The 288,358-nt window shown below is 38.8% G+C and overlaps 1 protein-coding gene across 1 annotated transcript; it reads left to right on the top strand.

Moving 5' to 3' along the window:
- The first annotated feature begins 3,866 nt into the window (after nt 1-3,866).
- Nucleotides 3,867-8,757, top strand: BARHL2 (BarH like homeobox 2). Its single transcript, XM_058537129.1, has 3 exons — nt 3,867-4,591; nt 6,448-6,673; nt 8,445-8,757. Exons 1-3 carry the CDS (start codon nt 3,970-3,972, stop codon nt 8,755-8,757), a joined length of 1,161 nt encoding a protein of 386 aa, XP_058393112.1. The 5' UTR covers nt 3,867-3,969.
- Nucleotides 8,758-288,358: the final 279,601 nt, after the last annotated feature.

The raw sequence follows: 288,358 nt of genomic DNA, 5'->3' as shown, positions 1-288,358 counted from the left end.
GACTATTTTCAAACTTATGTCAGTTTAGGGACTATATTTATTTGTATTTTAAATCCAGTGGGAAAATCTGAGATTAAATCCAGTTAATGCATTTCCCTTCCTATAAATGGGAATTGAAAATGTGATTAATCTGCACTCTGTTCTATATTTTGATTTTCTAAAATGAAAAGTTAATTATGTTTGCTCCGCTAGAAAGTGTACGACCTTGGGAGTATACATTATATATACTCGCAGAAAAAAAAAATAGCAGAGGAATGTGTCTGGAGAAAAAAGAACTGAGAAAAGTTAAGAAAGAAACCCTAGCTCTGAAGAATTTGTTTTGCATTAAGTTTGTGACCTAGTCTTTGAGACCCTCTTTCTGATCTTCAGGCCACAGCTAGCATCTCCTCTCTGGCAGGGACCCCAAAATAGCAACCTCAATAAAAGTCAAGGTCGTATTTTCCCCTCACAATTGTTGCTCCCAAAAGCTGATCTCCTAACATCCCACCCAAAGAAATCTGTGACCTCAACCATTTCTTAAGAAAACATGATCCGATCCGAGACTTCACAAGGTAGAGCCTACTGGGCTTCCGTTTCCTTTGCTTTAGTTTTTACAAAACAACACTCCTTTTCCCCTAACACTTCCACCACATTCTCTCCTTTTCTTCTTAGATTTCATTCTTTCGTAGGGTCATATTTCTGACTCCCCTGCTAATGTTGTGAATTATTCTAAGCAAGACATCCTGTCGAACCGCCCAACACAAGCTGTGCGATCAGCCTTTTGAGCTCTTAAGTCATTTTAGGCGTCGGAACACAACAAACACAGGCTTAAATGAATTATTTATCAAGGTCGAGAATAATTGATTTGTGCAGTGCCGTCAGTTCTGGATCTTAAATTTGTTTTCTCTCCCTCCCCACCCAGAATAGTCAGCGAGGGAAGCGAGGGTTGGAGCCCCAGGTTTGGGAGGAAACGCACCTCATTCGGGAAGTTGGTGGGTGATGTCAGAATGAGAAGAATCCTGATTGACATCTGAAGGGAGAAGAATGTGTAGCGTCCGCTTGTAGTCTGGGCAGCCCCAGTGCCCTTCCCATAGAAGCCAACTATGCCAGGGGCGCGGCATGCAGAGGCCGTGAGGATGCGCGGGGCCCGGCCTATGGGCGGGACATTGAGGCCCTCAGTAAGATACCTGCTCTCGTAAGTCCCGGCCCGTGGTTCCGACATCCCCGGCCAGCAGGCTCCCAGGAGGGTCTGCCTGGCCAGTGCGCAGTTCCCGCTCCAAAGGCGGCTGATCCAACCCCGCTCCAGGCGTCATCTAGGCCCTCCGCGGCTTCCCAGCCAAGAGTGGCTCGAGCCCACCCGGCGGGCCCACCACCCGCTCCCGAGGGGCTCCCCGCACCCCTCTGGCCGCCGGCCGCCTCTGCCTGCAGCTCGCTCCGCGTCCCCGCCGTGGCTCACCAACCCCGGCTCCTCCGCCAAACTCGCCTTCCGAGAAAAGCGAGAGCTGCCCGGATGGTACATCTCCGCGCCTCGGTCTTTCCTCTCCCCGCTCTTCTCCTCAGAGACACACTCGTGAAAAAACGGCACGCAGGTGATAAGAAACAGCTCAAACCACCCTCGAAATAGCGCGGGCTTTTCCTGGGTGAAACACATCGAATTCCCCAGGAAAACGCCGGGAGAATGAGTCTCCCACCTACCCCCTTCCGGACCGAGGGCTCACAGAGACAATTCCGACAGAGAGGCAATCTCTTGTCCCAGGAGGTCATTTGCCTCCCTGACATCCCCCACCCCCGCCCTCCATCCCGTCCTCAACAGAAAAAAGCTATTCCCCAGAAAGAGACAGTCAGAACCGCAACCAAACCCAGATTGCCGCCTAACCCTTGGAGACTTTAAAGGCCATTTGCTACCATCGTTCTGCACCTAGTCACGGAAGCGACGCCAGCCACTCAGATTCATAGGGTTCTTAAAACGGTAATTTGGAGTAAAATGTAACTCAAAGAACTTTGAATCATTCATTAGCACCTTATAATTACTCTGCTAATTAGGTTGACACGGCACTTAATCAGGAGTAATATGCCGTCTTGTCACTGGCACTTCCCATTACTCTGACATTCAACAAGAGACAGGTTGGAGACGTCCTAGAGAAAATAATGCAAGTTGATACCCTCCGACGAGGCGTCACAGTCATGCTATGCTCCAGGTCCCCAGTGGATCCACAGTGACTATTTCCTTTCCAAATGAGTGGCCGGAGAGAGGGAGGGAGGGGGAGAGGGAGAGAGAACGATTTATTGAGAACTGGCTGGTGGCGAGGCAGGAGTACGCGCTGCGCGCCCGTCACCCGGGTTCCCGAGCCCCGTGCCAGCCTGACACCGCACTTAACCGCGGCTGCCCTCGCCACTAGACAACGCCTCCGGGCATTATTTCCCCTGCTCGGGAGAAAGGGTCTGACCGGGCATTTCTTCCAGCATGGGCCCCGATTGGTGACCAGGCTGGGTCCCCGGTTTGGAGCAGCAGGCCCCTTCCCCCCCAACCCTCCCCAAGAGTGCCTGGTGGACGTGGAGCCCGCTCCATCCTCCTCCGGGACTGGCTGCCTCGCTGGGCCAGAGCCCAGGTGCCTGGGCTCTTTCGGGGAGAAATCAGAGCTCGGAGTCCGCCCACCACCCAGGAGCTCCGCCGCCGGAGTTACACACTTTCCCGTGGGTTCCTTCAGGGAGTCCCTTCCTCTGCCCTCAGTGTCCTCGGACTATTGTTTGGGGATGCTGCGAGGGCGGCCGCCTTGGAGTCTAAAGGTAAGTCGGCCAGATTCCTTTTCCCTTCCTATCCTTCTGCCCTTCCCTCTTCGGACTTCAGAAAACGGGCAAATCGTGACTATTCTCTGGCTCTTTCTCTTTTTTTTTCCTTTACCCCTTTGGTTCCCTTCTCTAGGCCCCTCTGCTGTCTTCCCTCTCTCCCTTTGCCCTCACGTGTGATTGTGGACACCAGAGCCACTGTAGGACTAGGCGTTCAGCTTTTGGGCTGCAGGCAAGGCGACGTGCAGGTTCTCAAAAGAGCAGCGGGGCCCGAGCCGCGCTCGCTGACGGGCTCGCGAGCCGCGCGCCCATTGGCTCCCGGCACGTCGGCGTCGCTCGCTCGCGCGGGCGCGGCCAATTGGGGCGCGGGGCCCGGCGCGCGGCCTGGGCGGCGGGGGCGCGGGCCCGGCGCGGCGCGGGGAGCGGCGGCAGTGGCCGTGACGTCACGGGAGGGGGTCGGCGCCGCCCGCCGGCAGCCGGATTACAAGCGAACGCGCCCGGCAACGGCCGGAGTCGCTCGGCGCTGCGCCTCCGCCGCCGCCGCCTCCGCCTGCGCCTGCGCCTGCTGCTCTTTTGCTTCCTCTGCCTTCTCCTCCTGGTGTGGCCGCGGGCACCGCGGCGGTGTCTGCTCTACAACTTTCCGAGAAAGTTCAGAAACTCGGCTCCGGGGCGGCCGGGTGGCGCGCGGCGGCCACCTCGGGGAGCCGCCGGGGAGCTCCGAGGGCGCGCGGCCGGCCGGGCTTCGCGGTCGCTGCACCTGCCGCGTCCGCCGCCGCCGCCGCTGCCGCCTGGTGCCAGGCTGTGGGCAGACCCGGGCGGCGGCGGCAGCGGCGGCGGCGTCGGGGTCACTCCTGCCGCCCGCGCCTTCGTCGGTCCCCCTGCGCCGCCACCGCCGCCCCACGTGCGCCACCGTTCCCGGAGCGCACGCTGCGTGCTTCCTCCAAAATTTTTGTAACTTTCCCCCGGTCTGTCTTTCTCCTCGCTCTTACTTTTTGCATAAGGGAAAAAAAAAAAGTTGTGTCGAAAGTGTCCCCCGATTGCCACCTCCGAATTATCCGTCCTTCCCTCCCGCCCTACTTTTTTTTTTTTTTTTCCCCTAAGCGGCGACATTGTTTAGTGTTTATTTTGTTTTACGATCGATAGCTTCCTCTGCTCGGTCGGGGCGGCTGCTGAGCGGCGGAGTGGCGTGGACCTCATGTAGAAATGACAACAATGGAAGGGGCCAGCGGGTCGAATTTTGGAATAGACACGATTTTGTCCAGTGCCAGTTCGGGCAGCCCCGGCATGATGAATGGAGATTTCCGCCCGCTCGGCGAGGCCAGGACCGCGGATTTTAGGAGTCAGGCCACTCCGTCCCCCTGTTCGGAGATTGACACCGTAGGAACGGCGCCTTCTTCTCCCATCTCGGTCACCATGGAGCCCCCGGAGCCGCATCTGGTCGCAGACGGGCCCCAGCATCACCACCACCTCCACCACAGCCAGCAGCCGCCGCCCGCCGCGGCCCCCACGCAAAGTTTGCAGCCTTCGCCCCAACAGCAGCCGCCGCCGCCGCCACCGCCGCAGCAGCCACCGGCCCAGCAGCTGGGCTCGGCCGCCTCGGCCCCCAGGACTTCCACCTCTTCTTTTTTAATTAAGGACATCTTGGGCGACAGCAAACCTCTGGCGGCGTGTGCGCCCTACAGCACCAGCGTCTCCTCTCCCCACCACACCCCGAAGCAGGAGAGCAACGCAGCACACGAGAGCTTCAGGCCAAAGCTCGAGCAGGAGGACAGCAAAACCAAACTCGACAAGCGGGAAGATTCCCAGGGCGACATCAAATGCCACGGTGAGTCGCGCCGCCCGGCTGGCTCCCTCAGCGGGCTCGCTTCTCCTTCTCCGGGTTCCCTGCCTTCCCTTCGGTTTCCCCGAATCTGACGGGAAGTTATTCCGGCAGCTTCTGAGGCGATCGCGCCACAGTCAGAACCTGCAAGCGGGAGGGAGGCCTGGGCGTGCGATTCGGGGATGGTCTGAAGTTCTGTTTATTGTTACATTTGTGCCTCTCAACCTTCACCGCCTTCCAGCTCCTTTCTTTGTTTTGCTTAATTTTAATTTATTAGCAAGGGGGCAGCAGCGGAGGGTATCTGACGGGAAATACTTTCGTGGATGGAAGGGAAGGATTTGAGATTTTTCTAGCCGAGACCTTGGGAGTAGGAATGGAGGGAGGTGGGAGAGAAACAAGCTTAGTTAGCATGGTGTCTAGGGGTGTGATCACAACGTGGTGTTTATTTTTTAATGCAAATTATTTCATTCCCTCCTCCACACAGCATATTTTCCGAAACATCATCACAAGAATTATCAGATTTAATGAAAGAAAAATTTCCGAGTTGATTAACAGAGCAACTTTTTTTTTTATTAGATCGCGATTAATATAGGGAAGCCCAAACGGTAAAAATTTATAATCAGTTTTTCAGTTTTTTAAAACACCCCTTTCACCCCTTGGCGCCAACTGAATATCTGTATTTTAGTAAGATTTTTGGCTCCTTACGAGTAATTGGGAGGTAGCATTTATGAAGGTAAAATTTTATGGAATTCAATTTATGTATTTTCATAAAATCAGAAAATGGCAATTGAAATTGTCCTTTAACTCCCTTCTTCTCTTTCCTCCTCAGACGATTTCATAAGTAAGTGTCTGGTCTTTGCATGGCAAAAGAGTTGTAACATACCAGGAGAGTTGTTTTTTTCCTTTACCAATAAATTTATAATTATTATTGTTATTATTATTATTAATCTTTGCCATCTCTGGGAAGGATGTGTGCTGACGGTCTGGAAGGTGGGATATTGGATCTTCATTTTACTATTATAGTATTAGCATAATAGTGCCCAAAACAGATGTACAGTCTGGTCTGGTGATTTTTTGTGCACCAACCTCCCCAGTGGGTCAATTAGAGAGATTATTGTTCTTCCTGCAGGGAAGATCAAGGAGTGCAGCAAAAACGGGTACAAACAGAGAGGGATTGACATATCGATTTCCCAGCATTTCACTAAAAAACCAAAGTTGACAAATAGAATCCGGAAATCTCCAGGCTGTCACCTGGATGGGCTCAGTGATTTTGAGCTCAACTTGGTGTCTGGGTGACATAGGCTTTCTGAAGCTTTCAAAGACCCAATGCGAGCAGCTGCAGAGAGCACGGTTCCAACATTTCCCAAGTGCATCTGAAAAAGGATAACAAATGCCTGTAACTTTCAGTAAACAGATAAAGTAAAATGAAGAAGGTGCCCCTTCCTCAGAAAAACAAAGTAATTTTGAAAACTACCAAATTAGAAAAAACGAAGTCGTAGTGAAAACAATAAAGGAAAGGGACAGGCTCTCCCTCCAGTCAAGGAAACAATAACAAAAGGACCCTTTATTGTAAACTATTTTTTTTTTCTTTTTAACTTCCAAAGATGGGAAGATCAGAGACTCTTTTGGAGCCCTTTTAGGAGCTCCACACAAGCCTCCACACTCTCCAGCCAGAAATTGGTCCTCTTCCTCCGTACTGGCTAAGATCCAAGTATGTGTGTGAGGAGGGTGGCAGAGTATGGTCCCCCCCCAGCCCCCAGACCAGCGGCTGGCTCGGGAATGTGGAAGTGTGTGCCAGGAGGACACTCCACCCTTTCCCATTCCAGGCTACCTTTACGGCTGTGTCTGGGTTTCTACCATAGGAACAAAGGAGGAGGGAGACCGGGAGATTACGAGTAGCCGAGAGAGTCCCCCTGTGAGAGCCAAAAAGCCTCGCAAAGCCAGGACAGCTTTCTCCGACCACCAACTCAACCAGCTGGAGCGTAGCTTTGAGCGGCAGAAGTACCTGAGCGTGCAGGACCGCATGGACCTGGCGGCTGCGCTCAACCTCACAGACACCCAGGTCAAGACCTGGTACCAGAACCGCAGGTAAGAGAGGCTGTGTGGGGGAGCAGAGGCCATCCAGGTGTGACCACCACACCAATCTTCTTCTCTCCTGGCCTCGGGAGGCTCTAGGGACTTAGGGGGCCCAGAGTGGGCGTTGGGGCTTTCAGGCTGGAGCAGGGATTAGCCACACACTCCCACCCCCAAGGTGAGAGCTGTCCGATGGGCAGCTGGAGTGTGGAGAATTTTGCACTTCTAAGTATGTCTTAACATATGCTACTTTCCCTCTCAAACCTGAGTGGCTAGAATTCCCCCCGCTTTGCCCCCAAGTCAATCAAGCCACACCTTCTCAAATTGAGATATCTTTGCAGCTGACACTCGGGCATAGAGCTGGCGTGGTGCACCCTTTGGGCCTGCCCCAGCCTGGTTCTGAATGTCTATAGCTGGCCACACAGCCTGGCTCTTTTGGTCCCGGAAGAACTGCCCCACTCGCCTCAGCGTGAATGTCTTTGCCTTGGCCTGTGAGGAGGCCAGGAGAGGTAGGGTCGGCACCCACAGGCAGAAGAGTCAGGCAGCTGGCCAGGCATCCAGACTGAGGGTCTGTCCCGTGTACTGGCTGCCTCAGAGCCCCCCAGGAACCTCTGCTTATTTTGAAAGGAAATGAGGAAAGGGCCTGGCAGCGCTGTGGAGCGAACCCGTGAAATCTGAGGCCCAGGTTATGCTGTGTTTCCAAGCCTGGCGGTTGTCTCCCTTGTCGCAATTTTCTCTCCCCTCCTTTTCTCTCGTTTGTGTTCTAATCGTCCATAAGTGCAGTTGGAAATGCCCATCCAGTTGTCATCTTTACCATAATTTTCTGTCTCATTACATACGGTTTCAGCCACCCTAATTCTGTCGGAAAACATTAGTGTCATTTGTAGCAAATTTAAAATGGGCGACATGTTTATTAATTTGGCTGGAGCTGCTGGGTATGGATGGCCCACCAGCCCTGAGTTCCTTCATGAGACATTAGAGCAAAGGCCTGCTGGCCTCTTCTTCCTAGCAGGTGTGCGGTGGGGGAGGGAGGAGACCGAGGAAAGCTGATCACAGGTTTTAATTGTTACTCTCTCCCAGAGGAGAAAATATCTTGAAATGCACTTTTTCCCTTCCGGAATGGCCCCGAGGTACTGTCCCCTTGGGAGAGCCCTCCCTCAAATGAATTCCGTTTTGAAACCTTGTCGCCTTACTTGCCCTAAGCCCCCCTGCCTGCTGTAAGGTCCTGTCAGGCTGATGAGAGAGACGTGTATCCACAGCCCTGGGGACTGAGAGGGGCAGGGGTCCGAGGGCGAGGAGTCTCCCTGGCCCTTTGTTTACGGTTTCTTCTCACTCGCCTGGAGGAAAGGGGGAGGGGCAGAGAGCGGACACTCTGGGATTGTTGGGGGGCCACTTGGGGAAGGGAATTAGAGGAGGAGGGAGAAGACCGCCTATAGAAAGAGTGGTCTCAGTTGGCCTCCAGGAAAGTTTCAGGAAGTAGCCAAACCATAAGAGGGGTGACAGCAGAGCAGAGGGTCAGAAAAAGGCGCCAAAGCTTGTAGAATTTAATTTATGAATGTCTCAGACATTGAGGGTGTAATTTACGAAACTGACTTGCATTTGGGTCATTCTGTGAGCAAGAGTGCGGGGTGAGGGGCCAGGAGGTGTGGTTCTTTCCTGGTTCTCAGAGCCCTCTCAGTCCTCCGGTCCCTGGAGGAAAAGAAGGCGGGAGAGGGCAAGAGAAGGGGCCTTGGTACCGGGACCGTGCCCACAGCTGCGGGGTGCGTGCACGCTCGCTTTTTTTCAGGACCAAATGGAAGCGGCAGACCGCGGTGGGCCTGGAGCTGCTGGCCGAGGCGGGGAACTACTCGGCACTGCAGAGGATGTTTCCGTCGCCTTATTTCTACCACCCAAGCCTGCTGGGCAGCATGGACAGCACTACGGCCGCGGCGGCCGCCGCCGCCATGTACAGCAGCATGTACCGGACTCCTCCTGCGCCCCACCCCCAGCTGCAGCGGCCCCTGGTGCCCCGCGTACTCATCCACGGCCTGGGGCCCGGGGGACAGCCGGCCCTCAATCCCTTGTCCAGCCCCATCCCAGGCACCCCACATCCCCGGTGAAGAACGAGCGACAGCGCTACAGCCCCTTCCCTGTCCCCTCCCCGACCCGGACAGCTGTCCCTCCTCTCCCCGAACCAGGCCGTCGGGCCTCCCTTGCAGCCGACCGGGAAGCAGAGAAGTAAGAGAGGAAGATGCTCGCCAATAGGCGGGGGCCCCCAAAGAGGAGCCAGCCCTCCGCCCTCCATCTCCCCACCCCCAGACACAGGGCTGGAAGGCTCCCCCACAGCACTGTGACTGGCGAAAACGCTGACCCCACACAAAGTGCGACCAGTAAGTGAAAACAGCAACAAAAACAAAACCTCAAGTTCTTTTTAAAAATGACTTTAGGGACAAGCAGGAGGGAGGGAGGGGGGAGGGGTAAGGAGGGAAGAAAGAAGGGCACGCAGAGGAAGCCGCGCAGGCAGAGAGTTGTAGATGGACAGCCTCAAATTCAGAGGCAGAGGGCGTTGCCGTGGACATTCCGTCTGCCCCAGAGAAAAGAGGAGGGTGACTGAGAACTTTGCACTGATTTCTCATGACCTTTTTTCTTTTGGAAAAGTGGCATGCTCCATAATATGAAAAAAAAAAATGTGCATTTGAAAGACTGAGTGATAAGTGATATATCATATTTATTATATGTTGTCCAAAAAAGAGTCACTTATATACATTAGTAAAACATGATTTTTCTTTCCATGTCTTTTTGATTCAGTAAAATAAATGCTTAGACAAAATATAGATTTTTTTGTGATTGAAAATTACAAAAATAAAGTTTATCTTTTTTTAACAAGTGATGAAATCCCAGGGAGCTGATTTTACTGAAGCAGAATGTACTATGATGAAATGTGACTTGGTTTAGGGGGAAAAAAAAATCCCTCCAGGAGTATTAGTAATTTACAAAATCTGTACAGACGTTGGGTTGACTTGTATAAAAACAGCTCCATTTTTCATGCTGGCCTCCTTCGAGCCGTTATTTGATACGTGTGAATTCCATTCTTTTGAAGTGGGTGATTTCAGACCAGCCCGCGAGGCCGCGGGAGAAGGTCTTGTAGCTCTCGGTGCTGGCTAAGTGGGCAGGCAACTTCCCCTGCAGTCCGGCCTGCCTGGCAGCCCCAGCTGATCCGGGTTTGTCCGCCTCTCCTCCTCCGCTCAGGCTCCTCCTCGGGCGGTGAGGGTCCCGAGCGCTCGGCGGCGGGCGGGCGCTCTACGGGCCTCGCAGCTGTTCCTCAGCCCGCAGCCGGGCGCGCGCGCAGCGGGACAGCCTGCGAGCGAGAGGCTGCAGGGCGCACAATTAGGGCGCCCGGGAACTCGGAGAGGCCCAGCTAAGGAACCCTTGTCGCTCGCGGCTTTGATCCTTGCCTTCCCATTCCCCGGCGGGCATCCAGCCCCCTGCCCCGCGCCGAGCCTCTGGTCCTAGTGAGCTGGCTGTGCTGGGATGCTTGGAGCGGGGATGCAACTCTGGCCGACAGGCGTGCCAAGCTTTCTATCCGAGTCCCTGGATTGTTTGGGACCCCAAAATGAGAAGCCCTGCCCAGAGGGTAGAGGAGGCCCACTGCCAGCTCTAGGAGTGAGTGTGAGTGTGTATGAATGGGTGTGTAAATACTGGTAGCACCTCACCAGGGCCTGACTTTAGCTGCAGGCCCCCCTTGCCAAACTGGCTCACCAGGAGGCTGAGCACTCAGGACTATAAGAGGGAACAACTGAATGGGGGGTACAGTTGGAGGTCTGCTCCCATCTTCTCCAGGCTGGAGGTCACTTCCTGAGGGCCGGAGAGTTGGTCCCGCATCTGGTATCCTCCTATCTCTATCCTCACTCCTGCCTTTGTACAGTGTCAAAGGGGTATTACACCCAGCTAGAACACATCCAGACTTGTCCTCCAACTTTCTTTAATGTTTCAACTTTAGTAGAGTTAAAAACATTTTTAAAAATGTGGAGTGCTGTGGGAAGTGTGTGTTGCGGGGGTGGAGGGAAGGAAGAAGGGAAGAAAGAGGTGAAATCCAGGAGGAAATTGCCTGGGGCACCTCGATCAGACCTTGGCTAATTAGGGAGTGGTTTGCAGATTTCTCTCCAGCTCATCAATTTGCTTTAAAAATGGTCTTTGTCTTGTTTGATTCTAACAAAAGGCTCCAGACTGGCCTTTCTCATTTTCTTCCCGCTGAGCTGGGGTGAACTCAGACAGCTGGGTTGGGCTGGAAACTGGACGCCACTGTGTCCAGTGGGAATGCCCAATGCCTGGGCATTCAGCAGACTCTCCTCTTTCCATCTTTGCTGCTGTTGGGTTTTACAATCAAGTTTAAATCGTTCAAAAATGGTCTGCCTGGATCTAAAAGGGCACTTTCCAAGGCTTAGGGGTGCCACAGCTTCTCTCTGCACTGGCCCCAGGTCTGGTCATCTTCAGGCACAAGAGTGACCTGGGAAGTCACTGGAGTTCACACTGGAGGTCCCTACAAAGAATGACTTAGGTCTAGTTGGGAAAAACACATAAACCTACAAACACAAACAAGACCATAGCACCCATCTGCTACCAACTGCCCGCCAGCAGCTCACCAGCCACTCTGCCGAGGAGCCTGCCTGCTGCCCCTTCACTCTCAAGGCTGAACTTGGACTCCATATATGGACAATGCAAGGGAAGCACTGTGTCTATAGAGACCAAGGTTTTCTAAATAACCTCATATTCCACTGCTACTAGCAATTGCTCTAGATCCACCAGAGTCCTCCCAAATTTGCTTTTCATCAAGATCATGTTTTCTTTCACTCTCTAACCATGCAGCTCCAAGTGTCAATTCCCCTTCTGAATTTGTTTGGTTACTTCCTGTTGCATCGAAGTCCAAAAACTGGCTGTTGAGGAGTGGGGGGCTGTCATCCCGGGAAGAAAGTTGAGTGCTGGATTCTTTTCTTTCTTTCTGCAGCAGCCCTGCAAAGGGCCCCTCAGCAGGTGCCCTTCTATTCAAACGTCTGCAAACTACTGCTTAAAAGTCAAACGCAAACCCAATCCTTTCCCTCAAAAGGAGTCCTTCTTTCCTTCTGTGACTGCCAACCAAAGTTGGGGGGTTGGCTAAGAAGTGAGAAGTGCAACCCCAGGTTTTCTGAAAGCAAGAAACAAGATAACAGGCAAAAGTTTTTTCCCAGGGGCAATCCGGAGTTAGTGATGGAGGCCCAGCAGATGGTTGTCCCTGGTAGCCAAGCTCCTTTTCTTCCTCTCCCTGCCTTCAGCTGGTGTCTGAAGGGCACTCCACGGCTAGGCTTCGTTTGGATTGCTCCTTTGATTAAGTTGGGAACCGGCAAAACAGGGACTTTCAGTGGCAATCTTTGCTACAGAAACACAGGAAAAGGAGCTAGTTTCAGAGAGAGGTTTAAACAACCACAAAGACCCTTTAGATTTGCCCACCCTAAGATCAGCTCTGGGACCCCACCAAACCTAGCACAAATCTGTAGTGAGCGCGAAGTAAAATGTTAACTCCGAGGCTAGCAGCCAGCCGTTCCAGCCCAAGCTAGCAATTTTCAATGAGTTGCAAAGTAATGATTGCTGCTCGCCTCCACGCCTCCAGCAAATATACCTACCACCTCGTATCAGTTTATTTTTGCTCCACCCCTGGAAATGAAAGCCCACACCATGGCAAATTAGACAGCTGATTTCCCCTGTTGCAAATAAAACCGCTTACCCTCAAACCAAGACTTCCCTCCTCCTCCCTCCCTGCCATCTGACTCCTGCCTAGGCAGCCCTTCCCCAGGAGTCTGCCGAATCCCACCTCCCCTGTTTAAACAGGCGGCTTGTGAGTAGTTTGTTTTGTTATATTTTTTAACTTTCTAAAAATATTTGGAAAAGCTCTCCCCAGGGCTAGGGAAACTTTAGTTCCTGTTAAGCCACGTGGTTACAAAAATATACTGGAGGAGAGCTGCTTGATTTTCTAAAAAGCCAGGCACGGCTTGAAGTTAACCTGCTTGGCAAGAGACAGACTTTTCAACACTGGTGCGCACAGTCAGGGGCAGGGCCAAGCCTCCAAGGGAATTGATGCCTCCTCCAAAGCTCTGAATCCTTGGCGAGAGAAAGCTGCCTTGCCCTGTGTCTTGGCTGTTGGCTAGAATGGTGCGTGGGGGCTTCTCCAGGGTTTACACCATGGACCCTGGAACAGTGCCTCTAGGCTCCTTGAGTCTCCCACTAGGTCTTTGTCCAGTTTCACTTCTTAGGCCAGTTCCAGCCTTCCACTCTACCACTTGCCTCTTTCCCTGGAGTTGGGGCATAGGATCAGGGCCTGGTGCCCCTCCCTTTTTACTTCTGGGAGGCTGGACACCCTCAGGGCTGAGTAGGGGTAAGTGTGGGGTTGGGAGTGTGTGCCTTCAGAGAAAGGGAGGTATCACTGGTCTCTTGCATTGGAAAACCAGGTCAGCTGTCTCAGGGCGATGAGATGACCCAGAAGGGACTTTTTTCCTCCCCTCCTTCCGGCTGAATTTTGAAGGTCGCTGTCAGTCCCAGCGTTGCTGGATGGACTGTTTTGTCCAACCTCGCAGTCTCAGTTTCTCTCCTTTCTGCCTCTCCTGCTCTTTCCCCCAGGCCTCCCTCGCCTGGTTTCTCTCTCCTAGCACCACAGACAGCTCCCAGGGCGCGCGGGGGAGCGTAGTGCCCGGGGCTGGCGGGTTCCCTGCAAAGCCTAGGCGACCGCAAGGGGCGCGCCGGGGAAGGGTCGGCGGCGCCCGCCGGGGAGGTCCGCGAGGTGCTTAGAAAGCGCCCTCCCCGGCAGCGTTTCCTGATTAGCTCTAAGTCCAAACAGGGTCACATTCCAAAGAACAAAATCTTCAGATCAATAAAGTAATTCAAAAACCAAAAAGATCTGGGGGTAAGTAGCGCTCAGTGACAGATCAACTCTAAATCGTCCCTGTTTAATAAGTTCTTAGTGGAAGCCGACTGGGGAGGAGCGGGGCCTCAGGTCTGCTGCTTCGCAGCCTTTGAGCCGCGGCCGCAGCGAGGTCGCCAGTGGAACCGCTCTAAATGGCACTTTTACTTCCTCCGGTCGCGCAGCTCCGCCTGTGCTCGGCGATCCGCCGCCTCGGCCGATGGAAGCCCAGGAGAAGCGCTCTCGAGGCGGCCGCCCTGCAGGTCGGGTTGAGCCGAGGCCCCGATTTCCACCGCTGATCCCGCCCTGTGCCCCCTCCCCGCCGGTTTGGGCCTCTCCCAGCTCCGCTACTCTCTGATCTAGGACAGCGGGTCGATCCCCCAGGAGCTCCACTGAAAGAAGAGGACCTTCACGAGCGCGAGATTGAACTTGATTTACGATAAAAGGGTTTTGTCACTTTGTGGAGCCGATGGATTCTCGCCCCCACCTACCCCCATCTCCGGCCGCCTGACGTGATTCTTTAGTGAAGAGGCCCTCCATGTGGCGGTCCTCCAGCCCACTCCGTTCGCACATGCATTGCAGCCAGCGGTTTGCGCGGCGGCTCCCAAGCCCGGCTGCAGCGCGGGCTCCGCTCGGGGTCTCCTGCGGTGCACGCCCTGGCTGGGCCTCGGCTCCTCGCGCCGCGGGGACAGGCCGGCGGCCACAAGTTCCTGCGCCCGCTTACAGACGCGTTTCAGGGAGGAATGCGTGCTTCAGAATAGGGACATCATAAACCAGTGACAGGAGTCCAAATGCTTTCACGAACAGTTGCTTGGGCTGGGCGTACAGAACAGGGCCCTTCTCTCACGTCTCGGTGGGCAATGTCAGGAATATAAAGCCTTCTCCTTTTCCTATCTAATGATAAAATAATCTTTGCCCAGATGGGAGCTCTTATCTGTATCCCGCTTCATACCCCCCTCCCCTCAAAAGGCCTCATAGATGCAAAGGACTACCTCCTTCAGATTTTCCCTTAGTTGCTGGAAGCCAACTCCGCCTTGTCGATTACCCTCCCCCTCTCTTCCTCTTTGCCAGTATAGTTGGATAGATGGAAACGCTAAGTGGAATTTAGGAGCTGATAGAGACTTGTAGCGACATGGATTACCCACATTTGCAGGTTCAGGCACCATTGGGGAGCCCCAAAAGCCTCTGGGGGCTGAAGGAAGAGGTGTTTCCGGGTGTGCATCGTCACATGAAATGGGAGGGAAATTCTACAGAGCAATGTATATTTATGATACAGCCTTAGGAGAAAGGAATTAGGCATTGGTGGTGCATTGTTTCCTCACTCTTATGCTACAAAACTAGAGTGTCCATTGTGGAAAAATGGTCTACATTCTAAAACCAATGGCTGATAGAGTGTTAGGAAAAGGATATAGAAGTTGGAGCTACTCACTTCCTACCGTAGGGAAGCGGAGCCACTTGGCATAGTTTCCAGATGTGGGAGTCTTCCAAGTGAAGAGACCACAGTAGGTCTCTTTTTCACTAGACAGGTTTCCTGTTGAGTGAACTGCTTTTAAATGATTTTCTAATGATCTAATTTGAAACTTCGATTTTCTTAATATCTCTCATTTGAGAAAATTGGCATGTCAATTTCCGAAAGATGCAAATAATGCTTGGTAATACCACGGAAGGAGCTGATTGCCCACCTTCCTCTTGTACCAACTCTTATCTCCCCAAGCTGGGCATCTGCAGACCAACCAACCAAAACAGAGTTGCCCATTGGAAATAGGGTGTATCAGAGCCACAAGTACTTTAAAGCGCCACATTATTATTCATCTGCCCCATTTACCCCAAACTGTTCTATTAATTGAAACTTATCAAATCTTTTCCATTAAATTAAGAAGATTTCAAAGGGACACCTACTTCCTCACCAGCCTTGAGTGAACACACTGTGGCATTACATTAAACATACTCATGTGAATAAATGCATAATTGTCACATAATCGTTTATCGCTATGCACGGATAGATTTGCCCGGAAAGTCACATAAAGCACAAATGAATAAGTGCAGGAATGGGGTGCTTCATTTTATCTTTCTTTCTTCTGGATTGCTTTAGAAATTTCTGGCAATCGTATTTTGGATTCCCACATGAAGTTCTCTAGATTTACATTAGAGCAGATCACCAAGAGACAGTTCTTTGCAGCGGGAAACAGCTCCACCCATTCGTGTCACGTGGCAGCCCTCTGCCCGCCTTCCTCAGCCGTGCCCAATCAGAGCGCAGAAAAGAAAGTGGCTGTGCAGTCGCTGAGGCTTCCACTGCCTTGGCCTACAATTCATTCAGCCCCCGGGCGGAGTTTTCCCAGGTGTGCCTGGTTGCAGAGACAGGGTCCAAATTTTTATGACTCCTTTCCTCTATCCCTCTCTAGTTATCATTTTGGGTTAAAACCCTTTGCCCCTGACGGTGCCTAAGGGATGATATTATGCAGCTCCACACATGCTACAGTGCGTCTTGTGGCCTAATTATCCCCGCAGAAGGCACAATTATTTTCGCATGCCCAAAGTCCTCCCATGAAGATATTTATTAGGGTAGAATTCGATTAGAATTTATATAAACATTAAGACCTTTCCACCTCATTTAGTAAGCAATAATGACTGCTTTCATTTCAGGAACTGGTAATAGATAGGATGGCCAGGCATCTGGTGAGAAGCCTCAGGTGAGTGAATTCAATAGAGGAGGCTCTGGCCTGCCGGGACACTTGTAAGGCCTAGGTCTGCTGAGTCCGTTCCGCTCTCCGTTCTCGCCTTGTTTTTATCCTCCTGATTTTTCCTCTGCTACTTTATATGTCTGGGATGTTTTTATGGAGGTAAAGGTGATGGGCTAAGCATTCCTATTGAGGGATGTCAATGCTGAAAAGTTGAATTAAGCTTGTAAATTTATTAGATCTTTCTATAAATAATATTTTAGAGCAGGATTTTAAAAAACCAGCTATTCAAAACACTGCTTATTAACAGCAGTGCTGCCTAGTGGGTGGCATTTCAGGAAGTATCCCTTTTATTTCGCAACATGTTTTACAGGCTTTTCTTTTCCTCCCATGAATAATCTAGTTCTTTAGGGGAACATGACTTACTTGGTTCTGCCCAGAAATCTGGCAAAAGGACGTTTTCCAACATCCTTACATGTTAATAAGTAACTGGATTTTAAGCAGAACTGATCTGGAGCCAAACCCGGGACTGGAAGGAATCTCAAAGGTCATCTAGTTTGATACCTATTCTAAGCTTTAGTTCTTTCTACGACATATTTACTTAGTGTTTTTTTCTTTCAACTCCTATCTCCTCTCCCATTTTTTTCTGTGAAGATAGACACAGAGAAGGAAAGAGATGCTACAAGATTACAGCATTTTCAGATGATTCTTGACTTTCAATTTTAATGGAATTAAATTTATGTGGTCAAATCCTACTACAAAAGAAGCTCAGGCTTTTTGTAAAAATTATTAAAATAACTTTCCTATTGTGAAAGTATGCATGCTCACTGTAGAAAATTTATAAAATACTGAAGAGTAGAGAGAAGAAAAGAAATTCATCTTCTATCACTCGAAGAAAACCACTGCTAATATTTGATTTATTATTTCTAGATTTTTGCTGTGAATTTTTAGATAGTTGTGGTCATATTTCATCTGGGATATCATTTGTGCTTTTCCCATGTAGTACAAGTATTTCTACGTATTATTTAAGACTCTTTGTAAGTATAATATTTGACACATAATATTCTCTCCTATAAATGTGTCATAATCAAGTCAACCATTCTTCCATCGCTGGGCATTTAGATTGTTTTCCTTAATTTGGGATAAATAATGCTTCAATGAGCAGGAAACCAAGATTTGGGAGAATGGATTCTATATGTTATTTGGTATATCACATTATTATTTATTTTGTTTAGGGTAGTTGAAGCAATGAAAGAGCAAGATGACCAGCTCAAGAGGGGAAATGAATTACTGACTGAAGGTAGTGGTTTCAGTGGGTATTGCAAATTCAACCTTAGTGCATTGAGAGCTACTGAGTTTGCCTGTGTATGTTGTGGTGAAGTAAGCTAAGAGCACCACTTACAATTTTTTTTTTATGTGTATTTTGGGCTTCCCTGACTTTGTGTATGAATTTGGCAGCCTCCTCACCAGGGAGAGAGACTTGCCTGACTAAGAGGGAGAAAGAAGGTTAGGTCTCTTCTGATTTAGATTGGTAGCATGTTGCCTGCCTAGCTTGCCCTACTGTTTTCTGTGCTCCAGCTAGTCTGTGGGTAAATGGAAGGCTTTAGCTTCTAGGGCTGTCAATCTGGCACCTTTCATCAGAACTAAATTCAGGTTAAAGGAAAAAAAAAAAAAGAATCATAACCCACAAAGAAGTTTGAAGATGGGGGTGGGGGTTGAGGAAAAGAATGAAATAGCAATAGTCTACCCTTTCATTTACATGACACACATTAACCGTAACATAGAAGTTCCAAGAGAACTGTCTTGTTCTCTTGTCTCCAGGAGCCCATGTAGGGCGCTTTAATTGCCACATTTTCAAACCGATATAATGGTGGGGATGTCTTAGTAATTACCTTAATGAGATAACACCTTTCCTTCCCTCAACCTACTCATTATCACGCCTCTTGTTCAAATTTCAACTACAAAGAACTATACTTGTAAAAAAAAAAAAAAGTCTGAAATGTATTGTTCCAGATCTCATACCCTTAAAATAATCACATTGCACGTATCTCAAAAATATGAAAGAAATAGTGCACACAGGCATTTCAAATATGTTAAAGGAAAGGCTCGAGATAAGTAAACTAAACATCTGGGTGCCCTTTAATTATTCTTGGTTGGATTCTTTATCTTGACCTATAGTGATGCTAAGGTGCCAAAGTGATGAATTTTAAGATGTTGGGCTGTGAAGACGTGCAGCTGCAACACTGATGGATTTAGGAAGGGATGGTAACAAGGTTAGCTGCATGTGAAGTGTGAATTGAGATTTTTGCAAAGAGACTGTGATTGCAGATGGGCATAATGTTGTACCCTTGCATGAAATCTTGCTATTATTGTATAATGGTCAGACAGAGTGTGAAATGACTTATTACTTTTCTTTTATTCTTTAATGAAGTTGGTTAGAGTAGCAATACTAGTGCTAGTCGATAGTAGTAAAGCACACACACACAAAAACTACGTGACAGGTGCTGACATATTAAATATTTATTTAGTTTTGACTTTTTCCCCCTAATTTTCCTGAATATCCATATGCAAACAGAAGCATCTCTTTACCTATAGAGACAAATCTGCACTGATTTGCATATCTGCACTTACCCTTATTAGCCTGTATAAATATCTATAGAAGGTCCTGATGTATATAAAAGATTTCAATGTCCAAGAAAATTTCATAGCACTTTTAAATGTTTAAAAATGCTGTAATGCTTTGGGTCTGATTTCTGCATGGAATTCACGTTTGAAAACTCCATTTGGAGTTAAATGGGTAAGGTTGAAATATCAGTTTATCACTACGGTGACTAGAAATGCTTTATGGAACAAAACATAATAAAAACCCATTATGAGGCACACTCCGTAACGTGGTTTAAGTTATAGGGAAGATCAAATCACGGTTCTCCTGTTTTGTAGTATAGAGTACATATCTTTCATTATATCACAGAGCCCATAATGTAAATGTTTCTTTATTTCCCAATACCAGCATCACAAAAAGATAATACCTTAGGCTTTACAAGTCAAAGGGAAATGATGCCATGATGTTAAACACAAAACAAAACAAACAAAAACCCTTCTCCCTCTATAGTCCATCTTCCGGTTCCAGATGCTTGCGTTAGAAAGACTAAAAAATATGCATTAAAAAGATATTTGGTTTTGGAGACTAGAGATTTTGTTCATTGTGGAATTTTTTAATATAGTCTATAAGATTCATAATCCTTTTTAATGCATTGGTTTGGTACTCTTTATATGAATAATAAGAAGTTTAGAAAAGACAAAAATATGTTATTAATATATCTCCTTAAATAGAAAATTTAACATTTTAAAAGAAAGTTTAATTTAAATTTGGTGCATATTTCACATTGTTATATAGTTAGACCTTGATAGAATAAAAATTCTTGTTCTGTGTTTGGCATATACTGAGAGTCAAATGATGTTCTTCAAAGCAACACAGATCAGCCCTTAGAAACAAACTTAGAACAATTGGCCTAGAAAAATAATGCTTAGTCTTGTCCCTCATCACCAAATTATTGATCCTTTCCCCCACTTTTCTTTGGCTCAACATACGAGATAGGCGGAAAGAATTCCATGACTATGTAGTTCCTCATCACTCAAAAGGTAGAATGACTTGTATTTATTTAGATGAAATCTGGAAATATAACATATATCGTACCTTCTTTTTTCATTTCTTTTTATGGACAAATGTTACCTTTTACTAGGAGCATCTTAGAGTGACTGTAGTCTAAGACTGCAGTGAAGTGTATGTTGGAGTTTCTCAAGATTGTTCTAAGAATATATGTAGTATGGGGCACCATGAGCAGATTTTTGAAGGATTTGAATTTTTGAGGTATCTTAACTCCATATGTTTGTGATGTCAGTTTTAGGAAGGATAAACACTCCCGCTTCTTACATGGTGACTTGGCTGTATCTATGGAAAACTTGCCTTTTGGCAGCTGTATTAGTGACCCTCTTTGTTCTGTATTCTCTGGAGTGAAGTGGTGTGATTGGCTGGCTGTCTACTAAGATCAGTCCTTCTCTAGCTGTAGGAAAGTGAATCTGCATAAGAGAATCCATTATGTGTTACATGGGTGAGAATTGGATCCACTACCTTATGAATTCCAGATTTTTAAAAAATTGGCCAAGTTGCATCTGTTGCAGTTAACTGTGACAACACTTTAGGAATCTCCTACAACTTATCACCAGCGTTGTAAAACTTTGAATACTTCCTCATTAAGAAAAGCTTTCAGCTTACCATGAATACACAGTATGCACATAAACATTTACCTCAACTAATTTTTCAGCTGATAGCTTTACCCTTGAGGTTTCCTTTCTAATCTCATTCTAGGGGATGAGAGACATTGGTCTTTATGTTTCAAAGTCCTTAATGGTAGTTTTCTTTAGCAAGATGAGAAATAGTCCTTGTGGATTCATCAGGGAATGATGAAACAAAACACTCAAAGTCTACTTATTAAGGAAAGTTACATCACATCTCTCTCTCTTTCTAAGTGCTGGTTTCTAAATTCTGGATTGTTGTCAAGAATATTAGTCTGTGCATAATTCCTGAGTGTAAATAGTGAATTAACACATAACATTATCCTCAATATGTGTTATACATGTCTTTATGTCCCTGGTCTCTAGCTCAGTGCCTAGTGTAAAGTAGGGACTCAAAAAAAATTTTATAGAATTGAATATAAAGTCATTAATTAATTAAAAACAGCATACCCAAGTGATGTTTGCAAGTTGATACATATTCCTTGAAGAGAGCCACCATGTCTGATCTTTCATTGTATTTCAAGTACCTGGCACATTAACTTTAGAATCCTAGGGGTAAAATGAATATTTGTTACCGCTATTGACTATAGTGGTGATATAGTACAAATTTTTTAAAATCTATTTTAATTTTCAGTTGGTTTTTGGCTAACATCTTGTAGATATCAATAAGAAGAAAGCACTTGGTAAACTTGTACTAGTTACATGACTTCAGCTTATTTTTGAATTAATTGTACTACTGGACTACTTTTTGTTTGTGAGGAAGATCAGGCCTGAGCTAACATCCGTGCTAATCCTCCTCTTTTTGCTGAGGAAGACCAGCTCTGAGCTAACATCCATTGCCTAATCCTCCTCCTTCTTTTTCCCCCAAAGCCCCCCAGTAGATAGTTGTATGTCATAGCTGCACATCCTTCTAGTTGCTGTATGTGGGACGTGGCCTCAGCGTGGCCGGAGAAGCGGTGCGTGGGTCGGAGCTGGGGATCCTAACCCCGGGCCGCCAGTAGCGGAGCGCGCGCACTTAACTGCCAAGCCACGGGCGGGCCCCGGGACTACTTTTTAATTAAACTATCCTTTTTACATAGCTCTGAAATAGCTATGTGACTCACCAGACTTTCTTGTTGTTGTTAATGTGTAGCGAATAGAGAAATGCATGGAATAGTCTTCTCCCAACTCTTTTCTAAAAATGAGCCTCTTTAATAGGGATAGGAATGAAGGCTGGTGTCAGGAATTGACCCCACTCTCCATTGGACCCTATATTCTAAAGTGTATTGGTGAGTAAATTTAGGCAGCTACATAAGCTAAGAAAAGAAATAGAAAGACCTGTAGCTTATTAAGAATATTTCTAACAGGGTAATGACAACTGGGAAAATAAATTGAGTTGGCAATTTAATAGGTATAATTCAAAGAGTAAACAGAAGCAGCTAAATTTCATGGTTAATAGTAGTACTATTGAAACAGGCTGTTGGAAGACAACGTTAATGAAAACAGTGACTTTCAAAATGAAGCTACATTTAGCAACTATTTTTCACTAGAAGTATTTGGCATGATATTTGGGTTCAAAACTACTGTTCTGTATTGCTTAGTGCATTGTTAACTGGAATATGCAATGTGTGTGGCAGGAAAAGAGAGAAAATTGATGCTTTTTCATGTAAGAAAGCTCACATCCAGAATCTCCTTGTATTTTATCTCACCCGTACGTATTTTAAGATGCTTGGAGAACAAAAGCATACCAATAGAGAAAAATCTGTAAAATCTTGTCAAGTATTATTTATGTATTATTATTTTGTTGGAAAAGATGTGAAAACATGAAACATTAGAAAACAGAACAGCTAAAATAAGTTATAATGAATCACATCTCAAAAAAACACACAAGAGAATAAAAATGTAATGACAACACGTTTTCATAATTCTAAAAACAAGTTCTGTTTGATGGTTAAACCCTATTAATTGTGTATTCTAGCTACTTACCAAAGGAATAAGACTGTAATAAGTAGCCTTTTCATGCAAAGGATAAAATAGAACTAGTATCATTTTATTTGGTGATCTTCTGGTCCTCTTAAGCTACGTATTTTATGGAAAGAGTGGAGAGTATGTGGAAAGAATATATTAAGATATTTCATATGGGGACTTCAAATTTCCTAGATACTTTCAATACCAAGTTATTGGAGGAAAAAAATTGAAGAACAAAGTAGGAACTTTAAGAGACATGATAACTATCCCCAGAGTACTACAGTGATTCATAATTCACAAGAGAGCGAGGCTCAGGTGGATCATAGTTTTTATGGTACAAATGGGATTAATATTGCACTTCATAGATACAACGTGTTTGTAGCAAAGAAGACCACATTTCAACTTCCTCCTACTGTATTAAGGCTAAGAGAAAGAACAATAGAATATTTTTTTAACTTCCAGATTAAAAAAAGACCAATGGTTATTACTGGCCAAAGGTAGAGATAATTTAGAATTATTTTAGTTCTTTTCTTAGGGCTCTGAAATCTTTTCACACTGTGTAGTATTGCTGTGATTCATATTTATTGTTTGTGAAACATTGAAATGTGTGATCACCTGTTCAACTTGGAGATTTTGTCTTACTGGCATATAAACTTTAAGACTATCCGTCCGTTTTCTAAGTTATACCTCTAGGAATAAAGCAGATCCTAGAACATTTATTTGCATGTACATCCTAGATGCCTCTGTGAGAGGTATACACTTCTAAATCCATTGTGAAATTGTTAATTGTGGACAGTAAGAGAGTGTGGCCAGATAGATTACTACATGAATACACGGAGTGGCCCTTGAGTTGGTTTTTGGAGTCTTCTACTACTTTTCATTCTGTACATCGTGTCTTTTTTCTGTTTTGTTTAATTTTTTTTCCTTTTTCCTTCCACTCTTTCTAGTCTCTCCTTTTATCCATTATACTTCTATTTAGTATTTTTGTCATTTTTCTGTGTATGATATTTGACTACGTGTCAGTTTTTCTCCTTAGACTATAAGCCTTTTGAGGATATACAAGACACATTTAAAAAATTCCCCCAAGGCCTATCAGAGGTGCTTAATAAATGTTTATTGAGTTCCCACAAGCTAATATTCTTATCTTGCAAGTTACGTAGGAGGCTGTCAGGATTATTAAACTCTAGAATAGGGACTTTTTTCTTTTTAGTATCTGCATGTATAAATTTAAATTTCTAGCACATTTAATTTAGACATAGTGTTTAAGGATTATTTGTTTGGATTATCAACACAATGTTAATGTGAATAATATTAAATGTTTGGCAGGTGAGAGTCTCCTGTACAGCTTCTTGCTTACCAAATGGAACCTGTGTCTTGTGAAGATTTTCTCCAAAACATAAAGCTGGAGTTTAACCCTCTATTTCTTTTCTATAGCAGCCAAGAAAGACTGGAATATAGGGTCTTAGAAAGGGGAACTGGAGCTGTGAAATCTTATGAGCTGACTCTTTTCTAAAAAAAAATATATATATATATATATATGTATTTATACACATATAGAGAGAGATAGAGAGATTAAGAGAGAGAGAGAGAAAAGGCGAGAGAGGGGAGAGAGAGAGAGAGAAAGGGAGAGAAAGATGTTCTCCCATTCATAGGCTGTGGGAAAGCTTAGTTAAACTTATTGGTGGAATGTGTAAGAAAAATAAGACTTGGCATTGACCAACTGTTTTGACTATTTATTCTGACTAATATGAAGTCATTTTTGGTAGTTGTTAAAATGTTCTCTTGGCTCCCCGTTTATTGTTGGTTCATCTAATTTGAGAGGATAATGGAGAGCTTTGATGGATGCATATTAAAATGTGTCTGGTTTCCTTACATCTTCTGCTAGGGTTCTGTCCAGCGTTTCTCTGCAATGCCAAATGACCAGGGAGTCCTGGCAAAGAGAGTCTTCAGGCTTTGGCAATAGAGGCTGGGCCTGCATTTTCTCGACTGCCCAAATATTTTGTGATTTTCAGTCTCAGCAGGCATGCCCTTCTCTTCCATAGCAACAGTGCATTTGGGGGATTACTGTGCTTTTTCCTCCTACCTCCTGTGGGAGAATACCACAATTTCTAAGCTGGGATAAATTAGGTCACTGGCTAGAATTCAGTGTGGCCCTGTTAGACACTATTTCTAGAGGGTAGAGTTTGATACGATATTCAAATGTAGGCTTTCTTTTGGGGGCCAAGAGAAAACATAACCAAATTAACTATAATGTCAAGTTCTAGCTTGTATTTTCTTTTCCTGTGGTGGGATGTGTTAAAAATAATATTTCCCCTTTAAGAAATAAACACAGATATAAGTAATATGTCAAGAACTAATCCTCAATCTTAAGGTCATTTAATAAAAGGCAGACTCTTTTATTAAACCAAAAATTTACAACGGATACCTAACTGATACAAAAGTACTTTTAGAGGACTTCACTAAGAGCATTTTATGGTACATGGATTGTTTTCCTGTGAACATTCCCGGTGATTGGTACAAACCTTTGCCAATGAGTGACAAATTTACATACACATCATGTCAGCCAGCAACATTTTGCAGCTTTAATTGCTTTAGCTTCAGGCATTCCATGTCAAAATAGAGTGTTTAATGTCCTGCAAGTTGCTCTGTTTCTTTGCAATGTTAAATTATTCTGTAATTTGCCTATTTTCTTTCTAATGCATTGTCCATTAAGTTTTTTAATAATTTATAATATAAAATGTATGATGCAACTTTAAATAGCATGTACAGCTTCTTTTTTAGAAGGTTTTGGGTGCGTGTCAAGAAGACCAGAAAACCTGACATGCGTTTGCGGGAAATGTTTGCCCCTACCTTATATCTCAAAGCGACCATGTTTTATGTTGCTAAACTTTTATCTTAATGTGAAAATGTACCATTTATACTAATATATATGTGTAATATTATGCTAATTTTTTATTTTAGATAAAATAACATTTTCACTTAAAAAAACTCCAGTAGACAATATGGAATCCATTAAAAGGAAAAGGATGGTATTCAGTGCAGCCAACTACATTTTAATGATAAAGTTGATTTTATTCGGTGAAGTCTAAGAGAATGAATGAGATGAGAAAAAGTTATTTGTGCCATTTAGTTAAGGCAATTTCAACAAAGATGTATCAATACAGAAACACAATCTTTGATATGTCTTTGATTGTTATAGGTTTGAAATATATTGAAAAAAATAATCTTTATCTAGTTTACACTATATCTGAGTGTTATCATTTTTAATTGCTAGAATTTTACCTTGTGTCCGTTTGTAAAGAATGACCATATTCAGTAACTATTTCTGATGTGGTGCTGCTATGCACATGTATATTGTGTCTTTGGTGTTAAGATAAAATAATTAGGGGAGCTGGCCCAGTGGCGCAGTGGTTAAGTGCGTGCGCTCTGCTTCAGCGGCCTGGGATTTGTGGGTTCGGATCCCAGGCGCGCACTGACACACCGCGTGTCAAGCCATGCTGTGGCAGTGTCCCATATAAAGTAGAGGAAAATGGGCGGGGATGTTAACCCAGGGCCAAACTTCCTCAGCAAAAGAGAGGAAGATTGGCATCGGATGTTAGCTTAAGGCTGATCTTCCTCACATACACACTAAAAAGATAAAATAATTAGCAAAATTCACATAAATATGTAAAAGCTGAAGAATGTCAAACAACTGTGCTTCTCTATTAATAATGTCATATTCAAAGATAGCCTATTCTTTAGTTATATATGATCATTTAAAATATTTTATGAATGAATATATAATGAATAATAATAATAATGTATTCCTTGGTATACAGCAAATGTCTCTTTTCAAAGCAGTATTAGAATCTTAAAAGAACAAAATGGATTTACCATTTATGTTTTTGAATACAGTCATTTGCCACATAACGACATCTCAATCAACAATGGACCACATATACTAGAGTGGTTCCATAAGATTAGTACCAGATAGTCTAGGTGTGTAGTAGGCTATACCAGCTACGTTTGTGTAAGTACACTCTATGATGTTCGCACAATGATGAAATCACCTAATGATGCGGTTCTTAGAACTATCCCTGTTGTTAAGCGACACATGACTGTACTCATATTTGCAAAGATGGAAAGTTTTATTTAAAACATTAAAAATGAAAATTCATATATCCACATGCTATAAATTTACCTTTAATATTATCCCCCTCTTCGGCCTTCCTCTAGTCAAGAGGGAGTTTCTGTAGTTATTGTATTTACTATGGAGTTCCCAGAGTGCCTTTGGACAAGTTTAGCTCTAATTTGGGTATTAGGTCTTTGTGATCCTTAAAACAGACTCAGACAATTACATAATTGGTGTCCTAAGAATTTTGGAGCACTGGAGGAATTTCTAGTCCAGTCTGTTACCTAACAATATATTCAAGGCTTTTTATACCTTTGAACTCATAGAGAAAAGTGTATTGTCTGATTAAATATCTCTAGAGATATTTAACCCAAGGTTGATATCATCTCTTGCTAGTTCCTCATATGGAAGAACACTTCACACATCAGTGGTTTTTGTGAATCAACCATAATGCTTACTGTGGGATTTTAAAAATAATGTCTGATTACTCTACACCTGGAGTATTTGAACACCTTGAAAAGGCTTGCCTCCATTGGCTTTAACTTTTAATATTTCATTTTTGGGGGGAATATCTTAAAGGAAAGGTTGATAAGGGTGTGTATTTTGAGATGGTAGGGTTTTTCCTTCTCTATAAGCTTAACTGATCACTTATCAATAAAGCATATCTTTTTTTTTAAAGACAAGAGGATTCAAAGAGCACACACGTATGGAAAACTGAAGCTATACCGTGCCTGGATCTGATGGGTTCAAATTCTGTTCTGTGACTTAGGAGGTGAAGTGAGGAACCTGTATTTACCTTGACCTTTGAAAGCCTGAATTAAGTGGCAGTTACAAGCATTGTCAAATTCACGTTTCTGGAACTGCCTGGAATAAATTCAGAGGAGGTAACAATATAATTTAACAAACAATAAGAACTCCTTCACTGCATTAGAAAAGGGTATATTCGGTAAATTGGGGTTATTGGCAATAACATATATCTTCTTTCATTTCTCTTTTTATTCAATTTCTGATTTACTACGGCCAGAAAATTTTATGAAGCAATGTTGAGATAAACATGGCCTAACAATTCCAAGAGGAAACTCCCCACCGTTTGCTAATTTCCAGAACGTCCGTGGTAATTAGAACAGTCCTCCACTAAAAAAGGAGAAAGCTGTGTAAATAAAAATCAGTTCTTCTGCCTGCTTCCCAGGTCTGTGCCTTTTTTTCTTGCTATCTTTTTGGAATCCTAAGGAATAACTTGATGCTCCATCGTATGCCTGGGGTGGAGAGGGTGCAGAAAGGGTGCGGAGGGGGGTGCTTGTGGCTACATTTCTGTATTGAATTTAATTTTTCATTGATAATTAGACTCTCAAAGCCACCTGATATTTTTGACCAGCAGGAAACAAAAGCCCACTGATTGACTCAGGGGATGAGCTGGAGGGGCCCCCACTGTGCTCACACAGCAGCCCCACAAAGACTAAAAACAAGAGCTGTGGCAAATTGGATCACCATGCAAGTTCCAACTGGCCCATTGTGTACAAGTAGTAAATTGGGAGCTGATATTTCTGAGAACTATTTATTAGCAACGCTTGGTGTTTTACTCTCTTCCCCCCACTCCCTATTCCCCTCTGCCCTTTGTTTTTTTTTTTTGCAAACCGCTTTTTACCAAGTTAGATCAGCAATCTAAAGCCCTTACGAAAAATTCAGGTAATTATCCAAAGAGTTGTCTGGACTAGAACTGTACTGATTATATGTGACAAATTGAATAAAAAAATGTTCAGTAATTTTAACACGCATTTATGTGTGCGTAATTGTACAAAAGGCGAATGGGTGGCATTTGCAAGAGTTTACTGAAATGCAAAAAAATAGAAACATATTTTAAAAATTCAATCCTCTTGCTGTATGTATTATTAAAATTTTTAAATGACGATGTCTCAGTGACATCTTCTGGTGGAGTGATCAGTTTTAACCATTTAGTACAAAAAAGGTGTGAAAATACGAGCCTGTGGCCAGTTAGCAGAAATTGTAGTTATACAAGCCTGGACCTGCATGTCTTACAGAAGAATTGATAACTCTGGAGTTTTTTCAATTTAGGTAATGCAGAGAGGGAAAAATGGAGTCTGTTTCATTAGTTGCTTATATATGTTCCATCTCTGAGGTTTAGCTTTTGGTGAGTTGGGAATATGGTATTATTGCTACTACCAATATCATAGGGAAAATGTATACAGAAGCTTGTATAACTGCAAAAATAGAGTTTATATGACTCTTTCACAATAAGGCTTTTGAGATGATATCAATTCATTTTATGAGTATTTATTCATTTGATATTCTCTGGACACTACTACATATGGTCCATTTTTGTTTCTGTGCTTTTCCATTTTCATCCAATGTATAAACTAATTCTATGGCTAATGAACTGATTTGGTGAGAACAGCTCAGGCTAACATGGTTAAATACTGGTGTTCCAGCCAGGGAACGTCATGAAGAGGGAACATCACAGAGAGGGTGCAAGCATGTTCTGGTCATTCTTTTGTTTCTGAGTATTAGGACTCAACCATCCAATATTTTTGTTGTTGTTGTTGTTAAATTTTATTTTATTTTTTTTGGTGAGGAAGATTGGCACTGGGTTAACATTTGTTGCCAATCTTCCTCTTTTTGCTTGAGGAAGATTGGCCCTGAGCTGACATCTGTGCCAATCTTCCTCTATTTTGTATGTGGGACGCCGCCACAGCATGGCTTGATGAGCAGTGAGTAGGTCCGCACCTGGGATCCGAATCCACGAACCTGGAGCCGCTGAAGCAGAGTGCGCGAACTTAACCACTACACCACCAGGCCGGCCCCTCAACCATCCAATATTAATAAATGCCTCCAGTGTTTAATAACGTATTAGGTGTTTAGGGGTGAGAAGAGAATGATGCTTGGTTCCTGACATCCAGAAGTTTACCCTTTAACAGGTAAACAGAAGTTACCAATACAAAACAATTAGCAAACTATTCAACTGCAGAGGTTGTGAGTATAATATTGCAGAGCTATGGATATTTGAATGCCTATTTAGGCATTCTTCTAGAAAGAATTGAAGTGTAGCCTTCTTTAACCTGGTAGCTAGCATGAGATGGGTGGGGTTATTGTGCCTCAGAAAATTATAATAGAGTTCAAAGGCATCTTAATAAATTAGAAAAAAGTTCCATTTGATTCTTGGGAACAAAAGCAGACACCAGAGACTAAGGATTCGGAGATGCTGAACAATCTCAAAGACTAGGGGGATGTTATTGGAATATGTCATGTCATAGAAAACTGTTCAGTTTTTGCCATTACAGATTTTGTAAAAATGGAGAGAAATTGAAGAGGAGCAAAATGAGGTATATTCATAATAGTTCCTCCTTGGATTGCTCTGAGGATTAAATGGGATGAAGCATATCAGGTGCTTGGCACATACTGGGTTTTCAATAAATGTTAGATGTTTTAAAAATAAAGCTGTCAGGAAAGCTTGAATGGTTTCTCAGGGCCTGGGAATAGAGAGTAAGTTGGAACTGAGGAGGCATGGTTTTGCTCCCAGCGGCTCAGAGGCCATGACCCTCTGTAAGTTGGCTGGGGCTGGGCTCAGGTGCTCTCCTAATGGCCCTGGCACTGACTTCTAATATCACCCCCTTTCCGTCACCACAAGAGATAGACCTAATTTCCAGGTCCTGTGGACTCCTTTCTGTGGCTTTTGACATTTTTGCCCTTCCTTTGGATCTTCTAAAAATTCCCTCTTTCTTTGTTTTCTGGGATAATCCCTTTCTCTTACTTGCCCACTTTTTCTGTCTTTTTTATGCGTTCTCTTCTTTCACAAGCACGCACGCCTCTCACTTTCTTTTTTCAAACCTGAGTCCTGTTCTCAACAGCCTTTTCTTTTCACTCCCTACAGCCTCCCTAGGAGATTCCCAGCCTCTTGCATGACATCAGTTCTTATGACGACTGAGCATCTCCATATCCAGCCCCAGCCTCTCCACTGGGCTCTAAAAATGCATGTCCAATTTGTTTCTCTTTATATCTTCTGTAGTTATCTTAAATTCAACATGTTCACACAGAATTTATTCCACAGCACAAATGTTCCTTCTCCAGTATTCTCTATTTAAGTTAATGTTATTCGCATCCAAATGTACCAGTTTGCCTAGGACTGAGGGGTCCCCCAGGACACAAGACTTTCAGTGCTAAAACTGCAAAAGTCCTGGGCGGTCTGGACCTAGCTGGTCACCCTAACCAGATAAATCTGAGTTTTCCTCCACTTCTCCTTTCCCCTCATTTCCTACCTCTAATGAGTCACCAAGCTCTGAGTATCATATCTCAGAAATCTCTCTTGAAACTTTCCCCTCTTTTTTATTCACAGTATGACTGCCTGCATTCAGACTTTTATTATTTCTTACCCGGGATATTGTAATAGAATCCCACCTGGTATTCTTGACTATCATCTCACTCCTCTTATACACCACCTGAGTAGTCTACATAAATACAGATCTAATTATCAGGGCACTATTAATCAATGAGCCAAAAAGGTAGGGATAAATCCATGGAGACAATGGAGTTCTGCTGTGGATTGGAAGGTGTTGTCTCTTCGACCCGACCACAAGAACCCTGCGACTCTAGAAGGACTGACTGTAACCTTGGTATAATAGATCTCTGTTAGAGATCGACACAATTTTCTCCTCAGCATCTGGATTGGTTTTTCCCCTCTGCCTGGACAGCAGTGCTTGCTTTTTAAAAATTGCTATGGGAGCATCAGTTTGCATTATAGTCGAATCAAAGTAAAACCAAAAAATTCTGTGTTTATCTATGTACAAAGAACTAGGTACTAGTGACAAGATAAGGAGATAAGAGTTAGCAGAAAATATAAATTTGTTTAAATACTTGAGTATTTTTTTCGAAAGATTCACCCTGAGCTAACATCTGTTGCCAGTATACCTGTTTTTTTCTTTCTCCCCAAAGCCTCAGTGCATGGTTGTATATCCTACTTGTAAATCCTTCTAGTTCTTCTTATGTGAGCCACCGCCACAGCATGGCAACTGACAGATGGGTGGTGTGGTTCTGCGACCAGGAAACAAACCTGGGCTGTCGAAGAGGTGAGCACACCAAACTTTAACCACTAGACCATCAGGGCTGGCTCCAGAAAATGTAAATTTTAACCAAAAGACAAATTAGAAATTTTTCGACTTGGGTATATTATTATCTTAAACATCCTCAAAGCAGCTTATCTCCCTGCTCCCTGCTCTAGGACCCGTCTCTTGTTTCAACTACAGTCTCACTAATAGTGACATCATTTATTGCTCACTAATAATATGCTCCATCTCCACGTCAGGTACAACAACTTGGAGTGTGTGGTGGTTTTGAAATATATCCACAAAGTCTTTGATATTCCATCTTTTAAGATGTAGAGCTTAATTCTCCTCCTCTTGAATGTGAGCTGGACTTAACGACTTGCTTCGAATTAATAGAGTATGGCAGGAGCGACTGTGTGTGTCTTGCGAGGCTAGATCATAAAAGGCATTGTGTCTTCTTCCTTGCTCTCTCTAGGGTTACTCACTCTTAGGAAGCCAGCTTGCATGTTATGAGGACACTCACACAGCCTGATGGAGATGTCTACGTGGGGAGGAACTGAGGCTTCCTGACAACACCCAGCACTAACTTACCAGGTGTGTGAATGAATGATCAGCTTGGAAGCAGATCTTCCAGCCCCAGTCAAGCCTTCTGATGACTGTAGCCCCTCCAACATCCAGACTGCAACCTCGTGAGAGACTCTGAACCACCCGTGTAAGCTGTCCCCGGATTCCTGACCTGTGAAACTATGTGAGATAATAGCTGTTTATTGTTGTAAGCCTCTAAGTTTTGGGGTAATTTGTTATGCAGCAATAGATAACTAATAGAGAGTAGTTTTGTTTGATCCTTTCTCTTCTGGTTCTTTTCTTTCAGCCCTTTTCCTAAAGATTCAAATCCCCAGATCATAATACATTTTTGCTAATTCTTTGCAAAGAAGCTGCATTCTTTCCCTCTCACTTACCGTATTTACTGCTGGGTTATATTCCTTCATCTCTAAATTCTTGTTGTTTTCCCATGTACTCATTCAGTGAGCCTTTCTATCCTCCACTTGTATCAAGATAATTCTCCATAGGTCTCTTGCATTTTTGAATATCTTGTGAGCAGAAACACTAACTGCCTTTTTGGTCTGGATGATTTTTTCAAGGATGCAGGTTTGCTTACCGTCCATATAATAAAATGATGTCTTCCTCTTGAGCAAAGATCAGACAGGTTTGCTTACTGCCCATTATAAAAGATTTGGTTTTGTAAGTTCAGTATTCCTCAGCTGTGATGCAAACCTCCTGAGTGTGCAGGATCCACCTGGCCCTTCTACATCACCCCTGTGGCACTTGGAGGGTAAGGGTGACTGAAGCAAAAATGATGCTCGTGTGGCTGGCTGTGCCATGAGCAACTAGGACCTTTGTCTCTGACGCAGGAGCTCATGACTTCTGCAGGCTAACTTGTCAGCTTGCAAGTAAGGTAAAAGTTCATACGCTTCATAGTTCTTGACAGTTTTAACCCATTCTCCTCAATCCCACCTGAAGCTGCAATTGTGCCCCTTTTCAGTTAATTCTTTTATTCATTCACCAAATGAAAACTGGTTATATGTGCTAAATCTCTAACTGCTTCCCATTTTGCCAGCACTTCTTTTTGTGTGTGTGTGTGAGGAGGACTAGCCCTGAGCTAGCATCCGATGCCAATCCTCCCCTTTTTCTTGAGGAAGAGTGGCCCTGAGCTAACATCAGTGCCCATCTTCCTCTACTTTATATGGGACACCGCCACAGCGTGGCTTACCAAGCAGTGTGTCGGTGCATGCCTGGGATCCGAACCTGTGCACCCCGGGCCGCTGAAGCGGAGCGTGCGCACTTAACCGCTTGTGCCCCAGGCCGGGCCCCATCAGCATTTTGTTTTTTTTTTTTAGATGCATCTTAGCAAATTCTTCAGCAAGGCAGATCTCAAGCACACTCTTGTCATTTCTGCCTTGGAACTCTAGAAGGTAGCGATGTTTTTGTCTGTTACATCTTCTTATTCTTCTCCACAGAACCATGACACATACCACTTACAGGATAAATGTGTAAAACTTACCTCTGCTGGGAAATATTTACGTATTCATTGTTCTTTACCTGAGTCTGGTCAGACAATGAATCGCCCTTACTTCATCTTTGTTTTCTCCTATCTCTCTTAAGTACTTAACTCTTACATGTTACACAACAGTAGTTAATAGTAGACATAAATTTATTGTCTTTAAAAATCATATGTTACCCCGTTTAGATGTCTTTTATTCTGTATAGGATAAGAAAGTCCTTGAAAGCAAGAGACTTGGAATTTGTTTCCTTAGTAAGAAACGCAGATCTGGACAGAGTATGCTTTACATTGTGGTCACTTACCCAGTGCGGGCAGACCCAAGTGTTCTGGTTTCCTGGGATAATCTAAATCTCATCTGGTGACATTGCCTTGTTTTTTGAACATAGGCTTAGAAACGATCACTGAAATAGCTCCAGTACTAGCAAGCAGATGGCAACCCTTGAAACGGCCTCTGGCTGCCACTGCAGAGCCGTTCCTCCATTCCTCTGTTCTAGTCCAAGTCTTTCTTACCAGTCTTAGCCTTTATCCAAGACTTTTTACTCTTTCCCTCAGGCTCCTGTAGTTTAAGTTGTCCTCCAGAAAAAAAAAGTACACTAAAGCTTTTCAATCTTTTGTCCATTGAATAACTCTTCACTTCTTTCTTTTGCCCTTTAATGTTCTCTGAGATAAGATTGGGCTCCTTGGTTTCATATTTTTTCTCTGTGGGAAAGCATTAAAAATAAGAACTAAACAAAAAGTTTTACTGTAAGGGAAAATTTTTCTTTTGGTCTCTTCTTTTCTTTTTGATGTTTAATCTATTCTGCAAACACAGAGTTTTGGTTAATCTGTCCTTCACTCTATGTATCTGCACTCCTGGAAGTTCAGTCCTTGTGGGCGGTTCTTTTTCTTTTTTGACAACTTTTATATATAGCCTTTCAGGGATCATCTCTCTTCTCCCGACCCACTCTGCTGCAGGCTCGTGAACTTGAAGCAGCCAGTGTGTGTGTGTGCGTGTGTGCGCACATCAGAGAGAGACAAAGAGTTTTCTCACTGAGCAGGCTCTTTCAAGTGTCCTCGGCTAGTTTTGGAATCTCTGAGTAGGGTGAGGAGGCAGAGGGTGAATTTTTTCCCTGATGATTCACATAGTCAACAGCTTCTTCAATTCTGTAAAGTTCTAAGACAGCAGTTTCCTCTACCAGTTTCTTGACTTGCCGTCCTGTAATTTGAAGTGTTCCAAGTGCTAATATGTAAAGTAGTCAAAAGAATAGAATTAAGGCTTGTTTTCATGTTGTGGCCACGCAACATCGGGATTCATAACTAAAGACAGGTTATCGATAAAATGAAATAATATGTGGAAAATGCAATATAAACTTCTTTTTGATACTATTATTCTTTCAAATTGCTATAAAAACCCAAAGAAAAGAAACTCTGTCATGTTAGGAAAGTCTTTATCATTTTGGTCTTGTGAAAATAGAAAATTATTTTTATTCTGTTTGTTTTTATTGTAGAATCAAGTGTATTTCCTCAACTTTAAAAATATTTTTTACAAGTGATCTTCAGAAAAAAATTAGCTAAGTGCATGTTTAAGACTATTTCACTTGACATTTCAATATTTGAAGGTTTTTTTCTTGGGCCAGATTATTACCTACATTACATATTATGAATTTTCTAGAAATTACTATATAACTGGCAGAGATATTTGGCTTAAATTACCATGATATGTATCACAGTGTCTGCTGAAGACATGCATATATTTATAAAAATTGTAAAATATTTTAAACATACAAAAAAATATATAACAGATACCCAGATTAAGCTTATTAGCTTTTTCCTATTTTTTCCCCAAATCCCATTCTCTTCTCTCCCTGTCTACAGGTAAACTTAATTTTACTATATCACAGATTGAGTTCCCCAGGAAACAGGCCTGAGACTCTGAGGTTTATATGTGGAGGTTTTTGTGGGGCGCTCTCAGGAGACACACCTGTGAAGGGTGAGGGAAGCAGAATTGGGTAAAGTTGGGAGAAGTTGAACTGTGATGCAGTTACAACAGACATTTCAACTGATCCTGTGGTGGCCCTGCAAAATTGTCTCAACTAAAGCAAGGAGACCAAGTCTTTGTATCCCACATTGGCTGGTCGTTGGATACGGTCTTTCCCGCCGGAGGAGGTATAACTTTGGGTAAGACAGCTTTTTTCTGCTGAGGCCTAAGTCTGGCAATTATGCTGCTATAAACATTCATGTACAGGTTCTTGTGTGAACGTAAGTTTTTATTTCTGTAGGATGAATACCTGGAAGTAGAATTTCCAGATCACATGGCAAGTGTAGGTTTATTTTATAATTAAACCAAAGTTTTTTCTAAAGTGGCTGTATCATATTGTGTTCCTATCAACAGTGTATAAGAATGCCAGTTAATCTACATGCTCATCTGCACTTGGTATTGTGTGTTTTTTTTTTTTTTAAAGCCAGTCTAATGTATGTGTAATGGTATCTCATTGTGGTTTTAATGTGCCACTCCATAATGTGTAATTGTGTTGAACATCTTTTTGTGTTTGTTTGACATTCATATTTTCTTTGGTGAAGGTTTATATCCTTTTCCCATTTAAAAAAATTAGGTTGATTGTTTTCTTATTGCTGAGTTCGTGAGTTCTTTATATATTATGGAAACAAATCTTTCATGAGATACATGATTAAAAATATTTTTTCCCAACCTATGTCTAGTCTTCTCACTTTCTTTATGATTTCCTTCTTAGAACAATGTATTTTAATTTTGATGAAGTCCAACTTATGAATATTTTTCTTTTATGAGTTGGTCTCTTAGTGTCCTAGGAACTCTTTGATTAACCCAAGGTCACAAAGATTTTTTTCTTATGTTTTCTTCTAAGAGTTTTATACTTTTATGGTTTACATGTAGGCCTTTGATTCATTTAGAGCTAACATTTGTACGTGGTGTTAGGTATAAGTTGAAGTTCATTTTTTGTATACAGATATCAAGTTGTTTCAGTACCATTTGTTGAAAAGACTGTCCTGTCTCCACTGAATTGCTTTTTCACCTTTGTCAAAAGTCAACCAACCATATTTATGTGAATATATTTCTGAACCTTCTATAATGTTCCATTGATGTATGGTTCTATCCTGTCATTGTTCATTGATGTCTTGATTACTGCAGCTTTATAGCGCATCTTAATATTGGGCAATGTGAGGATACAGCAAGAAGGTGGCCATCTGCAAACCAGGAAGTGGGCCCTCATCCAACACCAGATCTGCCAGCGCCTTGATCTTTGACTTTCCAGCCTCCAGAAGTGTGAGAAATAAATGTTTGTTGTTTAATCCACTGGGTTATGGTATATTTGTTATAGCAGCCCAAACCGACTGAGACAGTCATATAGACAAATCCACAATTATAGTTGGGACTTCAATACTCCTCTCTCAGTAGTCAATAGAATAAGCAGACAGAAAAGCAACAAAGATATAGGAAGTTTGAATACTGCCAAAAAACCTGACCTATTGACATTTATAGAACACCACCCAACAATGATAGAATGCACATTATTTTCAAGTGCCTATGGAATATTCACTAAGATAGACCACATTCTTAAATTTTAAAGACTTGAACTTATTCAAATTCTGTTCTGTGACCATAATAGAATTAAACTAGAAGATAATAACAGAAGAATATTTGGAAAATCCCTGAATATTTGGAAATGAAATAACACACTACTTAATAATCCATGGGTCAAAGAAAAGTCTCAAGAGAAATTAGAAAATATTTTGAACTGAATGAATATAAAAAGTGACATATGAAAATTTGTGGGATATAACTAAAGTAGTGCTTAGAGGGAGGCTTATGGTATTAAATGCATATATCAGAAAAGAAGAAAGTTTTCAAATCAATGACTTAACCTTCTACCTTAAGAAACTAGAAAAAGAAGAGCAAACTAAACCCAAAGAAAGCAGAAGAAAGGAAATAAAGATAAGAGAAAAAATAAATTAAATCAAGAACAGAAAAACAAAGGAGAAAATCAATGAATCCAAAAGCTGTTCCTTCAAAAAAAAAAAAAAATTAAGACATAGATAAGATTCTAGCCAGATTGATCAAGAAAAGGAAAATAGACACAAATTACCAACATCAGGAATGAAAGAGAGTCTATCACTGCACTGGTAGGTGCATGCATATTTAGAATTGTTAAGTCTTCTTGGTAGATTGAGTCTTTTATCAATATGTAAATTCCCTCTTTGTCTCTTTTAATTTTTCCTGTCCTAACATCTGCTTTGTCTTATATTAATATATCCATTAATATATCCATAATATATCTTATATTAATATATTTTGTCTTATATTAATATATCCATCCCAACGTTTTTAAAATTAGTGTTTGCATGGCTGTTATTTTTTTATCATTAGGTTTAGAAGGATTTCTTTTAGACAGCATAGAGTCTTTTTCAAAAAAATCCAATCTGACAATCTCTATCATTTAATTGGTGTGTTTAGACCATGTAGTATAATTGTTGACATGGTTGGATTTAGGTCTACTATTTTTTTTTTTTTTGCTGAAGAAGATTAGCCCTGAGCTAACATCCGTTGCCTATCCTCCTCTTTTTGCTGAGGAAGATTGGCCCTGGGCTAGCATCTGTGCCCATCTTCCTCTACTTTATATGTGGGATGCCTGCCACAGCATGGCTTGAAAAGCGTTGCATAGGTCCGTGCCCGGGGTTCCGAACCCGCGAACCTTGGGCCGCCGAAGTGGAGCACTCGAACTTAATCACTACGCCACCGGGCCAGCCTGTAGGTCTACTATAGTATGTATTAGTTTTCTGTTCATTCCCTTTGTTTTTCATATCTTCGTTTTTGGCTTCTTGTCTTCTTTTGATTTGTTTGAATATTTAGAATTCCATTCTCATTTATCTGTAGTGCTTTTCAGTATATCTCTTTGTACAATGTTTCTTTTAGTGGTTGCTATAAGGATTACAACATACACATCAAACTTTATGCAATCTGTTTAGAATTAATAATTTACCATTTCAGATAAAATTGAGAAAACTTAGGTCCCTTTGCCCTTTCCCATTTTTGATACAGTTGTCATATGTATTACTTCTGCCTACACTGAAAATCCCGTCAGTGTTATAATTTTTGCTTTCAGTAATCATACGTATTATAACAAACTTGAGGCAAAAATAGTCTATTTTACTTACCCAGATATTTGCAATTTCTGTTGCTTTTCCTTCATTTCTGACCTTCCAAGTTTCCTTCTGTTATTGCTTTTATTCTACTTGAAGAACTTTCTTTAGCATTTTTTTGAGAGCATGTATGCTGGTGACAAATTTTCTTACTTTTCCTTCATCTAAAAATGTCTTTATTTTGTCTTCATTTGATGGATATTTTTGGTACAGGATTAGGTTGACAGTTCTTTTCTTTCAACACTTTAAAAATATTGTTTAGGTGCGGAGGCCCTGCTAGAGGGTGTGGCCAGAGGCCCCTACCCCATGTGCTCACCTAGGGAGTATGGCAATTCTGGCCACATCAAGTACTGCCTGGTGGGAGCAATGGAGCATCCCATGACTGTGGCCATGAGGAAGGAGACCCTGGCTTCCCAGGGGACCTAGGTGGGGCAGACATGAGGTCTCTGGGCAGGGGGCACTGGCTGTGGCCCTGCCTGGGCCGGGAACTCATGGGCACAGTTGTCAAGAAGAGTGGAGATGTCGCAGATTCCGTGGATGCTTGCAGTGCTCTCATCCAGGTGAAGACAGGACATGATTGAAATGGCCTAGATTTCAATAGGCAGGTACCAAAGCAATTGAAAAATAGATACAGGAGCCTGATAGATAGAGCTGCATTGGAGACATGGTTTGATGTATGCCATAATGGACTTTCAAAGACCTCGTTCCAGAATTAAATACATCCACCAGGCACAGACAGAGCTGGTGGAGAACATCCTTTAAAGTACCCTTCTAGCCAACAGGCAGGTCTGAAAAGAGGGTCCAAAAAAGGCCAACCAACACATACCCCCTTCCTTTTAAACGTGTGGTTCTCAGCTTTGTCAGACCCAATGTCCCTTATAACGAGGATTCTGTAAAGTCCCTTTAATATCCTAGATTGAAAGTTATAGAAAACATAAATAAAAATCAGTATGGTACTCTAATTTGTATAAAAGGAGTACAAAAAATAATTTAAAATCAAATAATATGTATTTCAAAAAATATCATTCCACTGTCTTCTGGACTCCATAGTTTCTGATAAGAAAGCTGTGGTAATTAAAATCCCCCTCTCCTCTCCCCCACCTCCAATATGTAATGTAATTTTTCCCTGGCTACTTTCAAGATTTAAAAAATTTATCTCTAGTTTTCAGCATTTTCATTGCGATATGTCTAGGTGTGGTTTTCTTTAAGTTTATCCTGTTTGGGTCACTGAGGTTCTTGTATCTGTAAATTTATGTCTTTAGCTAAATTTGGGGCATTTTCAGCCATTATTTAAATATTTTTCTGTACCATTCTCTTTTTCTTTATGGGACTCCAATGAGATAAATGTTAGACCTTTTGATATTTTTCCAGTGGTCTCTGAGGCTTTGTTTATTTTTTTGACTTTTTTCCTGTTGTTCAGATTGGATAATTTCTACTGATCTATCTTCAAGTTTACTGACTCTATTTTCTTTCAATTCCATCTACTATTGAGTCCCTCTGGTGGATTTTAAAATTTCTGTTATTATATTTTTCAGTTATAGAATTTTCGTTTAATTCTTATTCTGTAGCTTTCACTTCTTTGAGGAAAATATCTATTATTCTATTTGTTTCTAGATAGTTTGCCCTTACTTCATGTGGGATGGTTATAGTAGCTGCCATGGCTTTTTTTGTTTGGTAATTCCAAAAATTGGAGTCATCTCGTTGGTGTCTGTTGATTGCCCCTTCCATTCAGTTGTTTAGATTTTCCTAGTTCTTTGTATGTCGAGTAATTTTGGATTGTATCTTGGCCATTTTGAATATTGTGTTATGAGATCCTGTGCTCAGTTAAAATCTTTTGGAGAATAGATTTTTTTTTTAAAGCAAGAAATCAACACTATTAGATTTAGACTGCAAGTCTTGACCTGGTTTCTTTGGGCTTAGTTCTAATGTCAGTTTAGTTTTCAAAGACTTTGCAGTGCTATTCTGGTTTTCACAGACTATGTACCTTCCATGGTGGTCTACACTGTATTTCCGTTCTCAAAGCCTTTTGTGCTGATTCTGGCAGATTTCGCGCATGTTCAGGTTGAGAGTGAGTTCAAGGCTTCATACAGAGGTTTAAAGAATTGCTTTCTCCCAAATTCCTCCTTTCCAGTTTTATTCGGCATTTCTATGGTTATAGCATATGTACGTGTGTGTGTGTGTGAGGGGGTCCATATTAACTTAGCTTATCATGTTGCCAAAGCCAGAAGTCCACACAATTTCCTTAAAGGATTAATTACATTCCTGTAATTCTTTAACAACAAAATGATATAATTTCCACTGTGATATTTTAAAACTTTTATCAAAAGCTCATGTAGCAGATGATGTTAAATGTCCCACTACTATTTCCTCAGATCCCTTATCCATTTTGTTCATGTTGATACCCAGGGTTTTTCACTCCTGACAGCCAGCACCTGCACTGCTTTGTCAGAAAGCTTTTATTAGGCGGTGAGTGTCTAGTTTGCCTGTGGATGCCTGAAGAGTCTGGGAATTTACGTCCTCAGGGGGCAGCCCTGATACCAATGGCCAATAGGGGGAGAGGAGTATAATATTCCAGCTTCCTCACTCCTGATCTGGACAACTCTTAGGTGTAACCGAAGCTGTCTGCACAGCTTGCTTGTGGAATTGAGCTAAAATTATCCCCCATGGGACTTTGCTGGATATTGGCATCCTTGCTTGGCTTCCTTAACTTCCCTGCCCACTTCCTCATTTGTTTACTGTTCTTTTTTTTTCTTGGAAAACTTCTTAATAAATAACTTTCATATCAATCCTTGTCCCAGGATCTGCTTCTGGGAACAGGCTGTGGTAGGCAGAATTCTAAGATGGCCCTCAAGATTCCCTGGTGCACATGCCCTGTATAATTTCTACCTTTTGAGCATGAATGGGACCTGTGTCTCTGATGAGATAGTTACTCCCTTAATTAGGTTACATTATAAGGCAAAGGTGATGGGATAATTACTCCCTTGTTTATATAGGACTCGGTTTTAGCAGGCTGGAGAGAAGATTGTCCTGCAGGACTTGAAGAAGTAAGCTGTGAGAGGGCCACCTGGCAAAGAACTGCAGGGCCTCTAGGAGCTACGAGTGGTCCTCAGCTGATAGCGAGCAACAAAGGGAGGACCTCAGCCCTACAGAAGCAAGGAGCTGCCTTCTGCCAACAACCGTGTGAGCCCCAGAAAGGTACTCGGCACGGCTGACCCTTTGATTGCAGGAGCTTTGTAGATCCTGAGCAGAGGAACCAGTTAAGCTGTGCCTGGACTCCTGCTCATGGAAACTATGAGATTAGTAAATGTAGGTAATTTTAATTAGCTAATTTTGTGGTAATTTGTTATGCAGCTGTAGAAAACTAATACAATAACCTGAGGCAGTTAGTTATTCCATTGTTTTCTGTTTTATCACTAATTGTACCAATACTGTAATATTGAGTGCTATGCATGATGATAGTTCTAAAACAGCTTCTGGATTATCCAAGACCACTATGGGTTTACTTATTCAGGAATCATTTTTTGAGTGACTGGCATGTGTAAGACACTTTACTAGGTTCTGAGGTGATATCAAGGTGAACGTTATCCTTCTTGACTTACAAGAAGTGACATTGTAGAGAGTAGGGGAAGATACATTTGTACAAGAATAACAATGATATCACAAAACATACTCCTAAAAAGTGCTGTAAGGAAGGTATAAAGGAGATTTTATGGAAAGAACCTCTATGGAAGTCTCTGTTAGAATTAAATTTAATGCATATAGTATGTCTACCTCAGTGTTGAATTTACAGTTGATGTTCAAAAAACAATAGCAGTGTGGTCTAGTGGGTAGAGTAGTGATTTGGGAGTCAGACAGACCAGAGTTTAAATCCAGTTGCTTGGCCATACTAGCTGTGTGACTCTAGGAAAATTACATCATTTTTACTTGATTCCCTCACTGGTAAAGTGTTTATAAACTTTGTAACTTTAACTATGATCAGGAGCAAATTATTTATAGCATGTTCCACAAATTATTATGATACTCCATAACTGCTGATGGGAGAATGAATTGGAAAAGGGAAGCTTTGGTAATAACCCTGATAGGAAATGAAGAGTGCCTAAAGTCAGTGGCTGTGGAAAGGAGAGTGGGAGTGGATTAGAGATATACAGAAGGTAGAAGAGACAAGACTTTGAAGATGATTGTATGTGGTAGGGGTTGAGAGGAGGGGAGATGAAAGAAAGAAGTAAAAAAAATTACTGAACAATATGACATTCTACATTAGTAATTTATTATATCATTCGATCCTACAGTCTTTAATTGTAGTAGAGGTTAGTCGTTATAAACGTGGGCTCTGGAGTCAGACTAGTTTTGTGAAACCCAGCTCTTCCACATTCTTGTAGTGACCATGGACAAGTTACTTAATCTCTCTTACTTTTCTATTTGTAAAATGGGAATACCAATAGTACTTACTTTACACGATTGTTCTGAGAATTAACTGAGTTGCTATACAGCTTAGAATAGTGCATGGCACAAAGAAGGATGCTTGTAAATGTGAGCTATTATAATAGATATTATCACTAAAATACATTAATTAGTATTATTTAATAATAATAATTACATCAATAGTTATTAGTAAGTAAAATATGTTAAATATATCAAAATATAATGTTAAAATACTAATATTTAAATAATGAAATATATCAAACATATTAAAATATATCAAATATGTTTTATAAAATACATGAACTATATTGATCACTACTTTAAATAATAAAATTAGTATTAATAATGGCCATATAGTAGTAATATATCACTGAAGAGGCCTGGAATTATGACCCCTTCCTCCTATCCCACATTCTATCCACCCACTCTTCTTAGAGCCTAGCCGTCCTCCAAGGCTCAGCAAAAACATTATCTTTTCCATAGTCTCTTCTGATTCTACCTACCCTCTGAAATTTCATTAGTATACTTATATTTCTCTTATGGCATTTATACCTCCTCCTTCATTGTCCCCTGGTGGAAAAAGTCTTATCTTGAACTGCATGTGATAGAAACTCAATAATTATTTGTTGAATAGATGCATGAATTAAGAGCATTAATAGAACTTACAAGAGCCCTTAAGCTATTCACTTGCCTTACTCTATTCGTTTCTCACGAGCGACAGAGTGCTGTTCTCATTTATAATAGGAGCTCTCAAAATAAAGATACCAACTACACAAAACAGCATGTTTTCAGTTGTTCTTATTGGAAATCTGTGTTTATGGGGAACCTCGGACTGTCTTTTCCTGGACCAATGGTGGTGCTGTGGAGAGTAGCTCAGGGGAGTTGGAGTGGGCTGAAAGCATAACACTAAGTGGGGCCAATGCTACTGCAAATTCTGTAGATGGGAATATTTTCTGTATATTTAAAAGTTATTTTGGGATTCTTTTAAAGTCTAATTTTAAAATATTATACAATCTACATAAGGCATCCCATTGGATTGGAAGTAGACGTTTATTTTGTGCATGGTGGAGAATGGTTTTGAGCCTTGCATTTTGGTGCTCAGAAAATGCTAGTTTCCTTCTTGGATATTGGCGCATCAGGTGCTTCATCTCAAGCCGTCAAGATGGGAAGACCATGTTTTTCCTTGACAACAAGAGTATAGGAATGCGTAATATATTACATAGCTCTTTTAGAGTACGCGAATGGTGTGCTTTTTGTTACCCAGAACACATGCTTTTTCTCTTGTACAATGCAAGAAAGATGTAGTTGTAATTATCATATTACCTAGCCAGCTAGCTATTCTGTGAGACTATGATTATGCAGAGTGTAGAGAGAACTTTATTTATGAACTTATTCTCGAGAAAAAACAAAAGCAAAAAGCTAACCCAGCACATCATCTAATTCTCAATGTAAAATAATGCAGAAGTGCGGAAGATGAACATCTGATTTGTCACATCTGATACACTAATGTTTTATCCAAAAGGAAGAACACATTGTAACTTGCTCAGTCATCTGCATAAACACCACCTGGCCCTTTACAGGCACCTACTCAAGTAACAGGAGTCAACGAATGGCAGCTTTGCTCATAGCCTTTTCACTGGTAGAAATAGAAAAATCTCTTTTCTTTCTTTTAAAACAAAGCATTTATGTATCAAAGTAGCAGCATCTAATACATTTTTCTTCAACGGCGTAAGATCTAGGTGATTAAAGTGAAGCCACTGGAACTTTCCATATTAGGGAATACATGATCACAAATTGCCTAGTTTTTGAACAGCTGAAAAAATTCATTATCCTTTAAAAAGAGGGTAGATCAAGCCAGACCTTGTGCAATAAGGTATTTATTGCAACACGAAGCCACTTTTCCCCCCTGGGTATATCACTTAGTAAGTCTTGCATTGGAATCGCTATAGTTTTTAGTGTAAAATATTTTGCCAGAGATGGGAGATTTTTTTCCCCCTCTGAACTGACACATTCTGGTTGTATGCCTCAGTGAGCATATCTTTGTGCTACATTACACACATAGAGGTAGCATCACATTTTCCAGTTGTACTAATATAAAAATGAGGAACCTGGATCACTAAAATACATTGTACCAGTCTTGCATGTTTTCAAAGGAAAGTAAGTGGGAGGGTGAATGATACTGATAGGCTGTCATAGAGAAAGTATTAGGAAAAACAAATCTCACTTGCATTTACATTTTAGATTCAAATTGGCTAACCAGAGAGTGTCAACCATCTTGTTTCCCCCTTTGAGACAACCCTGCCAAAGTCTCAGTGTAATTCTGCCAACAGAGGACAATTAAATAAGTTAGTCTTCTGGGTTTACCAGCTTTTTGTTTTTGTTGTATTTTAAACAGGAGATAGTGTTCAAGAGCCATTGAACATCACCTTTGGCCCATTCTTTTATTGCTGCCTGCGGGACATCCCTCGTCTCCAAAAATTCCTGTCTTTAAATATATCTTCCAGTCATCTATCACCCTAAAATTCTTTCTGGGGTCACTTGAAAAGTGACAGTTGGCAGCTCTTTCATATTGGATTTCTGGATCACATGCCCTGAGTTAGTGCTTCCATTAATAGCCTCTTTATGCATCTATTTGGTGGTAGAAGTGGTTGGACCCTCCTTGTTTTTGGATTTAATGCCTTATGATATTATGCAGTTTAATTGCCCAGGAAATCTATGTCAACCCAAGGCAAATGTTTAATCTTGTATGCACCGTTCAAGTGCATCCTTCATTTGTCTTTCATTTGGCATAGAATCCTATCTTAATGGTATCCCCTGATTTGTGTTGGAAAAGTATGCCTGGATTAGGGAGTGAGAAAGATCTTTTCCCAATTCCCAGTGCAGCCTGGAAAGTAATTTCATTCATTTATTTATTCTACTAACAAGTTTAAAGCTCCTACTATGTGCCAGTGTTGGGGAGAGAGTAATGAAAGAAAGATATGGTCCCTGCCTTCATGCTTTATGCTTTATGGTCTAATAAGTTTGAACAAATATTCATGATTCCAGAAATAACTGACAAGGTTTCTGCTTCAGGGTCAGGGAGAGGGTGTCATTTCAGCAATTAACATGAAATTACGCTTAAAAAATACCTAACATACACTAAGCATTATATGTCATTTCATTTAATCTGCACTGCAGACTTCCAAAGTGGGTAATATTAGTCTAATTTCCCAGATAAGGAAATTGATACACAGACAGTTCCCGATAACTTTTCTGATGTTAGATAGCTTCCCAAGTCTACCTGATTGTAGAGCCTAATTGCTGAGAATTTGTATTGGTATCAGGAGCTGAACAACTTACCTCTGCAAAGTGAATTTAAACTATGTCATTTAGATGAATAAATCAAAAGTATTACTTGCTTTTGCTGCTGACCAAAGTTGTAAACTCAAATGTCTACAGAGAAACCAGGCAGGTCTCATAATATAGGGAAGCAGGATGGTAATAATGAGTGGTGGGGACTAATAATTTGCATTATCTCACCCATAATAGAATTTGCATTCTGGTCATGGGTTTAGGTTGTCCCAAAATAATTTTCCCAGAGTCTAAGGTAATTATTGTTCATTTTAAGTTTTAGCGTGATTAAATTTTGTCTTTGTAATGACTTATTTTTTTATGTTATTTTATTTAAGCAAATAAAAGCAAACCATGCCTTTTTTGGGTCAATGGAATCATGAAAGATATGTATTGCAGTGAAAAGGGATATGTACCAAAGGTATAGCTAACAACCCTTGCGCATTCTAAGCTAGTACTTCAGGGAAATCTTGTCTTGAGAAATGATGGGAAATGGCGCAGAGAGAGAGAACGAATTGATACTTTTTACAGAGGTGGGAAGAAAATACAGGTCTGTGTGAGTGATTACTAATGACCTCTTTTAATGAAACGCAGTTCTTTCAGGCACTAGATTTGTTTGGACCTTATGTAGTCATTACTTTTGTGAAGTTCCATAAGCATGAAGTTCTTTTTATCTTCAGGGAAAGTAGAGCATAGGTCAATGGGAACACTTTATTTTATTTTTTTCCTTCTTACCTACAAATGAAACTGGTATAACTCTGGGCCTAAGAGCTTAATGAACCCCAAGTGCAAAACAGCAAATTTTTAAGCTGCACATATGAAATTGTCAAAAGCATATCTAATTGTGAAGACTCTAATGCATTCTGGAGAAAAGTGTCCCTTTTGTTCAGAGAGAAGCCTAGAACTAATTTTGGTTGAGTTCCCAAACTCTGGCACTAAAGTGAAAAGGTTTCGCTAGAAAATGAGTTGAAACTACAGAGTAAGTACTTGGTTATTACTCTTTCTGCCTTTAATATTCAGCTTCTTGATTATTATGGCATCTAAGGATATATATTTTTCTTGGCAAAAAAAAAAAAGTATCAGTGAAACAGGCCTGTTAGGATATTCAGCTTCAACTTTCCTCCTATGTTATTTTTGTCTAGAATATTATAACTGGAAAAAATCTTAGTGATCCATTTAATTTCCAAACTGTAATACTTGGAACCCCAAGTTGCTTTGGACATGTTTCAGGGTTCCTATAAGAGTTTAATTAAAATTTCATTAAAAAATATGTAGTCAATTCTTAATTATCTAGACTATCATAGGCAGCAAAGAGGAGGTTATTAGGCAATGCTTCACAACCAGCTACATTTCAGCAAAAAGGCAGCTTTAATTTTATTCATTCGTTTATTAAGTAAATATTTATCTAGCATGTAAGATATGGCTGGGCCTATTTTAGGTGCTGGGAATAAAGCGGTTGAACAAGGAAGACAAAATGCCTGGTCTTATAGAGCTTATATTCTGGGGTCGAGTGGGACAGGGGACAAGAACAGATTTCTGATGAACATGCTGGAGGAGTAACTAGAAGGCCTGGAGCACCTACCCACGATATATATCTAGTAGTCAAGTTCTGTTCAGTGTGCTGGAGCACAGTGCACCAGGAGGAGTAAGCTAAAAGATGAGGTCAGAGAGGTATCAGGGCAAGAACATGTAGATCCTTGAAATTTTATTATAACTGCAGTGGGAGTGATATGATCTGATTTATGATTTAAGAGAATTATCCTGGCTTTTGTGTGACAAAGAGCCTACAGCATGGCCATAAATGGGAACAGCAAAGCCTGTTAGGAGATTTATGTGGATTTCCACTTCTGAGCATGATGTAGTAGGTTGTGGCAAGACAATGCTTCTACTGAAAACAATTAGAAAAAGCTGGATTAATTTAAAAACTCATGATTTTAAAGCACCAGAGAGCTAGGGGAGCAATGAAGACAAGATGGACTGTAATTTTGGAGAGGCAGCAGATGGATCAGGAGATCAGAATCTGGCCTAGGCTGAACCCTACTTCTGGGGAAAATAAAGCTTTTAGTGGTGTGTGGAGTCAGAGTGACAAAATTCAAGACTGGAGGGATCTCAGATGCATGATCAGTTTTCCCCATAAGACATTTACTAAACTTTGAGGCTTCATGGAGATTAAAGAGCTAGGTTGGAAGCTTCTGAATAGTAAAGGGAAATATCTTTTAGTTGTGTGATGCTCAGAAAACAAAGACTCCTCCAAGGGAGGAGAATCCAAAACAAAGTAGGCAAGGAATGAAATCCCTGGAAGAGTGGTGAATTGATCTACTGGTACTTTTTATTTGCAACACTTACTAAATCTGAGTGTGTTTAGAGGATGAAAATCCAGGGCTGACTTTTGGCAGAATACCATTCCTGGGGAACAGAGAAATGAGCAGAAATTTTGACTTTTTTTGGGCTGGAATAATAAAATTGGAGACGTGAGTCTCAGACACATAGCTGATCTTCCTTTGAAAACATTTGCCACATTTGAAGCTGTGTGGAGTAGGAAACCAAAGAGCTAAGCTGTAAACTTCTGAAGAGCAGAACTAAATCTCCCTCAGCCTTTCAGATTTAGGAAATCAAAGTCCTACCAAGCTTACAATTAAAAGTCCCGAGAAACTATACCCTAGGAACAGGATCAAGCAGAACTAGATTGAGTTTTACCAAAACTTCATCACAGCTCCAACCCAGCTCAATCTTGATTGGCTTGAGAAGGTTACTTCCCCTAATAGCTGTCATTGCTGTTATCAGAAAGAGGAAAGCCTTTCTGGTAGAAGATAATATGATCTGGAAGCTGTATGGTTTTTTTTTTTTTTTTTTTTTGGAATTGGAAAACAGGCCAATAGAAAATCCCCAAGCAGAAGTACAGAGCGAAAAATAATGCAAAAACAGGTAAGAGCAATGTGGAACATTCTGAAAAGGATGTGTAGTTGAAGTCCCAGAAGGAGAGGAGGAGAGAATAGAGTGTAAGTAATATTCAAAAGGTTATGGCTAACAATTTTCCAAAACTATTAAAGTAATCAATCCAGAGATTTAAGTAGGATAAATACAATGATAACAATACCTGGCATCTCATATATAAAATTTCTGAAAAACTAACACATAGAGAAAGTCTTCAATTCGGCCAGAGAAGGACGTTACTTCCAAAGGAACATCAATAAGACTTACATCTGACTTCTCAACTGAGATCATGGAAGTCAGAAGGCAATGGTATAGCACCTTTAGCATGCTGAAAGAAAATAACTGCCAAGCTAGAATTCAATACCCAGTGAAAATATATTTCAAAAATTAAGGTGAAATAAAGACATTTTCAGACAAATGAAAAGGGAGGGAATTTGTTGCCATCAGGCCTGTACTAAATGAAATACAATCATGTGCCACATAAAAGCATTTTGGTCAACAACTGACTGCATATATGATGGTGGTCTCAGAAGATTAGTACCATATAGCCTAGGTGTGTAGTAGGCTATACCATCTAGGTTTGTGTAAGTACATGTATGATGTTCCTAAAACAAAATCACCTAACAACACATTTCTCAGAATGTGTCCCTGTCGTTAAGTGATGCATGACTGTAGTTAAGGGAGTTCTTCGGAGATAAGCATGTAAATTCAGAGGGAATGAAGAACACCAGAAAGGGAAAATATATAGGTAAATATAAATGAATATAGACTGTATAGAGCAATAATAGTAATGTCTTTTGGAGTCTTAAATTGATGTATAACTAAATGCATGACAAAAATAATGCAAAAAGCAAGAGAGGATTAAATAGAATTGAAGTGTTTTAAGGTTATAGCAATTTTGGGAAGTGACAAAAGTAGTAATTTATAGTAGAATGTAATAACTCAAGTATGCGTGATATAATCTATGTAATCTATATGAAAACAATGAAAAGAATAGTATAACAATTAACACAGGAAAAGATGAAAAAATATATTTGCTTAATCCAACAAAGGAAAGAAAGGAGAATAAAAAGAATATAAAACAGAGTAAAATAGAAAACAAATGGTGAAATCATAGCTACAAACCTACTATATCAGTAATGCATTACAAATAAATGGACTAAATACTCCATGTAAAAGACCAAGATTGTAAGACTGGATAAAAATACAAAACCCAACTATATGCTGCTTAGAAAGAATAAAAGATGAAAATATCTGAGGACATAAAAAAGTTAAAAGTGAAAGGACAAGGAAATGATAAGCTTTAAAACACTAACCAAAAGAAAGCTGTTACAGCCTTACTGATGTCGGACAAAGTAGACCTTTAAGGTAAGAAGCATCATTAGAGAGAAGAGGGATATTTCATAATTGTAAAGGGTACAATCCAAGGGAAGGAGGCTATTGCAGTATTCCACGCCAGAGATGGTGGTGGTTTGGACTAGAAACCAGCTGTGGATGTAAGATGAAGTAGTCAAATTCTGGATATATATCGTGGGTAGGTGCCTGTAGGACTTGCTATTGGATTTGGTATTGGATATGGAAAAAAGACGGGTATCAAGGATGATTTCAAGTTTCTTGTCTTGAGGGACTAGATGAATGTCAGTGCTGTTTACTGAAATGAGGAAGTTTATTGAGATGTGGGATTGGGAAAGAAAAGTAAAAGTTCTCTTTTGGCCAAGTAGGACAGGATTTGGGGAAATGGCAGTAATCCAGTTTTGAACATACAGAGCAGTGCTACTGAGAAGGCATTTGGATACACAAATCTCTAATCTAGTGTAACTCCCTCTTTTTACGGATGAAGATATTGAGGCTTCAAAATTTGCTTACAGTCACACGGCAAATAAAGGACAGAGCCAGAACTAAAATCCAGATCTTTTGGAGCTAAACCTATGTCTCAAAACATATCATGTGCTGTTTCTAAATTTGCTTTGTTGAACTGCAGAAAATGTTTCATACAGAATAATGCTAATTGTTAAAATGTATCGAGTGTGGACTATATGTCAGGTATTATGCTAAATACTTAAGAAGACTTTTCTCTTAAAGTCTTTTTTTATAGACCAATGAGGTAGATACTATTAGTATCCTCATTTTTACAGATAAGAAAACTGAGCTTTCGTTAACTTTCCGAAGGTCACATAATTGGTGAAGCTACTCGAATAACCCAGGGGTTCAACTCCTGTACCCATGTTCTTAACCACTATGCTGTACCTTTTCTTAGTATGGTAGAAAATAGACACTCAAATTGTGTTGTTTCGTTTCCTTGATTATTTCATTTTTCCTTTAGATTTGGAATTTGACCAAGGAGCCATTTCCATTCAGTTACATTTAAGGAACTTACTGATACTTCCATAAGGCTCTTTTCCCAGGGCCCAGGATGAATGCTTTGTCAGGACGTAATGATGGCTTCTTAAGTTTCACAGCTGTAACTGCTGTCTTTTTGGAACAAAGGAGTTATTAGAAATCAAAAGCCTCCTCTATTTTTCTGATATAAGAGCCTTTGTATTTTTGTTGACCTCTTTGAAAATTACAGAGAAAATAAAATGAAACCAGCAAAAAAAGAAAAATATCCAGAAGACCCTACACCTCATCTAAATTACCTTTCCAACCAAAACTAAAACATCCTCTGGAAAAGGAGGCTTTTTTGTCTTTAATCTAAGGGCAGTGTAAAAGCTGAGGTAGTCTCTGGGACTACTTTAATCAATTTAATGCAGTCTGAGACTTCAGGCTTTGGGCTAGTACAAAGAGACACTCAGATGTAAGCCGGTGAGTGAATGCTTTCACAGGGCATTGGACTAAAAACAGCTCTATGCGATAAGAGGAGAGGTCCAAGAGGAGTCAGCGATGTGGCCCATTCTGGCTGGATTGATACAGTCTGGAAATGGGTTATGTTACTAAAGGTGTAGTGCAAAAGCCAGCTGGTTCCTCCATCTAGTGTAATTTCCTTTACAAGACACTTGTGAGGAAAAAAGTGCACGGTGATGGACCTTTGTTAGTTCAAAGGTTTTTACTTCTTTATTCTAAAGCCCCATTGTGAATACACAGGGCTTAAAATATGTATTACTGTCCGTTTCATTTTATCATTTCAAAAGAAATCAAAGACAGAAAACTTTTTTCTTCCCAATGAGCTTGTCTGTTTGAAATCACAGGGTGTTTGTACATATGGTCTCCTAACATCTCAACTGCATCATTGTGATTTCAGTGGGAGTTGGTGAGGTATTGTTCTTCCTTGAAGAGTTGCATGGAACTTTTGAAAAAGACAGACTTGCTTTCTCTTCCTTTTCAATAACTACCGGTTAGTTTGTTGTAAAATGAAACCGAGAAAACTGCAAGTACATTTTTTAAAAGATCTGAAAGACTGTTAATTGCTCCCCTTGTTTTCAATTAAAGTTGAATAGTTTGTCTTGCTGTAATCTCAATCCCCGAGTATTTCTCTCCACTTTGTTTCAACAAAACTTCTGACTAAATCAAACAGGTTTTGAGCATGAACATTGTGTGCCATATAGGGTAATGCTAGTAAAAATATGAACATTTTAGCTGTACAAGTAATAATACTCTCATGAACATTACTAATTGCTGTTTGTTATTATTGGCCCAAGGAATTTTTCCTGAAGGCGTATATTTCATATTTTGAATTGCTTGCTCACTGGAGTCTCTATGTACTGTATTTTCTTGTCTGGCACACAATCCATACTTTAAAGTCTATCTTTTATCCATTCAATTCAGTGTAAAGTATAATTTCAGTGATTGACAGTTTATAAAAAAGGAGAAATGCTCATTCTTTTTTAAAACTGGGGAAACAGAAGAATCTCTTAGCAGTACAAAAATATCAATGACACTACTCAGTTTCCCAAAGAAATATTTTGTTCATCATCCCCTGAAATGTGAATCAAAACACTCATGACAGGTGAATGAAGAGAGGAAAATTATGTTATGGGCACAAACAAAAGCAGCATTAATAATTCAGGTAAATAAAATTTGTATACAAAAGAAAACTGTCAAGGTGATGGAGAATGTTTCTGCAAGTACAGCACATTTAGGCAACAGGAAAATGAGTTGAGGTTTGAATGTTTTACGTTCCTCATAAGGGCTTTATATAGTTTGAATTTTCTTTTCCTGATTCCATTGTTCTTGCAAACATTATTTACTATGATCTATAATCTTTCCTAGGTTAAATGAATTGGAGTTTTTCACTTATCGACATTGCTGCAATTTTAAAGGACTACAAGTAGACTGTAATGTGTTCTTTAATACTTTACAGTTTATTTATATTCACTTTAATTGATTGAAAGCCATTACTTTCTTACTTGAGGCATTTATACTAATTTTATCACATCTCATTGGTAGTGCCTCTCCATGTAGTGTGGCTGCTTTAATTTTTAAGGCACAATGTAAGAACATTACTCACCAAAGGTATCTCTAAGATGTGAGTTAGGAGAGCAAGTTGCATTGACAAGAATCAAAAGATGCATTGACAAGAATCACTGTTTTCAAGGAAGACCTTATTTTAAGCTGAAGGAGTTGTCATTACCTGCATTAGCATAGAATGATACCAGGTTTTTCTAGCTTCCTTCATTTATTCAACAAGTATTTATTGACAGCCCATTATGTACCTGGAACTTTGCTAGAATTTGAGGATAGAAAAATAAAAGAGGTAATATAAAGAGGTTCATAATTAGAGTAGAGGTACCAAGTGAAACAACACTGAGGAATAATGAGAGTTAGGTAGAGGAGGGGACAAAAACACTTCCAGAAGAGGGAACAACATGGGATCTGCATGATGAAATCAAGAGCCTGCAAGGATTTAGAGTGGCAGGTTTGTGTTTCAGGGGGAAGGGAAAGAAAGAGTGGACAGGTGGTAGATGAGACAGGCAGGGGCCATATGACAATTATGTGATAAGAATACAAAGAACTATTGAAGCATTTTAAGCTGGGGAATGGCTGATCAAATTGGGGCTTTGAGAGATGACTTTGGTGATTGTGTGGAATATGGGCTCAAGAGATACTGGATGCAGAGTTAGTGAGAAGGATATGAGAGGAATCTGGGGGAGGGATGATAACCATGTTAATTAAGGCAGAAGGGATGGCTGGTTGGGTAAGATTTGTGAGGAATTTAGGAGGCAGAATTGGCAGCATTTGGTGATTGGATGCAGGGGGTGGGGGGAAAGGTGAATCTTGTGTAACTTCCAGGTTTCTGACTTGAGTGACTGGATGAAAGGTGGTCAGATTAGGAAATGTAGGAACAGAAACATGTTTGATGGTGGTGGTTGTTGTGGAAGAGATAGCCAGATCAGGAGCCTAGTTTTAGGCTTGTTGAATTATGATTTTATATGTCCCAGGGTCAAGAGAGAATTCTAGGTCAAGGATATAGATTTGGGAATATTTTATTTCTAATAATAGCTAATGCTTCAAATAAAGATATACAACTTTTTAAGATATCCTTTCACTATTTGTTTGTTTTTTAAATGAAAAAATACATGCATATGGTAAAAAAGTCAATCACGTGTATACAATAAAACACAAGTCTTCCTCCCATGCCAGAGCCACAATTCCTCTCTCCAGATTTAGCTATTGTTAACAATTTCCAGAAATGCACCCAACATTTTCTTTCCAAGTACATGCATAGATGTGTGTGTGTGTGTGTATAAATAGATGTGTGTGTAAAAATAAATATATATACATATTTTAAATAGAAATGGTAGTACATTATATTTAGTCTTATGCATATTATTTGTTTTTTTCTTCTGCACATTATTTATTTCATTTCATTCTTTTTAATGGTTGCCTAGTATTCCATTTCATGAATGGACCTAGTTTCTTAAGGTATTTTTTTTTTACTATGGTTATTTAAGTTTTATTCCTTCCAGGGTTTATGATAGACAATGGTTCAGTGAACATTTTGGCACATACAGCTTGGCTTATTTTTGCAAGTAAATTGTTAGTGAAATTGCTGAGTGGTAAATTCCTGGCAGTTAAATTGCTGTGAAATATATGGTTAAATTGCTTTCCAAAGTCACACCAATTTTTGTGTATGAGGGAGTCTGTTTCCCTATATTCTAGCCAGTCTTGAGTACTACCATATATTCTGAGCTTTGCCCGTCTTGTAGTGAATGATTACATGTCGTGTAAAGTGGATTGACAGCTCTATGCCCATGAGCACAGCTTGTTACTGTGACTTCCCTGCAGAGAGATCTATTTACTGGAGAACCTCTAGTGTCAGTGTCTTTAGGACTTTCCTCTTGGATTAGTCAGACTCGAGTGGGGTTGCAAAGACTCCTACAGTCTCCTGCCTAAGGGGCAAGTGCTTGACTGCCAGTGTCCTGGGAGCCAAGGAGACAAGTCTGTTTTCAGTACAGCACCCATGGCCCTTAATTTGTACCTGGTGTCCCCAGGTCCCGGACCCTCTTACCGATCCTCCCCCCGAGAATGAATCTTGTCTTTATTCTTAGATGACAGAGGGACAGGAGTGGAGGGGGAGATGTGGGGATCTGATTGCATCTTAAACAAAGGTTTCAGACAATCATACGTATTTTTAGTCACTCGCTCATTCACCCTCACTTCCAGAAGCACCTGGAATTCTAATTCCAGATCATTGTGGGGATTCTGCTCTATGAATTATGTTGGTTCACTGTTTTCCTCACTTCCACTTTAAGATTCAGTGTTCTGGGGTCTGCTAAGTCATTTACCACTCTCAATTTATTTACCAGTTTCCAAAAATATTGCCACCTTTCTTGTTACCCTACTTCACTTAAACAAAATGAGTCCTGTTTCTGGAGGGAGCAAAAGTGGTAGGTGTGTGTTCAATCTGTCCTTTTATCTGGTAGTCTGTTTAATCCCTCTAACTCTCAAATTCCTCATCTGTGGAAAGTGGTAATAATAGTATGTACCTCAATTATGAGGATTGAATGAGATGGTACAGGGAAAGTACAAATCATGTTTTCTCAATAAATGTAAGCTGTCAGTGCAGTATTATCACCTGAATGACCACATCCCCTCCCACACTTGTGGAATACATTGCAAATAAATTACATGTCTTTTTCCTGCCCGAGTGTCACAGGCAGCCATTACCAATGGGTTGGAGCATTTGCCACTTGTACTGTAGGTGCTGGGCCAGAGATTAGTCTGAGAGACAGAATGCACATTTTTCTTAAAAAACGGCACCTCTTCTCTGATTTGGTAAGATTTGTATACCTTGCTCTCTTTTTACTGTAGAGATGATAAAGTGAGGGACTGACTCTTTGTTGGGAATCCCCAAAGTCAGTGTGTGTGGGTCTTCTCTCTTGGGCTAGTTGGTTTCCCTTAAGGGGAAATTTCTAATGTTCTACCTGGGAATGGAGGCCTGTTGGTAGACCTTGGAGAACTGAACGGGATAAAGGCACTGTTGGCTTCACTCTTCCCTATGTAGATTTCAGCAGAAGCCCTATTCTTTGACACCTCACTCTTGTCTTCAGCTATGCCGTCCCCGCGTCTGGGAGTGCTCAGGTTCAACCTTGCCAAGGAGAAAAGCTCTTATCTTCTGCTGGGGTGGGGGGCACAGTTTCATGGCTCTGTGGGATGTGGGGGGAGTTCTGGGAATAGAACCACTCTTTATATCAATGCCTCTCAAACGTCAATGTGTCTGCAAATCACCTAGGAATCTCAGTGAAGTATAGGCCCGGATCCAGGAGGTCTGGAGTGGGGCCCGGTGTTCTGCATTTCTAACACACTTTTAGAGATGCCTGTGTGGCTGGTTCACAGACTTTGGATAACAAAGCTTTGTATAGACTACCCATCCAACTTTCCCAGTACCTTGAACTTTTTTACTTTCCTGGGGTTCTGGTGGCATGAATACAGTGGCTTTTTGTTAATTTTTCCTCTACAGGCTCAGGTTCAGGTTTTCCTGCAAAGTGAATGACCACCTGTTCATATTCTCTCCTGTTTTTGTCTCCTTTTCTGTTGTCTTTGTCCTTGTGAGTTTATAGCTTTCGATTCCTCTTTTGTCATTTTAGAAAGGTGCAAGAGAGGGCAGAGATAAATACAAGAGTTCAAGTTGCCACATTCTCTGAAGTCAATTTAGGTAATTGCAGGTGTCTGTAAAATTCTGTAGAAGTTAGTTTAGAGACTATTTGTTGAGCATACACGGAAGTAATGGTCAGAGGCTCCTTTCCACTCTTATTCCATCAAGTATATAGCTACTTAGTATACGTAACTAGTATCCATCAAGTATACAGCTGGGCTACTACATTACTTTGAAGAATAGGAAGAGGGAGAAAACGCGTGAGAAGTATGAATATGGTGAACTTGGGTAATGACGGATTCAGCAATAGCCAGTTTACTGTTGCAGATCTATAGAGGTTTTTATACCTCGAATGTTGGAATAATACAACTTTAATTCTGATTGAATTTAAGACTGGAGGTTTGGCTATGACTAGGTTGCATCAGAGAAACAAGCATGGGATATGAGCTATAAGAGATTCTATGTATCTAGCAATCAATCAATCAATCTATCTATCTATCCACATGATTATGTAAATGGATATATATCCTCTCCAGATATATATCCTTCAGAATTTATGTATGCATATGAAAGCAAATACAAATTCTATTCTTATTTTTCTCTTCTTTTTACACAAAAGATAGCTGGTCATATACTGTTCTATATATTATTTTTTTCCATGGCAGTATTTTGTGTACAGCCTCATTCTTTTTTATAGTTACATATTATTCTGTTATCTAAATGTACTATGTTAATTTAGCCCATCCCCTATTGGACGTCTGAGATCCAAGTTGTTTCCAATCTTTTGCTTTTACAAATGTTGCTGAAATCTATATAATTTCACATATATGCTGATAGATCTTTAGGATAAGTTTTTCAAAGCAGAATTTCTAGGTCAAAGGAGATATGCATTTGTAGATATTGCCGATTACCAATTGTTCTCCACAAGTATTAGACAAATTTATACTTTGCAAGCAACTCTTGAGAGTGCATATTACTTCACAGATAATACCATAAGAGTTTCATATTTTTGCCCACATGATAGGTTTTTTTAAAAAGGCTTTTTTCTTGGTGTGTATGAGGTTGAACATTTTTTCATAGGTTTACGGGCTACTTGTATATCTTGTCTGGAACTTGTATATTTCAACTGTTCATTTTCTTTGCCAGTTTTTCTACTGGATTTTTTTCTTATAGATTTCTTGGAACTCTTTATGTATTAGGGAGATGTGGCATGCACCCTAAGGTGATCCCTATTGAGTGACCCCCTTGTATAATTCCCTCTCCTTGAATGAGAGCTCTGGCTTGCTTCTAACCCAGAGAATATATCAGAAGTGAAGAGATTTTGCAGATCTAATTATAGAGTCCCTAACCACTTGACTTTAAGTTAATCAAAAGGGAGATTATCCTGGATGGGCCAGACCTAATCAGGTGAGCCCTTTAAAAGGTGGTCTAGAGGTCAGAGACTGGAAGCGGCAGAGACCTGCTTTCTCTGTTGCTGGTGTTGAAGAAGTAAGCTGCCATGAATTCTGCCAGCCTCATGAGGGAGATTGCAGGCAGATCCTTCCCCAGGCAAACCTCCAGATAAGAACATAGATTTTAGGCTTTGAGTCGTAATTAGAAAGACATTCCCTAGTCTAAGATTATAAAAAATTTCCTCTTGTTTTCTTCTAGAACTTTGGAGATTTTATTTTTGTTCATTTAAAAATCTTTGACCCATTTGGAATTTAATTTGCCTTAAAGGTGTGACATATGGTTAGAAGTTTGCTTTTTTCCAGATCACTACCCAGATATCTCAACACTCCTTATTTAGTGATCCAATTTATCCCTCTCTGTAATGAGAGGCTACTTTTTTCATGAATTCTGTTATGTATTTTGATTATCTAAATTTTTAATATTTTGATAGCATTATTTCTTGAATGTAATTTGGTACATTATTTCTTTAAACTTTTTTTAGGGGGGGTTATTTCTTAGAAGTCAGGAATTTTACATTGTTCATCTTTGTATCTTCATGGCTTAGCCTACTGTTTGAAATATAGTAGACTCTCAGTAAAGGCTTGTTGAATAATGGTGTTCATGCAATGCAGAATGTAATTTGAGGAATGCTTTTGCTCAATGTTAATCTTCCTTAGTCAGCAGCCAGATCTTAATTCAAGGAATTGTGATGCCAGGCTCAAGCCCCATTCCTACAAATGAATCTAAAGATACATATTCAGTGTATATCAGTAGACTTATGATTATAATCTTGACAAGTAGAACCAAAGAGAAATGAAGTGTATAATACCCGACAGTTGAGAGAAAGCAAAACAAACTTGACTGAAATCAGTTAATAATCATTTGTATTTATTAGGGGGATCGGAGTCACTTACTCCTCAATTCTCTAGTTTCCATGCGGAGGCGTTTTTCTCCTGTTGCACCCCTTTCTCCAACCCACAGAGCTACAGCGAGTTATCTATCTAGTGAGTTTGGGAGAGGAACCGGGCATACAAAGTCTAGCCACTTTCTCCCACTGTGTGTGATTGTGTGTGTGTGTGTTCAACTGCTTACAGGAAGCACACATTCTAACCTGATTTTCCATATAAATTTTCTATGGTAGAAATTGGATGAAAAAATGGTAATATTTACAAAATGTGAAATGTGGTCTATGGAAAATACTTTCCTTCAAGGGTTGGTCTTCCTAATAGCCAAGCAGGCCTGCATTTCAGCACAGCATGGGACTGAGTAAATGAATTTACTTCCACCCACTGTTGACACACTCCTAAGCCATGTCCTTCAACCTGGACTAGCCTTGGTTGGTCATACTGCTGATATTTTGATCTTCATCTCTTATTTACCTGTCAAATGGATCAGAACTCGGGCTGAGAAAAGAGTTCTATTTAATGGGTTTCCTCAACCTTATTGTTTAATCTGGATTACTTCAATTGTATGCTTCCCTTGATTTCCTACCTAAATTCAGTCTATTGAAATTACTCAATTCAACCAGTTTTGTTTCAACATATTGTGTTTTTGCTCAACTCTAAGTATTTAAAATTGAGATAACTGACTACTTTTACTGATTGTGGTGTGTTTAATGCAGCTTAATAGCTCATCTATATACTCACTGAAGGCAGCACATATTATGTATATAGTTTCATTCAGTATTTTCAGAGAATGAGCAGAGCCTGTGAAATTCATTAAATATTACCACAATAAGAAAAAAGGACAAACCACAAGAGAAAAACAATCTATACATGAGATTTCACTGCAAACTAGACTGTTTCAGTGTTTATAAATATTCGTCTGTGGAGAGAAGTGCGTGTATTATAATAATTATGCATTAGTGCCTCATTAGTAGGGGGTTACATCCATGCTGTTTCTTTTTCCTCTAGTGTATTTCTGATAAGTTAGCATTTTAAAGTCTTATTTAAAATGTAATAAAAACAGAAGAGAGAGAGTGTGTGTATATTCAAGAGTAGATCATTTGTAATTACTTCAGCTCTGTGAAGAAACGCGTTCAATGGGCTTCTGAGTCTACAGGAAGATGTAAAAGTTGCCTTCCTCTTCCAGAATCAGAACCTAATTACTTGAAATGTAGGCAAGCAGGTCTAATCAGAACAGAACTTTTATTGTATTGGCATTTTATTCTTGATGCCATTATCTACATTTTGATTCTAGGTCCTTAAGTACATTTTGTAAAAGGGCCCTTTCCAGACCAGCACCCTAGAAATGCCCTCATTATGCACTTTGTAGGTATATTTTAATTGCAAAACCCATGGACATTTTTTAGTCTTTTTCTTATTTGATCTTTCTGCTGAATTTCACATAGTTGACCAACTTCTCTTTTTTGAGGTTATGTACACCTTTGGCTTCTAGATATTGCACATTACTTATCCCTAACATATTCTCCTGGATTACATTTTTTTCCTTTTCATTGGTCTTCTCACACTTTATACTCTTGCTTGATGATCTTCTTCATTCTCATGATTTCAGTTCTCATCACTTAAGCACTAATGATTCCTAAGTCTATATTTCTGCTCTACATCAAATCTGTGAATGTCAGCTTGCCATTTCCAACTGCTTATTGGATACTTCTATCTAGAAATCTCATAGGTACCCAGAGCTTAACTAAAAACCAACTGGAATTCATCATCTTCTCTCGTAAGCTTGTTCCTATTTCTTTATTCTGTCCTAGATGATGGCATCACCATTCAGTCACCAAGACAAGAAACTTGGAAGTTACCCTTGACAGCTTTCCTTATGTTCTCTCCCATGTCCATTTAGGCACCAAACTCTGCCAAATGTACCCCTCAATATGCTCCCAAGTCTTTCCCATTCTTTCGGTCTATCTTACCACTTCCCTAGATGAAGCTCTGATAATGAAATACTTGAACTATTATAACTGACCTTTTATAGATCCCCTGGCATGTAGTCTTGTCCTCTTCAAAGCCACTCTCTTTCTGCTTTAAAGTGCATCTCTGTCCAGGCACTGCCCTTCTTAGAACTCTTCAATGGCTTCTATTGCGTTAAGGATAAGTATCAAGTTCTTAATGTGCAATACAAGGCCTTCTTTAATCTGGAAGGAAGAGGAGTGGGAACTTTTTGAGGCATAAAGTTAAAACAATACAGAAATGTAAAAAGTAACCAAAAAAAAAAAAAATCACCCTTCCCCAAGTCCACTTCCCAGAAGTAATCACTGTTAGCAATATATTTATACGTCAAGATTCTCAAGTGCAAGTAACAGAAAATGCTGGCTGATTAAGCAGGAAAGGAATATGTTAGAAAGATATTTGGTAGCTTTCAGAATCCTCGAAAGGTAGAACCAAGTTGAGGACAATGCAGCCAGGAGGCAACAAGGCACATCACCCCAAATAACGCTGAGGATGTGACTGTCATGGCCACTGTGTGATAGATGCTGTAGCTGCTTCACTGACCCTGCTCCTCAGTAGAAGTTGGATATTGACCCTGGCACTGGAATCACTGCTTCCCAGGAACTTGATCCTTCCACCACTGCCACCACTGCCAAAGAGACAGAGCTTCCTGGTCTCAGCAGCTCTGGGTGGGGTACTTTGATTGGCATACCCTAGATGCAACAAAGGCTTGGAAAGCAACTATCTGGGATTTTCAGAGACAAAGTCAAGAAGAGGTTAAGAGTAGGAACTCTGGAACCAAATTTCTAGGGTTGCTATTTGTTCTTCTATTTATTGGTTGTAACTCTGGGAAGGTTACTTGACCTCTCTGTGTCTCAGTTTCCTTTTCTTCAAAATAAGAGTAATAGTTGTAATTACTTCGTGGGTTTGTAATGAAAATTAAATGTTATTCTAGGCAAATTGCTTAGAAAAATACCTAATGCACAGTAAATTTATAAAGTGTTAACTATTATTATTATTTCAGATTGTATAGTGAAACTTGATTCTACTTCCCACTAAGACTTATAAGGAGTGGGAGGATTACACAAATTTAGAAAAGGAGTTCATATAGTGGGTAGCCAGAAAGAATGGCAAATATCCATTATCGTATGTATCCTTTCAGACTTTCACTCATACATTTGCAATTAAAGACTTTATGCTTGTGTGTGTGTGTGTGTGTGTGTGTGTGTGTGTGTGTGTGTATCAGTTAGGATACTCAATTCAAACCTAGCTCGAACTGCCTCAGACAAAAAGCGTAGGGATCTATTGACTCTTGTATTCAAACCACAGATAGGACAGACATGTGGCTGGATAAAGAGAACTGGAAGCATAGACTTCATGCCACTAAGACTCTTTTTCCATCTCTTGCCTCTACTTTTCTTGGTGTATCAGCATCATTTTCTTCTATCCAATTCTACAAGACTGAAAAGTACCATCTCTGGCAACATTCAGGCTTCATAGGTCTCTACTTCAACATCAAAGAGGAAATGGCAATGTCTTCCCTCTGATGCCTAGGTAGAGAATTCTGGAAATGGGCCATGATTGGGTTGGCTTGGGTCAATCACTGTGGCTGGGAAGGTGGTATCATCAGGGAACATGGAGGCTCTTACTAAGACCACTTGTTTGAAATTTGGGAGAAACATTTTTCAGAAGTGGGGAAGGAGTGTTTGGTAGGCAGTTTTATGTACTTTATATATAATTAACCCTTGTGGAAAGCTAAAAATTCCTTTACATTAATAAAAATCTGTTTTTAAAATGGTAATAAAAAGAACACAACAAAAGTGCTAGGTACTGAATTTTAAAACCTTGGAGATCAGCAGTGTGTTAACTTGGGCTGCCAGGTTCACTTGTGCAGTTTCTTGGAATAAGCTTCTACCGTCTTTTAATTGTAGAGTACCCTGAGTTTGCAAGGGAGTTTTAAAAAAACTGTTACTATTTGCAACCACTTATCTGTGTGAATCAATTCTCCGCAACCAAAACAAAATATAAAAAACAAAGCAATACAAAAACCAGGGATACTGCCATGACTACAACTGTCATCTATCGCTCCTAATTTGAAGTTTGTGTTCAACAAAACTGCTGGTTGTTCTCGTTGATTGACTTCATGTTAAGAAAATATTTTACATTTGAATTTATAAAATTAATGTATACTAAAAAATATTGCTTTCAGATGTTTTATTTTTTTGTAAGATTTTGTTTGAAAGGATTCTATTGCTAAAAATTTGAAAACCAGTATATTAGAGCAAGAGTCGGCAAAGTTTCTATAAAGGGCCAGATAGTAAATATTTTAGGTTTTGCAGGTCATGTGGTCTCTGTTGCAACAACTCACTTCTGCCATTGTAGCGTGAAAGCAGCAATAGATGATACAAAAATGAACCATGGTGACTGTGGTCTAATAAAATTTTATATACAAAAACAGGTGGCAGACTGGATTTGGCCCTTGGGCTAGGCTGTAGTTTGCCAACCTCTGTATTAGAGCCTTCGCTATAAATGGGTAGATTGGACTATCCAAACTAGTTATCCAGTTTAATGGAGGGGGCAAATGAGCTACCATCTCATTCTGTATGAGCAGTTACTTTCAAGAAGAGTCTTCTAAAACTGTTCTGATTTTAGTAATGTTACCTAATTGAAATTAAGTGTTTGGTCACATTGTTTTTGAAATCCACCAACTTTAAATGAGCCCAAATATGCAGCTTTTTATATGTTCCTTAACATAAAATAATCTGGAAGAATTTGCATGCCCTATGTTTGATGATGATTATTATTTTTTTATGGTGGAGATTTACTCATTAACTAATTCTTACTTCTGATCTCCCTTGCTAGAGTACGTGTAGAGTTTAAACTAAGCATACTAATGTAATCTTCCAAATTGATGTTTTTTTTTCTTTTGCTCACAGTAGCTTGGATCATCTGAAAAAGGTCCTGAATAAATGTATCATTTGTCACTAGCTAAAAACTGTCATCATTAACTTGATTAATCAAACACTGCTCTTAAAGATGGATTGAAACACAAAATAGCCAGCCTGGTTCCACATAATGAAGAGATTAATTTGATGCACAAGACAACCAATTTAGTATTATTCAATGATCATGCTTTATTTAGAAAGCCATCAGTTAGTATATTTTCCTTGATGTACTATTTTGTCTTTCTAACATGAAATGATTTCCTCAAAAGTTAATTTGCTTTCCTTAAATATAAGAGGGTATTTATCTCAGCACTCTTACATTCCAAAATATGAAACTCTGTTTTATGAGTAAAGAGGAAATTAATGATGGATTAAAAAGCTTACAGTGGAATTCTTTATTTTAGAATATTGCTAATTTTCTTTCTATAACCTGATTAAGAATATGGTAGCAGAAGTCACAGCAAGAGAGACCCCAAAGGCCTCTCTTCTTCCTTATTTTGGATGGAGATTAAAATAGCCTATATACACATACTGAGATGTAAATTGTGCGCTAACTTGCAAAGAAGTTAATTAGATTTTACTGCTTTTTTTTTGTACGTGTTGGGAGAGGTTTTCGGCAAAGTAAAAAGAATATCAAGGCACAGCATTAGTTTTCTTTATATGACAGATACTTAAAGCAACTGAAAGAGGTATATTCATGAGGTTTATGTAGCATATAGACTTTTTAATCATCCCCTATTGAGTAGCATTTCTTATTATGATGGGAAGAAATAGCAGCAAACATTTCATTAACTAACTTTGGGCTAATGATGCTTTCTGGATGTTGTGTTTACTGTGAATGAGAAGTTGGATTTGATGTTTAAAGAGTTCTGAGTTGGATTAGATTTCAGATGCTAGACTTCAGGGATTTTTAAAAAGAGAGTGATGCTGTTTCATTAATAGTTCATGGAAATTTATCATTTGAAAGGCTGATCTGTGTTTTAGAACCTATTACGGGTTATTAGATGACATGCTATTTATGGATTTGACAGATTGTTGAAATCTGTTTTATTTTGTTTCTCGTATTTTGTGAGGAGGGGCCTCGGTAGAATGCTACATGTGTGAAGTGTGTATATTTCCTGCATATGTGTGAGTGGTTGGTGTTACTGCCTAAGTGTGTCAGCCTGCTGGTGCTGGTGGAAGCTTTACAAGATTCCAGGAGACTTTAAACACAGATAAGGAGACCATGAGTGATAGCTTAGGCTAGATTTTCCTGGTTCTGCAATTCATCTTGCAGGCTTTCTCCCCATCAATGAAACAGGATAAAAAATAAAAAGTAGTTATTCAACATTCCTTAGGTACCCAGTATTGCGGGTCGTGCTGATGTTTGCTTAATGATCTTAATGTATCTTCTCTCTCCACAAGGCAGGAGTCCTTATAGACTGTTTGGAATTGAGTCCATATTAGAAGTGGCCAAAATTTTCTTGTCGTTCACGTGAAGGAGAGTACATAAGGAACAAACGTTTCAAAATTGTTTGATGGATTTTAGAAACTTGTTTCCTGAGAGAACGATCCTGGACTGGGACAAGGGCTAGTGTGTCATAGTCCTATTGCCACCGATATGCAGTTGTGTCACCTCGGGCAAGTTCTCCCAATCTTTTAGAGGTTGGAAAAGTATAGATTTATTGCTCAGATAGAAAGTGGGCAACATGAGAGGACAACATGAGAAGAATACATTAATCTTTTAGTAGTGTTCAGAGTTATAAGCGTGAACAGTTGTAGAAAATATGTACTCTAGGGAAAAATAAGTTTATCATTGAGAATGAATTTCTGTAAAGCTAAGAGAATCTGTTAAGGATTGATGGACGGACTCATCCATATATTTTCCATTCCTCAAAAGCAAAAACATTTCTTCTTCCTCTTTCCTGCTGACCTTTCCCTGATTACAAAAGAGACATTCTTGTCTTGTAGAAAATTTGGAAAATACAGAAAATTATAAAGAAGAAATGAAAACAATTTTACTACCCAGAAATAAAGACCCTAAGATTTTAATATAACCTTATAGTTTTCTTTTCTTTGCATATGTGTATACACATAATTGGAATCACATTGAATGTAGTATCTCCTATTGTTTATGCTTAATAATATACTGTGAATGTTTTCTCACATTAATGAGTATTCTTCTAAAATAGAGTTTTAAATAAATGCATAGTATTCCAGAACCTGCAACTTGTTTAAAATATTTTCTTTCCCATTACAAAATGTTCTTTGTCAAAATATGTGGAAAACATAGAAAGATAGAAAGAAGAAAAATAAAATCAATGATAATTCTATCACCCAAAGAAATTAGTCTTTTCTTCCAGTCTGTTTTTCTATGCATATTCACCGTATTTATGATTTGTTTCTGCTTTTTTGTCTATGGCATACATATTTTCTTGTATTATTAAAGTGTATCTTACATATCAACACTAAAATGTATAGTTAAGTTTTGTATTATAGAATTAATTTTTGTAATTAATATTTCTGTGCGATTATGTATATAGTTTATGCAATTATATTTTACAGTTCATGCACTTAGCATTTATTGAGAGCCTATTCTGTGTAGACACTTGGCATACACATGTGAACGCAACAGATGGTACAAATTATGAATGATGGTGTATATTCTTTCATAATCTTTTTGTTTCCATTACCAATATATCTTTACATATGAACTACTGTTTTGATCCTGTCATTGTGAGTAGCTGCATTGTAATCCAGTTGTATCATCATTTGTTTCACTCATTCACATTGGTGCACATTTGGATTGTTGTCAGTTTTTCCCAAAGAGTACTGTGACGAATATCCTTATAGTCAATTCTTTTTTCACATTCTTAATTATTTCCCCATGACAATTTCCTCGAGTGGAATATCTTGATTAAAAGCCATATATATTTTTAAGACTTTTGATCTCTCCTGCCAAAATGCTGATCAGAAAGGTTGTATCAAAGGTTGTTGGGGTGTTCACTCCCAACAGCAATGTATGAGGGCCATTTTCCCAGGCAAAAAATGGCATGTCATTGATGTTTTAATTTTCATGTCTTTAATTACTAGTAAGTTGATTTTCTCCCCAGATGTTTATTGTATTTATTGTATTTCTTCATTGGTAAATTATTTTCTAGGTCTTTTGGTCATTTTTTTGGAGGATATTTAGCATTTTTGTCTTGATTTATATGAACTTTTAGAATATTAAGATTATTAACCATTTTTTCTATTGTGTATGTATTTCGGGTCTGTAGTTTGATTTAATTTTATTTACTGTATTTTTGAAATTCAGAACTTGTACATTTTAGTGTAGTCAAACCTATCCATCTTTTCTTTTATATTGCTGCCTTTGGTTTTATGCCAGAATGTCTCTCCTCCTCCCATCACTCCTAGATTACATACATTTAAAATTTATATGATTTCATTTTAAAATTTAAATTCCTAATATAACTGAAAATTATTTATTTTGGTTAATAACAATGTAGGTACTAACTTTTTGTTCCTTCTAAATAGCTAACCAATGATCCCAGCACCATTTATTGAGTAATTGATCTTTTCCATACTGATTTGAAGTGCCATCACTCTATATGCTTAAAGGTATTGCTGGGGTTTCAGTACCGCTCACTTTTATTTACTGTACAGTTATTGCTCATTTTAATGTCTAGCAGCACAAATTCTCCTTTTTTTTAAAACTTTTCAGTGTTTTCTTGGATTTACCTTTTCATTCCTTCAGATGCATTCGTTCTTTTTTCTTTATTCAGATACATTCTATCTTTATTTTATCTTTTAAAGTTTAACAGTTATTTAAAAGAGTGTTTTAAAATTGCCAATCAGATAACCCTTTTTCTCCCTTTCTTCTTAGTTTTCTAACTTTGGTTCGTGTGTTAGAGATTTTGGCTTTTTTTTTTTTTTTTTTTTTTTTGTGAGGAGATCAGCCCTGTGCTAACATCTGCCAATCCTCCTCTTTTTTTGCTGAGGAAGACGGCCCTGGGCTAACATCTGTGCCCATCTTCCTCCACTTTATATGGGACGCCGCCACAGCATGGCTTGCCAAGCAGTGCGTCGGTCCGCGCCCGGGATCGGAACCAGCGAACCCCGGGCCGCCGCAGCGGAGCGCGCGCACTTAACCGCTTGCGCCACCGGGCTGGCCCTGAGATTTTGGCTTTTATATTTTAAATCTTATGAAAATTTCTCTGGGGCCTTAATATATGGTCAACTTTTATAAATGTTTCATTAGTTTTTGAAAAGAATATATTCTCTGTTGGTACAAAATCTTCTCATGTAAAACTATTAAATCACACTTTTAAAAATGTGTTATTCAAATATTCTATTTTAAAAATTTATTTTTGTTCCATTTGATCTATCAGTTTCTGAGGGAGGTATGTTAAAGCCTTGCTCTATAATTGAGAATTTGTCAAATTACCCTTTCATTTTTAAAAGTTTTATGTTGTTAGGTACATAATGGTTCACAACAGTTTCATATTCTTGTTAATTAGTTATACTCTTTGACCTATTTTGAATTTTGAGTTTGAATTCTATTTGTCAGATATGGTCACACCAACTTTTGTTTTAGCATTTTCCTGGTTTATCTCTGTTGTTTTGGAATTATTTTTATTTTTAATAAAAATCTGAAAATAGTTTTAATAGTCAAATGCTATTAAAAGGATTATACTAAAAAAACTTTAGTATCTATTTTTCCCCTGCCACCACTCCCAAAATATACCCACTTTCAATTCTTTTAGCTGTTTTTTCTGGTATTTACCTCCAAGTTTCTAAATAATATGCTTTAGGATTATTGACTTTATTATCCATGAAAAATGAATTTATTTCTATCCTCCCAATATAGTTATATCATAATTTTTGGTTAAGTAAATTTTTGGTATTTACTTCACATGTAGCTAACAGTACAGCTAACATTTACTGAGTACTTAATATATGCCAGGCATATTTTTAGGTGCTTACATTCACTAATTAATTCCATTATCACAATAATCCTAGTGAGTAAGTGCAATTATTACTCATTTATCCATTTTATAAATGGGAGAACTAAAGCTCTGAGTAACTTACCTTATTAAGACTGTGTAAGTATTTTCACTATTGAGCCAAAGCAAGAACTATGATTGTATTTTCTTTCTTATTCAACTTGGGTTTTCTTGCAGTTTCTAATTGCCTTATTTTTAAATTTGCTTTATTTGCTTCATCACTAATTTTTCCCCCAAGGCAAATATAGAACCCCTCTGAATATTATTTTCCTCATGGTCAAAACGTTAATAGGTATCCAATCATGCCCCCTGCCTCCCATTCATCCCTTTTGAAATCTTACATTCTCTTGCTTTAATCTAGAATTATTATTTTCTAAGCCTGCACTCTTGTGTTGGATTCCTTATACTCTAAATCCTGTATTTTCTCCTTTCTTGCTCCTGCATTTTGATGGAGTTCATTCTCTAGTAGTGTCCTGGTAAATAGTAGAGAAGAAAAACATTTTTTTGAGATTTCCCATGGATATATTTTTATTTTACCTTACATCCATTTTGCTTGGATGTAGAATTCCAAGTTTGAAATAATATAACAGAATTTTGAAAGCATTGATTCGTTTCTTTCTAGTTTTTAATATCATTCTTGAGAAGCCTGATACTATTTGATATCCTAATCTTTGTGTTTAACTTTATTTCCTCTGTGAAAGCTTTTATGACTGTTTTCTATTCCAATACAGTGACAATTTCATGATGGTGTATCTTTGTGTTCATCTTTTATCGTTTAATGTACTGGGATTTTTTTTCTCGTTTATTATTCTGGGCCTTTTTAATATAGAGTTTTATATCCTTAGGCTCTGAGAAAATTTCTTATATTATTTCTTTGATAATTTACTTTTCACCCTCTTCTCCATTTTTCCTTGAGCTCTTAGTCACCTGACTGTTATTCATTATTTATTGTTTTGTTCTACTTTCAGGGAGATTTCATCAACTTTATCTTTCAATCCTTTTGCTGACTTAAAAAACATTTCTACTGTCAAATTTTTAACTTTAAGTGTTCTTTTGTGATTTTTGAATGTTCCTTATAAAATATTATTGTGGCCTTGTTTCAGTGATGATACATCTCTTACTCTCAGAGTAAATGTTGACTCTTTAAAAGAATTTCTTCTGCTTACATTGTTCATATTTCATCTAAATTGTCTTCTCCCACCCTTGTTATTATGTTTTAGTCTCTTAACTTTTCTCAAATATTTGTTGGTTTTGGGTTGTGCATTCTCAGTAAAGAGTGAGGGTGACTAGAAACTTCATTCTTAGGGATTTATGTGACTGGGACTTGTAGCCTGGTGGCTTCACCATAGAGGGAGATTGATTTGATGACATTAATTTTACACTGCGGATACCCAAGTGTGAGAATCTGCAGTTCTTTATTCTTAGACTAGTTGATTCTCCAAGAAAGGGATCCTCCCGTTTCCCTTCTTACAGTTGTAAATCTGGCTGCCATAATTCTGGGGTTATAGGCTTCACCATATCAGTATGTAGACTTTCACATAATTTCCCTACTTTCAGTCTGATGACTCTCCCATCCTTGTGAGTACATTGGACCCACCTGGAAAATCCAGGATAATTTCCCCATCTCCAAACCGTTAACTTAATCACATCTGAAAACTCCCTTTTTCCATGTGAAGTAGCATATTCACAGGTCCTGGGGATTAGGACATGCACATCTTCGGGCGGCCATTATTCTGCCTAACACTCCCTGGCTAGGATGGTTGTACAGAGCTCCTTGTTCATTTTTGTGGCCTTTACCTTACCTAGAGACTCTCCCATTTCTCTGCCCAGCACCCAATCCAGAAGTCTCCCTGTTAGAATTCCAATTTTAGAAATCAGTTTTCACAGCTCTCTTCGGGGGGCAAATTTTGGGGTCAGAAGACCCAAGAAAAGATATTTTTTTTCTCCCCTTTTTTTCTGCTGTTGATTAGTTATCTTGCCTACTGCTTATGCCTTTCTCTTTAGACTGGTTCTCTTTGTGCTTCTAATCTTTGCAGGTCCTCTGTTGAGTCAGAGAGACTGGATGTGAGGGTCAGCACTTCATGCTTGATTACATACTTTAAAGCCAAGTCCAAGCTGCCGACTTATCTTTGACCTTTGTTCTTCCAGAATTCTCCTACTGATAAGATATAGAGGAGGAAGATGCAAAAGCAACTTTGTAATAACCATTTGGGGTTACCTAATATAGGAACAGGAAGTAAGTGCAACTCAACTTTAATGAGAACCTTTTAGTACTCAGGGCATACTCTCTGCTGGGACATGTCCTGACTGATGGGAGGGAGCCATGGGGTTTGATCATGTAGAATGCATTAACATAACTCTCTGAAATATGTATTCTAGTGGCTGCAAATTCTCAATACCTGTTAGTTTTCTGCCAAAAATAGCCATCATAACATAGAAATAATCCCTGTTTCAAACTTACCAAAGCTAGGAGTCTTCTGTGTCTCATTGCTTGGTATTCGAGTGCTGCATGTAGTTTTGCAATATCCACGTCACAGGTGACTGTGTTTGCCACTGTTCCTGTGGCAGTGAAAACAAGGTCAAATAGCAGAGAAGCCTAACTCTGCTTTCTTTGTCAGCCTTTTCTCATGGGCTTTATATTCTCCAGAAATTTCTCCTTATTTTGATCTGCAGGTGGCACCTCTCCTCTGCTTCTGGCGATGCAGTGGATTTAAAAAAATATTTATTCTGTAATTTTTGGATTTTGTGGAGGGAAATTTATCATTTTATCACTTATTAACAATCTCAAATAGGAATATTCAGCCCATTTTTTTAAGAAAAGTGCACATAGCTGTAAGAGCTGTTAAAAGGAGTAAACATACAGAAGTCAATGTCATGCCTGCTCCACTCCTCAGGCCTGTCAAAGAAATATGCACAAGTTCATTCCCAGCGTTTGGATCACTGAAGAAATGCCAGAAGCTTTAAACATGTAATTGTTACTGCCATATTCGAGAAGGAAGACAAGAAAGAAAATTATGACAATTGTGGCATGTTTGTTCTTTTAGCAACAGTAACTTGGCCAAAATTTTTCTGGATGACGTATGTAGCAAATGCCTCTGGCGCCCCATGTCATGTCTCCTCAGCCCGCCTCTGTGTTCAGCTGCAGCTGCGGTGGACAGTTCCATGCAAGTTCCTACTCACCTTGTGCTGACAGTGCCAGGCTTCATGTGTGCGCTGTGTGTCTTTCTGCTCTCTTCCCTGGGGCTTTCTTTGATGTCATAGGAGCCTGCTCGTTCTCCATGCAAGTGCAGCCCATGGGTGCGGGGATATTAATGCCCCCAAGGTCAACACTCAACCAATGAGAGACAGAACCCAGTGGATAAATGCTCCAGCCTCCTGTCCTTTGGGTGGATAGTTCTGGGGGGCATTGTGTGTGCCTCTCAAGTGGTCCTGACTGTATCTAGTCCCCATTGCCCAAAGGAGGGAGCTTGCTAATACAGCTTTATTTTGGTTTTTCCTTCTTTCTTCTCTTAATCTGCTGGTTCCCTTACCCTGCTTCCTGGAATCACTTCTCAAGAAATCACCTGTACCCAAGGCCTTGTCTCAGGCTCTGCTTTTGATGGAACTCAAACTAAGACAATGTCATTAAGTGTCTACTCTAGAATTTTAATGAAGACTTAAGTAAGATTGAGGTGCTACACAGCTGGCCATAGCCATGTGGGGGATGTAGAAAAAAATAGGGAACACCATTGGGGTTTTCAACATGTGTTATTGAACTTCAGAAACGTTATTACATATAAGAGCATAACTGCAGAGTAATTCTTCTAGTTCATCAGCATCGCAGGGCCACAAGAGTGTGGATAATAAGGGTAGGGATGAGGAAAAGAGCTGCTATTTGTTGCCTGCCTTCTAGAGGACTCTTTTTATGGATTACATTTAATCCACTGAGTAACCCTTAAAGATGGACGTTAGAATCCCCACTTTACAAAAGTCTGAGGACAAAACAATTAAATAACTCACCCAAGGCCACAATAACTAGTAAATGGCACATTCCATGTAAAGTGATTCCACTGTAAAACCTGTGCTTGTTTATATCACTTCACTGGTAGTGATTTAAAATGGAAAATGTTGAATATAATCCACTTATTCACATGTTCAATATTTTTTAAACTTTATTTTAAAATTTTTATTCAAGGTATATGTACACATGGTACAAAAGTTGAAGACCCAAGAAGGTACACAGTGAAAATCATATCTCACTACCACCTCTGCTCCAGGCCTAACCTCTTCCTGAACCATTAGGAAGTGTCTACTGTTAATCCGTTTCTTGTATATTCTTCCAGAGGTATGCTCTAAAGTATATGTATTATTTATTTTTTACTTTTACATATGCCATGCACATTGCTCTTTCCTTTGCCTTGCTATTTTCATTTAAAATATATTAGAGATCCTTTCAATTCACAGAAAGTCAACTCATTATTCTTAACTGTCACAGAATATTCCATCGTATGGATGTATCCTAACCTACATGATCCATTACATTTTATTATATAAAAAGTTAATAGTTTTTGATACTGCTTGAACCAATTATTTAAAAATTCTTCTAGGGCCGGCCCCATGGCTTAGCGGTTAAGTGCGCGCGCTCCGCTGCTGGCGGTCCGGGTTCGGATCCCGGGCACGCACCGACGCACTGCTTCTCCAGCCATGCTGAGGCCGTGTCCCACATACAGCAACTAGAAGGGTGTGCAGCTATGACATACAACTATCTACTGGGGCTTTGGGGGGAAAATATAAATAAATAAAATCTTAAAAATAATTAAATAAATAAATAAAAAATAAAAATTCTTCTAAAACAAATTAGTGGCATAAATTTTCTGTAATTTACAAAACATTAGGAACTGTTCTAAAAAACAATATTAAATGGTCCTTTTTTCAGTCAATGTACAGGAAATTTTGAACTGAGTAAAATTTAAATTCTTTTCAACTAGATATCTCTGTGTCTGTCGCTGTCTTTTCTGTCTCTATATCTCTTCTCTGTTTGTCTCTTTCTTTCCCTCACACTTCATAGCCATCTTTTAAAATTATGCTATGCCCACTCTCAGAAGTCTAAGGATTGAGTTTGGAACTTGTGGTCAGCGTCAGTTTAATTCCATTTCTGTTGGTTTAGAGGTCTTTTGAGAAGCAAGCACTGATTTCAAGAAACTGTTTTTTTTTTTAAATTAAAAATAGAAATACCATATGGTCCGGCTATCCCACCACTGCGTATTTATCCAAAGAACATGAAATCAACAATTCAAAGAGATATATGCACCCCCATGCTCATCACAGCATTATTCACAATAATCAAGACATGGAAACAACCCAAGTGCCCATCAACGGATGAATGGATCAAGAAGATGTGGTATATATACACAATGGAATACTACTCAGCCATAGAAAAGACAAAGTCATGCTGTTTGTGACAACATGGGTAGACCTTGAGGGTATTATGCTAAGCAAAATAAGCCAGACAGAGAAAGACAAACACCCTATGATTTCACTCATACGTGGAAAATAAACAAACACATGGATAAAGAGAACAGATTAGTGGTTGCCAGAGGGGAAGAGGAAGGGGGAGGGTGAAAGGGGTAAAAGGGCACAAATGTATGGTGATGGATAAAAACTAGACTATTGAGGGTGAGTATGATGTAGTCTATACAGAGACTTATATATAATAAATGTATACCTGAAATCACACAATGTTATAAGCCAATATGACTCCAATAAAATAATTTTAAAAAAATGAAACTTTTTTTTTCTTTAACATTTATAAGGTAGATATAATGGTTATAGATTTTTTTCAGTTGGTATAAGAAAATTCAAAATGTGTACATTAGATAACTCCAAATAGTTATTGTTACTTTTCTTAGATTCTTAAAGCCCTTCTAAAATTTTTTCAGAGCATACCTACTTCTATGACTGAAGGAAGGTTTCATGAGCTTCCTAGTGAAACTAATAAACTTTCGTTTGCCAAAGGTCTGATCTTTCATATTATCTTCTACTTTAGCCTGTGTATTGGAACTATGCTGGAATAACCTCCCTCGAGCTCAATTTTTGAAAAGCTGTCCTTAATGTACATACTTTTTCTTTTCCTTTTTTAATTAAACTTTTTATTTTGAGATAATTGTAGTTTCCCATGCAGCTGTAAGAAATAATACAAAGAGCTCTCATATTCCTTCTGCCTAGTTTCCCTCAATGGTAACATCTTGCAAAACTATAGTACATTATCGCAACCAGGATGTGGACTTGGATATAGTCAAGATGCTAAACATTTCCATCACCACAAGAATCTCTCATGTTGCCCTTTTACAGCCACATCTACTTCCCTCCCATTCCTGTCCTCTCTTTAACCCCTAACAACCACTAATCTGTTCTCCATTTCTATAGATTTATCATTTCAAGAATTTTATATAAATGTAATCGTGTAGTGCATATATATATATATATATATATATATATATTTTTTTTTTTTTTTTTTACTAGCTTCTTCAGGAATCAGAGCTAAACTAGAAGATAATGTCCCTAAATTGACATGACACATTTTCTGTGTCACGTTGGTCTGATTTTGTTTTAATCAAATCACTCCTTAAATATTCAACAGTTTCATTTCTAGAAGCTCATTCATACCTACTGAATTATATTGGATTTCCTGGAAACTGAGTCTGAGGTGGAGACTTGTATACACAAGAAGGTCCATTGGGTTTGATCTCAGTAGACACCTCTGTAAGGAAGTGAGGAAGGCAAGAAGGAGAAGTTGCCCCACAGTGCAGTTGTAACTGAGGTCTCAGCTCATCTTATAGGGAGCTCTGAAACCAGATGGTTGTTGAGAGTTGTCCCAAATTGAGGAGCTGGACCTATATGTCTCTATTCAGTTCCTTTGATTCTTCACGTACATTTTAGAATAAGCTTATAGATTTCTACAAAGGATCATGCTGTAATTTTGATTTGAGTTGTGTCGTATCTATAAATCTATTTGGTAGGAATTGACATGTTAAGAATATTGAATCTTCCAGTTGTTAAATATGTATATCTGTACTTATTTAGGTCTTTGATTTCTTTCATCCGTGTTTTGTAATTTTCAGCATTATACAGATCTTATATATTTTTTGTTACATTTATACCCAAGTATTTCATGTTTTTGGTGATATCGTAAATGGTATTTTTAAAAAATTCAATTTCCAATTGCTTATTGCTAGTATATATTGTCCTGTGCTCTTGCTAAACTGAGCCATTAGTCGTACTAGCTTCTTTGAAGATTATTCAGAATTTTCTCCTTAAATAAACAATCATATCATCTGCAGAAAGAGATAGTGTGTTTTTTATTTCTTCCTTTCTAATTGGTATGGCTTTTTTTTTTTTCTTGCATTCTCTCACTGGCTATGTCCTTCATTTGAATGTTAAGTAGAAATGGTGAGAGCAGGTATCTCTGCCTTGTTTCTGATCTCAGGGGCAAGCATTTAGTCTTTAACCATTGTGTATAATGTTACCTATAGGTTTTCTGTAGATACCATTTATTAGAATAAGGAAATTCTCTTCTATTTCTAGTTTGCTGAGGGGTTTTATGGTGAATGGATGTTGAATTTTATCAAATGTTTTTTTCTGCATCTATTGAGATGATCATAACAGTTTTTTGTTTAGTCTTTTGCTATGGTGAATTACATTGATTTTTCAAATGTTAAACAACCTTGAATTCCTGGAATAAACTATTTGGTCATGCTATATTAATCTTACAAATATATTGCTGGATTTGATTTGCTAATATTTTGTGAGGATTTTTGTATCTATGTTCATGAAAGATAATGGTTTGTTGTAATGTCTTTGTCTGGTTTGGGTATTAGGGTAATGGGCTAGCTTGTAAAATGAATCAGGAAGTGCTCATTTCTCTTCTATTTTTTATAAGAGTTTGTGTAGAATTGACATGTTTGATACTATTTTCTTCCTTAAAAGTTTGAGACTTTGCCAGTAAATTCACCTGGATCTGTAATGTTCTTTGTAGAAAGTTTTTAACTACAAATTCATTTTCTTTAGTAGATATAGGAAAATTCAAATTAGCTATTTTTTCTTGAAAAAGCTTTGATAGTTTGTGTCTTTTAAGGAATTTGTCCATTTCATCTGTTTTGCCAAATATATGGCCATAAGGTTGTTTGTAATATTCACTTATTATCCTATTCTGACTGTATGATCTATAGTGATATCCCTTCTTTCATTTTTGATATTGATAATTTGCATCTTTGCTCGTTTTTTCTTAATCAGTCTGGCTGGAAGTTTATTAATTTATTGATCTTTTCAAAGAACTAGCTTTTTGTTTCATTGTTTTTTTTTTCTATTTTCAAATTTATTTATTTAGAAGAGCATTGTTTAATTCCCAAATATCTGAGGGAATTTTTCAAATAATATTTCTGGTTTTGATTTGTAGTTTAATTCTGTCATTGCCAGAGAACATACTTTTAAATTTTTTGAGGCTTGAGTTATAGCCTGGAATATTTCTTGCTGAGTGATCTATGTGCTCTTAAAAGGATGTGTACTCTGCTGGTGTTGGGTGTCAGTTATGTCAAGTTGGTCAATAGTATTGTTCAGGTCTCCTGTCTCCTTACTGAGTTTCTGTCTTTTGTTCTATTACTTACTAATGAAGTCAGTAGCATTGAAGTCACTCCCTATAATTAAGTATGTGTCTATTTGTCCTTTTAGGTCCATCAGTTTTTGCTTTATGTATTTTAAATCTTGGTTGTTAGGTACGTAAAAATTTACAATTATTTTGTCTTCTTATTGAATTGACCCTTTTATTATTATATAATGTCCCTGTTTATTCCTGGTAATATCCCTTGTTTTGCATTTTACTTTGTCTCATCTTAGTAGAATCAATCCAGCCTACTTTTAATTATTGTTTTGCAAGATATATGTAGTTCCATCCTTTACTTTTAACCTATTTGCATCTTTGGGTTTTAAGTGAGTTTCTTGTAGACAGCATACAATTGGGTCTTGCTTTTTTATCCTATATGACAATCTCTGCTTTTTAAATGGTATATTTGTATCATTTACATTTGATATAATAATTAATATGGTTGGAATTATATCTACCGTTTTGCTGGTGGTTTTTTGTTTGTTCCATTATTCTTTGCCCCTCTTTTACTTTCTTTTCCTTCTGCTTTTGGATTAGTATTTTTAAAAATTCCACTTTATTGCCATTATTTGGCTTATTACACTTCTTTTAAAGATTTTCTTAGTTGTGGTCCTAGTGTTTACAATATACATGTTAAAATATTCACAGTCTACCTTCAAATAATATTATACTGCTTCACATACTGCATAAGAACCTCACAACAGCATACTCCCAATGTGTCCCTCTTTACTTCCAATCTTCTATGCTATCACTGTCATATGTTATACTTTTACATATACTGCACTATAAACCCTCAATTCATTACTCCTGTTTTCAATTTAGACAGTTAATCATCTTTTAGGGCTATTAAAATGAGAAAAATATCATTTAAACTTATCTTTATTTTACTAATTTCTGGAGATTTAATTTCATTGTGCAGGTTCAAGTTTCTTTCTAATATACTTCTTATTACTGAAGAACTTTTAAAAAACATTTCTTATAGTGCAGATCTGCTGGTAATGAGTTCTCTTGGCTTTTGTTAGAAAGATATTTTCATTGAGTATAGGGTTCTGAGGAGATAGGTTTTTTTTTCCTTTTCACCGTTTTAAAGATGTCACTTTATTGTCTTCTAGATTGTATAGTTTATAATAAATAGTCTCCTATAATTCGTATCTTTTTCCCTCAGTGTATGTCTTTTTTCTCTAGCTTTCTCTCACTTTCCAAATTTTCTCTTTATCTTTGGTTTTTAGCAGATTGAATATGATGCTCCTAGAAGTGTACGTCTGTTTGTGTGTGAATGTGTGAGGGGGCAGTTTGTTTTTTTTCTGTTTCTTGTTTTTAGTGTTCATCCTTTTTGGGGTTTTCTGAGTATCTTTGATCTGTGGTTTGCTATCTTTCATTATTTTAGGAAAATTCTTAACCATCATCTTTTCAAATATTTCTCTAGTTAGTTCTATTCCTCTTTTTCTGATATGTTAGATCATTTGATATTGTCCCACAACTCTTGGATGCTCTGTTCTGCTTTATTCATTGTTTTCCCTCTTGATGTTTGGGCAATTTCTATTGACTTATCTTCAAGTTCACTTGTTCTTTCCTTAGGCGTGTTGATTCCACTGATAAGCATGTAGAAGGCATATTTCGTCTCTAATACCAGGTTTTTATATTTCTAACATTTCCATTTTTCTCTTTCTTATATCTTCCAACTCTCTGCTGAAATATGCCATATGCACGTTGTCCACATTTTCCATTAAAGCTTTTCCCATTTTAATCATAGTCTGATAGTTCTAACATCTGGGACTGATTCTGTTATTGCTTTGTTTCCTGTCGGTGTGTTTTTCCCCCCATTTGTTTTTAGTATGTTTTATAATTTTTGACTGAATGTTGGACATCATGGGTAGAACAGCAGAGACTGAGGTAAATAGTATTTATCCCTGGAAATTGGCATACTTCTCTTAATGGTAAGTCATTAGTGTATGTATGTGGTGGGGGGGAGTTGAGTTAATATAATCAGAAACTGAGCTGGGTTTAGATTTGGTTATTACTATGGTTACCTTCAGTGCACCACTGGGTTCAAAATTCTTCTAGGATTACTTTATCTTTAGGTTGGGATCTGAGTTACTGAAGGGTGTTTGTTAATGTTCATGCTCACACAGGCTTTTCCTGTGCACCTGTGCCTCGTAGGTGGTCTCTCTCCGTGTTCATGTCCCTCCCGTAGTGGTGATATATTATTTTTGCTTGTTACTTGGGGCTTGCTAGCCTGGTGGTGGGAGTTGGGAAATTCACTAGTGTCCTGATTTGTCCCTAGTCTTAGGCAGGCCCTGTATCCCTGAGTCTTGGAAGTGAAGCTTCCTCTGTGATCTTGCTCCTTTTTTTCCATTGCAGCTAAACTCTGCTTTGTTCTGTGTCAGATCTTGTGCAGAAGAGAGTTTCTTGATAGGATATCTCTAAAGGTCTGAGTCCTCTGCAAAGGCAGAGGGTTTTGTTTTTTAATCCTTCCCATGGCCACAGTGGTCTGCACATGTGCCGTAGGGGTGCCAGGGTTTGCTGCCTTTACCCCAGCAACTGTAAAGGTTTTGTTCTGTAGAGAAAGGCACAGGGCTTTGTGCCTTTCTTGCATTGGCAGCTGTTCCTATCCTCCCAGACTACACCACTGAAGAAGGCTTTCTCTGGCTTCTGTGCTGCCCTTAATCTGTTTTGTGCACATAACAGAGGTCAGAGAAGAAGAACCTGTGTAAACTCTCTGTTTCTGCAGTGAGCAGGGATTCTACATACTCGTACTAGTATACACTCAGTCTAATAATTTGTTAAAAATTTTAGTTAAATTCTTCTTACATTCTTGTATCAGGCCTTGAGTCTCTCCTCTTGTGCTCTGCCATAAGTGAGCCAGCATTTGTGTTTTTGATTCCTTAGAAAGGCCTGTCTTTCCTTATATTTCAGGCTACTTGGGTCCCCTATGATTTTAGCTCTATGGTAGGTTCAAGAAAAGTTATGATTTTGTACTTTATCTGGATTTTCTTTTTATTTGAATAGTAGTGATGCTCTTTCCAACTTTCTAAATCTTCAGTGGAAGTGGAATCTCTTCAGTTGCATCTTTAAAAAACCATTTACACTGCTCTAAAAGACCAGCGTTTCTGGATACTGTGGAATATGATAGGTCCAGTGGATCCCATGGTTATGTGACCACTGCCTTATACAGCTTTGTTGTAAAGTAGATCCCTTGGTTTGATGCAATGTTTTGTGGGATCTCATGTTAATAAATCAAGCACTTTCTAAGTCCTTGGATAGTAGTGCTGGCTTAGGACACGGGAGCAGGAAAGGTAACCCCATATCCTGATTACAGGTTGATCCCATGTAGGATGAATCTCTACTCCTTCAAGCGTGGAAGATTTCTCAGCTAGTTATCTTGCCATCAGGGGAATATTTGATCTCAAGTGATAGTGCCATATTGGGAGCATAGCATTGGTCTCAGTGCTGCCAGGTTGGACATTCAGCAGTGTCAGTAACTAGGTCACCTTAGTAAGTGGAAGCCCACGCTCTTGGGCTCATGCATATCCTCCATCTCTGCTGCCATGGCTACTTCATTAATGAACTATGCTAGCACTGGTGTGGGAAATGACAGAGAGGTTGGATGATATCAACTGGCTAAGTCAGACTGTCTCTTTGGTTATTTTGTACCTCTTCTATGGTAAATGCTCTCTTGTGACAGTTAACATGTAATACAAAGATTACACTTTGTGCCCACTCTCATGTGTCCATCCATATGCCTTTTTTTTCAGTCTTCCTTGTTCCCTATCCTTCAATCCTTTTCCCCCTTCCAGGTCCTTGAAAAACCAGCCAGGTTTTTCTCTACTCCCCTTGGATCTGCGTACGTTCTTATCTTGGGCTACCACTCTTTTCACATGAAGTGGGTGACAAAATACACTTGCTGGAGCTCTTTCCATTGGGAGGATTTTACCTCATTGCTCTCTTTCATGATTACTCCTGAGTGGGCTTGTAGTGCAGCAGCCCATTTTTGGCTTTCACCCACATATTGAGATTACCCATCTATGAACCAAACCTGACATCTTCCCCTCCATCAGCTAGTAATAAGTGACCCCCCAGCCCCAATACAGCCATAATTGAGAACTGAGTGAGAGATTTCAGTGCAATGGTGGTGGACAACAGGGAGGGTATGGCTCACCTACATGCAGCTTTCTTGTGTCCTCTGGCCCTGCTCATGCCCAATCCTGAATGTATGACTTCTGTCTTACTTCAGATTGTTGCTGTGCCTTCTCAACCTAATAACTTTGTAGATCTGACATAAACCAGCTCATGATGGGAGACTTTGGTTGCACAGTCACTTGGTGTCCCTATCAGGGTCCTATAGCATGATAGGAGATGCTTTTCAAATGGTGTATAGTTCTTGACTGCAGAAGGCATATCTTTGCTCCAGATTCCTTGGGATCTATGTTCTCTTGTGAGAGGACTGTCTTGTTTATTTTAGAATGTTTAGCAGAGTCTCTAGCCTCTACCCACGAGAAGCCAGTAGTTCCACTCCCTACATCCCCCAGCCACGACAAGCAAAAATGTCTTCAGACATTACCAAATATTCCCTTTGGAGCAAAATTTCCACTGGTTTAGAACTACTGGTCTAGACAATCCAGTCCCTTTGGACTATATTATTACATGGGGAGGGACAGTTAACATAGCCCTAGGGCAAGACTGTAAATGCATATTGTTGTCAGTCCCATGTGAATGCGAACTTCTTCTGATCTTTCTTTTATAGGAATAGAAAGGGATACATTCACCAGATCAATGGCCTCATAGCAAGTGCCTGAAGCTGTGTTTATCTTTGCTAGCAAAGATACCACATCTGGCACAGCAGCTGCAATTGTGGCTACTGTTGGTTATGTTTGCAGTTCACTTCACTCTCATCCACCATGTTCCATTTGGTTTTTGTAGGGGCTAGATGGGTGAAATAATTGGGCATACGTTAAATGGACCATCACCCTTACATGCTTTAAACCTTTGGTGTGGTACTAATCTTGCTGTTCTCCCCAGGATATGATATTGTTTTTGATTTACTGTCTTGGCTGGGAGTGGGAGGCAGTTTCTGATGCTTTTGTGAGGCTTTCTGCCTTATAATAGCTCTTACCCCACAGGTCAAAGAACCAATATGAGGAGAGTCCTGCCAGATACAAAATATGTCTGGTCCAATTGTGTATTTGGGGACCAGGCAATGATCACCAGCTGGGTCGAAGTACCTAGAGGATTGAGTGGACTCAACATGAGCTAGAGCTTGGCTATAGCTCCATTGATTATCTTGCCCCCCTTATGTTCCCACTCTAAAAGGGAAGCCATGATGGTGCTTTGGGTCCCTGGATATCAATGTCATTTCAGACCCTGTGTCCAACAATCCTCAAAAGGTCTGAGTATTCCCCTTTCTCCAATGCATAGTTACCCAAGTAGATAGCCATACATTCATTGGGGAAGGACTGGGAGAATTACTATTGAATACATTTGTTGCAGTGTTGCAGGGTCTGTTCTCATAGGCACCTGGCCTCTCCTTCAGTCAATAAGTTCTAGATTTGAGAACTGGCTCAGGTCTAGGTAAGAAATTGTGACTTTAGTAGGATAACTGCCCTTAGCTTCCCAATCATCTATCCTTGATTTTTTAAAAAAATTGCATAACTTAAGTAATACTCTATTGCTTACCCACTTTCTTTGCCCCTATGAACTCTGTGTTCCAGTAACCATCTCCATATCTCTCAGGGAGTGGAGGTACCTGGTTGCCACTCCAGTCTTGCCATTCATCACAATAATTGGGCCCACTTTACTTTGGTTAAGTGTTACCACTTGACTTCTTTTACTTCACCTTTCTGGAATCCTTGTTCTATGACAGTATCTCCTGCCATCAATCTGGCCTACGTTGTACAAAACTGAACTTCTCAATGATGCTGATATCTCCTTCCCTAGCATGTTCCATATCAATAACTTTGGTAAATGATGTGTACCCTGGGCCCTTTCATGAGCATAGTTGGCTGATGGGTTTTCTGGATTTAAGTAGTATATCTATTCTAGCATATCTCCTTCTATGATCTTTTTAATTCCTTATTTCCAATATTATAGTAATTCTATAATTTCTAGTTTACTTAGTGTGGACCATTGATTTTCCAAACTTCCAGGAGTTATCCTAACAGTGTGTTAGCATTGTTTACTGGGGTCCTTACCCCAGTGTTGAATCCCCTCGGTAGCTGCAGTATGAATAAGTCAGCCCTGAAGAGGGGACATGGGTGGAGCACCACAGCATCTTCTCACTAACTTCTCTGAATTGCATTCTACCTGCCATCATCTCTTGTATTTGTTCTGTGGTGGCTTTTGTCAAAAGCAATAAAATAGGACCTGGTGGCATGGTCTCCAAATAAGTGACTCAAGCTACATAGCAAACAGAATTTAAAGACCACAAACTAGGGGTATCAAAGAAACCCAAGAAATATTTACTGAAGGAAAGCTTTAAGTGATATGACAGAAATATGGGAATGGCAACTACAATCAACAGACTAACCAGTGAGCCAGTAGGAGCAATGCCTCCAGCCAAAGAGAAAAGTTAGCTCCTTTTTAAAAATAATTGTAATAAAAAGCCCCAGAAACTATTCACATATGGACAGTGTGCTCAGGTCTGTTCATTATTATTTGTCCTTTTCAATCCAATAGGGAGCTCATAGTCACCATTGCCGAAACTATCCTTTATTATACAATATAATAATAATAATAGCAACCATTTACTGAGTGTATATGGTGCTAAGCATCTTAGAAAACATCAGCTCCCTAAATACTCATGAATTCATGAGAAGAGGTGCCCATAATGAAATGTGACCCTTGTTGAAGCCATCATCTTCATGTTTATATACATATTCCAATGAAGTTAATTACCATCATTCAAACAATTTCATCACTCCTGTTTGGGAATTGCTGTTAGAAACTGGGAAGATTACTATGAAATCCTTAATGTGGTACATCATCGTTCTCTGCAAGAGGATTTGGGTTTTTGGAAACATGCAAGAGTCATTCAGGGCCAAATTTGGTGAATAATTTGAAAAGGTATTCAAGGTAGGTAACACGATTTTGGTTCTTTAAAATAAAAGATTTGACTTCTTGACTATTAAACAGCAGTAATCTCAGTTTTCTTGGGTATTTGTAAACCCACTCTAAAGCATTTCTCAAAAAGTGGTTCCACAATACGCTCTGAGCAATGACATCATTGTTGGAATGAAGGTGACCTCCTAAGGTGATACTTGAAGAGTGACATTTATTTGGATTAAATTCTGTTAATTAAATTTATTTTACTTTGTACACAGGCAAAGAAATGGTGGAGAAGTATTATATTGATCTAAAAATGGAAAGGTGTGTTTCCTTAAATTAAGAAAAATCAGCTTTATCCATTTTCTACTCTTAAGTCGCTTTGCCCAGGCTATTTTATAATATAAGGTTTGCTTTGCCCAAGCTATTTTATAATTTAAGGTTTGATAAACTTGTTTTTAAACGCTTTATCTTTGGAATCTTAAATTATGTTACCAAAGCTTAGCAAATGGAAGCTATATTCTTAGTTTCCTCTATATGTTTCTTCAGTTTAAATGCATATCCTCTTACCAAGATATTGATAATAAATAGAAAAACAATCTTTGTATTAAATTATCTTACATTTATAATGTTAAATTACATATTCAAAAATTTTTATAAGTGGAGCATCACATTTTGATAACTTCTAAAATTTCACATGAATATGTCTTGTCACTTTTATTTACTTTATCTCTTCTAAAAGTGGGTAGATAAGTTGTATTGTAACATTTGGTAACAAAGTCTCTACAAGATATAGTCAAAAGGATATAGAAAAATTTATAATGTACCTATATGCTAACATAGAAAATTTTAGAGCATTTTATAAACAGGTAAAAAGAAAGACAATTAGGAAAATAAACCATATCCACATTCTTTAAAAACAAATTCTTCTTTCACAGATATGTCTATCACAGGTAGACTGCTGTGCACGTAAGATGCTGTATGTTAAGTTGCACTGAGAATTTACATAGGTGCGAAGGTGTGCAGGTAACTTCAAACTTGATTCTGTCAAATGTCATGTTTAATTAAAAGGTGTTCCTTGCAAATTCAGATCTAAATTTAGAGATAAGAATTTATCCTCCCTCCCCCATCATTCTTGGAAAACCATACTCTGTAATTTTGGGCTTGCTCAACAATCTGAACAGAAAATGTGCCCTTTTTTTTGAAAGTGAGAAGAACGCCATTTTTCCTAGCAATGTGTGTGAAGAGCTTACTATAGCAAATATGGGGGAGTTCTAGGTTTGATTTGCGCATTTATACCTTGGCTGAAATTCTCATTGAAAACTGTGATTTTCTTTTCCCTTTTAATTTCCCTGCTTAAAATTTGTTAGATTGCACTGCTAAAACTGATCCTGTAGCCACAGTCTGTGACGGGCTAAGAAATTGACATGTTTTATTATTCTAGAAATTGGTTACTGCTTTTAAACTGATAGGCACAATCAGTTGCATAAAACAGCAAGTTTGTTTAGAAATATTTCAGATATTAACTTGCCTATAGTTTCATCAGCATGGTTTGTTACAGTGTGATTATAATAGTTTGGTAGTAATAAACTCAGTTATCATTTAACGTGCTGAAAAATGTATTTTAAAAGACTGCCAGAAAGGAGTACTGATAGTTGATGATATATGCCCGTGCTTCTGTACCATGCTACTGGAATTTAATTATTAGATGCTGAAAAACAATCATAATATATGAACAGCAGATTTTTGTAGTAAATATCAACATGAAGAATTTCTGCACATTTTCTGGTTAAATTTAAATTTTCAATGTTGGGAGAGAAAATTAAATTTTCTGAAAATAATTAAAATAAATTAAAATGCAAAAATGCATTTTAAATCTGGCTATTCTTTTCCAAGCCAAAAAAAAAAAAAAAAAGGACTATTCTTTTCGAGCAAGCAATGTCTTGTAAAATCCACTTTGTTGCTTCTACTTGAATCATAGAGCAAGATTGCTTCATTCATTAGACTTTGGAAATAAATCAAGGACCATTGTACGTGCTACTAAATAATGTCCATGATATCACACACCCAGCAAAGATGCCTTCTTTTTCAGTTGCCTGGCTGTCTAACTTGCTCCGTATACTAACGTGGTTCTGTGATGATTGTGGGAGATGTTGATATTTGGGAATGCCGCCGATCGGCTTTCTGGTTTCAGAAATTGCACCAAAGACTTGAGATTTTAGGGGAATTGATAAGAGGAAAGCCAACACAAGAGCCCTTGCTTTGATGCACGTTAGAATAGCCCGCAAAACCCAGCATGGGCAGCCTTGAGAGCAGACCACTACTCTGAGGAGTAGTCAGTTCTTTGGGGCTGATTACGGCTTATTGAGGCAGAAAACTTGTTCGAGTTCAAACTCTTTGAATTCCTTGTTCACTCAATAGTGTGTCAAAAAAGAGCATTCAATGTTTCATGTCACAAAATCATCGCCGGTCTAAATTGTTCCTATTTCTCTTTTGCATATGGTGTGCAAGAAAATTTTCAGCCCTCTTCCACAGCACTCCAATGCTTTGATATGGGTAACATTGCCATAACAGCCTGCATTAAGGAACTTATATTTTATTCTTCTTTTCAGTGTACATAAAAATCCCAGCTTAGTCCTTTTTTGTCTTTCAGATCCTTTGAACTCTTTCAAGCTATGTTTCAAGACTTTCTGGGCTTTGACGGGGCTGGGCATTCACTGTAAAAGCAGTCAATGCCTCAGTGAGACCACAAGCAAAACTGTGAGTGTCTTAAGAGGGGACCACACAACTCTTGTGAGTATTTGCATATTTTAGCAACTCTGTTGAGTGGGAATCTCAAAGCAAAGAATGCTGCTCAATAATTTCCAAATTAAACATCTTGGGCCATATACTTTTCTGAATGGAGTGTTACCTGCGTTGGAGTCTTTGGAGCTGGGATGTGTATGTGGAAGGATGCACTGGAATATAGGTGTGCCAATGTGAGAGCGCGCTTGTGTATTAGAGTCCTGGATCGACATTGTCATTAGCGAATATGTTTACACTGCAGTGTGAGATTCTAGAATAAAGTGCTGATTCAGACACAAAAGTATATCCCCTGAAGTAGCCCACTGGGGGCTCAAAGAGAGCAAGGCCGAAGCTGGACTGCTCAGTTCATTTTCCAGTTCAGTAGCTGTAGTAATCCAGCTTCGCCAGCTGCTAACAAGATTGGGTCTGAAGTTTACCTCCACAATGAGATAATCAGATTACCAGCCACAAAGATCAAATAATGACCCAGCTTTCGAGCAAGTTCAGCAGGCCCTTGATAACACTGTGTGGTCCTTGAGACTTGATTAAAAAATTAAATGGCTAAACTTTGCCTCAATATTTTGCGTTGAGATTTTGAGTGACTTGATGATTCTCTTCACGGTGCACTTTCCTATTCTTCTGTTGGTTTGAAATTAAGAGGTAGGAGAAAAGGAGGATGCTCCTGCTGTGCAGTTGTTTCTTGAGCTGGGCTTTAAATGAAGCATGTAGAATTTTTAATTTGATGGTGTAGGGAAGACAAGGCAAACTCAGAATCACTCGTGAGCAAGGAGTTGGGCTGTAACAAAAACAACAACCTTTGCCTCTGCTCAATAGCGTCTCCCAGCACTGTGCCTCTGGACCAGAATGGATTTGGTCTTTCTCTCCCAGGCCAAAAATGTTTGAAAGTTTTGGTTTTGGCGACTATATGATAGCTGTTTTCAGTAGTAAAGGGATTATTCTGAGAGGCATACAAATGTGATTGTCTCACAGCAGATGGTGCGCACTGCTTCACCTTTGAGAAAAGTTAATTAAGCCAAGCATATTGTGCCCATAGAGAGGAAAATGTAGATGAATATTGAGCAATCAAACTCAGTGTCTCCTTTTTTCATGCCTTTGCAATGGGACACAGAATCCCATTGAAAAAGAATTATGTACAGAATCAAATTAATTCACATCCAACTTTACTCTCTTCCCACGTTTTAACAGGGGTGCACACCAGGCCCTTCAGAAGTTTTGTCCACAATCAATGGGCCACACTGCGGTGTCCACTAAATTAAATGAAGCAGTGCAGAAGAATCTCTTGTGAGATATTAAAAGGGTGAAAGGCTGTTTAATTCAAATCCTTCTGTAGAGCCTTTTCACAGCCCCCTTTCCATAGTACAGTATAAATTATTAACTAACTCTTTTCATCTCAGATCAATTTACAAAACAGAAACAATTACCCCTTGTTAATGAGAGTGAACACTTCTAATAATTATGAAAGTTGTGTTTGATTCTGTTTCCTCACAGGTCCTTGTTTACAATCTAATTTAGACTTGCACGTAAAGTGAAATAAAACAGGAGTTCTCAATTTGAGAAATGGCTGGTCATGAAACAAATGGGCTTTGCATGTTAATGAGTGTTGTTCGAAGAATACATTCAAATATTATTCATTGATATCTGATTTCATTCAATTAATTCTACTCTTTGATGGTGCTTGCAAATATCTAGATTTCTGAGGGGCTGCTTTTCTGTACAAGGGTTTGAGAAGGTGTTCACACTACCATCTCTACAAATGAAGGGTAACTGTTGATGGACAGGCTAACCTCAAGGAGAAGAAGGAGAAAGGGTTTTACTGTGGCCTCCTGCCATGCTGAGTGGTTTGAGGCCTTAGGCAGGCTCCATGAGCTTAACTTTATCTTTCCCTTCAGAATCAGTGACAAATCCAAAAGGATAAAGGTAGACTTTAGACACCAAAGGAGCACTGAGGCTCAAATAGAAAAGCAAATTTTCATCTCAATTGGATAAAAAGGGGCCAGAGGAAATGACTCAGATCATTGAAAGAAAAGGCCAAGTCTGAGGTAGGCCTAGCAGCTGGGTTTCTGCACCTGTCCAGCCCTCCTTCCTGTGACTGGCCAACCCCCAGGCTCAGCGATTATTTTGGTTTCTCAGGGCGTATTCAGAGTCAAGCAGTGATTGTGGAGCTTGAAGGGAAGAGCGAGGCAGTGACTGGGAAGAGAAGGGAAAGATCACGTAGACCAGCAGTGGCCAGAGTAGTTACTAGGAGGGCTTCCTTGGCTGTAGAAAAAAAAAAAAAAATCCAAAGCGGAAGAATTTTAGTAGCCACATCAATCATAGAGAAGTAACTTTATAGAAGAGGCCATACAAAGCGTACCTTATGGTGGGATAAGATAGCTGACTGTAGAGAAAAGAAACAGAAAATTATTTGAGAACTTAGAAATGATCAACATAGTCAGCAGTAGTGGCCAAATAATTACTCTGATAAGAGGACTTTATTTTAGAAGAATTGTTGGAGAAATGAAGTCCTTAGTACTCATTTTTTGGAGATTGAATTCACCAAAACCTCCTGTGAGGAAGCACCAGGATATCATTGTAAGTGTGCTGTCTTTTTTCCTATTCTTTTTACAAAATAAACCTCTAATTTCAGAATAGTTTTAGTTGTGAAGGCAGTACAGAAAGTTCCCATATACACCACACCCAATTTCCTCTATTATTAACATCCTACATTAGTACGGTACATTTATCGCAGTTAATGAAGCAATATGGGCACATTTTTCAAATAAAGTCCATAACTTATTCAGATGTTCTTGTTTTTTTCCTGATGTCCTTTTTCTGTTCCAGATCCCATCCAGAAAACCACATTACATTTATTTGTCCTCTTGGCTGTGACAAGTTCCTTGTTTCTGATGACCTTGGCAATTTTAAGGAGCACTGGTCAGGTATTTCTTAGAATATTCTTTAATTTGTCTGGTGTTTTTCTCATGGTTAGAATGGGGTTATGGAATTTTGGGAGGAAGACCACAGAAGTAAACTGCCGTTCTCATCACATCCTATCAAGGGTACATACTATCAATGTGACATCACTATTGATGTTAACCTTGATCACCTGACTGATGGAATGTTTGTCATGTTTCTCCACTATAAAGTTACTCTCTCCTCCCCCCCTTTCCATGCTATATTTTTCGGAAGGAAGTCACTATGCCCAGCCCACACTTAAAGTGTGGGGAGTTATGCTTCACTACCTTGAGGGCAGAAATCTTATAAATTATTTAGAATTCTAAAGCATGGAATATTTGTCTATTTTATATTTTATTTATTCAGTCATTTATCTTGGTATGGACTCATGAATATTTATTTTATACTTTGGGTTATAATCCAATGCTACTTTATTTATTGTATTGCTTAAATTATTCCAGCTTTGGCTGTCGGGAGCTTGTTCAGTTGGCTCCTATGTTCCTTTGACAAACCTCTATCATTTTCTTTGAACACTTCTTTGCTTTCATACACTATAAGATGTTCCAGACTCATCTTGTCTATTGCCTGCCCCAACCCTAAATCAGCTTAGAAGCATTTCTCCAAGAATCTCTGGTTCCTTTTACTGAAGAGTGGTATTAGAAACCAAGATCTGGGTGCTAAGTATGCTATATATTTTTAAAATGTTGCAAACCATTAAGGAGAAGAATTGTGGTAAGAAATCCTAAATCTTATAACATCCACCCATCCATCTATCCATCCAAACATTCACTGCAAAAATTTTTTCAAGTATACAATGGACCAGGCACAGTGCTAGGCACTGGAAATACAAAATAAAGAGTAATCTGTGTTTATATGGAAGTTCACAGTCAGCTGGTAGCAAGAGCTTAGACATCTACACAAACATCATGATGAAATCTTGTTTGTTTAATTTAATTTGACAAATATGTATCATATATATAGTTGGTATTGTGCTAGGTACTTGAGATACAAAGAGAAACATAGCCCAGTTGCTGCCTTCAAGGGACTTACATATTAGTGAGGTGGGGCTGGGGCGACCAGAGAACACAGGTAAACAGGCAGTCAAAATGTAGTGTGGTGTGGTGTGTGGTGTGTATTCCTAATTTACAGTTTGAGACTTGAATAATGCATCTTCCCCCAAGTAGCCTTCCAAATGACGATATCTAAGAACAATATCTAAGAACAATATCCAAGTCCCCACAGGCCTGCATTAGCAATAAATCCAACCTCAGTCTCTCTTAGTGTCTGCCTTCTCTAATGTGTTTAAAAATCCTTTAGGGCTTTACTCATGTAGCAAATGTTTGCCCTATCACCATTAGAGCTTGGCTTGTATAGAATGTTCTGTGACTACTCTCAAAAACTGCTCCAGAAGGAGTGACTGTGTCCAACTTTGAAGAGATTGGTCTTTTTCTCACTGCTGCCACCCGCTGGTGGTGCTGGAGCGCATCACCGCCACGTTCAATGAGGCATTGTGTTGGGGCTGAGTTCTGGCCCGGGTCCTGTTTACTGAAATATGAAACTGTCTGGTCACTTAAGATTTTCTGAGACTGAATCAGCAGCTCAGATGTAAATATTTATATTGTAATAGAAGAAATTAATATGTATGAAAACTCCCATTAACTTAGCCTGACTTTGTACAGGATTGATAGACTTGGAGCCATTTCATTCTAGTATACAAATGGATGATTTCGGCCAAAGCTGTTGACAGTAGGAGTGAGCTTTTGGAGGGCCCCCTCTCTCTCCCTTTTCTGGTATGTGATCTTGGACGAGTCGTTTAATCTCTCAGACTCTCAGTTTTCCCATTTGTAAGGGGTAGAGGGCATGATACCTTTGCTTACTCCCTCGAGGGGCTGTTGTGAGTTTACAACGAGTTAATGGGTGGGAAATCATTATTTTCCAAATGAAAAGTGTGATGATAACAATAGTACTATTAATAATTATTTTTATCAACAAAATACTCATTGAGTTTATAAGCACATAATTTGGAGCCAGACAGACCTGGGTTTAATGCCTAGTTCTGTGACGTTGAGCAAGTTATTTACGTTTCTGAGCCTCAATTTCCTCATCTAGTAAATGGGCGATAGTACTGATTTTAGAAAGGGAACCAACATGTGTGATCAAATACTTGGTTTATGCATGTTTGTGCCCCTAAATTCATGGGTTGAAACCCTAACCTCCAACAGGATGGTATTAGGAGGTAGGGCCTTTGAGAGGTAATTAGGTCATGAGGGTGCAGCCCTCATGATGGGATTAGTATCCTTATAAGGAGAAGAGAGCCAATCCTCTCTCTGCCACTTGAGGACCCAGCAAGAAGACTGTCTGCAACCCAGAAGAGGTCTCTCACCAGAATCCGACCCTGCTGACACTCTGATCTCGGACCTCTAGCCTCTAGAACTCTGAGAAATACATTTCTGTTATTTAAGCCACCCAGTTTGTGGGATTTTGTAATAGCAGCCTGAGCTGACCAAGACACTTTGGACTAAGGTTATTTATCGTCATTATCGACACAACACTGATGGCAGGATTCACACCTAGGAGCAGCATTAAGAGATGTAATCTTTGTGAGGTTTAAGTGACATAATTGATTCATTCTACAAATATTCACAAATTTTTTAGGTGCTAGAGAATATCAGTAGGGGACAAAGCAGACAAAAATTATACCCTCATGGAGCTAACGTTCTAGCAGTGGAAGATAGGCAATAAAAAAAATTAATAAATACAACGTGTGGCCTGTTAGATGGTAGTAGGTATTTATGGACAAAGATTATGCGCAAGGGGGGAATTTCTAATTTCAGTAGAGTGGTCAGGGAAGGACTCGCTGAGAAAGTGGCCTTGGTATAGTGACCTGAAGGAGGTGACAGAAAGTCAGAAGGCTACCTGGGGAGAGAGTTTCTGAGGCAGAGGGAACGACAAATATAAAGGCCTGAGATGAGAGTTGACAGCAGGCATGGCTGGATCTTGAGCTTCTTAATTAAGGCAATGATCTAATGGAGGAGTCTTTGCTCAGGATCTGGTTCTGATTTCTTCCTAGAATGCTCATCCCAAGCAGCCAGCTCCAGGTTGAGGTAGGTGGATACTCTATCAAGTTGGCACCATAAACTGGCCACAGAAACCGCCACATAACTTTACCCTAAGCCTGTTGTTGATGGCACAGTCCATCTGGGCTGGCTTGGTTTTAAACCAAAAAATATGACAATGGTACACTTCTTTTAACTTCCAGTTTCTAAGAAACACAACTAACCATCAAAAAATGCTTACCATACTCTAGGATGAGATTCTCAATTTCCTTCTATCAAGGCTCCTAAATGGAGAAAGAGTTCCTGCATAGCCCCTGAGGCCTGGGGGTGCAGCCTACAGTGACATTGCTAGCTTGAAATTTCCTGAAAGCTATGAGTTTATCTTACCAACTAACGTAAAATTTACAATATACCTGTTCTATTTTTGTAAAATATTAAACCTTCAACAAAATGAATACTCCAAAATAAGCTGTATTTATCCTAAAGCTTCATATACTCATTAGTACACTGCCATGTACCTTGTGGGTACCCTATCTAGAGAAGTATAGAAAATTGGGCTGAACCAAGTAGAATTATTTTGGTTTTCAGGTTAAATATGCTGTTCCAACTGTATTATATCTACAAACCTTACAAGTGCAAATATGCATGCAAATTGTCACCCCTGCCTGATTTCCTTCTAGTCCTGTTGTCTCTAACATACAATTCCCCAAAGTAGTTAAGCATTGCCTGTTTTTGACACCTTTCTTTTTTGACTCATGTTTTCTTACTTTTTTTCTTTTTAATTGAAATATATTTGACATATAACACTGTGTAAGTTTAAGGTGTACAACGTGTTGGCTTGATCCATTTATATATTGTAGCATGATTGCCACTGTAGCGTTAGGTAGCCCCTCTATCACATCACATAATTATCATTTCTTTTTTGTGGTGGAAATAATTAGTCTCTTAGCAAGTTTGATGTTTATAATCAACGTGCTTTCTTTTTCCTCTGTCTTCTCTCTATGGCAGTGCTTATCCTTTTTGTGTGTTCAAGTCTTTGACCTCTTACCTTTATTGTTTAAAAATATGTTTGCTGAAGCCAGACTGCCTTTTTTTTTTTTTTTTTTTAGCAGCTTTATTGAGATATACTGCCTGGGTTTTGAATCTCAGCTCCACCATTTACTGGCTCTGTGACCTGGACAAGTTACTTAACCTCTCTATGCCTGTCACTTTATCTTAAAATGAGGATAATCATAGAATCTATCTCTTAGGGCTGTTCTGAGAATTAAATGAGTTAATGTCTGCAAAATGCTTAGAACAGTGTGTGACACATAGAAAGTGCTCAATAAATGTCTTCTATTGTCTATTACTATTATTGTCTGCTTTTTTACATACTTGGTCATTGGAGGGCGCTTAACACAAATAGAGGCATTCATCCTCCTCCTCCTCCACTCCAAGTTCTCTAGCTGCTCTCTTCTAAGCTCCCCTAGTACTTTCTACAAACTCCAGCCCTTCTCATTGCATTGTGATTATTTGCTCTCAAAACCTTGTCTCTCCATTTAGACCAGTGGTTTTCAACTGCCTGTGAAATTTTGCCCACCCCTCTCCAGGGGACAGTTGGTAATGTCTGGAGACATTTTTGATTGTCACAAGATTTTGATAGCACAACTGAAGCAGAGTGCTACTGGTGTCTAATGGGTAGAGGCCAGGGATGCTGCTAAACTGCTAAGCTGCTGATATCCTACAATGCATAGAATAGGCCCACAGCAAAGAATTATTCTGCCCTAAATGTCAATAGTGTTGTGGTTGGGAAACCCTGCCCTAGACTATGAATCCAAAAGGCAAGTCTCCTCCACCTTTATATGTCTAAGTCTGGTATAATGCCTGGTCTGAAGCAGTCACTCAACCTATTTGTTGTATCGATTCTTGCATGAACACTATTAATGCAGAGGACATGATATTTCCAGTGGAAGTTCTGCCTTAATAAATACTTACAGAAGGCTATTAACTATGGACTCTGACATTTGCATGTTTGTCAAATATTTATTCATAAGACTCAAAAAGACAGCATAGATAACTTTGTAGGAGAGGCTATGTCTAATGCTGGATGTCTAAACATATTCAATATCCATCTTTTTTGTAGCATCTAGTCATCAGTGAAGGCCTAATCTGTATAGATCCTCTGAGGCAGAACCGCTGAATGTAATTTTGACTTATTTTGGATCTCTACCTAAGAAGAGTCCTAAGAAGATTTCTAATCTTTTCTATCCTCCCCCCCCCCCGCCCCGCCCCCGACCCCCAGCTTCCCTGCCTACGACCATCTGAAAATGGCTGGAAGGGACAAGATTCCCTTCGCTTTCCAACCGTTCCTTGAATTGCTCAGTGGATCAGCACAGAGGTGCAGTCTCCTCTTTTCTCTCTGCCTCTCCGGTTGCTACTAGCCTGGGGACAGAGAGGAAATGACTAAAAATTGAACGGAGGCCTCCAACAGTGCTGTGAGGAGATCTAGCCCATTTTTAGCACCTTTTAATGTGAAAATGTCTCTCAGCAGGACTTCCCCCCTCATTGTTTGTTTAGTTATGTGATCAGGAAGTGGACACAATTTTCTTGAATTATTCCTGCCAGACACTAAATTATATCTCAAAACAAAGCTTTTGATTTTTTTTCTTCACCGTTCGTTTTCATTTCTGTTGTCATACTAAGGCTGGCTGATCCAGTGGAAGCCATTTTTTCTCTAAATTCCAGTGGAAGTGAAAAAAAAAGTCTGTTCGGAGAATAAGCAAGAGAATTGAGCAGCTTACTACCATAATGATGAGATCCAGGACTGAATCCAATTAAGTTTTCTTAACATTCTGAAATGTCCACATGAATCCAAGAAGAGAAACCATCCCAGGATAAGGGGGCCATAAAAGGTATTGGTTCAGATTTTGCCAAGTGTAGGGTGGGAGTGTGGGACTGGTTCACTATCTATGCGAAGTTGTCACTGAGTGGAAAAAAGAGAATGGGGTGGGATCAGAAGAGAAAGAGAGAAATTATGTCCTGCTATGTAAAATTATTAAAGTTGACATTGGTTGTAAACTGAAGAACAATTACGGAGAAGAAAAATTGTAAAATGTGGTTTAGCTATGAAAAAGGGATATAATTGCTAACCTTTTAAATTATTTCTGAGCTACTGCTATTATTTACAAGAATTGCCTATTTGTGTCCAGTTTGAACCCTGTTTATACACAAATGTTCGTTACTTCGTTCAACAAATAGACACTGGATGGCTTTAGGCACTGGCTGTGTGCTGGGACATAGAAAGGAAAGACACATTGCCTTCAGAGGGGTCCTCTTACCTACAGAATAACCAAATTATCCAGTCTGGTTGTTTGACTAAGGTTCTTTATCTGTAATCATGTTTCTGATGATAATAACTCTAGTTCTTATATGTCGTGAAGGTCAGATGAAATAATTTATGTATGAAAGCCTGTTCATTGGAAACTGTAAAGCACTATACCATGTTGATTATTATTTTGTTTTCAGAGGCCAAGTATGGAAGTGGCTTACGTCACTTCTATCCACATCTTACTGGCCGAAACACAGTCAAGTTAACTAGAAGAGCATCTGGGAATATAAAGGAGCACATAAATATTTGGCGAGCACTAATAAATTCCATTTTAGAGAGATGGACAGAGGGGATGTCTTAACTACCTAAATGCTTTAGAGAAAGAGGATATAGGACCTCCCAGGAGGAAGAGTGATCATCCTTTATATGATAAGGAGTTTTTGTACCACATGATTCCCTGTGCATGCAGAGACCAATTCTAAATTTGAAACTTATTTTGTTACTTACTAGCTGTGTCATATCAGGCAATTTACTAAACCTTTCTGAGCTTTAGTTTCTTTGTTTCCTGTCTTGGAGCCTTTTGTGAGGATTAGAGATAAACATGTGAAATGCCTTTGCTCAGTGCCTGGCACCAAGTAGGTACCCCCAAATAGTACATATTAATGTTTCCACCAGCTTCCGAGTGTTATAAATGAGACCCATTACATGTCTTTGCCAAAGACATAGAACTAGTAGATGACAGAATTGGAACTGAAACACAAATTCCCAAGAGACTGGAGTGCTTGGACTACTGAGGTCGCTAATGTTATCCACCCATCCTAAAATTAGCATGGAACCACAAAAAACCCCCAGTAGCCGAAGCAATCTTGAGAAAGAACAAAGCTGGAGACGTCACAATGTGTAGGTTTTCAATGGAAAGTAATAGAGACCATATTAGAGACATGCATTTGAAAAAATAAGGATTTGGGCAATGTAGACATTATTAGAAACTTTAAGTTTATTATATTGAAAATGAACCAAATATTGACTGTCTTTTTGGAAAGAAACATTTGTTTTGTGGTCTAAAGCAGGTGTTTCTAAAAGAGTGCTTAGTGTTCCACGGGGTAATAATAGGTATTTTGGGAGGAAGTGTGTTCTGTGGTCACCTAAGCTTAAGAAATGCTGGGTTAAACAAAGTTAAGCAGGTTTTTTTTGTTGTTGTAGGGCTTCTCAGAGCCTTTCATATGCATTGTGAACTTCCAAGAAGAGGGTCAGAGTGTGTAACATGTCTTGAACATATATGACCACGAAATCCCACTAATATAGAACATTTCTCAGTACCGGTGTTTCTGAAAAACATACTTCAGAGAGTGCTATTTTAGAACAATGGGATTCCACTTGTGTCCTATTAAGTCCCAGGACTCTGCGGAGGTGCTTGGAGACTGCTATAGAGAAGGGGAAGAACCATGGGAGTACAGGCTCCCACCCGAACTTTACCCAGAGAAAATGTACTTTTATCAGTTTGTATATTTAAATTCTACATGACATTTTATATGGCCTTTTATATATGACATATCATTATGTTATTATATACATACGTTATATATAGACACATTATATATATATAATTATATATACATATATATAAAAGGTTTGTAAATCACTGCTCTAGGGCTTGGGGAAAATTAGTGTTGTTTTTAAAAAAATAAACAATAAAATTTCCAAACATAATTCTAAAGTAACTGAAACATCTGCTGTACAGTAATAGGTTTCATGGAAGCGTGCTCTCCCAGCATAATTTAGAAGCTGACTTAGGCATATTAAAGCAGGGCTGTGCACAGCCCCCATGCATCCCTACAGACATCACATAGGTGTGGACTTGTGGTAAACTTCCAGCTTAGTTTTCTTCCTCAAGTCCTTTCCTTCCAACTCTCCATATTCTGCCTCTTAGGATTCTTCTAGTGTCATTTCTTAAATGTTAAACTATTATGAAATACTTCGGTCATACAAACATGTAAAGGTTAATAATGAACATGTTTTATTAAGAAACATTTCACGTATATAGTGAAATGTGTAAAGATAAAAATACACAAAGAGTGACATAATTAACCGCTGTCTATCTGTGATGAAGTTGAAACCCTCCGTGTGCTTTTCCTAAATCTCGGATACCCTCTACTACTCCCTTTCCTGAATTTGGAGTTTATCATTCCTATGCATTTTCTTAGAGCTTTATTTCATAAATATGTACACATAAACAACATGGTGTTGTTTTTCGTGTTTTTACATTCATGTAGATGGTATCATCATTAGGGATCAGCAGCTACTGCCTTTTTTCACTCAACATTGTGTTTTTAAAATTTATCCATGTTGATACTATAACTGCAGTTCATTTATCTTCACTCTATTGAGTATTTCCTTATTTGATTATATCATGACTGTTTTTTTTTGTTTTTTTGTTTTTTTTTTTTGGTGAGGAAGATTAGCCCTGAGCTAACATCTGTTGTCAATCTTCCTCTTTTTGCTTGAGGAAGATTGTTCCTGAGCTAACATCTGTGCCAGTCTTCCTCCATTTTGTGTGTGGGTTGCTGCCACAGCATGGCTTGATGAGTGGTGTAGGTTCGAACCTGTGAACCCCAGGCCACCGAAGTGGAGCACGCAAACTTAACCACTATGCCACTGAGCTGGCCCCCCGTGACTTGTTTTTTAGTACACTGTTGCTGAACATTTATATTTTTTCCCATTTTTTTTTGCAATTAAAAATGAGGCTACTATCAATAATATTTTGAACTTTTTCCTATGCACATGAGCAAGAGTTTCTTTACCAAGAAGTGGAATTTATAGGGTGGTCACATGTTCAACTTTATTAGATTGCTTCTCAAATGGTTGTGCCAATTTATATGCCCACCAACAGTTTATAAGATTTCTCTTGGCTCGACATCCTTGCCGATACTCAGAATGGTAAGGTTTTGGCCAATAGGACAGGTGAGAAATAATATTTTAATGTTATTTTAATTTGCATTTCGCTGTTTACTAGTGATGTTAGATAACTTTTTGTATGATTTTTGGCCTTTTGGATTTCTTATTCTTTGAAATGCCACTTCATCTCTTTTGCTTATGTGAAATCCTTCATGTTTTTCATATCCTTTGCAGAAAAAAAATCTTTAAGTCCATTCTGGAAACTGATAGAGTTATTTTGTGGTTTACTAAGAGAAAATTCATCCTCTCTTAATCACACTCAGCCTGGATAAAGGAGAAGAATGTAGTCTTGGCCTGTAGCCCTGTGGGATATTTTGAATATCCTGTCACTTCTCAGAAGGGTGGGTTGAGGGGATGGCTACAGCAAAATTTCACCATGATCTAAGGACCCTGAACAAGGCACAGGAGACTGGAACGTCTTCCATTAGGAGTCAAGCTCAGGCGAGATCCTTCAATCTTCCGGATAAAACTGGAGATTTAATAAGACTGTACACTTCACCCTAGCACTTTTCATCTGAAAACCTCAAGGCATTCAGGAAACATTAATTAATTAAGCTTTACAGCAGCCCCGTGAAATAGGTAAGGATATTCGGGAGCATATCTCTAGGGAAACAACATGGCAGCTGTTTAGCAACAAGCAAGAATACTAAGTGGCAGGCAGTAAGGAACTACAGACATATGCAATTAAAAAATGATAAGAGTAGTTAGAGGTGGGGTTCTGTCTTGGAATTTGGCCCAGACCCGGCACTGGAAACTCCAGTATTAGGAGGAGGGCTGGTCCAGGCAATGAGTACTGCTGAAAGCCCAGGTAGGCCTGGACCATTTGAATCTAAGTGCGGTACTGCAGTACTATAGTATTTCCTTAGATAAGATGGTGTGTGTGTGTTTATTTATTTAACAACATTAGCTGCTGCTGCTTATGCCTCAAAGCTTACTTCTCTTTTGAGGAGTGAACAGCACGAATGTAGAAAAATCAGCAAAATATGAACGCTTCTGAGTGAAAATTTCTATTTTTAATAATCAAAAGATTTCCCATGAATTTTATTTCTTGTATCAAGGCAATCTGGGGGTGGGGGAAGCCAATTAGAAACAAAAATCACATCAACAATGCCAGTATTTAGGATTTAGAAGGAAAAAATTTAAATGTTTAAAAGTTTGAAATTTAAATAAATTATTTCTATTTATTTTTTTTAAGAAGTTAGGAGGATGATCTAATTGTCTTTTCTTCTGTCTAGGAATTTTCCATTTTAAGATCCTGAGTTATTCTTTATCAACTTAAAGAACCAAAGTTAGGAGCTTAAATTAAAACGAGTGTTGTTGGGTCCTAGAGAAGAATTATTAGCTCTCAGCGTTAAGGGAGAATAAAATTAACATTTATTGTGTGTTTCTACTTTGTGCCAAGTAACTTACATATGTTAATCTCACTTAAACTCCATATATATATCTATTTTCATACAACTGATACATTAACTTCACATAAAGTTATACAATGAAAAGTAAAATATCTCCTCTCTTTTCATCTATTCCCTTTGTATATATTTCCAGAAAAAAGGTTTATGCATATACCTATATGTATAGAAGTATATATATGGTGAATGTACATGTGTGTATGTACATGTGTTTATATGTATACATACCTTTAAATATATATATAATTTTAATTTACACAAATGGGATCATACTATGCACACCACTATCTACATAGCTTTTAAAATGTAATATATATGGGAGCTTTTCCCCTTAAGCACATACAGACCAACCTCTTTATTTTTATTGACTGTATAGCATTCCATTGTACAATGGTAGGTATTCTGATGTACCAGAGTATATTAACTGGTTCCTGTTAGGCTTTGATTGTTTTCTGATTTTATTATTACAAATAGTTGTCAAGATATATCTGTACTTTGGTATATATTTTTGAATATACATGTCCATAGAAAAATTTCTAACAATGGAATGGTTGTTAAAGTATTATGTGTATTTAGAAATTTGATGGACATAGCCAAATTGCTGTCCAAAAATATTATGTAAATTTACATTTTTCCACCAACAGTGGAAGTTTTAACAGAAATTTTATTAAGTTTCTGTTTCCATGCACTATTGTCAACACTGGGTATTATGGCTTTTTAATTTATGCCAGATAAGTGAAATATGATATCTCATTATTTTGGTTTATATTTCTTTAAGTTTAAGAAATTGAGCATATTTTCATATGTATATAGGACCTTTGTATTAGTTTTCCTATGAACTACCTGTTAATAGTCTTTGACTATTTTCTATTGCATTCTTTTTTAAAAATTGATTTATATAAGGTCTTTTTCTTCCTTTTTTTGGTGAGAAAGATTGGCCCTGAGCTAACAACTGTTGCCAGTCCTCCTCTTTTTGCTTGAGGAAGATTGTCATTGAGCTAACATCTGTGCCAATCTTCCTCTACTTTATATATGGGATGTCACCGCAGCATAGCTTAATGAATGGTGCACATCTGCACTCGGGATACGAACCCACATACCGTGGGGCTCCAAAGTGGAGTGTGTGAACTTAACCACTATACTACCAGGCCAGCCCCTATATAAGGTCTTTTTAAACTAAGATATTAGTTTTTGCATTCATATTGCACATATTTTTCCCATGTATTTTGACTTTTGACTTTATGCATTTTTTTCTGTAAAGAAATTTTATACTTCTATGTAGACAATTTATCATTCCTTTTTTGTTGCTTCTAGGTCTTATCTCTTGTTTACAAAGTATTTCCAATTCCAAGTTTATAAATAAAATTGCCTGTGTTTATTCTACTGTTTTCATAGGTTTTATTTTTACAACTTTTTGACTAATCTGGTTTTTTTTCTTTTTAAATAAGAAGCAATATCTCACTCGGTTGCACTTGGGAGCAGACTGAATAAGTAGGGGCAGTGCGAGACAGGCTTTGTAGTAACAAGAGGATAAGGTGACCCCTAGTTCCTGCGAGAGTATGTGATTGGCTTGTTTGAATAATTTTGCAACCTGGCAGAGAAGTGAAAGCTGTTATGTTGAGGATCAGGTGGAGTGTGGCTGGTCCTGCTGATAAGGAAACTAGCCAGGTGGGGAGCCTTTCCACTGGGTGAGGGACATATGTGGTGAGCACAGGGGAACTTAAGCCATTTGGGGCTCTGTGAGCCTCAAAGATGTCAAGGCAGCACATGAAATTTTACACCTTAGACTACAGTCTTCCTGTTTCAATTTTTAGTTCATTAAAACATCTTCATTATATCTATTGATTAACTTTATAATAGGAAAATGTTAAAAATTTAACGTTTTGCAATACTTGTCTCTGAAAAAATACTGTTTTTTACTTGTTAAACCCTAGATTTTTAAGTAAGATTTTAGTTTGAAACAGTTTTATTTTATAAAAACTTGGAAACCAAAGGACTACACTCTGCTGTTTCCCTGTTATATTACTAAAACTGCTCCATTCTTGAAGACAATTAAGAAGGGATGCATAAAATAAGTGATAAAGCATATGTAAGAAGATGCAGTCCCAGGGTAACTTCTAGACTTCCTCATTCTAGAGTTACTCTTCTTCCCTTGTAATTAATAAGTATTTTCAGGGAGGGATACTTTGAAACTAAGTAAATATTTCATTCCTTATCAAACTTTCAGTTTATTCACTTATTTACCTATATTTATATGGACTCAAGGTTTTCTATATTTTTTTCAATGGGTTATAGTGCATTAATATCTTTATTTTAATGCTCAAATTTTCTCCAGTTTGGTCAGTGGGAACCCTTTCAAGCTGATTCTATGATTGAGGATATGGTGGGTTAAAATCTACCGTCTTGCTACCTGTTCTTTGTTCCATTTTTCCTCTTTTTCTGCCTTCATTTGGATTGAGTATTTATTTTATAACTTTATTCTCTTCCATTTATTGGCTTTTGAGCTATAATTCTTTGTTTTATTTCAGTGGTTGTTTAGGGTTTATAATATCCATCTTTAACTTATCACAATCTACTTTCAAGTAATAGTATACCACTTCATGGATCGTATAAGAACCATAAGGCAGTATACTTCCATTTCAGGTCACCTGGCATTTAGGCTATTATTGTTGTACATCTTACTACTGTATTTGTTATAAATTCCATAATACATTTTTATTATTTTTGCTCTGAAATGTCATTTATATTTTAAGTGATTAAAAAAGTAAGAAAATATTATTTTATATTTACGTCATATTTACCATTTCTGGTGCTTTTCCTTACTTCGTGTGGATCTAGATTTCCATCTCATATCTTTTTCCTTGTGCCTGAATGGCTTCCTTGAATAGTTCTTGCAGTGCAGGTCTGCTGTTCATGAATTATTTCAGCTTTTATGTATGTGAAAAAGTTATTATTTCATGTTCATTATTGAAAGATATTTTCTCTTGGTATAGAATTCTAGGTTTAAAGATAATTTTACTTTCGAGACTTTATAGATGTTGCTCCATCATCTTTCAGTTTTCATTGTTTCTGATTGAAAGTCTGCTGTCATTCTTATGATTGTTTCTGTAATTTGTCTTTTCAGATTTTCTTGTTATTGGTTTTAAACAGTTTGATTTTGATAAGTCTTGGTATAATTTTTTTCAAGTTTCTTGTAGTTCATAGAGTTTCTTTGATCTTTGAATTTATAGTTTTCATTAATTTAGAAAATGTTCATCCTTTATTTCTTCAAATATTTTTGTGTCCCTATCCCCCATTTCCTTTAGGGACTCTAATTATACACAAATTAGGTCACTTAGAATTGTCCTTTTTTCTCTTTGTGTTTTATTTTGAAAAATTTCTATCATATGTCTTCATGTTCACTAATTTTTTCCTGCAATGTGTAATCTACTCTTATTCCCATCCTCTGTATTTTTCATCTCAGAGATCGTAGTTTTTATTTCTAGAAGTTTGGTATGTTTTTTAAAAAAATGTCTTCCATATCTCTAGTTAACAGGCTCAATCTTTCTTGTAGCTTCCTGAACACATGACATATAATAACTGTTTTAATGTCTTTGTCTACTAATTCTGTCATCTGTGTCATTTCTTGGCTGGTTTTGATTTATTGCTTCTGCTCATTATGGGTCACATTTTTCTTCCTCTTTGAATGCCTGGTAATTTTTGATTTGATGCCAGATCTTGTGATTTTACCTTTCTGTGTGCTGGATATTTTTGTGTTCCTACAGTATATAAGTGTCTTGCTTTTAATTTTTGTTAGGCATGACCAGAGCAATGTTTATCCAGGAGTACATTTTTCCTACTGATGCTCTGTGAGTTATTTGGTTTTTCACTCTGACTGACAGAAATAGGAACTACACCTCTCCTTGTGTGATCCCCAGGTGTTTTTCCCTCTAATCCCTTTGAGCAATTCTTTCTTCTGCCTTGGGTTGTGCTGATCAGCATTCAGCTGCTACTTAAGTGGGACCCTTTGCAAAGCTCCAGAGTGTGCCCTTGCTCTCTTTCCCTCTCTTTCTCCTTCTCTCCTCTCTGTCCTGTTTTGTGAACTTTAGGCAACTTAATCTCCCTATACTCTCAATTCTTATTCTTTAATTCAGGAATACTGTTAGCTTCTGCTTGGTTCCATTTTTTCATGCTATAGGCTGGAAACTCTCTTTGGACAGTAAGCTGGAACAATCATAGCAACATCTTTGTTGTTTGATGTTCAATGTTTTGAAAATCATTTTTTCCTATATTTTGTCCAGTTTTTTGATTGTTTAAAGAGGGAGGACAAATTGTGTCTTGATTTCTATATCTTGATCAGAAATGAGACTCTACTCACCTTCTATTCATTCAATCATTTGTTTTCTCTATAAATACTCCTGTATAAAAGAGATCATTTCTTTCATTATATCTTGTTATTAGATAAGTGAAAGCTGTTTATTTTTGTTTTTAATTTTTATTGCTGCCTCTTACTGAATTCTTTTACTGTTTATGTGTTGTTTGTGTTTTTCACTTGATCTCATTTGCATTGGATATGATGCTTAAGTGAGAAGTAAACTTTGCTGTGTGAAGCCACTGAGATTTTGGACTTGTTAGTGAAGCATTGTGTAGCTATCCTGACTGATACAAGTAATCAATAAAAGACTTACCATTCAAGTATATTAAGGTAAAATTCTTTTAGGGCTGTGGACTGGAAATAGAAAGTCAAAGAGAAAAAAGGAACGATAATATTTTCTACTGTTACAGAGTTTGTTCATGTATTTTTTTAAATTAATGTTTACATGTTATATCTTTCCTTACCCTTTTTACTTCCAAAATATCTGTGCTGTTGAATTTGAAGTGAATGTTTTTTTTTGGGGGGGAGGGGTCATGTTCACTCTACCAATCTCTGCCTTTTAATTGGTATATTTAGACCATTTATATTTAAGGTAATTATTGGTATATTAGAGCTTAAGTCTGCTGTTTTGTTATTTGTGTTCCGTTTGTTTCCTCTGTTTTCTGTTTCTCTGTTTCTCTTTTCTTGTCTTCCTATGAGATACTTGAACATTTTTTAGGATTCCTTATTGATTTATTTATAGTGTTTTTGAGTGTATCTCTTTGTACAGTTTTCTTAGTAGTTGATCTAAGTATTACTATATATATATATATATTTTTAACTTACAACAGTCTACTGGTATCAACATTTTACCACTTCAAATTTAGGTCCCTTTACTTTCCCCACTTTTAAATATCATTGTCTTGGGTGTCAGATGGTGTAATAACTTTTTTCAATCATTAAATATTATTTATAAAACTTATGAGGCAAAAGATAGTCTATTGTATGCATCCCTGTTTCTATTGTTTCTGTTTTCATTCTTCCTTTTCTATACTCAAGGTTCCTTCTTTTATAATTTACTTTCTGTTTGAAGAACTTCCTTTAGCCATTCTTTAAGGGTAGGACTGCTGGTGACGAATACTTTACCTTTGTCTGAGATTGTCCTAATTTCCTTTCTGTTCCTGAAAGGTAGTTTTGGTTTTAAGAAGTTTAATTATGATGTGTGTTGATGTGGATTTCTTTGTGTTTATACTGTTTGGGGTATGCTCATGTTCTGAAATTCACAGGTTTATGACTTTGCCAAATTTTGGAAGTTTTCAGACATTATATCTTCAAATACCCTTTCAGTTCCATTCTCTTTCTCCTCTCCTTTTGGAATTCTGATGATACAAATGTTGGGTCTTTTGTTATTTTCCCATAAGTCCTTGAGGTTCTTTTTTTTTTTTTCTATACTTTCTCTCTGTTCAGATTGGGTAAATTCTATGGGTCTATCATCAAATTCAGTGATTCCATCTTCTGTGATTTCCACTCTACTATTGAGCCCATCTAGAGATTTAAAATTTTCTGTAATTATATTTTTCAGTTCTATAATTTCCATTTGGTTCTTATTTATAACTTTTGTTTTTTTGCTGAAGTTCTATATTTTTTCATTTGTTCTAAGAGAAGTTGTACTTGCTGCTGAAGCATTTTTATGATGGCTGCTTTAAAATCTTTGTCAATTAACTCGAATATCTGATGGTGGTATTGGTGTCAGTCGATTGTCTTTCCTCATTCGATTTGTGATTTTCCTGGTTCTTGGTATGATGTGATTTTTTATTGTATCTTGAACAATATGGCTATTATGTTAGGTGACTCTTGAGCCTATCTTTTATTTTAGCAGACAGTCACCCTATTTAAATTCAGCAGATAGGTCTTGGCTTACTTTTGTAGGCTGTAGTTCCGATGACAATTTGGTTTACAGGGCATTTATGGTTCTGTTGAGACTGTTGGTCTATCTCCTGCTGCTGGGGCTCCCATGGATCCCTGCTTGTGCTACCTAAGGGGGCACAAGGAGTTTCTGCAGGCCAATGCATGGTGCTTCTAGGTAGGGGAGGGGAGTCTCCAGCCTGTGGGGATGAAGAGTCTTCCTGGGCTGGGTGCCTGTTGTGATGGTGCTGCCTGTTCACTCAGGAGTCTCTCTGTGGGGGAGAGGATTCTGAAGCTTGGCAGGTTAAAAGAGAGCATTTCCCAGGCTGGATGCTTTTGTGACAGGATTCCCCCTGCATGTTGGGGACAGGTAGTGCTGTTAGGGTGGGGTCCTCCTTGCTGCTGTTGCTGGGATGCCTGGTGTCTCAATGCAAGGCAAGGGAGTCTTCAGCCGGCAGGGGCTTTCTGGGCCTGGCTACTAATTGTGGCAGACCCCCACTTGCTGGTGTAGACTGGCCACCTAGTGTCTCTAGGTGGAGGAGCATAGCCTTAGTTCTGTTGGGAAGGAGAGTGCTTCCTCTAGCCGTTTATTGTCCGCGAGGCTTCTGCTGGATCCCCCATGCCTTGCCTTCACCCTGGTGTTGTCAGTGAGACTCACATTTCATCTGGAGGAGGAATGAGTCCACCTGGGCCATCTTCTGTTGCTAAGTTGGAGGTCAGGAAACATCAGGCTTACGTCTTTATTTGGGTGAGAGTGGGGAGGACATAAGATGCCCTGCCCCCATGTTGTTCCTCCAGTCCTGGGGTTTCCTAACCTATTCACCTTTCTCTTTTCACTTTTCAGAATTCTCCTTTGGTTGCCTCTTGCATTATTACCAAAGGTTACAGTTGTGCTTGGTGAAGTGGAGGAGAGAGTCTAGGACATCTTGTCAGGAACAGAAGTCTCAAGACTCACCTTCTTGTTTTTTTAAATTGGAAATTATTTTTTTATTGTGGTAAAACATACACAATGTAAAACTTACCATTTTAACCTTAAAAAAATTTTTTTTCCCTTTTTTCTCCCTAAAGCCCCCAGAACATAGTTGTATGTCCTTATAGTTCTTCTATGTGGGACACTGCCTCAGCGTGACTTAATGAGCAGTGAGTAGATCTGTGCCCAGGATCCGAACCATCGAACCCTGGGCCCCTGAAGCAGAACCTGTGAACTTAACTGCTGCGTCACCGGGCTAGCCCCCCATTTTAACCATTTTTAAGTGTACAATTCAGTGGCATTAAGTACATTCACATTGTTGTGCATCCATCACCAGTATCCACCTCCAGAATGTTTCCATAGTCCCAATCTGGAACTCTATACCCATTAAACACTAACTCCCCATTCCCCTCTTCTTCCAGCCTCTGGTAACCACCATTCTACCTTCTGTCTCTATGAATTTGACAATTCTAGTCACCTCATATATGTGGAATCATACAGTATTCGTCTTTTTGTGACTGGTTTATTTCACTTAGTATAATGTCTTCAAGGCTTATCCATGTTGTAGCTTACATCATAATTTCCTTCCTTTTTAAGGCTCCTTTTTTAAATGGTATTTTTTCTGCATATAGAATTCTATGTTGATATTTTTTCCTTGAGTACTTTCAAGATGTAGTTCCATTGTCTTCTGACCTTCAGAGGAAACTTTCATGAGCAGAACCACATGTGCCATCTAATTACTTCTTAAACACAATTTTAACCAATTCTCTTGCTTTCCCTCTAACCTTCCATCGTTGAAATGGGACATATATGATGCTTTCAATTACTAAACCATTTAGGATTGAATCTCTTTTTGAATCTAAACATGGAAGGCATTTAGATGTTAGTTTTTCTCTGCTCTGCTAAACTAGTTACCACTCATCCATCTTCTTTCCATCTTTAAATAAGTAATAAACTTTCTTAGTTGTCATTTCCCCTCTTGTTCTTTGTGGAGGAGAACATTCCAATTCAAGATGTTTAACCAGAAGCCACTCATTCAATACTATATTCAGTACTGTAGTGCTAGCGTATCCATAGCACAAACACTTGATAGGGACAATGTCTAAAAAATAAGATTTTAGGCTAATTTTATTATGTGTGTAGGGGTAAAAATTCTAAAAGTAATTCAACAAATTTAATGCAGGAGTGTATTAAAAGAAAACCAAGGTCAAGTAGAGTTTATTTCAGGAATGCAATTGAACAAAATGAAGTTTATCAATGTAATCACAAATTAAAAGAGCAAAATTGCATGATAAAATTAATAGATGTTGAAGAGGCATCTGATAAAATTTAGCAGTGATTCTCAATACAAATTCTAAGCGGAATAGGAATAGATGGAAATTACTCAAACATTATCAAGGCTAACAAAATTCTGTAGCGGAGGTCACCAAACTATGGCTTGTGAGCCAAATACGCCCTGCCACCTTTTTTATAAATAAAATTTCATTGTAACACAGCTATGCTCATTCATCTATGTATTGTCTGCTTTCCTTCTATCATTTTGTAGTATCGTAGCAGAGTTGAGTAATTGTGACAGAGACCATATAGACCACAAAGCCTAAAATATTTACTATCTGACTTTCTACAGAAAAAGCTCGCTGACCCCATACCAGAGAGTTAAATGATGAAGTTATTTCTAGCAAAAATTAGGAATAATTCAGGAATGTGCTTTATCCCAAATATCACCCCTTCTGCCTTCCATTTAAGAGGAAAGGTAATCTTCTTAAATCCAAATCTGATCAGGTAACTTTCCTGATGAGATCCTTCAATGTTTTTCTTGTTGTACTTGGGAAAAAAATTCAAATTCCTTACTGTGGCCTGCATGCAAGATCAGGTATGGCCTGTCCTGTGCAGGTCTTTCCAACCCACTGTTGACTCTTCCTCTCTTCACCGTGCTTCATTTCCACTAAGGTTCTTTTAGGTCTTGAAGACGCTATACACTTTTCTCACTCTCTGGAATTCTCTGCCCCTGTTCTCTCCTGACTAGTTCTTCAGCATCTAGTCATCATCTCAGAGAGGTCTTGCTTGACCACTAAAAACCTCTCTCTGTTATTTTCTAACTCTGTATCTTCTCTTTTCCTTTATAGTGAATCCTTGTTACAATTTATAATTGTTTTTACTTGTCTATTGACTTGTTTTTTGTTTGTCTTCCCCTCTAGAATATAAGTTCCATGAGGCAGGAGCTGAGTCAACTTGGTTCATTGCTTTGTCATGGCTCTATATATTTATTGAATAGATGAAGACATAGGTTTAGTAACTTTTCAAAACTATAACTGGTAAAATGTAGCTGGGAGTTTAAATCCATGCCTGCATAATGATCTCCCCAGACACAAATCTGTTTGTTGCCATGCAAAGTCTATCTGTGCAATTCCTCTATTGATTTTTTGATTCACTTGATAAGCATTTATTGAGTACATGGTGCATGTAGGTGCCAGGCTTTAGGGATGGGAGTGGTAAGGACAGAAATGGAAGACCCTGTTTCTGACTTCAAGGAGCTCACAGCCTGGCAGGAGACACAATCAATAAACAATTGGTTATAGTGGAGTATGATAAACTCTATAGTAGAGGAAAGTGCTAAAGAGGAGGGAACCCTCATTGACCCCCGAAGAGGAAGTGATGAAGGTCTTTTCTGGAGAGGCTGCTGCCTGAAGCTGGAGTTTGAAGGCACATCTTGCTTGTATTTATTATATTACAACCTAATATAATGCCAGGAGTCCTTGAGACACTAATGAATTTTGGTTATTGCATTTAGGAATAGGAGTTAACCAGAAAATTAGGGAGATGGAGGTGTGTGGAAGCATGCTCTAAGAAGGAATAGCATACGAAAAGGGATAGAGATGAGATGGAATATGGCCTATTTGAGGAGATGCAGAGATCTGTTTGGTAGAAGTAGACGGGATATGTTGGGGGGTGGCAGAAGATGAAACCAGTCAGGCAGCAGGGTCAGATCATGAGGTGCATTATACTGTACATGAAAGGGGAGTCATTGAAGGACAATGGTATCAATGTAGCTGAAGTTATTTAGAAACAGCAACTAGAGAAAATGTGGTCTGTTTCTCTTGTCATGTTTGGGTAAGAGTTTTGCCAGAAGATTTGATTATGCTTAGGTCAAACTTGTTTTGAAAAGTGCAGGTTTCTGTAATGCTCATTTTACAATTACTCTTTTTTTCCTGAGAGAAATTTACTTCAGTGCACGGGAATCACATGCTGTCTACATATTTAACCACTTTTGGAATGCCTTAGATACTGCCTGCTGCACTCTTCTCTGCAGGCCCGGGAAGAAGGAATTGCCCTGTAACTTGCTTAGCGAAACCCTGCCTGTGCACGATTTCCCCCAGGTAGAGGACTGGGGAACGTAGCGTAAACTTTGCAGACCTTGAGTATGTCTTCGCCTCCTTCTTTGGAGCCAGGGACAGTCTGAAAATAAATATCATTTTATGTTGAGTCAAGTTCAAAACAACATGCAAGGCACCCAATTTACACCTGTGGGGAAAGAAGGAACTTCAATGAGAGCTAATTGAATAGCTTTGCCCTTGTAGCAGGCACTTGTGTTTCTGCTAGTGGAAAGAAGGCCCCTGGAGAACAGAGAATCAGGTGGCCTAATTTCCCTGGGAGTCCTTGCATTCTGGAGAAGTGCAGGATTTCAGAGGAAATTTTCCTGTTTTCTGAACAGGTGGAGTGTGTGCAGGCTAAGCAATCTGTTACTTCGCTGACAGCTGCCGCAGTCCCCCGTGAGGCCACTTCAGGCTGTCCACAGAGAGCAGTCATGGGTGTAGGCTACTGGGAGGGGATCCCAAAGTAGAACACAGGGTCCTACCCCGAAAGAACCCGTCACCTGGTGGCTTCACAAATATTTGCCTCTGGAGGTCTGGAGGACTGTTTGAGGCAGTAACTGGTGAGTCATGATGGAGCTGAGCAGACGTGCTGAGGGAATGCAGATAAAGGGAAAGAACGCCGTGGGACGGGAGAGCCGGACAAGGCTTTCCAACGGTGATGAATTATGAGCAGGACCTTGAAATTAATTTGGGATTTGACTTGAATAAGAGGAGATTCAAGGCCATTCCAGGCAGGTGGAAAGCAAGAGAAGTTGGAGATAGATCACTAGAGCTATCCAAAAGGTCTGTCTGATCCTGTCTCTGCCCTGCTTAAAACACATCACTGGTTCCTCATCACCTGTAGGATAGAGTGCAAGCCCTTAGCTTGGCCTATCATGGGCCCCTGCTTACCCTTCCGCCTCCTCATCTCCAACCCTGTGCCTTGGTCTTATGCTCCAGCAATACCTCACTGTCGTACCTCTCTGAGCACCCCACGCTACTCCGTGATTATGCCTCTAATGTTTCCTCTGCCTGGAAGGCCCTTTCCTGCCCTGTCAGTCTGAGGAAATCTCATGCTAAGACCTCACTAGCATGAGTGATGGAGTAAGTTTGTCTGGTCTGAGTCCAGAGCCTATGCTCTTCACCGCTGTTCTGTGCCCGGGTCTTAATTTACAAAGGTGACTGAGTAACAACAGGGAGAGGTGAATGCCATTGACAGAAAAGTTGAATATTACTCACAGTTCCCCTAGAAAAGAGAGGCACAGCTCACCACACAGGGCCACAGGAGAAATACCAGTTCTTGGTCAAGAAGCAGGAGAAGGAGCAAGTGACAGGTTTAGGCCAGAGACTTTATTGGGGTTTCCAAGGGGAAGACAAGGTAGGGTGGGGTAAATAGTTGAGGATTGGCTGGTTTTCTGTAGGAGTGGTCTCTGGTTGCTTGGTTCTGGCCCTGGGATGTTTGTCTTCTGAGGTATTGAGGCCAGAGGGAGGAGCGATGGTTCTGGATTGGTTAGTTCGTAGGTCAGAGATGAGCTCCTGGCTGAGTCCCTGCTATCTCTAAGAATTTCCCTGGGAGGGGCAGTCTCTCCCCATTCAGAAAGGTTTTTTAAGATAGTAAAACATTACAATGTGCAGAAAATAACACAAATGACTAATACAACCACTGTGCTCTGCTATCTTTGAGGAAGAATCCATTTGTCACAACAGTTGTGTGCTGTTCAGAGCGTCTCAGCAGGTGAGCTGGACTCCTTGGGAGAGAAGTGCCCTGGGTTCCAGCTCTCTTCCTGCTGTGTCACTTTGAGCAAGACATATTTTACCTATGGGCTTTATTTTTCTCATCTGTAAAATGACAACCTTGGCTTATTTATCTTCAGATTATTTTTTATTCCCTCAATAGATTCATTACTTTTCATATTCCAGGAATAATGGCAAAGTTTCGCTCATGGACACAGTATTGTACCCAAGTACCTAAATGAGCGACTTCTCCTTAAATGTCAGGGATTCATTTTCTGATGGGATGCGGTCTAATATCAAGGCAGGGATTTAAAGACAGAAATTGAAAACAAAACAGGACTCATCTTTGTAGAAAGTTGAAGGAAAGGAGGATAAAATGAGTCAGAAAAGTTCGTCTCCTTGTTGGCTTTGTGACCTGAGGCAAGATTATCCTCTCTGCTTCTCAGTTTCCTCCTCTGGAAACGGAGGTATAATATACTGCACTCCATAGGGTTGTCGTGAAGATTAGATGAAGTCATGTGTGTAGACATCTCAGCATAGTGTGTGACATGTGATAAATAGCCCCATAAGTATTAGCTGTGGCTTGTGGGATGGCGCCATGGGGAATGCAAGGGGTATGGGTAGTTAGTTGAGTGCTTATGGAGACCTCAGCCTGTCTTCACTACAGATATTTGAGCTATTGACTATCTCTGATTGGTATGCCCAGAACTCAGGGTCAGCTTTTGTGGGGGTGGTGGTGAGGCCTCATGGTATCTTGTATATAGGCACTGGGATAGCCCAGGAAAATCCTGAATACTAAAAGTACTAAAAATAATGCTGGTAGTAACAACAGCAGCAACAACAGTAATAACCATTACCAGATCTTTCTGATTCTGGATCCTGTGCTCTTGACCATTTTTGTTTCTCTGAGATGCCTGACAGTCATCTCTTAAGGGAAGGGGAGGCTATTCTCATTATTCCATGGCCTGAGACACTCTGATGGGCGCAGTAGTACTGCGGTTGTCCCTGCCCGTGATAGGGTGAAAGCTTGTGTGATGTCTTCAGACGGGCAAGGAAGAGCCCTCATGAGCCAACTGCCAGGGCACCTGGGAATTCCAGTATGCATTACCCCTGGAGACAGAGGCATTGACACCTTCTGTTAAAATGCAAATGTACTCTGGAAGGTGTTGTACATCAATCTTTTACCATCTTTTCTGAAATGATCAATCAGATTAGTAAGCCTCTGGTTTGGGCAAGAGGCCAGGGAGGGTTTGGAACATGGGCTGTTCTCTCACTTCTAAAAATAGTTCAATACTAAATTGTCTTAGTATCTCTTCTAGGCCCAAATCTGGATGATTTCATTTTCTTTTCACTGGTTTTATAGTTGAGTAAAAGTAATTCATATCCTACTCCATATAGTATTGCACATTTCATAATACAAGAAAGCAATTTTTTTTCCTAAATGAAAGATATCTTTGGAAAGCTTGTAGGTATAAGTTAGTTCAAGTTCAACCTTTCGCTTTTGTTTAAATTTTCCTGATATTCATTATAGTGTCTCTGTGTGTATGTATGTATATGTCCTATCTTATTTATCACTTTATTGACAACATTTAACTTATGTTCTCAAGTAAATGAATTAATAAATTTAGCACCTTTATTGTGAAAAGCCTTGAGGAAAATATGAAAATTAGTAAAGAAAGGATCAAAATCCTCATAAATCTTATAATACGGTGGAGAGACAGGTTATAAAGCAAAAGGGCAGTGAGTGAATCGGGCTGATGGCTGTGGAGATGCAATGGAGAAGATGCGTAAAAGCAAGGGTGGGGCGAGGAAGGGAAAGAGGCAAAGATTACTCTGAGGTTTTGAGCTTGGATTTCTAGAAGAACTATAGTGCTATCAACAGAAAGGAAAAAGTCAAGAGGAGGAGCAGATTTGGGGGAAAGAGGATAGAAGGAGGAAATGATAGTCTGGATCTAAATATGTTGGGTTTAGATGACATAGACTTAGATACGGGTTAAGATGTTCAGCTGCCTTGTCACCTCTAATGAAGAGGAGTTCATTGCTGAGTTCTGGCTCAAATTTAGGCTACTTTATCCTCCTGTTATTTATTCAACAGAACTTTGTGCTAGGCAATGAAAATGGATTAAAAGGTACAAAAGGTATGATCTTTGTTCTCCCAGCATTCCAGTTGAGTAGTTTGTCCTCACCAGTGCAGTGCAGTGAATAGTGATGTGAGCAGTGATGCACAGAAAGGCAGAAGAGGGAGCCGTTTGGGGGGATAAGCTGGAACCTGCAAGTGGCTTCTTGTAGACTCTTCTCTGAGAGTCCAAAGAGCAGCGCGACCCTTATGACCTTCTTGAGGAAGCTACCAAAAATGAAAAGACACTATTTCCCAGTGTCAGGTTTATTAAGAAATGAATAAAACTAGTGTAGCAAGTATAGTTTTTTATAATAGTAACAGTATTAATGTGTATGGATAATGCAATGTCACTAATTGATTTATTTTTGTCTTTTTATGGGGAAAACAGTTTCTCTGAGCCCAAATGAAGGACACCTAATGCCCTGACCCCTAGGAATAACCACCACTACTGGGGCTAGGGGAGCTCAGGGAAATTGCCCTCCTCTTGGCCTGCCACTTTTCCACCCCACTTTTGTCAGGGACACATTCTAGATTCTTTACAAGTTGGAGGCTGCTGGCAGCATGCGAGACCCGCCGAGGGTCTGACTGCCTGCAACTGCCATTGAGCCTTGTTCCTATGGGCAGTGGTGACAGTGGCCTCAAGTCTAAACTTTGACAGCCTTCACAAATGCCATGGGACGGGTGGTTGCCTGTGTGGTTATTGTCGAGGGCTGACTGTCCATAGGAATGTGATTTTAAAGCTCCTGTATATAAGATTGAAAACACCTATAACAATAACAGATCCTAACAAGGGAGGTTCCCTAGGCTTATAGAGGAGGTATTGAAAGGATTCAGCCTCCTAATAGTGATTCATGTGGTCGTAACAGTGGATTAGGGAAAGTGAGAATTTATTGGAAATTATTTTCCTTTTGACAACTCCAACATTAGAGTATTATGGAAATTTAAGAGAAATCCCAGGGTTAGAAAATTCCACTTTTGGAATAATAGTTTTAGTTCTTTGATGAAAACATATACCTGTACCTGATAGTAAGGATGTCAAGGTAAGGGCTTTACTAGCTCATTAAAATAGTGCCATCTAGTGGTGAATATTTCAAATTGTAGCTAGGTGCTCAGAGAGTGTCACAAATCCTCAGGGTGCTTGGCTTAAAAATCAAGCAGCATTTGTAATTTGCTTGTTCGTTTATTCATCTATTATTTCACTTAGTTTAATCATCACTTACTACATGATGGGCATCTTGATAGGGGCTGTGTGGGAAGAGGCGAGGAAGATAAGCCCTGAAAGGCATTCACAGCCCGGTAGTGGAGAACACTTGTGAACCAGTGGTTGCGGTCCAGGGATAATAGCTATGAGAGAAGTACAGTGGGGGTCCAGGCCACTCAGATGTCACAAGAGATTTCGGTGACATTGGTGGAAAGCCCTTCCATATGTATTGAGAACATAACTTACAGGAAGTATGGCGGCAAGGAAGAGACGATCCTGTTGGAAGGATCATCGACTTACTCTAGCACCGGATTCCTGACCCTGCCAGACCTCATCTTGGGGTTCTCCTTGCGTCTTCGGCCCTACCTCTAAATCAGGGACCTGAATGAATTTGCAGTTTGCTGCCGAGTGGAGCCCTCTCTCTTTCATAGGCTTGACTCTTGGTCATCCTAAGATATAACTTGCTGGTCACAAGGTGGTATGTTTAAAGCCCTGGGCATTTTAAAAGAAATTTTTAAGGAAACTAACCAGTTCTTTTTTGGAGAAACACCCTCACTGTGTGATCCTGTTGAGGTATCTAATCTTTCTAGCTCCAAGGGTTGTTTTCCCTTAAAAACCAGGTCAATATTGACCTACCTACCTTAATTAGTGTTGGTAAAGTGCTGTAATTATGATTTAGTATTTTATACCATCTAAACACAAGCAAAAGACTTGTTATACCTTTTCTTCACTTGTTTTAAGTTTCACTGTGTGAAAATTTCCCCTCATACTGTTTTTGGGTAGAGTTTAACACTTAAAAATTTTCCACTTCATTTACTTGTTAACACCATGCTCCTTGAATAAGTCTTTTCACTTTCCTTCTAGTTGGTTCTTATTGGTTTCCTTAGTTTTTTCTTCCTTCCTTCCCCTCTGGTTTTTCTATGAACAGTGCTTTCCATCTCTCTCCTTCTCGTGGTGCAGCACTCCTTGACTTTCATAACTCTTACCTTTATTTTTCTTTCTTCAAGTTGCCTATCCAAACTCGTTTCAATCTGTTACTTCTAGCATCTCTTCTGGTTCTTCCCATTTGACTCTTATCTCTCTTTCACTTCTCCACGTGTCTTTCATTATGTTTCTTTTTCTGTCTTGATATGTTAGGTTCTACTTCTCAGAAATTTGTAGATAGTCGCTGCTGGTTGGGGGTTCCATGTTTAGTTTGTCCGAGTGACCACCAAGGGAATACCACTCTGCTGGTGTGAGGGCGATGAGAGATCTGTCAGGAATAAACAATGAATGAATGAATTAATGAGTTAATTCATTCATCAGACACGTATTGAGTGCCTGCTAGGTGCTAAGGGCCAGATGGGGAAGATAGAAAGAAGAATGAGATGGTCCCTGCTTTCAAGGAGCTCATAGTCTAGAGACATAGTCCAGCTAGTCTCTAGCTCTGATCTGTTGACCAGAAACAAATAGGTCAACAAATTATTATGATATAATTATGACGGGGGCTACAATAGGGATAGGTGGGAAGTGTTATGAGTGTACAGAGGCCTGAAACAATTAATTTTGTCTGGAAGAGGAGGGAAAGAATTCACAGTGCATGAGGCATTTGGACTGGGACATGAAGATGATTTGGAGGATCATCAGGAAGTAGTTTCAGTCACTGAAGGGCATTCCAGGGTGAGAATGATTTACGGGAGCATGGAGTCTTAAATGAATGTGGTGGATCCAGGGAAATGCAGTTGGGATATCCCGGGTATATATTGGCAAGAGATAAGACTGGAGAGATGGGAATGGAATAGTTTCATGGAGTGTCTTACATTCTATGAAATGGAGTTAGGGATTCATCCTGTAAATATTGGGGAGCCATGGACAGGCGGTACTTAAGTGTCTGGGTTATGTGCAGGGTAAGGGGATGTATAAAAGTGAATGGATTCATTGGACATTTCAGAGGTCAAATGGACAGAACTGGTGATTGATTGGATGTGGGAGGTGAAAGGGAGTGAGCAGTCAGGAAAGGTTTGCTTTCACTGGCATATTTGCTCCCTAGGATTTCAAATTCTCATGAGTTGTTAGCCTTTTCTGGTGGGATCTTTCCTAAAGAATCTAAAGTTTGAAGTTTCTGTTCAGCTACTTGGAGAAATTGTTCTAAATTGTGGCAATAAAATTCTGTTTTCTTATCTTTCCTGGGTGGGGCTGACTTGTATTTCCAGCACTGATGGTTCTCAGGATAATAATTGGTTCCATTCTCAAGCTTCTGAAGGAGGCAGATGCTGGGGGACATCGTGCTGTGGTGTGTGTGGGGGATGATGTCGTTGAGGGGAAAGCTAAAGAACCCTTTACCTACTCACTTCATAGACTAGGTGCCCTGTAGATGTTTACTGGGTGGAGGGAGAAATCATCATTCTGAATGGTGAATAACGTAAAAAGTATTTATATTACCTTTATTATAAATTATTGTATGTCGGGGGGGACTTGAAGGGGAGGCTGAAGGTCAGCGGCTCTCCTTTCTTACTGCATTTTACTTAGATCAATATTGAAATTGTTTCATATTTATCACATTCAAATAATGGGGTAGAGGAAGGATGTCAAGCTGTGATACATTTTGTGGCGACTTCTGATCAGGTTAGGATTCTTCTTTCTCAGGAAGGTTCACTAAGGGATAATTACACTGAATTAGCATAGGACCTAACATCATGGCTTGAGAAATGACAATCATCAAATTTGGGACCTAGTAGCACTCCTCGCCCCCCTCCCCCACAACACCCAACCTGTCAGATTCTGTTGAAGTTTTTTAGATTCCATGTTTCTTTTATGGAAGGTCACGTAAAATTTTTTAACTTTTGGATTCATCATGCCCTCTACACTCTCCAGTGTCTTGAGTGCATAACCCATCATTTCATTGTGTGTATCTAAAAATCTTTCTGGAGGAAGCAGTGCCCTGGGCCTGAGGTTCCATCTCCATCAGGCGTGTTAAACTGATTACATTTGTAGGCCCAATTCTGCATCTTTTCTATGCCCATATACCTTTGGTGTATGACTTTGTAATTTCTCTCACTGGAGTTGATCTCTCTGCCTTTTGATCCTGAGTTTGGCCATGTGACCTCCTTTGACCAATGGAATGTTGTAATTAGTCTGATTCCAATTTTGATGTTTGACCATTGTCAGTGTTTAGTCTTTTTTTTTTTTTTTTGGTGAGGAAGATTGTCCCTGGGCTAACATCTGTGCCAATCTTCCTCTATTTTGTATGTGGGTCACCGCCACAGCGTGGCTTGGTGAGTGGTGTAGGTCCATGCCCAGGATCTGAACTCACAAACCTGGGCTGCTGAAGCAGAGTGCAGCAAACTTAACCACTATGCCACCTTGCCAGCCCCAGTCTTTTACTCTTCCCTTCTCTGCCACCACACATCTGACTTCAGACAAGGAAACACACATGCATCTCCTGAGCTCTTGGTATCTTTGGGAAGCCTGAACACCCTAACCCACATAAAAACCCTTCTCCATTCCCATCCCCCCAACCCCAGCCACTATAATGATCCAACCCACTTTCTCCTCTCTTGCAATTCCAGATTGCCTTGTGTCTACCCTGGTCCCTCCAGAAGTCCCTTGTATGAATAACAAACTTTCTTTCAAATGCTCTTGGTGTGTGAAGTGTTAACAGTCTCAACATCCAACCTATTAATTGGGGGTGGGGGGAGAGGTGTCCATCCCACCTTCACAGGATGACTACAAAACAAATGTTAATCTATGTAATACTTGCAGATGATTGAAAAATGCTTATATGTTTCTGCTTCAATTGTTGCTCCTCTCTTATGGCCATGAGAACAGGCCTGGGCTAGCCTGCTGGAGGGTGAACACATGGAGCAGAGACCAGTTGCCCTGTCACCTGAGTCAATAGATCAGTCAACAGAGAGCTGACTCCAGATATCTGAGCAAGCCCAGCTAAGATCAGCAGAGCCTCCTAGCGAACCCACAGCTGACTGCAGATGTATGAGTGAGGCCAGGCAAGATCAGCCAAGGCCAGCTGAGATCAGCTGAACCCCAAACTCGTGAGCTAAATATATGTTTGTCATTGTATACCACTGAGGTTTTGTGATTGTTATGCAGCACTGTTGTGGAAATAGATAATGGATAAATCAAGTGTGGGGACTTCTAGGCTGACCATGGGATAAATAATACAAAGTCTCTAGACTTTAGCAATTCTCATTAAAATCAGCAAGCCCAAAAATGAAGCAAAGGATTGTAGTGCAACTCATGGTTGGCCCTTTTTCCCTCTATTTTTAAGAGTTTATTTTGTTTAATTTTTTTTGTGCTAGGACTCTTAATAAGCAATTCAAAAAAAAGCCTTAAGTAAGATTAGCAATTTGCACCTTTTTAAAAATTAACAGCGCTCTGTTGTTTTGATATTGAGCTCCATTATCAATTTGCATCTTTAAAGAGGTGTAACCTTTCTCAGATGTTTTGCTCCGTGTTCTTATATTTAACTAGCACGGCTTGATTTTTACATTGCTTATGTAGTATTTACTTCTGCACAATTACAGCAAAGGGAGAAGGAGGAAAAATCCAAGGCTCAAGAATTAGGAACCTGATGTAGATTTCTGTAACCTAAGCTATTCAGGGCTGATGAGAGATCCTGTCAAGTAGCCCTTCATGTTCATAAAGGGAAAAATGTCCTGGAGTTTCAGGAAATGTAACAAAAGTTTCTGGATGCTTGAATGGTTGCATACTATACCTTCTTATTTATTGAACCAGCTCCAGGGCACAACACAACCTTCAGTCTGTCATGGACTCCTAAACTCTGCAGGTCATGTGACAGGCGCCATCTTGACCATCTCCCATTTTCCACTCTGCCTCACGCTGTCTGTCCAAAGTCACACTTTCCCCAGCCAGACCATCCAACAAGGAATGCGCGGAGATGCCTCACAGGCAGGAGGGATCATCCACCTCAGAGTCATACTTTTCTTTCCTCTCTCATCTTCTCTAGAAAGAAGATTCAGGTTGGTGGCAGTGAAATCCCTCTTCATTAGGTAAATGTACACCAAGTATATTCTATTTGATCAGAAAAAAAATCCTAACTGTGTTGTCCAGTAGAAGGAAAATTATTAAAAAAACTGGATTGTTAGTAATAACCCATATTTTTTGGGGGTACTTACTCCAAACCATGAAACACTTTTGCATCTCCTGGACATCAGTTTGAACCCAGTCAGTGAATTTCATCAAATCATGAACCAAACCAATGTATTTTATTTTTTCAACACAAGCCCAGTTAAAACTGGAGCCTAACCTATGTATTTCCTCAATCTCCTGAGCTGGAACCAGGCATCGAAATTTTCTTGAACTGAGTTGATATTCTACTGAGTTAAATCCCTGTTGAGACCCTGGGAAGGGGCAATAAATCTTGGCCACTTTTTAGAGTTGTGTGTGAAATATAAAAGTTTTGCTTTTATGCTTGGTTACAGTCAATTTCACCTTGAATGAATTGTCCTTTCTCATGGAGTAAGTGAAAAAGATGATGTCAGTCATTGCGGAGGAGGAAAAAAACGTGGAGCATTCTGGCAGATTACATGTTTGTCTCTACCATGTAATTTAAACCATTTGTTAAATCTTGCTTTTGACCTCAGTCCAAGCAGGTTACCATGGGATATATGGATGTGTTGTCCCCTGTGGCAGTGTTCTCTAGCTACTTACATGGTGTTTTCTTTGGGGAACATGATCCTGGAAATTTCTAATGCATAGTCATTAATTTCTACCTTAAGTTATCATTAAAGTACAGTCAAATGGTCTCCAAATTTTTAGCCCATATGTTTCTGTAATCCAAATTACAGATTTGAAAAAAATAATCACGTATATAAAATATATATAACATATAAACATACTATATAAAAATAATCACATCGATTAGAATTTGAAGATGTTTGAGCTACATTGGTTAACTTAAAAAGGTTAATTATGGCAAATAATTAGCTCATTTACTCTTCCAGAGAGAATACAGAGAGGCCTTTCTCATATAAATTGAAAAATTCAAATAGGGGTGAATATTTAAGATGCCAAAGGTGCGTAAGAGTTGTTATATGAAGTGGGCTGCGTTTGAAAATATAGGAGGAAAAAAATATTCATGAATATTTTTTTGATAAGGTGTAAAAGGAGGCAGGGTGACAGTGAGTAGGATTTTCAAAAATAGTGGCCTGAGGAACCATTAACAAAATTTAGCCTCTGGCTCAGCATTCACAGAAAAGATGTGGCAGTCTCTGTAATGAGGCGCTGGCTACTGCAGCTGAGTTTAAATTTCAAGAAACCACTGCTCTGATTTTTAAATTTTTTATTTGATGTTTTCTAAACTACAATCTGTCCTTGTTGTTCCAAGTGAACAGTGTAAAGATGTACAAAGAGAATAATAGTGATCACTGCTCCTTCCATTTCCAATTCCGTGCCGCCGAAGGATTCAGTGAGAACCTCCCACCCTTGGCTTCTTTCTTCATTCACACATACACAAAAATATATTCTCATGCATAACTTTTAAAAATATATTCTGAAACAGGACTATACTATGCACATTAATCTGAATTTTGCTTTTTTCACTTGGATTATATCCTGGAAAATCCTGAGAGAGAGAGTAGACACAGATCAAACTCTATCCTTTTTCACTTTTTCCTTACTTTCTTTACGCACATACACATACACCAATTTTTACATAAATGGGATTGCTTAATTAAAATTGTTCTTACATGCTGATTTTTACTTTCTTTGCCTCCCCTTTCCCCTCTCCTTTCTCTCTCCTATTCCCTCTTTTTCTCTCTCAACCCTATACTGACATGTACAATCTGGTATACATCCTTCAATACTTTTCTCCACTCTCATATAATCCTTGTGCATAGGCACGTGTGCACACGCACACCCATAGGCAGGTAAATTTCACTTTGTGTCTTAAGCCCACAGTGCGCTTCAGGTTGAGGCTGGAAAAGGTGACTCTTCTTAATCTCCTTTCTGGACTCTTTTTCCTTTGATTTTATCTTATAAAGCTTCTCAATGGTTTTGGCCTTAGCCACTGCTCTTATTTTTCCACATCAGCCGCCTAAGGAATCTTATACATTCTTACAATTTTAATCACCACCTGTTTGCTGTAGAGGCCCAAATCAACACTCCAAACTTTTGGTTCCTATATTCAACTTGCTGCTGGATATTTCCATCTAATTTTTCCATAAGTACTTCAAGATGAATATGCCCCAATTTCTCCCTTCTCTTCTCTTCTTTGCACCCCTATTATTTATTGCAATCGATGCTACTGTCATCCATCTGGACATCAAACTAAAAACTTGCCACTTATAATCAATCACCAAATTCTGCCAACTTTATCACTTAAACAGTTCTTGAGTTCTTTCTCTCCTTCCCATTTCTCCCATTAGTACACTAGTTAAGATGCTCATTAAGCCTCATATAAATTATTGCAAAAGGCTTTCAACTTTTTTTTTTTAATTCAGACCCCATAACATAGTGGGTCATTGGGGATATAGGCCCCCAATCTATCGAAAAAAACGTTTATTGTTTTTGGTAAGATTGGAAGCATGATAGAACTGTCCATATACAGGTTCTATTTGTTCTTTCTAGAGTAGAAAGTGCAAAATGTTTATCAAGATTTAAAACAAAAACCATGAGCAGAAGAAGAGGCTGGGCAGGAGTATTAATATTCCGGGGAGAAAAAGCAAACAGATCCAAGCAAGCACTGATACTCCAGCAACATGGGGAGGGTACCCCCCACCTCCACGACCACCACCCACTGCCCATGCTAGTGTCTTCCATCTTAGATCAGTGATTGCTATGTTATCACTTTCATGTCTGTTCTCCTGTAGCCAGAGTGAACTCTATAAAACACGGATTTGATCTTTGTATCACTTAGCATTGTGGTACATGGATGAACGTGACTGACCTTAAGGGCTAGGGTCAGTTCAGATTTAATCAACTGAAGAAACAGGGAATGTGAGTGATGGAGAAAGCTGCCATCAGAAGGCCACTGGGTTCCTCATATGGTTGCAGAATAAGCTGAATGTCCTTGGCTTTTCTGAAGTGTCATACCAAATCACCCACGCGAATGGATTCTTCCCAGACCGTGTTACCGGTCCATGCACTTTGTCTGTGTTCTCCTTTGGACACCAAGAGCTAGGATAAATGTCATCTGTAGCTCCCTGAGGCTCGATTAGATAGTTGTCTACTGGGGAGACAGAACTTAGGGAGTAGGAGCCAGGAAATGCTGGGGTATGTAACTGTGGATAGAATGGAACAAAGTGTTTGGAAGAAGGTGTAGATGGCAGTGTTGTAATAAAATTGGTAATGGGAAGGAAGAGGGACCCAAAATTCTGATGATAAGTGTTGTTTCGGTGAAAATCCTATTTTGTTTTACCATTGCTGAAGTTTTTTAAGCCTTTGATGAACGTTTCGGGACTAGGGTGATAAACTAAAATCCCTATTTCTCCTTTGTCATGGACACTAAGCTTCCTTAAAGATTGTTTTGGTAGTTTTGGCGGTTGTTATGGATGTGAATCTTGTGTCATCAGGATTTTTATATTACAATATGGCAATAGGGCCATAGGATGAGGTGAGGTCAGTATGAAGTTCAGTAATGGCAGTGAACAAGAACTTTGCAGGATTAACAGGTACTGAAGATTCTGTCTGAGTTCCTCATTCATCTCCTTGGGGAGAGATTCATGCTTCACAAGTAGTCAGGAATAGACTACCATACTTCATTCTGGACACCAACTACTGAAAGTTCCGTCTTACTTTGTGAAAAGTTTGAAAAACATTCCATGAGCCTGAAGGCCGGGTCACAGCACAGAGGTATTTTATCTGGATTAGACCGACTCATGTAGATCATACAGGTGTAGGAGACTCTTTGAATATGGGCAGTGTCGGATAAAGCCTGAATTGTTAGGTACCATGGAGGTTGCTTTTGATGAAGGAAATTGGATCCAACTTGTAGTAGTTTGGCTCTCAGTGTCTTCAGGGAAGGACTAGCACCAAGAAAGTCCTGGAAGTTATGGGAAAGAACTGTTGATTCCAAATATTAATAGGATTCAGATGATTTGGAAATTAAAGTAGGAAAAGAATAAAACATTATTCTTTCTGCAGAAGCGAAAGGCTAGTTTTTTTTGTCAGTTACATATCTATGCATTATAATTTCATAAGCTTTGGCCCCAAAGATGTCCAATAAAACAAATGAGTCATATCCCAAAAAGTTTGCAGTCTTCACATTTAGGGGCACTAGAAAAAGTGGGAGTTGATAGTAGTATCTGGTTTTCCGTCTCTCTTGAGCTAGTGCCTAAACATGGGAGCATAGATCAACTGATGATACTAGGTGATAGCCAGTCTAAAAGTATTTTCCCTGCCCTTATTCCTTAAAGCCAGCTAATCATAATATGCACCATGTTCCCATTGACCAATAAAAAATAACTGCCAGATATAATGAAGTTCTTGTGTGAAAAGGGGAAAGACTGGAGATTTGTGCTGCCGCATTAGGAAAATTCTCACTTTTTTGTCTTCTCTGCAGGAAGCGTCAGAGGTGAAATGAGATGACCAGCCCTAGGAGGTCACCCCAATTTAATCAATGCTGATGGATGAGTATTAGCTAACCCGGGGAAGGGGGTTTGCTATTTAATCTAGACTGGAGAGAAATAGAGAGAAAAAGGGCCACGAATGCCCTGTACTTCAGCAGTCCCCAAAATTGTGATCTCAGAGGAAGGAGTGGGGGGTTGGTGACTGAGTTCCATAGAATTACATTTATCCAGATGGAATGTAGGTTTTAACAGCATATATTAGAGTTTGGGCTGGAGAGTAGAGAGGCACCAGTCACATCTCTTGGAGTGGTGGGAAGTGTTGCTTTCTGAAGTTTCATTTTAAGGACTCTGCTGCTTCAAAGCTTTTGTTTTTTTGGAACAAGGTAAGATAAAATGACTAGGTAAAATATACCCATATCAAGGTCATATGGAAGGCACGATTTTACCTGTTTTATCTGATTCTACCCCATCTAGGGAAATTTCTCTCAACTCCCCTTCATTCTCAAGCCCTTCTTGAAGTGTTCTTGTTGTTTTGGTTTTCTGCACTGCAGGATGGCATCTGATGGACAATAAATAGACTGCTCCAGTGATGAATTTCAAATGTTGACTCTTCCAGCACATTTGAAATTTAGCCAAGTATTTTCTCTCATTCTTACTTTTTATTCCTTATAATTTCTGAGAAACTTTCCTGCTAGCAGACTTCTCAGACAGTGACAAACTGAATCCTCATTAAAACAAAGAAAGGTTAAGGGGAAAAAATAACCTATTTAAAATGAAGTAACTCACCAGTCTTCCAGCTGTAAATTGACAATAGGATTTATATAAATCCATAATTGTATCTCTTTTACCTGCTGTTAGGCTAGTTAATGATGAAAAAAAGTATATAGCTGATCGTGTGGCTTTAATGAGGATTCTTTTTACAGAGTTAAAAAAAATCCACCAAATTAAATTCTGCCAATTTACTCCATTGCAAATTGAGCACCACCCTGTGAGCCAAAAAAAAAAAAAGAAAGAAAAAAGAAAAAAATCATCAAGTAGCTTAAATCAGTTACAGCTAAATGTGTAAGTCAGCATGTGCTTTAGCCTTTAGTCATGAAGAATATATTAGATTTTAAAAATAAATGGCTTTCTGCTGAGTCTTCATTGCAATGGCTTTCTGACTTTTAATTAAATTTTCAGTACTTGTGGATACTTCCTCATGTACTCTGGCCGCAGAGCTCGCATTGCCGCCATCATTAAGTGGAGTGGAAAACCAAATTGGAGATTATTAAGCTTGTTCATTTCTTTGTTATCAGTAGCTGGTGACTCTCTTTTTCACTTGTTAAATAAGGATGGAGCTTTCTACCAGGATATTTTCCAAGAATGAAATAAGCTCTCGTAAACAGAGCATGATTAGCCCTAATGCGGGAGCCTGTTAAATGTTCCTCATTATACATTTCTGGTCTGTTTCATCAGTGTTAAATGAACTTAATGTAAATTAATAAAAACAGGTTTGCATTATTTGTAACAGGATTGAGAGTAAAGAAGAAAACTGTAAGCAACGCTAAACTTGGCAACTAACGTTAAGTTTGCACTTTCTCTCTGCTGCCCTTTCTGTTCTATAGGATTGAATAAATGGTTCTGAAGGTTTCATATTTAATCTTTTGGAATGGAGCATTACAGTTTAGGTCTTACATTAGAGATTTTAATTGATAATTTGGTGCTTTTCTGCAAATTTTGTTTTTGCTCCTTTTGAACTTCCCAGAAATAAAGAGATTTATGAGAATCATGTATTATTGTAGGAACCAATCTTCAACAAAGGAATTTGAGTTTTTATGCCAACAGGGTCAAGAACAACATAATGTTGTCTGTAGACCTAATAGTTGGTTGGTTTTAAATTCATATTTGTTTTAATTTATAAAAATGAGTTCATTGCAGATGCTTCAAGGCAAATGTGTGATGTAAAATTCACATTGTTTTAAACAGTGACATTCTTAAAATACAAGACTTCTTCTCCTAATTAAGGAGAAGCCAAACTGAAAAAACACTTAAACATGCACAGAAGGTCAAAAAGCTAAGGGCCACTAATCTAAGTGATAAAATGATTTATTTCTGAAATGCGGACTTAGATGCCCGTGAGCAAGTAAGAATACTTGGGGATCCCAGCATTTAAAATTTCAGGACCTTTATTAACTAAAGTAGGATGCGCCTAAATTGCAAACTCCTTTAGATTATATTGTCAGGAATGTGAAGCTACAGCGACTTCGACTTTATGGTTGTCGATGGGGCCAGTAGAACATCTGTATGTGGTAGTCGTGGTTATTTGTGACCTCCAAACCATTGTAATGTTCATGAAGGCTGAGCTAGTGTTTAAAATTGTGTGAAACCAAGATAAAAGTTTCTAAATTACGAAAAAAGTGCATCATGCAACTGAGGATGCAATCTTATTTTAAGAAGCTTTCTGGAACTTAACTTTTTACTGAAAATTTTGTAGTCTAATAGTGGATATTAACTGTTTGATGTTAGTGGTAATGTATATAGCAAAATCCTGATTTTAACTAGAATTCTCAGCGAATGTCATGTTCACAGTCCAGACGGTGAAAGCACAAATGTTACCCATGGTAGATATAACTAATTGTTCACAGCACTCTTTCCTGCTCAACATAGATTGGCCTCAGAATCCTTGTCAACACAGTAATCCAGATGAACCCTACCAATAGATTGCGGTTGTTTTTTGAGATGAGGCCTTTTTGCCATCCCTATTCTAATTAGTGAAATTTTGGATTACTCAGATTTAGTTAGAAAATCTTTTTTAACTTTTGTGGCTGAAACATTTTAGATCATTTTTTCCTGCCTTAGGGTATGGTGAACGCATTTTAATTGTCACATCATGATTCATTTTAATCTTCACTCCCTGAAGATCTTGTGATTCAGGTCCATCATTATGAAAATAAAATTAATTTTCATAATGAACTATATATGCAGAAAATACAGCAGATTATACTGAAATTGTACTGAATTCAGAATATGTACTATACAATTTCTCTTCCTCCCTCCCTCCTTTCTTTCCTTTTTCTTTCCTTCTCTCCTTTCTTTGTAACAAATCCTTGATTCCTTGTGATTTGGGCAAATAACCAAGAAATAATTTAAGTTTTCCAAAGCATGGCTTAGAGGAAAGGCAGAACATAGACCTTCTGAAATGACCAGTCAACGTTAAAACGTTATCCATCTGGCTTTGTCACAGGATCCTCCACTTGGAGGTTTAGCCTCATTCTGCTTTGCTGCCCTCTGTTTATCTTCTGCCCTGGTTCTGCTTTGGTCTTATCCTCTGAGATTTCCATGCTGACTTCCCTGTTACTGGCTAGCTGCTGTCATGGGTCCTTCCACTGGAATAAGATACACGTAGCTCTCTCCTCCCCTACTCCCCAAGTAAAGCACTAAAAATAGATTCTGATTGACACTTTTATTCATAGAGTTCTACTTAACAGTTTAATAAATATATTGACTAGATAACAGAAAACTAAAACTTATCCTTGCTGGTATATAATAAGGACCACCAGTAATTCTATGTATGTGTGAGTATGAAGGTCACAGGGAGAAATTTAGGCATTTCAGAACAACTTCAGAGAATCCAGGTGTTACCTTAGTATAAAGAAAAGAAATTTAAAGATTTGACATGTGGAGTAAAGGTGGTAACAACAAATGGCTCTAGATTATCACAAAAATTAAGTGATACACAAAAGAGTTACAAGAAAATATTCTTAAAATATGAGGAAAAAGGAATGAACCATATGTCTGTAAAATATAAATAATAATAATAATGTAATAATAATAATAGTGATGATGATAGAAAATATTAATTGAACACTTACTATGTGCTAGGCACTATTCCAAGAGCTTTATATGTGTTAATTCATTTCATAACCACTCCAACTCTATGGGGTAGCTGCTATTATTTGAATAAAGACACTGAGTTGTAAATGACTTACTCAATGTAAACAGCTAGTAAATGCCAGAGTTGGGAATTGAATCCAGGGAGTCTGACTCTAGAATCCACATTTGGTTTGGTTGCGTTTTCTGAAGCTGAGTGCTGTGTTTTTCTCTTAGCATTCTTGAACTTAATCTAAGAAAGAAGCTTTGTAGGTACAGTCACCACCCCACGAGCCAAGCTCTTTTGGCAGAAATAATGATGCTAGAGAGTGAGGTAAAAAGAGAGGCTTCTGGAGACAGATAGAATATGGGAATATTACCCAAAGGGCATTCATTTTTATCAGGACAAAGATGCTAACCCCCAGGAAATCAGAATGAAACCGAAATCAGAAAAGCATCAGCAAATCTCAGACTTTTGGACTAAACTGGACCTAACTGTAGGATTAGTCTTCATTACCAACTTCCCTTATTTCTTTTATGATTGGGTATTGGGGGAAGAAATGAGATTATTTGTTACTTTTTTGGATGGTTTGAAAATGTTCATAGGCACCAAAGGAGGTGAGTGACCAAAGGTTAGAATCGATATAACTAAAGCAAAAGCTGGCACAAGCCAAGAGGAGGAGCTGGGTCAAAATCTACCATCTAGTTGGGCAGGTGTTGTGGGAGAAGTAGAGCACGTGAAACTAAAAGGCGTGTGTAGGTATTCTAAATAAAGTTTCATGGTGGCAGTGATGATGGAGGGCTACTGGGGCAGAGAAGTTCTGGTTATCAGCGGCCACTTCTGACCATCTGTCAAAGATGATTGTGGTGTACCCTGAAATAGTTGCTTTTAAGAGCTTTCATTGTGTTTTGGATCCATTCTAAGAAGCTACTTTTTAGAAATAGATTACTATCCTTTTCATACTTATTGAACATCTACTATGTATGAGGTTTTGTGCTGAATCCTAAGATGAACACAATGATCCTTGTAGGTAAGATTTAAAAAATTACAGGAACTCATGTTTTCCTTCAGCCCTACTCATCGCTACGAATGAGCAGTGCTCATTTAGTTGAGAGTCACCTGGTGAAGTGCTGTTAGCCATCCATTTAATTTTCATTAAAATTCTCTCTTCTCTGCCACCTTTCAGGCAGGTACTGAAAGGGCCTAGGTAGGTGCTAATTTGCCTAATTAGAATGATCATTTCCACCATTCATCATTCTGCATATTGGCTCTTTATCAAATAAATGCACACCATGTGTTAGACCCTAAAAATAGGACACAAAAACTTGAAAAACACCTATGAAGGAAATAAGAATCTGTAATTCTGACTTCTGAAAATCTCCAGTTTATTTCAGGGAAAAAAAGAAAAGCAAAAGAAGGAACATTTCGTATTCATGTAATCTTAGGGAAATCCTAACAGGTGGTGAGATTTCTTTCTAGAATCCTGGGTAATCTCATCAGTTGAAAGTAATTCTTGTGATATCTAGCAGAGTGAAGATTGCCACAGAGGCTGCTCTGCTGGGCTTCCTCTGGAGGGTTCTTAGAAGAACTTTGAATGGTTTTCATTCTTGTCTGCCAATTTCACAGATTTTCCAAACATAAAATTCAAAAGGCAGAGGGAAACCCTCAATGTATTGTTTTAATGACGGTGTATATTTTTTTCCCAGACTTTTCAGAGAGGAGTGTTCTCGGAACCAGTTGGGCTCGAGTACCGCTCTGATAGGGCAAAAGGCCCCAAACCCAGCCATGCACCTTCCCCCATCCTGCTCGTCTTTCATTTGTTCCTGCAAAACAGTCCATGAATGAGTCAACTGGCGTAATTCAGAAGCTAGGCAATAGCAATAAAATGATGTAATAATAATAGCTACAACTTGTTAAATACCCGATCCATGGCAGGCTCTCCACGTGCACCATTTCTTTTCATTCTCCTGACAACCCTGCAGGGCAGGCACTATTCCTATTAGTTGGGTGAGAAAACCAAGCCTCAGAAAAGTTGTGATCTGCTAAGGTCACCTAACTAGTCAGAGGTGGAGCTGGGGTTCAAAAACAGATCTGCCAGATGTAAAGCCAATGCTTTCTACACTACACCACCCCGCTTCTCTCTACTACCTGCTTTTAAAATTTTTGTATCACGTAATTCAGGCCAGAAACAAAGCGACAGCCATTGCCGTGGTATAAAGTTAAATACTGCAAGGGGCCACCCGGGTATTTCTGATCACTGTTTGAGAACTAATGCTTTGGGTATAAGCTTAAAAATAGGCTTCCCCAGCCAGGCAGGTGGGTTGGCTAGATGGGATTAAGGCACAGGAACTCTTTGCTGAGCAAGGTGCTCCCTCCTGTCAGAACACATTTCCGTAGCGCCCCGAAGTCTGCAAGCTGGTGGCACCTCCTCCTGCTCCTGCCTCCTAGTGGGCTGTCTGAGGGAGGCTATACATATGTATTAAGTTATTAAGCGGTGGTATGGGTTCTCACAAGTTCAAACACAAAGCAAGCTGTGTCTCTGCTCGAGCATCTCCAGGAGGGCCTGGATTAATAGAAATGCAAATGGAGCATCTGTACAAGGCCATATGATTAGAGCCTCCCCCTCACACCTCAAAGTCAAGAGCAGAAAAACACTGCATGTGAAATACAACAAAAAATGGTGATATAATATGCAAAGTCTATTACCCATTTCAACAGCAGTCAGCAAAACATTTCTACTCACACCACTCAGAACAATTCTGCCCCAACTTTATTATGTAAGCTAACGTTTTTCATCGGGATAAATTTGCTGTTGGTATGTTAGAGTCCCTACTGACTCCCTGATTGCTTAAGACTCTGCACACCCCTGTCTGGCCCACTCTAGAAAGATGTTATTAAAAGGAGAAGTAGGACTTTCATTTTTTGCTTTGCTGTCTTCCTCTCTCTAGGGTAGACATGAAACGGTCAAAGCGCTCAGTCCAGAGTTGACTTTTTAGTTTTAGGAGAGGACTAGTGAGCTGAGCCTGCCAGGGCTAGCCTTCCTGCCGAGTCTGGTGGGAGTCGTGGGCTGGCCCAAGTTGGTTGGGGCTATAGGGCCAAGTCACAGTTTTCATCTCCCTTTGGGTCAGGTAGCCTCCCTCTCTTTGGCGGCTGCCCTCTTAATTCCATGCACTGGCAGACGTCACTGACTGCTCAGGACAGGGATTGAATCCCAGCACCCAGCCACAGCAGTGTTCCAGATAGGTTTGTGAATGATTACATGCATGAACTGATAAAAGAGAAAAAGTCTGCCTGCCTCTCAGTGCATGCTATGGGTGGGAGGGGACGGGTGTGAGGGACTGTGGATGACTTAGTGCAGCCATCCCCACTGCAGAAACAGCTCAAACCCCACAAAGAACTGTCACTTCTTTGTCTCCTTCCTTTCTGCTGGTGTTCTTCCTCCCTGAACCCGTCCTTCTCCTTTACTTTAGTCGGTTGATTTAGCATTTGTATGCCTATGCGACTTTAAAAATAATCTTTCTCCAGTCATGACCCTGTGGGGTTATATAACGGAGTGAGGGAACCACTGCTCTTTCCTGTCTCAGAGTGAGAGGGGCACCTGTGTGGCTGAGAGTGAGTCACGTCTGGGGACAAGTTCTGAGGAGATGCCTTGCCCAGATATTTGGTATTTTCTATGTTCAGGCAGCTTCATGCTTTGAGTGACCGCTAAGCTGCTGGAGCTGTCATAGAGAGACTCATCAAAAGGGATGCTTATGTTGACAGTTATATTTCTAGAGAATGTTATTCATTAAAGGACATTGCTTACAAATTGTTGCAGTAGATTTTCTTACCTTAATCATATAAGGCATCTCATCTGCCTGCTTTTTTCCAGTTTACCGTCACTTCCTCCGTATCATTCCTTATCTCTCATCTGGGCTACAACCATATTCTTCTGGCCTCCGGGGTCTTTCCCACCATTCAGTTACATGCATACACACTTCTTGCAGATTCACCATCCCAAAGCCTAGCTCTGATTAAGTGACTCCTCAGCTAAACATGTTCAATGGTTTCCCACTGCCTAATAAATAAAACGCAAGCTTCTTACTCTGGTGTTTAAAGCTCTCTAAGATCTGGCCCCAGCCTGCATTTTTCAGCGCTTTAAATTGCCCATACTCCATTCATACCACACGATTTAGAGTTCCCTCTCTCTATAAACCCCTTAACACCATCCACTTTACTTCAAATGAAACGTCTCCCCTGGTCCCTCTCCACTTGCAGCCCTATCCTTCAGGAAGTACCTTAACCATCGCCTTCTGTTTGAAGCCCCTCAAGTGCATCCCAGGGATTTCTTTGTGTGACAGCCTATACCACTTTGTCCCTCTTTTTGGCCAACATCCCATTTGCCCTTATATTCCAGGTAATGCCTGTCACTTGGGTAGGCATGTAGTAGATATTTTTGAACAAATGAAAGGATGTTGAGTGAATGAGCATCTCTGTCTTATTTCCCCTTAGAGTTTGTGAGATTCCTGAGGTGGCAGCAGTGTGAAGTAGCAAAAAGAAATGCGGCTTTGGGGTCAGATAAACCTGGGCTGGAGTCTCTGCTGGGCCATTGATTAACTGTGGGACCTCGGGCAAGCTACCTAACTTCTTTGTACCTCACCTCTATCAATGCTTGTTGATGAGTGAACTTTTATTGTGGATTTTTTGTTCATATGCAGATTCCTTAGTCCCTAGAAATGTTGACAAGCAAAAGTATTGCTTGTCTTACAGATACAGAACATTCTCTTCATGTATAAATCATGCCATGAACTGACATCATATATACACCACAGACTTAGTAAGATTTCACATGAAAAATAATGAGGCAGGTAAGTTTTACATGATCATATTTGCATATACCCCTTCGACAACTAACTCTGAACAATGGAAACTATATGCTTGTTTTTAAAGACTGTACCTTTTGATACTTTAACTAATTTGGACCAAGTAACAGACATGACACAGTGCAGCTAATCCAAATGTCTATGATAAGGAATTTCTTGGAAAAAGGAAGAGAAGGAGGGACAAGTTTCTGCGGTGATTTCTTGCATCTGCAATCCTAAATCTAATTTAGTATTAGCGCTCCTGACAGAAAGAGAAATTTCAGGGCAGTTACTCACACTTTTGAAGGTTTTATTTGTTTTAACCTCAGAAATAACTGTACTGATGGTGCTGAGTGCTCTCAGATGTGGGTTTTCTCTCTGAAATAATAGACTCTTGAGTTTCTTCTCTTCCAAAATTAGGTCTGAGATGCTGTCGGGGCTTCCTGATGAGTGGTTTTAACTACTGTGTGATGTTAAAACATAAAAAAATAATCCCCCACTCACCTAGTGAGGTATTTTTTTGAGAACATGTAAGAATCCGGGAAACCTCGCTGACCACGCCATAGATTTTAATGTGATGGACAGTGGGCCTTGTCGGAACCACATGTGCCCATTGTCATGCACCTCCTCCGTGAGCCAGGACCGCTCTTTGTGCCATGGACACTGAGTTATGGTGAGAGTTGCATCCGTGTCTCAGATACTCTCTGGGAGTCGTATTCATGCTATTTACAGCACTGTCTCCCTTTTCATGGCATTTGTTCTTTTCTTTCAAAACTTTCCTCTGGCCTTTTGTCAAACTACAGTAGTAAACATAGAACTCATTTTTCTGTTGGGCATGAGATAAATAACCAAACAAGAAACAGTCAGTCTTATAACGAACACTACAGGTGTAATAATACGTTATGTCATAGCACTGGCAAAAGAAGGAGTTCTAGTTTTGGTATGGAATGTAATTCAGCACAGGACTAAGTTTTTTTATTTGTTTATTTTTGTTTTTTCCCCTTGTCTGATATAATCCCATGGGAACTCTCTAAAAAATCACTAACATTTTTGTAGTTCTTTACAATTTATAAAGAACTTCCCACAAAATTTTTAATAGAGCATCCCTGGAAACTTGATGTTATTTTTATTATTTATATTTTTCTGATGATGAAACTGAAGTGGAGGGTCTCACAAGTTAAGTAACAGAAACCACAGGGCACATTTTCCTGGTTATAGTCCTGCCAATGTTGGTTCTCCGAACCACCAGGACTTGTAACTCAACTCTCAGATAAACAAGAACCTGGGGCACTAGACAGGGCCTGGTTTCCAGAGTCTGGAGTAGAACTGGCCTGAAGGTTCCAGACCACGGAGTCTAGGGAGATTTGAGGCAAGGAGGAAGCCCAAATAAAAGCCAGGCAGGCCATCTAGTAGAAGTGTCATTCTGAGGGGCCGGAGGGAGAGGCAGATCCAGGGAGGAGGCAACAGGACAGAACCTCTGCCATCACACCAGGCTTCGAGGGTTTAGACTAAAGGTGGGGAGTTGGAGCTTCATGGGGATCCCTGAGTCACTGAAAAATGTCTGCAGCTGACTGTAGAGGACATTTGTAGCCTTGATTGTGAGCAGAGAGGAGCAGGCTCAGATGTCAGATCATGAATTTGGGAATGTTGAGTTAAATCTTAGGAATGACAGTATCCAGAACATACAGTAAATAAAGTGAAGAAATGTTTGAACACATATCATGGTATAAAATAGAAATTGCATTGCATCTCAGAATTCCCAGGCTGTCTCTTCCTTCCTTCTTTCTTTCTTCTTCCTTTTTTTTTTTTCGTGCAGAAGATCAGCCCTGTGCTAACATCTGCCAATCCTCCTCTTTTTTTTTGCTGAGGAAGACTGGCCCTGGGCTAACATCCATGCCCATCTTCTTCCACTTTATATGGGACGCTGCCACAGCATGGCTTGCCAAGTGGTGCATCAGTGCGCGCCTGGGATCTGAACCAGCGAACCCCGGGCCACTGCAGTGGAGCGCGCACACTCAACCACTTGCGCCACCAGCCTGGCCCCAACCTCTTCCCCTTCCTTGACTTCCTCCTCTCTCTCTATCTTCCTTCCCTCCCTCCCCACCTTCCTTCATTGTGTTTCTTGTAGTGCAACTGCTTGGCACTTTGTTAGAGACTATGTGAGGCTCTGGGGATGCAAATATGACTAAGAAAAACATTTATAAATCTTTTATCAATGTGGAAAGCTATGTGCCTATCTTCGAATTATTTTTGTCTAAAATGTTTATCTTTTACCACTTCAAGTAGGTAAATCCATGGGTTGGAAATTAAAAAAATGATTTTGGATCTCATTCTGAGTGTCTATGACTCTGTGTCTGTGTGTTATGTGTTGTGTGTGCACACACAAAGAAATATATTGCTTACTGATTAGAGTGTTTAAATGCGATAAGGAATACCCAGACTTTGAAGTCATAAATTAATCTTTCGCATATTTTGTATCTTTTGTAGGGCTCATCCCATTTATTTAAACACAGCAAACAGTCAATAAATATTTGTTGATTTATTATCTTTTTTTCTACTAACTCCAAGCTTTCTATAAATCTCTGGTCCTGAAAATAATGATTTGTCTTTCAATATTTTAAAACCCTCTTCCTATATGATTTACAATAACTTTCTATTATTCTTTACCTTGCCTTCACTTGTTGGCTGGGTACTTAAAGAAAGCAGGTATGAAGATAGAATGGGGGTGGGTTAAGGTATCTTTCTGGGTAATTTATAGAATCCCAAACTCTTTGCTATGGATGCAAAAATGTTTAGAGCTTGAATAATGGAGATTGTTTTTCTATGTGGACAACAGTTAGCCTGGGTAGCAAGATATATTTTTAATTAGTATTCTTAATTAATAAACGTTTTCCTTTATAGAACACATGACTATACAAAAACTCTGCAACGTTCAGGAAGAGGGTGGAGGAGTTAATCAAAATAGAAAAGCTTACCCCAGAGCTCTAACCTTTCACATCCCTTTCTTTTCAGAGAATCTACGTGTTAATGGTCCTGAGATAACTTTGAACAGGATCTAACACTAAATCAACGAGAGGTGTTATTAATATTATTACCATTTAGCATCCACAATTTATCAGCATGCACTGTCCCTAGCCCGTGATACCAATATTCAAAGCACTGGATAGATTTAAGTTTTGTCTTCATGAGCCTGTCACTGAGATTCAAGTACAGTTTAAACTCCTGGAAAATACTACCTAATGTTCTAATTATGTGTGTCTATTTTATTTGAACTCAGATATTTCAAAATCCCCTGTGCATAGTTTTTCCAAATGATTGCCCACATCAAAACTACACAGGCACAAAGGAGGAAGAAAATTAGCAAAACGAGAAGCTAGATTTGGGGCTCATATCATTTTCCATGCTAATTGCTTATCTTGGGAGCCCATTCTGGGAAGATTTCAGGAAGGGGATTTTCAATACTGTGTATACACCTGACGTGGGGCCTAGCCAGGCCTCTTAGAGGAAATGAACAATGGCTGTGATTCCAGAAAATCCCCACTCAAGTGATATGGGGAAACAGCCAATTCCTCTTTCTTACAGAGACTCTCACCTGAGATTTTCCAGGGGCTGATCCCAATTCATTGTAACCCTGGCCATTTACGAAAGAGAAAGAGGCAACTAAGGAATATTCTCCCACTTTACAGATAGGCTCACTAAAGTTATTTGTCCCAAGTTGTAGGTTGGAATCAAAAATAATACCTAGTTCTGAATTTATTGTGTAGGTAATTCACCAACTTAAGTAAAAGATCAGGTACGACTTACAAAATCAAATAAAGAAAAAAGAAAGTATTTACAATGGCAGAAAAATGTGCAAAAGATCTCCTCAGTTTTCCCAGCCCCTCACCTCCTGAGCAAATATTTGGCTAATAATTAATTCTTGTCTTTTTCTATGGAGACAGATTTATTTCAGCCAGACAACAGGAACAGATCATGGGAGAGACCTGAGATCAGATCTGAAAAATGGACTGGGCCAATTGGATTCTTTTGGGGAACTGAACAAGTTGCTGGTGAGAAGGTCAGAACAGGAGGCATTAAGAGATGTCTTGAGGTAGAGAAAGGCCATGATGGCCATGTGCTGAGGAAAGCCAGAGAGCTGGCTGATAGAGAGGAGAGCAAGCCACTGATCAGCACGAATCAGAGACGGGTCGTGAAGACCTGCCGGAGAGGTGATCACTATCTTTGTTATTTCTCCAGTATATCCTTATATTAGCTTACTTGTCACCTCCCCAACATTTCCTTGGGTCAATTTTGAGTGATGTTCTGCTCCTTGCAATCAAATCAACAAGACATAAACCCCTTTTACAAAAACAGTCAACACTCTTCCTTCCCTCAAAGAAACAACCAACAGCGTTCCTCAGCATCTATTACAAAGCAAGGTTGCATTTATATCTACTGTGAGCGGGAACATAGATGGTTGGCAGGAGTCACCTTTTTCTTTTGCTCTGCTGATGTTGCTCTTTAATGTAACCCTGGTGGAGATTAGATCAGCTGAACTCATAGTCCTCAACTAGCCTTTATTTGGGTGAGTAATCCGCAAATGAAAGATACAAAAAACCTTTGAAAGTGGAGACTGAACTGACAGTATTGTCTGGGGTCTTAGTGGTTTCTAACAATCCTGGCAAAGTTCCTTGTAGAAATAGGAGAACTTCATTGATTAGTCCATTACTGCTTGCAGGAGGGCAGGAGGGAGGGCAGGAGGCGGGGAGAGAGAGAGAGAATAAATAACTAACTGAGTTATGGTGTTACTTAGCCCTAAGTCATCAGGTCAAGTTCCTTGCTAATCAAATTTCCTGGTTAACAGGCAGATGGTCACACACAGCAATGCCCTCCTTCAGTCTCTTGGGAAGCTGGTGGGCTGGTCAGGGTTCCTTTAGCACTGTATACATGATGCTGATACATCAACAATGCTCTGTTGCTGGCTGAGCGTCCCTTAGGCCCTGCTGTATTGCAGCTCTCTAAAGTGGTAGGAGAGAAGGAACTGGACCTGTTTAGATTTCTTGAGAAAAGTTCTGAGTTCATTGTTATGAGGGAGGTATATGATGGAGGAAGACATGGGGTGCTATGGATACCCCAGATCTGAGACAGGAAATGTCTCTCTCCATCATGAATTTGTACACAGTGGTATTTTCCTGCTGTGTTCCTGGAATCAGCGTCTGGTATTCCTGCTCTCATTGCCAAGTGATGGATCCTGGGCGTTTTAGGTAACAAGCTACCTGCTGTCTGAGTGGAAGTATTTAAATGCCTGCTGTTTTTCATGATTGGAGTTGTTTCCCCCTATGTTTCTCCTGCTAGGGAGCAAGCCTGCCATATGTACAGGGCCACATGGCTGGCAAAATGTAAGGATCACGTTTGGTGTTGGATTTATTTTATAGCATAATATTCCTGGCAGCTGGGTTTATGCTGGATTTGCTTTGGCAATTCTGGGAGGAAGGTATCATCATTAAGCTCTAATTTATAGAATATCCAGTGAGTTCTAGTCTTAGCTGAAAGGTTGGGGGCCTGTTAGTGTGATTAACATTGCCTAACAACTAGGATGGAATTGTCATATGATAGTAGTCCTCCTCTTATCCACGGTTTCACTTTCTGTGGTTTCAGTTACCTGTGGGTGAGCAACATTATGGAAGCAATTGATCCTCCTGACATATCGTCAAAAGGTCAATAGTAGCCTGATGTTCCGTCACATTGTCTACGTTACTCACCTCGCTTCATCTCATCACGTAGGCGTTGTATCTTCTCACATCGTCATAAGAAAGGTGAGTACAGTGCAAGATATTTTGAGAGAGAGAGACCACATTCATGTAACTTTTATTACAGTACATTATTATAACTGTTCTATTTTATTATTAGTTATTGTTGTTAATCTCTCACTGTACCTAATTTATAAATTAAACTTTATCATAGGAATGTATGTATAGGAAAAAACATTGTATAAATAAGGTTCTGTACTATCCACGGTTTCAGGCATCTGGAGGTCTTGGAACGTATCTCCTGTGGATAAGGGAGGACTACTGTAAATACTTTGGATGTTAGCTTCAAACCTTAGAGTTGTTCAGTTTTAAGGAGTGCTTAAGAGTTTGCGGTCTGGGGTGGATAGGCCCAGATATAGATCCAGGCTCCACTTCTATTACCGTTTGGCATGGAGAAAATTACTTAACTACTCTGAGTATCAGTTTCCTCATTTGTAAAATAAGGATAAAGAGAGTATCCATCTCACAGGATTGTTCTGAGGATAAACGCGGTAATGCCTGTGAAGCTCCGGCCTTAGGTCTGTCACACAATGAACATTCAACAAATATTGGCTCTGTTGGCTTGTGATAGATGTGGACAGCTGGTCCCTTCCTCTTCTCTTGTGTCTGCTTTAACCGAGTTTGCAATGCTTGAAGTATTAGACAGCTTGAGAAAAGATGTACAATTTATTTTCTACGTTTTCTCTTAAATATTTTAGGAAACTGAGCTTGTAAGATTCATGCCAAATGTAAAGAGTATAAATCCTGGCCTTTTTTGGTGGCCCTGCCTTTCAGAAAATACTATAGGTACATGAGACATGAAGGCAATGTGATAATAATTCTCTGTGTCATAAGTGTCTCATTGGGGATTATCCTTAGTTTTCTATTGGTGACTTTAACCAATGTGTTTAATCTCTTCTTTTCCGTTCCCACTGACTATAGTCCTAGCTCAAGGTCTAGACACACAAATGGAATCAAAGAATCATAGATTCTTGGTTGAAAGGGACTTGAAAGGTCATTCATTCTTGTTGCAGGTGGCAGCTTGTTCTTCTGTCATGTTTTGGGTGTACTCTAGTAGTTTTGGAAAGATCTTACGGGACAAGCATTAAGAAGGCATTATATGAAGAAAAGAAGGTGATTGAGATGTAGTGTCATAAGGAAGTCCATGAAAGCTTTTTCAAGGAGTGGAAAAAGAAAACAATAGATGAAGAAAAAAAAATTAAAGAAGAACGTGTTTGAAAATTAGACTACATAAGAGTGAAGTATTTGAATTATACTGCAACAAGAAATTTTCTGGATGTTTTAGGAATAAGTATCATAATATTATAAAGTTTCATTAAGCATATTTTGAAGATATCTTAAGCAGCCTCTGCTTTCTAGAAGATCCAGAAAAAGGAGCTTTCTCCTTCCAGGGAATTGTTAAGATGGCGAATATTATGTTCAAGTCTTCATTTCTGAAATTATTGTTTAGGGACCAATTTTATCTTGATTTTTTTTTTTTTTGCAAAGTAAAAGATTTGTCTACAAGTTGTGAAAGTCATAATAGTAAATAATCATGTAGCTAAACTAAGATATTATTCAGCTATGAAAGAACCCAGCAATGATGCTGAATGGGCTGAGAAGAAAAATTAAGACCTACATTCATATTTTTCATTTCAAGTGCCAAAGTTGGATAGTTGAAAAATTAGCCTGTTCATTTTATGTTTCTGGAAAAATTAAAAATGAAGTCTCTGCAGTGAAACATAGCCAGATGAAATGCCAAATTAACAGACCACACTGGCAGCTGTAAACAAGGTAATCCTTTTCTTTATTAGAGCAATAGAACATGCATAGTACGTTGGACTCTTGTTACCTAGAGAGAATTGCTCAGTAATAGCAAGATAGAGGCAGTACTAGTGGAAGAACATTTGCGTGGCAGTACATCGTGGCAGTACATATGTGTAGGAAAGAAGACAATAATTTACTAGAAAATTAGGAATATTATTGAGGAATTGGCCTGAGCCAGTTGAATTAGTCACGATTATGTAATTACTTTAGATGCAGCAGATGACCTGTAACCAACTCAACTGTTTCAGCCAAAAAATTTTCCTAATTATAATTGTTTGCATTACTAGTTGGGAGAAAGCCCAAAGAAGAGAATGAGGTCATAATAAGGGATCCTGAAGAGGACACTCTATAATAGAAGCTGTATGACAGAATTAGATCAGATCACTGGAGATGATAATTTTATAGAAGTATATATTTTAAAATAAGGAGTGTATAAATACAGGTATGTCTTTCAGACATTTAACTAATTTAATCCTAAATGCTTCTTTCAAATGCACATGAAATTACAAGATTTAAATCCTCTGAGTGGGAAATATCTTCATAAATTAATATCATAAAGTGGACATTTCAGTGGGTCTTTTGTAATGTAGGCACTTAGGGAACTTGTAGCAAATGTGATTCCTTGAGGAGAGTGAGAGAGTGGAGATGGGAGATAACCATCCTCAGTTCTTGACCCGCTATCCTCACCCTTTCAAATACGGTGCCATACAGTTTTTGGAAGTACCTCAGAGCTAAAGCAGTCGATTGGATAGAGATATGGGCAAAAGTTGAAGCCCAGTTTCAAGAAATTCACTTATAAATGAAAGTTGATTAAGTCTTCCCATTGACTATGGAGGACCCTGAAGAGCTCCACTTTGGAAGCAAGATTCCAGATGTTGGGAGGACAGATAAGGAAATAAACAAAGCTCTTCTAATTCTTCAACAATGATAGGATGACTTCTCCTCTCACCCACCTGCAGACAAGCAGGATTTCTGATTGCTAAGGCTCTACCCTACCCATGCTTGGAAAAAACATTTTCTTCTCTGTGCAACAGGTAACCTGTTTCTATCATTTATTTCTCTCAGCCAACCTACAAATACTCTACCTGTAACCCCCTCTCCCCCATTTTACAGATGAGGAAACTTGGACTTAATGGAAGTTGCACACTTAGAAAAGAGTTAAGCTAGGATTTGAACCTGGTTCTCTTGACCTTAAAGCTGATGGTCTCATCTGCTCCATTATGCTACCTTCTTGGGTCTGTGAAATGTCCCTTTTAGGGACATTTGCATTTTATGCTATAGAATGTAAGGTTTTGACTCATGTTAGGACTTTTTAGCACTGTTGAACAGCTGGTTGGTGTATTTGTGGGGTAGTGGATGCCTCCTGTCCTCCCTGAAGTCATGCACTTTATTGTCTAGGTCACAGTTTTGGCTCCACCCCCAGAATTGGAGCTTATGATTGTGATGTCATTATCAGCTTTTTAAACTATGTGAGCAGGTGAAGTGCCACAAAGAAAAGGAAAGAACTAAGTTCTCAGTCTCCATTTTATGAGGAGGAAACTGAAAGTTAGGTAAAAATTCTTGAGAGATACACGTTGTGGTCTATTAAGAGAGTTAAGGCATAGGCCCAGGTTTTGGCCTTTCCTACTAGTGTCCTTTTCTCAGACCCTACAACCACCGTTTACTTTACATAAAACTGGAAAACTGCATTTGCTAATCTAGAAAACCCTCCAGCTAAGCCCAACTCACCGTGTGGTTAACAAGGAAAATTTCTTTAAAATGGCTTTTGTCTTGCTTAGTGTTGCTGGCATCAAGCATAGTTATTTATATGTTTTCCATTTGCTCCTTGATTTATTTTAGAGACTGACACTTTTACAAGCTGACATCTCAGCATACAGACACTTTTTTTACTCTGCTGAATGCAGTTGATGCTACTTACTTGATGCCATGCCGAGCAAAACCTAGTTAAAGGTTTCTCTTTGTGCTGCAATCCATCACTCCTTTTACACTTCTTCATCCGGAAGAGTGTAAACTGCCTCCTAATTTTGGCATCTGCTACCTGCTTTCTGGCTGCTTCCTGTTGCTTCCTCATGTCACTCTGTCAGGTAGACACTTGAGGATTTCATTGCTACCCAGGTGTACAGCAAATTCTAAATTATTTTATAGTTTTTCTAAAACTCCTTTTGAGATAATTGTGATGGGTGAGTGATTAATAGGAAATTAGGTATTGAAACAAAAAAATTGAACAGCTACTGTCAGTTGGTTATTCTGGTTATTGGTTATTTATTCTACTATTTGAAAAACATTTATTGTTTGCCTGTAACACACCAGAGGATTTAGAAAAAATAAAATACCACATCCCTCAAGGAGCACTCAGTATAGTGAACAATTGCGTGCTCATCTGTTTGATGAAACTCTAGAGTAGGTCACCTTGCCTCCAACTTTTCCATTCTTACTGCTTCTTTCTTTTCTTCCATGTCTTTTTTCTAGAGCCATACAGAGCACCCTACACTAGGATCCTATTCCTCTGGGTTTTATATTTTCCTCTCTAGCATCAAAATATACCTATTCTATGCTCCTTTCTCTTGAGCTTTGTCTTCTCCTTTGGGGATCATGACTAATCTGGTGAACAAACCCACAGCAGTGTGTTCGTGCTATACCCTTCCTGTAAGAGATGTCACTTTTGGGGATAGAGTTTTTCAGGATGCTAAGGGCATATGTATGGGGGTGTTTGTTAGGTCAAATATTGGTTAGGCTGCTTTATCAGAAACTGAAATAGTGAATGCTTAAACAAAATAGTAAAATCATTTCTCTCATGTGAGAGTTTGAGCTGGTAGCTGTTCAGGGGAGTAGGGCAGCTTTGTTTGATGAGGTAATAAACACCTAGATTCTTCTATCATGCTGGGCCACTATCCTCTAGGGTGTTGACCTCATCCTCAAGGAGGGCTCACCATCATCATACCATGGGGAGTGGGAAAGAGGACAAGGTGGGTAAGAAGTTTCCTTGTAATGGTATGACCTAAAAGTTGCACAAACCACTAAGTTAAATCTTATTGGCCAGGGCTGGCCCCATGGCTTAGCCGTTAAGTGCACGCGCTCCGTTACTGGCGGCCCGGGTTTGGACCCCGGGCACGCACCGATGTACCACTTCTCTGGCCATGCTGAGGCCGCGTCCCACATACAGCAACTAGAAGGATGTGCAACTATGACATACAACTATCTACTGGGGCTTTGGGGAAAAAAAAAAAAGGAGGAGGATTGGCAATAGATGTTAGCTCAGGGCCGGTGTTCCTCAACAAAAAAAGGAGGATTAGCATGGATGTTAGCTCAGGGCTGATCTTCCTCACACAAAAAAATAAATAAATAAATCTTATTGGCCAGAATTAACTTCAAGGCCACACCTACTTTAATGGAATGCTGGAAAATGTCCCTGGCTGGGCCTAGCTAAAACCACAAAGGGGATTTTGATTAAGAAAAAGAAAGAGAGAGTGGATATTGGGGAAAATTAAGTATCCCTGCCTCAATGTATATGTAAAATCTTTCATAAGAAAAGGACCTGTGGTCTATCTCAGTTCATAGGTGAATAAAACAAAGAGATTCAATGACCCTATGCACAATACATCATTGCGAGTATAAGTGGTTGAAAACTGATTATATTTCAATTGGCTGTTGATACATTACTTCTTTTCCTTTGCCCAATGTTTTCTGAGAAATACGTGGGCACTAAAGACATCTATTCCAGCTGAAATTGGCACATTAACTCTTTAAGGAGTAGTGTTTAAGTAGTGTAATTTTTAAAAATTTCTTACTATTTCCTCTCTAGCACTTGAATTGATCAGTATATGTCTGGTTGGGTGTCTCTGGTCAGCCTTGGAGAAGCTGTTTTCATGCTAATGATGACTGCTTGCAACCCTGTTATGGATCCCATTTTGAACCAGTCTTTCTAGTCTAATCTGTTTTTAGTCAGTTCAACAAACATGTAATGAATGCCTACTACGTGTCTGGTACCAGATGCTGTGCTGATATAAAAAGATACAATCTTTGTTTTTTGGCATCTCACACAAGGTAGGAGGTGAGACTGACAAATATGCAAAAATGTTTGAATACAAGGTAGACTACGATAAGTGCTAGGCTAGAAATACAAGTAAGGTGCTGTAGGAGCATACGAAGAGAAGGTAGTTCTGAATGTAGGGGTGAGAGACTTCATGCAAGTTGTGGGAGTTAAGCTGGAGAAATGGATGGTATTTCACTTGGCCTGTGTGGGGCAAAGGCTCTCCTGGGCACGTCTGCAGTTCTTCAGTGGTTTGAAGTTGCTGAGACTTAGGGAGTGAAAGCCAGGGGATGGGAGGAGAGGACTGTTGTTGTGAAATAAGATTGGAAACACCGATTTTTGGAGTCAAATCGTTGAGGTCTTTGCATACCGAAGTAAGAAGCTAAGACAACTCTAGGAGTGGTGTGTAGATGTCTTAGATGTTGTGTGTCAGAGCAGAAGTGTGTGTGTGTGTTTAGAGGTAGTGGGAACCTTGAGCTGGGGGACTGGTTCGGAGGTGATTTTATTGGTCTAGGTGAGAAGAATTAAGAGTGTAAACTAGAACTGGAGCGTAAGTGCGGAAGTAGAACAAAGATTGTGAGGGTTTGGTAACAATTGGCTTTGAGGGTGAAAGAGAGAAGTAGAAGAGGACTGTCAATTTTCAAGCTTGAACTGCTGAGAAGGTGATACCACTAATCAGATGAGAAACACAAGTAAATCAGTGGAGATAATCAATACCCACTCCATCCCATGTCTATTGTGCAAAGGATATCCAAAGGCCTTGGAAAACAAAGTGCAAATAAAATGTAGGATGACATTTTAACCTTACACATTCAAGTGGGCTGTCTAGAATGTTCCTCTCTGATGTCAGGGACTATGGCTGGTTATTCCCCACTGGTTACTTAGTGTCTGGCAGGAAGCCAAAGGATTTTAGCACAAAAGGTTCCAAAAAGTCCTTAATAACGAAACACGTTCAACTTTGTTTAACTCAGTATTTCATTTGGCCCTGAACCGTTTTGATGAAGCTATTCTATAAACGTCTCACAGGGAATTCTCCAGAATACACTTGGAGAAATACTGCCTTAGGGTAATATATGATGAAGGGTTAAATGAATAAGATAAACATCCTAAAGAGAGATGGGAACTGGGGTATATGTCTGTCTGTCTGTCTGCCTATCTCTTTCTCTATCTAACAGACCCAAAGGGAGTGAGGTCTTTGGAAGGAGTGTCCCTCAGCAAAGGCATACCCACAAAGAAGGATGAACGGCTGACCTTTTCCCCCTCACCTGATCACAGGTTTTAAAAGACTCACCATCAATTTTAAAATGTGTCTTTAAAGCTCTAAACATGGCCCTAGGACTTTACTCTTTAGACTCGAGTTCAAGATGATGGTCACAAGCATGTCCTGGAGGCAGTTTTGAGCACTTTAAAAGCTTAATTTAGTTTTCAAATGTTTATCTGTGCTCCCAGCACTGTGGAAGCCCAAGAGAGACTTTCAGAATTCAATAGAAGTAACAGAGAGGAATGGAGCCCAGGATTTAATTATTTTTTTTAAGCTGTATGATACTGGTTCTATTATAGGGGAAAAATTGCAACACACACACACGCATACACACACACTGAAGGATTTACAGTTATCTGTTGTATGGAACCTCTTTGAGGGATGGGTAATATATAGAGAAAGCATGTCAGTGCAACAAATATCAGTAATGTTTATTCTTTTGTATGGAGGGTTTTTAAGAAGGAAAGCAATACTTTTTTTTTTATTTATTGCAGCATAGCCTTTTAAAACATAGGCCTCGCTGAAAAATTACAAGACGTTTTAGTAATTCCTGCTTTTTATATGTCGGTCAATATTATAATAACTATATTCCATAGGCACTATTTTACAATGACCAGCTGGAGTCGAGCCTTGGATGTTTCATGGTTGCACTAAAGCATATGTTCTGTCACTGCTTATTTAATAGCTAGTGGCCATGCTGCCTCTTGTCAAAAAACACTGTTATTTCATGAATGATTAAAGTGCCAGAAACCCAAGATTTATGGCTCTTTTGCTTAAAATGCTCGTGTGGCTCTTGTCTGATTAAAGGTACCTATCATTGAACATATTTCATTTACAGTGTAATTCTTGGGTTACCAAGGTAACCTTCAGGTTAATCAGCTGCACCACACTTTGCCTAATTGAGGGAGAGCACTTCAGCTCCCACTTGAGGCCCTGAAAGATAACAATCTTTTTCTTCCATTTTTTTTTCAGCCTGACATTTGGAGGCTATTTCAGATGCTCTTGACTTCAGAACCATTTCCCTCTCTGGCTCTGACACATGGTACTATGCCCTAATATTGGCTGCGCTTGAATAACTGGCTCTTACAAAGGTCATTTCCCTATTTGTTCTATGTAAAGACGATCACACTATTAGGTACTGTTCTCTGGAGTTATAGTAAGATGGTAGAAGTTGTCTTTGTATATTAATATTAGCACATTGGAACATGTTTCCTGTTTACTTTTCTCTTCCTGGTTTTCTGAGTGCCTGACCACTTGAGTGAATCTGAAGGAGAAATTATATTTGAAACAGGAGGTTAAGGAGACTTGGCTGAACTTTGTGAACTTTATGGGCAAAGCTGTTAAGGCAAAATTTCCAAGTGTCACTTTAACTCTCTTTTCTTACTTCATCTCCCTCTGAAAAAGTGTGAAAAGTTCCCCCCTTGGTCAGCTGCTGGTTGCTGCACTAAAGATGCAGATACTAGTTAGCATCAACCAGAGTTAGAAATGGATAGCTGAGGATAAATGTTTTTGAACTGTTGAAAACAGAGGTACGGACTGTTTAGCATCCAACCTCAGGAGCCGTTGTTTGAGAAAGCCTGTCTACGAGATCATGCGAAAGCAAAGTCTCTAAAAACTACTCTAGATCTGCCCCAGGTGCTGATATTCGGTTAGATGAGCTTTGGCCTTGACTAGAGAGAAATCTAAGTAAAACTGGTTGTGATTAGAAAGCGGAAAAATGATCTCACTGTTTTGTGTTCTATAGGAGTTTATAGTTCTTTCATATCAATGAGTAAGATATTAAGCCTTTTTATATAATATTTGCTATAAATATTTCCCTAGTTTGCTGTTTACTTTTCAATTTTAATTCTTTTGAATGATTAAAAATTTATATGTAATTAAATCAGACAATTTTTACTTTGTAATTTCTTTCACTCTTTTAAGCTTAGAATATTCTCTCTCTAAAACTTTGGTATTTGATACTATTTCTTCTGGCTTTTGATAGATTAATTTTTTAAGACAACTGTACTTTTTTTCTTCACTTGGAATTGATGTGGGCACATGGTACAAGATAATGACTAAACTGGCTTCTTTTCCTAATGAGTAATAGCATTATTTGTTGATTCAGTATTCCTCTTCTCTACTGACTTGTCATTTCTCCTCCATCATATATTACATACTCTTATGATTTATTTCTGAGCCAGTTATTCTGTTCCATTGACTTTCAGTCTCTTCTTATGCTATAATCATGCCTGTTTTAATTGGTATTAGTAATTGGTACTCATTAGTATTCAGGAGAGCTATTATTCTAACAAGGAATGAGGATTCTTTTGTACCAGTAGTTAGCAGGTAAGCTTCTTCATTATACTTTTATGATCAACTTATGAAATGGTATCGTATAAATCTATTTGCATTTAAATATATACGTAGGCTCAAGAAGTATAATAAAAGCCTATTTGGTCAGCTTTAGACTAACTTTTTTACATATTTAAAGAGCTGTTTTTCTGTTTATTTCAAAACTTTTCAAAGGGATATTCAATACATATCATGTGTCCATGCCATGAGACCTGGTTTTAGAGAATTTACTCTGTTCTAAGAGCAATCTGCCATTAAACCTGGGCACAAAGCAAGGTAGCGAAGGACAAAAATGGGAAAAGCTGCCATTTTATACTCAAGTATTACTAATTCAATTATGGGCATCCTTGAGCAGTAGGATTATGCCTCTTTCTTGCCCTCTCCTCCTTGCTTCTTTTCGCTTTTAAAAATACTTTTTAATTTAACTATGAATAAGGCAGTTTTGGATGACAACTTTTAGTTATTCAAGGGCTAGATTATATATCTTTCCAAAAGTCATCAGGATTCTAGCAATTGTTATGAATTTGAGAATGTGGATCTCTTATTCTTTGGCCTAAGATCTGAATCCTTGTTTGAACTTAATATCATCCTTGTATATTTATTGCGTTATACATGTTACAGGAGACATAAACAATCTGTTTTATTCTAAAAAGCACAATCTTCTCTGGATCGATGACTCCATTTACTAGAATTTAGCTGTTTTCAAATAAGGATTTTTAGCCAGATGTAATCTATGCAAGTTTTTCATGTCCTAAGAATTAGCATTTAATCTCTGTTTAGCTGAAATTTAGTTAGCGATGTTGACATCTCTGCATTTTAACACTGGGATTTCTTTGTGGGACTCAGTTCCTTTCAATCAACTTAATATCCCATCTTGGTCTCTAAGGGACAATAATTGAGTTTAGGCTAGTTTTAAATAGCGATAAGGATAGGGAACACAGATGGGTATTTCATTGATTAACACTAACCCTGGCCTAAGGCCCTGGTGTCAGGCATTAGATTAGGACATTACGAAGAGAATGACAGAGTTTTGGTACTTTATTCCTCTCAATAACATTCTTTCACATATTAAGTTCATCCCCCGCTAGGTAGCTACTTTATCATGCAGAAGGCCTTAATCCACTGATGTGACTCTCTCCGCTCTCACTTTGATGCAGCCTCTGTTTACAAGAGTAATGCGGCCTATGTAAGACAAAGTACCCGGGACAAGGAAAACTGAATAAAGCTTTTAGATGCACAGTGATCCGACCTAAAAACAAAACCAAAGAAAACCCAAACTGCACGCACACACACACAAACACAGATGCAAACCCACAGACACAGGCACACATGCACACACAAACGCCAACAAAACTGAGGCTTTTTGGGAAATGCAATCATGATGCTTGCATCCCGAGGAATCAGACATTGGGATTTCATCAAGAAGACCCTACGTTACTGATCTCCTTGTTTGGCACTTTATCTTTTCTTCACCTTTGACCTTCCTTTCAGGCTCTCTTCAAGGCATCGTGAACGTAAGCCCTTGTGGTGTTCTTTTAGAAGTAGGATTGCTAGCATCCCCTCGGGTGAATTGAAGCAGCTGCCGGAATCAGTGACAAGGTTGGGTCCAGACTTGGTATCCTGGCTGGGAAAGAGATTATGGGTCAGTCCCCAGTGCTACGATACAAAAGATTCAAGCAGTTCAGGATTTTTTGGATATCCGAAAAAGATTTCGTGAAATTTGTAAAGATCTAACAGTGCATCGCAGATTTCATGTGGTCTAAACAGCTTATACTAAGTCAAACTCTCGGTAGTTAGTTAATGGTGTTTTCACAGCTATGCAATTTTTCCAAGATTGAACTGCACTGCAATAGTTTAATTCCACCAAATTGCGTGGTTGCTGGATGAAGCACGTGGCCTTTTACGTTCAGCTGCTTTAGCTGTTAAGTGGTATCCTAACTTTAGAGGATCTCCCATCTTATACTGGGAAGATTTGCATGCTCACTCTAGTAAATTTAAATGATGAGGCAATGCCTTTTTTACACTTTTTATTCTTCAGAGCACTGCAAATTATAAGGTTAGATACTGTAGAAAATCTGATATATATATATATATATTTCTGTAGAGGGAACAAACAATACATTAAAAGACTTTATGTTGTCCTTTGTCATCATCTCATCTTTCACCAAAATCTCAAGAGAAAAATCTTCTTTGAGATTTACCTAGTTTTGAGAGTTTTTTTTAAATTATAATATTCTTGTCTAAATGTAATTATGAAGAAAGATGGATTTTTAATTACATGTTGACTTTGTAAATTCTGATTATCCAAAATACTATTTACCAAGGTCGTCAGCATTTTGAAGAGAGAGTATTCAGTGTATTCCTCATAGCCTTTGTCTATTTTCTTTCACTTACTTTTCCTCCAAAAACTTTTAATAGGAATCCATAAGATGATTGTTTGGCATTGTATGGCAAACCTTGTTTGTTATAGATAGTAAAAAATAAACAAAAATGGGAAAGGCCCGTTTTTAAAAGACAGAACATTTGGCGTAACCTGCGTGTTCACAGTAGAGACTGTTGCAATGGCCGAAGAGCAATTTCTCTGGCGTTGACCATCACTGAGGTCAGGGGCACACGGACACTCGCCCAGTACCCTCAGTGCTGTCCTAAAGCGGCCTCTTTCAGTGGGGAAGGACCAACTTAGGGAGAATGGCATTTTTTAACTCTTTAGAGTGAGTAGAATATTTTGGAAGTGAACAGTGCTGGTTCATATTACTCCTTTCCCAATTAATTTGAACCCTGCTAACTTATTTGTTTGGATTAATTCAACAAAAATCCACTGAGAACACAGTACTACCAAAAAGTAGGTACTGCAGATATGGAGCTGGCTCCGGAGCGTCCTACCAGGAACACCACCTCGCCCAGGCCAGGGCACTCATCCTATCAGAGAATTATAAAGTTGCAAGATATCTGAAAGACCCTCTGGTTTTGTGGTTCCCAAATTTTCATCAATCAAGACTTCTTTTATTATTTTATCTCTATGGTACCCACATTTTGAAAGATTCAAAATACTTTTCCTGTAAGTTTGGTTTTCATTAGGCTAAAAAACAATTGCAAATAATTCATTTCAGGGATAGTAATCTATTTAGGAAGGATTCCGGGAGATTTTTGCGGCCCCAGTTTGGGAGCCTGTGATCTTGTGTGGCCTTGTTATATCAATGAAGGATTTGAGATTACCTGACTTTTTTCTCCTCAAGATCATAGAGTTAGTTTGAAGCAGAAGAGAAACCAGGTTCTGGTGGAATCGAATTGTCTGGTATGTCTAATCAAAGTTTTTCAGAGAAGAAGTGAAAAGTGTGGCAGTAGTTCTTCACCTCTAGACCAGTGGCATCCATCCGAAGGAAAATGTGTTTCTATATACAAGTAATCTTTCCTTTTGGATATTGTTGGGAAACTCCTAATGACTAAATTCTCACACCAACAATCACAACAAAAGCATTATGTACTATAGTCTCTCTTTGACAATTTCCCATGACTTTCATCGTTATGAAGATTGGCTTTTACGATATTCATATGAGTTTGACCTGAGCCAACAAAAACCAGGGAAATCGATTAGAGGGGAAAATTCAGCCTTAAATCTTGTGTTCCCATGGGGGCAGCCTGTGGCCTCTGGGCAGCCAGGAGCTGGCATGTGGTTCAGCTCTGACATAATTCTGAAATAAAATGAAGTGGATGCTGAAGCTCAATCCTTCAAAAAAAAAAAAAAAGAAAAAGAAAAAGAAAGTGTCCCAGTGGTCCATTCAAGTTACTACCTAAGCTAGTGCTTTCATGCCATTTAAGTCCTGAATGAAAGCTACTTTATAATGAGACAAAAATCTGATATGGAAAATGAGGACGTTGGTCTGAATTCCTAGCTTAGACTTTTTTTTAAAAGTAATGATTTGCTCATCTCGTGCTGGTGGATTTGCTCTCTTGCATTCTCTGGCAGTCAAGGAAAAGTTCGCTCAAGTTTTGCTCCCTCTGCCATTAACAGATGGCACGCAGATCTAAGCATAAGCTGTGGCTCCCGGGCCACAGGCAAAGGGTGAGGGCCGCTCCCCTGTGGACACCCTCAAAAGGCCCTAAGCTTGAGTAGCACAAATGAAAAGGTCTAGTGCTGGTGTTAATTACGCAGAAACCACACAGAAAGTGCTGGCTGTTACTGAGTTGAGAGGTTGGGCATCTCTTCTTCCCCAGATGAAAGGCTTGATATGAAAACATTTTGCAGAGGACAATGAAGTGAAGATTAGCATAATCTTCTGCAGTATCCTCAGTAAGCTATCCATGAGCGAGTTGCTTTTTTCTCATTCCTTCGGCTCTAATGTCTGGATTTAAGGAATGGTATTGTTAAAAGTAGGCTTTGTCCTTGGAGCCTGACAGTTGTGTTTTTCCCGCCCTCATGTGATCATCCCAGTTGCTAGTCTCCTGCTCTTTGGGTAGGCAGACAATGGAGAGAAAAATGAAGTGTCAGGTCATTGACAGAACCTCTCTGTGCTATGTTATTCTTAATCCAGACTCTTCAGGGTTTTTTCTTTTCTTTTCTTTCTCTCTTTCTCTCTCTCTTTTTTCTTAAACATCCTCTCACCCATGCTCCTTGTTTGAATAGGAGAAAGTCCATTTAATATCATTCTGAGGAAAATGTGGAGCAAGTAACACTGAACTTTGGTGCTTTAGGCAGCTTTAAATAAAAAAAATCAAGTTGTGTTGTTTTCTCTGTACTTCAATCAGAACATTAAACTACCATTCATGCATTTTATATCAAAACGTGGGTAGCTGTTAAAATGGTTATTCAGATGTATGCAACTAAAAGCCTTGAGTGTTGAGGGTTTCCATGAGAAGAATTTAACCACTTGCACAATGCAGCTTAATGTGGTTCTCTCGGGGGCTGGTCTGGTGGCTAATGCACTAGTTTGTTGGCCACTTTGATCCTGGCTGCCCTGTTTTAAGTCTTGCTACGACTGGTTAAGCTGGTGCTCTGTAACCCCGGGGATAACTTGAGGGTTCTGAAAGTCACAAGGCACAGTCCCCAAGATCAAAATACAAAAATAGGTCTGGGGTCAGGGAACTCGACAGGCCCCGTAAGCTCTTCACTTTTACAGCTGGAGACTGTCTCTTATGTATTTAGAATTCATCATTAGAATTCTGACAAAGAAGTGCAGTGTAGGATTGCTGCAGGGCAGGCTCTTTGAATCTTATTCCTGATTTTAAAAAACCCAACTTCTGGCTGCTGACAGGAGACAAGGTGAGTACAAGGAATGCATTAAAAAGCAGCTTATGTCTATTGATGGCTGAAGAAGGGTTAGAATGTCTGAGTTTTGAGTTTGGGTGAAAACTCCAGAGTTTGTTATACTAGATAAGTTTGGGGAGTCACTGGTGGTTTTTAAAGGCCTGGAGAGCCCATTAGTACGGATATCTTAAAAGCCTGTCTGTGTCAGACAGTTTGTTGACCTTTCCAAATTTCCACCGAGGCCAATTTTGACGTGGATTCCATTCTGGACCTAGACTACCTACTGTTATACTGCCCAGGTCACACTAAAACTTGGCATTTGACCCACCAGACTTAGCCAAGATTTTCTTTCCTTATGTGAATTACTTGGATCATTCTGATTTTCTTTCACTGAAGTAGCTCATTCCACTTCAGTCTGTTATCCAAACCAAGATCAGCCAGCCACTTGATGCAGCCAAAATCAGCTGGGCTTGGATCAGTGGTCTGAGGTCACCATGTTGCCACGGTATGACATTGAAGAAGAAAGGGACTTTACATGTCACCTGTAGTTATTGTGTCATGATACCAAACTATGACTTGGAGCGTAAGGCCAAACCAAGTCACTCCACCGTGAGGTTCAGTGATTTCTGTGGTAGAGGGGAAGGAACACTTAACACGGAGCCTGAGCACCTGCGAGTTCCGTCTCTGCCTCTTAGCTGCTTGGTAACTGAATGTCTGTGAATGTTGTTCCATTACCTGTGCAATTGTCATCTTAGTGGCAACTTGCAGTTCTGTTGAGAGGATTAAAGGAGATCATGTATTTTTGAGCAATTTGTAAACTGTAAATTCCTATATCTGTGTAGTGTGTCGTTATGACACTTTTAGAAAGTTTCACATTAAACACTGAGTCATTTAGCAAACATTTATTGAACACTGACTATGTACCAGACTGGGCCTAAGGGGATTACAAAGACCAATAAGCATAGTTTCTGCCCTCAAGGAAGTCAAAATCTAGCAGGAGGCAGGCAAAAAACAAAAAAAAAAAACCTTGCACCAGAGACTAACATCAATTTGAAAGACTTTCTCTCTTCCAGCAAGTATTAGTGGAGAAATTACCATGTGCGCTGAACTGTGCTGCGTATTTTGGTGGTGATTGAGAATCACTGAGAAGTATGATGTAGTCATAAATAGCTTATAGTCTAATTGAGGAGATAAGATATATGTGCATGAACTCCCCTACCTACTAATACAAGCGGTAAATGATATGTGCCAAATAAACAAAGTGCAGGCTAAATTCAAAGGAGATAGCCATAATTCCCAGAGAAGATGGGATGTGAGTTGGCTAATTATGAGAACCCTTTGAACTCTTATAATGCTTCATTTTATCTCCCTAAGGCACTTAGCTCTGTCCACTTTATATTTATTATAATTAATATTATCATTATTACTGCTCCTAGTAAGCTCCCTGAGAGCAGGTTCTCATCTTATTTATTTTTTATCTTCTATAATACTTAGTACATGCCTTACACAGAGTAGGAACTCAAATAACATTTGTTCAATGAATGAATGTAGGTTAGAGGGGTGATTTAATAGTGTGTAGACAGGAACACTGGAGACTTTCCATTTGTGTACCATCAAGTCATTATTCTGGTTCACCTCTGTATCTTTCAATATTTTCATTAGCTTTGATTAAGTACAAGAATTTTGAATGAACACACCTGGAGCATCTTTCTCTTTGTAGCCTAACCAAATGCCTTGCCCACACCATTTTACATCTTTGGAATCCCACTTCCTCACTGAAACCTTTGTCTCTGGATCAGGAAAGTGCTCACATCCCTCTCTCACTCGCCTCCCCTCTCCCCACAGAAAGCAAAAGAGGGATCTAGTTCTGCTTCCTTTTTCTGCTTTCCATTTCACAAAAAAAAATTTTCCGAGGTTATTGTCTCTGATGTCAATTCCAATAATCCACATTTCCTAGTTCCATTTCTAAAATACTTTGAGCATTGAATTACCTCTACCTAAGAAGATGTTTGTGTAGAGGAGCAATCTCTCCATCTTGGAGCTCTCTGTCTGTGCAGTGTGTTCACTGGTGATGCTAAGTTCCTAGGAGTCATTGGGACCACGCAATTTACTTGTGATAACATAAGCTCGGTGCCTAGTGCAGTTAGGAACTTAATAAATGTTTTTTTTGATAATAAAATTAGTTATTTAGTCATTTCTTCCTGAACATTTTTGAGAATGTTAAACTAATGACATTGCTGTAGATTAAAAAGTCTGATGTTTCATTTCCTTTTTGCTGGAAACATGCTATGGCATTAGCAGTATGAACAATTGACCACACTATGCTATTCTTTTCAAAACCTGTAATATGAATGGGAATGGGCAGTTGCTGGTTAGGTGTGGGTGGCATGCTAAAGGAATAGTATTTTCTAGAATTGTTTTGGAATGGTTTGTTGAGATGGTTTATTATTCTCTTATTTATTTACTCCTTCAGGTTACTCTATATGACCAACCTAAAGCAGGATGACAGGCTGGGAATGACTAATGTAAACAACTCATGCCAGTCAGTGGCCTGCGGTGGCTGTTCACTAAGAACTCAGTAAACATTTTTCTTTGAGTGCCACTGTTCCGCTGTGACAAAGTCAGCTCCGTCTCAGCCTTTGTTATTTCTGTAATATGAAAAAGTCTCTGTATTGCTGGTTTTATTTCCATTGTTTTTCTGGTGTCTTGTGTCTAGGACGTTGCATTCTATCAAATTTTATTTTCTCAAAAAGTTCTAAGTTGCCAGTAATATATGTTAATATCAATGCTAAATAATGGTCACTGAAGTCTGAAACAGTAAACATTATTTTGAGGGGGCGGGGAACAAATACCTACCACAACTGTTTCCAGGTTCCCTGGCTGGTCTGAGAACTGTGTCAGGCTGTCACGGAGCCCCCAGGAGACGCTCTGTAACACCAGCCTGGCTTCTGAGACTCACTGCAGGGTAAGGAGAAAGCAGTCCTGGGGTGTAAATAGCATGGCAGGATGATGTTTGGTTGAGAAAGAAACGCAGAGTTGAGCACTGGGTAAAGGAAAAGGGAAAAGAAATAATGCTGTAGAAAGAGGGCTGTGAGAGAGCCTTAGGCACTTAAGAATCTTCATAGACTCGTTATTGATGTGGGTAACGCAGAATGCGGGTGTCTTCATTGTCGCTATAAGACTGCTGCTCTTGGACTACAGGCAATGGGGACTGGCCCACAGGAATTTTGGATATTACTAAAAGGAAGTGAAAGTCAGTAGGATCAAAACAACACCCTATAATAGTTGATAAACAATTACTACTTATCTAATTTAGGTATGTGGAAATCTGGCTTTTGGGGACTGTTCAGGGCAGAGATGTCATAAACCCATGAACAACGTCAGCTGTGCCTTTGCCACACACCATCCCTCAATATTAAGTTTATCACTCAAGATATGGGTGAGTTTATTAATTTGATTGGAGTAAGGGAGCCTAAAGTAGATCGATGGTGGTGATGGAGTAGAGTTCTTTAATTTTTAATAAAGTACACAAACAATATGCTGACTTTTAAAAGACTTACGAGTCGAGAAGGTGAACTGGATGAGTGATAAGTTCAAAACATTAATTTCTGAGGGAGGAGCTGGGCCTCATTCATTTTTGGAGCATGGAACACAGGGCCAGCACAAGGAAGGGGCCCAATAAATACTCAGTGATTTACGTTAAATTTGTCCACCTTCACTTTAACAGAAAAATACCCTGGAGGAAAAGTAATATGACTACCCATTTTACCTAAAGCGACTTGTTTTGGTGAACTTGTTGGGGTTTGAAAGATTTGGAACTTTTGGCCAGTGAGGCTGGAAGAGGCAGTTGTCTTGAAAGCGTGACGTGATGGGAGGCTCTCCTGCCCTATTGTTTGAAATTCTCACCACTAAATACATGACTTTGAGTTAAGGCATAGATTTTAGGAAGCTTTTGTTAAAATGCATGTGTGTTACCTGGGATGTGGACTAAATTAACCTGGGCATACCCTGTACATACAAATGCCTTAGCATTTCGGATTAAGTAGCTCAGAGCAAATCCTTGGTAAAGCAGGAACCAGACCCGGCAGGTTTTGATTGGAGGCTACGGGTGAGGGAAGGAGACTGAAATGTGCGGTACCATCCACCTTGAAAGCTGTTGCATTAGGCAACCCAGATACAGAACTGGATGGCACAAGGGGTAGGCTTCAGAAGCTACATGCCTCAGATTCTGCTTTCTCCTTTTGATGCTGCAAAATTGTAATGTTGGCCTCGTAACACGAATTCTAAGAAGGTAACAGAGTTGTCCGTAAACATAGTCCACCACTTTTGATCTTGCTTGTGTTAAATTTAATAATTTTGACTTTTCCGATGAAGTAAGGGAGGATGAGTCAGACCAGTGGCCAGCCAACATCTTTCCAGTCAGGTGGTTGTGTGTTGTCCTCAGTAACTATATATCTTTTTGTTTTGGTGAAATGCCATGGAAAAAAGCTGTTATAACACCTATTACAATATTTCTAGAGTGACCCAGCAGGAGAAAAAACATTCAGGAGAGAGATATTGGAATGTAGAGACGAAATAGCTGGGTCTAAGAAGGGCTGTGGAAAAATTGGAGGAATAGGAGCTAAATGTAGCAATTATGTGAAAATCCTGGTGCCTGTACTGGACTCTGGATTTCCCACCCTTGATGGATTATCACCATTTAGTGGTCCATCAACCTGTGTGAGCAGGGAGCAGGGGAGGATATGGCTTGAACCTAACACACAAACAGTTAAGACCGTGCACTTGCTGAAGAATTAGATTTAAAGAGTTCTGAATAGTCACTATAGTGCCTGGAAGCTGAAAAGTTATGTTTTCTCTCAGCTCCCCCAACTCCTTAGGTCTTAGGTCTAATGTATGCTTTTTTTCATATTGAGATGTAATTGACATATAGCACTATATTAGTTTCAGGTGTGCAACTTAATGACTCTCTATATATGTATATATTGCAAAGTGATTACCCCAGTAAGTCTAGTTAACATCCCTCACCACGCATAGTTAAAAATTTTTGTAATGGACTCGTACAGCATAATTGAAGGTGGATCCTTTCTCTGCCACAGATTGCTTTACCTATGGAGAAGTAGAGGTAGGAGTCATGTGAGCAAGTATTTATTGAACATCTCTCCAGCTCTGTGTTATGAGGAGAAGCAGAAGTCTCACTGCTCTCAAATTAAGGTGGTGTGATACCAGGGAAGAAGCAACAGACACAGAACCTGGAGACTGGCTGATTTCCAGCTCTCCACTTAATCAATACTGTTGTATAAATGACGTCTTCCATCTTGATTTCCTCATCTGTGAAATCAGGATAGTTCTACATGTCTACGTGGCCTACCTACCTCAGTGGGCCATAATGAAGATAAAATGAGATAGTGTATAAGAAAATACTGAAATATCATACAACTATAATATTGTATAATATGTATAATATTGTATAATATATTCGTAAGACTGATATGCATGAAAAAGAAACTAACACAGTGTATAATACAGTGTATAATTTTATATAGTGTGTATATTTAATATTTAAGGTAGTTGTTGTGAGTGCAGTAGGAGGTCAGAATAGCGAGAAGTTGGTGTGGATTGCAGCAGCCAGTGAAGTTTTTGGTTTATTTCCATTGTGCTACATGCACTTGTTCATTCCTCATCTTTCCGAATGTCTTCTTACCCTTGAACAAAGCAGACGCAGTTAGCACTGGCTGCCTTTGTTCCCTGACAGTAGTTAAAGCTTCAATTAGGCTGGTAGCCATTGAAAGTTGACATACTCATTTCTTTTACGTGTTTGTACAGACATAGAAGCAAGTCTGTGTTTGGGTTGTGTTTTGGCAGGGTTTGAAGTCATGTTCAAAGATCTAAAAGAATTGAATGACTGAAGACACAGACTAGTATTCTAACCTTCAGTTTATGTGCAAAATCAAAAACATGCAAAGTTTGTGGTATCTGAGCTTCATCTGATCGTTCGTACATGAAAGTATAAAAAGAAGGCCCAGAAATAGGAGTCTCGTCAGTTTGAATGTTAGTTAAATAAGTACATAAGATAAACAGTTCATGGAAGGTTATGCAGCTGAATTTTCAATCAGAATGCATGTGAGACTATTGCAGCCCCCTCTCCTGATAATCAGAGTGTGTGGATTTGTTGCTTATCCCACTTATGTGGACAAGGTTGCAAGTTTTAATGCTGTGAGATTTAATATGCCCACATTTTCCTCTCTCTGAAACTTTGTTAGATCTGCCAACTCAAGCCCCACTTTTCCCTGTGTTAACATTGTTTAGGAGGTAGTTAACAACACCTAAGGTCAGCCACCCCTCCACTCTCTTGATATCGTTTCTGTGACAAATTTTCCTCCTCGAGTGCTGGAATTGGTTGGACTTCATGGACTCCTCTTGTCTTCTTAGGGAGAAGAGGGACTTAATCCTGAAGTGAAGGTTCCTGGTGATCATGGAGTAGGAGAGAAAGCTGGACACTGGGATATTTATGGACTAAATGTGGAAAGTCCTGAGAATTGTCCCAAATAGCAGTTTGTGTACCTAATACACAAACCGCTCTCCATAATAAGGGCAGAGATCATGACCACAACCGTGTACTGAAATCCACTGATTTATAGAGAGTGGGTATTCTGCAAGTATTTGTGGAGTGGGGCAATATGTGTAGTGGGTAAAAGCAGTGACTTGAGAGTCAAACAGACCTGAGTTTGAATCCTGTTTCTTCCAGTTGCTTGTTGCATGACCTGGGAAAGTCATTTCACCTCTGTGAGTTTATTTTCATTTTATAAAGGAAGCAAGTTAAGACCTATGATTTGTGATTGTTGTGAGAGTTAAATAGTGTGATGTTGATAAAGAGCATTGAAGAATACTGCTTGTCACAGAATCAGCACTTAATGAATGGTAACTTATCACCATCATATTCATGAATGGATGGAAAATTCCAGCCTGCTGCATTTTCTCAGTCTTAATTTGAGCTCTTCACCTTGCCCTGCCAATGTTATCCCCGGGAACACCCTTCCTAGGGAATGAGTCTGTGTGGGATTTCAGAGCACAAGGGCTGAAGTCTCCCCCTCTGCAGCTCCTATCTCAGTGGCTCTGACAGCTGCCTTGTTGTGGTTAAATCCTCGTCCTTATCTCTGGCCTTTCCTACTCTTTATCTTTCTTCTTATTGTTGTTATCCGTTTCCAGCTATCCTTTTCACCCTTCCCTCTTTACTTAGATGCTCTATTAACTCAAATAGAACATTCAAAGAAAAGGCATACAAAGTCAAATAATAAGCAAAAAAAGAAAAAAGAACCACAATGAAATAACCATAACAAAACAAAACTTCCCCAAATACCAAAATGTTTAATAAAAAGGTTGCATAAATTATGTTTTTTTCTGTGTTCTTTCATGCCTTTGATATTACAAAGTGAACATATGCTTCAAAAATTTCTGTACCGTGTAATGTCCTAAGTATCCATAATAATTGTTATTATTATACATATCCATGTACACGCACAAATGTACATTTAAAAAAATGATGAAAAGAAAGCACAATAAGAACCTCTAGTTAAAGAAATTTAAAAAGGTGGGCTGGACCACACCTAATGTATGCGCCAATTGTTGAATCTGTTTCTAATCCTGCTCCAACTGTGAAGGGATTGCCCATTCCCTAGGCATGTGTAGAGACCAACAAATGGGTAGAACAGCTGCCTAAACATGACATTCTTTAGATAACGGGATTTTAAAGAGTTTAATAAACATCAGTGATAAATGAGAGATTTGGGTTGCAGATATTAGACTCAAATATTATAGAATATAAAAGTTGGAAGAGACCTTAAAGATGCTTTAGTCCAATCTCCTGTTCTATGTCTGAATCACCATTTTGATAGTATTTTTGCCATATGGTTGGCTAGCCCATGCTGGCACACTGTTAGTGACGGGGAACTCATTGCCTTACTAGGAAGCTTCTTCCCTTCTTAGACAATTGTAACTATTAGAATCTGTCCCTTATATACTGAGACAATATTTATTTCCCTAGGAATTCTTCTTCTAACCTGCATATGGACTTTTATCTTTCCAGATTTATTGAGGTTTAATTTATAAACCATAAAATTTGATCATTGTGCTAGAATTTGATAATTTTAGTAAATATATACAGTTGTGCAACCATCATCACAATTTAGTTTTTAGAACAACTCTGTCACTACCTAAAATTCCCTCATGACTGTTTGAGGTCAATCCCTGCTCCCACCCCCAGCCCTAGGTAACCACTGATCTGCTTTCTCTCTCTCTCATTTTGCCATTACTAAGCATTTTGCATAATTAGAACCATACAACATAGAGTCATTTGTGTCTAGCTTTTGTCACTCAGCATGTTTTTGTTTCATCTATGTTACTGCATTTAACAATAGTTAATTCCTTTGCATTACCGAGTAGTATTCCATTCTGCAGATATACCACATTTTGTTTATCCGTTCACCAATTAATGGACATTTGGGTTGTTTCTAGTGTTTGCCTATCATAAATAATGCTGCTATGAGCATTCATGTAGAAGCCTTTGTGTGCACATTCATTTTGCTTTCTCTTTGGTAGATGCCTAGGAATGGAATTGCTGGGTCGTATGGTAGGTTTATGTTTAACTTAAAAAAAAAAAAAAAACTACCAAAGTGTTTTCCAAAGTGGTTGTACCATTTTACCTTCCCAGCAGCAATGTGTGAGGGCTCCGGTTTCTTCACATCCTTGCTGACAGTTGGCATTGTTACACTTTTTGACTACAGCTGTTTACTGGATGTGTAGTGGTATCTCATTGTTTTTTACATTTATATTTGTTTAATGATTAATGATGTTGAGCATCTTTTCATGTACTTATTAGCCATCCATATATCTTCTTTAGTGAAATGTCTATTTAAATCTTTTGCCCATCTTAAAATTGGGATTTTTCTCTCCTATTATTGAGTTTTTAGAGTTCTGTATATATTCTGGATGAAAGTCCTTTATCAGCTATAGCATTTGCAAATATCTGCTTATTTGTGGCTTGATTTTTCATTTTATTAATGGTATTTTTGGGGAGCAAAATTTTCAGTTTCGATGAGGTCTAATTTATCTATTTTTTTCTTAAATGGATTTTGCATTTGGAGTTACTTTTAAGAAAGCTTTGTTTACCTCAAGGTTGCAAAGATTTTCCCCTATCTTTTCTTTAAGGAGTTTTAGTTTTAACTGATATTTAGGTCTGCAATCCATTTTAAATTATTTTTTGTGTATAGGTGAAGTAAAGATCTAAGTTCTCCTTCTCTTCATTCTCCTCCTCCTTCTTCTTCTTCTTTTTTTTTTTTTTTTTTTGCATTTGGATATCCAATTGTTACAGCATTATTTGTTGACAAGAGTATCCTTTCCCATTCAATTGTCTTGATATCTTTATGGAAATTCAGTTGAACATAGATGTGAAAGTCTATTTCTGGACTCTTATTCTTTTCTACTGATCTGTAGGTCTATCCTTATGCCAATATCACACTGTCTTGATTATTATAACTTTATAATAAGTTTGAAATCAGGTAGTATAAGTCTTCGAACTTTGTCCTGCTTTTTCAGAGTTGTTTTGTCTGATCTTAGTTCTTTGTATTTCTATCTAAATTAAGCTTATCAATTTCTACAAAAATTCCTGCTGGGGTTTTGATTATGAATACATTGAATTTATAGATCAATTGGGGAGAATTGCCATCTTAGTGATATTGATTCCTACAATCCATAAAAATGGTATATCTCTTCATTTATTTAGATGTTTAAAAATTTTTAACAATATTTTATATTTTTCAGAAATTCTACTTCTTTTGTTAAATATGTTCATGAATATTTTATTCTTTTTGATGCTATTGTGAATGCAATTGTTTTTTTGTTTATTTTAAAATTATTAATTGCTATTATATATAATTGTTTTTTGCATATTGTTCTTGTATCTTGTGACTTTGCAAAACTTGCTTATTATTTCCCAAAGATTTTTTTTTTTTTTAGGGAAAAATTTGCCCTGAGCTAACGTCTGTCGCCAATCTTCCTCTTTTTTTTTCCTCCCCAAAGCCCCAATGCATAGTTGTATATCTTATTTACAAGTCCTTCTAGTTCTTCTATGTGAGCCACTGCCACAGCATGGCAACTGACAGACGAGTGGTTTGGTTCCATGGCCAGGAAGTGAACCCGGGCCACGGAAGCAGTGAGCACTGAGCTTTTACCCACTAGACCATCAGGGCTGGCTCTCTCATAGATTTCTTTTAAAGTTCCTTAGGATTTTCTGTACAAAATCATGTCATCCATGAACAAAGACAGTTTTACTTCTTCCATTCCAATCTGAGATCTTGAATTTCTTTTCCTTGCCTGATTGCACTGGCTGGTACCTCGAGTACCATGTTAAAGAAGAGTGATGAAAGTAAACATGTTTGCCTTGTTTCTAGTCTTAGGGGGAAAGCATTCAGGCTTTCACCATTAAGTGTAATTTAACTGTAGGTTTTTCATAGGTGCGTTTTTTAAAAAAATTGAGTATATTTGACATATAACATTCAATTTTAATTTATTTTAAAATTTGTTTTAAAATCTCAGGTGAATTTTTAAATTTAAGGTGTACAGTGTGTTACTTTGATACATTTATATAGTGTAATATGGTTGCCATTGTGGTGATATTTATCACATTTATGATTATAGTACAATATTGTTGTCTATGTTCATTATACTGTGCATTAGATCCCTATGGCTTATTTACTAATAGTTGCAAGTTTGCACCCTTAAGCACTATCAGTCTTATCCCCACACCCCCTATCCCCTGGTAACCACCATTTTACTCTCTGTTTCTATGAATGTGACTTCTTTTAGATTCCACATATAAGTGATATCATACAGTTCTTGTCTTTCTCTGTCTGACTTATCTCAATTAGCGTGATGTGCTTAAGGTCCATACATGTTGTTACCAATGGCAGTATATCATCCTTTCTCATGGCTGAATAGTATTCCATTGTGTATATGTACCACATCTTTTTTATCCATTCATCTGTTGATAGGCATTTAGCTTGTTTCCATTTCTTGGCTATTGTGAATAACGCTGCAATAAACATGGAAGGGCATATATCTCTTCAAAATTCTGTTTTCATTTCTTTTGGGTATATACCCAGAAATGGAATTGGTGGATCATATGGTAGATCTATTTTTAATTTTTTGAGGATCCTCCATATTGTTTTCCATAGTGGTTGGACAAATTTACATTCCCACCAACAGCGTACAAGTGTTCCCTTTTCACCATATCAAGGTTGTGGAAGTGTCCTTCTATTCCTAGTTTGTTGAGAGACTTTTTTTCTTTTTAATCCTGAATGGGTGTTGAGTGTTGTAAGTGCTTTTTCTGTGTCAATTCAAATAATATTGTGCATTTGTTCTTTATTCTATCAATATGGCATATTACATTAATTGGTGTTTGGATCTTAAACCAACCTTTTCTTGGATAAATCCTACTTGGTCATGGGGTATAACCTATTTTATGTGTTGCTGGATTCAGTGTGTAAATATCTTCTGAAGAATTTTTGCATCTATAGTCATGAGGTCTATTGGTCTGTAGTTTAAATTTCTTGTGATGTCTTTGTCTGGCTCTGGTATCAGGGTAATACTGGCTTCATAAAATGGGTTGAGAAGTTCCTCTTCTGTTCTCTGAGAGGATCAGTATTAGTTCTTCCTAAACTTTTCAGAACTTAACCAGTGAAGACTTTTGATTTTTTTTGTGTGTGTGGGAAGATTTTTAAATTTCTTATTCATGTTCTTTATTTGATATATGTTAATTCAGATATTTTATTTCTTCTTTTCCCCCTCAACTTTCGTGAGGTATAATTGACAAATAAAAATTGTATACATTTAAAGTTTACAATGTGATTATTTGATATATGTGTATATTGTGAAATGATTAGTACAATCAAGTTAATTAACACATCCATCACCTCACATAGTTACTACTTTTTTTTTTTTGGAGTGGTGAGAACACTTAAGAGCTACTCTTTTAGCAATCTATTTCTTCTTGAGATAGTTTGGATAATTTGCATTTTTCTAGGAATTTGTCTATTTCATCTAATTTGTTTAATTTGTTGGCATAAAATTGTCCTCCTATAATCCTTTTTCATTTCTGTCAAGTCTGTATGATTTCCCACAGCTCTATCCAAAATTTGCTTTTGCATAGTTAGAAACATTTATTAAGAAGAAAATTCTAATCTTTAAAGAATTGACGTGTGACTCATTTCAGTGGGGTTATCTTGTCATGGAGAAATTTACCAGGTGGTTAAGTTGTTCTTGCTAATCAGGGATAAGAAAGACATTTGAGCAAAAGTCAACTTAGGAAAAAGGTTGCTTTCTAAACCAAAACTCAGATTGAGGATTTCAAATGAACTCCAAAAGGGGGGGAGGGGAAGGTAAATGGAAATAACTTGGTTATGGCTGATAGTAGTATAAATCGGGGAGGAAAATTTTTCCAATGCTTGCTTCTGAATTTAAATCATAAGTTGAACTAAAGAAGCCTTCTGTATCCTATACTTGAATGCCTTTGCTATGAGAATTATAAGCACAATTTTCAGCTGTGTAATGTTTTTCTTTTATAAGCTCTATGGCAAAAACAAGTTCTGTGAAATTTTATTACATCATTCCGTAAATGAAAATTTGCATTATAGATTCGTTTCTCCTACTATAACTTAAATATAATTTAAAATAAGAAAGGAAGCCATGCTTCTGATATGGCTGATAGACCGTTTCCTGAGTTTTAGAATTTGACTGGGACCATGAATAGAAGAGATAGAACAGAACAGAACAAATGTAAGCCCCTGGGGGAAGAATCTTTCTATTTTGTTCACTGCTGTTATCTACAGTGCCTGGTCTGTAAGTAAATGAGTGAATGGTTTATGGCAAATAATAAACACAGACGTGAACTAAGGGCTATGAACATACAGAGAAAAGAACAATTTGTTCAGCCTAGAATGGTGGGAGAAGGTATCCATGGGAGGTGGTAGGAGCTCTTCACTCTGGGCTTGAGTAGGACAAATCTTCATGCAGGAGAAACATTTAGGCAGATCAAGTATGTGAAAAGGCACATTGCATCACTATGCCAGGCCCCCTTCAATGTGCTCCTAAGGCACTCTGAGCATTTTTCTCAGAATTGCATGTATTGCACTGCCATTCTCTTTACTTGTGTAGGGGGATGGCTCAGTCATGGGCCCTGGAAATCTTGCACATTTCAACTTAGGCCAAGTAGGCAAGGCTTGACTATGACCTGACCTGAGTCTTGGGGAAGTTCCCTGTGATTCCTCCTGGAGTAATGGGAAATGAGCCTGGCGAGGAGCCACCACAAGGCAGTTTCTTGTGGGAGACTGCCACGAGGAGGTTGCTCCTTCATCTCCTGAGTTTCAATTGAGCACAGGACTTTCCACCTCATTTCCTGCCCCCTCCCCTCCGAGTACAGCTTCAGGCTTCTGTGCAAGCCTATCAAACTGCTTGTCTGTGGTTTGGAGTTGGCTCCTTCATGGCAGAGCAACATACCACTCATGCCATCTGTTGTCTGGCCTCTCCAGCTTAGTGTCATCCTGTGCGAATAGGGATGCGGGGAGCTGACACCACTCTGTTCTTGCTTTGGCTGTCTGTCTAAGTAGTGAAATGTCTGGATCCATTTGGGCTTGTTACCTTCCTACCACATGAGTTTAGGGAAGTGAGCTAGCCAACTCAGCAGCAGTATCCATCGCTGCTGCTAATAACTGCTTGCCATTTGACAACATCTTACCGCCAGACTATGAGCTCATCTATATTCCCCGTACTTACTTAGCAAAAGGTTTTGCATAACCCCTTAATATGTGTTTTTTGGCAGAATGAATCAAGAAGTGAGGACACCAGCAAGATTCCTGTGTCTGGATTAGAGGCAACGTGTAGGAATGGGTAGTGGGAGAAGATGCAGTGGCTGGGGCCAGATGTGGGGGGTCTTGCATGCCATGCTATGCATTAGGCAAGGCAGTGCCTGAAGACTTTAAAGTAAGAGAATAACGTGATTCTATCTGGCATTTTAGAAACTCCTGTAGTAATGCTGAGATTGGAGATAAGGAGACCAATAAAGAAACTATAAATTCCAACAAGAAATGATAAGGGTCTAAATTAAGAACATAGCAGTGAAATTGAGAGTGGGGAACTAGATTACAGAGAGTTTTATTTGTTTTTGTTTGTTTGCTTGTTTCTTTTTTTTTTTGGTATAAGCAATAGAACCAGTGCTGATTTCATGTGAAAGAAAAAGCAGTAAACTAAGGTCAATGAATGTAGTTTCGTAGATGTTTGTTTTATTTTATTTTGTCTGTTTTACTCGAAGAAGTTCTTAATATATTTAATTACCTGGCTTTTTTCATAATATTTAAAACTTAATTTTCTACTTGATTAATTATGTATCCAGCATCCTGAACTGTTCTATTTTAAAGTCTGGATTATACATTTCAGAGGCAGCCAATATGTTTAATCATTCAACCAACTTGTACCTGATCACATGTGATAGTAGCAAAATCTTCTATTAGACACTATTAAATTATAAGCACCTTGAGGATAGGAACCATGTGTTATTTATAATTTTATATTATTTGTAGCACTGAACATGGCACTGGACCCGTAGTAGATGTTTAATAAATATTTATTGAATGACCAGTTCACCTGTTTAATTACGTAAAAGTCTTCTCTGAAAATATCAAGATTTTTTTTAATGAACCACAAATATAAAAGTAATTTAAATACAGATGTCACACTTCATAAAGACTTTCATCTGTATTTTTATCTTCTCAAATAACAGTTATAACAACCTAATTTATTCTCAAACATATCATAAGCAATTCATGTATAAATGAACTCAAAAAGATCCTTTTCCTGTAGAAGCATGGCCTTTCATTAGGGGAGACTTATCCTCCTGCGAAGCTGCTAAACGACAAAGCAGAATGAACCCTACTACACGCTGAAGGATCTCAAAGGGGAAAGATCGTTGTGGGATGGTTTCTTAGGAATAGGTTTTACTAAAAGGTAGAATTTTACAATATTTTTATTAAACTGAGCTCTGTATTAAGTATGGATTTTTCCATTTTATTTTAGAGGACCGTAAAAAGGCCTTCTAGGTGAGAGAACATCTGACCAAACGTCCACAGAAGGCAAGAAGAGGGAGAGTGGAAGAGGCCAAATTTCGTATTCGGAGAAAGTGAGTCACCCTCGTGAGAACTATTTGAGAGCTATGCATTTAAAACCCACCACTAAAAAATAAGTGTGTGTAGTCTTTAATGATTCATAGTACATTTACCATAATCATGTGAGTTACTGAGGAGCATCCAAATTGCACCTACCCTCAGCATTCAAGAAAACAGAATGTTCTTAAAGGAAGAATTATTGAAACATCATTTAAGGGTCTCCTAGAAGAGAATATTCAGCTCACCCATTGGGCTTCAAGTGAATGAAAGCTAGCTCGATGAATAGTTAAATCTAATGAATGGTTTTCTAGTAATGATAATGTATTATTAATAATATTAAGACACTTTGTCTCATATTCTAGGGATCAAAAGTTGGCACATATGTATCTCAGCCTTAGAAACGTGCTTTCAGTAAAGACAGTCCTCTCTGTCTGGGGATGTGTTCAAGCAGTAGCCATGCGAATTACTTAACTTCCCAGTGCTTATTTCTTTATCTTTATAATGGACTACTGCTAATATAGTCCTCTGCTCCCTGGTTTCTCCAAAGCCCAATGAACTTTTTTTCCCCAATTTTATTAAGTAGCCCCACCCTGAATCATTAGATTTTTGTTAGCTACTTGAGGCAGACATGTGTCATATGCTTATGTCTTGCTAATACTGTTTAGGCGCCTGATAAATACACCTTGACTGACTGATTGACCAAAAAGCCTACTTTTTTCTACTCTTTCTCTGTGGAGGCCACAGCTACAGGCAGATGACTGTCCTTCTGGACATTGTGTTAAAATGGTTTATACTCTGTAGAAAGTGGATAGGCAGCAAATACAAGGTGACTATTATTGAAATTGTACAATTATCTGGGGGCTCTGGTTTTGTGTTTGAGGTGTTTGTTACTTTTTAGAATTAATACCTTTCCTGCTTCCAAAAAGTATGTCAGGCTTCTTCACATAATATAGAGCAATTAAATAAAAATAGACTAAAAACTAGTTAATGGCAGCAGAGAGCTTGATATTACTAGTTAGCTAGGGCATTTGGATACAGATGCTCTAGTTTCTTAATATTCAATGAGAGATTCCAAATCTTCTTATCCCCTGGTCAGTGCAAGTAAACAGAAATATAGGGCATTGTAAAATTGGTCTGTGATGCATTTAAATTCTGAGATGCCTGGAGGGGCTGAGCTGGAAGAAGCAGAAATTTTCTTGTCAGCTTTTTCCTTTTGATTGTGACCACTCACTCTGGGGACATGGATACTGGCCTGAAGGTGGCACATGCCATGCAGTTTCCACACAAAGAGTGTTTGTTGTTTCAAATCCCTACTAGACTAGGTTCCGAATTTTCTTATAACTAGATCAGAATTGTAAAAATGTGCTTAGTGCTTGCTATGATGGACTAGATCAGTTATATCTTATTGTTATTTAAAATACTCCAAAGGAAGATATTGAAAAATGCTTAAAGTTGGGTTGGTTGCTCTAGCAACAAAGCCAAGCTTCTGAAGATTATCCTCAGTGATTGCAGCTTTGGCAGCAGAGCAGCAAAAAGGAAAGGTAATTAGTCCTGGAATTTTGCTTTTAAAACTTGGCTTTAAGAAACTAGACCAGCAGCAGATAGCAATATTTATATGCTTTGAAATAAAGCTTGGAAATCATTTTAATTTTCAATTGAAATGCAGAACATGTCCTTCATATGATTTCTGTTTATAGGAAGAAAAATTTCACTGGTATTCAGTAAAGCAGCTATGAATACTAGATTACTGGGTACCAAATGAAATAGACATAAAGTTGGGGTGGACATGAGTTTGGACACATCAAATGTTTTTGTTTAAAGTAGAATCATTGATTTCTGCCTGTTAGCAACCTGTTTATACCCTTTGAACAAAGAATAACTTAAGGCAATTGAGTTATAAACAATGGTGATTTTTATTGACTATACTCTAAATGAATTAAATTATGGGCAATATGAGGAGAGAGCTGGCTAGTGAAAAAAAAATGAAGGAAAAAAATGTTTGCTTTAATCCGAAAGTTTAATTTAGCCAGACTTTGATGGGAAAACCGGAATGTCTAGGGATTGTTAGTTATCCTACTTCCTCCTTTCACAAAATTGGCTTATGGCATTTAAACAATAGACCAGACATCTTGGCTCATGGATTTAAGTAAAGCACCAAGAGGCTAGATTACAATCTGGGTTTTTAAAAGTCTGAGAAAGCTTAAGCAAGTCTGATTCACATGATAAAGCATCTTCAGCATCATGACTCGCTGGGAGACACAGAGGAGTTGGAAGTTCGGGTTCTGGGGCTTTCTTTAACATTAGGATCATAATCCTGTGACTTTGTTGTTTGTTGATTTGTTTGGTAATACATGAAACTAATCCTTTCAGTCATAATTTTAGTCAAGTTTCGTCAGGTCCTCAGAAATGTTGTCTTTTATGGTTCTGAGAACATGCTCCTAGACAAAAAAGATAACATTTCAACTTTAGAAATGGTTTGAAATATATTGACTTATAGAATCTGAAAATCAACAGGAGAGACTGATCTCATTTGACCTGGACTTTGTAATATTGAGGCTAGTTTAATAAGTAACAAACTAGCCTCAATAATACTTTGAGTAATAAATGGTCCCCAGGTTTCTCTTCTTGCCCTGAGTTTTCACCATTATGTTTACTGACTTTTTCTTTCTTAATCACAATTGTCCCAGGACTTGGCTCATAACAGTAGTGGACTTTAGTTCAGCTCATCCTAAAAGAGTCACTTCTGTGTCCAGCAGTGTATTAGACACTATGGGAGTATAAAGATGAATAAAATACCCTTGAAGAAGTTTATAATATGGCAGGGGTGAAATAAAATGTAACTAATTATAATTAATACCATATAGAAAACTTAGTAAAGGAAGGGGATTTTGAGCCGTGCCTTGGTAAAGATCAGGCATTATTGCTGAGGGAACAACAGGAACAAAGGTGTGGAGGCTAGCTGTGTCTGAGGAACTGAGTAAATTGTATAGAATTCTATCTTACCCACTATATCACAGTATAGTACTATATCTTATCTGTCGTATCACAGTATGGTACCCTATCTTTTTTCACTATATCGTAGTATAGTACTCTGTGTTACCTGCCATGTGACAGTATAGTACTCTGTCTTACCTGCTATAACACACTATAGGCAAGGCACTGTGTTTATGGCAGGATAAATTATCAGAAGAAGCTGGAAGAATGGATTGAAGTCAGATCATGAAGAACCTTGGTGTGCAAGTCAAAGATTTTTGAGTGACATAATAATAATTCTAACATGAGTGCTTTACAACTGGTAAAGTTCTTCCACATTCTTGTGCTTTAGGATAATAATTCTAGAGGCAGAGTGAAGAGTAAGAAGAGACGGCACATAGAAAAGAGAGTTAGGAATGTATTTTTACTCATAAACTAGCCCGTGCTTTCTTTCCAGCCTCATCTCCTACTGCTTCATTTATTTATTTGCTAAATATTTGTTGCATGTTCGCTTTGAGCCAGGCACTGTGTTAGGCACTGAGGACACACTGCCCACGAGAGAGGACTTAGTCTCTGACCCAATGGAGCTTATGGAAAACTGGAGGAGGGGTTAGGAATTAATCAAATAATAACACACATAAATATATAATTTCTGACTTTGGTGTGTTCTAAGAAGAAAACACATAGGGAGCTCTCAGAATGTATAAGGAACCCTGACTCAGTCTGGGGTGGCATGGGGTAGAGTCGGGGGAGAGATGGTCAGGGAAATATTCCCCATGGAAGTGTTGCTTGAGTTGAAATCTAAAGGATATGTAGAAATAAAGAAAATAAAACAACAGGGTACAGATAATATTCTAGGCAGAGAATAGTGTGTACAAAGCTTCTAAGGCTGGGTGGGGGAGCATCACAGGTATAAGTAACTGAAAGAAGGCTTGGCCAGAGACTTGCAAGTGAGCTTGAAAGGGGCAGGAGATGAGGGTGGAGAGAGAAGCAAGGACGAGATCAAGCGCAATCTTCTTAAGAATTTTAGTCTTTATCCCAAGAGTGATGGGAAGCCTTTGAAGAGTTTTAAGTGGGAGATTAACAAATGAGATTTGCATTTTAAAATATTAGTTTTACTACACTATAGGGAATGCATTGGGGAAACTAGTTATGAGGCTACTGCAGAAATCCAGTGAGAGATCGCCTATTGTGGGAGTGGTGGTGGTGATAGGAAAGAGTAAAAGCACCATGATTTGAGATAGATTGGATATTGGAGGTAAGGAAGATTGAGGTGTCAGAGACATCTGCTAGGATTCTTCTGGCTTGTCCGGAAATATTTTATTATTTGAATGGAAGTGTAAACCAGAAAACTTCCATTATTTCTATGGTTATCAAATAAATAAGAACAATGACTTTCTTATTAAGAAATACAACTGTCCGGTAAAATATTTTAGAGCATAAACATAAATCTTAAACCCATTGCTGTAAAAATATATATTATAGTAACATCCCAAATAGATGTGAGAAGTCATCAGGAGATTTTATGATGTGCTTTCTTTGACTGCCTCTATTACTGTATGGAATTCACACTTTATAGTGAAAGCAACATACAAATGTGCATATGTGTGTTTTTCCCCATTTCCTTTACCATGTAAAACTTTCATCTTCTCTGCAGAAATGTACATGGAGAGATTGTTGCTCTCATCTATCCATTTTGCCATATAATTTTTACAGCTGTTCCTCAGTTGTTAATATATTTCTGTGGAATATGTGTAAATAGACATGAGCAAACTGTCTAAAAGTTATTCAGCTAGTCAGTGAACCATGTAATCTGTTGGTTCAGAGACAACAGATAATAGAGTGAGATATTTGCTTTACCATCCACATACTCCATGTGGCATCTAGGCTCCAAAAGTCAATTTGTGTTTTGTTGGGGCATGTCTCATCACACTATATTATCACATCATGGAGAGGAAATTTGGATAATGACTGTCTGATTTACAAAAAAGGAGACTATTTAGTGAATTGAATATCTGTGAGGTGGGAATTTTGAACTAGAATTTGGTTCCATCCCTGGTTAATTTGATAACTCTATATGTGTTTCATCACTGTTTTCCTCTCTTTTAACAATGTAAGTTAGAAATAACCTTGTTAATTAGCATCTATTTTTAGGTTGATGACATGACACAGCCAAGACAGAGTGGGAACATTCCAGTACTACCATAGCACAAGCAATAAAACACCTCTCTAAAGGGAAGAGACACTATGGAAATGAAAATGAAAGGTACCCCTTGTAGATATCCTTAGAGAATTTATCTATTTTGAATAGCCAAAATTAAAGAAACAGTTAGGTAAGAAATTCACTTGGTAGGCATTCCTCTTATTTGGCACATGCAGCTAAAAATTGGGTGGTAGCATGTCACTTTCCCTTCTTAGAAACTTTCATTGGCTCCCTACTATCTCAACAATTAAGTCTAATTCCCTCTGCACTATGTTCCAAGTTTACATTTGTATCTTTAACTCCAACTCCCTGTCCTCCTATCAAATTGAACTATTCTAACTCTTTTCTGTATGTATGTGTGTATAATGTTTTTGTCTTCTTTGATAATGCTGTTTCCCCATCATTTCTACCTGTTCCATTCCCATCTATCTCATAAGGCCAGATCATATTCTTTCTTGCTGGTGAAGCTCTTATTGACTTCTCCTGGCTAGAAGCGCTCTCATAGCACCTCATCTGCACCTCTCATAAGGCAATTAACACCTTCTTACTTTGATTATGGATACACATGTTTTATTTCTCCTTGTAGGCTAAAATCTCCTATTTGTGGGATTGATGGCTGGTTAGCTGAGTCAATGGAAGGTAGGGGTAAGGTGAAATTCCCAAAGAAAAGGGAGGGGGTCTGTCCAAGGTCTAAGTTACAGTAGATTTGAACTTCTGGAATAACCTGGAATCTATCAGTCTTCTCCCTAGAACCACCCCTAAACTCAGTAGACTTAGATACGTATAGATATAGGGATGTGTTCTGCTTTTTTTTTAGTACATAATTATAGTTTTACTTGTGCAGGAACAATTATGTATATGGGCTCAGTAGATTGGTTAACTAAGTGGATTGAGCTGGAGGAGTACCTGTCCTGTCGGTTGGCAGGAGTTCGGGGGAAGACTGGCAGGTGGACCTTGAGGATGTGGTCTCTGATTAGAGAGCAGATCCTATTTTAGAGTTGCTTTGTATTCCAGTCTATGCTCATGTTTCTCTGCTCTGAATTTCTATTTCGGTTATATCAATATGACACAGTTTAGCACTTATTTGGCTCATTTGCAATAGCTTTGCCTTCCCATCAGGTTGAAAGTTTTTGGAAAGCAGGGATACTTTCCCTTCATTTTTTGTTGTTGTTGTTAAGACAGGACCTAGCACAGTTCCTGGGGCATTTGGACATTCAAAAATACGTTGAGCTGTTAATTGATATATCAGTTTATTAGTTGGTGGATCATTTGGATTCAATTAAGGAATTATCTATTGAGCATCTACCATGTTGAAGGCACGGTGGTACATGCCTCAGCAAATACAAAGATGGCCAAGTTGTGGACTCTAACTTTAAGAGTAGCTACAATCTAGTAGCAATAATTCAAAGAACAACAGGATGTGTGCCATAAGAAAGGTACAACGAGGGGCCATTCGGCCATAGTCTTCTCTACCAAATTTGGAAACATTTGGATTCTGATTATATTCCAAGCCCTGAGTTTTCTCAAGCTGGCATTGTCCATTGCACCACAGTAAACCAACAGCTAGGTAGAGGTTAAGTGCTGCTAAATGTGCACGTGAATGTGAGTGCTTGAATGGGAGTATGGACAGAGAACTGGGGTGAATTGAGGCTGACTTTAAGACTGTTTGAAGAAAGATACAGAAACATTTATTTGCAGGTTTTTCCAAGTATAGTCACTTACATATTTTGTGCTTCAACTTTTTTTCAAGTAATTTCTTTCTGATTGTCCAAGTAATATGCATTCATTGTATGAAATTTGGAAACTAGATGAAAGTCAAAAGAATAAAGTTAAAATCATCTATTCTTTTACTCTCCATAAATAGTCATTGTTAACATTTTTGTTTATAGTATTCTAGTTTTTTTCTATACATGTCTTTCATATATATTTTAAATTAGGGTCATACTTGTACCTGGATTTTGATAATCTCCTTCATTTACCAATATCTCATGTGAACAAGTCTCCATATCATTAAATATTCTCAGTGTGATTTTAAATGGCTGCTTTATAGTCATCATATGTATATATCATATTTATTTAATTTATTTAACCAATACCTTACTATTGGACATTTTATTTATTTACTTTTAAAATACTTTCCCAAATACTATAACTAATTTTTAAGATAGATATGCTTAATGTTTTCTATCCCCATAACTTGGATACAATTACAGAATACTGAAAATGAGAGCTAGAATTGAGAAACAGACCTATTTTGAGATTTCAGCTCTGTTTCTTAACCTTTTGCGACCTCTGGCTTACTTATCTATAAATGAGAGTGACAAATGCCTCTTCAGCTTACAAGGTTGTCGGGAGGAGTTAGTAAGAACATATGTGAAAGTCCTGCACTTGGTTATTGAATTTGATGTAACATAGTAGAAGATGGCTTAGCTTAGCTTATCCAGATTCTTTTTCTTCATCATTTAGAAGTCATTATGTGACCTTAGGTAGATGAAGTAGTGGGTGTGGGTGTTGATTTTACTTACATTGGAGCATGAATATACATGATTGTTTGAGTAGTTACTGGAGCTGGTCTATAAGGGGTCTGGGCTGTGAGAGGAAATCAGTTGATCCACAGACCTGGTGGTTGAGAATTAATTGTACTTTTAGTATGGCATATATGCATACCAGAGCACAACACAGGGCTGACTGCTACACAGGAACCTGTCCCGGACCAGATCTAAGAGGGAAACCAAAGCTACACCCTCTTTGCCCTTCTAAAAGCAAACGCATTTATTTATTCCACAGTTGTTTATTGAGCAATTGCTATTTGCCAGGCACAATGCTTGGGGTTGAGATTGCAGGAAACTGCCTCTGCAATGGTGGGGGAGACAGGCAAGTGAACAGACAATTACAGTATAGCATGATCAGTGGCACAATAGAGATGGCACTCAGAGCACTGGGGGCCTCCAGACTAAGGGCATCAGGGAAGCCTTCTGGATGAGGAACTGTCTAAGCAAAAGAATGATAGATGTTCTGCAGGCAAGGAAGTTTTGCAGTGGAAGCACCATGTACAAAGGCCTTGAAGCTAGATAATGCAAGGCAGGATCTTAGAAATATAAATAGTTCAATGAAGCCAAAGTATAAAGCATGGGATTGGGCAGGGGAGGGGAGCTGGGGGAGGAGAAGGATGGTAATAAAGGAGACTGTAACTTTATGCTAGGCATGAGCAGGAGCCATTGGAGGGTTTTTAAGCAGTGGATTGGCAAGATTAAACTTGCATTTGAGAATGTTTCAATTTTCAAAAATAGTCTCATTCTGGGTAGGCATTATGTGAAGACGTGTATTTTGGCTGGTTAATGAGCAGATCAGGTGAAATGAGGCAAAAGTCTCAGGGTCTCTAGCCACCTGGCAATATAATGCACGGAAATGCCCCATTGTGCTTTTCTATGTCCGTCTGCTGTTGAATCTTCTCCATGCATAGTCTGGCCAGCCCAAGACTTAGCATAGTCTTAGCTATAGGGAGCTATAGTTTTCCTAACTAGAAATGGGACAATTTTCCAGGTCCATAGAAGAAGCAAAAGGTTTTACCAATTTTATGGAAGGATTAGTGTCTGAGGGAAGGATGGTGTAGCTTCAAAATAGACTAGTTCCCAAGGAAATGCTTCACTAGCATAAATAAAAGTGTCTAAATAATGTTTGGCAAGGGGGGCAATTAAGGGCTCAACCTTCGTTATTTACATCACTGGGGCAATCACTGCTGACTGCCTACCCAGAATGCATCCGCTTTCCATATGCACTGGCTGGAGTGGCCCTTGCCTCCAGTCACAGTGGGGTTTGTCTTGACTGGTCCAGGCCAGTCATGAGAAATCCATTCCCAAGCAAGTGATTTGTTTAGGATTGCCTACTTAACCTGGTTCTAGGCAATGAAAATTAATATGAAGGAAATTGGATATTGGTGCCTGAAGATGGTGATACTTACAAACATGTGGCCTTGAGGGTTGCTTGCTAACATGCTGAGGATGGCAGATCAGAAGGAAAAACCTGAGTCCTTGGTAACAAAATTGAGCCTCTGAATTAACCAACCCAGAAGCCTCTCTACCTCAGGACTTCCTGTGGTGTTTAAGCATCCTTTAGTCAATCTTTCTGTTACTTGTAGGCTAAACCACATTATCTGACACCATCACCATATCCGTTTATAAATCTTGTCCAAGATCAGCAGCACACAGCAGTTGTAAGCCATGCATGTCTAATACTTCTACAGTACTTGCTGTATCATCACAGTAATAAAACCTAACATTTGTATAGCAATCGTCAGTTTGCACAATGCTTTCATTTCGTTTGGTTCTTACAATAACCTTGTGAGGTGGGGATGTTAATATATTACTAAATATCAAGAGTTCCAGAACAGGTACTAATCTTGTGCTCACTTTGGGGAATCTGAGGTGGAGAGTGTGCTATTTATTGAAAATCTGATAGATCTCCTGGGAGTAAAGAAAAATTAAATTGGATCTAATGGTTGGTCCCCCATATCAAGCTGAGGGAACAAAGCAGATGAGAGGAAAGTCCACCGTCAGTGTCTCAAGAGGGTCTTGAGTGGGTAAGGCACTAACCCTGACTCAGGACAATGAAATGCCTGGGCTCTGTCCTAGGACACTGTTTGCTTTTCTGTGGGGTGGGATCCTTTGGACACAGTATGTGTATTACTTCATTGTTCTCCTCCCAGCCTATAGGTCTTTACCCCAAAGAGGAGATAAGAAACTGAGTGTGTTTGATAAGAGTCTTAACACAGAAAGTACCATAAAATATCAAACATATTTGGCTCCTTTTGGGGGTCTTGATAAAAGAGTTGCAACATCAGTAGGAAGGGAGATGTTCTCTACTTCAGGGAGAACAACGCCGGCAGCTGAACAGGCACTGGGAAATATTGGTGGCTAGGAGATTAGTTGACATCATTAACTAATTCATTCAATAAATATTATTGAACAGTGGTGAACAAAACAGGAATGCCTCGTCTTAAAGGTGATAGGTATGTACATTCTAGTGGTGATGACAGATAAAGTAAAAAAAGAAATAAGGAAATATATAATAACAAATTGTGATAACTGCTATTAAGGAGGAAGAATAGGACATGTGAGAGAATAGTGGGGGTGAAACGGCTGGTCTATCTTGGGTGGTCAGTACAGGCCTCTGTGAATAGATTACACTCGAGTTGAGACCAGAAGGATAGGAAAGAGCTAGCTATTCCAAAGGAGGAGATAGGACAGAGTGAGGGTAGGGGGTAGAGAGAGCAGGTGACAGACATAAGGAACAGCAGGTGCAATTGTCCTGAGGCAGGAAATAGTTGGTATGTTCAAGGAACTGATTTTCTAGGCAGGATTCTTTTTACCACATCATGCCATAAGAGTTTATTGAAATTTTACCCTGGGTCTAGTATTGTCCTGGGAGTTGTGTGGGCTAGATTTATGTATGGATGGATGGGCCGGATTGCTATAGAATACTTGATGGAGGAGGTGGGTGAGACTTAAATTGGAATGCAGAAAATGAGTGGGATTTAAATGGGTAGAGGGGGGAAGGTGGGAAGCAATGTGTGGAAAGATAAAGAGTAGAAATGAGCACAGTGTATTTGTGGGGCGGTAAAGAGAATATGTTTCTGAGAGTGCGAATAGTCGATAATCTTGAATTAATTCTTCCTAATTGAGGATTAATAAGCAACCGTCTGAGATTCACAGGATGCCACAACTTTATCCACTCGCTTTTAAACTTTATACTCGTGTCCAAACACTCAAATTAATTAGATCAGCCCAGTGATTCATAAAGAGCGAATAAAATAAATATCCTGTCGCTGAGACTCTCTTTCAGAGCATATGACTACTAAGTTTTCAGTGGCAAGTGTTCCTGACCTCCAAGTTTCCCCATCTTAGAGTCGTTCCTTATTTTCATTGTGTCTGTGTTATAACGCTGCGGCCCTTTTACAATGTTCTACACTGTTTGAGCCTAGCACTGACCAACAGTGGTTTCAAACGCTTTGCAGACATAGCTCATTCCCTCAGGGCTCCACGGAGGTGGGGAGGGGCAGGTAGCATTGTGTCTGCGGAATGAAAGAGGAAGCAGAAGGGCAGAGAGGTTAAGTGACTTGTATAAATCACACAAGGGTCAGAGGCTGTGTGTGAATAGGACTCAGCCTCCAAACTTTTACTTCAGGCCTCTGTCCCCTAAGCCCCTTTTCCACCGCAGGCAGCTCTGAACCTTAGCGGGAAAAAGAAGGAACAGTTTAGCATGCCAAAAGGAGAAATTAAAAAGTGAGATGATTTATGAACAAGATTCGTTTCGTTTTGAGTGAATGTTGCAGAATGGTTTCGCTTTTTATTTATTTTAGAGCATCGTACATCTTCAAGTGCCCAAATTGGAGTACAATTGTAGGCGATGTGGGTGGTTAGAACTTCTGGAAGGTTGGGGCTCAAGAAATGAGCAAATCGTATCACACTGCCACTCCTGTCTTCCTGTTCCTACTCCTCACTCCTCTTCAGAGGGCAGATGTTCTCGGGACCATTCCCTTCAGAGACGTCACGGTGCTTGGTCTCTCAGGACCCATGTCGCCCTCCGCGTTATCCTGGTAGCTTTGCTGCTTCCAGATCAATGCTGTTTATGATACGCTACAACTTCCTGAGGACCAAAAACCGGAGAAAATGCCAAGTGTGAAGTTTTAGCCCTGGAAGGGCACGTCCTGTTGTTTGCTTTGTGTGAACTGGATGCGACAGCGATGTCTGCGGATCCTGCTGCTGTCTGCGGCTCCTCCTCCTCCTCCTCTCCCCACGCTCGGAGCCCAGCAAGATCTGTGTTCACAAAACCCTTTCTAGCAATTTAGTCTTGGGATCAAGTCTTGAGTACAACTTTCCCTGAAATAATAACTTTCCCAGCAAGTTGTAAGAGTCTGAAAAGTAGTTACGAATGAAAAGTGTGTCATTTCAGCCTGAGTTATCATCTGCCAGTGGTACCACTCTACAGTTGGAATTTATTTTTTTTTATCTTGACTCTGCCTTTTCTTTAAATCTTGGCCCTATGGAGGAGTTCTTATGAAATCGTGAATTCGTTTCTGCCCCACTAGAGAGAGACAATTGAATATAAGTTGTATTAAATTCAGAGAAACTAAGACCTATGCTGTGTGGGGTTTCTAGAGAAATCTGCCTCTGCCCTATACATTTTTAATGACAATCTGGTTTCCAACTCAGTGTTATTCAATACCAAATCAAAGCTGACTCAGGGAGAAAAATACTGTTTGAATCTATTTAGTCCACATTTCCCTCCCCACTTTAGGGTGTCTCCCTGTGCGATTGGGGGTGGGGTTGTGTATAATACGGTCTGAATACATTCTTATAAGTATTAGAAGTATGGAAACACAGAGCCCTCCGTGACCCCCAGAGCCCTCTGTTGATCACTGGTGTTTGTTGTAGGAGGAAGGCAAACCTAAGCATAGAAGTGTTATTGAACAGAAACCCCTTCAAAAATGTCTCTGGGCTTTTGTTCTCAGGGTTGCATAGCAGTAGGGGGCCCCCCTCCTCAGAAAGCATACTTATGCAAGTATTAAGAACTGGCTCAGATAAGAAGTAAAGCTTAAGAGACCTTCATCATTAGCTGCTAGTGGGAGAGATTAGTGATCCTACCACAGGATTACAGACGGAAAGAGTGCCAGTGTTGGTTAATTGTTCATTAATGCTTGTAAAATAAGCCAGCTGGAGGAAAACTCACCATTGTCTGCTCTCTCAGAGTGAAACGAAATTGGATGTGCTCATCAATGGCGGTATTGATGTCAGGAAAAAAATACACATGTAGACTTCTTTCCTCTCAATTTTAAATATTTAATTAAAAACTGTTATTCTAATAAGCAATGATTAAGTTGTCAATGTGTCTTTCTATCTGTGGCTAACCTTTATCTCAACTAGGGACACCTGCCTTCACATGCATTTGCTCTTTTAGTTTTGCTCTGACACAGAAAATAAGCCCGACTTCCTAAAATGGCCTCTAGATACAAATAAGCCTTATGATTTGTGGTTATGATTTTCGGATATAGTGGACATGCTACTTAAAAATCCCAGAGAACTTTTGGCCCTTCTGTCTCCCTGCCTCCCTCCTTATTCCCTTCTCTCCCCCACTCAAAACCTGTCCTGTGTGTGTGTGGGGCGGCCCCCCTCCCCACCCCACCCCCAGGCACAGGCAAGGTTAAATGATTTGGCCAAAGTCCCACGCTGTCCAAACCAATTACATTCTCCTTCTTTTGACTCATTCTAGAAAACGTCATTGTAAGGTCAGAGACTATATAGTTAACTGTTATTGAATCCAACAATAGGAAAAATTTAAACATTTCCTCCAGTCCTTTTATTTTAAGTCAGGGTTGGAGCTAGTATATTCATTCAGAAAATCTTTATTGAGTTCCCACCATGTGCAGCAATGATGAACAAAGTGACTCAGTTCCTGCTCATGTTGTGTTTGTAGTCTAGTGGGGACAGACAATATCCTACAAAACGAAAATGGAGGATAAGTGTGATGAAGGGAAAGCAGTGGGTGCAGTGGGGGGTGACCATAGAGGGGTATGACTTAGACTTGGGGATGAGACATGGCCTCCCTAAGAGAGGAGCTGAGGGAGGAGTGAGAGGTAGTCAGGCAAATCTGGGGGAAGGAGTTCCGGGAAGGTGCTAGAGCTTGTGTGAAGACTCTACAGTGTGACGATCCTCAATATGTTAGAGACACTGCACAAAGGAGAGGATAGTCTCTCGGAATTTGGAAACAGGTTCAGTTAGCCATCTGCAGAGGTAACCCTCTTGAGGAGTGGTTTATACATACGTGTTGCTGACGAGCTTAGGGTGTGAGTGTCCTACAGGAAACACAGTCTGGCCCCTGCCTGCCTCTCCTGCAGCATCTCCTACCACTTCTTTCTTTGCTCATTATGCTGAAGCCACATGGGCATTCCTTCTCTTTCTCTAATACCCAACTCAGGATTCCTGCATTTGCCAGCCCCTCTGCTCTCATGCACATTTTAACATCTGTGAACCCTTCTCTCTATTCATTCTTTCACTCATTCATTCAACAAATATTTATTGAGTATTGACTAGTTACCAGTTCTAGGCACCATGGATTTACCAGGAAACAAGAGAATCAAACCCCTTCTTTCACTGTTGGTTCTAATGTTACCTCCTCAGAGGCATATTTCCTTCCTGTCTATTACATCGACCTCTTTGATTACTTTTATAGCAGGTTTCACACTCTGAGGTTGTCCTATTCATTTGTCATGTTTGTTGTATATTTCTTCTCTAAAATGGAAGCACCGAGAGACGGGGACGGTGCCCCTAACTGTTCATCACTGCATCTCCAGGGCCTAGAACAGTAGCGGGCAGAGAGCAGACACTGTAAATACCGAATGACCAAATATAGAGGGAAAAAAACAGGTTATCGATTAGACAGCAGCTGATGTAAAGTGCAGGAAGAGAGTAACATTTCCGGAGCACTGACTGTGCTTTTAAGAACTGTCGATCCTTAACTGAATGCCAGAGTGTCACGACCTTGTCACAATCTGCAGCCACATTGCTGTGCTAGCTGTGCTTTTATTTGTTTAGATACATTAAAAAGATTTACTGATTTGGTTGAATTTGTTGTATGCTTTGCTTCTAAAAATGCATTCATGTGATTAGTGATCAAGACACTATCAAAACCTAAAATTTCCTCCGATTCACTGGTTAAATAGCTCTCATGTGGAATTTAAGGTGGGTACACAGGAAACGATGCTGGTATCTGGGTTGGTATTTTCTATTTCAGCTAATGCTAGAAGGAAATGTATGCAGTCCTTTTTTTTTATTTTAAAGATTTTATTTACTTATTTTTTTCCCCCCAAAACCCCAGTAGATAGTTGTATGTCATAGCTGCACATCCTTCTAGTTGATGTATGTGGGACGCAGCCTCAGCGTGGCCGGAAAAGCAGTGCTCGGTGCGCGCCCGGGATCCGAACCCCGGGCCGCCAGCAGTGGAGCGCCGGCACTTAACCGCTAAGCCACAGGGCCGGCCCGAAGTCCTTCTTTTTATATCTTGTGCTTTGAGCCTTTCATAGGTATTAATTTATTTATCCTCAAAGCACACAATTGAAGAGATTAGAGGCAGACTTTCATAATGATTCCCTTTTTTATTAATTGAAAAATTGTGATGCAGATATGATAAGTGACTCTTATGCCATTTACTGTTATGCCATTTCAAGATAGACTGGATGTGACAAGTTGAAGTCCTGCATCAGACCTGTCAGGGATTACCAGATGAGATGGCTTGTTTCATGGCAGATTGGCAGTTGCTGATGTTGGTTATTCTAGCAGGAAGTGTATATCAATCTTAAGTAGAAGGATAATTTGGTATCCAGGCCTCCTTGTTATCTTGTAGCTATTCTTCTGGCCTCTGCTGTGGTTCCCACTAACTCCTCTTTTTTGTCTACCTTGCTTCTGACTTGAAAAGTCTGATGCATTAAGGCTTTAATTAACTAATTAATATGCATGAATATTTTATTAATATAAAAATATTTCAGGATAATGAAATAAAATCCAGAAGCCTGGTTTTGGGTTGACCCTGTTTTGAGTCATTTGAACTATAGCTTTCAGTTGAACTGTCCACTGGGAGTTGTGAATGGCAGTGTGATTTCCAGAGACCCACAAATGAAAGCCATTGTGCCCACACCACTACAGCTGATTGCTTTGACTGAAATGTACTATTTAGAATGGTTCTATTACAGTTTAATAGTGTTATTCAGAAAATCTCTCTGTTGGCATTGGGGTTGCAAGATGAAAAGAGTTTCTACAATTCAGACCACAAGAGAACTGATGGAGAGAAGAAAAAAAAGAGAGCGAGTGTGAGTTGTAATTACCAGGCTGATGTGGCTCTAATCTGGAGGAAGAGGCCTGGGGGCGATGGGCCCTGGAGGCTTGTACAGGCCTTACAAATAGAGATTTGGGGAGAAAGTTTATCGGTCCTGACCCAGCTCTCCTTGTCAGTGATGGTGGGGTTGCATAAGAATCCAACAGGCTGCAAGTGACACTGTGTATTGTTAGAATCAGTTTTAGCAAGTTATGGGGATGATCTTAACTTCCTACACCTTGCATCTTAAAAACAGTTTTTTAAAAAGCTTTTCCTCACCTCTTTGTAGCAGTGATGAGTAAAATTCAGCTTGTGACCATCTAAATATATCAAATTCCCTATTGCATTGTCTAAGTCTTATTTTTATATCTTCATAACATTGGTGAACAGGACCAAAGAGTCTACTTACTATCTGCATTACTCTGTTCTGACATTAGGCTCCTACAGCAGAGAACAGAGGCCCTGGGGTGAAGGGAGTAGTTTTACAGGCAAATCTGTGGATTCACCTGGTCTTTGCCAAGGAGTGTCAGTTAAATCATTTTCTCAAGAGAGACTTTCAAGTACAAAGTACTTTCAGGATGCACAAACAAATAAAAAAAGAGAGACTCTAAAGTCTGAAAGGTAGGATTTCCACATCTTAAAACAGACATGCTCATGAGTCCATTAAGGTTCAATGGGCAGATTTAATATTTAAAAATATTTCTTTCTGGGTACTTTTGGTGGTTTATTAAGGACATTTTACTCTACTCTGTCTTGGGAATTAGTATGAAGGGGAAGAAATGTATCAGTTTTTTGCAAAGCCATCCATTTTTCCATGTGGGGAAATTTAATAGTATAGTTGAAGTTTGTGAAGCTCTGACACAGTAGCAAGTGTCCATTCTTTCAGTAATCTACATATGGTCACAAGGGGTATCTTTAAAACACAAATCAGGTCATAGCATTTATTTCCTTAAAAACAACCTATTGACCATCTATCATAAGTAGAAAAAGTTCAAACCAGCTTATTAGATGGATTGGAACTATCAGGAAATGGCTTTATCTTTTTTCTACCATTGCCATCACCCTTGATGATATTTTGGGCAGATTCCATTACTTTCTTTCCCTTTTGTGTATTAGAAAGGCTTCTTTTTCAGTATTAATAATCCCAGTCCAATATACATCAAAACTTCTGTTTCTTATTTAATTCAAAACCATCTCCCCTCTGTTTAGTTAAGGTGTGGAACTAATGGCAGAGAAGAGCATCCTAGCTTTTCATTTTTCTGAATCCAAATTCCCCCCTGCTCCCTTTGGATCCTCCAAGGCACAGGCAGAGAGGAAGTGAGAAAGGAAGGGGTACTATTTGTAGCTCTCTGGGAATTGTAGTGCTCTGTCAGGGCAGCATTCCAATGTGAACTCCATCTTTAGGGGCACATTTATGTTCTCTGTGGGAGACCCTGTGTGGCCCTCTGCATTGCACTGTTCCCTGACTCAGTCCCTGCCTTCCCATGGTAGACCCCTGCCCCTTTTCCCTGGGATCTCCTCTCCCCAGCAGGGATCCCCCATGGGCAGGGTCCATTAGAGATGGTTCAAGCCAGACTGCCTTCTTTAGAATCCACGTGGCCCATGGGAAAACTTACACATCCTTGCTTTACCAAATGGGAGCGCTTGGTTAGCCACCTGCTCCTCACTTCTCGCCTTACCTTTGCTGGAGGCTCTAGCCAGCCTCAAGCAGGCGCCAGCCTCAATCTTCATCATGTGGTGCCCTGGGATCCTGGATACGTGCCTGAGGCTTGCCCAAGAACATTTTTGAGTTCTGTTCTGATAGTAGCCATAGGAGGGAGGGCCTACCAGTTCCTATCTCTAAACAGGCATCCAACTTGAATTTGAGGATAAAATCTCCTCTCTCGCAGGTAATTCTGTCTTGCAAGTGTTCTCTTGAGGTCTTCTTCACTTGGCTTGAGGTTGGTGTAGGTGGGAAGAGAAAATGTCACAGCACTCCCTACTCTTATTAATTCCCTCATTTCAAAGGATTTTCTTCACAATAAATTTCTAGCTATTATATAAGTTGTTGATGGCGACAAAGTTTGGCTAACTCTGAGTAAGTCTTACATCAGTGTATGTGGCACCACACTTTAAAACGTGGCATGTTTATTATCCATTGTTCTTAGCTTTAATATCTTAGCTAAAACTCAAAGGCAACAGGAGAAGTTCCATTCCACTTTCAGTCCACTGGCATTTAAAGTCCTTAACAACCTCCTCAGAACATTGTTTTCTTACCACATCTCTGAACACACCTCTCCTGCTTCTTTTCATATTCTCCTCTAGAATGAGTTAGCCATAACTCCCCTTTTATTTTTTCTCCTCTTCTTTCAAATGCAAATGCTCTTTTTTTTCCTGTCTCAGTGCCTTTGCCCCATCTTTGCTTGTTGAAGTTTTACTCATCTTTGAAGATCTTACTGAAATGTCACTTTCTCCATGAAGTCTTTGTGGATCTGACTAATCTAACCAAAGCTCACCTATCCCAATACTTGCTTAGCACATTTTGTTTCTATGATAGCATTCAACAGTGCCCTCTGTTTACACTATAGAGGTATTGTTACAGTCTTCTTTGTGTTAGATTTATTTGTGTGTCTGTCTGCCACACTTGAATGTAAATTTCACTCCGTTCATTTATTCCTTTATTCATTCAAAATTATTCATTCACCTTCTAAGCCACCAGAGAATATATTAAATGATGGGAATAAAAAGACGAGTAAGGCACAATCATTGACCTCAAGAAAGTTATTCTAGGAGGGCAGACAGAACATAGATGTGAAATTTAAAATGTCAGTTCAATGAAATACCCACGGGGGGTTGATTAAAAGATAAAATAGGCAAAAATTTCTCCCCTAAAGGGGATCACAGTTTAAATCAAGAGAGAAAGCAACAATTGACACTTAGAAAATATTCATTCATTCATTCCACAAAGATTTATTCCACATCTTCTATGTGTCAGGCACAAGGATAGGCAATGAGGATATAGTAGAGAATAAGAAAAATCCATGTTCTCACACAGCTTAAATGCTGGCAAAGAAAAGTAGTAACAACAGTTATGAGTGGTGAGTTTTATGAAATGGAAAGTGTAGCGTCTAATAAAAAGGATCAGAAAGATACTTGAAAATGCTGTAGAATTTGCATTTATTGAGATCTCATTAGAAATTTATTTAGGATGCATTTATTTATTGCACTTATTGAGATCTCATTAGGAATTCTAGGAGATCGTTGTAGGGTTGGAAATTGAGTTTAACTTAAAGCAGTTAGGGGACATATACATAATTGTCTCTTAACTCATCAACTTGCTCCTTTGTCATGAGAAGGTCTTGGAGACTATCTGCACTGAGTCAGAAAGGATTGTATAAACAATGCCCATAAAGCTTTGAAGTCATTTCTTTCTAGCTCAGAAAAGTGAATATGTTGATTAGCACAGCCTTTACTCAATCTGATCAGAGCCCACACCACATTTTAAATATATACGTAGAATGACTTCAGCCTATTTGCATTGTTGGTAAACAAAAAATAAGTATTCTTGTAGTCCTCATAATGTCATATAGAATTTTGTCAATAGTAGGCCTTCAGTAAATATATTAATTTTAATTCATTCTTGATTCAAATATCCCTCCAATGATATAAAATTGGAAACCTATCTTTTCCACTGATGAGGTGCTATCACAGAAAATGCTGGAATAATCTCAAGAATGATTTTGACAGAAAATGCTAATTTTATATAAAAGGAGAGCAAATGCTTGTATATGCCAAATTAGGTACCCTTAAGTGCTTATTTTAATTTTGATTACTAATTTATAGGCAAGTAAACGCACACATATGTATGTATACCAGTACATGCTCTTGTGTCCATGAAGCAGGGATTGGTATCATGCAGAACATTTCTTTGTGGAAAGTATGGACATTTTTATTGGATGTAGCTGACAATATTCCAAATCTATAAACTCTCAGAAGAGCGAATATGTTTCTGGATATCTTATCATGAGTGGTAAGAGTGAGGAGCTTCCATTAAGAATAAAATTATTTTCCATGCATTCTCAGAACCCTTGAATAATGCCTGGGATGTAGTGGTAGGAAACAACCACGACATGTTTTCTTTCCTGATAGGAGTTTTTATCTTTTAGAGTAACCATTCTTTCATATGTCCGTAGTCAAATCCCCAAGTCTATTTCAGAAATAATCTTTATGAACAATAGCTAAAGAAATAAGTTAGAAGAGCTCAAATAGTCTCTCAAGAAGAATTTATCTCTGACTTTCCCAGTATGTATGTGAAGGACTCTATCAGGATAACTTTGATTAATTATGCAGTGTTTCTCAAAGTATTTTCTGAGGAACACTAAGTCTGTAGGATATTAATATGTGATATGCCTACCCCCCACATACACCAAGAAAAAAATAAGGATTTGTTGGTCCAGTGAATTAATTTTGGAAACATTGAGTTAAAGTAAAATTAATTTGTCTTCCTAGGGCCTTTTAAATCTAATATGCTTTGTGAATCTCCAAGCGTTTGCATAGTACGAAGCATTTCTCAAATACATAGGAACATGGGGTCCTGTGACCATATAAGGACCAGTGTTCTGAAAAGCACACTTTGGGAAAGACTCATGTAGTAATTTCTCTCTAGGATCACTGCCATTTCATTTGAATTTACTCTAGTTGGAGACTTAAAGCACAGAAATGCTAGCTAATGAAGGGACTGCCAAGCATCAGTTATTGCAAGTAAATAGATATGGTATCATATTTATCACTTACAGTTGTCATTGAGGCACCTCCAGCTCACTCTGCTAGACACTGGGGATAAAAAGAAATAAAACACTTTGTATGTAAAGAGAGTATTGTTTAGTTTGGGGAAAAGTACAAAAATCAATCATTGCAATATAATGATGTAATTGTCAGGACTGAGGCACGCATGAGACAGAATGGCAGCCCAGAGAAGGGACACTTAATCCAGCCTGGGCATTCAGGGAAGACTTTCTGGAGGAGGTGATGCCATTACTGACTCTTAAAGGAGGAGTAGGAGTTAACCATGTAGGGGGTGGGGAGAGGCAGCTTCCAGGTAGAATATCATGACCATAAGCATGGGTGAGAGAAACTGGAAAACTGCAGGCATTTGATTTTTGATACAGAGAGAAGAGTATAAAAAGGCATCTCTTTGGAAGAAGAGACTGTAATATCTGGGGGGGGGGGGCGGGCTGGTGAAGTGCTTGGGATACAGCACGGCCACTTCACTCAACCACACAGATGACTCTCAGGCCACGACCAACATCAACTTTGGAGGCGACCTTTAGATGCAGGAGAGTTTTTTCATTACATCAAAGCAAAACACACCCAAAAGGGCCTCAAATAACCAAATTTGGGTCTGTGACAAGAGAAAAAGAACAGTGATGGTCTTCTAAAGCAAAGAGGGGCTTCTGAGAGGAAGCTCATGCCTTTCATTCTACCTCATTATACTGTGGCTGGCGGACTGAGAGGAGAAATACTTCTCTGTGTAGCAGCTCATTAGCAAAAGAAGAACTCTGACATTAGTTGAAATGTTGATAGTGTGACAGGTGGTGTGAAGACAAGATGGTGTTGTCAAATTGGAGTGGGAGCCCCCCAGCCTCGTGCCTTGGTTTATATAACCAGTTTATGCAGCATGTATTAAACTGCTAAAAAGAGAGTCTTGTTGAGCATAACACACTGGGAGAGTACAGATTACCGTTTTGTGGACTAAACCAGGTTATGATAGTCTATGTAAAAAATTTCCTTACACTTAGTGCTTATAAATATCCAAATCTATTATTTGACTTTATCTTAGGCCTTTTTGGTTATATGTAGCTGAGTTATCTTCATTCTCTCTTATTTCCAAATTCTCTATTCGATCCCTTTCCTCTGCCTAAAAATGTGCCCAGGGCTCCTCTATTGGGGAAAAATGAAAAAAACAAAAGCAAAGTAGAAACAATAATGAAATCCCCAATCCAAGAACCCTCTTGAGTTCCCATACAATCTTCTCTTCTTTCATCACCATACTCCTGGCTGAAAAAAGGCTTTCATTCACTGCTCATCACTTTCAGACCACTCAATGATCCTAGTAAGCATATCTGATAGCCATTTAGGTTTTTTTTTTTTTATGAGGAAGACCAGCCCTGAGCTAACATCCGATGCCAATCCTCTTCTTTTTTGCTGAAGAAGACTGGCCCTGGGCTAACGTCTGTGCCCATCTTTCTCTACTTTATATGGGATGCTGCCACAGCATGGCTTGACAAACAGTGCGTCGGTGCGCGCCCAGGATCTGAACCTGCAATTCCCGGGCCGCGAAGGCGGAGCACACGCACTTAACTGCTGCGCTACCGGGGTGATCCCCCACCATGTAGTGTTTTTTTCAGTGTTTATTCCCCCTCATCTCACCATACATGTAGTGCCACTGATATTGTAGTACTCTTGAAACACTCCACTCCTTTGTCTTTAGTGATATATACACATCTGGTTTTCCTTCTAAGGCCTTGCATGGGAATCCCCAGGTCTGCCACTTATTGTATTATTTGGGGCACATTATTTAACTTTTCTAAGCCTCGGTTTTCTCACCTCCAAAAGGAGACAAGGATAACACCTACCCAGTAGAGTTGACTTAAAGATTGAAGTTAGATAACCTCTGTAATATCTTGAGCACGGTAGTAGGTATTCAACTACTACTATTTAATATTAGTCCCTTTCTCCTCCCATCTTTCTGAACCACTTCTCTAACTCATCTTCTAGATCCTCTTCTTTCTACTTCTTAACATAGTTATCCTTCAGGGTTCAATTCTTGGCCATCTTCTCTATGTTCCTTTCCTTGAATATCTCACCAATACTCATTGCTCGAAGTATTACTTCTATGATTGACCCCCCAATGTATACTCTTAATTTCTTTCCTTCTTACTACTCATCACACACTTCTTGTGGATATCCCACTGTCACCTCCGAATTACTGTGTCCAAATGAACTCATATCTTTCCTCCTAAACTTGCCTGTCTCCATGTCTCTTACTTTTGTTAATACTATCATCTCTCTAATCCCCAGGTTAAAAATCTCGGTATTGTCTTTGATCTTTCCTTTCTTTTGTCCCTCCAACTAGTGGTCAAATCCCATAGATTTCAACTCTACAACCTCTCTCAAACGTCTTAACTTCTTTCCAACTTACCTGTCATTATCCTATTTTAGGCTTTCATTATCATTGCCATTGTAGTAGGCACCTAGCCAGTCTCCTTGCTTTCACTGTTTTCCCACTCCATGCAACGTATACACATATAAATAAGTTGTATTGCTATATATTGTTGGTCTTGCCATCCATCCCTCTGTGCAAACACCTTTCTTTGTTCTTCATTGCCTAAGGAGTCCAGATTCTTTATTTAATGACTTTCTTTCCTTTTTTTTTTGTGAGGAACATCAGCCCTGAGCTAAAATCCATGCCAATCCTCCTCTTTTTGGTGAGGAAGACTGGCCCTGGGCTAACATCTGTGCTTATCTTCCTCCACTTTATATGGGACAGCACCACAGCATGGCCTCACAAGTGGTGCATTGGTGCGCGTCTGGGATGCGAACTCGGGCCGCCAGCAGCGGAGTGCGTGCACTTAACCACTATGCCACGGGGCCAGCCCCTATTTAATGACTTTCTTGATCTGACCCCCAATCAAATTTCCAGTCTTATCTCCAACTTCTTGTATTGCTCCATTTAAATTGAACTACTTATTTCTCCCATGTGCTTTTTCTCTTTTGGGCTAACTTTGGTCTATGTTGCCCTTCCCTCTCCACCTAAACATATCTAAATCTACCTGTTCAAAAGCTTAGCTCAGCTAGACCTTCCACTTGGGAGAATGACAAAAGTTAACAATGGCTTTACTAATCCCCACAATTAGATGCAATCTTTTCCTCTTCTGAACCTCCATAGTACTTTATTTGTGTCTATTTTATGACACTTCACATGTCATTCATGGAGAATAAATGCAAGAATTTGTATATATTGTGTTGTAGGTATGGCAGTTGAGATAGTAGGGACTCAATTGCTACCTGTGTACACACTAGGTCAGGATTTGGCAAACTAATCCGGCCCACCATCTGCTTTTATACAACCATAAACTAACAATGGGTTTTGCATTAAAAAAATTTTTTTTTAATTATGGTAAAATACACATAACATAAAATTTACCATATTAACCATTTTTAAATGTATACTTCAGTAGTGTTAAGTACATTCACATTGTTGTGCAACCAATCTCTAGGGCTCTTTTCGTCTACCAAAACTGAAACTCTATACCCTTTAAACAACTTCCCATTTCTCCCTTCCCCCTAGCACCTGGCTATTATCATTCTACATTCTGTCTCTATGAATTTACTACTTTAGGTACCTCATATAAGTAAAATCATATAGTATTTATCTTTTTTGTGACTGGCTTATTTCATAGCATAATATCTTCAAGAATCATCCATGTTGTTGCAAATGGAAGGATTTCCTTTTTTTTAAAAGGATGAATAACATTCTATTTTATGTGTATACCAGTTTTTTTATCCGTTCATCCATCGATGGACACTTGGATTGCTTCCACTCTTTGCCTATTACAAATAGTGCTGCTATGAACATGGGCATACAAATATCTCTTTAAGACCCTGTTTTCAATTCTTTTGGGTGTATACTCAGAAGTGGAATTGCTAGATCCAATGGTAATTCTATTTTTAATTTTTTGAGAAACCACAATACTGTTTTCCACAGTGACTGCATCATCTTAACGTTTCTATCAATGGTGCAAAGGGTACCAATTTTTTCACATGTTCGCCAACACTTGTTATTTTCTGTTTTTTTTTGATAATAGCCATCTTAATGGGTGTGAGGTGGTATCTCACTGTGGTTTTGATTTGCATTTCCCTGATAATTAGTGACATTGAGCATCTTTTCATGTGCTTGTTGGCCATTTGTTTATCTTTTTTGGGGAAATTTCTGTTCAAGTCTTTTGCCCATTTTGCTAAATCAAGTTTTGTTTTGTTTTGTTTTTGTTGAGTTGTAGGAGTTCTGTACATATTTTGGTTATTAACCCCTTATCAGATATATAATTTGCAATATTTTCTCTCTGTCTGTAGGTTGTTTTTTTGTGCTATTGACTGTGTCCTTTGATGCACTGAAGCCTTAAATCTTGATGTAGTCCAGTTTATTTATTTTTACTTTTGTTGCCTGTATACATTTTAAGTGGTTGAAAAAATCAAAAGAAGAATAATATTTTTGATCTATGAAAATTATATGAAATTCAAATTTCAAAGTCCGTTAGTAAAGTTTATTGGAACACAACCATGTTCATTCATATATGTTTTGTCTATGGCTGCTTTCAAGCTACAAGGGCAGAGTTGAACAGTTGGGATAGAGACTGTCTGGCCTACACAGCCTAAAATATTTTCTATCTGGCCCTTTAAAGAAAAAGCTTACCCATCCTTGTTTTAGGCCATAGTTTGCAGCCTCGTTTTGTTCCAGGGCCTAGTATAGTATTTTAGGTAGATTACAGATTGGTGAGAAGAGACCCACCTGCTCTTCGCCTGATTTATTTAGGCCATGGTACGGAACTTCATAGAAGAGAAGAGGCTACCTGGAGCAGATACTGATGCCTTGGGAGTTGTCTCTTGCCCTGAAGGGGCACACTGATCCTAGTAATTCTCTACATGACAGATTTGGGCCCCCAGAGTTGAGAAAACTGCCAAATTCTTGCTACAACACTGCCCTTTTATATGCAGGGCCTATGTCACTACCCTGGAAGAACATACATTAACAATCAATATGCTTCTGTATAAGGTAGTGTTTATAAGCACAGAGCTTTCCTGGTTCTTGACCTAACTCAACATTAAAAAGACAATATCCTGATTAACTGGAGGAAGCAGAGTCTGAGCCCAGACATCCCTGACCAAAGTCATTGCTACCAGCTTCTCTGTGTCCTGGAGAGTGATTCCCCGAAGGCCAGCCCCCCAACCTGCTCCCCCCTCAAATCCTTTAGATAGAAGTTTTGACACTGAGTTTGGTCTGAGGCCCATAATCACAAACCATTACCCTACACCTGAAAACTCCAATTCTTTCTTATTTCTTAGCAAAGGTGTGCTTGTGACACTGGGGCCACATAGGCTGCTTATCTGAAAAACAAAGCAGAAGCCTAACACCTTAGTGAGAGTTGTTGGTTGCAAGCCACATAATTAACTCCGGCTACTTAAAGCAGAAACAGATTTATCAGAATATATGATGTAGCTCACAGTCTCTGGGAAGGCCAGAGAACTGTGTAGCCTGAGAAAGAGCTCAGCCACATCGTGGGACTGTTCTAGGAAATGCTATGGCAGAGCCGTCCTCCATTTGGCACTGATTGTTCTGAAACTGGACACCAGAAGTTCTGCCCCAGCCACCATAGAAGAATCAACACTTTTTTCATAGTACTTTCTAGAAGATCATATCTTCCCATGCATAGCCATCTCTTCATGTTGCTTGCTTCTGCATTCGGGTTTATTACATTGTTGGAACCTCTGCCACAGTCCTGCACCATAGCTGCAAAGGGAGCTGGGGAAGTACAGTTTTTAGCTTTCCAGCCTTTGGAACAGAAGAATGGAAACAAAAAGGGGAGCAGAATGGTTTTAATCAAAGCAATTTACCTATCTGCCCCATCTAATGGGGATTCTTCGTTTATCATTATCATATCAAATACATAAATGATCTTAATTGTATATAAGAGACTCACACAAATACTAGCTCTGTTCTCTTGGTACTTTAAATCAAGAGGTATAGACACTGACACAGATAAGCACATATAGAAGCCGTATAGACAGATAGGAGAAATGTAGACTGCTGAGAGGTGGTCTAACATTGTCAAGTATTCAGCACATTTGAAAACTAGGTTTAGAGACAGAATTGGGAGGAAGTTTCTATCTGTTTTTGGAGTAGTTCTGGAAGAAAAGGAGGCAGTGGGATCTGAGAAAATATTTGGCTAAAGGAAGAGCATGCTGGAGAAGGTGAAGAGTATATGAAAGCATGCAGCATGTAACAAGCAGGGCTCAGAGGAAGCCTAGAGGCTCGCGCTGGAGGGTTGGGCCAAAAGCGCATTTGGCTGATGAGAAGCAGTGGGAAGAGACTGGAGAAATAGAATGGTTTATGGGAAGCCTAGTCCTTTAAAATTTCTCAGAAGCATCCATACTACCTATTCTCTCTGAGAACTGATCAAGCTGTGTAATTCTGTAGGGAACAAGTTCTCCAGCAGCTAAGACGAGTAACATTAATATGTGATGAATATTTCCCACACACTTCCATTCAAGCGGCTCTGCGGGGTTGGGCTTCACTGTGCTTTGAGACATTTGTGTTTGCTCAGTTTTGCCACCTGATGGGATGGAAGAGAGGATGATCTCATCCGATACCAGCTACTCCTGTGCTCTCTCTTTTTCTGATGCTACAGTCACATGTATCAAGCTTTTCTTCATGACTTTCTATGTCAACATGTTAGCTTATTGTATTCAGCTCAACGGGGACAGTTGGGGCTTCATCTTCTGTCAAATGCCATTTGGTGACAGTTGAGCCTTTGGCCTGCCTGTAAGTGCCACAAGAGCCACGAGAAAACTTGAGGCGGCAGATATACACTATAAGATATTAGTGACAGCAGGACCTGCCGTATTTGTTTTATTCTGGGCCTATTCTTTAGGTAAATCATAAAAGGTACCCTTCTTAAGCAGTAGCCCATTGAGGGTGGGTAAAATGTGCGGTTTCATTCCCTGGATATGTAAAACAGAGACCTTTATTCCTTCTCAACTTCCCATAGTTCATCACTTTTCCCCACAACATCTACTGCTCGGTAGATGCTTTTGTTTCTGTTATTCTGATTCTGCCATTTCTTTTGCTCTAGATGATTATGAATCTAAGCCGGGTTGTGAAGAGTAGAGTTGTTTAAAATATGGTTTGTGGACAAGCTACCAGTCCTTAACCTGTTTGTCACTGATCTGAGATGGGATGAAGAACTTGCTCCAGAATGTAAATCAACTACAGTACTTTACTAACCACACTGTTTAGCTTGGCTGAACAGTTTTTTGGTAGAAAAACTTTCTTGATGAAGGAAGCAGTGCATTGATTTACTTTTTGGTGCAAGTGCCTTGTCTTATTGCAGACTGGCATTTTGAGTAGCACTGATATAGTATAAATCTGTTGTTTTCCAGAATTTTCTAGAAAAGTTAGGCCGCTATGAATATGAAATGATGATTTATAACTTAACTATATTAATTACTTTGGACTCTCTGCAAAGCATCATTTGCTTTTAAAAGAGACTCAACCCAAAAAGTTTCTCAGGGAGAATGGGACAAAAAGCCAAAGCAATCTCAATGTATTGAGCAAAGATATTGAGTCAAAGGCAGTCTGTTGAGGTCAGAGACTCTTTGTAAGTTATTTTTATCTTCATTTTTGCACATCCTGCCCAACATAGCATCTCCTAGAGGTACCTGCATAAGGTAGATACTCACTAAGAGCTTGTAGAATAGAATCATCTCTTTTCAAACTACACTTTTTCTGCATCTTGTTTTAAGAAATTTAAACTACAAAAGCTTCTGCTCTAGTTTTTGAAGAATGTCGGAGAGCATGCAGTGACTTGAATCTCTTACAACACCTTCTTATCCGTTGCCGGAGGAGGCCTGATGAGTCTTGTGCCCTTTGCAGAAGGCATCTTTGGTCTCATCATCCTTTCAGTGTAAGGGAGTCTTTTCCATTTTTCAGTTTGCTCTTTCTAACATTTAACTTCCAAGCAGGAATTGCAGGTGCCCTTAACCCCATGTTTTACATTTTCCCCAGTGATTTTTTTTTTCTTTTTTGGTGAAGAAGATTGGCCCTGAACTAACATCTGTGCCAATCTTCCTCCATTTTGTATGTGGGATGCTGCCACAGCCTGGCTTGAGGAGCAGTGTGTATGTCCGCATCCGGGATCTGAAGCCGTGAACCCCAGGCGCCTGAAGCAGAGCATGTGAACTCAACCACTATGCCACCAGTCTGGTTCCCCCACACCTAGTGATTTTTTTTTTTAACTTAATTTAAAGTCAACATTCTTGAGATTCTGGAAGTTCTTTAAAAAAAAACCCAAAAACTCTAGCCGAGTGGAAAAGAAAAACTTAATGAAGTAAGACAATCAATTGCAAGTCGGTGAACCTTTAAAGAGTATTAATTCAATTGGATAAACTGCAGTTAAATAACTTTTATCAAGCAAACTGGGTTAGGTGGTTAAAAGCAAGAAAAAAAATTCTAAAAACATACAGTGAGTAGTAGTTTATGTGTCAAGAAAAACTGAGAGAATTTTTGAAGCTCTGATGTCTAGCAGATAGCACTTAAATCATTTTTCTCCAAACTTCAGTCATAATACTTCAAAGAGTTATAGCCATAATACAAATTTTTAGACTAAGAAGCGGTGTTTGAAGTTATTTTATAGGATTTTGCTGTAAGGGCTCCAATCGATTTGTAGTAAGATGAAAGAAGAAAACTTTATTTTCGAAGCTTTGTCAGAAAAAGCTCACCTTCCATTGGTCGTTCTGCCAATACGCCTGCAGGGCGTGATGATGTAGACACTGATATTATGTGCCTGTATGAACTGAGCTGAGTTTATACCTCCCGCTGTTTGTGTTGTGGTTAAAATCTGTCACAAAACTGGTGGTGATTTATTAAATGTTTAATGAAGTAAGACAAAAACTTCAATAACTACAAACAGAAAAGTAGAACATCACATTAAAATATAATAATACATATTACATTTCTATTTTTCTTCCCAATTTTTGCTTGCTAAAAATGATAAGGGCACATTTGGAAATCCAGACACTATAAAAGGAATATTGAGAAGTACCTACTCATGTTAACAAAGAATGTGCTTTAGTTTCATGCTTTGCTTTCTTTTTCTTCTCCATGAGAAAGAAAAAAACTCTGTTCCAGAAAAACAGAGAATATGCAAACCTTGCTTACTAATAGCTCCTCTATCAGATTTTCTATTAATAGTACACAAAATACTTCACTATCCATGTAGAACTAGATGACAAATTTGAAGTGTGGAATTAAATGTGCTGCATCTATTTGATGGAATTCTATTTAAATATTGTGCTGATGAACTTTCCCCAGTTCGTAAATATGAAACAGTAAGACAATAAACAATCATAGGCATGTCTGAAATTTGTCTTTTTAAAATAGATTCTATTTTTCTCTCCACTGTAGAAGCTAGGTTGCCATTTTAATTAAAAAAAGAGTGTTTTTATATTGCTCATCTAGTTACCTGTATGTCTCAAGCTAATGTCCGTTCTTTGTGTGTGTGTGTGTGTGTGTGTGTGTGTGTGTCTATGCATGGGGCAGTTGTTATTTTCATTACATTATTATATTATATTTATTACTCTGCTTTTGTTATATATTTTACTCCCCTCCCTCCCTCCCCCTCTTCCTCCCTCCTTCCTTCCCTCCCTCTCTCTCTCCTTTAAACTATTATAATGGTTTTGCAGTATCAAGTGATTCCTTATGTTTATTGATTCTGATTTACTTAATCCTTGTAATAGAGATTTATAGACTAAGTGAAGATGGAATTTTGAAAATGCAGAAATATTGATTTTGTTATAAGCATAAAACTCCAACATGACTATATGAACATCTTGTTTGCATTAAAATTTCTACAAGGTCTTGCCATTTATGTTATCAGATATAGCCTGGCTTACTAGAGGGTCATTTCTCCATGGACTTGGTTGATATGAACTCAAAGGATATCTATCTAATAAAATAATTAAATAATTCATTTAGAAGAGGTTGGTTGGCTAACAATCGCTTAATTGGCTGAATTTTTCACGTTTTTAAGTGTCTTCTTCCACATTTAACAGGTATAGACTACATAGTGAATCTGTATCATTTTAGCTTCTGTAGTTTTGTTTCATCTCTCATTCATGCATTCATTCATTCATCCATTCATCCATCTATCCATCTATTCATTCATAAAACATTAACTGAATACCTTCTCTGTCTTATAGAAAACACCGGAAAAGAGCAATGAGAAAAACAGGTATGGTCTCTGCCTTTGTGGAATTTATGGTCTAGTTAAGGAGAAAACAAAAAACAAAACAATAATAAGTTGCAATAACTTCTATGTAGAAAACGAAGTGCTTTTATTTAAAAAACTTGAAATTCCTTCAGATAGATTAAAATAGGGTGACTCATAAGGGCTGATAATCGAACAACAAAGTGAATCATCACACAATTATATTTGACCAAATAACTCAGGTAATTTTTGTGAGTCTGATTATTTCAGTTATCTTAGCATATCAAATAAAATTAACTGTGGGGCACTCTAATTCATCACTTACTGATCCAAGAACATTTGGTCTGCTTTAATTTTTTTTTTTTTTTTTTTTACAGATTTTGTGACTGTTTCTTGCTGGAATCAGTATTTCTTTCTTTTTTCTTAACTGAGATAACATTGATATATAACATTATATAAGTTTCAGGTATACAACATTATAATTTGACATCTGTATACATTACAGCATGCTCATTACCAAAAGTCTAATTACCATCCAATTGACCCCCTTCACCCATTTTGCCCACCCTCCAACTTCCTTCCCCTCTGGTAACCACCAATCTGTTCTCTGTATCTATGAGTTTGTTTTTGTTTTGTTTGTTCACTTTTTTTTTTTTAGAGTCTACTTATGAGTGAAATCATACAGTATTTGTCTTTCTCCATCTGACTTATTTCACTTAGCATAATACTCTTAAGTTCCATCCACATTGTTGCAAACAGCAAGATTTCATTCTTTTTTATGGCTGAGTAATGTTTCATTGTATGTATATACCAAATCATCTTTATCCATTCATATGTTGATGGACACTTAGATGGTTTCCATATCTTGGCCATTGTAAACAATGCTGCAGTGAACATAGGGGTGTATATATCTTTTCAAATTAGTGTTTTTGCATTCTTCAAAGAAATACCCAGAAGTGGAATAGCTGGATCATATGGTAGTTTTATTCTTAATTTTTTGAGGAATCTCCATACTCTTTTCCATAGTGGATGCACCAATTTACATTTCTACCAACGGTGTACAAGGGTTCCTTGTTCTCCATATCCTCTCCAACACTGTTATTTCTTGTCTTTTTGATAATAGCCTTTCTAGGAGGTGTGAAGTGATATCTCATTGTGGTTTTCATTTGCATTTCCCTAATAATTAGTGATGTTGAACATCTTTTCATGTGCCTATTGGCCCTCTGTGTGTCTTCTCTGGAAAAATGGCTATTCAGATCCTCTGCCCATTTTTTAATTGGGTTGTTGTTTTTTGTTGTTGTTGAGTTGTATGAGTTCTTTATATATTTTGGATATTAACTCCTTATTAGATATATGATTTGCAGATATCTTCTCCCATTCATTCAAAGTAGGTTGCCTTTTCATTTTGATGATGGTTTCCTTCCCTGCACAGAAGCTTGTTAGTTTGATGTAGTCTCATTTGTTTGGTTTTGCTTTTGTTTCATTTGCCTTTGTAGTCAGATCCACAAAGATATCGCCAAGACTGATGTCAAGGAGCTTACCACCTATGTTTTCTTCTAGGAGTTTTATGATTTCGGGTCTTACAGTCAAGCCTATAATACATTTTGAGTTAATTTTTGTGTATGGTGTAAGGAACCAGTATTTATTGATATTTTTAAGTTTCACCATTTAAAAAAATTTGACATTAACTAAAATCATTGTTACTTAAAAATTAGAGTTTGAACTATTTGCCATTTAAAAACGAACCTTGGAAATCACTTTCAAGTGATAATGAATTACTATATTTTTCCCTCTAATTCTTCCCCAAAGACAAAACTACTTACCATCTATAGATAGTTTGGATTTATCATAATCTAGTATATTTAGTTATATATATATATAATTATATATAATTCCAGCACATTTGGAAAAGTGCTTTGGTCATCACGTTAAATAGTTACTTTGCATTTCAACTGAAGAACAGAGTGACAGAGTGGGCTGGCCCATGACGGCGTGTTTGTAGGACTGGTTTCTAGCATTGACTTTGCTACAACTCTGTAAAACTATAAGGAAGTAAATTCATTCAACTCAACTAATACTCGGCCAGAGTTTGTTTAGTACAAGCCATTCAAATCTTTACAAAAATTGACCTATCCTTAAGACATTACAATTTATTTATGAGGAAAAATAATTTCATTAATAATATATGATAGAATAAAATCAGAGTCATAAAGAAGTATCAGCTAAGAATTATCATTATTCAAATGATATATAAATCCTAGAGAGATGAGTAAATCTGAAAAAACTCCACACAGGAGCTGGCACGCAAAATGGGCCTTGAAAGCAGATAAAATTTCAATAAGAAAGCTGGATAAATGGAGGTTTCCAGGTAGATGGCTCATCATGAGCAAAGGGATGAAGGCAGGAAAGTGTGCGTTAACTTCAGTGACTTGAAACTGTACAGACAACAGAACACAGCATTTTTAACCTCTCTTCCCCCCTAGTATTTCAGTATTTTTTTTGCCTTGTGTGATCAAATTTAAAAATTGCTTTTTAGATTTTCCTCTGAATCCAGTTGTCCTGCACCAATGCAAGGGAGTATAGATTCAATTTTGATAAAATGCATCACACATAGGTGCTCGAAAGATATTTGTCCAATAAATGAATAAAAGAACAAATCTCTGTTCCCCATCCTCTCCTCCCCTGCCTTCTTATCTCTTCTCTTTGGCCCTGAGAAGCCAGCAGCTCAAAGATCTTAGAAGCAGAAAAGTGATTCAGAAAAGTCATTTTAAAGCAGGACCTCTTACCTCAGTCCCAATGGAAGGTACGTAATTTGTGGCAGCTGCGGGTTATGCTAAAGGAATATCACCCCCTTGTTCCTGAGGCACTTCTCAGTGATGCTGAGAACCTTTGCAGTTCATCATGTCCCTTTCTGTTGTCACTGTCTGTGGCTACCGTGGAGACAGTTAAGGGTGCTACAGTGAAAGCAAGCTTGCCAAGGGGGAAGAAAAGGTGATTGTCTTGGGAGAGTTCTAATCCACTCATTTAAGAAAAAAGAGACCTTTGCTCCTGGGGTTGCAAGGTTACTTTCACCTGCAATCTCATTCAGTCAGCTTGGTTTCATGTCCTCCAGATGTCTCACAGGGTAATTCTGCACCATCCTAATAGAGCAGACACATGCCCAGGGAGGCCAATGACATTTAAAGAATTATTTTTTTGTAATATACTACTGCAATGTTTCTGAAATTTTAAAATCACTTTCATTTGCTTTTATTTTTCCACTCAAAAGTGGTTTTCGCCACATTTAATCAATTTCCAAAAAGAGCGGATTTGAGGAATTGCAGACCTTGGTTATGATTATCCATAGCCTTGGTGTTCGTGTCGAGGTTCCTGTCCTGCCAGCATGTCACAGTGCTGCCAGGGAAGGTATTTGCTGTTTGCCCTTATCTCTGTGGGGTTCTCACCAGGCAACACGGAGAACCGCTTATTCCTCCATTTCCTCTTCTGACAACACTGGGGATTTGAGCGGCTGCATTGCCAGGTTTCCCCATACTGAGTGCCATACTCAAACAATTGCAGCTCAAGACACCCTTTCACATTACACTTGGGCGCACATTATTGGTATCTGCAGGTACTTTTATGCCTTGTTAGAATGAGGAATTTTAGAAAGGCATCACATTGCTTTTAAATTCTGTGCTTCACAGATTCATCATAATAATCACCCAAATTGACAGACAGTAAAATTTCAACTTTAATTTGCTTAGCAGTCATGGAAGATAACAAAGTGTTAACGGTTCCTCTGAATAAGCTATAATTGTTTTGTTATACCCATGTATTACCCTTCTCAGAAAAGGAAGAAATCTATAACAAGACAGCCTGTTGAGCCTGCTAAATGAGAAAAATGCAGCTTAATTAAAAGATCTATCCTTGCAGTAAGGGAATTATATTTGTGTGTATGTATGTGTGTGTGTGTGTGTGTATGTGCTTTCCTCATTATGAAAGATTCTGAGATAAATATTTCAATCATACTTTTATAATTATTTGCGAGCATGACAAATGGCATGCTGGGCTTCATTGTTATAACCTACATGGCTGTGTTTTATTTTGCCTCTGTCAATGGGAAATGTAACAGAAAATGGTTGACCAGCTATTTTGGAAATCCAGGGCTACATTATTAAAATCAGAAACATCCCTTGCTGGGATAAGAATGCAAATATATGCACAGCGTTCTTCTTGCTTAGTCCACAGGACATCTAGTGGTAAGCTGTGCAGTAGCAGCAACTCGCTGAGGCCCCTGCTAGCGTTTTCCATCGCCAGCACCTTTCTTTAGGGATGCAGATCTTTTCTTTATTACATTTCTGGGGAATCAGAAAACGGGCCAACTGTCCCAACTGCAAAATTTTCCATGGAAAACAAGGACAAATTCATCAATGAGACTTAATAAAATGGCATCTCTGTAATTTGAGTGGAAAGAGGACTTTGAAAGAAACCTATACATAAATTACAGATTATCATTAAAGCAACAAGTTTTTTTCTATTTTCCTATTTTTTAAACCAAAACTTTTATTATTTTTCTCTTTAGGAAGTAATATATCTTGTGTTGTAGAACATTGAGAAAACACAGGTAAACAAAAAGAACATAACAGTTACCACCCAGAGAAACATTTTGATACATGTCCTGCTTTTCCAATCATATAAATATAATTTTGAAAACCACACTGTATTGTGCAATACACATTTTGTTTGTTTAACAATGTATATAAATATCTTTCTGAAAGCAACAGGTTTTGAATTTTGATGGTGTTGTGAGATTCTCATGGATAAATTTTCTTTCTGGACATTGTGATGGACAAGTGATCTCTCATTTTTTGTACTGTTCTCAGAGTTTTCGTTTCAAAACTTTCTACTCTTACTTGGGCAGGGTTTGTTTTTTTGTGAGGAAGATCAGCCCTGAGCTAACATCTATGCCAATCCTCCTCTTTTTGCTGAGGAAGACTGGCCCTGAACTAACATCCGTGCATATCTTCCTCCACTTTATGTGGGATGCCACCACAGCATGGCTTGACAAGTGGTGCATCAGTGAGCGCCCGGGATCCGAACCCGGGCCACCAGCAGCGGAGCGCACGCACTTAACCGCTACGCCACAGGGCCCGCCCCCAGGATTTTTTTTATAAAACAACATAAAACAATAAGTACACTTTATGCAGTTATTACCAGTTATTTAGCTTTTGCTCTCAAATATCCGTGAATATCTCCTTACTAGTTTTCTTTCCAACATGTACTTTCAGTATTTAATACGTAGATAAAAATTGGAACTCTAAGAGATGAATGACATGCTGCAACAATCAATAACCCCCAGGCAGGGCATTTTGTTCTGTATAAATTGGAAGAATTTGGTTTCCCAAATATTTTTGGAAATCAATATGATCACATCCTTTAATAGCTTTTTAAACCAATATCTAAAATAATTATAGACACAAACTCTTATGATGTGGCTATTAGTAGGTTAATTAGGTAATAATGAATGAGATGCCATAGGTTAGCATAGAGTTAGCACAATAGGATTTGTTTCAGCATGAAATGAAGTTGAGTGTTAAAAATTTAATCTTTATGTGCTAATATGCATGGGCATACCTTGTTAATTATTGCTGAAAGATTCTTTCTACTTCTGAACACTAACAAACGAGTAATTCAGAAATAGATTATGTTTTGTAGCTGTCCATGCAGATTAGTTTGACAAAGGCTACAAGACGTGAAAATTATGAGGCATGTTGGTATGAATACTAACGATATATAACAAATCAGCTGTAAAGATTGTAGTATGGGACATTGATATCTTAAAAAACTAAGTAGGGATTATTTTCAGTTTTTTAACATTTATTTTAAAGCAAAAAGCATTCAAATCCGTGTATAAAAGTTTATATATTTACTGTGTATAAAAGCGTATACTTATTAGTCTTGTTGCCTTCTCAATCCTTATTTTGCCACCATTGAAGGAAAGGCTCATTTGCTTTTAATATCAGTAGTTCTGACTAAACTAATGATATTCATTTGTAGAAATAGTGCTAAACATGTGAAATATTAAGTTAGGTGTGCAAATACAGTTACTGAGGGAGCATCTAAATTTCATGACATTTTGTCATCATCTACATCTAGAAAGCAAAAATTATAGCAAAAATGAGTTTATCTGCTTGTTATTTATGACTTTAACTTGAAATTAATAGTCAAATGTGAAACAAGTTGGTTCTTTGGAGATCAAATAATTATTTAATCATCTGTTTTGTGAAAATAAAACACCGAGTTTCAAAAAGCCATTTTTGGTGAAATGGTATTTAAATGCTTTGCACGGAACGGTTTCGAAGAACCACTCAATTATATTGTCTTGAATATATTATGCAATGTAACAGGTGAGGTATGTGAATATGATGTTATGGCACCAGGAAGGACAACAAATAGCACCTCTTTTCCTCACTCAAATTCAGAACTGATTGAGAGAAAGGCATAGGGATCAGGCAGATTACAATCAAACTCTTAGCTTTTTAAAAATTAACTAATAAAACTTTATTGAGGAGAGCTTTTGGCACAGTTGATTTGCTAATATTTTGCCCTGAATTGATCAGGCTTATCTACCTGGTCACAGAGGTCCTACGTCCCCACGCATACACCTCTGTCTAAAGGAGCAGACACTGTCTTGCTAAGTTTACCACTAGGGCAACGGAGCAGATGAGAATGCACCTTCCCTGTAGATAGGCAGAACTGATGAACAGAGAAAGGTAGGGCTGAGCCGAGCTGCACTTGCTCAGTACTTCTCTGAAACTCACCAGTCAGTGTTCTTCCAGGGTGGCTTTTATGGACTGAATTGTGCCTCCCACCCCCAGTTCGTATGTTGAAGCCCTTACTCCCAATGTGGCTGTATAGGACCTTTAAAGAAGTAACTAAAGTTAAATGAGATCATAATGATGGGGCCCTAATCCAATAGAACTGGCGTCCTTACAAGAAGAGAGAGAGACACCAGGGATGCACATACACAGAAGAAAGGCCATGTAAAGACACAGCAAGAAGGGAGCCTTCTGCAAACCAAGAAGAAAGGCCTCAGGAGAAACCAACACTGCCGGAACCTTGATCTTGGACTTCCACCCTCCAAAACTGTGAGAAAATACATTTCTGTTGTCTACGCTGCTCAGTCTGTGGTGTTTTGCTACGGCAGCCCGAGCTGACTAATATAGGAGGCAAGAGTGTTACTCCAGTGGAGGTGCCTTCATGTGAAAATGCCAGGACTGGGGAATAATATTCACTCTAACATGAGCTGTTGTTTCACAAGTGTTCATCCTGTCTCCTGGACTGGATTATAAAAGTCTCAAATTTAAAGACCATGTATTCTGCTCCTTTCTCTTGGCAAAGTAGTTAGCACATAGGTACTCAATAAATACTTGTAAATTAATAAGGCTTTGCATTTACAGACTTTTTGCCCTTTAAGTTTTATTATTTTCTTCTTTTCCCTAAATTGACTATCTTCGTTAGTAGTGCAAGAGAGCTAAGTCTCCAACTAGAAAACTCTGCTTCTATGTGAGGATGTTAATTATTGTGTATTTATATTATATTACCCTAAAATTTTCAGAGTGTAAGTTAGATAATATCATTGCATTTACCAAGAAAATATAGTTGCTTGAGGTTTGTGTTCAATCTATTACAAGAGCTCATTTACAGCTTTTAAAGAACTCTTTATTTTGAAATAATTTTAGACTTAACAAAAAAGTTACAAAAATAGTGCAGACAGTTCCTACATTGCCCTCAACCAGATTGCCCTAATGTTATCATAAAGCCATAGTGCAATTATAGAAACCAGGACATTAATATGGATACGATCTACTAATGAATCTGCAGACCTAGTTAGAATATTGCCAATTGTCCCCCTAGTGGCCTTCTTCTGGATAATCGCCACACTGCACTTAGCTGTTCTTAATTTTTCCCAATCATGACAGTTATTGAGTTCTTGTATTTTATGACCTTAATGCTTTTGAAGAATATTGATCAATAATTTTGTAGAATACACTTAGGTTTCTGTTTGAGGTTTTCCCATGAGTAGATTGAGGTTATACATTTTGACTTGAATTCTGTAAGTAATGTGACATTCTCAGTGGATCACATCAGGAGGTGTGATGTCGACATAAGCTTATTGGTGATTGTCACTTGGATCACGTGGTAAAGGTGAGGTCTGCCAGGTTTTTCCATTGTAAAGTCATTATTTTCCCCTTTTTAATTAATAAGTGGGGAGATACTCTAAGACTATGCAACTATTCCATTACTCCCCATACTTTTGCCCACTAATTTTAGTATCCATTGATGATTCTTGCCTGCAACAATTATTTCTGTGATGGTTGCCTAATGGTAATTTTCTACTTCCATCATTATTTTTAAGTTATTAGTTGGAATTCTACAATAAAAATGAGCTGCCCCTTCTCCCTTATTCATTTAACTATATCAAGTGTATAAGTATAGATTCATGGATATTTCTTTTATTCTATTTGTTGTAATTCAGTACTATTATTTATTTGTTGCAAGAGCCCATTTCAAAAGCATCAAATAGTTTTAAGTAAACAAATTTTGTAAGTTGATAAAGTCACTCTTTTAGAACCAATTAATATTAGACTTAGACTTGAAATGATGAGCCTGGTGTGTTCTGATGTAAGAGTGTTAGTTTTGAAAACTAAAAATGGTACAAGGCAGTCTATGCCCTTATGGAGTTAGCATAGTAATTGGGGAGACAAAAAACATCCCAAAAGATACAATGATACTACTTATATAACAGCCCAAGACAATAATAGAAGACACAGCAAGAGACAATATGTGTTTGACTGCCAAAGGAGATAGTAAATATTAAAGCACTAAATGTTAAAGCTGACCACCAAGGGCCTATTCCACATAGGCCTATCTCATACTACTCTGACCTGGAAGAAATTACAAAGCAAATACCATATTTTCTGAAAAAAAAAAAAACAATATATATCTCCTCACACCTCTCCACTCACCATTTTTCTCATAGATGAATGTTGAGCATTAATTTATTCAAAAAGTACAACAAAGTCAATTAACTTGATGTATAAAATCTCATAATCTGACATGAGCTACCTCTTTGGCCCTATTTTTAATTTTGTTCCTTATAATACACACCCCATCACATTCCAGGCATATAGAACTTAATTCCCAAGACTTTACACATTTCTGTGCCTCTGTACACCTGTTCCTACAATCTGGAATACCTTTCATATATCTTTGAAAAATTTATCCTCATCATTTAAAACTCACCTCAAAAATCACCACCTCTCAGAAAGAATCTTCAACTCCTTGATGCATACTTCTTTTCTGTCCCAGCGCTCCTGTGGTTCTTTATTCATGCAACTGTTTTAGACCCCACTACACAGTTGCAGTTTACCTGTCTCCTCCAATAGTCTGTCTCCTCCATTGCACTGAGATCCCACTGAGGGAGCGGCTCGGTCTTATGCAGTACGACGCCTTAGCATCTGGCTGGAACAATGTCTGGAACATAGCAAGTGCTTGGTAAACGCTTGTTGAATGAATGAATGAATGCACAGCTGAATAATAAAACATTTTACGGATATACCAGCTCCTTTCTAAGACAATATTTCAACATACTTCCGTGAATTGCCAACATCACACATTACTTTTTGGTATGAGGTGCTTTGTCTTAGCCCACCAAGTCATATCATTGGGAGATTTAGTCCTGTTTATGAATGTTAGTTCTTGAAATGGTTGAATTGAATATTCACTTATCCACCACTTCTCAATGCTATAAGAATTGGCATAGGAAACAGGCTGTTAGCATCTTGAGATTGACAAAAATGCCTCACTTCCTTTTCAAGCCATTCTGAATGGTATCAGATCTATTCTGTATTCAATACTTCAAACTCTGAACACGGGAAGAAGTAAGTCAATATAGATGTGCACTTTGCTTTGTAAAACACTTGTATCCTGAAAATGTCGTGTTCTAACATTAACATTTTGTAATTACAAACTTGAATGCTTTTAGAGTCAACTCTAAGGGGTGCTATTTTGCAAAATGAAAATTCTTTTCTAATTCAAATATGCTTTAACATATCTGAGTTTTATATATGAGATTTAATATTCCAGGTTCTCTTAAAATGAGCTTGTCTAAATTGAAAATGTTATTTGATGTATTTCCAGAAGTGAAAACCGTAATGTAGAAGAATTCTCATGAGAACAATCAATGGAATTTTTGAAACATTGGGATAATTGAGAAAGTTAAATTTTAAACTGTTTCACTGGAGACAAATTTAGGATTTAAGACTCATCCTTAAAAACCAGAAACCCATAGTCTCTACCTATAGGAAAACATTTTATTATTGATTAGTTGATCCATTTTTCTTTAAAACTTACGGCTGCTTCATTCCTAGTCTTCATGTAGAAATAAAAACATAATGCATAAGATATTAAACAACTTTCAGCACCTTAGGTACATATAATAATTAAATAAATTTATTTGAAAATGAAATATTTTCCACTAATTGCCCAGCATTTGCTTCAAGTCCATTGATTCTTTTGTTATTAAATATACCAGTGAAGTTATGTCCAAAAAATTTTTGAAATGAAGTCTATGTTCAGTTATATTGTTTCATAACTGAGGCTTCCAGCAAATGATCATATTTCAAACATTCATTAGAGTAAACTTGAAGAGCTTCTCCTTGCAGTTTACCAACCTAACCAGGCTTTAAAAAGATTAAACTATCCTCTTCAAATATTGTATGCGGGTCTGTTTCCACCACCAGGAAGGTCTGACAGTTCCTCTCCAGCATCTTGCTTTTGTGTAGTTGCACTTTTGAACCTAATGAATACCAACGGTGAGTTCACACAATGAGGAAAAGAATCTATTTAATACATCTTGTCATAGAGGAGTACATCTGTTTGGTTAGAGACTAGACGCCATATTCAGTGCTTGATACTTGAATGGAAGTTGAATTTTTTTATCAGACATTCACAAAAATTGTACTTTCTTAAAGATGTAGGACTTTCATTGAAGCTGTGTTTACTTATTTCTGAGAGGGCAGGCCAGTGTCCGTGAGGTCCGTGGGTCTCCTCTTGTCTACTTGTGTTTCAGGTCGTGTGGTTGCACTGTTTGCAGGAGGGTGAGTAAGTCGAATATGAGAATGTGCAAGCCAAACCAAATACAGATGACTTGCCAATTTTCATCATCTGGTACTCTCTGCATCTCTTCTTTCCTGAAGATGTGACTACTCAACTATTTATCAGAGCAACGTAAGATGAGTTATGAATGCAATGAATGCTATGATCAAGAATTGTAAGAATTACAAAGGGAGAGCTAACTCATATATACATGTTATTATAGGTTATATATAATACATGTACACGTAATCTGTCATTATATATATATGTTGTATGTCTAGATAATTAGAAAAAGCATATAAAGGCCATATTCATATATACATACACAATATATATACATACATATCTACCTTCACAGATATATATATGCATACACAAATATATGTGTGTTTGTGTCGCATGTGGGGTGTGTGTGTATGTGGGTAGGTGAGGCCAACTAGTCTGGAATGCTGGAACGGGCGTAGGACATGAAACCAAAAGGTCTGGATTCCCATGTCACTTCTGCCACTTATAAACCAGATCAATCTGGATGAATGACTTCAAGATCTGAGCCCCAGTTTAATGATATATAAAACTAGCATTGTTATGTCTATCCCAGCTACATTCTCTGACAGAATTATAAGAATCAAGTGGGGTTTTACACGTGAAAGAATTTTGTCAAGTGTAAAGCATTTATATCAATGTAAGTTAACATTCAATGATTCATTTTTTAAGCAACTACTATGTGCCATGCTAAAAATATATACAAGATACAGTCCTCATAGACTCTCCCTCAGGTAACTTAGTCTAAATGGAGGTGGGTCAAAACCCAGAAACTTCTCTGAAGTATGATAAGCCTGATATTCAACTCATATTGGTATAAGTTATTTTGGAAATGCAGAGAAGGGCTTATAGCCCAGTGTGTGGGGGGAAGGAGAACTAAAGAAGGTTTCTTGAAGGACATGGTGTGTGGGCTCAGTCTTAAAAAGTGATAAGGAGTTAAAGGGGTGATGGAGAGGAGGAGAACAAAAGGCATTTCAAACAGAGAAGCAGCATAAGCACAGATAAGAAAGCCACCAACTGTGGGAAACCAAAAAGCATTTCGTTATTGTTGGATAGTAAAAGGTAAGGAGAGTCAGGAAGTGGTGAGACGTAAGTAAGGAAGGAGCTGCTCAGGGTGAGCCTTATCCTAGAGTAGAAGGGGAACCACTGAAGGATTGCAAGCAGGACAGTTGTATGGACAGATTTCCATTTTAGATAACTCGCTCTGGAGCTGTGTGTGTGATGGATTTAAGGGGGATAAAACTGAAGGAAGAGAGACCTGCTAAGAGGCTGCCATAGACTGAGTAAAGGTCTGTCAGCCTTGGCACTATTAATATTCGGGCCAGATAATTCCTTATTGTGTGTGGGAGGCTGGTCTGTGCACTGAAGGATGTTTTGCAGCATCCCTGGCTTCTACCCACTAGATACTAGAAGTACCCACTCCCCATTCTTAGATGTGATAACAAAAAAGGCCTGGGGGGCCCAGTTGCCCTAGTGGAGAAGCACTGGTCTGGGTAAAAGTTGTGAAGGGTCACTCTAGCACTTCGGTAATTGGTAATAGGACTAGAGAATAGGTGACAGACTCCAGAAGAGTTTAGGAGGAGTATTGACAGTTCTCAATGACTAATTTGTTGGAAAGGAAGAAAGGGAGGGGAGAGTCAAGAATGACTCAGATTTTTGGCTTTGTTGACTGAGTGGATGGTTAAGTCTCCAATTAAGATGTATAATAAAAGAGGATGGGCATCTAAGTGAATATGGCCTCTGTCAATATTTTGGAAACAAAGATGTCACTGGGGTCCTTCCTTATGTTCAGCATCAGTGGATTTGACAAATACTAAAATTTTATAAATCTTATATATCAACTAGGGTAAAGGTGAGGGAAAATTACTTGGAGAAGGGGGGAGGGAGAGAGTTAATGGATAGCTCTGGTTTAATAGATAAGTAAATCTTAGAGTTATAGAAGGCTATGAAATTGCCTGATCCTCGAGAATAAGAGAAAGAGATATTTGCATAAATCTTCCCACTTAAGTGTGAACCCAGTATATTTCTAATTTGGACCTTTTCCCTTCAACACAGAGTTGTATAGAATGAGAAAAGCAGTGGGCTGAGAATAGTCCTGGTGATACATTTGGCTGCTTTCGGGGAAGAAGTTGGGTGAGCGGGGACAATGAAATTGCAGTGAGTTGAGTAAATTCAAGACACGGTAACTGTAGACTAGATTTTTGTTTTGTTTTGTTTTTTATGGGTTTGGTTATCGAGAGGGATAAAGAGAAAAGATTACGGTAACAAGAGAGGTCTTGAGGCTAAAAGGAATATATTTTTCTCAAAATGTGAGAGATTTTAGCTTGTTTGGGGACTAAGGGGTTAGGGTGCATGGTGGGATAAAATGAGGAATCACAAGAATTCTGAGAGCAAGGATGAGTCAAAAGAACAAATAAATTTATTCTAAAATAGGAGAAGGGACACATCCTCTGAGACTGGAAGGAAGAAGGGAAAGAAAGAAGCCTGATCATCTGTTGAGAGTGAAATCAATGTGAGTCATGAAGAATGGAATAACTGTGGAAGAGAACTAATGGGGAACTGACCAAGAATAAACACAAGGAAGCAAGGTAGAGCTGCATTTAGAGAACATGAATTTGTGGTTTGTATGGTTTTTCTCAAGCAACAAACTGATGCCTGAGTATAGAAGCAAAGAAAGTAAATTATAACAGTGATGAGTTGGCTTTTGCTAAGTGGATGTGACGAAGTACTGAAGTGTAAGGAGAATCAAAGGTGTTGATGGGACAGTTGTTCAGATGATCGGTCATGAAGTTCAGGATGCGGGAAGAAAGAAAAGAGTCCAGTTCCATACTTACTAGCAGTTGGATCTCGGCAAGTTGCTAAAGATGTTATATATGTGAAAAGTTTCTAACATGGTGCCAAACATATAATAGATGCTCACCAAATGTTAGTTTCTTCTCTTTTTTCCATTCGAGGAAGAGTAGAAAAGGTAAAGAGGACAGGACCACCAAGCAAATGACACATTCCGAGTCTCAGTCTCTTTAACTATAAAATGAGCGTGATAATAATTGCTCTCCCTCCTGTATCTCAAGGAGTCATTGTAAGTTGTAAAATACTGTGAAATTGTAATCAGTGTAAATTGTAAATTACTAGAGAAATGTAAGTTGTTATGATCACAAAACCACATTATATAGTAGTCATGTAAATTTCATGCTCTTAATTACAAGGTACAGTTCAATAATACCTGAGTGAAGACATATTCTCCAATGTCATATCTTATTGTTACCAAGGTGGAAATAATAGTAGTGCCGTGTATTTTATTCCAGAATGATTGAAAAAGTATGATGATCATGTCATGAAACTACTAATATAATCATTTTAATATATGTTAGAAAGTGCAAAATGTGATTTGGGAACCAGATGAGAAGTTAACAATGAGGATTGGTAGAAGGCTGACTTATAATCAGCTAGCTTAATTGGCAGGGAGGTGATAGGAGAAAACCTGCCTGCCAAGAAGACCTGGCAGAATAGGGAAAGGATGGATCATTCCTCTGCTAGATCCTTGCTTATTGCCTACATATAACTAAATCACCTTTAGATTCCTCACTGGCCTTATGAATAGTGTGCTTTTCAGAAGCTCAAAGATATTTTTCCACAACTTGATGATGTAAGAATTTTCAAAGACTCACTTAAGATGGAAAAGTCTGCTTAAAATAGTAGGTTGAAATTTATCTACACTAAATAAATGAATACTTAATTCCTACTTTGATAGAGGGAAGATGCTGGCTGGGCAGGGAACATCTGAAATAGGGGGTGAGAAGAGGGGAAGCCACCAGTGACAAAGGAGGAACTATAGAAAGGGAGTTGGAAATGCTGAAGACAAACTAAACTGACTTCACAAATTGGTCCTTTCTCTGCTGGGTGAGAACTCTGCAGGTGTCACATGGCTCTGCCACCCTCTCCAACCACACCTTTTAAAGTCTGTCTATGTTATTAAGGAGCTTCATTACCCATGGATTAAGACTATTTCTATATTATTATTTCTATTATTATTCCTATATTCTACCCATAGTGCAATTCTACCAGAGAAAAATCTTAAAAACATTTTTGAAGTTTATCGCCAATCAGGCTAATTGTTAGACATCAAAGAACCTATTCTATAACAAAAATAACTACTTCATTGATTATTGTCAGTAAAAATGTACAGCTTCGGGCAAGTTATCTAATTTTTCTCAGCTTCCATATTGCCCTATAAAATTAAAGAGCTGGATGAGCTGATTTCTAAAATCCCTTCTGGTTCTAGATTTCTACACTTCTATGGTATAGAGTGAAAAACGTGTTAGACAATGACAAGATCCAATTATTCAATAGTTGCCAACCAAAATATAGTGCAGTGTATTGACCAAATCGGCCTCATTCCAAATGATCAGTTTGTTGATAAGTGATATGGAGATATCAGATAAAGATAGTCAAAAGCTTTTTATCAGTCTTAGGAGGATGAAAGTAAGCCAAATAAAGCCATCGGAAGAAAGCAAGTGAAAGATTCTCTCTGTCTCTGCATTAGTCTTATCTACATATGTTAGATAAGTTTTTCTATAGGTATAATTCAGAGCTTTGGCTTCTCAATAATTAAGATGTCACTATAATGAGGAAGGTCATGAAAGTATGTTGACTCATCCCGACAGAATGTTCAAACCCAGCAAAATAAGAGCATTACATATTAAGAATTTAAGGATTGTGATTTTTGGTTTTCCCTAGTTTCAGTAATCTGATGGTAAGCAACCACAGTCTAATTTTCAAGCCATGTCTACATGTATAACTTGCTTGAACAATTCAATGAAAAATATCTTTAAGCATCCAAACCTGTAGAGTGATCATTTGTTTGTTTTTTTGTCTAATACTTGATAACAAGTTAAACAATTTTAGCTATTTTAATAACACATAGACACAGTCTTATTCATATAAGTACTCCAAATTATTTTTCTTTTGAGAGCTCTAAACATATTTTCTCAATTGATCTTGTGAGTTTCAGAAAAGTTACTTTCTTTCCTTGGGTCACCATAGAAGCGAGAAAGTCATTTTCATTTCCACGCACAATAAATCAATCAACATTTATAGAACACCTATTTTGTTCTGGGCCTTAGGCTAAGCAATGTGGTGGATACAATGATGAATAAGAGATGATTTCCGCCCTCAGGGCAAGCCAGGCTCTTAGATAAAAAGATACCAAACAGACAATACAGGGCAGCATATGATAAATGGTAAATGAGTGGCATGGGAAATAGGCGTTCTAGTGTTTTAGAGGTGAGAGAGATCATTTTGGCCTGAGGTGGTTAGCGAGGGCTTCAGGGAGTGTGTGGGAAATCGCCTGGACCTTGGAGGACTGATGGCTTAAGACAAGTAAGTAGAGAAGGGGAAAGCAAGGCAGGCAGAGGAAATGGAGTGAAGAGTGATAGAGCTGTGTTGTGATCTGACCAGGGAAGCAAATAAGCAGCCTTGGTGGGCTGTCCTCAGTGTCAGGCCGTGCACAGGGCGCAGAGCTGGCCAAGGCCGTAATTGAAGACAGGCATGTAGATGATAGCAGAGGCAGCACTGGGAGGGCAAATGCAAGACTTCGTTTGCAAGTGAGATACAGCAACAGCGGGCTCTGGTCCTCTGGCTCAGAGAGAGCCATGAGACCCAGAGATCCGCACCTGGTGGTTCCCGGGGAGCTGCTTCCCCTCAACACGGAGGCAGGACCTTGGGTGGAAGGAGTGCTGGAATCCATGCTCTGCTGTGAACTAACTCTATAAACTTCATCAAGTCAGTTATGTAACTGTGCCTCAGGGTCCTCTCCTTCAAATAAGATATCTGGACTAGATAATCACTGAAGTCTCCTTCGGTGTTGATGTTCACCGTGTCTCTGTGAACTAACCGCGTCTTAATCCTCCACAATGTAACTAAAGAACTCTTTTTAAAGAGTAAGCTAATTATCACGGCTTTTCATTGTTAAAAACAATGAAATTAGCTATTTTTCATTATTCAAAATAGTAAACAAAATTAAATAAAGCCTCTCTAAATATGGTCCTTATTAAATACAGGTGAAAACAATGTAGATTAATGGTTAAGTCCACAACCTATGTTCAAATCCTGGTCTCTTCAGTTACTAGCTTTGTGACTTTGAGCAAGTTACTTAATTTTTCTAAACCCCAAGTCTCTTTATCTGTAAAAGGAGGATGAAAATAGCACCTACAGGTTATGATTTACTTTCTTTCCTTGGGTTTCATGTAAGAGTATACATGAAAGGGTTTAGCATGGTGCCTGGCACGTGGATAGTGTTCAAAAAAAGCTAGCTCTATTATCATTATTAATATAATACTGTTAGCTGTTGTTGGCATTTATCACTTTTTAAAGTGATTTTGAAGAGTTAAGTAACATAGAAATTATATTATCAAGTAATTATAAACCTGGAAGTGTACATATCATAGATTGACAAGTAAAAATGGAAAAAAAAAAAAACAGTAAGACTAGAAATTTGAGGCAGAAAATAACTACAGTTTAAGATAGGAAGGAGCTAAGTGCCTGGAGATAAATGATTGGAAACAGAGACATCCAGTGAAAGGCAGAAATGCCTCACAAGCCCTAGAGTCACAGTAAACAGCACCTGGAAACTGAACCTGCAAAGTGATAAGATGATACAGTTCTGGACACCTGATTATTAGAAAGGTGTTAACCAATAAGAAAGAACAGAAAGCAGAAAAAGAGGGCTTGAGGGACTAAAATTTGATTGAAGATTTTTGAAAACTAGACAGCTATATCACCGAGTAGCGGATCTGTCTTACAATATGCTTGTCAGGCTTGCAGATGGGAAATGTAGAAACATTGAAGAGGGAGATGAGATAAAAGAGTGGTGGGCAAATGTTCTTTCTGCCTGGAGTGGGATCAATTCAAGTAAAGGAAAATATTTCTAATGACCAGCCTCTCTGGGGACCAGAGAGAAGCCATTTACATCCCGTCAGGACAAAGCCCCAGAGAACACACTGGTGCATCGGCTGCAAGTGGTGGGGACTAGACGAGGCAATGTTTCCAGTTAGTGTGGAGCCATTTAAAATTGCAGCCCTCTCTGTGTGGGGACGGCACTGTGACTCCACAGAAAGAAGGGCCTGTTGGATTAAGAGTTAATATTTGCACAGTGCTTCGAGTAGTGCCCGGCACTAATTAAGTGTGATATAAATGTTTGTTGAATAAATGAATTTAGAACTTCTGAAAATATTTACCAACCAAATCAGAAATCATTAGTCTTGTTTCAGGGATGAGCAGATCTACTTGCCAACTGAGAAGGCAATCAATTATAAAATCAAGCCAAGAAAATTCTTTTGGAAGCAGTAGTGTTGCTGTGCTATGACTTACCAATATTACCAAAACTGGAGGTCAATTTCTAGAAGAACCATCCCACCGCCCCACACACACACACCCCTTCAGCTAGCAGGCGGCGCAAAAAGCTTTTGAAGAAAACTATACAAAATTTCACAAGATTTCTGTTCTGAAAGAGTATTATTACTAGAGCTTCCAGGATGCCCCGCCCCTCTCATCTTCGTTAAACTTTCTCTCAACATTTGTCAAGAGTTTCCTGTTGACCACAAACCCTTGGTTGCTTTGCCTCTGCTCAGCTGCTAACACACATCTGTACGCCATCTGCACTATTGCCCTGGCAATTCAAGGAGATCAATCTACTTGGCATCACCAAGAAGGACCACTCTTTTCCATAGGAAGCTATGTTGGACTTTATCTCTTGATGGTTGCCAGATAGGTATCTACCTTGGAGGGAAGTTTGGTTATCAATATAATACGTTCTTCTCTCTTCTAGAGAAGATCTCTCTGTTGCCTTCTTTCTTCATCTTTTTCCTCAAAGAAAGTTGAGAGAGCTCTTTTCAGGCCTTCTTTTTCCCCATCCATAATGATCATTTATGGAACTCCCAATGTCACACGAGTGACTGGACTAGTTTGAGGTTAAGCTGTTAGTGGATCAGTCTCCTTAGACATTCTTCTAGGGCCACAGAATGTCTACTGTGACTCTATTTTAGACTCAACCTGCTAAGGAGGTTAGTGTAGTAGAAACTTAGTCCAAATAATGAATGCTGCCAAATGCCCATAGCCAACACTTTGTTTACAAAAGACTTTCGTTTGTAATATCTTGTATAATTCTTACCACTATACCAAATGGTGAGTCAGGGGAGCATTACTACTATCTTTCTTGTACGCATGGGTAAACATATCTTTAAGTTATTTGCCTGATGCTACACATATATTAAACAGTAGAGCCAGAACCCTAATCCAGGACTTTTGAATAAAAGTTATGGGCTCTTTCTCCTTCCCAGGGTTGAATCTGATGTACAGAAATGTAAAATGCATTTAAAAATTTCTGCTAGATTAATCAATTTTGATATTCTTCTGATGGCCAAGTTACTGTCACTTTCCTCATAATGAAATAGGAGGTTTCTTCTGCAGTTTTTAACTCTTAGTGATTTGTTTAGTTTTTTTTTTTTTTTTTACTTTCCATAACTTGGAAGATTCAGTACTCCCATTTATTTAACTTATTCTAAAAAAAAAAAATGTTACCAAACGTTAGGAAATAGAAAAAAATTATTCATAAGTCCTTCACCTAACCTAATTCAGCATTCTCTTTATCTCCTTCCGGTTTTTGTTCATAAACACAGGTTTTTAAATACAATTGCCATCACAGTGTAATTTAATTTTGTATTCTACATTTCACTTCACATGATAGCATAAATTTATATCTATACTACTGTACATTTATAGCACATTCCATACTATAATTTAATCATTTCCATATTGTTGGACTTCGAGTGGCTTCTGATTTTTCACTATTATAAACAATGTTATAGTGAAAATCTTTCATCATAAAGTTATTCTTTCATGTAAACATATCCTTAGGATAAGCTTCTTGAAGTGACTCCTTGGTAAAAAAGGTATGGGTCTTGTTTCGCATTGCCAAATTTCTTTCTAAAAATGTTATATAAATTTTAACTGCAACTAGCACGGTTAGAGCATATCATTCTTTCATGGTGCCCTTGCTAGTATTTGGAATTATCTTTTACTTTTTGTTACTAGTTTAAGAAAAAAAAAAGCTTCCTCAATGTTTTCACTTATGCTTTTCTGATTGCTATCAAGGCAAACATTTTCTCCTAGTTGTTTACTAGTTGTATTTTCTCCTGTGTAAATTTTGCATCTTTTAGTTTCTGATTCCTGAGATAATATTGTTATGTCCTGAATTTTATATAGCCAAACTCTCTGGGAGGATCAGTAGTTATAAGGTATGGGTTATTATTATTTTTTAATTCATTCTCTAATTCCCGTTAGAAGTGTCTCCAGTTCTCCTCTAGGTTGCAGAAATTCCCATGGGGATACCTGAATGCACTAGGGGTGTCCAATGTGTGTATTTCTGGGTTTGATGTCGACCTTGGCTGCTATGGAATGACCTGCTGAAGTATCTTCTGTATCCAAACACTGACGTGGCATTGGTGGTGGTGGGGAGTGATTGGCAACAGTTTGAGTTTTCCCACGTAAATTTAGTAAAAAGAATAATTTTTTTAATAGACATTCTAGAAAGTAACTTCTATTTTTTCCATTTGGTTTTGGTTCAGCACAGTTTTCCTCATGTTCAAGTGGGGAGAATTCTTAGACAATGTTGTCTTTTCCCTATAGTATTAGAAGATCTACAGCCATACTAGACACACTTTACAGAAAATAGTCTTTATGTGAAAATGTATGTTTTTTGTGATTCATGGAATCTGTAACACTGATTAACAAGGCCTGTCACTGTGTCATACTTCCTCATACTTCAGTAACTTTGTGCACACAGTTCTTTCTCCTGGAAGGCACTTCCCTACCGGCTTACAAAGCAGCTTTCTGTTCTTTCTCTAAGACTCTCTCAGTTAGTGTCCAACTGTAATAATAGCAACCACGCGAGCTGGTTTAAGTAAAAAGGAATTTGACAATTTACACCTCCGTGTAATCACCACTGCAATCAAGATGTACATTTGCATCACTTCAAAAAATTCCCCTGTGTCATCTCCCAATCACTCCCACCCCATCAGCCCTAGACAATTGATCTGCTTTCTGTCACTGTAAATTAGGTTTGTCTTTTCTGAAGTTTCGTATGTGTATAATCATACAGTATAAACTCTTTGAATCTTCTTTTGCTCAGCGTAATGTTTTTGAGATTTGTCCACGTTGTGGAATGTATCCATAGTTAATTTCTTTATATTGTGGAGTAGCATTCCATTGTATGGATAAATACAACGTGTTTATCCTTTCACTTGTCGATGGACATTTGAGATGCTTCGCTTTGGAGCTATTAAAATAAAGGTGCACGAGGTTAATATACAAAAGTCAATTGGTTTCTTATACACCAACAATGAACAAGAGGAATTTGAAATTAAAAACACAATATCACTCACATTAGCACCCCCAAAAATGAAATACTAAGGTATAAAGCTAAGAAAATAGGTATAAGGAAAACTACAAAACTCTGATGAAAGATAAAGAAGAACTAAATTAATGGAGAGACACTTCATATTCACGGATGAGAAGACTCAATATTGTCAAGATGTTGGGTCATCCCACCTCTGTGTATAGAATCAATGCGATCCCAATCAAAAGCCCAGAAAATTGCCTTATAGATATTGACAAACTCACTCAAAAGTTTATATGGAGAGACAAAAGACCTGGAAGAACAAACACAGTACTGAAGGAGAAGAAAGATGGAGGACTGATGCTACTTGAATTTAAGACTTACTATAAAGCTATAGTAATCAAGACAGCATGGTATTGGTGAAAGAATAGACAGATCAAGGGAACAGAATAGAAAGCCCAGAAATAGAATGCCGTAAATAGCTGATTTGTCAACTGATCTTTGGCAAAGGAGCAAAGGGAATACAATGGAGCAAAGATAGTCTCTTCAACAAATGGTGCTGAATAACTGGATGTCTGCTTGCAAAAAAATGAATCCCGATACAGATGTTATACCCTTCACAAAAATTAACTCAAAAAGGATCATAGACCTAAATATAAAACACAAAATTATAAAACTCCTAGAAGGTAACATAGGATAAAACCTCGATGACCATGGGTATGGTGATGCCCTTTTAGATGCAACACCAAAGGCACAATCCTTAAAAGAAATAATTGATAAGCTGGACTTCATTAAAATTAACAACTTCTGCTCTGTGAAAGACAATGTCAAGAGAGTTAAAAAACAAGCCACAGACTCGGAGAAAATATTTGCAAAAGACACATCTTATAAAGCACTGTTATCCAAAATATACAAAGAACTCTTAAAACTCAACAGTAAGCAAACAAACAACCTAATTAAAAAATGGGCCAAAGACCAGAACAGACACCTCACCAAAGAAGATTAAAAAATGGCAAATAAGCGTATGAAAAGATGTTCCACATCATATGTCATCAGGTAATTGCAAATTAAAACAACGGTGAGATACCACTATACACCTATTAGAATGGCCAAAATCCGGAACACTGACGCCATCAAATGCTGGCAAGGATGTAGAACAACAGGAACTCTCATACATTTCTGGTGGGAATGCAAATGGGACAGCCAATTTGGAAGAGAGTTTGGTGGTTTCTTATAAAACTAAATATACTCTTACCATACAATCCAACAATTGCACTTCTTGGTATTTACCCAATGGAGTTGAAAATTTACGTCCACAGAAAAACCTTCAAACAGACGTTTATGGCAGCTTTATTCATAATTGCCAAAACTTGGATGCAACCAAGATGTTCTTCAGCACATGAATGGATAACTAAACTGTGGTACACCTAGACAATGGACTATTAATCAGCACTAAAAAGGAATGAGCTATCAAGCTTTGAAAAGACATGGAGGCAACTTAAATGCATATTACTAAGTGAAAGAAGCCACTCCGAGAAGGCTTTATACTGTATGATTCCAACTATATGGCATTCTGGAAAAGCCAAAACTGTGGAGACAGTAAAAAGATCAGTGGTTGCCAGGGGTCACGTGTCAGGGAAGGATGAATATGCAGAGCATAGAGGATTTTTAGGAGAATAAAAATACTCTCCATGATGTTATAGTAATGGATATTTGTTATTACACATTTGTCCAAACCCGTAAAGTGTACAACACCCTAAGGTAAACTATGGACTTTGAGTGATTATGATGTATCAATGTAGGTTTATTCTTGGTAACAGATTTATCATTCTGATGAATGATATTAACAATAAGGGAGGCTATGCATGTGAGGGGACAGGGAGTGTACGGGAAATCTCTGTACCTCTCTATGCTTTGTTTTCAATTTTGTTGTGAACCTAAAACTGTTCTAAAAAAATAAAGGTGTTATGAAAATTTTTCTATAATTATTTGTATAGACATATGTTTCATTTCTCAGTAAATATCTTCAAGTGGGATTGTTGAGTTGTATGGCAAGTGCATGTTTATCTTTATAAGAAGCTGCCACAACTTTCTCCAAAGTGGCTGTATCATTTTACATTCCCACCAGCAATATGTGAGAGCTTCAGTTGTTCTACATCCTTACCAACACTTGCTATTGTCAGACTTTCTAATTAAAGCCATTCTAATAGGTGTATAGTGGTATCTCATTACAGTTTTAACTTTCATTTCCCTGGTAATTAACAATGTTAAACATTTTAAAAAATATATTAGACATTTATATATTCTTTTGCATAGTTTCTGTTCAAATATCTTGCCCATTTTTAATATTTTTTTGTCATCTTCTCATAGTACAATATTATATACAATATTCTGGATATAAATCATGTGTTAGATACGTGTATTATGAATATTTTCACTCACTCTGTGGCCTAGCTTTTAATTTTCTTCATAGTATATTTTGAAAAACAAAAGTTTATATTTTAATGAAGTTCAATTTATCGATTTTTTAATGGTCATTTGTGTATGTTTATGATTTAACAAATCTTTGCCTACATAAGGAACGTAGATGTTCTCCATTGATTTTTTCCAGAAGTTTTAGCTTTTATATTTAAGCCCTATGAGCCATTACATGTCAATATTCATGTAAAGTAAAGATGGAGGAATTTTTTTTTCATATAGAAATTCAGTTTTCCATTGCAATTTGTTGAAAAGACTACCGTTTCCCCATCCAATTATCTTGGTGCCTTTGCTGGAAAATCAAATCACCATAAATGTGAGGTTTCACTCTGGACATTCAATTCTGCTCCCTGACCTCTCTGTCTATCCTTTTGCCAATACTACCACATCCTAACTCTTATAACTTTACAATGAGTCTTGAACTTAAGTAATTTATATTATTTACCTTTGTTCTCATTTTTCAGAAAATTTTGGTTATTCTTAGTTTCTTTCCATTTCTATATAAATTTTTAATAAAAGCATGTTAGTTTCTACAAAAGAAACTTGCTGACATTATGATTGGGATTGCATTGAGTCTACGATAAATTTGGGGAGAATTGATATCTTAAGAATATTGAATCTTCCAATCCATGAATATGATTTATCTCTCCACTATCTATTCTTTAATAACTGTCAACAATGTATTATTGTTTTCAGCATACAGGTCTCACATATGTTTTGTTAAATGTATCTATCCCTATGGATTTCATAGTTTTAATGCTTTTGTAAGTGGCATTTTTTAAAATTTCATGTTTTAATTATCTGATGCTCATATATAAAAATATTTTTTTGGTTAAATAAAAAAATTGTGACTTTTATAGATTGAATTCTTATCCTGTGACCTAGCTAAACTCGCTTCTTAGTTCTACTAGCTTATTCATTTGTTTTTGATTCTTTAGCATTTTCTATACACCACATCATGTCATCTACGAATAAAAAGTTTTACTTCTTTTCCAATATGAATGGCTTCTGTTTCTTTTTCTTGCCTTATTGAACTGGCTTATACCTCTAGCATAATGTTGAATAGAAGTGGTAAGACTAGGCATTCTTGTTCCTGATCCTAGTAAGATTAGGATAAATAGGATAAAAAATGTTAGTTGTGGTTTTTCTTATATGCTTGCTAGAAGTTCATCAATTTTCTTGATTTTTTTTTTCAAAGAAAGTTTTTGGTTTGATTTGTTTTCTACAGTTTGTCTATTTTTTTTTTATTTTACTGACTTCTGCTGTTACCTTTATTCTTTCTATTTACTTTGAGTTTTATTTGTTTCCTAGCTTCTTAAGATGGATGCTTAGATTCTTAGTTCTTTATTACTTTAGATAAAAGTTTAAAGCTATAAAGTTCCTACTATGTACTGTTTTAATTGCATCACACAAATTTCTATATATTGTATTTTATCATACTTCAAAGTATCTTTTAATTTCTCTTATAATTTCTTCTAAGACACATGGATTATTTAAAAGCACAATATTTAATTTTTAAAGAGTTGGAATTTCCCAGATATCTTTCCATTATGAATATCCAATTTAATTTTCTTGTGGTCATAAAACATACTCTGTATTATTTAAATCATTTAAATTTATTGGGATTTACTTTACAGCCCAACATATAGTTTATCTTGATGAATGTTCCATGTGCACTTGATTTTATCCTCAGTTCATAGTGTCTTTTGATGCCACTTTTGTTGCCTCTATTATTTTTCTATTCTCTATTTCATTTATCTATGCTCTAATCTTCATTACTTCCTTCCTTCTTCTAGCTTTGGGTTTAGTTTGCTCTTTTTCTAGTTCTTCAAGTTGTAATGTTAGGTTGTTGATTTGAAATCTTCTTGTTTTTTAATGTAAGCCTTCACAGCCATAAATTTCCCTCTTGGCACTGGATTTCACTGTGTCCCATAAGTTTTGGTATGTGTGTTTTCATTTTAATTCATCTCCAAGTATTTTCTAATTTCCCTCTTGATTTCTTCTTTGATCCATTGGTTGTTTAAAAGTGTGTTGTTTAATTTCCACAATTGTGTGAATTTTCCACTTTTCCTTTTCTTATTGACTTTTAGCTTTATCCCTTTGTGGTCAGAGAAGATACTTTGCATGATATCTATCTTTTAAAATCTATTGAGACTTAATTTGTGGCCTAACGTATGGACTATTCTGGAAAATATCCCACGTGTACTTGAGAACAATGTGTATTCTGTTGTTGTTGGGTAAAGTGTTTTGTATATGTCTGTTAGATCTAGTTGGTTTATTGTGTTGATTAAGTCCTCTATTTTTTAAGTATCTTCTGTCTGGTTTGTTCTAGCCATTATTGTGAGTGGGGTTTTGAGGTCTGCAACTATTATTGTAGAACTATTTCTCCCTTTATTTATTTATTTATTTATTTTAGAGATACATCTTCTTCTTTTTTTTTTTTTTGAGGAAGATTGGCCCTGCACTAACATCTGTTGCCAGTCTTCCTCTTTTTCTTTTTTCTCCCCAAAGCCCCAGTACCTGGTTGTGTATCATAGTTGTAGAGTCGTAGCTCTTCTATGTGGGACGCCACCTCAGTGTGGCTTGATGAGCGGTGAGTAGGTCTGCACCCAGGATCCGAATCAGCGAACCCTGAGCTGCTGAAGAGGAGCATGCGAACTTTACTGCTACTTCGCCGGGCCGGCCCCAATTTCTACCTTTAATTCTGTCAGTTTTTACTTCTTATGTTTTGATGGTCTGTCATTAGGTATGTAAATGTTTATAACTGTTATATCTTCTTGCTGTATTGAACCTTATATTAACATATAATGACCTTCTTTGTCTCTTGTAACCTTTTTTGATTTAAAGCCTATTTTGTCTGACATTAGCATTGCCACTCCTGATCTCTTTTGGTTACTATTTGCATAGAATATCTTTCACTTTCAATCTGTGTCTTTGGATCTCAAGTAAGTCTTTCTAGAGAGCATATAATTGGTTCGTATGTTTTATATCCATTCTGCTATTCTCTGTGTTTTAATTGGAGAGTTTAATTCATTTATATTTAAAGTAATTACTATTAAGGAAAGGCTTACTTCTGTCGTTGTGCTATTTGTTTCTATATGCCTTATAGCTTTTTGTTCTCTTTTTTCCTGAATTACCATCTTCTGTGTTTAGTTGATTTGTTGTAGTGCACTGTTAAAAGTCCTTTCTCATTTCCTTTTGTGTATATTCTATAACTATTTGCTTTGTGGTTACCATAGGGATTACATTTAACATCCTAACATTATAACATTCCAATTTGAATTTATACCAGCTTAACTTCAATAACATAAGGTAGCTTTGGGATATTCTTCACTGTAAGGATAATTCATCCCTTCTACTAAGGTATGATCCTAATGGAGTCTCCTATAAATATCATAAATGACCACCAAGGATTTTACTTTGTCTGGCTGCAATTTGAACATCTCATTACCTTGTGTGGGCTCTGGGAATTGTTCAGCTTACAGCTCTCTATTCATGCCTTGGCTAGCTTTGTGGAGTTTCACTCTACAGGTGCATGGCCTAGCAATCACCAAGACTCAAGGAGATCCTTATACTGATTTCTAGAGCTATTTTTCTATATAGCACCGTCCTTTCTGGAACTCTGCCCTGAAACTTCCAGCCACTTCAGCCTCCCTGAATTCCGATTTCCTTAACTTAGTGGAGCCATAAGACTCTAGTTGAGTTCCTTTTCCCATCATGTGTAGTCTGAAAATTTGCTCCCAGCAGCCAGCCATAGTGATTATATAGCTTGCCTTGTTTGTTTCTCTCTTGGGGATCACCACCTTGAACTATCTGCTATCCAATGTCTGACAACAGTTTGTATAGCTTTCTAATTGTTCATGGTACAAGTCCAAGTCAGGGCTTTTCTTACTCCATCATGGAAAAAAGTGGAAGTCTACATTTGGGCTTTTAACAACACCAATTAGGTGTGTTTTGGGGAGAGGAGGAAAAGAGGATCATGGCTGGTTAAGGTTGAAGAGGAAAGCAACTTCAGAAAATATAATTAATTACTCTAAGACAGAGCTTGTCTGAGTACCTGGGCCCATATGTCTTTCTTTAAAACAATGCCAAAGTATTCATTTTGAATATAAGTAGTGTCTGGATTTTTGTTCTTTTTTGAGACTGTTTAATCTACCATCTTAATACGTTCCTTTCTATTATCACTAGGAGCTGTTTTATTTATGAAATGTAACTGATTCAACCAGAGCATTTGTCCATTCTACTAATTTGAGTGTTTACTGCCTAAAGGTGTTTGTCATGTGTTTTTCTCACTAAATTAAGATGGGAGGCATGCAGCAAAATAGGTGCTATGATGATGATATGACTTTTAACATTAAATAAGAACAGCTTAGGGTATCTAATAGTTGAAATAAAAATATTATTTTCTTAGCTGTCTTGCTGTCCTCTTGAGAATTCAACAACGTTAGCTGATCCTGAGATGTTTTTCATTCACAGGAACTCTTCAGATCATTTATCCATTCTCTGGAAAAGTAAGTTATTTTCTGACTCCTCGTTTGGTTTAATAAAATTTGGTATTGAAAATAATAATAGAAATTATTTTATTCAGGAGAATTTTCCCTAGTTAACAAAACTCGTCTTGTCTGAATTGACTCTGAAGCACGTAGGGGACTCAGATATTATAGATAATTTTGTAAAATTCCTTTTAGAATTAATTCTGTTAACCAATACTACTAAACTGTGCTATTTACACATTTCATTTAATCTATCTTGTCATTGATTGCAAGATGTAAAAAAAAATGTCAGCTAAACAAATATCTTGTTGATGTATACTTTATTTATCTCTGCTTCCTGAAAGAGCTTTTTATTTGGACATACAGTATATTTTTAAAAATCACATATTACTCTTGTGAGTACCCACAGAGGAAGATATAAATGAAATAAATTGGCTAAGATATTCTTAAAGTTCTTCACATGTCTCTATATGTGAGTTAGATTTATCCAAGTTCCTTTTTTTTTTTTTTGTGAGGAACATTAGCTCTGAGTTAACATCTGTTGACAATCCTCCTCTTTTTGCTGAGGAAGATTGGCCCTGGGCTAACATCCGTGCCCATCTTCCTCTACTTTATATGTGGGACGCCTGCCACAGCATGGCTTGATAATCAGTGCATAGGTCTGGGCCTGAAATCTGAACCTGCGAACCCCAGGCCACTGAAGCAGAGTGCGTGAACTTAACCACTACGCCACTGGGCTGGCCCTTAAACTCCTTTTTAACTTAAAAAAAAAAAAATCATAATATTCTATCAAAAGCATTGGTGACCCAGCATTTCTTAAAATGGATTTTAAGAAATCCATTTTGGATTTTCTTCCAAGCTGCTGACACAAGTTCTGCAAGTTTTGATGCTGGACCTTTCTTAAAACTTACCAGAAAGTTTTAAGAAAACAGCAAAAGTTTTCAGACAACAGCTATGGTTTGTATTTCTTTGTAAAAGGGGCTTCAAACGAGTTCACTGTCATTTAGGCACGCTGCTTGAAATGACCGAGTTGGTGCACATGCAGGCAGTAACAAGCACGTAGTGGTTGCTGCCTAGATTTTGACTGTGAGAGACACAGGATTGTAAAACACAGCCCTATTTCAGAGATGGAAAAATCCGAAAAAGAGAGGTTCATTTTTTATTTTATTTTATTTTTTTTTTTTTGTGAGGAAGCTCAGCCCTGAGCTAACATCCATGCTAATCCTCCACTTTTTGCTGAGGAAGACTGGCTCTGAGCTAACATCTATTGCCAATCTTCCTCCTTTTTCTTCCCCCAAAGCCCCAGTAGATAGTTGTATGTCATAGTTGCACATCTTTCTAGTTGCTGTATGTGGGACACGGCCTCAGCACAGGGGAGAAGCGGTGTGTAGGTGCGCGCCTGGGATCCAAACCCGGGCTGCCAGCAGCGGAGCGCGCGCACTGAACCGCTAAGCCACGGGGCCAGCCCGAGAGGTTCATTTTTAATGGAATAAAATATGATATTCTTCCTCTCCCCCCTTTATCTGCCCTTTTGCTCTTCTTTTCCTCCTCCCTCCCTGCACTGCAATAAATGCTATGAGGGTGTTTGTAGATTGGGGGAAAGATACATGCAGAAACGGATAAATCTAGTATTAATGATAAGAGTTTTGATAGTGGTAAGAACACAGTACTATGGGAGCATGGGAAACAGAATAACAAATTACTTAACACTATTCGTGAATGGCCTAACGAGGGCAATAATGTAAAGGTGGGTCTTGAAAATGAATAAAGGCTATCCAACCACAGAAGTGGAGAAAAGGCTGGCTAGGCAAAGAAAATACCGTCATGAAATATAAAGTGTGATGCACCTAAATAGGAATAGGCCTTATTTATTTATTATTTTGTAATGGATGCAGTTAACTAATCTGTCCAGACTGAGTAATATAATCTTTAATTGATAATTATTAATAACTCAGACCATTTGATTTAGGTGTTTCATTTCAACAATACTTGAGAAGATTATTTTACCTTGAGACTTTAGATTATTAAAAATATTAGTTGAGAATATCACAATACACATTATGGAAAGAATTATACACAATTTAATATACGGTTAAGTGAATGTACACGGTTATAAATATAGATGCAGACCCCAATCTACAATTAAGGAATGCTATAACCACAATTTGTTTCTTCTCTTCACCCTAGAGAATTGATATAAGTTGTACTGAGAAGTAGCTATGAGAAATGGCTCTGTCTCGATCATGTCTGGGTTATCTTTTCTTTAGCTATCTCATCCTGGGCAATCCCCTTCTTCTTTTGCATCCTCTGTTGATCCACATGAGTTCGCCTCAGACTGGCCACTTTCATGTATTATGGCTAATATACTAACCAGAGAGAAATTCAGGTTCTCTTTATGATCAAAATTTACATTTGAATTTATAAAGCCTGAATCATCTCGATTTCAAAACTCTTAACTAGCTATTTCTATTTTTATGTATTATTACACTAATCCATGCAATACTGGGCATATGCTTTTCCTTTATGTTTACTCTGCAAAAAACTGTGCTGCAGTAGCCCAAGAATACCTCCCCGCTAACATTTGGGAGTAAATAAGGTGAGATGGGAAGAGGGTAAAATATTTAAAACACTTACTTTGCTTCTTTTGTTGTATTATCAAATGTACTATGCCAACTGCAGTGGTTAGAGTTTTACTTTTTTTTTTTAATTGTATTTTATTATTATTATGGTTTTTGGGTGAGGAAGACTGGCCCTGAGCTAACATCTCTTGCCAATCCTCCTCTTTTTGCTGAGGAATATTGGCCCTGAGCTAACATCGGTGCTCGTCCTCTTCCACTTTGTATGTGGGACACCGCCACAGTATGGCTTGATGAGTGGTGCATCAGTCGTGCCCAGGATTTAAACCTGCGAATCCCGGGCTGCCAAAGCAGAGTGTGCAAACTTAACCACTATGCCACCGGCCAGCCCCCTTAGAGTTTTACTATTAATAATTTCATTTGTGTTTATGAGTATATTATGGTACCTAGAAGGCATGGAATAACCAGGGAAGGTTATAACATGGCATAATGAGAAGTTAAAGTGGACAAAGTATAGAGGGCAGACTGAGGAAGTCTGATAGAACACGAGGCTAGAAAGACAGTTTAATAACAGATTATTGAAGGAGCCTAAATCTTGTATCAATCAATTTACACTCTACAACTGCAAAGCAGTGTCTTAAAATGGAATACTAAAATATATTTGATTAATCAAAAATGGTAGGAAAGGAGGAACAAAGAACAAAACAGGTGAGACAAATACAATAGAATACAATATAAAGGTTGAGATAAATCCAACCATATCAACAACTATTTTAAATGTAAATGTTATAAAACTCCAAATAAAAGAACATTGTCCAACTAGATAAAAAGACCAAATACAAGAGACACACTTTAAATAAAAGAAACAAATAGGTAGACAATAAAAGGACAGAAAAAGATATATCGAGCAAATAATAAAAAATATTAGAAAAATAGATTTCAAAAAAGGAGTGTCATTAAAGAGGAATATTTTATAGTAATAAAAAAGTCGGCACATCAAGAAGACAGAATAATTATAAATATGTATCCACCTAATAACAGAGATTCAAAACACATAAGGCAAAAAATGAAAGAATTAAAGGGAGTAATAGAGAAACCTTCTATCCCAGTTAAAGATTTAATACCCCTCTTCCAGTAACTGATAGGACAAGTAAACAACAAAAATGTCAGTAAAGATATAGAAAAGGATGAATGACACTATCAATCAACTTGACCTAATTGACATTTATAGAACATTCCACCCGACAACTTTGGAATTCATTTTCTTTTCGAGACTTATTAAATGTTTACCAAGAAAGCCCATATGTTGGGCCACGAAAAATGGTCAATAAGTTTTAAAATACTGAAATATTACAGAGTATGTTCTTTGACTACAACTGAATTAAATTAAAAATCAGTGTAAAAAGATACCTCAAGTATTTCTGGTTCTGGGTAAAATGAGACAAGCGTACACCACTGTCTATCCCTCTGAATGCGACTATAAAATCTGACCAGAACGCCTGGAGCAGCTATTTTAGGACTCTGAAAAGTAAATAGTAGCAGGTAGACTGGGGAAGAAGACCAGAATTTGAAATACCACCCGACCTCTGGTGATTTTACTATTTTTTTTCCTTCACTAGCTCCCTGCCTGACCTCAACACAGCCTGAAATCCGGAGGTGGTCATCAGTGGAACCAGACAGACTTCAGGAGAAGGCATCTAGGTCTGGCTCAAAGAGCAGGCAAAGGAACTCTTAATGATGAGAGAGAGTGCAGAAATTTCCTTTTATTTCTTTCTCTCTGTTCTCTCACTGTCCAGCCCTCAAGCAAGATCATGACAGTGGTGGCAAAGACTGCAAAGAGAGCCCACAGGGGCCAAAACTCTGAGAGCGAGGTTTTCAGATGAATATAGCTGGGGTCCCAATAAGGTGGGGAAAACACGTGATGCTTTATTCTCTCTCTTTGTCCTCCTGCCGTTTGGCCCCAGATGTGGCCATGGTCTCAGAACGTTGCAGCCTGATGGGATAACTAAAACAGCTGGAGGACTACAAGGGGAGCTCCAGGAAACAGAAAGAACTGACGTTGACTTTTTGAAGAATGTATTTCCCCTTCCCTCCTTTAAATTCATTTTGAGTTTGTCTGGTGCTTTGTTGTGAACAGATTCACCCTATCGATTCTCTGCTGGAAAGCTGTGTAGGTGATGTTGTTTGCTTCTTGTGGTATCGTATCTGGAAGCACACAATGCCCATCTGGTCCTCATTGGTGATGTGAATTTTGATCATCTAGTCAAACTATTTCTTATTTTTCCACTGTATTATTACTGACTTTCCATCTTGCAACTAATAAGTAGTCTGTGGAGAGACACTTTGAGGACGTGAAAATATCCTGCTCCTCATCAAAATTTCCTCCAATATAGTACCAATTAATAATTATGTCCTGATACCATCCTTACTATCATTTTTGCAGAACATTGACTTCTCAACTCTAGCACTACCCGCACATTTGCTAGTTGGCATTTGGCCTTCTACGGTAAGCAAGAGCCACGCATCCCTCCAATTTATTTATTTATCTACTCAATATTTATACAGACTTCTGAATTCCTATTTTCTCAAGTTTTGTAATTCATTACTGTATTTAATTATTTTGATGTTCAAATTGTCCCAGTAGGTGCCCCTTCAAGATGACTCCTACGTTCCTGTGACATGCCTCTCTCTCTCTCTATAGATATATATATATAATATATATATTTTTAAACATATATATTTTTAATTTAAATATTTTAAATATATATATTTTAGCACTTACTCTCTGGCATAATAAGATGTTCCAGGCTCCTCTTGTATGTACCCTGCCTAACCCCACACTCAGCCATTTAACCAAAGAGCCCTGATTTCAAGATCTGGCCCCTTGTGGCTACTGGGCTGTGTCTGAGTCTTGGCTCTTGATTCAATGGGCAGGGCCTGAAAATAACATACATATACATACATAAAATATACATATTAACATATATGTGCATTTACATTGCACATATACATACATACATACATACATATTTTAGAAACCATGACACCAATTCTGAACCAGCCTCACAGGTTTCTTTCTTGCCTTTCCCCACTCCATATTTGTATGTTCCTTCTTCCACAGTGAAAATCCTGGTTCCCAACTATATATTTATTCATTTTCTCAATTCTGTCATATATCTAAAAGTTTTGGAATTGCTTCATCTATACTACTATAATAAGCAAACATATTAAAAAGAGTTCATGATTTACTTGCAATTGTTCCCCCCACTAGACACCTACCTCCCCACTTCTCCCAAGACTAAGGGTATATAGTTAAAATCTGTGTCCATAACTTACTTAGATTAGTTCGTTCCTTTCTTCCTTCCTTCCTTCCATCCTTCCCTCCTTCCCTCCTTTCTTTATTTTTCTTTCTCCTTCAGTGTGATTATGGAACATCTCTAAAACAAAATTGGATTCATTTGTTTTAGCTTGCTTTCAGTGTTAGAGACCCCCTCCCTCCCATTCATACTGATTTTGTTTTACTTTGTTGAATATGTAGAATATTAACATGTTTCCAGAAGTTAAACTTTGCAAAAAGTATACTTGGAGAAGTGTTACTCCTTCCTGTATCCTTTCATCCCATTTCACCCCCATTCCCTATTCCTTGTAGGTAAATAATTTCATTGTTTTCTGATTTCCTTCTTTCTCTCTTTTTTTTTTGGAGAGATAAGCAGAGATTGCATTTCTTTTCTATCTTCCTTTCTTTTTTACACAAAAGGTAGCATATATATAAGCTGTTTTGCACTTTGCTTTATTCATTTAAAAATGTCTCTTGGAAATCACTCCCTATCAGTTCATAGAGAACTTCCTCATTCCTTTTTCACAGCTGCATAGTACTCCATTGTCTATATGTAGTATAGTTTATTCACCCAATATCTTATGTTTGGACATTTAGAAATTTCCACTATTTTGCAATTACAAATAATGCTGCAATGAATAACCTTGTGCCTATTTATTTTCATTTTGTTGGAGGTGTATCTTAAGGATAAATTCCTAGAAGTGTGATTTTTGGAAAGGGGAAATGCATTTGTAGTATTGTTAGATACTCCAAATTCCCACCATAGAGGTTGTGTCCCCACAGCAATATATAAGAGGACATGTTCTCCCACATCCCACCAAGAGATGTATTTCAATTTTAGATATTTAAATTTATTTAGTCTATGAGTTTTTCAAGAAAAAGTAATATTTTGGAATTCATCACCTCTTCGAGGAAAGAATTAAAAGCAGCATGTCATCTTTTCAATCTCAAAATTTTATGAGGAAAAACTCCAAAATCATGTAAAGCAACATCCATGATAAAATCAAGAATATAAGGTGCATGAAGAAAACATTAGAGAAAAATGAGGTCACTAAAACACATTTTATTTTCATTAGTCAGACCTCAAAACAGGCTTTATAGAAATGCATCAATAAGACAATTTCTTATCATTTTGGATCTATGGAGGCTAAAATCTTAAAGATCTTTCTGTAATCATTACTTCTGACTGCCAACCATATTCTGTAATTGAAAATGAAAATTTTTTTTAAGATTTGCCCAAGTTATGAAATGTAGGTGCAGTTTCTTCTAGAAACTGCTACTGAAAAATGTTTTTAAAAAATTTTTATTTTGTTTTGCACAAAACAGTTAATCAAATATTAAGTATGCCACTTGAAAGTGAGAATCTACTTAGTATCACAAATGTGCAGAATAAAGACTACAAAAGCAATTTAGAAATGAGCAAATGGACAACTTATTATTCCTGCATTATAGTGTCAAAACTTTAATATTTGACTATTAAAATGTTAACAATAAAATTCTAAGTATAATTAATTTTTAAATAGAAACATTCAGACTTATTATTACATTCCAAAATTTATTTAACCTCAGCTTTGGCAGAATATTGATTTTAGTCAATGTTGACGATTAAGCACTTAGTCAAAATGGTCATTTGGTATATCTCTAATTCTAATTATTTAATGAATTTTAAAAAAATTAAAGATTGGTCTACTATAGCAGTTTATATCATTTATAATCTTGATTTCTACCATCAGGGTCCTTTTGATAGGTACCAAGGAGAAATTAAAAGGCTTGTGGGTGAAGATAGAAAAAAAGGGAGCAGAGGGAAAAGAGAAGAGATGGGGCAGATGAGAAGATTTGAGGGTGGAGAAGAGGCAGATAGGCAGAGGGACTAATAGAGGCAGAGGAGAAAGAAGAAAAGGCAAGCAATAAAGAGAAAATTCATCTATGTAGGAGGGAGGGGTCAATTATTTTGCTAGTTTCTCCAGGTATTGTGAGTGGTTCTGCCTCACCTAAGCATCCCTCTGTCTTTAGAAGGGATCATACCCAAAGCATCCCAGACTGGGGAGAATTTCTTTGGTTTTTAAAGGACACACACATCCACACACACAGCGAACAAGGAAAACAATTCGACAACTTCTCTTTTAGCACATAACACTGTTATGTGTTTCATCTTTAAATCTGGACTAAGAGAAAACTAGAATGTTAGAGCTGGAAAGAACCTCTGACATTATCCTGTCCATTCCCTTATTCCACAAGGACTTGCCCAAGGTCACGCTGCTGTAAGGGAAAGCTCAAGGCTAGAACCCACGTCCCTGGATGTCCAGTCCAATGATCGTTCTTCCATGATACATGATGCCTTTCCTGCATCTTTTGACTGAAGAAATAAAAATTCCTTCTGTCAGGAAAAAAAAAATCTCAACTCAAGTGCATAATGTCTAAAAGGCTACTGTAGGAACTAGAATTATAGTTTCTTTTAAAGGATAAAGAAACTTCAACATTTTATTTACTGCACTTTTTAAAAAGTTCCACGGTGAATGGAGAGGATTTTGAAAACATCTGTTTACCAATTTCCTACTGGTAACAGAACCTCGGCAGCAATAACTAAATCACCTTCATACTCTTCTCTGTGAAGCCATTAAGCCTAGAAACATGCTGTTTTTGGCAATACAGAAATCAAAGTGGTTGCACAGCAGAGCAGACCTGTGTTAAAGAACAAAAATCCACAGGCTGCTTCAAATATCAACAAGGAACCCTGAAATTTTCTATCAATTTCTTTTCATGGCCTTGTGACATTTTCAACTTAAAACTATATTGCTTAACATCAAGGCACTTTGAGAGAGCTTCAGTTGGAAAAGGTAATTTTTGAGTGAGATTCAGCAGAAAAAGGTAATTTTTCAGAGAGGTTCACTGGAAAAAGGTAATTTTCAGAACCAATTGCTGCATTCTTTTGCTGTTATTTTGTGTCTTTTCTAAGTAGCCCTGATGTCCTTCATGGGCACTCTATGTCAATACATCTGTACTGGCTAAGTCGTTTGTGCAAAGTAAGTTTACAGAAACTGTAGCTTTAGGCTATGTTATTCCAGGGCTGTGAAGATCAAACAATGCAATTTCACTTGGAAGTTTCATCAATTTTGCATCAATGTTGATGCTCGAGCTGGAGGCCTGCACCCAGAATCATAATTTCAGCCACAAAAATTTTGTTTTTGATGGAGGATCTAATTTTATCTGATGATCATTGTTTGGTAATGCTGTGGCTCAGTAACACAGCTCTATAAACCTCTGGTGCTGACCCGCTATTGATGGGCAAGCAATGAAGAGGCTTAATAGCTGATCTAGACTGCATCAATTCATACTGTTTTGAGATACTAAAGGAAAAATAACTAGTCTTAGAATGCATGTTATTATATGTTATTTGTTTAAGTGGATGAGCGAGTATCCTAGAAAGCTGAGATCTTTCATCTGTTCATTTCTGGAGAGCTTCAATCTTTAGAAAGGGAATAAAGCAATTCAACTTTAATGGTTTGAAATGAAGACTCTGAAATTATCAAGCTTCTCATACATTTCTCCTTTGATTATTTCACCATGGAGAAAATGAAAAAAACTCCTTCAATGCAAGATGTGAAAGTTGTGGGGCATAAAAAGAAACATTTTTAAAGCCTCCTTTTTTGTTTTTTAAGTAAAATAGCAAAGCTTTAACAGGCTAGTATTTTATTCTCTCCTTTAAATTATATGTATTTGATTTCAAGTGAATATTAATGGATTTCCTTTCATTAATCTATTTATTTTTAATTCAGCCTTTGTGTAAGAAATTGTACCATACAGAAGTTCACATTCACTGGTTGTATAAACATGTAGCCAGCACAGCTGGGATGCCCTCAACTCTTCATGTCTGCTCAGCACCAAGCACAACCGTTTTTTCTTTCTAAAGAACTTCACCTTCCCCTAACCCCGCAACAGCACTGTAGGTTGAAATAATAATAATAATAATGACATTTCTATTTAAAATAACTATCTTTTTCTTATAAGAAAAAAATGAGTATTTCATCAAAACTTAACTGTCTTAAATTGGTTTGTTTGTTATACCCACTGAGAGAAAAATTAAGTGAATCAAATGTGATCAGATTGTTGCCTTCCATCTAAACGAGACATTTTTCTCTATCTATAGTTGTCCATAACTCAGTTATATATATATTTAAAAGGTTTTATTTTTTTAGAGCAGTTTTAGGTTCATAGCAAACTTGAGAGGAAGGTAGAGATTTCCCAAATACCCCCTATCCCTGCATATGCCCAGCCTCCCCCATTATCAACATCCCCCATCAGAGGGGTATATTTGTTACAATCAATTAACCTACACTGATGGATCATTTTCACCTAAAGTCCGTAGTTTACATTAGGGTCCACTCTTGGTGTTGTACATGCTATGGGTTTTGACGAATGTATAATGACATGTGTCACCATCGAGGTAGCATACAGAGTATTTTCACTGCCCTAAAACTCCTCTGTGTTCCACCTTCTCATCTCTCCCTCCTCCCCAGCTACTAATCTTTTTACTGTCTCCATAGTTTTGCCTTTTCCAGAATCTCCTATAGTTGGAATCATACAGTATATAGCCTTTTCAGATTGGCTTCTTTCACTTAGTAATATGCATTTAAGTTTCCTCCATGTCTTTTCAATGCTTGATAGCTCATTTCTTTTTAGCATTGAATAATGTTTCATTGTCTGGATGTACGACCACTCATTTATCCATTCACCTGCTGAAGGGCATCTTGGTTGCTTCCAAATTTTGGCAATTATGAATAAAGCTGCTATAAACATCTGTGTGTAGGTTTTTATGTGAACATAAGTTTTCAACTCCTTTGGGTAAATACCAAGGAGTGCAATTGCTGGATTGTATGGTAAGAGTGTGTTTAGTTTTGTACACACACACAAAAAAGCCAAACTCTCTTCTTAAGTGGCTGTACCATTTTGCATTCCCACTAGTGATGTATGAGAATTCCTGTTGCTCCACATCTTTGTCAGCATTTGGTGTTGTCAGTGTTCCAGGTTTTGGCCATTCTCATAGGTGTGTCATGGTATCTCATTGTTATTAAAGAATTTAGCCACCAGAACCTGGGTTCTTAGGTCTCTGTTTCAGGCGTTCCTGTTACACAGGTATAAATCTGATATCTCAGCAGATTTTCCATGAGAATTGGATTGGGGAAGAGGGGTGACCCTTGACAGGTATCAGAGGATTGGGGAGGTGGTGTAGCTCTTTACAAGTATCAGGCATGAGGTGGATAGGCCTCAGAATACTGGAGGGTAAATTTGATGTGAGGAAATCTGCAGGTGATAAACAGCAGGAAAATCCTAAATTCTTGAATGGTTGAAATTATACTTTACACTAGGCTCGAACTAAGCAACTTTTGTTAACAACTGAATACGCTAAAGAATTATGACACAGAGACACCCAGTTATGTTTTTAAAGTTGAAATTGATAATCAATTGTATAACTAATAACTAACAGAATGTGCACCACAACAAGGTGTTAAGAATTCATAATCAATCACTTAAAAAAAGCCCTGCCAGTCAGGGTGTATGCAGTATGCTCCCCAAACAATTTACCTTTTCAATTATCCAACTTGCTGACAAAGACTCTTTGTCAGCCAGCACATAAATATTTTATTAAGTGGAAAATTCTGTTTATTTTGTCTTTGTCAGAGTATAATATTTAATAATTCTAAAGCTTCCTTGGAAGTTCAGGCTGAGAGCCAGTGAAAAAAGTCATATGCCATTTAAAGTTGGTTGCATTTTACTCACTGCAAATGTGAATGAACTTTATCAAGAATCTGCATTTACAACCCATGAAACATCTTTTCCCCATTAGCCCTAGTAACTACTTTAATTGGCCAATGTTTCTATTTGTGTGGACTCTGGATTGGCCTGAGAATAGCTGTCATGGTAGGGAATGGCTAATGGCAGGGAACGACTATCTCAAATGGCTGAGGGGGAAGTAATGACATGAATTGGCAGAAGTGGGTACCAGTGCTTCAGTCATCCGGATCTTTTGGAAAGAGAAGTTAAGACAAGACAGGCAATTACAACATAAAGTGCAAGGACCAGAATTTTGGGAATCACTGAGACCAGTGTTTGAGTCCCAGCTCTGCTAGTCACTGACTGTGTGACCGTTACCATATTACTTACCCTCTCATGGCCTCAGTATCAATTTTTTTGTTTTTATTGGTGAGAAAGATTGGTCCCATTGCCAATCTTCCTTTTTTTGCTTGAAGAAGATGTTCCCTGAGCTAACATCTGTGCCAATCTATTTTGTATGTGGGATGCCGCCACACTGTGGCTTGATGAGTGGTGTGTAGGTCCGCACCCGGGATCCAAACCTGCAAACCCCAGGCCACTGAAGTGGAGCACACAAAGTTAACCACTATGCCACTGGGCTGGCCCCTGTGTCACGTTTTTAAAGCAAACAGTTATGATAGTACTTACTGTAAGTGGTTGTGTGAGGTTAAATGACACAATATATTTATGTGCCCAGTCCAGAGCCCTGCAGGTGGCAAACAATGCTAGTTATCATTAAGGTGTGTGTCAAAATGTAAAAACAGCGCAAGTGGTGTAAAACTGAAAGATAGTCTAATGGATGCTGCACATAGGATGTCAATTCCGTCCTACGCACAATTCCATTCTATGTTGGTGACAGCACTTGCTACTCTAAACTTATTATTCCATTAGAATAATTTTTGATGAAGATAAGTTATGCTTGATTTGGTGTTTTGCATCTTACCAGAAGATGTGCTCTGGCTAGGACCTTTGGAGGTTAGAGAGGGAAGGGCTTGCCTCACTGTCTGGGAGAAAAGACTCCACACTCAGCCAACTGAAGAGGACCTGAAATGACAAAGCGGAGCAGCAGACATCACACATCTTTAACTCCCAATGGATAGGATACTCTCTGGCACACAGTAGGGATTCTGTAAATGCTCTCTGAAACGATAAGTGTTGGGATGGGATTGTCAGCTGTGTGCAACCATCTCATTAGCTTCCTCCCCCCCCTCCGCCCAGAAACCATGGTATGAGGTGTCCTCGTGTGAGATACACTAATCACAAGTGCCTTTCAATAACTCTACACCCAGTGCTCACTTATGCCTTGTAACTTAATGTGCTGTCACTACTAAGACAATGAAGCATGGTTTATTCTTCTGTTTCAAATTTTAGGTTTTAAAAATCTTTTTGTGTTTAGTTGCGTTGAAGCTGTATCTTTAAATTCATGCTCATTTTCAAATAGAAAATTATAGGAAACATTTCTGTTTCCTAAAGTTCCACGTGATGAGAGCCTTTCAGATGCCATACCTGGACTGTTTCACAGATAGAATTCCAGATCCCACAATATAGAAGTAATGGATATAAGTGAATATAAATAAATATAAAATTGACATATGAAATATGGAAATATATGATTATGTTTATATATAAGTATAAATACATGGATATAAATGAAGAGGATTTTTTTTTCTCCTATTTTCAAAGCTCTGCTTCCAGCCTATGGGTCATTCATGTTATTAAAATCCTAAATGAAACCTTGTCAGGCTATCTCTCTCCCATATTTTCGCTCAAAGACACATCACTCAGTTTGCCTTTAACAGCCCAAAAAAGCAAGGTTGTTACTGATCCTGGCCAGGTGGCTCAAAGGCTAAAGGGCCTGTTTACAAAGGAAAAATGCTTCACCACACTGGCAAGAGCATGGCATATTTTTTTTTTTTTTTTTTTGTGAGGAGATCAGCCCTGTGCTAACATCCGCCAATCCTCCTCTTTTTTTTGCTGAGGAAGAAGACGGCCCTGGGCTAACATCTGTGCCCATCTTCCTCCACTCTATATGGGACGCCGCCACAGCATGGCCTGCCAAGCAGTGCGTCGGTGCGCGCCCGGGATCCGAACCAGCGAACCCCGGGCCGCCGCAGCGGAGCGCGCGCACTTAACCGCTTGCGCCACCGGGCCGGCCCCAGAGCATGGCATATTTTTATAAAGAAATTTGAGTTTTATCCAGGCTTACTTCTTTCCAGGTTCATGAAGAAGCAAAAACAGGACATTTCCTGCGACATGTTAGGTAATGAGATTTTTACAATCCGTCAACCATCTACCCGCCTGAATCTCTGGATTTCTCAACGCTTGCTATATCCCTTTGTTTTGGTAGGCAGCATGCCATTTTGTTTTTGTTTTTTAAGTGAGATTTGGAGAATTTTTGTTTTCTTCCAAAATGTACTCTGAAATATTAAACTTGGCTGCTGGACCTAGGTTCTTATATGTAACCAAGTTCAGGCTCAAAAAGGGCAGAACTGGGGATAATTCAGTTAAAACAAAGCAAAAAAAAGGCCTGTCTTTTCTCTTGGACTTTCATTTTGGGGCTGTGTGAGGTATGGGGTTTTAGCAATTACACCTGAGTTAGCAGGAAAAAGACTCTCTCCAACTGTAGAATTCGCCTCCTTCTTGCTTGCTGTTCAGTTTAGAGCCACAGGGACACCATCTATCAAAAGAACCTTTCCTGAAGAGGAAAATCTTGTTAAGGCTGGCTGTCAACTTGAGAAAACTAATCATGGTATTGAACAACAAAATGATTTTATATTGCCTTTCTCCTTCTCGTCTGCTGAGCAGAGTATTAAGGAGAAAGGCAGACAGATGTTCAGCAATCAACTAAAAATAGATAACCTGCTTTAAATATCAAGTGTGTCCGCTTAATTCTAGAGGAAACAATGTGTCCAGCATGTGTGCAGAATGGAACTCAGATTTGAGACCAGAGGCTGACTCGGATTTGGCAGTTGAGACGTGGACTGGCGGGCAGCTCTTTTAGCCAAAGGACTTAATGACTTCTTTAAAATGACTTTCTTTTCCATGGCCAGATTTTGTCAAAAAGTGTGTGCTTCTGCTGATCTGGGTATATATTATGTCCTATGGCAGCTCGACTTAGAGTCAGAAAGATCGATTAGTGGGTTTGAGTCTGCAAAACAGACTCAAGGCATTTTATTTTCTGCTTGCTCTTCTTTTTATCTTCTCTTCAGTGTGGCTTTCCTTTCCTCCTTTATGCTATGGTACTAGCTGAATGCTGATGACCCAGTAGGATAACAGTCAAGTTGCATTTAATGGTAATCTGCTGGCCAGAGCTGCTTGGTCACCCACTGATGCTGAATCAGCCCTAGAAGCAAAGACTTTCATTCTGTGTGTGTGTGAGAGGAAGATCAGCCCTGAGCTAACATCCATGCCAATCCTCCTCTTTTTGCTGAGGAAGACCAACCCTGAGCTAACATCTGCCAATCCTCCTCCTTTTTTTTTTTTTTTTTGCTGAGGAAGACTGGCTCTGGGCTAACATCCATGCCCATCTTCCTCCACTTCATATGGGATGCCGCCACAGCATGGCCTGACAAGTGGTGCATCAGTGCGCGCCCTGGATGCAAACCCGGGCCGCCAGCAGCGGAGCATGCGCACATAACCGCTACACCATGGGGTGTAGCCCCAAGAGTTTCATTCTCGTTTCTACTTGAGCAAATCCGGGAAACATTCATCCTTCAACTTTCAGTTCCCATCCCGCCTCCTTAAAGTCTTCCCTAAGGACCCACAATGTTCCCTCTCTCCCTTCCACTACTGTCACTCTCTCTCTCTCTACCACACATTCATCCTTTAGTATTTTCTACTGCTTCCTTAGTTGGTAATAAATGCTGGCCATGGCTTTCCCTGTCTGTGCTCAATAAGTAAATACTTGTTGATTAACTATATTGCTTGTCCCAGGCAGAGCCACCTAAGGGTAAGCTTTGTCAGTAGGGTGATGGTTTGTAACTTTTTCGGAGGGGATAGAACCACTTTAGGGAACAGATGCAAATCATAAACCTTTGTATCAAAAAATGTACATACATACAGACACACAAACCTTTGCATATAGTCTCAGAGGGTTCCCTGACTCCCCGTGAAGGCCATCTACGTAACCTTAATTAAGAAACTTGCTGTAAAAGGACCTATTCTGTGGGAGAGTCCTGCTGGAATTCTTGGGAGCAAGGTAGAGGGCATCTACTGGCTTCTTTCACAGCAGGCAGGAAACAGCTTGCTTAATTTACAAATGCATATTTTCTGTAAGGCTCTGAGGTCATGCACTTGAATCTCAACATTTGTATCTACAAGGCTGTGAGGCAGCAACATATAGCGGAGAGAACAACTCAACTTGCACAAACTGGATCTGAATTTGAAGCCAGCTCCTGCCGCTTACTCCCTGTTTGACTTTAGCCAAGCCACTTAAGATCTCCGGGCCTTAATTTTCTTATCTGTCAGCTGGGGATGAAGTTAACATCACCCCAGACAGAGCTGCAAAAACACTTAACTCTGTCTCACTGTCCTCCTCGGCAAAAGGAGATCTTGAACACAGTCCCTGGGCTGGAGCTCTTGGTGTCGGCAGGCTTAATTGTGGCAGAGCATGGAGTGAACTCTGAAGGAGAGTGATACTGCACAGGAGGCCTGAGTAAAACGACAATGGTCCCTTCAGATGCTCTCATGTGGCTTTGTTCTGGATCACATACAGAACACTCCCTGAGGGCTCCCAGAAATACACGAGGGCCAAGGTCCTTCACCAGCGGGTAGAAGAAGGAAATCAGAGTTGTAACTATTAAGGTAACACTGTAAACTCCAAGAGAGCAAAGAATTTATCTCTTTGTCTAGTGCTGTATCCCAAGCTCTACAAGGGCTGGAGCCTGGTAAGCTCTTTAAACTTTTGCTGAATGAGTGAATAAATGAATGAGTGAATGGATGAATTTGTATACACAGGTTCTACAAGTTAGCTATGTTTGAGGAAATGTGTTACATATATAAACAGTATTGTTTAAAAAGTTTTGTGGTTCATGGATTGGAAGACTTGATGTTGTTAAGATAGCAGTTCTCCTCAAACATCTACAGGTACAATATAACCCCAATCAAAATTCTAGCAGGTTTCTTGGTAGAAATTGACAAGCTGATTCTAAGAGGTATATGGAAATATAAAGGATCTAGGAAAACCCAAATAATTTTTAAAAGGAACAAAGATAGAGGACTTACCCTTCCTGATTTCAAGACTTATAAAGCTACACTTATCAAGATAAATTGATATTGGCAAAAAGATAGACACCGAGATCATTGGAACAGAGTCAAGAGTTCAGAAATAGACCCACATGTATATGGTAAATTGATTTTTTGACAAAGCAATTTAATGGGAGAACAGGAAAGTCTTTCAACAAATCGTGTTGGATCAAATGAATACTCATGTGGAAAAAAAAAATGAACATTGACCCTTACCTCACACCACACATAAAAATTACCCCAAAATCAATCATAGTTCTAAATCTAAAACATAAAACTCTAAAAATTCTAGAAGAAATCACAGGAGAAAGTCTTGAAAACTTGGTGCAGGCAGTTTTAACATACAAAAAGTAGGAACCACAGAAAAAAAATCAATCAATTGAACTTCATCAAAATTTAAAATCTCTGTTTTTCAAAAGATACCATTAAGAAAACAAAAAAGCGAGCTACAGAGTGGAAGGAGATACCTGTATATGTATATGTAGCATGTATATCAGGCAAGTAACTTGTATCCAGAGTATATAAAGAACTCTACAATTCAAGAAGAAGATAAGCACTGCAATTAAAAATGGACAAAATATTTAAACAGATGTTTTACAGAAGATATAAAAATGGCCAATAAGCACATGAAAAGATGTTCCATATCATTGGCTACTAAGGAAATCCAAATCAAAGCCGTGATGAGATATCACTTTACAATTATTAGACTGAGTAACATTAAAAAGATTGACCAGGGGCTGGCCTGGTGGCACAGTGATTAAGTTCAGCATGCTCTGCTTCAGCAGCCCGGTGTTCATGGGTTCGGATCCCGGGTGTAGACCTACACCACTCATCAAGCCATGCTGTGGTGGTGTTCCACATACAAAATGGAGAAAGATGGGCACAGATGTTGGCTCAGGGCCACTCTTCCTCAAGCAAAAGGAGGAAGATTGGAAACAGGTGTTAGCTCAGGGCCAACCTTCCTCACCAAAAACAAAAACAAAAACAAAAAAAGATTGACCATGCAAGTATTTATGAACTGAAACTCTTTGTGGGAATGTAAAATGGTACAAATGCTTAGGAAATCCATTTGGCAGTTTCTTGAAAAGTTAAACACACACCTGCCATATGACCCAGCCATTCCACTCCTAGGTATTTACCCAAAAGAAAGCATATATCCTCACAAAGACTTATATACAAACACACATGACAGCTTTATCTGTAATAACCAAAACCTGAAATCCAAATGTCCATCAACAGTTAAATAGATCAACAAATTGTAGGACATCCATATAATAGAGTACTTCTCAGTAATCAAATGGAATGAACTGTTGGTACACGCACCAATATAGATGAATCTCGAAATCATTATGCCAAGTGAAATAAGATGGATAAAAAAAGAGTGCATACATAGAATTATAGAAAATGCAATCTAATCTATGCTTTTAGAAAGCAGAGAATGAAGGTCTAGGGAGGGATGGGTTACAAAGGGGCATGGGGAAACTTTGGAGGATGATGAAAATACTTGTATATTGATTGTGGTGGTTGTTTCATGGGTGTATACACATGTCAAAACTCATTAAGTTGTATACTTTAAGTATATGCAGTTTATTATTCATCAATTATAGTTCAATAAAGGTGAATAATATGCAAAAATTATTGTGTATGTATTTACGTTTTAAAAGTAAGATTAGAAAGAAATGCACCAAAAATGTTCACAGTTATTCTGGGCAGTGGGATTACAAGTGATTTTTTTCTATGTACATTTATACATTTTTCTAAATTTTCTAGAATGCACATATATTAGTTTCCTGTGGCTGCTGTAATAAATTACCTCAAAGTGGATGGATTAAAACAATAGAAATTTATTGTCTCATGGTTCTGAAGGCCAGAAGTATGAAATTAGTATCATTGAGCCAAAATCAAGGTGTCAGCAGGACTGTGCTCCCTGGGGCTGTAGGAGAAAATCTGTTCCTTGCTCCTTGCAGATTCTGGGGGCTGTCAGAATTCCTTGGCTTGTGGCTTCATCACTCCATTCGTCAAGACCAGCATCTTCAAATCTCTCTCTGCACCATCTTCACATCACCTTCCCCTTTGTGTACAGTTAAGTATCTTTCTTATAAGGTCTCTGTCTTATAAGGATGCTTGTGATTTCATTTAGAGTCCACTGGGGATAGTTCATGATAATCTCCTCATGTCAAAATCCTTAACTTAGTCACATCTACAAAGACTTTTCTTCCAAACAAGGTAACATGTACAGATTCTAGGGATTAGGACCTGATACCTTTGGAGGGCATTTTTCAGCTACCACAGCACATTTTTTTTTCAATATTTTTATGTTTTAGTTTCTTTGAATTTGATTCTTTAAAAATCTTGAACTGCATAAATAATAAATGAATATGTTTATTATAAAAAACCCAGACAATATAAAATGTAACAGAGCAGAAATCAAAGTCCACTGTGATACTGGCCAGCATCACGCTGAAAGCAGAGTTCCTTTACAGACAAGGAGTTAGGCAAATTCAAGTTCATGTGCTGTTCCTCTAAGACACACATGAGCATAATTTATTTTACAGTAACTTACTGTCAATAATTTAATGTGCATTCTTTCTGATCCATCACTGTAAATTTATATAACGTATGTTTGTAATATATAAGGGATATTGTAATATTCGCATACTATGTGTGTATGTGTATATACATGTAGTTTCGGTTTTTATAAAGAGGAATTATACTGTTCATTTTGCTCCATGACAAACTCTTTTTCCTTAACAACGTTCTTGGAGATATTTCCATGTCAGTGCATAAGGTTCCACTTCTTTTTTATTATTTAATCACAGAGATGTATCTTTATTTTGCCAGTCCTTTTTGTTGAATTTTGATTTACGTTTTTTTTACTATTACCAATAATGTTGCAGTGAACATCCTGTACATATAGCCTTGGATGCAAGCACAATATTCTTGTAGATTAGATTCCCAGAAGTCAATTGCTAAATCAAAGAGTATATATTTTTTCAATTTTGATAGGTACTGCCAAGTTTCTACCCAAAAATGCTATTCCAATTTATATTTCTATAATAGCATATGAAACTATTCTTTTGCCCATGAGTTTGCTACTCTGGATATTATTTTTTTTCTCTTTTTGACAATCCAATGGGCAAAACGTGGTATCTCATTATTGTTTTAATTATTATTTCTTGGTTGTTAAGTAGAATGAGCATATTTTCATATACAACAGTCATTTGTTTTTCTTTCTTGTGATGTCTTTTTATATTATTCACTCATTTTTCTATTGAATTATCTTATTTTTTCTTATTAAGCCATTTATATATTATAGATTTTAACCCTTTGACTATTATTTATAATGCAAGCATTATCTCCCAGTTTGTCATTTGTCTTATAACTTTGGCTTATGATTACTTAGAAGTTTTTAATTTTTATGTAGTTCATCTGTCTATCTTTTACTTTATGGGTTGTAGCCTCCTTGTCTTGCTAAGGAAGGACGACTCACCCTAAGATTACAAAACTATTCTCTGTATTTTCATCTAGTAGTGTGCACGTGCACTCCTTTAAAGACCAGGAGTATGAAAATTCATCTAGAAATAAAGGGCCACGTGTCAAACAAGCAAAATGATGTACTAAATGCTTAAGAGAGTAGATTCTCAACCCAGCCTGTCTGGATGTCTTTCTAACTGTGTGACCTTGGGCAAGTTAGCTAACCTTTTTGTGCTTCAGTTTCCCCATCTGTAAAATGAGGTAAATAATAGTACCTACTTTTTGGGATTGTAGTAAGGATTAAATGAGTTAATAGATGTTTAGGGCTTTAAGTAGTGTTTGAAATATAAAAAGCAATGTCTAAGTGTTAGCTAGAAATGCACATTGGTAGTCTTACCACCTGAAACTAAGACGTGGGAAAAAGAAGCACAACTATTATGTTTTGAACACTTACAATTTCTGACATGGACACAGGTGCTTGTATTCAGTATCTTATGCGGTAGATATTATCACTGAGGCTCAGAGAAGCTAAGAGTCTCATCTATGGTCACACAGGTAGAAAGTGATTAAGCCAGGGCAGCTCACGTTCTTTCACCATGCCTCTGATGTGGCCTAGGTATAGGCTTACATTCAGAAGTCACTGTCTGAATGTCACCCTCTGGTGGGAACATTCTACTTTAAGGTTCATGGCTTTGAAAGATCGTGAAGCCTGAAGATTACTGCTAGACTTCTATAAACGTAACTAACTGAAAAAAATAAATGCAGGATCTTGTTTGAATGTAATGGTCTATATCTACTATCTACATTATTCTATGACCTGCCTGCCCCTGTTAAAAAAAGAAAAGAGACAACCCAAGTTAGCTCCTGTTGGTCACTACTTTCTGTTATTGCTTTAACATTTTGTTAAAGATCAGTGACAAGCTAATAAATGTCAAACTAAACAAAAATTCTTTTCTTGTACCTTAAGTATGTTTGTTTTGATGATCTGTATATGCTTTTTTGGGGGGGGAATGTAAGGAGCTAATTATTACTGCTTTATCATCATGGTAAATACTGAAGCTGTGTTGTATTAGTGCTTACTATAAGAGGCAGTATAGCATTATGATTAAGATATCATACTCAGGAGCCAAACCACAAGGCTGAAATCCCAGCTCTACCATTTAATTAATTGTGTGACCTTGGTCAATATATTTAACCTCCCTTATTGGTAAACTGAGGACCAATGGCTGCTTTTCCACCCGTTTCTATTACCTGTTGGCTCTTTCCTCCTTCCATTAGCAACTGGAGTGTTTGCACGCTTATTCACTCAGGGAAGGGATCTTACAGGAGAAAGAGAGAAAAGGGAGTCAAAATAGAACTTTTGTGTTTCAAAATAGGTTCTATAGCAAATGTAGATATATTATTGAAGAAAAGGCCTTTGAGTTAATACAGCCTGAGTTAATAGCAGCCTGTTATAAATAATAGCCTGCTCATTTACTTTAGTTTAGCTTCAAAATTCTAAGCCCAGAAGGTCTCAGGGCATAAGCATATTTCCCCCCTATAAGAAATATGTTGAGAAGAATAGAAAAGAGCCAAGGCTGTTACACTCCTAGACTTGATGGAGTCCACAGGTTTGCTTGTGTGGAGGGAGGAAGATGAGAAAGAGAAAGAAGCCAGCCTGGTTCCGTGGTTCTGAGAGAAGGGGCCCTGTGTCCTGTGCACCAACCACTTCCACCTCAGGTTGAGTTCTGGTGGGAGACAGAATCTCCAGGAAGCTTTCAGTTACTGAGAACAGACGGCCCTATGCTTTGCTTAGAAAGAAGTGTCTTGTTATCTCTGACATCCAGCATGGTATGTGGCAGGAGTAGGCTGTCTGCACACAGGTCTGGCTTCTTGAGCGAGTGACCTGTGCCATGACATAGGGCCGTGTGCTTCGTTTAATGCTCTCCTGCTGCTGTCTTGAAATTCTTAATAATTTTTGAACAAGGGGCCCAGCATTTTTCTTTTGTACTGGACCCCACCATTATGTAGCTGGTCCTGTCTACGCAAAGGGACCTGAGACAATTCTGAGTCCCTAGCATAAATGGAAGCAGTATAATGATGTCCCTCCCCCACCGAGAGGGGAGAGAAGTAGCTGGGAGACAGCTGACACTTGAAGAAGCTTTGTAGTGGGGACAAGGAGGATGCAGGAGTGACATTCATGGACTGATGACCAAAGACCAGATAGGATGGCAGACATGTTGGTGGATGCCAGCATGGATACTAGATGGTACTGAGGACCAGATCCTCCCAGCTGATGCTTTGACATCCCACAGGTATCCTGGAACTCCTCATCTCCCAGGGAAATATAGGGGGAGACCTGAAATAGCCCGAGATTTTGTTTCCCATACCCTACCAAATTGGGGCTCAAATAAATTTGAACAAAATAATAAAAATATGACATTTCTTGCATGCATGAATGTATGGATTGAAGATTTTACCTATGACTCTGTAAATAAAAATGAGACATTTTATGAATTGATTTATTTATTTGTGCATGCATTGCTATCCATGTAACTACTATGCAACTTGCATGTGGGTGGTTTTATTTAAATTTAAAGCTGATGATTTTGTTGCTTCTACTTAATATAGCAGAACTTCTCCTGCTGGCAGTCAGCTTAGATATTGAGTTATTTTTCAAATGACTTTGAGTAATTCTCGGATAACCTAACTAATTTCTTGGCATTGTAAATCTCAGACTCTTAATTTTCAACCTTCTCTTGTTAGGGTATGTCCTGGAAAGCCAACGTGCATTTGTCAAACTCTGAATTATAGAAGACAGGCAACCATCTGGAACTGGAAAAGCGTGGGATTTCAGAAGAGCCCTTCACATTGTGAAGCATCGTTCACTGCTCTCCAGTTTGCCTCATGTTATAGAGGACCGGGACGCCCACCCCGGGTCTCCTCCCAGCACAAGCCACTCAAGGCAGCGCTATAAGTAAATGGCACGTGTGACTTCAAAGGAACACCAAGTCTAAGGAAAATCAAACCATATGTGATAGGACATAAGGTTTTCCCCATGCAAGCAAAATATTTTGATATTCTTGAACTGAGATTTAAGTCACTGCAAAAAAAATTGTTAAAATAGCGCTTGCTTTGTTAGAGATTATGTTTCCAAGTGCAGGGAGCCTACAGTGCCTTTCCACAATGTATCAAGAAACCATCTTTACTCTGTCCTTGCAAATGTCCCATCCATCTTTGATAGTGTCTGTGTGCCTTATAGCATGCCACAACAATGTGAGTACAACATCCAAAGAGCAAGTGTCAAGTAGGCATCAGCAAAGCAAGCTATAAACAGAGAAAATGAGATTGGACAGGGCTTGGGGGGATGGGGAGAAGAAATGATATAGCTTCTAGTTTACCAGATAAAGCCTATCTGAAAAAGTGCTGTAGTCCAGTTTTAAAATGATAAACACATAGGGATGAAAGGGCCCCTGAGAAGGCTTCCGATCCATCCCCAACCTCCAGGGAGGTTTTATCTAAACCATTTTTACCAAGAGGTGTCTGTCGTGTTCTTAAAATTCTGTAGGGAAGTGGATTTGACAGACGCTCTAGTATCCCATTATAATGCTTTATAACCACAAGTGTCAGGAAGCCCCTCTTTATACACATATATCCTTTCTTTCTCTAGCTAAAGCCCATTGTTTCCTTTTCTATCCTCAGTAGAGAAATGTTCATATATCTGGATACAGCTTCTGAATAATAATCCTTTCTATATTTAAAGAGACATTAAGTGACCCATTTCTTTCTCTTCTTGAGACTCAATCATCCCAGGGGCCTTATCCTTTTTGCATTCACCCATTTCCCGTATCCCTCTGAAGTTTTTGATGTCTCAAGCTGAGCTTCTTTACTTGGCAGGAGTTTTGACTTGTGGGGGTTTCCAACGCCAAAATCACTTTCCTAGTTCTACTTCACACGGTTGATTTTCAAGACCTGTCCACATAAACACTGTACGATGGAGTGGGAATATGTCATTGGATGCTGTGGAAATGCAGCAAGGCATTTCTCACACTATCCCAAGTTTCCTGCTAAATTCGAGGGTCATTGGCACAGGCCAGGAGCATGAGCGATGCCGGGAGGGCTGTGGGAGCTGGCTTCAGCTCACGGAGTGGGAAGGAAGTTTGACTTGAAGTCACATCTTTAAGAGCCTCTATGACTCCAGCCCCAATGCCCCTGGGAGATGGTAATTTGTAAGCCCTGCTCCCACTTTGGGCTCCTTGCCAACCATTCAGAGACCAAGTATGAAGACCTAATTCTTCTCTTACCCCGAAAGGCTAGCTGACTCAGCACTGGGACAGTCTGGGTATTTCCTCCATGGGAAGGCCCATGGCTTTTCTAAAGGAAGGCGGGGAGGAGTAGCAATGATGGGCAGTTGAGTCCTGCCCTTGACCTTCTTTCCCACCAAACAAAACCAACACCCAGAATCCCTGTCTTTCAAAAGTCCTGCCCAGTGAAAATTTGTCTTGTTCCCCGAGTTCTCCTTTCAGAACTGGGTAATGACAATTAATTGAAGTAGGGAAATGGGCATTGCTACCAGCTACAATATATAAATATGTATTTTGAGGAGATAACACCAAATTTCAATAACCTAAGACTTAACTGCATTAGGAGAAGGTCTCTTTTAAAACAGTAGAAAAATTACAGAATCATTTCTATGATCAGGTAAATAAAAACATAATCTATGTGATCATAGTTTATAAAATGTAAAGGGTAACACAGATGTTCATGCTTGTTGTCATTGTTAAAAGCCTGCCTGAAAAATGGTTTCCTATCGATAGTGCTTCGTTTGAAGTGTATATTCTATTAACATCTATGTTTATAATTATCCTGCAGTTTTCTTTAGACTCGGATGGATAGAAGCAAAACATGGCAGCTTTCTCACAGATCCTAGCAGCTGGTGGGCAGAGGTTAATTTGTCTGTACATGGACACATTAGCTTGTCACATCTGTTATTAATTGCAAACAGATATATTAGTCTAATTAAACGTTGCAAGGAACTGACCTAAATTGTTCAATGCCTGTTGCTGTATCGACTCCACAATTAGCACACTTCAGGCTGTATGTTTATCCTTGCTATACTGATATGAAGTAGCAGTCTTAACTCTACAGCTAGTAACGGTTCTTGCGGTCATCACTGCTGGTATGTTAACTATGCTTGAAATGGAAAAATAAAACTCATGTGACATAATCATGTGAATTTGCTGCTGAACTACAGCCATTTCTACACCATTGCCTTGACCAAGAGCATTTTCAAATGCTTATTTTCTGTGGCAGCTGTCTAAGTGGGTTGCAGTCGTTCTAATTTTGGAGCTCATTATTAGGACAAACAGTTGTGGTACATCAATAGCCCATCAGAATTAATTAAATGGGGAACAGCAACCGAATGTTCATCAGCTCATTTGCAAGCAATAGGGCAGAGGGTGTATCTCCCTGCTCAGACTTGAGGCTGGTTTATTTTGTGACTTGCACAGGGGACATATTTAGTGATGACTAGATAGAAAATGTTTATATGTGGTAAGTATATAACAGCAGAAGCCCAGTAATTAGGTGCATTTTGGAATTAATGACTAGACGATGTGCATTTCCTTCCTTAATTTTTATCACTGTTAAGTTCTTCATCACAGTGGTATTGGCAGATCTTTACTTCCTTGCATTAGAATGTCTCCCCCACTAAAGAGAAACCCCACTTTGTCTGTGCTTATAGTGGTGTCTAGTACCTGGGTATTCAGGGAATATTGACTGTATGAAAAAGATTGAGGAAACTAGTTTCATCTTATGTGAGACAGAAACAATCTTTTTAAATATAAACCTTTTAGTAAGAATGTGAAGGACTTTTTCAAGATACTAAAGCAACATTTTCTTAAAATGAAAGAAAACTCTAGCTTTTTAAACAAAAGGATTTGGTAAAGTCAAATTTTAAAACAGCATAAATAGATTTTCATCAATCCTTCTAAATGGTGACATATAAGGCTTTGAATTGATATTCAAGAGTGTTTGAAGGTGAGGGTACACTGTACCACCTTGCCAAAACTTACTGTCCTGTGGAAAGCAGCTTCCTGGGTCTGACAAAGTCCCAGGTAAGAACAGGCTTGGCAGCCTTTACTACAAGGACTGAAGAGCTTGCCAGGCAAAGAGCAATTGAATTCTCTGTCTCCTTTCTCCTTCTTTTCTTTATTATTTAGTACAGCAGCTGGGGCCCTTGGAAATAAATGTACTTTGTATGCTTCTCTTAACAGATTTAACAATAGATCTGCTGAAAGATTGATGCAGTTCGCCTCTTATCCTGGAGACTCTCAGAGGCCGCAGTATTGCTGCAAAATTGGGAACCTTTCTGCTGGCTTCTGGACTTTGCTGTCCCCTTGGTAGAATCAGGTTTCCCCTGCTTTGCTCTAAGCTTACTGGCATCACTCTTCATGATGAAGGCAATGGGCTTTCATTTTGATCTTGATAGAGGGATGTGATCTAGGAGTGGGAATTCAGGAATGGAATCCAACAGCTCCTTAAGAGGATCTGTTTTGTTTTGTTTCCCTTCTTCCTCAGCTGCAACTCTGGAATCAGAAAGACCCTTTTGTTGAATATATATATGGGCTCATCTTTCATGGTGGGAAAATTCACTCATTTTTCATTCAACAAACACTAGGACCAGTGGCACAAAGATGAGTTAGAAATGGTTCTTGCTCTTGAGGAGCTCATAGTCTTTAGAGAAGTTGAAAAAGATATAGTGACTAATGAATAATAAGAGGAAAGAATATATAAAATACAAAGGAAGAGATCATTAGCTCCCTCTAGGGGAGGAGAAGTCCGTCAGGAAGACGTCACACAGAAGACAATACATGGGTGGGATATTGTAGAGACCCATTAGCTTTTGAAAAGAACGTGTATTCTTCGGTTTTTGGATGGAATGCTCTGTATATATCTACTAGGTCCATCTGTTCTAGTGTGTCATTTAAGGCCAATGTTTCCTTATTGATCTTCTGTTTGGATGATCTATCCATTGGTGTAAGTGGAGTGTTAAAGTCCCCTACTATTATTGTGTTACTGTCTATTTCTCTTTTTATGTCTGTTAATAATTGCTTTATATATTTAGGTGCACCTACGTTGAGTGCGTAGATATTTACAAGTGTTGTATCCTCTTGTTGGATTGTTCCCTTGATCATTATGTAATGCCCTTCTTTGTCTCTTTTTACAGTTTTTGTTTTAAAGTCTATCTTGTCTGATATGAGTATTGCTACCCCAGCTTTCTTTCCATTGCCATTTGCGTGGAGTATCTTTTTCCATCCCTTCACTTTCAGTTTGTGAGTGTCTTTAGGTCTGAAGTGTGTCTCTCGTATGCAGCACATATATGGGTCTTGTTTTTTTATCCAATCAGCCACCCTACGCCTTTTAATTGGAGCATTTAGTCCATTGATGTTTAAAGTAGCTATTGATAAGTGTGTACTTACTGCCATTTTTTAACTTTTTTTTTTTCCTCAGTGTTTTGGTAGTCCTTCTCTGTTCCTTTCTCCTTCTATACAGAATTGATGGTCTCTTTAGTTTGACCTCTGTCTGAAAGCTCTACTCTTTAACTCCCCTCTTCCCTCCTTTTATGTTTTTGGTATCATATCTAACCTCTTTTTTGTGCATTTATATCCATTACCCTCTTATCATGGAAATAGATCATTTTTCCTATTTGTGGTCTTCTCTTTTCCCCTTAAATCAGTCCCTTTAACATTTCTTGTAGCACTGGTTTCTTGGTGACAAACTCCTTTAATTTTTTTCTTGTCTGGGAAATTTTTGATTTCTCCTTCCATTTTGAATGATAATCTTGCTGGGTAGAGTATTCTTGGTTGTAAGTTTTTTCCTTTTAGCACTTTAAATATATCATGCCACTCTCTTCTAGCCTGTAAGGTTTCTGCTGGGAAGTCAGCTGATAGCCTTATGGGGTTTCCTTGTATGTAACTTGTCTTTCTCTTGCGGCTTTTAGGATTCTTTCTTTGTCTTTAATTCTGGACATTTTGATTATGATGTGTCTTGGTGTGGGCCTCTTTGGGTTTATCTTGTTTGGTGCTCTCTGTGCTTTCTGTACATGGATGTCTGTTTCCTTCCTTAGGTTAGGGAAGTTTTCATCTATTATTTCTTGAAATAGATTCTCTGCCCCTTTGTCTCGCTCTTCTCCTTCCGGGACACCTATAACATGGATGTTAGTGTGCTTGATGTTGTCCCAGAGGTCCCTTAGACTGTCCTCACTCTTTTTAATTCTTTTCTCTTTTACCTGTTCAGCTTGGGTAATTTCTTCTAGTCTTTCATCCAGCTCACAGATCCGTTCTTCTGTATCCTCTACTCTGCTTTTGAGTCCCTCTAGTGAATTTTTCATTTCCAGGATTGTATTCTTCATTTCTGATTGGTTCTTTTTTATATCTTCCATTTCTTTGTTGACATTCTCACTGAGTTCATCTATTCTTCTCTCCAGATCAGTGAGCATCCTTAACACTCTTTGTTTGAACTCTCTGTTGGGTAGGTTGCTCATTTCTGTTTCACTTACTTCCTTTTCTGGGGTTTTGTCCTGTTCCCTTACTTGGAATGTATTCCTTTGCCTCCTCATTTTGCCTCTTTCTCTGTGCTTGTGTCTATGTATTAGGTAGGTCAGCTATGTCTCCTGCTCTTGGATAGGTGACCTTATGTAAGTGATGCCTTAGGAGGCCTGCAGTGTGCTTCCCTCAGTTCTCAATGTTCCAGGGGTGACCCTTATGTGGGCTACATGTGTCCTTCTGTTGTGGCGTGTTTGCTCTCCCTGTAGGCACCCAGGGAGGCCCAGTTATGCTCCTGGCCAGCTGTTGTAATGCTCAACTACTTGTAGTTGTTGTGGGCCCTTCAGTCTCTTTATCAGGTGTGGGGAGACCCAGTGCAGTTGGCTGCAAGTTCTAATACCACATTTGTGTTGCAGTATTTCTTTTAAGTGAGTAGGCCTCCAGCATGGCAGGTTGTTAGGCTCAGGGGCTTACAATTGCTATAAGCCTCCAGCCTTTAGGTCTCTTGTCAGGTCTCTGAGGATTGCAGCTGGGTGGGGCTGGCCTCAGGCACGGGAGCACCCAATTGTTTCAGGCTTTGGAAGGTGGGGCAAACCCCCTATGTGGGTCTTTGAGAAGCACAAGTCTTCTGCATCTGACAAGCCCCGCTGCCCACAGGTCCACACACACAGTCAACACAGTCCTGCCCTGTGTGCACCCCAACCTCCTGAAGTGGACCCAGTCTCTCCACGGTGGGAGCCCCACACACTCCACCTACTGTCCCACACTCTCCACTTGCTCCTTGTGCACGCCCTGCCCCACTGAAGTGGGCTCAGTTGCCAGGCTGCAGAGAATCCAGTCACCAATCTATGCAGGCCCACAAGTTGCCTGAGGGCTTGTTGTTGGGTGGGGCCAGTCTCTAGGGTGGGCTGCCTGCCCTGGCTAAGCTGGTTTAAATCAGTGCTCTAGAGGGTGAGGCAGACCTGGGCTAGCAGGCCCCAGGGAGAACTCCAGTGGCGTCTGTGTCAGCACACCCACACCAGGCCACAACAATGGCCGCCGCCAATGTCCCAGTTCCTGGAGAGGTCTCACCTCTCACTGCGATGCACTCAGAGCTTATCAGGTGAGTCTCTTTTCACCAAAGCACTGTGCACCTTTCTTTCTGGTGATTTTAGGTTGCTTTCTGAAACGGGTGAGTTTGCACGTGGGCCCTTTAAGAGCCGGTTTTAATTTCTCTGTGAACCAGCTTTTCTGGGGGTACTCCCCAGTGTTTTAGTAGCAGGCAAAGTCAGATATTATGCCACTTGTCTCGATTGTGCTGGGTCCACAAAATGCCCACAGTGGGGGTGGACCCGGCTCAGGGCCCCGCTCCTCCAGGGAGGGCTGCATACCTTTGGGTTGCTCCCGGGCAGCCGTGAGACGCTGCAGCTTGTGAAGGCAGCGTTTTTCCTCTCCAGAAGGGAATTCTGCCTCTTCCACCTCAATTAGGATTGTCATTTGTTACAGGAGTTCCTCTTATCCAGTTTTCAGTTTTGTCTCAGGGTTAATTTTTCCATGAGTAGTTGTAAATTGGCTGTGTCCGTGGGAGGAGGTGAGTTCAGTGTCTGTTTACGCTCCATCTTGACTTCTCTGCCTAGCTTTTGGATTACTTGAAGAGTCAAGGGATATTAGTATCAAAGTGCATTTATTAATTCAATCATCCAATTAATATTTACTGATGCCAACTGTATCCTTGCTTGGCACTCTTCTAGCAATGGGGAAGTAACAGTGGAGAGAAAGACAAAGTCTCTTCCTTATGGACCTCAAAATTGAGTTGACGGAGACAGTTATCAAATAAATATCTGAAGTGTCAGACAAGGATAAATGCTATGAAGAAGAATAAAAAGAGGAGTAAAAGAATAAAAAATGGTGATGACAATGGTGGCAAGTTGTGCTATTTTATGTGAGGAAGTCAGGGAAAGCCTGACCAGGATGAGAAGATGTTGAGCAGACAGCTGAAGGAGCACCGTTGTGAGCCGTGGGGATGTCTGTGGGAAGAATAGTCCAGGTAGAAGTGAACAGCTGTTTCCAGTTTATCAACTTTAGCAAGAATTAAAGAGCTTTGTTTCATTGAGAGAGAAAGAGAGGGAGAGAGAGAGAGTGTGTGTGTTTAACAACTTTACGAGGTTGATACTTTAATATCCCCACTTTACAGATGAGAAAAATATCCTGCCAAGTCCTACAAGGAGCACTCCCCAGGGCTTCAGCCAGGTTGGGTGTCTTCTGCAGGTCCTCCTAATCGTTTGGGGCTCAACATAATTTTTTTTCCACAATTGGTACAGTTTGGTGCTACTTGGTGATTCTGAGTCCTGAATGTCTGAACTACACCTGGATTTTCCCCTAAAGCAGTGATTTCCAAGCCTGATTGATTTTCACATTTGCTCCCTATTTTTAAAATTACACGTTAAAAAAATACAGACACCAAGAACCCATCTCTGGAGATTCTGATTCAGTAGGCCTGAGGGACCTGAAGTTCCCTTCAGCTTCCCCAGGTGGAATCCAGCTCCCCCAGATAGCATCTCCTTCAGCTCTCCCATATTTGAAAACCACTGTTGCAAAAGTGCTTTTCACACTTCAATGTGCATACAACCCACCTGCGGCTCTTATTCAAATGCAGATTCTGATTCAGTAGGTTTTAGGCTGGAGATGCTCCATCTCTAACAAGCCAAAGCGGCTGGTCCTTGGACCTCACTCTGAGTAGCAAGGTTCTATGCAGCATTGTCAAGAGTGGAACTGGAGCGGCTCACTGGGATAAGAGGAATGAGGAACAGTCCAAACCCCAGTATAGAAGAGGAGAAATTCACCTCACATCTGCTGTCTATCAAGCATCCACAGGTGTTCCTCAAAGCCTGGGCCTCTGTCCTCTGAGAGCTGCAGGATGAAGGGGCTGCTAATGCAGCATGAATAGCGGGGTGAGGGGGGGAGGATGGGGATGGGGGGGCATGTGAAGCTCTAACTTGGTGGGACAGGGTTGGGGGCCATGACATAGGCATTCCTTGAACACGCTCCTCCTTCCTCTCTCCCCAACCAAGGTATCTCTCTGTTATGAGTTGAGGAAAATCCCACTGGTCCATGAAGTCTTCCTGCCTGCCTTCTACATGGACCCCTCCTCTGACCCATTCACCGTCAGTGCCTCTTATCAGGATCACCCTCTCCTTTTTTGTTACCTACTTTGTGTGAGTCATTTTAATCTCTCCAGTGAGGTTATAAACTCTGCAAGGCTGCAGCACCCACAGGAAGCTGAATTCATAGTAAGAATCATAGAATCTTGACACTAGAAGAGAGCTCACGAAATTCAATTTCCCTCTTAGGCTGTGCTTACCTCTACAATCCTCCACAAAGATAATTATGCAGCCCCTGCCTGAATACTGCCAACTGTGGAAAGCCCACTTCTTCATGAATTGTTCAATTAAAAAAAATTCACAGAATTGAAATCTTGCTTTTTCAGTCTTATCACTTGATAACCAAGAAGATGAAAATAGTGATAAATAACTAAAATTTTTAAGTGCTTAATATATGCTGGGCCTTGTTCTAAATTTTGAATGTAGTTTATGTCACTTAATCTTCGCAACAATCCTATGAGGCAGATGCTATCCTTAACCTCCTTAGGGATAGAAAGAAGTCAAATAAATTGTCCAAGGTCATACAGAAAGTGGAGGCGCCATGATTCAAAGCAGACAGGCTGATTGCAGAGAATATACTGTCTGAATATAGCATAGATTCATCCTGGAAAATCAATCTGTTACATCCATTGTATGCATGAGCATAGTCAAGACCTCCCAAAAGGGAATTGTGTCACAGGGAAATCCCTTCTTTACCAAAATGCTCTGTTGCACTTCAGCTGTGCCCTATGTGTTAGACGAACCAGACTACTCCCTGAACGTTGGTGGTATGGTCTACCATGGTTCTGGAATCCTGATGACAACATAATAGTTCTAGTGTTTGTAGTCAAGAGTGGTGGCGGGTGGAGAAATCCTTAATCTGATACGTTGGTTTCCAAAAATCAAAGTTGAGTTGGTCCTACACAATAGGAATGAGCTCCCAGTTGGCTACTACCCAGTTCAGAACCATCCCATCAAAACTTGGTATCAAGTCCCAACTCCTTACCATGGCCTACTTGGCCCTGTGTGAACCAGCCAAGGCTCTAGGTTCATTGGCCCAGATTCTCCCCTAACATTTGTAGGACTCAGGCAAGAGGTAAAAGTTGAGGACCACATTTCACATATCTAAATATTCAAAATTATAAATCAAGCTAGTAGAACATTAAACAAAATACGTTTCCTTCTCCTATTTTGGCAAACATAACTTTCTAATGACAAAAGCAAAAAAAAACTATGTGTGAAGCTACAGTTTATGGATTTATATAACTAAAGGTCTGTAAAATATCAGACATCTGAATTTAATTATCATTGAATATATCTGTGTGTTTAATAAAAATAAAATTGAAAGATTAAATGTTTTTTATGTCTTCAAAAGTTAGTTTTATTCTGAAATAGTCAAATTATCTATTAAGATTAAAAGACAAATACAAAATATAATTAATGACCATTAAAATTTTGGATGAAATTAATAAAGCTAAAATTTTATTTAATTTTTGAAAATTTAATGAAATATTTAATATTTTTATAATGTAAAATATGCACAATTCTAGAGTTTAATGTTTATCTAGTTGTCTCAGTATCATGGTTCATATCTGTTACATCTGGACCTACATACATACAAACTTAGGATAAATATATATTGTTTAATTTTGCAAAATGTTCCTCAGCTTTCATATGTAACTTGCAAATACCACCCTAATTTGTGCACACTGCTAGAGCCAGGAAATGAAATTGGAAAAGAAGCAAGAAAATGGATGCCTGGTGCTACTGAGAAACAACCTTCATTATGCAAGAATCAATTGTATTCATGTGTTCTGAGAAAAAGGATTTGACAAGTTAATTAATTTGTCTTTTTTATAAGCCAAAGTGCTTCCATGTCTCAAGCCCTCACTCACTGCATTCTGAAGCTGCGTGTCAGCTCAGCAAACCTCAAACCTTTGCAGTCAGACACAGTTGCCTTTTGTTCTGAGGACATAGGGCAAGCGATACAGAGAAAGAATCCTCTGGAACCTGGATAGAGCGAGTCACGAAGGCAGCTCTTTAAAATTACAGGTTGTGCTGTAACCAGCACACATCACCAGTTTCTGTGTAATGGAGGCATCTATGTTTGTCATTTGTGTGTGTGTGTGGGTGTGTGTGTGGGTGTGTGTGTGGGTGTGTGTTAGTGATATGCAAGGCTTTCTGAAGCAGAGGCTGAGGACAGGGGCCTCTCTTGCCTGGTGTAAGAGGGATACTGCACTGGCATTGCTGATTTTCAAACATACCCAGCAATATCCTGTCTCCAGGCCTTTGCATTCGTCATGAAATTCGTCATGAAATCTCTGCCCTTACAACTTTGCATTGCTTGCTTCTTCACTTCATTCAGGTCTCTGCTCAAATGTCACCCCTTCAAGAGGCCACACTGGCCATTCGATCTGAAACAGCACACTTGTCCCATCGTTACCATCTTCTTGCATTGCATTTCTTTATAACTCTTATTAGTAACTGAAATCACATCATATATCTTTCTCCCTCACCAGCATGTGAGTTGTCCAAAGAGAGGAGCCCTGTCTGTCTTGTTCATGGGTATGTCCCCAGTGCCTAGAGTAGTGCCTGTCACATCTTGGGTCCTCGTACATATTTTTATGAGTGAAAGAATGAATGAAGGAAGGAATTGGAATAATATCTTCTTATCATGAAAAAGGAATGATTACATTTTACCTTGAAGGTTTTTGGTAGGGACTGTCCTTTGCTCTCTGGAATTACCTGAGTTCCTAGGCAACAGCTGGGACCAGGAACACTTCTTCCCCCCTGCAGGCTACCTGGAAGCTTTGACTTTACCCTTCTGCCTAAGGAAGAACAAAGCAGATGCGACACCGAACAAATTAGCAATACTTCTCTCATCTCCACCTGGGAAGCCGTGGAGCTGCCTTTCAATTACAACAGTGCTTTCTCTGTGGCAAAAAAGAACAAGGACACAATATTAATGAAAGCCAAGATGCTCTGCCTTAAACTAATACCAATTAACACTTTCCAAGTGACAAGACTAGCAGTCAAGTGGTGGTTTTACATTCTAGGGAATAGATACATGAGAGTTTCATTTTCTGTCTCTGGAAGAGAGAGTCCAACTAGATGCTACACATAGAAGACCTCTGCAGAAGGGTCTTTGCTCAGGAATCCAAACCATATGTTTCTGATCACTTCATTGAAAGACACACAGAAAACGTAAAAAAGAAGAATAAGCTAGAACCCCGCCTTTGAGAAGAAGTGAGAAAGTGAGATGTTATATAGAAATACTTATAAAAATGAGAGTTAAAGTCTATTGGCTGACTTCCATATTGTAGCAATTGTCCCCAGATTACCCTGCTCCCTTCTAGTCAACATTTTTAGATCTTTGTATCATTTGGGACCCCTGGGCACATTGCCTGGGAGTTGGGCAGAGGTAGCTAGACTACCAAGCCTCCCTGCATGGGGTGGCTAGTTGGTTGCCAAGTGTCTGTAGAGAATTTCCATGTTTTTTCTGGTTCTATTGTTTTCATTGTGATTTTTCAGGCTGAGTATGGATGGAAAGATACTGTGTAAAACTCAATTGGGTGAAGTTTTCCAGGGACTTGTTTCCAAATGATTGCCTCAGTGCATGTTAATAGAGATAAGTGATCAAAGAAGCATGACCAGAATGATCATTGAACAGTCATAAGTGAACACATTAAACTGCAAGTTTCAGGGGTGCCTAGTATGTTCTCAGCACTGTGTGAGGCACTGTGGGGGCATACAGGGCACTTGTGATGTTTTGTGGCCATGTAGCATCCATTTCTTGTTCCTAACAGCACATGGATTTCTCAAAAGTTAAATACATTAGGTAATGCAATTTCAATTAATGTCTCAATTTTTTAAATTGGATAACATGACTTAAAAGAACACATGGTCATTCAGAATGGAAGGAGAGATAAAGAGTTTCCCCAACAAACAAAAACTAAAGGAGTTTATCACCAAGAAACCAGCTTTATAAGAAATGCTAAAGGGACTTATTTAAGTGGAAAAGAGAAGACCACAAATCAGAATAAGAAAATTACCAAAAACAAAGAAAAAAGCAATAAAATCACTGCTAAAGGCAAATATACAATAAAAGTAGCAGATCAGCCACCTATGAAGGTCAAAATACAAAAGTACTAAAATTGTCTCTTCCATGATAAGATGGTAACTGATATACACTCACACAAAAAGAGGTTAGATATGATATCAAAAACATAAAATGTGGGATGAAGGGAGTAAAAGATTAGAGCTTTTAGCAAGAGGTCAAACTAAAGAGACCATCAACTTAATATAGGTTGCTACATACGTAGGTTATTATACATGAACCTCATGGTAATCACAAACCAGAAACCTATAATACACAAAAAACTACAAGAAAGGAACCCAAACATAATACTAAAGAAAGGCATCAAACCATGAAGGAAGAGAACAAGAGAAGAAGAAAGGAACAGAGAAGAACTACTAAAACACCCAGAAAAACAGTAACAAAATGGCAATAAGTACATTTTTATCAATAGCAACTTTAAATGTCAATGGACTAAACACACCAATGAAAAGGCATAGGGTGGCCGATTGGCTAAAAAAACAAGACCCCTATATATGTTTCATACAAGAGACACATTTCAGACCTAAATACACTCACAAATTGAAAGTGAATGGATGGAAAAAGATACTCCATGCAAATGGCAATGAAAAGAAGGCTGGGGTAGCACTATTTATCTCAGACAAAATAGACTTTAAGACAAAAACTGTAACAAGAGACAAAGAAGGGCACTAAATAATGACAAAGGGAAAAATCCAACAAGAGATATAACACTTGTAAATATCTATGCATCCAACATAGGAGCACCTAAATATATAAAGCAATTATTAACAGACATAAAAGGAGAAATGGACAGTAACACAATAATAGTACAGGACTTGAACACTCCACATGCATCAATGGAGATAGATCATCCAAACAGAAGGCCAATAAAGAAACATTGGCCTTAAATGACACACTAGACCAGATGGACTTAGTAGATATACACAGAACATTCCAAACAAAAACCACATAATATACATTCTTTTCAAATGCATGTGGATCATTCTCCAGGATAGATCACCATATTAGGCCACAAAACAAGTCTTGATAAATTTAAGAAGATTGAAAGAATACCAAGCATCTTTTCTGACCACAACGGTATGAAACTAGAAATCAACTACAGGAATAAAATCAGAAAAGCCACAAATATGTGGAGATTAAACAAAATGCTACTAAACAACGATTGGGTCAATGAAGAAATCAAAGGAGAAATCAAAATGAACCTGGAGACAAATGAAAATGAAAATATAACATGCGAAAATTTATGGGACATGGCAAAAGTGGTTCTAAGAGGGAAGTTTATAACAATACTGGCCTACCTCAACAAACAAGAAAAGTCTCACATAATCTAACAGTGCACCTAAAGGAACTGGATAAAGAAGAACAAACAAAGCCCAAAATCAGCAGAAGGAAGGAAATAATAAAAATCAGAGCAGAAATAAATGAGACTTAAAAAAAATAGAAAAAAATCAAGGAAACTAAAGCTGGTTCTTTGAAAAGATAAACAAAATTGACAAGCCTTTAGCTAGACTCACCAAGAAAAAAAGAGAGAAGGCTCAAATATATAAAGTCAGAAATGAAAGAGGAGAAATTACAATGGACACCTCAGAAATACAAAAGATTATAAGAAACTACTAGGAAAAGCTATACACCAACAAATTGGATAATCTAGAAGAAATGGATAAATTCTTAGAATTATACAACGTTCCAAAATTGAATCAAGAAGAAATAGAGAATTTGGATAGACCAATCACTAGTAAGGTGATCAAAACAGTAATCAAAAACCTCCCACAAAATAAAAGTCCAGGACCAGACAGCTTCCCTGGTGAATTCTACCAAAAATTCAAAGGAGACATAAAACCTATCCTTCTCATTCTCTTCCAAAAATTGAAGAGGAGGGGAAGCGTCCTAAGTCATTCTATGAAGCCAACATTACCCTGATACCAAAATCAGACAAGGACACCACAAGAAAAGAAAATTACAGGCCAATGTCACTGATGAACATTGATGCAAAAATCCTCAACAAAATACTAGCAAATTGAATACAATACATTAAAAAGATCATACACCATGACCAAGTGGGATTTATTCCAGGGATGCAGGGATGGTTCAACACCCACAAATCAATCAATGTGATACACCACATTAACAAAATGAAGAATAAAAATCACATGATCATCTTAATAGATGCAGAGAAAGCATTTGACAAGATCCAGCATCCATTTATTATAAAAACTCTCAATTAAATGGGTATAGAAAGAAAGTATCTCAACATAATAAAGGCCATATATGAAAAACCCATAGCTAATATCATACTCAATGGAGAAAAACTGGAAACTGTCCCTCTAAGAACAGGAACCAGGCAAGGATGCCCACTTTAACCATTCTTATTTAACACAGTATTGGAAATCCTATCCAGAGCAATCAGGCAAGAAAAAGAAATAAAAGGGGTCCAAATTGGAAAGGAAGAAGTAAAACTGACTATTTGCGGATGACATGATTTTATATTTCTAAAGAATCCACCAAAAAACTTTTAGAAGTAATAAATGAATATGGTAAAGTTGCAGGATACAAAATCAACATACAAAAATCAGTTGCATTTCTATATACTAACATTGAAGTGGCAGAAAGAGAAATTAAGAATATAATCCCATTTACAATTGCAACAAAAAGAATAAAATACCTAGGAATAAACTTAACCAAAGAGGTGAAAGACGTGTACACTGAAAACTGTAAGACATTGTTGAAAGAAATAGAAGAAGACACAAAAAAATGGAAAGATATTCCGTACTCTTGGATTGGAAGAATTAACATAGTTAAAACGTCCATACTTCCTAAAGCAATCTACAGACTCAATGCAATCTGCATCAAAGTTCCAATGAACTTTTTTACAGAAATAGTACAAAGAATCCTAAAATTTATATGGAACAACAAAAGATCCTGCATAGCCAAGGGAATCCTGAGAAAAAAGAACAAATCTGGAGGTTTCACACTCCCTGACTTCAAAATATACTATAAACCTATAGTAATCCAAACAGCACAGTACTGGCATGAAAACAGACACACAGATCAATGGAATTGAATCGAGAGCCCAGAAATAAACTCACATATCTACGGACAGCTAATTTTTGACAAGGGAGCCCAAAATATACAATGGAGAAAGGAAAGTCTCTTCAAGAAATGGTGTTGGGAAAACTGGACAGCCACATGCAAAAGAACGAAAGTAGACCATTATCTCATACCATACACAAAAATTAACTCAAAATGGATTAAAGACTTGAATGGAAGACCTGAAACCATGAAAATTCTAGAAGCAAACATAGGCAGTATGCTCCTCGACATTGGTCTTAGCAGCATATTTCAAGTACCACATCCAACTGGGCAAGGAAACAACAGAAAAAATAAACAAATGTGACTACATCAAGCTAAAAAGCTTCTGCACAGCAAAGGAAACCATCAACACAATGAAAAGACCACCTAACAGTTGGGAGAAGATATTTGCAAACCGTATATCTGATAAGTGGTTCATATCCAAAATATATAAAGAAATCATGCATCTCAACAACAAAAAACTAAGAATCCAATTAAAAAAATAGGCAAAAGATCTGAACAATCATTTCTCCAAAGAAGATATACAGATGGCCAACAAGCACGTGAAAAGATGTGGCTCAGAATGGCTATAATTAACAAAACAGGAAATAACAAGTTTTGGAGAGGATGTGGAGAAAAGAGAACTTTCATACACTGCTGGTGGGAGTGCAAACTTGTGCAGCCACCATGGAAAACTGTATGGAGATTCCTCAAAAAATTCAGGCTAAAACTACCATACGATCCAGCTATTCCACTGCTGGGTATTTATCCAAAGAATGTGAAAACACAAATGCGTAAAGATATACGCACTCCTGTGTTCATTGCAACATTATTCACAATAGCCAAGACTTGGAAGCAACCTAGGTACCCATCAAGGGACGAATGGATAAAGAAGATGTGGTATGTAGTATATATACACAATGGAATACTACTGAGCCATAAAAAAGGACCGAATCTGGCCATTTGTGACAACATGGACTGACCTTGAGGGTATTATGCTAAGCGAAATATGTAAGAGGGACAAAGTCAAATACCATATGATCTCACACATAAATAGAAGATAAAAACAACTACAAATAAACACATAGAGACAGAGATTGGATTGGTGGTTACCAGAGGGGAAGGCGAGGAGGGAGGAGAGTGAGGGTGATTAGGCACATGTGTGTGGTGATGGATTGTAATCAGTCTTTGGGTGGTGAACGTGATGTAATCTACACACAAATTGAAATATAATGATGTATACCTAAAGTTTATATAATGTTATAAACCAATGTTGCTGCAATAAAAAAATTAAAGACAAAAAAAAAAGGAACACATGGGAGAATACCACTTCTGGGAAAATGGAGTAGACATAATTTTCCCTTTTCCCTCCACTAACTACAACTAAAAATCCTAAACACTGTGTATCAAACAAACATAAGAAGACTCGGAAATGTGGAGAGAAGAAGGTAGACCAGCTAGTGACCCCAGGACCCAAGGAACACTACAGTGGTGAGTTTCCTGGGTTTTCTTTTTCCTCATATATCCTAGACCTGTCAGTGGAGAAACCAGCAACCCAGAAATCCTAACAGACTCATATGAAAAAAGCCCAACAAAAGCCTATATTCTCTTTAGCCAAAGGACAAGGAAAGGAGTAGACTAGCAAGATAAAAAATGTTTAGATAAAAACTGCTATAATTGTCAGAGTTCTCCAGAGAAACAGATCAATAAGATAGATGATAGATGATAGATAGATAGATAGATAGATAGATAGATAGATAGATATAGATAGAAGACAGATAGAATTAGAAGAAGAATACAAAAAAAAAAGGTATAAATAAGATCCAGAGTCTCATAGTACAAAAACCAACAGATGGCTAAAAGAAGTTCTCTAAGGAGAAAAGAAATAATTGAAGAAAGATTCTTAGAACACAAGGAATGAAGAAATAACTACAAAAAGTAAAAATATAGGCAAATATGTTACATTTTCCTTTTCCTCTTGAGTTTACTAAATTATATGTGACTATCAAAAAAAAGATAATAATACTGTGAGAAAAAGTTCTAAATATATGAGGAGGAAATACTTAGGATAATTATATTTTAAATGAGAGAGGATAAAGGAATATACAAGGAGGTACTTTTCTACATTTCACTTGAACTGGTAAAATGTAGACCCAGTAGACTCTGATAAGTTATGTGTATATAATATAATACTTATAACAACCATCAAAAAAAGTTATACAAAAAGATACACTCAGAAACACTATTAATAAATAAAAATTGAATTCCAAAAAGTGTTAGGTATCACACACATAGGCAGGAAAAATAAAACAGAAATAAAATCAAAGAACAAACAGAAAACAAAAAATGAAAGGCAGACTTAACTCCTAACATATCAATAATTACATTAAACGTAAATGGTATAAATGAATCAATTATAAGACAGTGGTTGGCAGAGTAGATTAAAAAACATTACCTAAATATATGCTACCTACAACAAGCTTGCTTCAATTATAGTAACATAGGTAGGTTAAAAGTAAAGATTGGAAAAAGATATAGCATGCAACATTAATAAAATGAAAGCAGGAGTGGCTATATTAATACCAGATAAAACAGATTTCAGAGCAAAGAAAATTACTAAAGTCAGAGAGGGATATTACATGATAAAAGGGTTAATACATCAATAAGATGTAGAATCCTAAATGTGTATGCACCAAAAATAAAAAGATGCAAAATATGTGAATTAAAATGGATATGAACTATAAGGAGAAACAGACAAATTAAAAATTGTAGTTGGAGACTTCAACACCCCTGTCCCAATAACAAGAAAATCTCCAAATTCTTGAAAAGTAAGCAACATATTCCTAAATAACCCATAGGTCAACAGGAAGTTTAAAAAGAAATAAAAAATACATTGAACTAATGAAAATGAAAATACAACATATAAAAATTTGTGGACACAGCTAAAGTAGTGCTGAAAGGAAACTTTATACACTAAATGCCTATATTAGAAAAGAAGGAGAGTTTCAAATCAATAATTTAAGCTTTTGCCTCAAGAAGCTAGAAAAAGAAAAGCAAAGTACATGGAAAATGAGCAGAAGGAAGGAAATAATAAAAATAAAAAGAGAGCAAAAATCAACGAACTTGAAAACAGAAAAATGATAGGAAAAAAACAGTGAAATAAAAAATTGGTTCTTTGGAAAAAATCAATAAAATTGAAAAACCACTAGCAAGACTAAGACTGACTAAGAAAAAGAGAGAGGAAACACAAATGACCAATATCAGTAATGAAACAGGGGACATCTGTAATAAACCCTGCAGACATCAAAAGGATAATAAGGGGGTACTACAAATAACTACACATAACCTAGATGAAATAGACCAATATCTTGAAAAACACAAACTACCACAATTCACTTAATATGAAATAGATCATTTGAATGTACTGTAACTATTAAAGAAATTAAATTTACAACTTTAAAACTCCCAAAAAATAAATCTCCAGGCCCAGATAGTTTCACTGGAAAATTCTACCAAATATTTAAAGAAATAAAACAATTCTACACAATCTCTTCCAAAAAACAGAAGAGGAGAGAACACTTCCTCATTCATTTTATGAAGCTAGTATTACCTTCATACCCAAAACAGAGACAGTACAAAAAGAGGAAAACCACAGAACAATATCTCTCATGAATATAGACATAAAAATCTTGAACAAAAATTAGCAGAATTCAGCAAAATATAAAAGGAAGTATACACCATGACCAAGTGGAGTTTATTTCAGAGATACAAGGCTGGTTCAATACTGGAAAATCAAGCAATGTAATCCACCAGATTAACAGGCTAAAGAAGAAAACTCACAGGATCATATCAACTGATGCAAAAAACCATTTGACAAAATCTAACACCCATTTATTGAAAAAATCTCTCAGAAAAATAGGAATAAATGGGAACTTTCTTAATTTGACCCAGAGCATCTACAAAAAAACCCTACAGCTAACATTATACTTAATAGTAAAAAACTGAATGCTTTCCTCTAAAATTGGTGACAAGGGAAGAATGTCCACTTGTACCACTCTCATCCAAAGTGCTGGAAGTTCTAGCCAGGACAGTAAGGTAAGGAAATAAAAGACTCATATCAGAAAGGAAGAAATAAAACTGTGCCTATTTGCAGATGACATGATTGTTTTCATAGAAAATCCCAAGGCATCTACAAAAGACCTGTAGAACCAAAAAGTGAATTCAGCAAGATCACGATACAGGATAAACATACAAGAGTCAACTATATTTCAATATTCTAGCAATGATCACATGGACACTGAAATTTAAAATATAATACCATGTAGAGTCACCCCCAAAATTAAATACTTAGCTATCAATCTAACAAAAAATACATAGAACTTATGTAATGAAAACTATAAAACGCTGATGAAGGACATCAAAGAAGATCCAAATATACGGAGAGACATATATTCATGGATTGGAAAATCCAACACAGTAAAGACTTCAGATCCTCCCAAATTGACAAACAGGTTTAATGCAATATTTTTTTCTAGATATAGGCAATATTATTCTAAAATGTATGTGGAAGGGGAAAGAAATTAGAATGGGTAAAACAATTTTGAAAGCGAAAAGTGGGAGAAATCAGCTTCTGTGATTTCAGGAATACTATATAACTACACTAATCAAGACTATGTGGTATTGGCAGAGGGCTAGACACAGAAGTCAGTGGACATAGAATAGAGAAACCAGAAATATCCCCACGCTAACGTGCCTAACTGCTTTTTGACAGAGGTGCAAAAGCAATTCGATGGGGGAAAATAGCTTTTTTGACAATGGTGCTGGAGCAATTGGAAATCCACAGGCAAAAAAGTGAACCCCAACCTAAGTCTCACACCTTATGCAAAAATTAACTCAAAATGGATCACAGACAAATATAAAATGCAAAAATACAAAACTTTTGAGGAAAAAATCAGAGAAAATCTTCAGGATCTAAGACTAGGTGAAGAGTTATTATATTTGATACCAAAAGCACAATCCATAAAAGAAAAAATTCATAAATTTTACTTCATCAAAATTAAAATCTTTTGTTCTGCAAGCGACCCTCTTAAAAGGATGAAAAAACAAGATTCACATTGGGATAAAATGTTTGCAAACGACATATCTAACAAAAACACAGTGTCTTGAATATGTAAAGACCTCTCAAAAGTTAACAGTTAAAAAAAAAAATCCAATGAGAAAATGGGAAAAAGGCGTGCACAGACATTTCCCTGAAGATGATATACAGATGGCAAATAAGCACATGAAAAGATGTTCAACCTCATTAGCCATTTGGGAAACGCAAATTAATACTATAATGAGATATCATTACGCACCTATCCAAATGGTTACAATAACAAATAGTGACAATATCAAATGCTGGTGAGAATGGGAGAACGTGGATCCCTCATACATTGCTGGTGGGCGTGTAAAATGGTACAGCCACTCTGGAAAACAGTTTGGCCATTTCCTGTAAAGCTAAAGGTCTTTATGACCTTTACGTATACATACGACACATGCTATGTAACTAGATATGACCTCTTTACATATCTTTACCTCTTTATATTAACATCAAGAATTTACATGACCTCTTTACATAATCTAAGTTTTGTACTATAAATTACCCCAAAGCTCAATATATGTATTTAAATATTCACACATGGCTCATGAGCATGGAAAGACGTATGGAAGACTGTATAACAAAGTGTTAACTTTGGTTCCTGGGTCAAGGGGGCGAGATGAGGTGTAGGGGTCAGGAGAAAGAGAAGGGAGAGGTGAGTAAACAGAAAGATTGAAGCATCAGGGGAAAGGTATTTAGAATTTTTAAAAGGCATGGTAATGTGAACGCTTTTATATAAAATTATATATATGTGTATGTCTGTGCCTAAAAACGTGTGAAATCATAGTCACATAAACAGTAATAACGAATATCTCGGGGTGGTGGAACTTCAGCGATATTGGTTTTTTACTTTCTTCCTTATAATTTACTGAATTCCTTGACTTTCTAATAATAAGAATGCATTATTTCTATATACAGAAAAAGCAATATTTTAATTTTGGGGGGAAAACCAACACATGTTTTTGCATATATTTTGCATGTGTCATTGAGGAGAATTTGCCTGGGAGACACGAAGAGAGAGTCCCTGTGCTTTGAAGGTGGAAGCCCATCAAGTGGGTAGGCTGGAGCTTTCTGAGGGGAGACGATGAAGGCTTGTATTCTGGAGCTGAGGCGGCGTGAGTAACCTCACCCTGAGATGGCTTCCCTAACACCTGGAGAGGTGTTGGGTCTGGGAGATTTCCTCTCATGTGATCCATGATTGAGATGGGGCCCCACTCAAACGCAGCTTTGGAAAAGATAAAACCTGGTCTGGGGGCAGGGGGGAGGGGAATAGCAGCAGACAGGTGTGAACCAGAGGTTGTGCTGAAAATAAGCTTCTATGTGGGGATGATAAGAGGTGGTTAGATTCTGGAAATTTCTAAGGTAGGGCAAATAGAATTTGTTGATGGAGTCAAGAATGGCATCAAGATTTTTGGCCTGAGTATCTAGAAGAATGGAGTTACATTTACTGAGATGGATGACTAGGGAAGAAGCAGATTTGATAGTAGGAAACAATAGTCTGTTTTTGACCTGTTACATTTGAGAAACGTCTTAGACATATTTGCTGTATGTTCCCCATTTTCACCTCCAGAATCACTCTTACTTTGCTCTGTGTCCTGAGAAGCTGACCACTACAGACTTTGTCAGCCAAGCTCCCTTTCTCTTGAGCTTCTGCTTAGGCTACTGGGAGATAGACAGAAGATCTGAGGGCAGGAAAGAGAGGTTGGGAGAGTTATTCCCCCAGCTATGGTGCGGTTTGTCAGTAGCTGTATTCTTCTCCCTAAGGCCATAGGTTTGTCATGGCCTCACTCCCAAAGCTATTATAGTTCTTGTCAGGTACTTACAGCAGCTCCCTTCTCTTTCCTCCTTGTATTAGTTCAGTAGGGCTGCCGTAACATAGGTATGTACCACAGACTGAGTGGCTTAAACAACAGAAATGTATTTTTTCATATTTCTGGAAGCTAGAAGTTCGAGATCAAAGTGTCGGCAGGGTGGGTTTCTTCTGATGGCAATGAGGGAAGGATCTGTTCCAGATCCCTCTCCTTGGCTTATAGATGGCAATTTTCTCCCTATGTCTTCATATCCTCTTCCCTCTGTACATGTCTATGCCCAAATTTCGTCTTGTAGGACATTAGGCATAATGGATTAGAGTTCACCCTAATGACCTCATTTTAACTTACCTCCATAAAGACCCTATCTCCAAATTTGGTCACATTCTGAGGTACTGGAGTTTAGGACTGCAACGTGAATTTTTCGAGTGGGGGACACAACTCAGCTTTTATAACACTCTTTACATATAGAGGTGATAATGGCTCCTTGCTCTTGCTAGTTCCCTGAGGGCTTCATCATCCCTTGTTGGTTTCCCTAACCCTACCCACTGCTCTGTAAAGAGTCCCTTCATCAAACTATCTTCAGGTTCCCCTTTGACGTGTTGTCTGTTACCTGCAGAAACTGACTGGTATAACATCCAAGGGACCATATCGAGTAGACACTGAGATATTTGAAACTAGAATTCAGAGGAGAGGCCTAAGATGATTCCAAGGTTTCAAGTCTGTTCAGCTGGTCATTCACTGGCACTATTTTGCTGCATCCGGAATGGAGGGAAGGCAAAGTAGTCTTGACCACTCTTTAGAGTCGTTTCAGTAGCCTGGAAGGGAATGACTTTTAGGAGGCTAAGAAATTGAACAGTGGAGAGATAATGGAGATAGCAGATATGGATATAATTTAAAGATGTTTTGTATTAAGTAGAAGGACTTTTAATAGAGATTCCATTATAGCCAAGCAAACTATTCTAATTGTACAGGATAATTGAGCAGTGTTTAGAGGAAAGGAGGGAGGAACCGGGCGGAAGGGAGAGATTGTGGATATTTGAACCAGACAAGGAGCAGCAACTCTGGAATTAAGCACATATACGTCAGAGAGCAAAGCAATGAGCAGTGCAGGGGAGAGAAACTGACTTTTGAAAGGAGGACTCTACCTCCATTGAGACTGGAAGGCGAATGGGTAAGTGTTTGTAAGGCAGTAGAGCCAAGAGGAAATGGAGAGGATTTTGTTTCTTAACATCTTTTATTTCGCCTTATTTCAACTTTGAGTTGAAATCACAGATGCAAAAAAAAAAAGTGCTTTTACATTCATGATTGGTTGGTTTCTTATATTAATTTCTAGGAAGTTCTAAATAACTGATGTTTTACTTTTATGTGCAGAATCTGCCCAGAGTCACTATGCATCTATCATGCAAGATAAGTTACCAGTGAATCTCCACACACAAACATTAGCAGAGTTCTTATTCCTTATGTCACAATAAATGTTGAAAATATCCCCCAGTTGCTTGTAGATGTCATTTACAGTCCTTATCTTATTTGTTACGGTACACATAAATTTGTGGCCATTTTAAATATAGATGAACAGGGACTTTTGGTTTCCCCTATATAATCATTTGGAAAAAGTATCCAGAAAAAGATTTTCAAGCTAAAGATGTGCCCTTTAATTTAGTTTCCACAATGGAACTGTTAGGATATATTATGTTACTAATTCAAAAGCAATAATATGTGATGAAATTGACGTACTAAATATGCATGGCTTTAAATACGTTTTCATCCTGGAAGGAAACCTGGAGATCCTCTAGAGCAATTCACCTCATTTTACAGATGAAAACACAGAGGCCCAGAGAGCTAAATGATCTACCTAAAATCCCACAACTAGTTGGTGGACTGGAATTCAAGAGTCCTGACTCCATGGGCAGGAGGTTGTGTTCCGTACTGGACTGTCTCACTCTGAAGTCAAAACAACCATGTCTTAAAAGCATTTGATTTTATTCCGGTTACTCCGATTAAAAAAAGAAAAAGATGCTCAACAGGACAACTCCGAAATAAGACCAAAGCCCAGGAGGAATGTAGTTGTGATGCCCAGAACTCGTGATTGGTCACATGAGTGATGCCATCTGGAGCGAAAGACGATGTTATGTCCTCAGCCCCTTGGCCAAGTGGAGGCTCAGCAGAACTGCCCTCGAGGTGCAGGGAGGGCAGGGCTTGCTCAGAATAGAGTGGCACCCGTCTTCTGGAACTCTTACTAGGAGTTTATGCTCTGAAAATGTTCAGCTATGGTTGGTTTTGGTTATTGTTACTAAGGAATTTTTTTTCTTGATAGGAGAGGAAGAAAGAGAGAGAGAGTTCTCTCAGAACCCTAATGGCATTTCTCTCTCAATTAACATTTAAAAGGCTGTTGCCATCTTTATCCACCTCTTTACACAATCTTCTCTATTACCAAATTATTTCTGGATCCACTGTTTTTTGTTTGTTGAAAAAAAATTTTTTTTTAACTGAAAGAGAAAGAAAGAAGCAAACTTTATCACCTGTGGCCAGATCTGGAAGCTCTAGAAGAACAGGCTGGAGTTCTCACTCAAGCAGTGTGTAGCTCACACACGTAAAGTATAGTTCCCTCCTAGTGAACGACATGGTTGATCAGCAAATGAAGAGGAAGGAATTTCCCAGGAATGGTAGGTGAGCAAATCTGTGGCCTCTGACTGAGACCAAACAACCCTACTTGCTGAGCTAGGGAGAGATCATTTATTCATTCAACAATTCAACAAATATTTTCTTAGTATCTCCTATGCGCCAATGCCTATGGGCTAGGCATTGGGGGTATAGCAGGGAACCAACTCCTTGGGCCATTCTAGGACAGGGAATAAAGGGAGGTATAGGAATCATGGTCGTATGTGTGGCTCACCTGTTGTATGAGGAAGTTTTATAATATATAATATATAATATTGTAATAATACATAATATGTAACAATAATAATAATGGCTTCTATTTATTTATATCTTACTATGCACCAGGAATGGTTCCCAGTACTTTCCATGAAGTAATTCATTGAATTCTCTCAACAGTCCTATGGGGTAGGTCTTTCTATTGCCTTTATAGATAAGAAAACAGAGGTACAGAGGTTAGGTAACTTACCTAAAGTCACACAGCTAGGAAGTGATGGTGCCAGGCTCCATATCTGGCAGAATTACTTCAGAGTTCTTCTTAACCTTACCATGCCGACTCTTCATCAAGGAAATAATGGAGTAGAGGAGACATCCAAGTAAACAGACAAATGCGATGCAGTGTGATAAAGGCTGAGGTTGAGGCTGACACAAGGCACTGTGGAGTTTAAAGGAAAGCTGGACTTAGGCAGAAAATGCAGTGAGTTGCCCAGTGAAGAATGCAGAGAACAGATTATTAGGTAGAGGGAGTGTCTTGTGCAAAGGCCAGAGGCAAGAGAGCACGATGCATATAGGCATCTACCAATAGTGCCATGTGGCTGGAGACTGGGGCGGCTGTTGGGAGGGTGGGAAAGGAGACTAGGGAGATGGAGGCTGCTGTTAAAGGCCCTGGAATAGGAAGCAGAGGAAGGTGACTCTCCATAGAGAAGTACTCTAAAGGGTTAAGCAGAGAAGTGACGCCACCGGTTTTGTGTGGAGGGTTTTGGGGAGGGGGCAAGAGGTGCTGGGATGTTTAGAAGCCAACTGCATTAATCCAGGTGAGAAAAAAAAGATAAGCCTGAATCAAAACAACATCCCAGGCAGTGGAGAGAAGGAGGTAGACTGAGGAGATTTTTTAGGAAGGTAAAGTTAACAAGGCTTGGAGACCAATGATGGGTGAAGTGAGGGGCTCGGAAGAGAAGTGAGGGTGGATGCTGATGCCATTCACCAAGTAGGGAACGGAGGAGGAGGGAATTAACAGCAATAGCAGCACCACCAACCAGCAGATGCTGAACATGCTGTGCTACTCCCTATTCTAAGCACTTGATGCGTATTAACTGATTTATCCCTAACAACATCCCTGTGGTGTAGGCACTGTTATTGTCCACATTTTATAGATGAAGAAAGGGAGGCACAGAGGGGTTAAGTAATTTGCTTATATGCAGCTGCTACATGGTAGAGCTAGGATTTGAACTCAGGCAGCCTGGTGCCAGATTCTGTACTCTGGGCCACTAGACTATGCTGGGAGTAAGATGGTGAGCTAAATTTTGGGCATCTCAAATTTGAGATGCCTATAGAGCCATCAAATGATAATTTCCAGCAGGGAGTTCGGCACACGAGCTCAGGGTGAAGATCCAAATTCCTCTGCCGGCTGGAACTAGATACAGCGCACAGGCATCATCTGCAACTGGACAACCAGGAGTAGGCACCCCATGTATGGTCCTTTCGGGGGCCTATGCCCTCAATACCTTAAACATATTGGGAACATGAATTTTGTGAATTGATTTTTAACTATATGCTTAATGACATGGGTTTGAAATTTTAGTAAGCACTGGTTGAAACCATGGGGCATCAATTTAGGGGAGAGACTGTGCTTATAAAAATGACTCATCACCTTCAATTCTTTCTGGAATAAGGTAGTGGGATGATTAAATAGATAAAATATAGATAGGACTCTTACTTGTCATATGATTATGGATACAATGAGGAGATAAGCCCTGATATGGAAGGAGGCTGGCAGAATTAGTGGGAAAAAGCTGGCCTCAAGGCATAGGAAATAACCAAATTAAGTGGGCTGCTCACAGGCACAAGTCTACTGTGGGCTAATTTGTTTCCTGCAAAAAGAAAAAAAACCTCAACTCATTTTTGTCGTCTTAAATTTTAAACAGGCACTGCATAATTGCATTTCCCTTCTCTTAAGATTGTTGCTCGGGCAAGCGGGGAGGAGACAGAGAGAGAGAGAGAGGAGAGGAAGTGCCTTGGGCTCCATCTCCTTGCTTATCAGGGATGCTAATAACATCCCACCTGCCAGTACAACCAGGAGCTGGGTATGTTTCATCTAAGCATCTTCTCTTTGAAATATCAGCACTTGCTCTTTTTCTGAGGAAAATTCCAACTTCAGTTTTCTTTCATCTCAGACTCGGCATGAGAAGCTATAGTTTAACGGCACTTAGTGGACCAATTGATTAAACATTGACCTCATTTGCAGGCTCAACCCAGACAGGATATGGAGAAAGCACGCAGCCTGTTTTGCCAGGCTACATGCTCATGTTTTCCCCATCCCTGCAGGACATTTGTTCATCCATCAGATATTTGCAGAAGGCTTGTTACGTGCCAGGCACTGCGTTAGCTGCTGGGGAACAGCAGAGAATAAGAGCTCACAATCTATGGAGAAGGAAGATCCATAGGCCGGAGCAGTGCAGAGTGATGAGTCCTGCGAGGACATGAAACAGACTGCCATGGATAGACAGATAAGGAGCATGAAACCAGGACTTGAAGGATCAGGGCAAGCTTCCTGAAGGCAAGGCGATAGCTAACAGAGACTGGAAGGCTAAACGGGCTAGTCAGGCTGAAAGGCAAGAGGAAAGGCACAGGGATCCAGGCTTTGGGATCGGCATGTGCAAAAGTCCTGAGACTAGAAAAGTGAAGGCCTATGGGGGACGGATGTACTTTAGTGTGACTAGAGAGTGCGAGAATGGCAGCAGGAAGAAGGAGGAAAGGTGGTAAGAGAGGTAAGTCTGGAGAGGTAAGCAGAAGGGTTTTGGACAAGCCCTATTATAAGCCTAAGGAGTTTGGCTTTTACTGTGATTACAATATGAGCCATTAAAATGTTTTCAGGGGCTGTCCTGGTGCCGTAGTGGTTAAGTTTGCACGCTCCACTTCGGCGGCCTGGGGTTCTCAGTTTCAGATCCTGGACGTGGACAGAAGCACCGCTTTTCAAGCCATGCTGTGGTGGCATCCCATATAAAGTAGAGGAAGATGGGCACGGATATTAGTCCAGGGCCAATCTTCCTCAGCAAAGAGGAGGATTGGCAACAGATGTTAGCTCAGGGCTAATCTTCCTCACCAAAAAAAAAAAAGGAAAACAAATGTTTTCAACAAGGGAATGGCATGATCAGATTTATAGAGTATAAATACTGTACTGGCTAAAGTGTGGATAATGATTCAGAAGATGCGAGACTGGAGAGGTACCATTGGGATGTTGCTTTAGTAATATAGATGTGAGAAGATGCTGGCCTGAACTAATACAATGGCTTAGTAATAGAATAGTTTAGGAGGAGTTAGAAAGGGGGAAAGCCAAGAGTCAAGGATGGAACCCTGGTATAGTGAGACTGGGAAGAGTTCACTGTTTCTACTGCTGTGAGGGTGTCTACAGGCTACACTCCCTTCATTTGTTACTTACGAAATTAACAACTCTTGGAAAAACAGACGACAGTCATCCTCGGTATCTGTGGGAGATGGGTTCCAAGACCCCTGCGGATACCAAAATCCACAGATGATCAAATCCCTTGTATAAAATGGCGCAATATTTGCATCTTACCTACCACATCCTCCTGTATACTTTAAATCATCTCTAGATTGCTTATAATACCTACTGCAATGTAAATGCTATGTAAATAGTTGTTATACTGTATTGTTTAGGGAATAATGACAAGAAAAAAAGTCTGTATATGTTCTCTGCAGACACAACCGTCATAGGTTTTCCATTCACGGGTTTGTAGAATTCGTGGATGTGGAATCCATGGATACGAGGGGCAGACTGTATGCAATTTCTTTATGTTTCCCATTCCCTCATTCCAAGCAACTATTAGTTCATTCAACAAATTCATTATATATAGTCTATGCCCTTGAGGAGCTGGGAGACAATTAAGTAAACAATTAGAAAAACATACCAGGTTACAGCAGCATGTTAGGGTAGGAGCGTGGGGAATCTAAAGGGTTTGCATGCTCTCAAACCTCCTTTGGCTTCCTCTCTCACTCAGAAGAGGAAAAAAAGAAACATCTCAATGCTAACTGGAACTCTCCCGATGGTTGAATTCATGTTTGTGTGACAGAATCACAACAAACACATTGCTGACATTTCTCATGAGTGCTATACTCACACTCCCAACTGCTTTCTAAAAAGCTTAACATAACGTCCTTTAGAAACATCAAACTCAGCGTTTCCAAAAACAACTTAGGGATTTTCCTTCTATTTTCCCTATCTTGGTGAATGGTGTCACCATCTACTGATCACTCAAGCTAAAAACTTCAAAGACAAACATGACCTCTCCTACCTCCATCATTGCACATGCCCCTTCCCAATCCAACTGGTTAGTAACACTTGTCAAGTCGATATGCAAATCAGTATCCCCATGTCCTAGTTCAGACTGGTATAATTTCTTCCTTGACTAATCCAAAGTCTCGTAATGGTCTCTTGGACGCCAACTCCATTTTTCACATTCTCGCCAGAGTACTTCTATAAGCAAGTCAGATTATGTCAAGACTTGACTTAAAAACTTCTGAAGACTTTCCATATCCAAAAGATAAGATCAAAACTCCTTAACAAGGTCCTTTCCAGTCAGGCCCCAAACTACATTTTTAATTTCTCTCCCCCACTAGATTATTGGCTCTACCAGGACAGAGACTAGGCCTTCTTCACCTTTGTAGACTGAATGTCTAGTGTAGTGCATGACACATAGTATTTGTCCAAAAAATGTTTGCTGAAAGATTAGGATATAAATGTGATACCTTCCTACCATATACATCTACCTCCTTTCAAGTTAAAATAATCCATGCTGCATTATGCTGTAGGCAACATGACTGTTGTAGAATTAACTATGGCTTTGCTGGCCTCCCGTATTATCATCCTCATCATCATCATCCCCAGAATTGCAGCGAACATTCAGTCACTGAGCTGTTACTGCAATGATGGATGATGTGTAGAACAGGGAAAAACTGTAGCTCACAGAAAGAAGGTTGCACTTATATTCTGAGCAGTTATACACAAGGCTTGACAACAAGAATGAGTTTGTAAGAGTGATTTGTTTTTAGTGAACAAAGACTGAAAGCTATATCATTGCTTTGGTGGTAATGGTCTCTAATGGAGCTTTGTTAATTGGCAAGAAAAGAACAATTGATATGGCCCTCAAAGGCAAGGCTGAACTTACCTACATTTAATGGGATCCTTCAGAGCCTCCTTAGGGGAACACACACAGGGAAAGGATGGTGATGACAATTTTGAAGGCTGAAGAAAAATTGTGCTCCAGGAAGGACAGATTACACATTACTTGCGTGTGTGTGTGTGTGTGTGTGTGTGTGTAAATGGAGAAAGGATTAGTGAGAGAAGTACCAAATCTCAGTATCTTTTTTTTTCAATTATAAAAGAGATAGGTGTTCATTTTAGATATCTTGAAAAATAAATTCAAAGAAGAAAAAAATCAATAGTAATCCCAACATCAGGAATAATAACTGTTAATATTTTGGATTATTAACTTCCAGGCTTTCTGTATGTTTATATGAATAGTATAACATACTGTTAAAGACCCCATCCTCTGTTGTCAAGTCCCAGTTTCAAGTCCCAATTCTACCACTTACTACCTTCTTGGCCTTGGAAAATTATTTAAATTGTCTAAGCCTCAATTTTCTTTTCCACAAAATAGGTTTGTAACCCATAGGTTTGTTTTGAAGATTAAATAAAATAACATAGGTGAAATGCTTAGTGTGGTACCTAGCACACATGGTAAGTACACAATAAATATTGAGTAGTGGTTTTTTTAGCAAAGTGGATATTATTTTTTTAACAAAATTGATTTTATACTGTCTGTGTATGTGTGCAGTATTGTACATGTTTTTTCTTTCTAACAATTTCTCTGTAATACTTTCAAAATATTCTATCATATGATTGTACGGTAATTTATTTTACCATTCTACTGTCGTTGGAAAGCTAGCTTGTTTCCAATTTTTAACTATTATGAATAACACTGCAATGAACATTCTTTATCTTAATCTCTACCATATTCATGATTGTTTTCTTAGGATGAATAGCTGGAAGTGGAACTATTGGGTCAAAAGGCATGAATATTTAGAGATTCTTGATTTGGAGATTCTTATCTGGAGGGCCAAATGGTCCCCCAGATAAGCTGTTCCAATTTATCCTCCCTCTGGCCTAGTATGAGAGGTCTCCCTTCTTACCCTCACGTACACATACACATACACGTATACGTACACATATACATATATATACATTTAAATCTTGCCAATTTTGTAGGCCAAAAATCCCCCTTATTTCAGTGTGTAAGTAGTACAGTATCAGTTGAAGTCACATTTCTCTGGGACATTTAATATTAATATTAGTGATTACATGGATGAGAAGTGTTCTTATACAGTATGCTAAGGAAACTGGTATTATCCTACAGAAGATAATATCAAAGGGGAAAGTTCATTACTCTCTTCAAGGATATATGCTTTCTGTGCGAAAGAATGCTATCCCATGCTGTGTGTTTCACTAAAGTAGAGGTTTAACTAAAAGAGAGAGCTGGGCTTCGGTTAAAACAGGAGAGCCTTCACTTGAATACAGGGGCAGAACAGCAACTTTCAAAATGATGAAACACTGGGAAGGCTCCTAGGGGAGATCACGGGTCCCTGACGCTGGTAAGACCAGCATAGTCTCCTTTTCGCCTTGGGTGGCTAGAGATCCAGCATCCTGAAGGAAAGGGGCACTCCACCTGATCTCTCTGGTCTCTTCCAGTCTGCAAGGTGGAGGTTATTTTAATGGGGTGTTGATTTTGTGATATTTTTGGAACTAGAGAGAAATGGTTTTATTCCAATGCATATATCAGGTGACATTTTTGAACAGATGAATTAAGCTTCCTTTAGAACCATCTCTCCCTTTACAAGTTCAGACACATGCAATGCAGTCCTGCCATCAGCCATCTTATTTGAAGCAGGTTAATAACTAGGAATAATGACCACAGTCTTTCAAAAATAAAACTTTCTGTATTTGTTCTTTTCTTGCTTGGGCAGTGTTTTATGGAAAGAGGTATTTACCGTTAAAAAAGATGTTTAATGGCAGAGTACATAATGAAGAAATAAGTAAGTGCAAAAATGTGGTTTTTTGTTACTGACCAGTCTACCCCAGCTCTTCCCCCTGGATTCTTTCACACAAAGAACACATTGTTATTGGAGCCATTACAGAGCTCCTCTGCTTTGCCAGGCTCTGCGGGGCTCGGGGGAAATGGCTATAGATTGCAGCAGCAAAGTCCATCAGACAGATCACATGTGACCCCACTGTTTCTGGGAAAGAATGCACTAGAACACTTCAGCTGAATAGACAGATTTTCCAAATGTTTTAAATCAGTTTTGAGACAAAAAGAAGAAGATGCTAAGAAATGGATTTGGCCTATACAGTTCGACCATGCAGTGCCCATTTCTCTGGAATGCAGACATTAGGGGCTTTCATGTGGATGGGGGACCTTCAGGGTAAAAAAAACCCAGCCCCTCACAACAATTAAGCAGCAATTGAAGAAAAGCAAGCAAGAAAAGATGGCCCTATGTTAGTACAATAGCTCAGGGGCTTTTCATTTTGGGGCATAAAGACAGAACAGAGAATGTTGTTTTCTTTTTAAAGCCCTTTTAAAAATGGTAACTGCATCCTGCTCTTGTAGATGTATTACTTATGACATCCCAGTTTTCATCCGTTCATGATTTTACATTAGAGTTAAATCTCTGCAGCTTGAATCTCACGGCTGAGTTAGCCAGAGCCCATAAAATATTGAAACCTTTAGAGCAGCAGCCAGCCAGGTTGAGAGAAGTTCATGTCCAAAGCTGAGCTTTAGATTCTGAGACATCCCAATTGGAGTGTAGTACAGAAAAAAAGCACTGATAAAATTTTCATAAAAATGAGCTAAGGATATTGCTAGCATGCTTCCCAGCATCTAAATGAAAACTTAATCTGAGCTAATGGAAAGGATATGAAAGCCTTTCTCAATTCAAACACAGTCAATGCATGATTCATAAATTATTGTCAGAGAAGTGATTCAGCTCCCAGATTTATTCTCTTTTGGGTAAAAGCAACCAGAGGAAAACTGGGTCTTTTTGACCTTTAATGCCAGCAAATTTTACAGTAGAGCTGTCAATATAACCAAGTAAACTGGTCA

Source organism: Diceros bicornis, chromosome 4, assembly GCF_020826845.1.
Source record: "Diceros bicornis minor isolate mBicDic1 chromosome 4, mDicBic1.mat.cur, whole genome shotgun sequence".
NCBI classification, from domain to species: Eukaryota; Metazoa; Chordata; class Mammalia; order Perissodactyla; family Rhinocerotidae; genus Diceros; species Diceros bicornis.
Note: the sequence above shows the minus strand (reverse complement) of the source record. Positions and strands in the feature narration are given on the sequence as shown.

Bases quoted from the DNA above. Each gene is read 5' to 3' on its own strand.
- BARHL2 (XM_058537129.1), top strand. From the start codon at position 3,970: ATGACAACAATGGAAGGGGCCAGCGGGTCGAATTTTGGAATAGACACG. The intron at 4,592-6,447 runs GTGAGTCGCGCC...TTTCTACCATAG, and splicing joins GGGCGACATCAAATGCCACG to GAACAAAGGAGGAGGGAGAC. The intron at 6,674-8,444 runs GTAAGAGAGGCT...GCTTTTTTTCAG, and splicing joins ACCTGGTACCAGAACCGCAG to GACCAAATGGAAGCGGCAGA.